We start from the raw sequence: 288,358 nt of genomic DNA on the forward strand, positions 1-288,358 counted from the left end.
GTAGCCCCATTAACTACAACCCTCTGAGCTTTGCCCTTAATTTCGGATTTACAATTGCTTAGAGTGAGGAGTTTGGTCTGCCTCATAACTCATCCTCCTTAGCAAAACATTTCAGTCTCATTAAATTGAGACACCTGTATGATAAACTGTTAAATGTTTGCACAAAACGCTCCATTCAGAAAGATAATGAAATATATAATCCAGCCCTTTACCTTTCCCCCAGAGACATAAAAAAAGCAACAGAATCAACAGACAAGCACCTACATTTTGCAATTTTTCTATGATTTTAGAATTTGCTGCTTCTCCAAAGTAGGTCAAATTGCAATTTTCTAAAAATCTCAAATTTGTGCTCCTAATTATGGAAATTCCAGATTTGTAGCTGAGTTTACTGAACTGAGAAATACAAATATATTTCAAGTTGGATTTAGGCTCAACTCTGACTATTAAAGTGCAAACTGACATTTGATATAACAACTATTTGACTACAGCATGTACCAGACTTACCAAAAATATAGCATGTGCCCTGAAGGATGATTGCTACTCCATAGTGTGGTAAATGGTCAGAATTGTACAGTATAGCTTTAAGACAGTGAAGAATTGATGAATTGGTTAAGAAAAACATGAACTGGGCCTCTTGTTTATCTTGCACCTGGCTTGGGCAAGGCCTAAGAACTAATTGATGTCAGGAGTGAAGCACAGAACACTGTATCTCTGTACTCTCTTCAATGTGAAAAGTAGACCTTGTTATAAATCTGGTTCATTAAGGATATAAGGATGTGGGCAAATACTCTGATGAAGGTCAGAGAGCCTTGACTGCCACCTCAGTATGTGCAGGAGGACCAAAGTGTTTGTTCTACCTCTTTTGTCAACTATAAATTCTAACCACAAGTAACCGAGACCCTCATTAAGCCCTATTTACATATTAACTTATATACTCCTTGGGATGCAAATGAAGGAGAACATGGGACATGTAATGCATGTACAACTAAAGTCACCAAACCCCACTGTCCTGGTTCCAGCCAGGACAGGGTTAATTTTTGCAGTAGCCAGGAGTGGGTATTATAAAAATTCTATAAATATTATTTTATAAATAACTACTTTCCACTGTTGCTGTAGTTATTTAGATTTTTCTTCATTCTCAAACAATAGTTTTCTGGTAAGTCACTTCAAGTGAAAGTTAATGCTGTTTGTCTTTATCCCCTCCTATATGTGTGTGTCCCATCTCTAGGCTTTTTGTCATAAGCTTTGCAGCAAGAGCCCTGAAAGCAAAACTCATTCTGAATGGCTTCTAATCTTTCTATTTTGCAGTTGACTAAACAGCGCTTGGTGGATGCAGATGGAATCATTAATCCAAATGCTTTTTACATCTATCTGACAGCCTGGGTTAGCAATGACCCTGTGGCCTATGCTGCCTCACAAGCCAACATCCGGCCTCCCCACCCAGAATGGGTGCATGACAAAGCAGACTATATGCCAGAAACAAGGCTGAGAAGTAAGTAACATTTCATCCTAATGTATCATAGTTTATATAGGTGGTCTCAGTCCTTCCTTCAAGACCTAGTAACTCTATAGTTGGGTGATGCTGTATAGGACTCAGAAGCATAAACAGAACAATATATTGGATTACTCTGTAGCCTCAGGAGACAAATGCAGTTGTGGAATCTAGTGTAATGTGGCACAACTGAAGGGTTTTATCGTGTTGAAAAATGAGTTTTATAACAGTTCCTAGCAAAGCTCTAAAAACTTATAATAAGCATTGCTTTTTAATGTTACCTGATAGTTCTGTATGCGAGAGAAACCTGGAGATTGCATGAAATTCCTGAATTTCATCAGATTGCATCATGTTAATCCTTATTTTTTAATAGGGAGGAAATTTCATCAAGATAGGTCATATGTATAAGATACCAACACCAATATGGTACAAGAGTTATTTTGGGGAGAAGTCTGTGTGAGTGGGTGGTCTCCTTTTGTCCCTCCCACTCTGTGCTGTTCACCGTTTTGCATCCTGAGCAGTAATGCTGGTTTGCCTTGCTGTGCTTCAGCAATTTATTGGGAGGATTGCTAGTTGGACACCAGTGAGGAATGGGAAAGGACATGTGGGGGAGGACTGGTGCTCTTGAAAATGTGATTGGGTAACAAGCTAGATGTGCTTTAATATATCCAAACCCTAGGACAGGTATTCAGGTAAAAGCTGGTGAAGATTACATACATATATTGAAATCTGTAGTTGTTAAATTATATAGAATTGTTTGGGGACTTGATAAAGGCTGTGTTCATCATAAATATAGTAATTTCTGGAATTTAGAGTTTTTTAAGTGTCAGTTGTTCCAAAGATGCAAAATTTTAATTCAACACCTTTAAGCATTCTGCTATAGAGAGCGTCTTGTTAACGATGCTGTCTTTATATCTCCTTCCCAAACATGTTAAAACACTGCTATCCTTTTCCTAGTTCCAGCAACTGAGCCCATAGAATATGCTCAGTTTCCTTTCTACCTCAATGGATTGCGTGAAACTTCTGACTTTGTGGAAGCTATCAAGAAAGTGAGAGCTATCTGTAATAACTATGCTGGCCTGGGGATTGCCAGCTACCCAAATGGCTATCCATTTCTATTTTGGGAGCAGTATATTGGACTCCGTCACTGGCTCCTCTTATCCATTACTGTGGTTTTGGCTTGCACATTTCTGGTGTGTGCCCTCTTCCTCCTGAACCCTTGGACATCTGGCATCATTGTAAGTTTATTATAAGGGTCTTTGTTGAAGTCAAATTCCTTTCAGCATAGCTCTTGCTATAATCAGGAAGGTTTTGTTCATGTCTAGGCCTCTAATGGAGTATGTATATTGCATCATTCATTATATATTTATTCAACTTGAGGGGGTAGAGTTCATGGTAAAGATACAAACCTTCAAAACCTTTGTCCACCTTAACCTTTGTCCTTTGTCCACCTTTTTGTGGCTTTAAAGGTTTTGTTATTAGGATACATGAATTTTTACCCTTGTTCAGATGCCCATTAACATGAGAAATAAGACACAGAGGAAAATTAGGAATGTTATTAAAGTTATTTCTATTTAGTTTTTCCTTCCTCCTTTTATCAGAAAATGTTATTTTTCAAGGCAGTTACTTGTGACTAACTTGCCTGTAAATTTGCCCACTGGTTTCCAAATGCAGTCTTTCTGGAAAGACTGAAATGGTTAGGTTGTACAGTACACACTGAGAAAAGAGTGTGACTGGGCTATTGAGGAAAAAAAGTTATAAAATTATAAGTTGAAGAGAATACTCCTCCATGCTTTCTGCAAGGTACTGTAAGCCTCATAGTAAACATTCAAGTTAATTTGGATTATGATGTTCCTATGTTTAAATTCCATAAACTGTTGTATGGTTTATGTGTATGGTTTTATAAATGTTGTGTGGTTTAGAAAAGTGTAAAACAGTTACTAGTTTTTGTATTATACAGTTATATGGCAAGTATGTTAAAAGGTAAACATTTAGTCTAGAATATTTTTCATAGCACTGAATCAAGCAATTTATGTTACCTTTTTGATTCATTAGCTTATAAAATAATTTATTATAGTGCATACTTTTATCCCTTGGAAAGGTGGTTTATTTTCAGAGTCTGCCATTGCTTTTATAAGTTTGTCTCTTTTTCCTGCTTGGCTTTAGAAACTTTGAAGTCAATTCCATGGATTTCCTCCCCTCCCTTATTATTTTTTACAAGGTAGATGAAAGAAAAATAAAAGCTTTCCCTTAGATTTAACTATTTGCATTGTCCATATCAATCCCTTCAAGTATCTTTAAAGCTCAAAGGCTCTCTGTAACCTGAGACTCATCAGCTAATTATGACATTCACCTTCTTCTGGCCTTTAAACCTATTCTGGAGTTATCCTCACTTACATTTGGAGTACTACAAAAAGAATTCCAATGCAGTTATTTGAAAGTTAGTTTTTCTAGAAGGATTTTCAGAGAAAGAGGTGAAAAAGAGAAAATTTATGTTCCAGTGAGTATCTATGAGAAGGAAGAAAAAAATTACATTTCAAATCACATTGATAAATTATTACCAGTAGAAAAGTGATGCTTGATCTCTTAATTGGTTCTTGGGATAATAATTTAAACTGGCTCTTTAGAGAGTCATTGCTATTGAGCACAATGAAACAAAGAAAAATGACTTGTCTTTGGGGATAAGAGAAGGACTGATCTGAGTGATATATTTTGTAGTCCTCATGTTGTTTTGTAATATCCTTCTTCTTCATTTGTCTACAGTATGAGAAGTTACTAATGGCTGTTTGAAATCATTTAGGTGGTGGTGCTGGCTCTGATGACTGTGGAGCTGTTTGGCATGATGGGTCTAATTGGAATAAAGCTGAGTGCAGTGCCTGTGGTTATCCTGGTTGCTTCTGTTGGCATTGGTGTGGAATTCACTGTTCATATTGCTTTGGTATGTAAAACTAGAAAGCATTTTCATAGTATTTTAAAATAAAATGGTAACTGTTATGATTCCAAATCCTTACTTTAACTCCTAAGTCAGTGACATGATTTTCAGAAGAGTATCAGTCATAAACCTTGCACAAAGTTTTGTGTGCCATTTGGATTGTCATGGTAGAGTACCTGAAGAAATTGTTCCTAACTGCTGAGTCAGTCTCCTAGAAGATAAGAGGGAACACATAGCAGTATTTTAATATTAACAATGCTTTCTAAAGACTGTGATTAAGATCATGGGTAAATGTGGTTTCTGGTGGTGTGAGACATACAAATATATAGTGAGCAAGTTAGAGCTGGCTTCCCACCAAGTCTGCAAAACTCAGCGAAAGCCCTTCCCCTCCCTCCCCCTTTAGGTAAAGGGGAAAAAAACTATAGAAACTGAGAGAAATAGAAACCAACCGAATTATACCAAAATATATGTGTATTTTTACATATATTACAGTTATATACAATAAGGATATTATGTACAACTCCCAAGAAGAGGAAGAGGGGAAAGGAAAATGGGAAAAAGGGACAAAAAGGGACAAAAAAGAAGAAAACAAAACAAATATGCACCTGGTAACCAGCAAAATAAAGAACTAGCAAAATCTCACCACTTCCCTTGAGAAAAGTAGGACAGCCAGACCCGGCCCAGCACTCTCCCCTCACGCGTGGCAGACAACAGCAGTTACTGCAGGCCTCAGCTCCAGATAAGCAAGAGTAATGTAGGGACCTACTGTTCCCAAACCTCGCCAGAAGAGAAGAGAGCGAGGTCTCTTATCTCCGCCTTATTTATATGTTGTGTTACGCTAAAGGATGATATGGAATACTTCCTTAGATTTCTGACCCCGTTGCTAAGGAAGGCCTAAAAAATCCAAAAGCCAACCCACTACACATAGACAAAGCAGAGCTCTTAATATTCATTATTTTAGGCCACACTCTCTCACTCATCATCTGCAGCCTCACTGTTGTTGACACAGTCCTATGTAGTTTTTTTATTCCCTCTTGTGTGTAGATTCTGTATCTTGTGGTAAAGAAACCTTCAAAGGGAGATATTCAAAATAATATAATGTCATTTAATCTCTCTGGAATACTAAAATTTGAATGATTTCAATTCTTCATGGGAAAAATCACCTTCTTTTCAAAACCCATATCTATTAATATTGGGCTCAACTGTGCAATCTGTGGGGAAAGAGTTGTCCGATGTAATAAAGAGAAGTAGAGAGGAAAAATGTTTGAATGTTTTATATAAACATTTTCAAGAGTTTCAAAGTTAGGTGTTCAAATCTAGAGTGCACCTAATCATCCAACTTAGTCAACCTGATGTACAGAAATGCAGAGAAATGACAGGTTTTTTGCAAGGGAGCAATTGTGGATGCTCATTATGCAAAACTCATCCTGCTTTATTTGGTGACCAAGACTGGATGGAGTAAAGGGCTCTTTTTCCATGTTCACATTTAACAGTGGAAGTGGTGATCTATGCAATGTTAAGGATAAGTTTAGACAAAGGCCTGATTTTTATTTTCTGCCAACTAAGCAATTTTGATACTAAGTTGGAGTTATTAGATATTTTCTTAGATATTAGGGAATTTCAGAATTTAAATATTTATATATTACAAATGAAAACCTACCCATGTTATAAAACATTTTCGATTTACCCGTTCTTAGTAGTGTTATATCTCAGAACTCTCAACATTACATATGGAAAGGTCTCTTCACGCACTCAGGATAAATCATTTTCCTATAAGACTATTCTAATCCATTTTTCAGAAGAATGTTATTTTAAGAATATCAGTGTCTTCATGGATTTGAATCTTATTGCACTAAAAAGTAAGAATGGGTGAGTCAGGTCAATATAATATAATCTCAAGAAAAAGATGTTTGGAGCCTACTATAATCTCTAGTATATTAATATCATAACAATCAAAAAAGAAATGAAAGGAGGGGGCTGGAAAATGGGGTGAGAGATGGAGAGATATTGGATGGGGCTTTAATAGAACTTTTAGACTCAACAGGAGGATGGGTAGACTATTGAGAGGATCTGGTGACAGTGAAAAGGAGCTGAGAATTAAAGGGGATCCTAGCACACTGGTGATGGCCAAATATTTGGAACAAATCAGGAGATGGACCCGAACACACCCTAGTGCTGAGTGGGACTTGAACCCACTACGGTATTTCCACCAAATCTGCTCAAGGAGTTTTAACACTTACCCTTTAATGCCTCCTACTAGAAAGATGCCAGGTGAAATCACCTGCTGCTGGCAGTTGGATGTTTGAAGACAAGAGGATACAACAGTGGTGGCTTAGGGTCCCGTCTGGGTCTCCAAACTGTTAATACTTCTCTACCCTAGGTATCCCGTAACAGTCTGATGCTTTAAATACTGAAAGGTAATTTATTTGAGTGGTACAGTGGTAGAAACAGTTTGAGCTGGGTGCCTCCACAGAGGGACCCTAAACAAAGAAATACCTGGGCAATTATACCCTTACAATCTCCATTTCTCAGCCCTCACATCATAGTTTTATCCAATAATAATATTTAGGTCTGGGGTCTTCTTGTTCTTCATTGGTTCTCTTAGTTGTCTCTAGGCAGGCCATTTCTTATCTGTGACAATGCAGCTTCTGCTGACGGGGATAGTGGCCTTCCTTGCTTCCTTTCATTGGTGAACTGGTTCTGCGGCCTCTTTTTACTAAACTAGGTAAAAGTTCAGAGTATCTAGGCTTGCAGCCTGAGGCTTCAGCAAATTTAGTTACTAATGCTAAGCAAGTTATGCTAAAAAAACCCTTTAAAGATCATCAAGTCCAAATCCCCTGCCATGAGCAGATTACATTGCTAAAAGCCCATTCCAACCTGACCTTGAAAACTTCCAATGATGGGGCATCCACAACTTCTCTGAGCAACCTTTTCCAGTGTCTTGCCACCCTCACCGTAAAGCATTTTTCCTTATATACAATCCAGATCTACCCTCTTTCAGTTTAAAATGGTTGCCCCTGGTCCTGTGTCCTAGTTAGGACAGCTGGGACCAGTTCATCACTGGATGGGTGTAACCCAAAACTGTGTATTCTATAACCTTCCATGCCATTTCCCAGAAACTGTTATCAATGAACCATTTACACCATCTGCCCATAGAGCCTGACTCCTCAGGGTATAAACTAGGTGTTAAGAGGCCTGTGAGATAGAAGGGTGTTTTTTGTCCTCACACCCATTGAGGAATCCCCCGCCCTGAGGGAGGTACTGGACATTCCTGCCTGAACTGGAGGACATATAATCTTGGAGTCTTGGGACTTTTTTAACCACTCATGGGATCCAGAGGAAGACTGCAGATCACCGCTCTCAACCAGACTGCAGACCACCACTCTCACCCAGACTGCAGACCACCACTCTCAACTGGACTGTAACCACCACTCTCAACCGGACTGCAATCACCACTCTTGACCAGACTGCAACAGCACTCTCACCAACAGGTTTTCCCCCTCTCCTTTTACTTTGGACTCAGGGGGCCCAAAGAACACCACTCTGTTCGTGCCCCAGGGTGCTGGGTTATACATTTGGGTTTTGTGGGTTAAAACCAATTGTTTGTCTGTATAATCATACTTCTTGTATTATTTTATTAAATTGTTATTCTGACTTATAATCTCTCTTTTGAGTTGAGTTCATTTCCCCTGCTGGTTTACCTTTAAACCAGCACATCCTGTCACTGTAGACCTTGGTAAAATGTCTCTCTCCACCTTTCTTTTAAACCCCCTTTATATATTGAAAGGCCACAATAAGGAGACCCTGGAGCCTTCTATTTTCCATGCTGAACAACCTCAACTGTCTCAACCTGTCTTCATTGAATAGGTGTTCCAACCCTCTGACCATGTTTGTGGTCCTCTTCTGGACCCACTCTAACAGGTCCATGACTTTCTTGTGCTGGGGACCCCAGAGCTGGATGCAGTACTCCAGGTGGGGTCTCATGAGAACAGAGTAGAGGGGCAGAATCACCTCCCTCGACCTGCTGGCCATGCTGCTTTTGATGCAGCCCAGGATATGATTGGCTTTCTGGACTGCGAGTGCACATTGCCAGTTCATATCTAATTTTTCATCTACCACCATCCGTAAGTCTTTCTCTACAGATCTGCTGTCAATCCATTCATCCATCAGTCTGTATCAATATTGGGGATTGCCCTGACCCAGGTGAAGAACCTTGCATTAAAATTTAGAGGGTTTGTACAATTTCTTTTCAAGGTTTAAATGAGAACCACTCTAGATAACAAATGATAACTAAAACACAGTCCAGAATTGTATGAATATTCACACTCTTTTTCTCTCTTAATGGGAAAAACACCTCTGTCTGCTTGGGATCAGTCTGAAGACTGTCTCTCCTCCTCTCCTGAAGGGACGTATTTAGGTGAGCTTTGCGCTTCCAACTGCGTTTGAGCAGACCCGGGAATATTCATTTTTGTATACATATATATATATAGTGCTAATAGATCTCTGTGACTATACTTTCTGTCATGACACATATTAACAGTCTGTAGTTAGTGCATTTATTACTGGCAGTCCTGAACCTGCTTTCCTGTTGCTTCAATAAACCATACTATGCATGAACCTGGATTGTGCAGGTCTTTATTGAATGCTATCAGACCTATAGTACTGGATTGGTAAATTGCATTATCAGTGCATCTGTGCTCGTGCAAGTTCTTTCAAACTTAACCAGACTTACAGTGCGAAATTGGCTATAATGAGAAATTAAGCCCAGCCACACCCAGCCCCTCCGATCTCTGAGGACCAACTGGAATGCAAGGGGATTTATTTTCTTCCAAATTTCTATACCCTTAATGCAACACATAGCAATCAGTACAATTGCATGATTCTATCTGCATAGTTGACCAGTATATAAAAAAAAGGATTCTATAAACAACAAAATCCATAACCAATAAGTTATAATATGTTCATGTTAGCATTTCTGTCATTGTTCTTTTCTGCCATGGGGTTTTCAAGGAAAAGTATACACCATAATCACATTTCAGCAGTGTTCTAAAACATAATGCTATCATCATTGCGTATAAACTCTTTAAAAATATACTTCCATCAAATGGCTAATTGACTTCTATGTACACTACAAAAATAAATTTTAACATAAATAAATTGCATGGCATAATTTTATCTTTGTAACTGAAATGAAACAAACCCACTCCTACCAAATAGACAAGTGATGAGACCCAGTTCGAATATTTTTCTTTTAACTCATGCTAAAAGCTATGATGAGTCTTTAATGTGTTATATGCTCTTTCTTATTTAACATTAGTAAGCACTCTATACAAATAAAAATGCATTAAAAAGGAAAAACATAGTGGCAATAGTGTTTCCAATAGAAATAAAGTCCCTGTATTTTGTTTGGTATAAACTGTCACGACAAATACTGTAAGAAAACATTCTTATGATACAAAAATATAAATATCATTCACAATTAAAATGGTTTTAAAAATCCCCAAAGCAAACCAAAATAAATGTTGTCAACCACAGAGTTCTCCCTTTGTCAATGTGACTATCAAAGCGTGAAGCAGCAGACAGGTCACCTGCACATAACATGCAGGACAAGGAATTGGGCAGGGACAGAAAAAAGATGGAGAAAGATGAAGAGAGAGAGAATGAGAACTTTTGTTCTAGCATTTTAAATTCTTATGCTTTGGTTTCAGACAGAACACACAGATTGTAGCATTTTTTCAGGCCCTTCACTTGCACCAATCCATCTTTAGACTAAAAAACAACAAACCCCCCCCCAAATTAGTTTCACAAAGAGATCCCAATTTAGTTGTTTTAATTAAAAGTGCCAATGCAGTGTGGGAAAAACAATCAAATCAACAGAGAAAAAGTGTCATTCATTAGTTCTGGATCCAACAGAAAGTCATTTATATTTAATGAGGAAAAATATAAGGGTTATTTTTAATTCTTCCATTTGATTTTTCTCACTTACTATTAACTTCTGCCATTAAAATAAGGCAACAGAGGATACTGCTTTGAATGCTATAAGGAGACAGCTGAGCTGTGGCTTACCAAGAAAAAAATAGATTATTTAGCTTCTGATGCCACTCATAGTTAACAGTATCAATATCAAAATAAGGCACACTGTAATAGCTTTGAGTCTTAGGCCTTCCTTCCTGATAACCAAGGAAGTATTCCACTCTATGCCCTTACGTAAACAGAGGTATAAATATGAGCAGAGGAGAGATCAAGGCTCTCTTCTCTTCCGGCGAGGTCTGGAAGCAACAGGTTCCCTGCGGCCGGCTCTACTCGTGTGAGAGTGAGGCCTGGTCAGGCCTGTTGTTTCTCTTTCCAATCCGGGAAGTGGTCTGGTGGCGTGGCCTGATTCCGTTTTCTCAAGGGAAGTATTGAGATTTCATTTTGCTAGTTCTTTATTTTGCTAGTTCCCGGGTTTTAATTGTGCATATTTGTCTTGGTTTTTTTTGGTTTTGTCCCTTTTCCCTTTTTCCCTTTCCCTTTTCGAGGGGGGTGTTAGGGGTTCCTTTGTTTATATGTACATAGTATTCTCACTGTATATAACTGTGATATATGTAAAATATATATTTTTGCTATAGCTCTGCTATTTGGTTTTGTTTTTTTTCCTCTCTGGGAAGTAAGGTTTTTTTCGCTGGGTCTTGGGGACTTGGCGGGAAGCCAGGTCCAAACTTACTCACATACGCTCATTGAATTTCTATAACCACCAGCACCTCTCAATATTCAGTACATTTTGAAGTGAAAAAAGAATGGTTATAGTGTTTGCACGCACTTGGCACCGTTTATGAAAAATGTCAAAACACTTTTGCAAACAGTAATTAAGCCTCACAACTCTTCTGGGAAGTAGATAAGTACAATTATGCCCATTTTACTGACAGAGAAACTGAGGCACAGGGCAGTTGCATGACTTGACCAAAATCACATGTACCAAGTCATTAATTGAGTGGGAAACTGAACCACACTCCCAAACTCTGACTTCCTGTCTTCTCTTTTATCTTGGCCCTTTGATGATGGTCGTCTATGGTATGTTAGTAAACACCAGTGCAGTTTTCACTAGTGCCTACTAACAGGGAAAGGCAGACTCACACCAACATCAGTGGGTTCATAAGCCCATTAAGGGTTACCATACAGTAAAAGAGAAACTACAGTACACTGGGAATGTACACACACTGACAGGCACACTTCGAGATGCACACATCAATACACACAACAAAACAAAACCTGCACACAGTTAAACCTATTTAAGTCTCCGAGATTGACATATTTACTTCATATCTGCTTATTTTTAAAAAATATTGCTCATAGCATGTTTGAAAATTAACATTAACATTTCATACTACCACAGTTTGTGATATGCAAATTTAAAATATTTCAAACAAACATGTACCTTTACAGAAAAAATTCTATTACATAAGCAATATTTGCATTGAATTATACAATTAAATCATACAATATTTAAGCAGCAGAGACTTAAGCTGAAATTTAGACCTAGATAAAGTTTACTTGTGGCAAAGAGATGAAAGTACAGTAAGTACGGAGTAAACCCAATATTGTCCCCACTCTATTAAGTGGAGGCAAATTACTCCAGATTATACTGCTTTACGAAGTTCTTTTGTATACTACATGTGTGTGTACTTCTTCAAATATTTATAGAAATATTTTACAAAATAATACAATAGGTTACAGTAACACTGAATTGTTGTCCTGATGCAGTATGTCCTTTCTCACAACTTAGAGCAGTACTTCTCTTCAAGCAGTTCTGGAAATACAACTTTCCATCTTTGGCCTCTTCTGTGCTTCAGTTATTACCCTTTACAAATACAAAGGAAAAAAACCATTAATCAAAGTTCAAGAAAGTGAAACAAATTAAGCTAACCCAACACTCATTTCATGATTCTTGTGGTTACAGTTAGCAGTCAGGCATGATGCTTCTCTTTTTCCAGTCACTGGGGACTTTGTCTGACTGCCATGGCTTTTCAAATATGTGTGGCTTGACAACTACATCGGTTAATTCCCTCAGGACCCTGGGATGCATCTCACCGGGTCCCATGGTTCAGGCTCCTCAGGCGGTCTCGAACCTGATCTTCTCCTACGATGGGTAGGACTTCCTTTCCTCAATCGCTGCCTTGAGATTCAGAGACTTGAGAGATGTGGGAAGAGAGATTGCCATTGAAAACAGAAGCAAAAAAGTCGTTGAGGACCTCAGCCTCCTCCACATAGGTTGTCACCAGATCCCCTATTTATCAGGGGGGATACAATTTATTTTGCCTTCCTTTTCTGACTAACATACCTGGAGAAGCCCTTCTTATTATTCTTCACATCCCTTGCCAAATTTAGCTCCAGCTGTGCCTTAGCATTCCTGATCCCATCCCTACACATCTGGGCAGCGTCCCTATTATCTTCCCAGGATGTGTGCCCCTGCTCCCACTGCCCTCTTGTGTTTCAGTTTGATCAGGAGGTCCTTACTCAGACATGCTACTCTCCTGCCTTCCTTGCCTGATCTCTTGCACATGGGAATTGATAGTTCTTGTGCCCTAAGAAAAATGTCTTTAAATAGCTGCCAGCTCTATTCAGCTCTTTTATCCCTGAGAGTAGTTTCCCAGGGGGTCCCATTCACCAGTCCCTTGAACAACTGAAAAAAAATCCAAACATCAATTAATGTTCAAGAAAAAGAAAGAAATCAAGCTAATCCAACACTCAGCAGTCAGACAATGTGGACTTTTTTTCCATCAGTCATGGACTTCTTGGTAAAGAAATCCTGATGCCAATCAAAAACAATTTGGATGCCTTGATTTCTGAATGCCACAAATTCAGTCAAAAACAATGGACACTTCAAAGAGAAAAAAGCTGTATCTGATACTGGACACAGTTAAGATTCTCATATTAGCCTGCTGTTCAGCTTGGAAAATCTGAGCCCAAACATTTATTTATTCTGAGGATACTATTACTTATTACATTCCTAGACTTTGAGTATAAATGCATTCAGGTTTATTTGCTCTTTGAGATGTTTGGAGAGAAGTTTTATAAATCAGAAGGTGGTTTTATCAGGAATCATCAAAAGTTTCCATCAAAATTCCACACGTATATGCATGTGTATGTGCATATGTGTGTGTAAAATATTTCTGCAACCAAAATAAACTGACTTGCTTTGGTCAAACTAGTGTCTGCCACTGAAAAGCTGTGAAAAGCAGAGCAAGAAAATAGGGGCCAAGAGATAAGTAAGGATTTAGCACTTCTGATTTTTTCCCCCAAATGAGGGGGGGGAAAGCAGTTAAAATAATTAAATTGGTTTTCAACCACAAGCCCCAAAAAGCTTTAGGGGTAAAAAGTCAATTAATTTCTCCCCTTCAAAGCATTCCCCATAAAATAAATTGATTTTTTTTCCCAAGAAAATAAACAAACAGCTTTAGTCTTCCCCAAACAGCTAAAATCATTGAATGATTGAATGTTTTGGGTAGGAAGGGACCATAAAGGTCATCTAGTTCCAACGCCCCCGCCATGGGCAGGGACACCTTCCATTAGACCAGGTTTCTCAGGACCCCATCCAACGTGGTCTTGAACACTTCTAGGGATGGAGCACCCACACCTTCTCTGGGCAGCCTGTTCCAGTGCTTTGCCACCCTAAATTTAAAGAAGTTCTTCCTCATGTTGAGGTGGAACCTCCTGTGTTTTAGTTTATGTCCATTGCTCCTCGTCCTGTGGTTGGGCACCACTGAAGAGTCTGGCACCATCCTCTTGGCGCCTGCCTTTGAAATATTTATATGCATTAATGAGATCCCCTCTCAGTCTTCTCTTCTCTAGACTAACCAGGCCCAGCTGTCACAGTCTCTCCTCATAAGAGAGATGCTCCAGATTCCTCATCATCTTTGTGGCCCTCCACTGGACCCTCTCCAGTAGCTCCTTGTCTTTCTTGTACTGAGGAACCCAGAACTGGACACAGTACTCCAGATGTGGCCTCACTAGGGCTGAGTAGAGGGGGCAGGAGCACCTTCCTCGACCTGCTGGCCACACTCTTCCCAATCCACCCCAGGATACCATTGGCCCTCCTGGTTGCAAGGGCACACTGACAGCTTGTGGTCAACTTGCCATCCACCAAGACTCCCAGGGCCTTCTCAGCAGAACTACTCTCTAGGAGGTCAGCCCCCAACCTGTCCTGGTACTTGGGGTTATTTCTTCCCAGGTGCAGGACCCTACACTTGCCCTTGTTGAACCTCATTAGGTTTCTCTCCACACAACTCTCCAGCCTATCAAGGTTCTGCTGAACGGCAGCACAGCCTTCAGGTGTATCAGCCGCTCCCCCCAGTTTCATATCATCAGCGAACTTGCTGAGGGTGCATTCGATCCCTCCATCCAGGTTGTTGATAAACAAGTTGAATAAGGCTGGACCCAGTATTGATCCCTGGGGAACACCACTGACTACAGGCCTCCAACTGGATTCTACTCTGATGATCACAACCCTCTGAGCTCTGCCATTCAACCAGTTCTTGATCCATCTCACTGTCCATTCATCTAATCCACATTTCCTGAGCTTACCTACGAGGATGTTATGGGAGACAGCATCAAAAGCCTTGCTGAAGTAGAGGTAGACAACATCCACTGCTCTCCCCTCGTTGACCCATCCTGCCATGCCATCACCCAGATTAGGAAGTTATTCTCAATGCACTCCAAGATGCTCCTAGACTGCTTGCATCTTGCCGTGACACTTTTACAGTGGATGTCAGGGTGGTTGAAGTCCCCTAGCAGGATCAGAGCCTGCAATCATGATGTTTCCTATAGTTGAAGCCAGAATGCTTCATCAAAATCCTCCCCTTGATAAGGTGGCCTGTAGTAAACACCAACCACAAGGTTTCCTTTGTTGGCTTGATCTCTAATTTTCACCCATAAGCTCTCAACCTGTGTACTGCTGGTTTTCAAAGACAGTTTTGTGCAATTAATCCATTTTTTTCACATAGAGGGCAATCTCTCCTCCCCACCCCTCCTTCCTGAACATGAGCCAGCAGTGTGCCCAGGTGACCAAGAGGGCCAACGGCGTCCTTGCTTGTATCAGAAATAGTGTGGCCAGTAGGGCTAGGGAAGTGATTCTCCCCCTGTACTCAGCACTGGTGAGGTCGCACCTCGAGTTTTGGGCCCCTCACTACAAGAAAGACATTGATGCACTGGAGCAAGTCCAGACAAGGGCAATAAAGCTGGTGAAGAGTCTAGAGCACAAGTCTTTGAGGAGAGGCTGAGGGAGCTGGGGTTGTTTAGCCTGGAGAAAAGGAGGCTCAGGGGAGACCTTATCACCCTCTGCAACTACATGAAAGGAGGTTGTAGTGAGGTGGGGGTTGACCTTTACTCCCAGGTAACAAGTGACAGGACAAGAGGAAATGGCCTCAAGTTGCTCATGGGGAGGATTTAGATTGGATATTAGGAAAAAATTTCTTCATGGAAAGAGTTGTAAAGCATTGGAACAGATTGCCCAGGGAAGTGGTAGAGTCACCATCCCTGGAAGTGTTCAAAAAACATGTGGCTATGGCACTAGAGGACATGGTTTAGTGGTGCATGTGGTGGTGGTCCCAGGTCGATGGTTGGACTTGATGATCTTAAAGGTCTTTTCCAGCCTTAACGATTCTATGATTCCTTGCCTGGCTCTCGTGAGCAGTTCGTAGCCATCGACTGCAGCGCTCCAATCATGTGATTCATCCCACCAAGTTTCAGTGATAGCGATCAGATCATAGCTTTCCAGCTGCACAGTGGCTTCCAGCTCCTCCTGTTTGTTACCCCTGATGTGTGCATTGCTGTAGGGACATTTCAGTTGGACCGTCGGCTGTCTCATCTTTTTGGAGGGTTGAGGAGCATTCCTCACTACTCTGGTAGGTGTGCTCATGCACCTTGTTGCTTGTGAGTACAACAAATGTTACAGCTTTGGACACTGCCCTACCCCCACCCCCCAAGTTCCTTAGTTTAAAGCACGATTCACTAAGTCAACCAATCTGCCAGCAAAGATTCCCCTGCCTCTTCTAGATAGGTGGATCCCATCTCTCCTCTATTGAGGCTGTATTCATTGAAGAACATCCCGTGATCATAGAAGCCAAAACGCTGGGGACAACACCGGCCACCAAGCCAGGTGTTGATCTGCATAATGTGTCGACTTCTGCCCACACCCTTATCCTCGACTGACAAGACAGAGGAGAAGATCGCTTGGGCCCCTGTCCCCTTCACTTGTGCCCCCAGAGCTCTCAAGTCCTGCTTGATCTTGCCCAAGCTATGCTTTACCATGTCTTTGGTGCCCATGTGGAAAAGAAGCAGAGGATAGTAGTCTGTGCTTTTAACCAGTTGTGGCAGCCTCTCTGTGACATCCTGGATCTTGGCTCCTGGCAAACAGCAAACTTCCCTTGACTGTATATCAGGACAGCTGATGCGTGTGCCTCAGTGCCTCTCAGCAGAGATTCACCTGCTACTAGCATACGCTGCTTTCTTTTGCCATTTGTAGTGTGTGCAATTGGTGCAGTTTCTCCCTGTGAGACTTGTTCATTGGCTTCACCAACTGCCAAGACTTCGTATCTGTTGCTGGTTGGTACATACAAGGAAACAGGGGGGAGAAGTGATATCCTGATGGCACAAGTCACCAGAGACCATGGTGCCTCCTTCTCCAAGGTGCTGTTTGTTCGCTGTTGACGCTCTGCCTGGTAGTCCTTGGAGGTCAGTGCCAAGGGGCCCTAGTATTTCTTCTTGCAAAGTCTCGAATAATTATCTGTTTCTTGTTCCCCCTTCCTAATAGAGTGTAACCTGCTGACTCCCTCCTTCAACTCCTCCACCTGCTGCCTGAGTGACTCCACCAGAGCACACCTTCCACAGGTGGAGCTTGCACCCTCCTCTACCCAGAGGCGTGGGGTACAGACTTTATAGCCCTCCACCTGGACAGCAGCTTCCATGATAGGAAGCTCTGTCTGGGTGGCTGCCTCCACTCATCCCAGGCTAACCTGGCTAGGTAGATGGTCCCCGGCTGCTGCAGAGCGCAGCCCTCACCAGGTCTCTGCCACCATGGTTCCAATGATCCCAAAGCACTGCCTAATAAGCCCTTCTAATTTCCTGGAGACCTCAAGCTGCGGGGTACGTTTGCACAGCCAACAGCTAGTTGGGATGATCATTGGGGCCACAGCTGAAGACTGTGGGTGAGCAGAGCAACTGGTAGAGTGCACTGCCCTTTTCAGGTGCCCTTCCATGCAAACTTCCACACTGCTCCTCTCAGATGACACTCCCTGTTCGCACGCCCTGTTTGCATCGCTCCTGGTCGCTGGAGCTCCCTAGGGGCTGGTTATATGTGACTTCCCAAGGTTTGAACTGGTTGCGGGGACAGCTGGCCCCACCTGGCATCTACATGTTGTAGATGAGGTACACAGTTGGGCATATATAGTGCTGCTAGCTAGTATGCTATATAGTTGGTCATAGTATAGTGCTGCTAGGTCTGAAGTAGAAAAAGTTGCAAAAACATTCATCTTGAGCAAAATGGGAATGTAAAAAAGCAGCACACGACTTAGCAGTGTTACTTTATCCTGGTCCTGTTGAATACACTGGCAGCTTTCCATCAGTTGAGTGCTTATTGTGTGTAATATCTGATAGTGTGGATCCTCAGACCGGTGAGGAGAAATGCACTGTATCAGTGGACACTTCTGTGTGAAGTGACGGAAAGACCTGATCCACTAGTAAATGCTACCATGGATGTGACTGTGTGCGTGAGCAAAAGTTGCAAGTCCCTGGTCTGTTCCAAATGTAGTCAGGAAAACCTGAATCGGTATTGGCTAGTTTTACAGCAAAGTTCTCATGACAGTCATGGAAGCTATGTCCTTGTGAGAGTGACAAGAATAACCCTATAATTTTTACACCTGAGGTGCTTTTACTATAAAATGAATTCTTTGCCTGTGGAAACAAGCAAACCAAGAAACAAATGAAAAGCCTGCCGGTGTAGGCATGCATTGTTTCCAAAATTATTACTGTGGCTCTGACTGTAATCAATGCTTACTCTGGTCATGTGACTTCAGCAGCAGCTATATGGTATGACTGCACGATCAGACCTTGTCTTGAAGTCTAGCCAGCTATAGAGATACTTTAATGGACTGTAAATTGAAGTAATTAACTGGTGAAAAACTGCATACTAAGAGAGAGGCTGTTTGAAAGACTGTACATGTCTCTCTAATGAAATGGATTTCATTGTTTTATAGGCATTTTTAACTGCCGTAGGAGACAAGAACCGTAGGGCTGTCCTTGCGTTGGAACATATGTTTGCACCAGTGTTGGACGGAGCTGTGTCCACTCTGTTTGGAGTGTTAATGCTTGCAGGATCGGAGTTTGATTTTATTGTCAGGTAAAGCATTTGCATGCTTTGACTTTCTTTTTTTAAATAAAAATAAGTACACTTTTATATTTAGACATTTCAGTGTATCTGTCATTTTATTACCGTGTATGGTGTGTCAAGCATGTGTCATCATGGTCCTGTTTTCCCAAGGAGTTCTATTAACTCCTTGTCACATGCTGGACATAGTAGTATTTTCATTGCTGGTATTAAGATCTGTTCCAGGAAAATCTGACTCCCAGCATGAAAGGAAACAAAAATGGCCCTCTTTAGCAAAGTTTTCTAATTCTGGAATTAAGCCAGTTTGAAGCAGCTAGTATTGTCCAATATTAGCTAGATTTTACCTTTAACCTTCCAGATATAGGTCAGGTCTGCCAGATTTTTCATATGCACAATGATTTGCCTGGAAAGGACACATGGAGTCAACCTTCTCTGGGCCTTCTCCTGCTATCTTTATATGAGGATTACAACAATTTATAAATGGGTGAGGGAAATAGCCCTGTTTGGGAGCTAGGGAACTATAAGTATGAACACAGAACTTCAATATTAAAATTCTGTAAAGCAAAGTCCAAAGGCTCTTCTGTTTAGAACTACAGGCGCAGTTTCTCGTGAATTTAATTAAGAATGTGAATTTGTCAAGTATGAGAGGAGAGCAATTTTTTTCTTTTGAGGGGAATTTGAGAAGTACAATGAAACCGAACCTAATCCATTCCAAATAACCAGTGGAGCTCTGCAAAATCACTAATCTTAGAAGTGACACTGGTTCTTTGTGGCAAACTGCAGCACAAAAAAACCCCAAAACTAAATCATAGACCTAAAACAGAACTGAGGTAGAATTGGGCCAAATAAAAATGATCTGAAAGATGACTTAACTGCTTAAGTAAACATAAACTGGATAGGGGATCAGACTTAGCTGACATCCATCTGACGACAGCAACAACAAAATCATAGAATCATAGAATATGCTGAGTTGGAAGGAACCCATCAGGATCATCAAGTCCAACTCCTGGCCCTGCACAGGACACCCCAAATATTTAACCAAGGCACCTGCAGAGGTTATCTCTGCACCACTCTATACTCCTTCCTTTGTATTGCTTGTTGTTTGACCCCCGATTGCTTCATGCTGTTTCCTCTAGTCCTGTCACTGGTCACGAGAGTGAAGAGATCAGTGCCTGCCCCTCCGCTTCCCCTTGTGAGGATGTTGAAGACCGCAATGAGGTCTCCCCTCAGTCTCCTCCAGTCTGAACAAACCAAGTGACCTCAGCTGCTCCTCATAAGGCTTCCCCTCCAGACCCTTCACCATTCTCGTGGCCCTCCTTTGGACGCTCTCTAATAGCTTAACATCTTTTTTATATTGTGGTGCCCAAAACTGCACACAGTAAATGTCAGAGGCAGGGAATGAGAGAATCACTGCAAAATCTCATCAGGATTTTGTGTTTATGTATTTAAGAGATTTCATAGAATCACAGAATCATGTAGGTTGGAAAAGACCTCCAAGATCATCGAGTCCAACCTTTGACCGATCACCACCTTGTCAACTAGACTGTGGCACTAAGTGCTATGTCCAGTCATTTCTTGAACACTTCCAGGGATGGTGACTCCACCACCTCCCTGGGCAGCCCGTTCCAATGCTTAACAATCCTTTCTGTGAAGAAATTCTTCCTGATGTCCAACCTGAACCTCCCGTGGCACAGCTTGAGGCTATGTCCTCTTGTCCTGGCACTATTTGCCTGGGAGAAGAGGCTGACCCTCACCTGGCTACAACCTTCTTTCAGGTAGTTGTAGAGAGCGATAAGGTCTCCCCTGAGCCTCCTTTTCTTCAGGCTAAACAACCTCAGCTCCCTCAGCTACTCAGATTTGCAGAAAGGAGGCTTACATTAAACGTACATGGAGATTATTACTATACAGATGTTGCACTCCCTGAAATAGAACTTGTATTTTTTCACATCAGCATATTTTATTTTATTTTATTTTATTCTTGCCTGGGAAATAAGGTAGAATTATTCTTTTAGTAGGGCTGTGTGGTGGTTGGGCAATACAATTTCACAAGGGAAAAGGGAAGGGGGAAGGGAAAAGGGAACAAAAACTAAAATAAAATATATATATATCCCAATTGGTGACCCAATATCTAACAACTAAAAGAGTTAGCAAAGAAAATAGCTCACTACTCTCCTGGGACAACCGAGAGTTGCTCCGGAACGATCGCCGGCAACCTCTGTCTCCCAAGGTCGGCAAGGCCTAACCAGGCCTCGCTCCCCAACACGGCAGACTCAACAGCAGGGAACCTGCACCTCCAAGCCGCCGGAAGGAAAGAGAGCGAAGGCCTCTCCTCCTTTCTTCTTATAATCTGGCTTACGTAAAAATCGTAGGGAATACTGGGTAAATCTGGACCCTTCCTTGGTTACAAACTGGTCACCAAGGAAGGCCTAGCCCAAACCACCACATTCTGCTATGGGGAAATGACCTCCATCTCAGCCACACCCAATACACTGATGCAAAACAACAGTATTCAGAGATGTTGAATTGTTCAACAAAAGGTTAGCCTGTAATGCAATTCTGCTATCGTGGAGTACTATTACTCAGTAGGATGCTCAAGTTTGTATAGAATGGGCAGCATTTTCTTTGCAGAATGATGGTTCTTGTGCTGTAAAAAGGCTGCAATTTGAGCTATTTCATAAATCTGGAACTCACAGAATTCTAGGTCAAAAGCTGAGATTAATGAACAGCTAGGGAAAGCCTTACCTTACACTGGAAATTTGATTACAGATTCCACTGTAAGATGCAGAAATATTTCACACTGTATTAGCTGCTGTAAGAAGTGAGCTTCCTTCCCTTCTAGGCTAAATTTTTTAACTTCTGCAGCCTTCACTTCATTTGCTTTCTTCTGCTTGGTTTTCTCTAATGGAGGTCCTTTTTTCATTGTATTTGTGCTTTTGATCCATTCAGACATTCACTGCACATTCCATATTTTTGTATTCGCGTAACTTATTCATAAATAACATCATATGCTGCCAGATTCTGGGAAATGAACAAATTTAATTGTCTTTCTTTCTTTTATCAACTAATACTTTGAGTTATGTGATGCACATTCTCTAATCCAAAAGGTAAAAAGAACAAAAGCAAAATAACCTATGTGTTAAGTGATATAATTATTTAGTACAATATTAATAATAGTTGAGACTTAATTTAATATATGTATTTTTTAATATATTTAGCTTTAGTATGTAATCCCTTATTTCTCATGCTATTTGTGCCTCTTCTCTTCCCCCTCCCACTCCTTTAAACCCTACTTTAGGTATTTTTTTGCTGTTTTGACAATCTTAACCATTTTGGGAGTTCTCAATGGATTGGTGCTGCTTCCTGTTCTTCTTTCACTCTTTGGACCGTACCCTGAGGTCAGTAAAACTAATAGTGAACAGAAGAAATAATGTTATCTCTCCCTCTGCAACCAACCCCCTTCTCTAGAAACTCCTTATTTTTACAATCTCTTGGATTTTTTAAATTTTTACTTTAAGTTTCTTGCTCTAGTTTTAATTTAAATATTTATTAAATGTTATGTTTGCTATTTGTTTGGTATTCTTCTACTTCCTTATACTTTTCAAGCATTTTTTAATAAGTATTATGATACCGTGAAGCGCCAGAAACAAACTTCTTAACAGTAATTTGTAGGTATTAAAAAGCATTCTTCTTTATTCAGCACGCGGGACTTTTGGAGGATAGCTCCTCTAATCAAACGTGCCAAATGACAGATGGACAAGGCTTTTTATTACACATACTGTTTACGTATTCATTAGATATTCTTGCTTAATACATATTCATTTGTTTGCTTTACATAGTCACGCATCTACTGCAAGTCCTTCTTTGGTCCTTCCAGGTCTTCTTCGTCATCTTGACCTCAGTTCTTGAGCAGGCACAGTGTCACTGTGTTTCATCACCAAAAACTAACGTTTGTTCTTTATTTCATCTGGGTACACAGAGCTTAGTTTATATCCTGTTTGTTTGAGTTACATCCCTTATTCAATTCTCAAGGACTTTTCTAAGATTATACTGTTCCTTATTTGGGCATTCCAGGATACTGTGAGTAAAGTTTCTATTTCTCCTATCAATTATTTTAGAGGCTGCAATCAACAAACTAAATACAAATGTAGATATTAGATAAGCTTTTAAAAGCAGAATGTCATATGCCAACATAAAACTAGGCTTTTCCCCAAGACATTATAATGAACAGGTAATTTTTTATACTCACCTTCTCCTTTCCCACCTACTGCCTCTGTTGCTTTCTTCAAAATATTTAACTCACCAGACCACCAAGGAGGCCTGGGTGGACCAACATTACACCAGTGGTGGTACACAGACCACACCCTGATAACCATGGTGTAGTGGGTTGACCCTGGCCGGATGCCAGGTACCCACTAAAGCCACTCTCTCACTCTCCCTCTGCAACTGGACAGAGGAGAGAAAAAAAAACAGCTAAGGATTCGTGAGTAGAGATAAGAGCTGGGAGAGGTCACCTACTGATTACCTTCACGGATAAAACAGACTCAAAGTGGGGATAGTACTTAAATTTATTACTAACAGAATAAAAGCCAAAGAGTGAGAAATAAAACAGTCTTAAGAACACCTTCCCCCCACGTTCTCCCTCCTCCCTCCCAGCGGTGCAGGGGGATGGGGAATGGGGGTTGCGGTCAGTTGTTGTTTCTGCTGCTGCTCAGAGAGAGGAGTCCTTCCCCTGCTCCCGTGGGGTCCCTCCCACAGGATACAGTCCTTGATGGACCTCTCCGACGTGAGTCCATACCTCGGGCAGCAGTTCTTCCCAAACTGCTGTCCTGTGGGTCACTCCTCCATGGGGTGCAGTCCTTCATGGGTAGTACCAGCATGGGTCCCTCACAGGGGCCACAAGTCCTACCTGGGAAAAACCTGCTCCAGCGTGGGCTTCCCTCTCCACAGGCTGCAGGTCTCCAGCAGGACCCTGCTATATCTTGGGCCTCCCATGGGGTCACAGCCTCCTTCATGCATCCACCTGCTCCAGCATGGGCTCCTCCACGGGCTGCAGGTGGGTCTCTGCACCCCAGTGGTCCTCCATGGGCTGCAGGGGCCACAGCTCCAGTGCCTGGAGCACTCCTCCCCCTCCTTCTGCACTGACCTTGGTGTCTACTTTGTTGTTCCCATGTTCTCACTCCGCTCTACCCTGGCTGGAATTCTTTCTGCGCAACAACCTCGTGTTCTTAAATATGTTATCACAGAGGCCTTACTATTACTCCTGATTGGTTTGACCTCGGTCAGCGGCAGGAAGCCCATCCTGGAGCCAGCTGGCATTGGCTCCACTGGACAGGGGAAGCTTCTAGCGGCTTCTAACAGAAGCCACCCCTGTAGCCCCCCCCCACCCCACTACCAAAACCCAGCCACAGAAACCCACTACACGTGGCCAGAAGTTTGCCTAAAGGTGTCCCTCACCACTCCATCACTCTCTGTGGTACCCTCTTGACTCAAGCAAAGATCTTGGTGGGTGGAAGGCTCCACCTGAATGTTGAAGACTTTACAGTGTAAAGTCCAAGTCCAGCAAAAAAGGATTCACAGATATGAAATTTTTATTTGATTATTCATCACTTCGGTTAACCATCCAAGGAGTCTTTCTGCTGTGCCTTTTGCAACCGATCTTGTGTATCTCGCATTGGCCTCTTTAGCCACTAGCACGCTTGTAGCAAATGTGGATAGAGCCCTTCCCAAATCTTCATTCGTGAAGCCTAGCCATGAATGAATGAATACTTCTGTTAACAGAATTATTGTGTTATGTATATATCCTGGGTTACACAAAGACTGGTATCCACCTTTTCTCTTTTCCCCAAATATGCCTACTAATTTAGACTGTGGAGGGACTTAAGATAAGGAGGGTACTCTATTATCCTAGGAGAAGAATGTATTCATAAGTGTGAAAAGACTGGAATGCTGATGACTGAGACAATCCAGGTGTTGAGGGCACGCACACTTGCCACCTCAGGCTATGAGCTGGGTGTTGTTTCTTTGTCCTCACACAAATGACTTGTCTGTGATAACTCCCCTCTGGGAGGCATCAGGACAATTCACACACATGACCTGAAGATATTCATCTCTGCTGATGGCCATAATGGATCCACATGTGCTGACTTACACCGGCAACTGTAACATCTTAGAAAGTGTCAAAGACTCTTGAGCCACTGAGGAACATTGCAACAATGAACAGGCAGACTGAGCTACACAAGTCAAGGTGTCACAGGTAGATCTGGACTGGCAGCACAAGGGAGAGTTGTTCCTAGCGCAATGAGCCCATGGGGTGGATCTAACCATGGACACTATCTCCCAGGTTATCCATGATTGTGAGACATGTGCTGCCATTAAACAGGCAAAGAGAGTGAAGCCTCTGTGGTATGGTGGACGTTGGAGTAAGTATAGGTACGGAGAGGCCTGGCAGATTGATTACATCACACTGCCACAGACCCGCCAAGGTAAGCGCTATGTGCTCATCATGGTGGAAGCCACCACTGGATGGCTGGAGACGCATCCGGTACCCCACGCCACTGCCCGAAATACCATCCTGGGCCTTGAAAAGCAAGTCCTGTGGCGACATGGCACCCCAGAGCGAATTGAGTCAGATAATGGGACCCATTTCAAGAACAGCTTAGTTACCACCTGGGCAAAAGAGCATGGCACTGAGTGGGTGTATCACATCCCATACCATGCAGCAGCCGCTGGGAAGGTTGAATGGTGTAATGGACTGTTGAAAACCACTCTGAAGGTGTTGGGTGGGAAGACTTTCAAGCACTGGGATCAGCACCTAGCAAAGGCTACATGGCTAGTCAATGCTAGAGGCTCCGTCAATCGAGCTGGCCCTGCCCAATCAGAGTCCCTTCACACTGTAGATGGAGACCATGTCCCAGTAATTCACTTGAGAGGTACGTTAGGTAAAACAGTTTGGATTAACTCTGCCTCAAGCAAAGGCAAACCCATTTGTGGGATTGTTTTTGCCCAAGGGCCCAGTTGCACCTGGTGGGTGATGCAGGAAGATAGAGAAACCTGTTGTATACCTCAAGGGGATCTTATCTTCGGGTGAACTGTCCATAACTCTGTGCCTCTATCTGTATTTGTATCTACATATTTGTGAATGTGTATATAAGTAGAATAATGCATGTACATATGTAGTTCAAAGGTTTAATTCGATATCCCATCAACAGTGGGCAAGATCCTGGGAGGGGACACAAGTAGCCAGCTAACCCAAACTAACCAAAGGGATATGGTGTCACAGAATCACAGAATATTCTGAGTTGGAAGGGACCCACAATGATCATCGAGTCCAACTCTTAAGTGAATGGCCTTTTCAGGGATCAAATTCATGATCTTGGTGTTATTAGCACTATGTTCTAAGCAACTGAGTTATGTCAGCTCAGGTATAAAAGCTAAGGGAAGGAGGAGGAAGGGGGCCAATGGTTTTTTCAGTGTTTGCCTTCCTGAGCAACCGCTATGCATGCTGAAGCCCTGCTTCCTGGGAAGTGGCTGGACATCGCTTGCTCATGGAAAGTAGAGAATAAATCTTTTTTCCTCTTTGCTTGTGCACACACAAACTTTTGCTTTAGCAAACTGCCTTATCTCAACCTACGAGTCATTTTCTGTCTTATTTTCTCTTCCCTGTCGGGCTGGGAAAGAGAGTGATAGAGTGGCTTAGTGGGGACGTGGCCTCTAGCCAAGGTCAACCAACCACAACATACACCCATCACCCCTGGAACCCCAGGGATTTGGTTATGTGGGGAAATCAAATGTCCAGGGTAAGGGAAGGTACGGGTTGATGTGCATCATTATTTTCCAATATTTGTTCAAGATATCATCCATCCTGGGCTGATGTTGACCTGTTGTTGAGGAAGTTGTTCCATGCAGATGAGCAGGATAAGATAGTAATAAAGAATGTGGAATTAACCCTACAGGTGAGGGGAAGTCAGACTGCCTGGCCTTGGGTTGATCCTCATTGGGATTGTAATAATCAGAGATAATTGCCAAACAGTGGTTGCAGATCTGAGTGTGATTAGAGCTTGCGAGGAGATAAGAGTAAATTGAACTAAAGTACAGGAATATAGACAGAGGCCAGAGGAACACCCCAGCGACTACTGGGGAAGATTGCAACAGGCTTTGTTGACCTACAGGGGAATGACTCTCCCGAATTTTAATAATGAACTGTCGGCAAGTGTGTTTGCGGCCCAAGCCACCTCTGACATCTGCAGCTATTTTAAGGACCACACGTTGGGGTGGCAAGGAAAAAATTTGAAAGATATATTGCCCGGACGTTCTAGACTTGTACTATATGTAAATGATTTATTTCTTGACACCAAGGCATACAAAGACTGTTTGAAAGATACTATTTGTCTATGTACTGCTTTAGCAGAAAAAATGGCCACCGTGCATCTCTTTCTAAGTTTCAGCTGTGTGGTCAGGAAGTAAAATATTTAGGATTTATATTAAGAAAAGGAGATAGATTAGTAGACCCAGGATGGGTCCAGTCTATTGTAGAAATACCTAGACCAGTAACAAACAATTGTGAGGATTTTTTTGATGCAGTAGGATATTGCAGACTGTGCTTACTGGGGCTAGGGGAGTTAAGTAAACAATTGACAGAAGCTACCAAGGCAGAGCAAGTGGAGCCTATATGTCGGGGTCCAAAGGAAGAAAAGACTTTCTGAGCTATAAAAGGAGCTTCAGTTTTTGCTCTGGCACTGGGATTACTGGATTACTCCAAGCCCTTTGTGCATGAGAACAAAGGAGTAGCCAGCAGTCCTTACTCAAAAGCTAGGTCCACACTGCTGCCCTGTGGCTTATTACTCAACTCAGCTGTATCCTGTAGCAGCAGGGAATAATTCCTGTGTCAACGTGACAGCAGCAACAGCAACTATCATGAAAAGGAGTAGACCATTGGTTCTGGGTCACCCAACAACTGTGTGTCCCCTGCATGAAGTAGAACTGATTCTTAAAAAACATGCTACACAAACATTGTTCCCACAAAGAGCACGTCATTATGAATTAACAATTTTAAAAGCAGACAATATTACTTTGAAAAGATGCATTGTTTTGAATTCACCAATTTTACTGCCTCTTCCCTCCAATGGTGAGTTGCATCATGATTGTGCTGATGTAGTGTTTCACCCCAGCCAACTACAGGAAGATCTGTGAGATCAACCTCTAGACAACTTGGAGCTAACCCTGTTCACCAATGGATCTTGATACTGCGTGAATGGAAAATGACACATGCACTATGCAGTGGTGAGAAACTTAGAGGTATTTCAAACAGAACCGCTACAATCCTTGGTGAGTGCCCAAGGAGCTGAATATACTGATGGGGACATAATCAATGAGTGACTATACTGATCTAAATACACTTTTGGAGAATGTCATGCAATGTCTGTGCTATGGAAAGAATGAGAGTTCATTACCTTGGCAGAAAAGAATATTTTTTGTGGAACTGAAATCGAATGCTATTGGAAGCTATTAAGCTTCCAAGGGAAATCACTGTTAGTGCACTGTCCAGCTCATACCAAAGGCTCCAATGAAATTGAAAGAAATAATAAAATTACTCAAACTTATAGTCAGATAGATTTAAAATGGCTTGAAGTTTAGGAATAGTACTATAGGATATTGGGATATTGGAAATACCCCTTGTCAGCCTCTAGAGTTTTTATCAACAGGAACAGTGTTTGGCAGACAATTATACCCGGGACCTTTGTCCCTGCTAGGACCAGTCTCTTAGATGGAGATGGATGGGTTATCAAATTTGCATGGGAATACAAAGCACAAGCCCAATGGCTTCAACCAGTACCAGCAGGAACGCAAGTACGTGATATCCAATCTGGGGATACAGTAATGATAAAAGTCTACTCTCGCAAAACAAAGTTGGACTATAAATGGGAGAGTCCATATACTGTGCTACTAACTTCTTTTGTTGTAAAAGTTACGGGGAAAGACAATTGGATTCATCACTCACATGTTAAATGAATTTCTAAAGAATATCAGTTAAATTAATAACTGACACCGATGCAGAACACCATCAATCCTGCAGTACAGTTGGCTTTGGTTATTTTGTAACAATTGTGGTCCATGTCATCCTAGAAGGTGTGCTAATAATTGTTTTAAAGGTAACTGGAAATATTGTTGACAGGGTTCAAATAAGGGAAGTATAACTAGGGAAGGTACCTCCGGACACATAAACTGGTGCTGTGCATGCAGACTACACCAGCCACTAAAAGTTAGAAGAGCTTTAAAACAATACAAGGTATAGATAATTTGAGAATAACATCCAGATGAAATACATTCATTGTGCTCAGCCTGTTTAGCTCTAATTGTATAGTCTTTATATTGATTATATGTTGGACCTTGTAATATTGATACTCTTGACACTCCTTGGATCCTTTTTTGCTGATATTTTGTATATTCAGAATGGGTAGTGACCCTAATAGGCCAACCTCAGAACAGTTTACTTCCTGAGTTTCTTCCATTGCTTGACACTTTTTATTAATAGTACAGCAGCTAACTCTAATCTGGCTATTGCCTCCATACAAGCAATAGCAAACCAACTAAAATGGTGTTTCAAAACTGAATGGCTTTAGATTTATTGTTAGCCAGTCAAGGGGGTGTTTGTGCAGCTATTGATCTTGCTGTTCCTATCTCAAGAACACAGGCAAAGTGTTAACAAATTCTAACTGTTAGATTGTTAGTCTCCCATCTACACCCAGGCCCCTCAAAAGATTGGTGGGAAACACTGTTCAACCATTGGGGAATTAATTCTTGGTTATCAAGCTTATTACCCACTCTTATTAAAATTTTGCTTCCTGTAGTTGTTATGCTCTTATTGTTCTGTTGTCTTTTTCAACATGTTCAGGCTTGTTTAATAAACATAATACTTAGAAGAATGCAAGGGTATAGGCATACCCTTCTTGATGACCCTTTATAAGGCAGGTATGCCTATAAAAACAAAAGAGGGGACTATTGTGCAATTTGGTATGCTACTTATAAAGAACTTGTTTAGCATAACTTGCTTAGCATTAGTAACTAAATTTACTGAAACCTCAGGCTGCAAGCCTAGATACCCGAACTTTTACCTAGTTTAGTAAAAGGAGGCCGCAGAGCCAGTTCACAATGAAAGATAAGGAAGCAAGGAAGGCCACTACTCCCATCAGCAGAAGGTGCATTGTCACAGATAAGAGAAGAAATGGCCTGCCTAGAGACAACTAAGAGAACCAATGAAGAACAAGAAGACCCCAGACCTAAATATTATTATTGGACAAAACTATGATGTGAGGGCTGAGAAATGGAGATTGTAAGGTATTTCTTTGTTCAGGGTCCCTCTCTGGAGGCACCCAGCTCAAGCTGTTTCTACTACTGTACCACTCAAACAAATTACCTTTCAGTATTTAAAGCCTGAGACTGCTACAGGATGCCTAAGGTAGAGAAGTATCATTAATAACATCATTGTCCAAGACAGGCAAATCTACTCGCTACAGGAGACAGATCTATCTTACTCTGAGTTGTTGTCAGGTATCCTTTCTTCACATTCAACAGCTTGCAGTTCTATAGCTTGTATTTTAGAATTTCTTCTTTCATACCACATATCAAAAGGCACATGGGGGTCCTCAAATGGCCTGTGGCCAGCTTCATAGTATCCCTTGTAGGATGGAAAGCTCCCTCCCCAGGAGTTGTGGTTGTGTGTGACAGAGTGGACAGCAACAGTCACTGAAGCGGTCACAGTAGTGATAGGCTGGCAGTAGGTTGGTTCTGAGCCACTCATGGCAACAAACACTGGGCTTCTCATGTTATAAGAACAAGTCTTGTGGCTCGAGCAACCCCTATTGCTAGGTCCTGAAAGCTGTTCAGCAGAAATTTCAAAAGCGTCCCTGCAAGGAGGTGATTGCATCCCTTCCCTTGTTTCCCATTTTGGTTGTCTGTCCTGATGTTGTGAATGTTGAATGTCAGCCACTGGATTTAATTGAATTCTGGGACTTGACTGATACCTTGTCTCTGGCTGAACCACCTGAAAGGGAGACACATGATTATGCCTCTGACAAAGCAAGGTAAATATATACTACACTTCCAACATACTGCTCCATCTTTTCAAAGGGATGGATAGCAAGCACTCGATCTTAACTTATTCAATAAGCAGAATTGCAGGCATTTGTAAAAGGTTCCACCCAGGGTACATACATAGGATGTTAGTGGGGTACTTTGCACAGACTAGGAATCTGTTTCTTGATTTCTTTAAAAAGCATGAAGCACAGCACCTACATCAGTCAATAAACTGTCCAATTTCAAGTGAGACTGTGCTTGTGCCTATTTTTAGGCCTCTGATGAACAAAAAGAGATCCACACTGCAACTCAACATGCAACATCATGGGTAGCAGGAGATGGAGTTTTTTCACTTTCTTTTGAAATCACAGTTATGCCACCTCATTAGCAAGATGGGACAGACCAAAGATTTGATATAACCCCGAAACTTGGTTTTTTTTCTGGACTTTATCAGTCTTTCTCCCCAAGTGAGCTGTCCAGAGAAGAGGTATATGAGATGGTGACACCCAGGGAGCTGTGTGGAAAAGGTTTGGATCTTTTAAACCTCTTCCCACTTTCTTTCCTGGAGGTCATCCACAGCAGTCATTGAATAGACTAAGATTTCTCTCTTGTGGCTGGTGCTAATATGATACAACAGCAATTACATATGCTGAAGACCTTAGCTTTGGTACCATAATTTTACCCCCGACTTGATTCTAAAGGAAAACCTTCACATTCTGTCTACAAGTGCTCCAAATTTTGGCACAGTCACAAAGCATAATCATCCAGAAACATGAAAGAAATATTATAGCCTTCCCACAGAAATAGATTTAAATTAAAAAAACACAACCAAACAAAAATATTCTTGCCCTCCCTCCAGTCAACATGTGAGCTACTTACAGTGGATCTTGCAAAGACAGGATTCTCAGTGGCTTCCACTATTACTTGATGGACTGGTGCCCCAGAGCCTTGAATAGCCTCATACTGATGCTCTTCACTGATGCTGGCATTTTGAGAGCTGGATTCAGAATCAGAGGAATCTGACCCATTATTTATGTGCCCGAGTGGCAGTGCAAACCTCACGATGCTGGGGAGTGGCTCAAGATGGAGTAGGTAATTTATTTCGTCTACTGGCTGGAGAAACCTGATAATGACAGGGATAATTATAATTACAAGTATTCGGTATCATTCAATTAGCATTACCCTTATTATTATTATTAGTGCTTAAAAGAAAAATTCTTTAGCCAAATACACCTTTTCATGCCATGAGAACATAAGCACTACTTTTCTTGTCAACACCTCTATTACACTAAAAAAATGCATGAAAGGAAAAGAGACATGATCTTCATCTCAGATGTATGCAAATAGGATTATACGTATTTATCTATGAATCATTGTCTCAGCAAGTTCATATATGTACATGAACATGCACACTGACACTTATAGAAAGAATTTCTAGACTTGCCTCCCCCCTCAGCATATATTAATCATAGAATCATTGAATGGTTTGGGTTGGAAGGGACCTAAAAGATCTAGTTCCAAACCCTCTGCCATGGGAAGGAAACCTTCCACTAGGTCAGGTTACTCAGAGCCCCATCCAACCTGGCCTTGAACACTTCCAGAGATGGGGTGTCCACAACCTCTCTGAGCAACCACCCTCACAGTAAAGAATTTCTTCCTAATATCTAATCTAAACCTACCCTCCTTCAGCTTAAGGCCATTCCCCTTTGTCCTATGTCTACATGCCCTTGTAAAAAGTCCCTCTCCAGCCTTCTTGTAAGCCCCCTTGAGGTACTGGAAGGCTGCTATAAGGTCTCCCCAAAGCCTTTTCTTCTCCAGGCTGAACATCCCCAACTCTCTCAGCCTGTCTTCATAGGAAGGTGCTCCAACCCTCTGATCATCTTTGTGGTGCTAAGCCACATGATTTCATAAATAACATCAAATGTGTATATATGGTATGGTTCCATGTCTAGTTGCAAAGAGAAATGGATACACGTACTTGCAATATATGCACATATATACATATATATTGTTTGAATAAGGGATCAGGCCACGTATACAGCTAGGAGTATAAGAGATTATGCACTTCTGTCAAAACTGTATTATTAAAAAAATATTTTATTTTATTTGGCCACAGTGACCACAAAGCAATAGAGTTCAAAATCTCTGCTGACAGGAGGAAAAGGGTCAGCAAAACTTCAACCCTGGACATGAGGAGAGCCGACTTCAGGCTGCTCAGGGAATTAGTAAGTAAAGTCCCCTGGGAAACGCTTTTGCAGGTGCTGAGTTCCATCAGGGCTGGTCACTTTTTAAGCCCCACCTCCTAAGGGCACAGGAACAGGCAATTCCTAAATGTTGAAAGTCCAGCAGATGAGGCAGAAGGCTGAACAGGGATCTTCTTTTGGAGGTAAGGCAAATAAAAGGAAGATGTATGCCCAGTGGAAGCAAGGTCAGGTGACATGGGAGGAATTCAGACATGCTACTTGCCAATGTAGGGAAAAAATTTGTGCAGTCAAAGTTCAATTGGAGTCGAAGTTGGGCAGTACTGTGGGGGACAATAAAAAGAGGTTTTTAAATATATTAATGGCAAAAGTCAGTGCAGAAATGACATTGGCTCATTACAGGATGAGGATGGTCACCTCACAAACAGGGACAGAGATAAGGCAGAGATGTTTAATGCTTTCTTTGTCTCTGTCAGCCCTGATGATGGGCTAAGGGGGTCCCAGTGTCCTGAGTTGGAGGCCCATGTCTGTGAGAATGATAAACTCCCAGTTCACCCTGATGTTGTGAGGGATCTGCTGCTCCAGCTGGATCCCTATAAGTCTTTGGGGCCTGATGTGATTCCTCTGAGAAGACTTAAAGAGCTGGTTGATGTCATTGTGAGGCATCTCTCGATGATTTTTGAATGGTCTTGGGAATATGGAGGGGTCCCAGCTCACTGGAAGCTGGTGAACGTTGTCCTGATTTTCAAGAAGGGCAAAAAGGAGGACCCCAGAAACTACAGACCTGTCAGTATCACTTTACTGCCTGGTAAAGTAATGGAGAAGATTATTCTGGGAGTTATTGAAAAACACCTGGAGGACAACACAGTCATTGATCAAAGACAGCGTGGCTTCATGAGGGGAAAACCTGCTTGTCAAATCTGATTTCCTTTTATGACAAGGTAACCCACCTAGTTGATCAAGGGAAGCCAGTTGATGTAATCTTTTTGGATTTCAGTAAAGCTTTCCATACTGCCTCTCATGGGATCCTTCTGGACAAAATGTCCAGCCCACAGCTGGATAAGCACATCATGTGGTGGGTGAGCAACTGGCTCACAGGTCGAGCACAGAGGGTTATAGTGAATGGAGTAACATCAGACTGGCGACCTGTCACTACTGGAGTTCCACAGGGCTCCATCTTAGGCCTTGTGCTCTTCAACATCTTCATAAATGACTTGGACGCAGGACTGGAAGGGATACTAAGCAAGTTGGCAGATGATACAAAATTGGGAGGAGTTCAACAAATTGGAGGACTAGGTAATCACCAGCCATATGAAGTTCAACATGGAGAAGTGCTGGATTCTGCACCTGGGATGAGGAAACCCTGGATGCACATACAGATAGGGGAATGAGATGCTGGAAACGGGGGTCCTGGTCGATATCAAGTTGAATATGAGTCAGCAATGCCCTGGCAGTCAGGAGGGCCAACCATGTCCTGGTGGGGGCATCAGGCAAAGCATCACCAGCCGGTCAAGGGAGGTGATTGTCCCCCTCTACTCTACACTGGTGTGGCCTTACCTTGAATATTGTGTGCAGTTTTGGTCACCACAATATAAGAAAGATAGTAAGTTATTAGTGTCCAAAGGAGGGCAAGGAAGATGGTGAAGGGCATTGAGGGGAAGCCATATGAGGAGCAGCTGAGGTCACTTGGTCAGTTCAGCATGGAGAAAAGAAGACTGAGGGGACACCTCATCTCAGTCTACAACTTCCTTGTGAGGGGAAGAAGAGGAGGGGCAGGCACTGATCTCTTTTCTGTGGTGACTAGTGACAGGACCAGAGGGAATGGCCTGAAATTGTGTCAGGAGAGGTTTATTTTAGATATTAGGAAAAGGTTTTTCACCCAGAGGGTGGTTGGGTACTGGAACAGGCTCCCCAGAGAAGTGGTCACAGCACCAAACCTGACAGAGTTCAAAAAGCATTTGAGCAATGCTCTCAGGCACATGGTGTGACTCTTGGGGATGGTCCTGTGCAGGGCCAAGAGTCGAACTTAATGATCCTTGTGGGTCCCTTCCAACTCAGAATATTCTGTGATTTTATGAATATAACAACAACAACAAGGCACAGCAGAAAGACTCCTTGGATGGTTAACCGAAGTGATGAATAATCAAATAAAAATTTCATATCTGTGAATCCTTTTTTGCTGGACTTGGACTTTACACTGTAAAGTCTTCAACATTCAGGTGGAGCCTTCCACCCACCAAGATCTTTGCTTGAGTCAAGAGGGTACCACAGAGAGTGATGGAGTGGTGAGGGACACCTTTAGGCAAACTTCTGGCCACGTGTAGTGGGTTTCTGTGGCTGGGTTTTGGTAGTGGGGTGGGGGGGGGCTACAGGGGTGGCTTCTGTTAGAAGCCGCTAGAAGCTTCCCCTGTCCAGTGGAGCCAATGCCAGCTGGCTCCAGGATGGGCTTCCTGCCGCTGACCGAGGTCAAACCAATCAGGAGTAATAGTAAGGCCTCTGTGATAACATATTTAAGAACACGAGGTTGTTGCGCAGAAAGAATTCCAGCCAGGGTAGAGCGGAGTGAGAACATGGGAACAACAAAGTAGACACCAAGGTCAGTGCAGAAGGAGGGGGAGGAGTGCTCCAGGCACTGGAGCTGTGGCCCCTGCAGCCCATGGAGGACCACTGGGGTGCAGAGACCCACCTGCAGCCCGTGGAGGAGCCCATGCTGGAGCAGGTGGATGCATGAAGGAGGCTGTGACCCCATGGGAGGCCCAAGATATAGCAGGGTCCTGCTGGAGACCTGCAGCCTGTGGAGAGGGAAGCCCACGCTGGAGCAGGTTTTTCCCAGGTAGGACTTGTGGCCCCTGTGAGGGACCCATGCTGGTACTACCCATGAAGGACTGCACCCCATGGAGGAGTGACCCACAGGACAGCAGTTTGGGAAGAACTGCTGCCCGAGGTATGGACTCACGTCGGAGAGGTCCATCAAGGACTGTATCCTGTGGGAGGGACCCCACGGGAGCAGGGGAAGGACTCCTCTCTCTGAGCAGCAGCAGAAACAACAACTGACCGCAACCCCCATTCCCCATCCCCCTGCACCGCTGGGAGGGAGGAGGGAGAACGTGGGGGGAAGGTGTTCTTAAGACTGTTTTATTTCTCACTCTTTGGCTTTTATTCTGTTAGTAATAAATTTAAGTACTATCCCCACTTTGAGTCTGTTTTATCCGTGAAGGTAATCAGTAGGTGACCTCTCCCAGCTCTTATCTCTACTCACGAATCCTTAGCTGTTTTTTTTTCTCTCCTCTGTCCAGTTGCAGAGGGAGAGTGAGAGAGTGGCTTTAGTGGGTACCTGGCATCCGGCCAGGGTCAACCCACTACACCATGGTTATCAGGGTGTGGTCTGTGTACCACCACTGGTGTAATGTTGGTCCACCCAGGCCTCCTTGGTGGTCTGGTGAGTTAAATATTTTGAAGAAAGCAACAGAGGCAGTAGGTGGGAAAGGAGAAGGTGAGTATAAAAAATTACCTGTTCATTATAATGTCTTGGGGAAAAGCCTAGTTTTATGTTGGCATATGACATTCTGCTTTTAAAAGCTTATCTAATATCTACATTTGTATTTAGTTTGTTGATTGCAGCCTCTAAAATAATTGATAGGAGAAATAGAAACTTTACTCACAGTATCCTGGAATGCCCAAATAAGGAACAGTATAATCTTAGAAAAGTCCTTGAGAATTGAATAAGGGATGTAACTCAAACAAACAGGATATAAACTAAGCTCTGTGTACCCAGATGAAATAAAGAACAAACGTTAGTTTTTGGTGATGAAACACAGTGACACTGTGCCTGCTCAAGAACTGAGGTCAAGATGACGAAGAAGACCTGGAAGGACCAAAGAAGGACTTGCAGTAGATGCGTGACTATGTAAAGCAAACAAATGAATATGTATTAAGCAAGAATATCTAATGAATACGTAAACAGTATGTGTAATAAAAAGCCTTGTCCATCTGTCATTTGGCACGTTTGATTAGAGGAGCTATCCTCCAAAAGTCCCGCGTGCTGAATAAAGAAGAATGCTTTTTAATACCTACAAATTACTGTTAAGAAGTTTGTTTCTGGCGCTTCACGGTATCATAATACTTATTAAAAAATGCTTGAAAAGTATAAGGAAGTAGAAGAATACCAAACAAATAGCAAACATAACATTTAATAAATATTTAAATTAAAACTAGAGCAAGAAACTTAAAGTAAAAATTTAAAAAATCCAAGAGATTGTAAAAATAAGGAGTTTCTAGAGAAGGGGGTTGGTTGCAGAGGGAGAGATAACATTATTTCTTCTGTTCACTATTAGTTTTACTGACCTCAGGGTACGGTCCAAAGAGTGAAAGAAGAACAGGAAGCAGCACCAATCCATTGAGAACTCCCAAAATGGTTAAGATTGTCAAAACAGCAAAAAAATACCTAAAGTAGGGTTTAAAGGAGTGGGAGGGGGAAGAGAAGAGGCACAAATAGCATGAGAAATAAGGGATTACATACTAAAGCTAAATATATTAAAAAATACATATATTAAATTAAGTCTCAACTATTATTAATATTGTACTAAATAATTATATCACTTAACACATAGGTTATTTTGCTTTTGTTCTTTTTACCTTTTGGATTAGAGAATGTGCATCACATAACTCAAAGTATTAGTTGATAAAAGAAAGAAAGACAATTAAATTTGTTCATTTCCCAGAATCTGGCAGCATATGATGTTATTTATGAATAAGTTACGCGAATACAAAAATATGGAATGTGCAGTGAATGTCTGAATGGATCAAAAGCACAAATACAATGAAAAAAGGACCTCCATTAGAGAAAACCAAGCAGAAGAAAGCAAATGAAGTGAAGGCTGCAGAAGTTAAAAAATTTAGCCTAGAAGGGAAGGAAGCTCACTTCTTACAGCAGCTAATACAGTGTGAAATATTTCTGCATCTTACAGTGGAATCTGTAATCAAATTTCCAGTGTAAGGTAAGGCTTTCCCTAGCTGTTCATTAATCTCAGCTTTTGACCTAGAATTCTGTGAGTTCCAGATTTATGAAATAGCTCAAATTGCAGCCTTTTTACAGCACAAGAACCATCATTCTGCAAAGAAAATGCTGCCCATTCTATACAAACTTGAGCATCCTACTGAGTAATAGTACTCCACGATAGCAGAATTGCATTACAGGCTAACCTTTTGTTGAACAATTCAACATCTCTGAATACTGTTGTTTTGCATCAGTGTATTGGGTGTGGCTGAGATGGAGGTCATTTCCCCATAGCAGAATGTGGTGGTTTGGGCTAGGCCTTCCTTGGTGACCAGTTTGTAACCAAGGAAGGGTCCAGATTTACCCAGTATTCCCTACGATTTTTACGTAAGCCAGATTATAAGAAGAAAGGAGGAGAGGCCTTCGCTCTCTTTCCTTCCGGCGGCTTGGAGGTGCAGGTTCCCTGCTGTTGAGTCTGCCGTGTTGGGGAGCGAGGCCTGGTTAGGCCTTGCCGACCTTGGGAGACAGAGGTTGCCGGCGATCGTTCCGGAGCAACTCTCGGTTGTCCCAGGAGAGTAGTGAGCTATTTTCTTTGCTAACTCTTTTAGTTGTTAGATATTGGGTCACCAATTGGGATATATATATATTTTATTTTAGTTTTTGTTCCCTTTTCCCTTCCCCCTTCCCTTTTCCCTTGTGAAATTGTATTGCCCAACCACCACACAGCCCTACTAAAAGAATAATTCTACCTTATTTCCCAGGCAAGAATAAAATAAAATAAAATAAAATATGCTGATGTGAAAAAATACAAGTTCTATTTCAGGGAGTGCAACATCTGTATAGTAATAATCTCCATGTACGTTTAATGTAAGCCTCCTTTCTGCAAATCTGAGTAGCTGAGGGAGCTGAGGTTGTTTAGCCTGAAGAAAAGGAGGCTCAGGGGAGACCTTATCGCTCTCTACAACTACCTGAAAGAAGGTTGTAGCCAGGTGAGGGTCAGCCTCTTCTCCCAGGCAAATAGTGCCAGGACAAGAGGACATAGCCTCAAGCTGTGCCACGGGAGGTTCAGGTTGGACATCAGGAAGAATTTCTTCACAGAAAGGATTGTTAAGCATTGGAACGGGCTGCCCAGGGAGGTGGTGGAGTCACCATCCCTGGAAGTGTTCAAGAAATGACTGGACATAGCACTTAGTGCCACAGTCTAGTTGACAAGGTGGTGATCGGTCAAAGGTTGGACTCGATGATCTTGGAGGTCTTTTCCAACCTACATGATTCTGTGATTCTATGAAATCTCTTAAATACATAAACACAAAATCCTGATGAGATTTTGCAGTGATTCTCTCATTCCCTGCCTCTGACATTTACTGTGTGCAGTTTTGGGCACCACAATATAAAAAAGATGTTAAGCTATTAGAGAGCGTCCAAAGGAGGGCCACGAGAATGGTGAAGGGTCTGGAGGGGAAGCCTTATGAGGAGCAGCTGAGGTCACTTGGTTTGTTCAGACTGGAGGAGACTGAGGGGAGACCTCATTGCGGTCTTCAACATCCTCACAAGGGGAAGCGGAGGGGCAGGCACTGATCTCTTCACTCTCGTGACCAGTGACAGGACTAGAGGAAACAGCATGAAGCAATCGGGGGTCAAACAACAAGCAATACAAAGGAAGGAGTATAGAGTGGTGCAGAGATAACCTCTGCAGGTGCCTTGGTTAAATATTTGGGGTGTCCTGTGCAGGGCCAGGAGTTGGACTTGATGATCCTGATGGGTTCCTTCCAACTCAGCATATTCTATGATTCTATGATTTTGTTGTTGCTGTCGTCAGATGGATGTCAGCTAAGTCTGATCCCCTATCCAGTTTATGTTTACTTAAGCAGTTAAGTCATCTTTCAGATCATTTTTATTTGGCCCAATTCTACCTCAGTTCTGTTTTAGGTCTATGATTTAGTTTTGGGGTTTTTTTGTGCTGCAGTTTGCCACAAAGAACCAGTGTCACTTCTAAGATTAGTGATTTTGCAGAGCTCCACTGGTTATTTGGAATGGATTAGGTTCGGTTTCATTGTACTTCTCAAATTCCCCTCAAAAGAAAAAAATTGCTCTCCTCTCATACTTGACAAATTCACATTCTTAATTAAATTCACGAGAAACTGCGCCTGTAGTTCTAAACAGAAGAGCCTTTGGACTTTGCTTTACAGAATTTTAATATTGAAGTTCTGTGTTCATACTTATAGTTCCCTAGCTCCCAAACAGGGCTATTTCCCTCACCCATTTATAAATTGTTGTAATCCTCATATAAAGATAGCAGGAGAAGGCCCAGAGAAGGTTGACTCCATGTGTCCTTTCCAGGCAAATCATTGTGCATATGAAAAATCTGGCAGACCTGACCTATATCTGGAAGGTTAAAGGTAAAATCTAGCTAATATTGGACAATACTAGCTGCTTCAAACTGGCTTAATTCCAGAATTAGAAAACTTTGCTAAAGAGGGCCATTTTTGTTTCCTTTCATGCTGGGAGTCAGATTTTCCTGGAACAGATCTTAATACCAGCAATGAAAATACTACTATGTCCAGCATGTGACAAGGAGTTAATAGAACTCCTTGGGAAAACAGGACCATGATGACACATGCTTGACACACCATACACGGTAATAAAATGACAGATACACTGAAATGTCTAAATATAAAAGTGTACTTATTTTTATTTAAAAAAAGAAAGTCAAAGCATGCAAATGCTTTACCTGACAATAAAATCAAACTCCGATCCTGCAAGCATTAACACTCCAAACAGAGTGGACACAGCTCCGTCCAACACTGGTGCAAACATATGTTCCAACGCAAGGACAGCCCTACGGTTCTTGTCTCCTACGGCAGTTAAAAATGCCTATAAAACAATGAAATCCATTTCATTAGAGAGACATGTACAGTCTTTCAAACAGCCTCTCTCTTAGTATGCAGTTTTTCACCAGTTAATTACTTCAATTTACAGTCCATTAAAGTATCTCTATAGCTGGCTAGACTTCAAGACAAGGTCTGATCGTGCAGTCATACCATATAGCTGCTGCTGAAGTCACATGACCAGAGTAAGCATTGATTACAGTCAGAGCCACAGTAATAATTTTGGAAACAATGCATGCCTACACCGGCAGGCTTTTCATTTGTTTCTTGGTTTGCTTGTTTCCACAGGCAAAGAATTCATTTTATAGTAAAAGCACCTCAGGTGTAAAAATTATAGGGTTATTCTTGTCACTCTCACAAGGACATAGCTTCCATGACTGTCATGAGAACTTTGCTGTAAAACTAGCCAATACCGATTCAGGTTTTCCTGACTACATTTGGAACAGACCAGGGACTTGCAACTTTTGCTCACGCACACAGTCACATCCATGGTAGCATTTACTAGTGGATCAGGTCTTTCCGTCACTTCACACAGAAGTGTCCACTGATACAGTGCATTTCTCCTCACCGGTCTGAGGATCCACACTATCAGATATTACACACAATAAGCACTCAACTGATGGAAAGCTGCCAGTGTATTCAACAGGACCAGGATAAAGTAACACTGCTAAGTCGTGTGCTGCTTTTTTACATTCCCATTTTGCTCAAGATGAATGTTTTTGCAACTTTTTCTACTTCAGACCTAGCAGCACTATACTATGACCAACTATATAGCATACTAGCTAGCAGCACTATATATGCCCAACTGTGTACCTCATCTACAACATGTAGATGCCAGGTGGGGCCAGCTGTCCCCGCAACCAGTTCAAACCTTGGGAAGTCACATATAACCAGCCCCTAGGGAGCTCCAGCGACCAGGAGCGATGCAAACAGGGCGTGCGAACAGGGAGTGTCATCTGAGAGGAGCAGTGTGGAAGTTTGCATGGAAGGGCACCTGAAAAGGGCAGTGCACTCTACCAGTTGCTCTGCTCACCCACAGTCTTCAGCTGTGGCCCCAATGATCATCCCAACTAGCTGTTGGCTGTGCAAACGTACCCCGCAGCTTGAGGTCTCCAGGAAATTAGAAGGGCTTATTAGGCAGTGCTTTGGGATCATTGGAACCATGGTGGCAGAGACCTGGTGAGGGCTGCGCTCTGCAGCAGCCGGGGACCATCTACCTAGCCAGGTTAGCCTGGGATGAGTGGAGGCAGCCACCCAGACAGAGCTTCCTATCATGGAAGCTGCTGTCCAGGTGGAGGGCTATAAAGTCTGTACCCCACGCCTCTGGGTAGAGGAGGGTGCAAGCTCCACCTGTGGAAGGTGTGCTCTGGTGGAGTCACTCAGGCAGCAGGTGGAGGAGTTGAAGGAGGGAGTCAGCAGGTTACACTCTATTAGGAAGGGGGAACAAGAAACAGATAATTATTCGAGACTTTGCAAGAAGAAATACTAGGGCCCCTTGGCACTGACCTCCAAGGACTACCAGGCAGAGCGTCAACAGCGAACAAACAGCACCTTGGAGAAGGAGGCACCATGGTCTCTGGTGACTTGTGCCATCAGGATATCACTTCTCCCCCCTGTTTCCTTGTATGTACCAACCAGCAACAGATACGAAGTCTTGGCAGTTGGTGAAGCCAATGAACAAGTCTCACAGGGAGAAACTGCACCAATTGCACACACTACAAATGGCAAAAGAAAGCAGCGTATGCTAGTAGCAGGTGAATCTCTGCTGAGAGGCACTGAGGCACACGCATCAGCTGTCCTGATATACAGTCAAGGGAAGTTTGCTGTTTGCCAGGAGCCAAGATCCAGGATGTCACAGAGAGGCTGCCACAACTGGTTAAAAGCACAGACTACTATCCCCTGCTTCTTTTCCACATGGGCACCAAAGACATGGTAAAGCATAGCTTGGGCAAGATCAAGCAGGACTTGAGAGCTCTGGGGGCACAAGTGAAGGGGACAGGGGCCCAAGCGATCTTCTCCTCTGTCTTGTCAGTCGAGGATAAGGGTGTGGGCAGAAGTCGACACATTATGCAGATCAACACCTGGCTTGGTGGCCGGTGTTGTCCCCAGCGTTTTGGCTTCTATGATCACGGGATGTTCTTCAATGAATACAGCCTCAATAGAGGAGAGATGGGATCCACCTATCTAGAAGAGGCAGGGGAATCTTTGCTGGCAGATTGGTTGACTTAGTGAATCGTGCTTTAAACTAAGGAACTTGGGGGGTGGGGGTAGGGCAGTGTCCAAAGCTGTAACATTTGTTGTACTCACAAGCAACAAGGTGCATGAGCACACCTACCAGAGTAGTGAGGAATGCTCCTCAACCCTCCAAAAAGATGAGACAGCCGACGGTCCAACTGAAATGTCCCTACAGCAATGCACACATCAGGGGTAACAAACAGGAGGAGCTGGAAGCCACTGTGCAGCTGGAAAGCTATGATCTGATCGCTATCACTGAAACTTGGTGGGATGAATCACATGATTGGAGCGCTGCAGTCGATGGCTACGAACTGCTCACGAGAGCCAGGCAAGGAATCATAGAATCGTTAAGGCTGGAAAAGACCTTTAAGATCATCAAGTCCAACCATCGACCTGGGACCACCACCACATGCACCACTAAACCATGTCCTCTAGTGCCATAGCCACATGTTTTTTGAACACTTCCAGGGATGGTGACTCTACCACTTCCCTGGGCAATCTGTTCCAATGCTTTACAACTCTTTCCATGAAGAAATTTTTTCCTAATATCCAATCTAAATCCTCCCCATGAGCAACTTGAGGCCATTTCCTCTTGTCCTGTCACTTGTTACCTGGGAGTAAAGGTCAACCCCCACCTCACTACAACCTCCTTTCATGTAGTTGCAGAGGGTGATAAGGTCTCCCCTGAGCCTCCTTTTCTCCAGGCTAAACAACCCCAGCTCCCTCAGCCTCTCCTCAAAGACTTGTGCTCTAGACTCTTCACCAGCTTTATTGCCCTTGTCTGGACTTGCTCCAGTGCATCAATGTCTTTCTTGTAGTGAGGGGCCCAAAACTCGAGGTGCGACCTCACCAGTGCTGAGTACAGGGGGAGAATCACTTCCCTAGCCCTACTGGCCACACTATTTCTGATACAAGCAAGGACGCCGTTGGCCCTCTTGGTCACCTGGGCACACTGCTGGCTCATGTTCAGGAAGGAGGGGTGGGGAGGAGAGATTGCCCTCTATGTGAAAAAAATGGATTAATTGCACAAAACTGTCTTTGAAAACCAGCAGTACACAGGTTGAGAGCTTATGGGTGAAAATTAGAGATCAAGCCAACAAAGGAAACCTTGTGGTTGGTGTTTACTACAGGCCACCTTATCAAGGGGAGGATTTTGATGAAGCATTCTGGCTTCAACTATAGGAAACATCATGATTGCAGGCTCTGATCCTGCTAGGGGACTTCAACCACCCTGACATCCACTGTAAAAGTGTCACGGCAAGATGCAAGCAGTCTAGGAGCATCTTGGAGTGCATTGAGAATAACTTCCTAATCTGGGTGATGGCATGGCAGGATGGGTCAACGAGGGGAGAGCAGTGGATGTTGTCTACCTCTACTTCAGCAAGGCTTTTGATGCTGTCTCCCATAACATCCTCGTAGGTAAGCTCAGGAAATGTGGATTAGATGAATGGACAGTGAGATGGATCAAGAACTGGTTGAATGGCAGAGCTCAGAGGGTTGTGATCATCAGAGTAGAATCCAGTTGGAGGCCTGTAGTCAGTGGTGTTCCCCAGGGATCAATACTGGGTCCAGCCTTATTCAACTTGTTTATCAACAACCTGGATGGAGGGATCGAATGCACCCTCAGCAAGTTCGCTGATGATATGAAACTGGGGGGAGCGGCTGATACACCTGAAGGCTGTGCTGCCGTTCAGCAGAACCTTGATAGGCTGGAGAGTTGTGTGGAGAGAAACCTAATGAGGTTCAACAAGGGCAAGTGTAGGGTCCTGCACCTGGGAAGAAATAACCCCAAGTACCAGGACAGGTTGGGGGCTGACCTCCTAGAGAGTAGTTCTGCTGAGAAGGCCCTGGGAGTCTTGGTGGATGGCAAGTTGACCACAAGCTGTCAGTGTGCCCTTGCAACCAGGAGGGCCAATGGTATCCTGGGGTGGATTGGGAAGAGTGTGGCCAGCAGGTCGAGGAAGGTGCTCCTGCCCCCTCTACTCAGCCCTAGTGAGGCCACATCTGGAGTACTGTGTCCAGTTCTGGGTTCCTCAGTACAAGAAAGACAAGGAGCTACTGGAGAGGGTCCAGTGGAGGGCCACAAAGATGATGAGGAATCTGGAGCATCTCTCTTATGAGGAGAGACTGTGACAGCTGGGCCTGGTTAGTCTAGAGAAGAGAAGACTGAGAGGGGATCTCATTAATGCATATAAATATTTCAAAGGCAGGCGCCAAGAGGATGGTGCCAGACTCTTCAGTGGTGCCCAACCACAGGACGAGGAGCAATGGACATAAACTAAAACACAGGAGGTTCCACCTCAACATGAGGAAGAACTTCTTTAAATTTAGGGTGGCAAAGCACTGGAACAGGCTGCCCAGAGAAGGTGTGGGTGCTCCATCCCTAGAAGTGTTCAAGACCACGTTGGATGGGGTCCTGAGAAACCTGGTCTAATGGAAGGTGTCCCTGCCCATGGCGGGGGCGTTGGAACTAGATGACCTTTATGGTCCCTTCCTACCCAAAACATTCAATCATTCAATGATTTTAGCTGTTTGGGGAAGACTAAAGCTGTTTGTTTATTTTCTTGGGAAAAAAAATCAATTTATTTTATGGGGAATGCTTTGAAGGGGAGAAATTAATTGACTTTTTACCCCTAAAGCTTTTTGGGGCTTGTGGTTGAAAACCAATTTAATTATTTTAACTGCTTTCCCCCCCCTCATTTGGGGGAAAAAATCAGAAGTGCTAAATCCTTACTTATCTCTTGGCCCCTATTTTCTTGCTCTGCTTTTCACAGCTTTTCAGTGGCAGACACTAGTTTGACCAAAGCAAGTCAGTTTATTTTGGTTGCAGAAATATTTTACACACACATATGCACATACACATGCATATACGTGTGGAATTTTGATGGAAACTTTTGATGATTCCTGATAAAACCACCTTCTGATTTATAAAACTTCTCTCCAAACATCTCAAAGAGCAAATAAACCTGAATGCATTTATACTCAAAGTCTAGGAATGTAATAAGTAATAGTATCCTCAGAATAAATAAATGTTTGGGCTCAGATTTTCCAAGCTGAACAGCAGGCTAATATGAGAATCTTAACTGTGTCCAGTATCAGATACAGCTTTTTTCTCTTTGAAGTGTCCATTGTTTTTGACTGAATTTGTGGCATTCAGAAATCAAGGCATCCAAATTGTTTTTGATTGGCATCAGGATTTCTTTACCAAGAAGTCCATGACTGATGGAAAAAAAGTCCACATTGTCTGACTGCTGAGTGTTGGATTAGCTTGATTTCTTTCTTTTTCTTGAACATTAATTGATGTTTGGATTTTTTTTCAGTTGTTCAAGGGACTGGTGAATGGGACCCCCTGGGAAACTACTCTCAGGGATAAAAGAGCTGAATAGAGCTGGCAGCTATTTAAAGACATTTTTCTTAGGGCACAAGAACTATCAATTCCCATGTGCAAGAGATCAGGCAAGGAAGGCAGGAGAGTAGCATGTCTGAGTAAGGACCTCCTGATCAAACTGAAACACAAGAGGGCAGTGGGAGCAGGGGCACACATCCTGGGAAGATAATAGGGACGCTGCCCAGATGTGTAGGGATGGGATCAGGAATGCTAAGGCACAGCTGGAGCTAAATTTGGCAAGGGATGTGAAGAATAATAAGAAGGGCTTCTCCAGGTATGTTAGTCAGAAAAGGAAGGCAAAATAAATTGTATCCCCCCTGATAAATAGGGGATCTGGTGACAACCTATGTGGAGGAGGCTGAGGTCCTCAACGACTTTTTTGCTTCTGTTTTCAATGGCAATCTCTCTTCCCACATCTCTCAAGTCTCTGAATCTCAAGGCAGCGATTGAGGAAAGGAAGTCCTACCCATCGTAGGAGAAGATCAGGTTCGAGACCGCCTGAGGAGCCTGAACCATGGGACCCGGTGAGATGCATCCCAGGGTCCTGAGGGAATTAACCGATGTAGTTGTCAAGCCACACATATTTGAAAAGCCATGGCAGTCAGACAAAGTCCCCAGTGACTGGAAAAAGAGAAGCATCATGCCTGACTGCTAACTGTAACCACAAGAATCATGAAATGAGTGTTGGGTTAGCTTAATTTGTTTCACTTTCTTGAACTTTGATTAATGGTTTTTTTCCTTTGTATTTGTAAAGGGTAATAACTGAAGCACAGAAGAGGCCAAAGATGGAAAGTTGTATTTCCAGAACTGCTTGAAGAGAAGTACTGCTCTAAGTTGTGAGAAAGGACATACTGCATCAGGACAACAATTCAGTGTTACTGTAACCTATTGTATTATTTTGTAAAATATTTCTATAAATATTTGAAGAAGTACACACACATGTAGTATACAAAAGAACTTCGTAAAGCAGTATAATCTGGAGTAATTTGCCTCCACTTAATAGAGTGGGGACAATATTGGGTTTACTCCGTACTTACTGTACTTTCATCTCTTTGCCACAAGTAAACTTTATCTAGGTCTAAATTTCAGCTTAAGTCTCTGCTGCTTAAATATTGTATGATTTAATTGTATAATTCAATGCAAATATTGCTTATGTAATAGAATTTTTTCTGTAAAGGTACATGTTTGTTTGAAATATTTTAAATTTGCATATCACAAACTGTGGTAGTATGAAATGTTAATGTTAATTTTCAAACATGCTATGAGCAATATTTTTTAAAAATAAGCAGATATGAAGTAAATATGTCAATCTCGGAGACTTAAATAGGTTTAGCTGTGTGCAGGTTTTGTTTTGTTGTGTGTATTGATGTGTGCATCTCGAAGTGTGCCTGTCAGTGTGTGTACATTCCCAGTGTACTGTAGTTTCTCTTTTACTGTATGGTAACCCTTAATGGGCTTATGAACCCACTGATGTTGGTGTGAGTCTGCCTTTCCCTGTTAGTAGGCACTAGTGAAAACTGCACTGGTGTTTACTAACATACCATAGACGACCATCATCAAAGGGCCAAGATAAAAGAGAAGACAGGAAGTCAGAGTTTGGGAGTGTGGTTCAGTTTCCCACTCAATTAATGACTTGGTACATGTGATTTTGGTCAAGTCATGCAACTGCCCTGTGCCTCAGTTTCTCTGTCAGTAAAATGGGCATAATTGTACTTATCTACTTCCCAGAAGAGTTGTGAGGCTTAATTACTGTTTGCAAAAGTGTTTTGACATTTTTCATAAACGGTGCCAAGTGCGTGCAAACACTATAACCATTCTTTTTTCACTTCAAAATGTACTGAATATTGAGAGGTGCTGGTGGTTATAGAAATTCAATGAGCGTATGTGAGTAAGTTTGGACCTGGCTTCCCGCCAAGTCCCCAAGACCCAGCGAAAAAAACCTTACTTCCCAGAGAGGAAAAAAAACAAAACCAAATAGCAGAGCTATAGCAAAAATATATATTTTACATATATCACAGTTATATACAGTGAGAATACTATGTACATATAAACAAAGGAACCCCTAACACCCCCCTCGAAAAGGGAAAGGGAAAAAGGGAAAAGGGACAAAACCAAAAAAAACCAAGACAAATATGCACAATTAAAACCCGGGAACTAGCAAAATAAAGAACTAGCAAAATGAAATCTCAATACTTCCCTTGAGAAAACGGAATCAGGCCACGCCACCAGACCACTTCCCGGATTGGAAAGAGAAACAACAGGCCTGACCAGGCCTCACTCTCACACGAGTAGAGCCGGCCGCAGGGAACCTGTTGCTTCCAGACCTCGCCGGAAGAGAAGAGAGCCTTGATCTCTCCTCTGCTCATATTTATACCTCTGTTTACGTAAGGGCATAGAGTGGAATACTTCCTTGGTTATCAGGAAGGAAGGCCTAAGACTCAAAGCTATTACAGTGTGCCTTATTTTGATATTGATACTGTTAACTATGAGTGGCATCAGAAGCTAAATAATCTATTTTTTTCTTGGTAAGCCACAGCTCAGCTGTCTCCTTATAGCATTCAAAGCAGTATCCTCTGTTGCCTTATTTTAATGGCAGAAGTTAATAGTAAGTGAGAAAAATCAAATGGAAGAATTAAAAATAACCCTTATATTTTTCCTCATTAAATATAAATGACTTTCTGTTGGATCCAGAACTAATGAATGACACTTTTTCTCTGTTGATTTGATTGTTTTTCCCACACTGCATTGGCACTTTTAATTAAAACAACTAAATTGGGATCTCTTTGTGAAACTAATTTGGGGGGGGGTTTGTTGTTTTTTAGTCTAAAGATGGATTGGTGCAAGTGAAGGGCCTGAAAAAATGCTACAATCTGTGTGTTCTGTCTGAAACCAAAGCATAAGAATTTAAAATGCTAGAACAAAAGTTCTCATTCTCTCTCTCTTCATCTTTCTCCATCTTTTTTCTGTCCCTGCCCAATTCCTTGTCCTGCATGTTATGTGCAGGTGACCTGTCTGCTGCTTCACGCTTTGATAGTCACATTGACAAAGGGAGAACTCTGTGGTTGACAACATTTATTTTGGTTTGCTTTGGGGATTTTTAAAACCATTTTAATTGTGAATGATATTTATATTTTTGTATCATAAGAATGTTTTCTTACAGTATTTGTCGTGACAGTTTATACCAAACAAAATACAGGGACTTTATTTCTATTGGAAACACTATTGCCACTATGTTTTTCCTTTTTAATGCATTTTTATTTGTATAGAGTGCTTACTAATGTTAAATAAGAAAGAGCATATAACACATTAAAGACTCATCATAGCTTTTAGCATGAGTTAAAAGAAAAATATTCGAACTGGGTCTCATCACTTGTCTATTTGGTAGGAGTGGGTTTGTTTCATTTCAGTTACAAAGATAAAATTATGCCATGCAATTTATTTATGTTAAAATTTATTTTTGTAGTGTACATAGAAGTCAATTAGCCATTTGATGGAAGTATATTTTTAAAGAGTTTATACGCAATGATGATAGCATTATGTTTTAGAACACTGCTGAAATGTGATTATGGTGTATACTTTTCCTTGAAAACCCCATGGCAGAAAAGAACAATGACAGAAATGCTAACATGAACATATTATAACTTATTGGTTATGGATTTTGTTGTTTATAGAATCCTTTTTTTTATATACTGGTCAACTATGCAGATAGAATCATGCAATTGTACTGATTGCTATGTGTTGCATTAAGGGTATAGAAATTTGGAAGAAAATAAATCCCCTTGCATTCCAGTTGGTCCTCAGAGATCGGAGGGGCTGGGTGTGGCTGGGCTTAATTTCTCATTATAGCCAATTTCGCACTGTAAGTCTGGTTAAGTTTGAAAGAACTTGCACGAGCACAGATGCACTGATAATGCAATTTACCAATCCAGTACTATAGGTCTGATAGCATTCAATAAAGACCTGCACAATCCAGGTTCATGCATAGTATGGTTTATTGAAGCAACAGGAAAGCAGGTTCAGGACTGCCAGTAATAAATGCACTAACTACAGACTGTTAATATGTGTCATGACAGAAAGTATAGTCACAGAGATCTATTAGCACTATATATATATATGTATACAAAAATGAATATTCCCGGGTCTGCTCAAACGCAGTTGGAAGCGCAAAGCTCACCTAAATACGTCCCTTCAGGAGAGGAGGAGAGACAGTCTTCAGACTGATCCCAAGCAGACAGAGGTGTTTTTCCCATTAAGAGAGAAAAAGAGTGTGAATATTCATACAATTCTGGACTGTGTTTTAGTTATCATTTGTTATCTAGAGTGGTTCTCATTTAAACCTTGAAAAGAAATTGTACAAACCCTCTAAATTTTAATGCAAGGTTCTTCACCTGGGTCAGGGCAATCCCCAATATTGATACAGACTGATGGATGAATGGATTGACAGCAGATCTGTAGAGAAAGACTTACGGATGGTGGTAGATGAAAAATTAGATATGAACTGGCAATGTGCACTCGCAGTCCAGAAAGCCAATCATATCCTGGGCTGCATCAAAAGCAGCATGGCCAGCAGGTCGAGGGAGGTGATTCTGCCCCTCTACTCTGTTCTCATGAGACCCCACCTGGAGTACTGCATCCAGCTCTGGGGTCCCCAGCACAAGAAAGTCATGGACCTGTTAGAGTGGGTCCAGAAGAGGACCACAAACATGGTCAGAGGGTTGGAACACCTATTCAATGAAGACAGGTTGAGACAGTTGAGGTTGTTCAGCATGGAAAATAGAAGGCTCCAGGGTCTCCTTATTGTGGCCTTTCAATATATAAAGGGGGTTTAAAAGAAAGGTGGAGAGAGACATTTTACCAAGGTCTACAGTGACAGGATGTGCTGGTTTAAAGGTAAACCAGCAGGGGAAATGAACTCAACTCAAAAGAGAGATTATAAGTCAGAATAACAATTTAATAAAATAATACAAGAAGTATGATTATACAGACAAACAATTGGTTTTAACCCACAAAACCCAAATGTATAACCCAGCACCCTGGGGCACGAACAGAGTGGTGTTCTTTGGGCCCCCTGAGTCCAAAGTAAAAGGAGAGGGGGAAAACCTGTTGGTGAGAGTGCTGTTGCAGTCTGGTCAAGAGTGGTGATTGCAGTCCGGTTGAGAGTGGTGGTTACAGTCCAGTTGAGAGTGGTGGTCTGCAGTCTGGGTGAGAGTGGTGGTCTGCAGTCTGGTTGAGAGCGGTGATCTGCAGTCTTCCTCTGGATCCCATGAGTGGTTAAAAAAGTCCCAAGACTCCAAGATTATATGTCCTCCAGTTCAGGCAGGAATGTCCAGTACCTCCCTCAGGGCGGGGGATTCCTCAATGGGTGTGAGGACAAAAAACACCCTTCTATCTCACAGGCCTCTTAACACCTAGTTTATACCCTGAGGAGTCAGGCTCTATGGGCAGATGGTGTAAATGGTTCATTGATAACAGTTTCTGGGAAATGGCATGGAAGGTTATAGAATACACAGTTTTGGGTTACACCCATCCAGTGATGAACTGGTCCCAGCTGTCCTAACTAGGACACAGGACCAGGGGCAACCATTTTAAACTGAAAGAGGGTAGATCTGGATTGTATATAAGGAAAAATGCTTTACGGTGAGGGTGGCAAGACACTGGAAAAGGTTGCTCAGAGAAGTTGTGGATGCCCCATCATTGGAAGTTTTCAAGGTCAGGTTGGAATGGGCTTTTAGCAATGTAATCTGCTCATGGCAGGGGATTTGGACTTGATGATCTTTAAAGGGTTTTTTTAGCATAACTTGCTTAGCATTAGTAACTAAATTTGCTGAAGCCTCAGGCTGCAAGCCTAGATACTCTGAACTTTTACCTAGTTTAGTAAAAAGAGGCCGCAGAACCAGTTCACCAATGAAAGGAAGCAAGGAAGGCCACTATCCCCGTCAGCAGAAGCTGCATTGTCACAGATAAGAAATGGCCTGCCTAGAGACAACTAAGAGAACCAATGAAGAACAAGAAGACCCCAGACCTAAATATTATTATTGGATAAAACTATGATGTGAGGGCTGAGAAATGGAGATTGTAAGGGTATAATTGCCCAGGTATTTCTTTGTTTAGGGTCCCTCTGTGGAGGCACCCAGCTCAAACTGTTTCTACCACTGTACCACTCAAATAAATTACCTTTCAGTATTTAAAGCATCAGACTGTTACGGGATACCTAGGGTAGAGAAGTATTAACAGTTTGGAGACCCAGACGGGACCCTAAGCCACCACTGTTGTATCCTCTTGTCTTCAAACATCCAACTGCCAGCAGCAGGTGATTTCACCTGGCATCTTTCTAGTAGGAGGCATTAAAGGGTAAGTGTTAAAACTCCTTGAGCAGATTTGGTGGAAATACCGTAGTGGGTTCAAGTCCCACTCAGCACTAGGGTGTGTTCGGGTCCATCTCCTGATTTGTTCCAAATATTTGGCCATCACCAGTGTGCTAGGATCCCCTTTAATTCTCAGCTCCTTTTCACTGTCACCAGATCCTCTCAATAGTCTACCCATCCTCCTGTTGAGTCTAAAAGTTCTATTAAAGCCCCATCCAATATCTCTCCATCTCTCACCCCATTTTCCAGCCCCCTCCTTTCATTTCTTTTTTGATTGTTATGATATTAATATACTAGAGATTATAGTAGGCTCCAAACATCTTTTTCTTGAGATTATATTATATTGACCTGACTCACCCATTCTTACTTTTTAGTGCAATAAGATTCAAATCCATGAAGACACTGATATTCTTAAAATAACATTCTTCTGAAAAATGGATTAGAATAGTCTTATAGGAAAATGATTTATCCTGAGTGCGTGAAGAGACCTTTCCATATGTAATGTTGAGAGTTCTGAGATATAACACTACTAAGAACGGGTAAATCGAAAATGTTTTATAACATGGGTAGGTTTTCATTTGTAATATATAAATATTTAAATTCTGAAATTCCCTAATATCTAAGAAAATATCTAATAACTCCAACTTAGTATCAAAATTGCTTAGTTGGCAGAAAATAAAAATCAGGCCTTTGTCTAAACTTATCCTTAACATTGCATAGATCACCACTTCCACTGTTAAATGTGAACATGGAAAAAGAGCCCTTTACTCCATCCAGTCTTGGTCACCAAATAAAGCAGGATGAGTTTTGCATAATGAGCATCCACAATTGCTCCCTTGCAAAAAACCTGTCATTTCTCTGCATTTCTGTACATCAGGTTGACTAAGTTGGATGATTAGGTGCACTCTAGATTTGAACACCTAACTTTGAAACTCTTGAAAATGTTTATATAAAACATTCAAACATTTTTCCTCTCTACTTCTCTTTATTACATCGGACAACTCTTTCCCCACAGATTGCACAGTTGAGCCCAATATTAATAGATATGGGTTTTGAAAAGAAGGTGATTTTTCCCATGAAGAATTGAAATCATTCAAATTTTAGTATTCCAGAGAGATTAAATGACATTATATTATTTTGAATATCTCCCTTTGAAGGTTTCTTTACCACAAGATACAGAATCTACACACAAGAGGGAATAAAAAAACTACATAGGACTGTGTCAACAACAGTGAGGCTGCAGATGATGAGTGAGAGAGTGTGGCCTAAAATAATGAATATTAAGAGCTCTGCTTTGTCTATGTGTAGTGGGTTGGCTTTTGGATTTTTTAGGCCTTCCTTAGCAACGGGGTCAGAAATCTAAGGAAGTATTCCATATCATCCTTTAGCGTAACACAACATATAAATAAGGCGGAGATAAGAGACCTCGCTCTCTTCTCTTCTGGCGAGGTTTGGGAACAGTAGGTCCCTACATTACTCTTGCTTATCTGGAGCTGAGGCCTGCAGTAACTGCTGTTGTCTGCCACGCGTGAGGGGAGAGTGCTGGGCCGGGTCTGGCTGTCCTACTTTTCTCAAGGGAAGTGGTGAGATTTTGCTAGTTCTTTATTTTGCTGGTTACCAGGTGCATATTTGTTTTGTTTTCTTCTTTTTTGTCCCTTTTTGTCCCTTTTTCCCATTTTCCTTTCCCCTCTTCCTCTTCTTGGGAGTTGTACATAATATCCTTATTGTATATAACTGTAATATATGTAAAAATACACATATATTTTGGTATAATTCGGTTGGTTTCTATTTCTCTCAGTTTCTATAGTTTTTTTCCCCTTTACCTAAAGGGGGAGGGAGGGGAAGGGCTTTCGCTGAGTTTTGCAGACTTGGTGGGAAGCCAGCTCTAACTTGCTCACTATATATTTGTATGTCTCACACCACCAGAAACCACATTTACCCATGATCTTAATCACAGTCTTTAGAAAGCATTGTTAATATTAAAATACTGCTATGTGTTCCCTCTTATCTTCTAGGAGACTGACTCAGCAGTTAGGAACAATTTCTTCAGGTACTCTACCATGACAATCCAAATGGCACACAAAACTTTGTGCAAGGTTTATGACTGATACTCTTCTGAAAATCATGTCACTGACTTAGGAGTTAAAGTAAGGATTTGGAATCATAACAGTTACCATTTTATTTTAAAATACTATGAAAATGCTTTCTAGTTTTACATACCAAAGCAATATGAACAGTGAATTCCACACCAATGCCAACAGAAGCAACCAGGATAACCACAGGCACTGCACTCAGCTTTATTCCAATTAGACCCATCATGCCAAACAGCTCCACAGTCATCAGAGCCAGCACCACCACCTAAATGATTTCAAACAGCCATTAGTAACTTCTCATACTGTAGACAAATGAAGAAGAAGGATATTACAAAACAACATGAGGACTACAAAATATATCACTCAGATCAGTCCTTCTCTTATCCCCAAAGACAAGTCATTTTTCTTTGTTTCATTGTGCTCAATAGCAATGACTCTCTAAAGAGCCAGTTTAAATTATTATCCCAAGAACCAATTAAGAGATCAAGCATCACTTTTCTACTGGTAATAATTTATCAATGTGATTTGAAATGTAATTTTTTTCTTCCTTCTCATAGATACTCACTGGAACATAAATTTTCTCTTTTTCACCTCTTTCTCTGAAAATCCTTCTAGAAAAACTAACTTTCAAATAACTGCATTGGAATTCTTTTTGTAGTACTCCAAATGTAAGTGAGGATAACTCCAGAATAGGTTTAAAGGCCAGAAGAAGGTGAATGTCATAATTAGCTGATGAGTCTCAGGTTACAGAGAGCCTTTGAGCTTTAAAGATACTTGAAGGGATTGATATGGACAATGCAAATAGTTAAATCTAAGGGAAAGCTTTTATTTTTCTTTCATCTACCTTGTAAAAAATAATAAGGGAGGGGAGGAAATCCATGGAATTGACTTCAAAGTTTCTAAAGCCAAGCAGGAAAAAGAGACAAACTTATAAAAGCAATGGCAGACTCTGAAAATAAACCACCTTTCCAAGGGATAAAAGTATGCACTATAATAAATTATTTTATAAGCTAATGAATCAAAAAGGTAACATAAATTGCTTGATTCAGTGCTATGAAAAATATTCTAGACTAAATGTTTACCTTTTAACATACTTGCCATATAACTGTATAATACAAAAACTAGTAACTGTTTTACACTTTTCTAAACCACACAACATTTATAAAACCATACACATAAACCATACAACAGTTTATGGAATTTAAACATAGGAACATCATAATCCAAATTAACTTGAATGTTTACTATGAGGCTTACAGTACCTTGCAGAAAGCATGGAGGAGTATTCTCTTCAACTTATAATTTTATAACTTTTTTTCCTCAATAGCCCAGTCACACTCTTTTCTCAGTGTGTACTGTACAACCTAACCATTTCAGTCTTTCCAGAAAGACTGCATTTGGAAACCAGTGGGCAAATTTACAGGCAAGTTAGTCACAAGTAACTGCCTTGAAAAATAACATTTTCTGATAAAAGGAGGAAGGAAAAACTAAATAGAAATAACTTTAATAACATTCCTAATTTTCCTCTGTGTCTTATTTCTCATGTTAATGGGCATCTGAACAAGGGTAAAAATTCATGTATCCTAATAACAAAACCTTTAAAGCCACAAAAAGGTGGACAAAGGACAAAGGTTAAGGTGGACAAAGGTTTTGAAGGTTTGTATCTTTACCATGAACTCTACCCCCTCAAGTTGAATAAATATATAATGAATGATGCAATATACATACTCCATTAGAGGCCTAGACATGAACAAAACCTTCCTGATTATAGCAAGAGCTATGCTGAAAGGAATTTGACTTCAACAAAGACCCTTATAATAAACTTACAATGATGCCAGATGTCCAAGGGTTCAGGAGGAAGAGGGCACACACCAGAAATGTGCAAGCCAAAACCACAGTAATGGATAAGAGGAGCCAGTGACGGAGTCCAATATACTGCTCCCAAAATAGAAATGGATAGCCATTTGGGTAGCTGGCAATCCCCAGGCCAGCATAGTTATTACAGATAGCTCTCACTTTCTTGATAGCTTCCACAAAGTCAGAAGTTTCACGCAATCCATTGAGGTAGAAAGGAAACTGAGCATATTCTATGGGCTCAGTTGCTGGAACTAGGAAAAGGATAGCAGTGTTTTAACATGTTTGGGAAGGAGATATAAAGACAGCATCGTTAACAAGACGCTCTCTATAGCAGAATGCTTAAAGGTGTTGAATTAAAATTTTGCATCTTTGGAACAACTGACACTTAAAAAACTCTAAATTCCAGAAATTACTATATTTATGATGAACACAGCCTTTATCAAGTCCCCAAACAATTCTATATAATTTAACAACTACAGATTTCAATATATGTATGTAATCTTCACCAGCTTTTACCTGAATACCTGTCCTAGGGTTTGGATATATTAAAGCACATCTAGCTTGTTACCCAATCACATTTTCAAGAGCACCAGTCCTCCCCCACATGTCCTTTCCCATTCCTCACTGGTGTCCAACTAGCAATCCTCCCAATAAATTGCTGAAGCACAGCAAGGCAAACCAGCATTACTGCTCAGGATGCAAAACGGTGAACAGCACAGAGTGGGAGGGACAAAAGGAGACCACCCACTCACACAGACTTCTCCCCAAAATAACTCTTGTACCATATTGGTGTTGGTATCTTATACATATGACCTATCTTGATGAAATTTCCTCCCTATTAAAAAATAAGGATTAACATGATGCAATCTGATGAAATTCAGGAATTTCATGCAATCTCCAGGTTTCTCTCGCATACAGAACTATCAGGTAACATTAAAAAGCAATGCTTATTATAAGTTTTTAGAGCTTTGCTAGGAACTGTTATAAAACTCATTTTTCAACACGATAAAACCCTTCAGTTGTGCCACATTACACTAGATTCCACAACTGCATTTGTCTCCTGAGGCTACAGAGTAATCCAATATATTGTTCTGTTTATGCTTCTGAGTCCTATACAGCATCACCCAACTATAGAGTTACTAGGTCTTGAAGGAAGGACTGAGACCACCTATATAAACTATGATACATTAGGATGAAATGTTACTTACTTCTCAGCCTTGTTTCTGGCATATAGTCTGCTTTGTCATGCACCCATTCTGGGTGGGGAGGCCGGATGTTGGCTTGTGAGGCAGCATAGGCCACAGGGTCATTGCTAACCCAGGCTGTCAGATAGATGTAAAAAGCATTTGGATTAATGATTCCATCTGCATCCACCAAGCGCTGTTTAGTCAACTGCAAAATAGAAAGATTAGAAGCCATTCAGAATGAGTTTTGCTTTCAGGGCTCTTGCTGCAAAGCTTATGACAAAAAGCCTAGAGATGGGACACACACATATAGGAGGGGATAAAGACAAACAGCATTAACTTTCACTTGAAGTGACTTACCAGAAAACTATTGTTTGAGAATGAAGAAAAATCTAAATAACTACAGCAACAGTGGAAAGTAGTTATTTATAAAATAATATTTATAGAATTTTTATAATACCCACTAAATCAGCAGATGGTTCTAGAACAAATTGAATCAATTAAATCTGAATTCCAAAAAGCTGTCTGTAACTGAGGGTGAAAACCAACAGAATTGGAAAAATGTATTTTAAAACCAGGGGAAAAAAACTTGGCAAGAGTCCCTATACATGCCTGTGTGCAGTTAACCTCTGTTGTTAACATTGAAGAAAATACCACACAGTAAATAGAAAGATATAAAAATAAAACAACATCTGTATAAACTTTTCTAACACTTGTCTCCCATGATCTATGCATTTCAGAAAATGTCCAGTGCCAAAAAACCCAGACAAGTGCAATGTGTTATTTGGGTCACTGTTGGCAAACGTATCCATGGGGTAAAAAGCAGTGGTATGCTTCTCGGGTTCTTCAGCCAAATACTGCACAGCCAGAGCTCTGACAGAGGACTCTGTGGATTCAAAGTATTACTGTGGGGTTTCTTTGTTTGCTTTGTTTATTTAAAATTCTGACTTGGCTCCAGTTTCAGGTCCTTTTAATGAAATGAAGAACAGCAGTGACAGCAGTTAAAAAAAAAGTCAACCTCCCCCCCCACACACACCTCACAACTAGATTCCAAGGATCTGGATTCAATTAATCCACAGGATATGCAACAACTATATGTCTTCAAGCTGTCTTTGGAATTGTATAGTACAATACTCAGCCCTTGTGGGTGCACCACACTTTTCTCCCTCCCAGGCACAGGAAATTGTATCAACAGCTGTAGTCTAATCACATTTGTTCCACAGTGTATGTGGTACGCACTGCTAAACAGAATCTCATTAAAGGTTTTCCCTTTGGTTCCCTATCTTTGCATCATTCAAACCTGGCAGCATGCTGCATGCTGCCATATAGCAATGTGTTTTACACACCATAGTAACTGAACAGTGTAATCCGTAAATCTGTCACCTTTAACGTCAGCAAAAAATGAAAATAAGCAGATCTGCTGAGAAACTCACTAGAGAGACTATTTTCTGCCTGAAAGCACAGAGAGTCAATGATGATTCTAGGAGAGAAGAAACTAGGTTCCTGCACAATTTTTTCTTAAGAGGATTAAAATAAAATTTTGGCATAAGGAGTCAAACCCAGCATATTTCACCTACCTAAAAAGCAGCAAAAGCAGTCATATGCTGTGATAACCTTGTGAAAGAAGCTCAGATGTATTTTATTTAGGTAGCTCAACCAACTGCCATTCTCAGTTCTACTACAGTATATCTATATTTAGTAATGACAATACAGTAATATAGTACAGCATAGAGTTATCTCAGTTCCCTTCCATTACCTATCATTCGTAAACGTCTTTCTTTAAAATGTGTGTTTTGAATAAATTGGTAGGAACTAACCAAATAATTGCAAATTCTAGATTCAAAGCCACAGCAAAAGGCTGAGCAAAGGTCATCCCTATAAAAAAATCTGATTCAAATCAAGAACAATGCCACTTGGAGCAACAAGACTAACATTGGCTGTATGTCTGGCATAGGACCAGTCTCCACCTACCTAAGGATGCAGAGTAGCATTTTCCACACCAAACGCAGAGGAAACTGCATATGTGTGAGTGTGTATGAGACAGGAACAGCATTTAATGCATGCCAGCCAATAATCACCAAGGACAGGCATTCCTGGTATTGATTTTAAATACTTCTCAACACAAGCCAGACTCTGCAGCTAACATGTAGCTCAAGCAAAGTCAGTGAGGCTACACAATTAGGTACAACTCAGAAATTTCAGTTCATCAAGATGAAAAAAGGAGCTATGGCATTTTCCTTGCATCTCCCCCAACTCCTGACAGGATTGTGCGTTCCTGTATAAACCACCATGGACTCTGATACAGTACCTGACTGATGTCAATGGGCTTTGCTCGGTTGCCCGTTTGCACCAAGAGTTTGTAAGCCAGAACAGCATCGTCAGATCCATTTTTATAATTGTTATAAGTGATTTTCCCAACTTCCCAGTCACTGTCAAATGCATGCTGAAGTCCTAAAGAGTTCAGGAAGGTGTGAGGAAGATAGAACAAGCAAATAAGAAATCAATCTTTGAAATAAATTTCAGTAAGAAGAAACAATAATAATTATTTTTTTTTAATATAAAATATGACTATTTATAGTTGAAGTAGTGTTCTGGTTTAAGCTGGAAAATTAACTATTTTCTTCCTAGTAGCTGGTACAGTGCTGTGCTTTGGATTCAGTATAAGAATAATGTTGATAACACACTGATGTTTTGGATGTTGCTCAACAGTGTTTACTCTAAATCAAGGACTTTTCAGTGTCTCATGCTCTGCCAGTGGGAGGTGCACAAGAAGCTGGGAGGGACCATAACTGGGACAGCTGACCCAAACTGGCTAAAGGGATATTCCATACCACAGAATGTCATTCTCAGTATATAAACTGAGGGGAGTTACCCAGAAGGTGGGTTTGCTGCTCAGGGACAGGTTGGGCATCAGTCAGTGGATGGTGAACAACTTTATTGTGCATCACTTGTTTTCCTTGGGTTTTATTCCTCTCCCTTTCTCCTTTTCATTACATTCATTACTATTATTAGATTTTACCTTGTTTCAATTATCAATCTGTTCTTCTTATCTCAACCCACGAGTTTTAACTTTTTTCCAATTCTCCTCCCTGGGGAGGTGGGAGGGAGTGAGGTACTTAGTTGCCAACTGGAGTTGACAGTCCTTTTTGGTGCCTAATGTGGGGCATGAAGAGTTGAGATAATGACAGATTTGACCAGAGCATGTTAAAACAAATTTGTTATAAGCATTCATTGTATTGGCTTAATGGTCATTGGTCACAATGTTGATTTATTTTCTCAGAGTTGTGCTTGTTCTCAGTTATATTATGTACCTACTTACTTGGAGCATGCGTTTGCTGTTTTGGTATTTGTCATCTCTGGGGCCTGGGCTAAGTTTCTTGTTTTGTTGTACTTTGTAATACTGGCTTGTGATATGATAGAATTGCTGGTATGTTCACTCAGCATTGCCATCACCTCTGTACTTCAGGAGTCATCTATTGTGAACTGTTAATAATTACCCTTTTGCCTTTTCTCCTCGGAGAACTGACCTGTGGGGGAGACATTTTCTTACATCTTCCCCTTCTCCTCCAGGCTAATTACAGAATCATCTGAGAATTTTGAAAATTTTTAATATTTCTGGGTTGTGGAAACTAGCCTATTTCTGGTCCTGGTCCTATTGCTAGGAATGCTGAATGCGCTTCAGATCTTGTTTAGGGTTAAGCAACTATCTGTGGCTATGCCAATCCCCGTGACAGGCATTGCAGCTACTCGGAACCCTGCGACAAGCACTACAGCTACTCAGACCCTAGTGATGGATGATGCAGCTGAATCAGAGAACCAACTTGCATTGGTATCACTTGCCCCTCTACACAAGAAGAAATGGACAAGAAAGACATCTCGTTTAGTAAAGGAGGACAAAGCAGAGACATCACAAGAACAGGAGGAAGTGGCAGAACAAGAGGTAACCACTCAATCCCTATTCCCGATTGAGCTGCAGAATATGCAAAAAGATTTCAGATGTTGTCCAGTTGAGCACATTATCACCTGGCTGCTCCAACGTGGGGACAACGGGGCTAGCAGTTTGGAATTAAAGGGTAAGGAAACCAAACAGTTGGGATCACTTTCTATGGAAGGTGATTGGAAAAGGGGCACAAGTCCTTGGCCTCTGGAGGTGACTCCTGTCAAGTGTGAAGGAAAGGTATCTCTTCAAGGAAGATATATGTTGCCCAGGCAAATGGACTGTAGTAGAGAAAGGTATCCAGGATCTGGGGGAATTAGTCATGCTAGAGATGATTTATTTTGACCCAAACAATGCGCAGTCATCCACAGATGCAGACAAAGTCCAATGCACACAACCCATGTGACAGAAATTTGTACAGAACACACCATTGTCGTGTGCCAACCCACTGGCAGTAATGACTTGGAGAGATGAAGAGGCACCAACAATGGATGAAGTGGCTTACCAACTTCGGGAATACAAAGAAAATCGCTCTTCCTCCATTGTCTCAGCTGTGAAGAAACTGTCCCAGGAGTTCCAGAAATTCAAAGAGAATATGTTCTACTCCCCACCTGTACAGACCCGCATCTCAGCTATTAACAGTAAGTGTCCTTTTGCATAAGAGGGAGGATATACTGGGTACGCCCCTTGGGGTACCCTGTGGTTTTTACCTGCAGGACCATGGAGAGGACATGAGGAAGTGGGATGGAAAACCTACCTCAATCCTAGATGCACGAGTATGTGAATTGCAAGGAAAAACAACCACAAATGAGGGTTCTTCCAGGAAAGTTGCTGCTCAAGTCTCCATTGGACAGTTCCCCAGGCAGAGTGGAAGGACTAATCTTACTTCTGATCCTATGGAAAGGAATTCTAATCCATTTCTACAAGAAGTAAATGGAGAATCCTATGACCAGGACTAGAGGGGCCCTGCCTCAAGCCAGGTGGAGGAGAGGGACAACTGGATTTACTGCATGGGGTGAATCTGATGGCCTGGCACATCAGACCCACAGGAGTACAAGGCTCTAGTAGATACTGGTGCACAGTGTACCCTAATGCCATCAAGCTATACAGAGGCAGAACCCATTTGTATTTCTGGAGTGACAGGGGATCCCAAGAGCTGACTGTATTGGAGGCTGAAGTAAATCTGACTGAAAATGAGTGGTAAAAGCACCCCACTGTGACTGGACCAGAGGCTCTGTGCATTCCTGGCATAGACTATCTCAGGAGAGGGTATTTCAAGGACCTCAAAGGGTACCAGTGGGCTTTCCATATAGCTGCCTTGGAGATGGAAAAAATTAAACAGCTGTCTACCTTGCCTGGTCTCTTGGAGGATTCTTCTATTTGTGGGGTTGCTGAGGGTCGAAGAAGAACAGGTGCCAATTGCTACCACAACGGTGCACCGGTGGCACTCCCTGATTCTCATCCATAAGCTGATTTGTCAACTCAAGAGCCAAGGAGTGATCAGCAGGACTCGCTCACCCTTTAACAGCCCCATATGGCCAGTGTGAAAGTCTTGAAGTCAGGTAAAAACTGGCAAGTGAATTTAGTAGAGCAATGTGAGGATTAGAGAGAGTTAAACACAAGATGCAGGCTTTGAGCAAGGCATAGAAAACTTAGTATTAAGAAATAGCGGAGGCAATAAATTCACTAGAATACAGGACACTCTGACATGAGGGAACATGGGCATGAACGGGGAGAACTAGAAATGCTAGCACACACAAAAAAGGACATATGGAAGAAAACAAAGGGAGATAAGAAAAGGGACAAGCCAAGAAATCAGGTACTCTTGCCAGATACTGAAAATCCCTGCCAAATGCACAAGGAAACTACCCAAATTAGGGAAGGTTCAAAAGTTTATGAAGATGATGATGAAAGGACACTTGAGTTCATGATGAAGTAAGACAGGAACGACCACCGAAGTGCTCCCCAAATTAAAGACCACGCCTCTAACTCTGCCTCAACTCCACCTGTTATGAATATTAAAAGTAGATGTTGCAATGTAATGAATATTCATAATATGTGATGTAATTGCTTGGCAAAAAGTGTATAAAAAGCTCAATTGTAAGTTTCTCGATGGAGCAGTTTGTCCAGGGCGACCTGGCTGCTCCCTGGCCGTAAAAATAAATACCTCCTGCTTATAGACTGAAAATTCTGTCTCTGAACAGTTTCTCCGCGCCTTCTTTGGGGCACAAATTGGTTTCAATCTTGGCGACTCTGGTGGGACTAAGGGGGTCTTCCTGAGCCAAGACCCAAGGGGTCGGGACGCTCTCGGGGCCCCCAAGTGAATTTTTGTTGGCAGAGTCTCCCAGACCCCTTGGTTCTATGCGCGTCGGTGGACAAGAACCTCCTGTTCTTTTATATTTTAGGTCAAAGAGTTTTATTAGCGGGGGTAAGATTTACCGCCCGAAGGGAAGCCGGGGAAGGCCTTGGCATTAATCCCAACTGGGTTAGAGTCCCAGGTACCGAAAGAAGCAGGTTAAAGTCCTGCCAGGAGAACCCTAGAAGGGGATTCCCAACTGGGTTAGAGTCCCAGGTCCCAAAAGAAGCAGGTTAAAGTCCTGCCAGGAGAACCCTAGAAGGGGATTCTCTGATCGGGTTAGAGTCCCGGCACTGCAGTGTAAAATTGTCTTTACTTTGTGATGCTGTATTCACCTTTCATACTTTTGCGTCGTGTCTGAAAGTGTTCTTACTCTGATTTCCCTTGTTCACTTTCTGTTTTATGTAAGATATTGTCTGGTAATGCGGAGGATAACTGGGCAGGAATGGGGAGCGAGGACAAGGAACAGAAACGAGGAAAGAGAAAAGAAAAGAGAAAGAATAGAATGGACACCAAGGCCGAGGAGAAAGACCCCGGAGAAGGGACTAGTCACCCACACTATACCAGGTCTGTAGCACGAAAAGAAGCAAAAGAGAGGGTCGAGGGAAGTTATACAATAGCTCCCCTTCGACGGATAATGCCCATTGCAGGAGAGCAGGGACGGATAAAAGTACCATTTACGACAAGTGATTTGAACAGCTGGAGAGAAGAAGCAAGGAATTTTAGGAAAAATCCAGAGGGGGTAGCTGGGAGGTTCGAATTATTAGCAAAGAACCAAGACATTGACTGGGAAGATATAGAGGTAATGTTATCAGAATTAACAGAAACAGAGAAGGAACTTGTATTAAGAACAGGGAGAGATCATGCCGCCTTATTGCCCGAAGAGTTAGATGCAATATTTCCAAGCAGGAATCCAGATTGGGATCCGAACAATCCAGTTCAATATGAGCGGCTAGTACAATACAGGAAGCTAATAGCATTAGGCCTGCAAAATGCAATACCTAAAGCCATTAACTGGGCAGCCCTGTATGATGTTAGACAGGGAAAAGATGAGACCCCCTCAGAATTTCTGGACAGACTCAGAACCGCCATGAGACAATATACACCCCTAGACCCGGCATCAGAAGAAGGAAGGCAACAACTGCTAGGGTTAGTAATGGGACAGTGTACTCCCGACATTAGAAAGAAATTGCAAAAACTTAAACATCCAGCAAACAGAGATTTAGAGACATTGATGAATGAGGCCTGGGAGGTATACAACAACAGAGAAAAAGAAGAGAAAAAGAGAGAAGATAAAAGAATTGCTCGAGTCGTAGCAGTAGCAGTGGCAGCCCAAAACACAAAGTTCCCAGATGCAAATGCCAGGGGTAGAGGTCGTGGCTATCCTATGAGGGGCAGAGGGGGATTCAAGCCCCAGCCCACCAGAATAGGACCGAATCAATGTTCCAATTGCTTGCAGATAGGCCATTGGAAGCGAGACTGCCCCCAACTAAGAGAAAGATTCGCAAACACTGCCATTGCACACCAGAGCAGTGACTGAGGGGGACCGGTGAGTCGTTCCCTAGCAGACCCACTGGTTAAAATGGAGCTAGGGGAAGGTGAAAAGGAATTAGACTTTTTGATTGACACAGGAGCAACATTTTCAGTTTTAAATCAGCAACTAGTGCCAAAGAGTGATGAGTTTGTACAAGTTGTGGGAGCAACAGACCAACCAGAAAAAGCTTACTTCCTAAAACCCATTAAATACAAAATTGGAAAGCAAATGGGGATCCATCAGTTTCTGTACTTACCAAATTCTCCAAAGCCTCTACGAGGTAGGGATTTACTAGAAAATTTAGGAGCTGTAATAAAATTCAACAAAGACAAACTTGAATTCCAGGTAAATGGAGAACAACTGATCGCAGCTTTAAGTCTGACAATCAGTTGCATAGAACCAAAACCTGAGAGTCATAATATCAAGCGGATTATGAGCGAGGCATACCCATTGGTATGGGCTACTGACGTACCTGGGAAATCAAAACAGGCAACACCTATCGCTATTGAACTTATACCTGGAGCAAGACCAGTGGTGAGAAAGCAATATCCACTGAGATTGGAAGATAGAAAAGGAATCGAACCCATAATTAGAAAATTCCTAGAATTAGGGTTATTAATAGAATGTGAATCAGACTATAACACACCAATCCTGCCAGTTAAGAAATCAAATGGAACTTATAGACTGGTTCAAGATTTAAGAGCTGTGAATGCAATAACAAAAACATTACATCCAGTGGTAGTTGACCCTTACACACTCCTAACCAAGTTAAAGGACAATTTAATTTGGTTCACAGTGTTGGATCTAAAAGATGCATTCTTTTGCCTTCCCTTAGCCCCAGAAAGCCAAAAGATTTTTGCCTTTGAATGGGAATCTGTGAGCAAAGGGAGAAAGACTCAATTAACCTGGACAGTGTTACCTCAGGGCTATAAGAATAGTCCAACAATTTTTGGGAATCAATTGGCCAAAGAATTGGAACAATGGGAAAGGCCACAGGGAGATGGCACTCTTCTACAATACGTAGATGATCTACTGATAGCAACTGAGACAGAAGAAGAGTGTGTTAAATGGACTATTTCTCTGTTGAATTTCTTGGGTTTAAGTGGATATCGAGTCTCTCAACAGAAAGCGCAGCTGGTGCAAGAAAAAGTAGTATACCTGGGATATGAGATTTCCAGGGGACAATGATCCCTAGGAACAGCAAGGAAAGAAGCCATCTGCCAGATGCCCAAACCAGAAACGGTGAGAGATCTACAAGCCTTTCTGGGAATGACAGGTTGGTGCCGTTTATGGATCTATCAATATGGGGTACTCGCCAAACCACTGTATGATTTATTAAAAGAAACTAAGAGTATTCTGGTCTGGACTCCCGAAGCTGAGGGAGTTTTTAGGAGACTGAAACAAGAACTCATGAGAGCCCCGGCTTTGGGCCTCCCTGATGTAACAAAACCATTTTGGCTGTTCTCTCATGAACGGCAAGGGATGGCTTTAGGAGTCTTGGCACAACAGTTGGGACCACACAAAAGAGCCGTGGCTTATTTCTCCAAACAGCTGGATGAAGTAAGCAAAGGATGGCCCAGCTGTCTGAAAGCGGTGGCCGCAGTGATCATAAACATAGAAGAGGCCAGAAAACTCACGATGGGCCAGAAAATGACTGTGTTAGTGTCCCACACTGTGTCAGCAGTACAAGAACAGAAGGGTGGCCATTGGTTGTCACCTTCCAGATTCCTAAAGTACCAAGCAATCCTAGCTGAGTCAGACGACATAACCATTCAAGTAACTAACGTTGTGAATCCAGCCTCATTTCTAGAAGGAAGGATGTCAGCAGAACCAATTGAGCATGTGTAACAGGGAAGGGACTAAGTCAAGGGAAAAACACAGGTTCGAGAGATTCTGGTGATTAGTTACTGGACAGTCTCCGGTTGACAGATATCACAGTGAAACGGATGAGCCGGTATGTCCGCTTGCATGGGCTTAAACACTGCAATCAAAGAACTTAGAACTCGGTTTGAACCATGGGACAACTTAATACTTTCGATACATCTTTTATAGTATGAAGCGGTCGACTGCCAGCCACCATTTTTATGGGCCTATGGGGAGTCATTGCAGGTCCCGTACACCGGGAGTGTGGTCTAGCACCAGACAACCGCCTGGTTTAATCATTGCCCCCACGGGCAGTTTTCACTCCTTTTGTAAATTCAAGGCCTCATCGGGGGCAAGCCATCCTGCCATAGCGAGCCCCTGACTGCAATCAAACCCCTCCACCTCATGGAGTGGTAGTGCAGGTACCTCTTGCCTCCATGCTATAAAAGACAGTTGTCCACAACCGGAGGGTTCCGGAAGGTTGTGAAATCGTGGCACAAATGAAACAGAACACTCAATGTTACTGGTTTGATCAGGCCGAAGCCCATGGAAGGTACATAACCGACAATCCTTTCATTACCATCATGCCTACCAGGCACAGGTCTTAGTTCCATATAATTCGCATGAGGTTACCCGCCCGAAAAGGGTGTTACATCAGTCCAAAGGGGAAGGGGAACGCCACAATCAATTGCAAAGATACAAACATAAAATATAAGTACCGCGCGACAATCATTAGGAAAACTATCCCCCTTTTATCACAAGTAACAGGAAATAACATGTCCATGACGTTCAGCTTCTTGGATCCTTTGACAGAGTGACCCCCTGGATCCGGTGCAATGAGAAACCTGCTAGATAAAACACAAAAACGTGTACCATTATTCCATACATGTAGCTTGCTTACTGCAGGAATAGGCATGTTCATGATGGTTGGACTATCCGTGCGCACTCGCCCGGATACCTAAATGTGGAAGGAATGGGAAAATGGTTATAGGTCGACACCCTCTCCCACCCTCACTCTCGTCGTCTCGGGTGCGGAGTGAGAACTCCTTTAACCTCTGTTTGACCTTCAATTGCAATAGTAGCAGCCTGAGAATCATCGGCTGCCACAATCTCAGCAGCCACAGGACTCCTTTCACCTGGGGCTTGGTACCACACCCGATCACCTGCAAACCATTTCTGACGGCTACTATAAGGCTAGAATGGGTGTCCGCTGCTATGCAAATATCTCTGCCTTTGATATCCTGTCAACGGACCAGGAAAGTCAATTTGCCATACTTCTCCACCGCGTGATCTGCGTTTCAAATGCCCTTGCGGTAATGAGAGCACTTTGCACTCCCTCAAGAATTGACAAACAGTACACTCGCTAAGCACTTGCTGGGTAGCTATCTAGGGCATGAGAATGTCTTGGGCCCTTGCCCAAGCAAGCATTGCATCCTGCCCTGCGTGCCCAGACTTATCGTGTGCCCATAAGGCCAGGGCACGATCTCCTGGTTCATGTGGGCATCGACATGGAATACACGAAAGTCACGATTCTTCGGAGCATTCCAGATCTGTTCCTAAAATTCCTTACCCCACCCCTCTTCTGTTCCTATCTTCTAGGAATCGCGCTGCCATTTACTTCACCAATCTACCAAACTTTGGGCTACATCCCAAGGATCAGTGTAGATGTAACAGATTTGATTATACAGCGTCGCATCCATTGCTTGTCATATAGCAGCTAGCTTAGCCAATTGCCTGCTCCCCTGAGACCCCTTCAGCACCAGTCGAGATGGGGCGGCAGGATTGAAAGTCACTGCACGTCACATGTCTAATGCTCTCCGCATCCCACCAGTGCCCTCTTCATTGCTCTCAGCTCTGTCGCGAGGCTCAGTCGCTATGGTCGAGGCGGGTACTGCAGCCAGGCCGAAGGATGGGCTAACCTGCTCTATCTGACCTGGATATTTACAGGAACCCCATATCTCCGGGGTGCAGTCACAGAATGCACCCAGAAGGGGTAGAAATGCCAGCAGGGCCCTTCCAAGTGCCCACTCTGCCTTTCCCCACAGGCCCCATCGGGGAGCTGCAGCCCAACTCTCATCTTCGCAACATAGTGGGGAACCTTTTGGACGCTTGTGTTCATCAAGGGGAGGAAAAGCAGAAAGTGCAATGCAAACAGAAGGAGGAGAATTTGGGACAACAAGCGGAGGTGATCCTGTGTGATTTCTGCCTTCAGGGCCCCTATCCAGCCATGAAGACTTGCCTGACATGCAAGGCCCCCCCCCGTGCCAAGCCCACCTGAGCGAGCACAGCACAAAGAACATCCAGGGAATAGAAAAACTACGTCCTGGTGGGGCTCTGCGGCGCCCAAGTGTTGGCTGAGAGGAAAATGCCCCAACACGGCAAATTGCTGGAATGCTACTGCGAGAAGGACAAGGTCCCCACCTGCAAACTGCGTTCTGCCCCCAGCTCCCCCAGGGACCACAAGACCATCAGCTTAAAGGAGGCCCCTGGCCAAGCACAGAGTGTTTCTCCCAAAACTCCAAAGGGGTGAACAACCCTCTGTAAAAAGGGGCTCCTGGGAGTACAAATGCTGCTGAGAAAAACTTGGAAATGGACAAAACAACACCGCTTACAAATTACGCAAGCGATAAGTCTGGTAGGAAACAAGCAGTCTATCTTTCTGCGTACACAGTACACTGATCAACATAACTAGTCTGCTTTGGCCTCCACCCAGGAGGCTTGAAGACACCCTATCCACAATGCTACAGATGTCATTGGAAAGGCACACAAGAGGGCCTTGAGGTCAGCAATACCCCCCATGACAGCTGAACCAGCAAGGTAGCAACATAGACAACTCCTGATTTAAAATCCTGGAAAACACAGAAAAGCTCAAACAGCCCCCACTACTGTCATAGCAGATGCAAATGCAATTATTTGATGGTCTAAGGACCCCATCCCGGCACAAGCCTGCATTACTGCACCAAGGATAGTACCTTTGACAGCCTGTATTAGCATAACCTCTAGCTAGTTACGTAACTAGCAGCTTCTGTAACCGGGTATCACAAAACCTGCTTCCATACAGCAACTGGCAGCCTTTCCACGGATTGTAAGAATGGTTCCTGAGTACCTGGATGCATAGCGGTGCACCTTGCTCTATGCGCTGCTAACCCTGCAGCTTACATTAATATTTACTGGGTTATGGTCTCTACTCGCTCCGAAACTGGCGATCCCTTGCGCAGCTCACACAGTTAAGGAACAGTATCAGTGGAAAACTCTACCTAAGATTCTAATTTCATCATTGTTCATTACACAAATCACAACATTGGGTATGGACAAGACACCTGAGAGACAGACACATGATGACTGAACCATCACACCCGTTAGTAGTAGTTAGTGAACACAAATGAACCATATTTAGGATATGCTCTCTTCTATGTGATGTTCAGGCTGGTCTTATGCTGCTCAGCATCCCCTTAACTCCATTCAGAATTCTTGTTGCTCATGATAAGCTTTATCACACATGTCGGAAGCCAGTGGGGTCCTGTGGGAGACAAAACACACAGGAAAAAAAAAAAACCACACCCCCCCATACTTCCCATGCTGATAATTTAATACCTACCTATAGTATCAGTTTGTGATCCCAGTTCACACGTGCCCACCGCGTGAACTAAATAGCCACCGCGTGAACCCAAGATTAACACGATTTTTAAACTTTCAGGAACCTAAACTCATAACGACTGGGAGGTTAGCAGTTATTGTCTCACTGCCCCCACAATTTCACTACTTTTGTCGGGCTATTGTAACTCCACAGTACAAGAACAGCCCCAGTACAGGTTTCTAGGTGGCCTCAAAGAACACTCCAGGACTCCTGGGTCCACCCAGCCCGCTCCATGGAAGGAGCACCCCCTCCCACATCCCGTTTCTGGGAGGTTAACAGTTTTGCTATCCGATTCATACTGGACTCGGCAGGGGCGGGGCCGGGCGCGCCAAAGGCCAGGGCCCGGCCAGGAACTGGGCTCCGCAGAGTCCCAGCTCGGCAGGGGAGGGGCCGAACGCGGCAGAGGCCAGGGTTCGGCCAGGAACTGGGCTCCGCAGAGTCCCAGCTCGGCGGGGGGGGGGGGGCTGAGCGCGGCGCGGGGTCGCGAGCGGCTCGGAGGGGAGGAGGCGGAGCCGGGCGCGGCGCGGGGCCGCGAGCGGCTCGGAGGGGAGGGGAACGGAGCCGGACGCGGCACGGGGCCGCGGGCGGCTTGGAGGGGAGAGACGGAGCCAGACGCGGTGCAGGGTCGCGGGCGGCTGGGGGGGGGGCGGAGCCGGATGCGGCGCGGGGCCGCGGGCGGCTCGGAGGGGGGAGGCGGAGCCGAACGCGGCGCGGGGCCGCAGGCGGCTAAGGGGGGGGAGGGAAGGAGCCAAGCGCGGCAGGGACTGAACTCGGCTAATAACCTATTCCAATGGGGTCCTGTTTACTACAACAGCACTTCCCCGGCTCAGCCCACTCCAGGGGTGGCGCGTCCCCCGCGGCTTTGCTACGCCTCCCCGGGGCCCTGCTTCCCAGAACAGCATTTCCCCGGCGTAGCCCGACAGAGCCCCTCCCACTTCAGGGGTGGTGCGTTCTTTGCCGCCCGCGGCCAGACAAACTACCAAAACAAAAAAAAAACCCACCGCCCCGGGACCCCGCTAATGACCAGTGGCGCGTTTCCCGAGGCCGCTGTCAGAGCCCCACCCTCTCTTTCGGGGCAGCGTTCTCCGCAGCGCGTTTCCCGAGTCCGCTGTCAGAGCCCCACCCTCTCTTTCGGGGCAGCGTTCTCCGCAGCGCGTTTCCCGAGGCCGCTGTCAGAGCCCCACCCTCTCTTTCGGGGCAGCGTTCTCCGCAGCGCGTTCCCAGATCTGGGGTCCCTACAGGACCCCCGCCCCCTACCAACGGTGAGTTTTCACGACCAGTATCCCATCCTCGTCGCCAAATATGTAACAGGGAAAGGGACTAAGCCAAGAGGAAAACACAGGTTTGAGAGATTCTGGTACGTGAATAAACCAAACACCGTTGCTAGTTGGTAAAAATAATAGCTATTTATTAGGAAAAGGTGGCAAACAAGGAAAAAGGGAGAAAACAAAACAGGCGCCTGAGGGAGAAGGATTGGGGCGGAGGAAAAAGTGCACCAAAAGACCCTAGGAAGAAGGCTTCCCCCCCATACTCACCAAGGTATCACCTGTAAACAAGTCTTACCCATCCTAACCAATAATGAAATCTCTCTGCAGCAGCTGCGGGTTCATGGGGGGTGGCAGGCTCCCACTTCGAGCAGGCGTCCCCGCTGAAAGCAACTTGGTCCATCGTGAAGAGCCGGCCAACAACCCAGAAGCGTCTCTGCTTTTTATAAAGTTTTTTGAGAGCACCTGCCCCGGAGAGGTGTGGCCAGCACCGCCCCGTCAGGGCTCTGAATCCCACCCCTTCTGTTATGTAAGTGCACCCCTCCTGCGCGTGCGTGAGCACCTTGGAAAGTCCCCCACGCAGGCGCAGTGATTTGGGGGGGGTCTTCCCAAATGAGTCTGTGGGCTTACTTCATCACTCTCCTCATCACTTTGTCCTCCAACTGCCCCTGACGAGCAATTGACCAATCACAACAGACCAATTAAAACAGTTTACACAGAAGCTCTCCCTCCAAGGCCAAGTTCACTGCTTTATCAGAAGACTTGGCAGGAGAAAGCATAAACTAACTGCAGGTGGCTAGGGCCAAACACAGACCAAAAAGTAACATCCCAACTTCGTCCCGATACAGCATGACTGCCTGGAAACCATCGAAGCAGAAAATTCTGTCTCTGAGCAGTTTCTCCGCGCCTTCTTTGGGGCACAAATTGGCATCAAACGGAGAATGGAGACTGACAGTGGACTATCGTGACCTGAATGAAGTCGCGTTGCCTCTGAGTGCTGCCATATCAGATGTGTTGGAACTTCAATATGAGCTGGAGTCAAAGGCAGCCAAGTGGTGCCACGATGGATATCTCTAATGCATTTTTCTCAAGCCTTTTGGTGGCATAGTGCAGACCACAGTTTGCTTTCACTTGGAGGAGTGTCCAGTATACCTGTAATCAACTGTCTCAGCAGTGGAAACACAGTCCTACCATCTGCCATGGACTGATCGAAACTCAATTATTAAACTGTCTTGATCTCAACCCACGAGTTTTCTCAGTTTTACTCATCTGATTCTCTCTTCTATCCCACCAAGGGGGGAGGGTGTGAATGAGTGGTTGTGTGGTGCTTATTTTCCAGTTGGGGTTAAACCACAATAATTACTCTTTCATTTACACCCTCCTCAAAACAAAGCTGAAATATCACCCTGACATGGTGCAAAAACAGAAGGGGCTAAGTTCAACCCTGATTTAACCTCACTGGCTACCGTGGCAGAGATTTAGTCCACTAAGCAGAAGAGAAATACAGTCTGTAGAGAAGCAAGATTCAGGATGAGAACAGTTCCAGGCATGGAGAAAAGCATACAGCAATTGGCAGGACTTTCATATGGACTTTACTGTTATTATGTGGTTTCACTGTATTCATGCTACACAGTGCACAAATGCACATGCCCAGGCTTCCTCCTCCCCCTTTTGCCTGTGCCCTGTTCTGATTTGCTCCCCCATTTGTCTGTCTGATAGCCCACTCGATGTTCTGCCCCCTTCCCCTGGCGGGACGGTTAAGAATCGGGCACACGCCTGAATAAACGAGTCTGCTTGCACCCTTCCTCGTGTCCTGTCCCCTCTCCCCTTCGGACCCGCAACACAGTCTCCATAATCCCTCCTCCCTCACCAAAAGCACATTAAACCACAGAAGGGGACACAGCCCACCCATTAACTGGGGCTACTGCAGAGGACCAAGACAATAATTTCTATGATACAACCAGCAATTCTACTACAAGGGAAAAAAACCCACCACACTCAAACTTTCATCTTCAAACAAACACTCAGCTGCTTCTTGAGCACAGTATGAGTACTCAATTTGTTCTATCTGTTAAAATTGTGTACCCAATACAAGTCATAGGATCTGCTACCAGCACATGTAAAGATCGCAACCAACAGCTATTCACTCTCAACTGTTATTTTCCTCTTTGCCACCCTTTAAAGGGGAAGTGTGGCAGTTTGAGACTCCTAAAATCCAATTCCCGAGTTCAAGCCCCCCTCCCACATCTCACCCCAATGTGATATGGGTTTTCCAGACACAACACAAGACTCAATATGGGGGGAAGGGAATTATATTACAATCACTATACAAATAAATATTATAATACAGTATATACATAATCTTAACTATCTCTCCTATGATAAATCAGTATTTACAATGGATCAATCTCTTCTCCCTCCAATAAAAGTTCAGAAGGGAAGAAGGAAAATATCCTTTCCACTTTCAGAGCAGCAGCCTCTCTTCTTCCATGCAGCAGCTGTAGCTGGACTGTTGTAGCTGGATCTCCTTCCATTACACACAAGGGGGGGTCTCCTCTTGCCCCTCTCGGCCCTTCGACTCCCAGCAAAGGTTTCTCTTCTGTGGACTGCGAATGCAGGGACAGGTTCGCTTCACCACATCATATCATGAAGCGCAGGGGTCTTTGTGATGGTCCCTTTCCTCAGGGGATTCAAGCTCCCTTGAGTCAGAACATTAGGGCAGCTTTCAGTTGAAAGTCTTTGCCTCAACCATTCTATCAGAGCTCCTGTGCTCTGTCTCAGCTACCAGCTTGGCAGCAGCAGCAGGAGGGGGCCAAGGTCACCCCCTCCGCATTCCGTCTGGTCGTCCCGGTCCAGCTTCCGGGACGCCTGAGCTTCTCAGCTCCTCTTTCTCCGGTGCTGCAGCACTTCAAGACTCCTCTCAAGTAGGAGTCCATCTACTCCTCCAAGGAGGGGTCTCAAAAGGGTTTTGGGGGGTTTGGCTCAGTTCTTACCCCAAAACTCTGTCTGCAGAGCTTAGTCCTGCTCCGTTACTGGCTCTCTCTCTCTCCTTGCAGGAGTTCTCTCTGCGTTGCTGCATGCCATCTCTGTGAGAACAGATCACAAACTTCACGTTCAAAGAAGGGAAGGAAAAGGTTGGGGATGGGGTGGTGGTGGAAATCACCAACCCACCTCACAGCTTCACTGGGGAGCTGTAATGAATATCATCATTACAGATAAGATAGGCTAGCCACAGCTGTAAGGAGATAAGAGTGTTGGAGTGTTGCTTTCTACACAACTTTACTGACACCACCTCAGGGCCTGAGTGTTCATTCCCATTTATAAATTCTTCCCTTCTCCCCTAGAAAACTGCCTCCCAGGTCATCCTACAAAATCATACCCACTTGACAAGCTAACAGGTTGAGAATAAAGCGATAAAATAAGCCTGCCAAACTTGCTATATGCAGCCCTTCAGATCCTGCCCAGAAAGAGGATGATTTAACAGTAGATATTCTGTCATCGTTCAAGGGACTTCAAAGTCCCCTTTAAGAAAATGCTGTTTGTTGCTACCCTAGGAGTGGGGAAAATATTATTTAGAGAGTGTGAGGCCACCCTCTCTTATAATGACTGAATGATCATGGAGATTGGGAGGAGTATCTGTGGACTGGACGAAAGGAAATGTCACTTCTATCTTCAAGAAAGGCCAGAAGGAAGACCCGGGGAACTACAGGTCAGTCAGCCTCACCTTGATCCCTGGGAAGGTGATAGAACAGCTAATCCTGGAAACCATTCCAGGCATATGAAGGACAAGAAGGTAACCAGGAGCAGTCAGCATGGTTTCACCAAGGGAAAGTCACAGTTGATCAACCTGATAACCTTCTACAATGAAATGACTGGCTTAGTAGACAAGGGAAGATATTGTCTATCTTGAGAAAGACTTTTGACTCTGTCTCCCTTAAGATCATCATAGGAAAGCTGTTGAAGTATGGGCTGGATGAGTAGACAGTAAAGTGGGTTGGAAACTAGCCAAATGGCTGGGCCCAGATGGTGGTGATTAGTGGCATGAAGTCTAGTTGGAGGCCAGTAACTAGCAGTGTACCCCCAGAGTCATTATTGAGTCCAGTCCAGTTCAACATCTTAATTAATGATCTGGATGATGAGGCAGAGTGTACCCTCAACAGGTTTGTTGATGACATAAAACTGGGAGGAGTGGCTGATACACCAGTGTTGTGCTACCATCCAGAGGGACCTTGACAAGCTGCAGAAATGGGCTGACAGGAACCTCATGCAGTTCAACAAGAAGTGCAAAGTTCTGCCCCTGGGAAGGAACAACCCCAGGCACCAGTACATTCTGGGGGCTCCCCAGCTGGAAAACATCTTTGCAGAAAAGGTGGACACCAAGTTGAACATGAGCCAGCAGTGTCCCCTTGCTGCAAAGATGGCTAATGGTATCCTGGGCTGTATTAGACAAAGTATTGCCAGTAGGTTGAGGGAGGTGATCCTTCCCCTCTACTCATAGAATCATAGAATCATAGAATCAGTCAGATTGGAAAAGACCTCTGAGATCATCAAGTCCAACCCTTAATCCACTACCACCACGATTACTAGACCATGGCACTAAGTGCCACATCCAGTCTCATCTTAAAAACCTCCAGGGATGGAGAATCCACCACTTCCCTGGGCACCCCATTCCAATGCCTGATTATCCTCTCTGTAAAGAATTTCTTCCTAATATCCAACCTAAACCTCCCCTGGCAGAGCTTAAGACCATGCCCTCTTGTCTTACTGATAGCTGTCTGGGAGAAGAGACCAACTCCCACCTGGCTACAACCTCCTTTCAGGTAGTTGTAGGGAGTGATGAGGTCTCCCCTGAGCCTTCTCTTCTCCAGGCTAAATAACCCCAGCTCCCTCAGCCTCTCCTCATAGGACTTGTACTCAAATCCCTTCTCCAGCCTCGTTGCTCTTCTCTGGACCTGCTCCAGCACCTTGACATCCTTCCTGAACTGAGGGGCCAAGAACTGGACACAGTACTCAAGGTGTGGCCTCACCAGCGCTGAGTACAGGGGAAGAATCACTTCCCCGGATCTGCTGGCAACACTGTTCCTGATACAGGCCAGGATGCCATTGGCCTTCTTGGCCACCTGGGCACACTGCTGGTTCATGTTCAGCTTCCTGTCAATCCAAACTCCCAGGTCCTTTTCTGCCTGGTGAGGCCATACCTGGAATGCCTTGCACAGTTCTGGGCCCCCAGTACAAGAGAGATATGGAGCTACTTGGAGAGAATCCAGCACAGGACCCATCATCATCATCATGGCTAGGCTTCACGAACAAAGATTTGGGAAGGGCTCTCAGCCACGTTTGTTACAAACGCACTGGTGGTTAAAAAGGCCAATATGAGACAGGCATGTCCGGTTGCAAAAGGCACAGCAGAAAGACTCCTTAGGTGGTATATTCTGCAGGGCACGATTCTTTCTGCATTCTTTTCTCCTCAAGAATGATCCTGTGTGCTTTCTCAAAGGCATCAGCAGCGTTATAGATAGTGTGCCTTCAGAGCTCCCGGTTGGAGGCCAGAGGAGACCAGTTATGTTGATCAAAATGGCCAAGGCTGAGATGTTTCAGGGAGTCCTTGTATCTTTTCTTCGGGGTTCCTCTCTTGCGGCAGCTGGTGGCAAGTTCACCATAAAGCATGATCTTAGGGAGGTGGTGGTCCTTCATCCTTGAGACGTTGTTATAGGTTAGAAATCCGAGAGGGGGAATTTTTCTTCCCCCGTCCCCCACTGTAGGAAAGAAGGAGTTTGAATGGAAAGGGGGAAGGGAGTCAATTAGCCTTACAAAAGAACTAGCTGGCCAGACTGCATTCCTAATGGATGGCCCATCAGAGGCTGGGGGGAGAGGGGAGGAGTTTTGGGAGGGGGTGACTGGGCTCTTCTCAGAAGGGGAGATGTCAGACGACTGAGTTCTCTCTCTTGGATGGAGACGGGGGTCTGCCTACATGCATTTGGAGAGAAGGCCTGGAGGTCTGTCTTTCTGGTTTCTTGTCCTGGTCAGTCCTGACTGCTGACCTCATCTTGCCTGCGAGCTATCTTTTGTCGCCAGCCCGGACCTGTTGCGTTTTCATCGGAGAGTCTCTGTGCTCGCTGGGAGAAAAGGAGGAACTTTCGGGCACCGTCATCTGAGAACAACAGTGAGTCCTGTGGGGGTGGACTGCTTTTCCTTCTGCCCTTCTTCCATTGGGAGAAGGGCCCTCTGTTGTTTCTTTTTGGCTTCTTCCATGATCCGAGACCACCCCCAAGACCCCCCCCGTGTGGTGACTGCCAGAACCCAACAGCGCCCCCTGCCGACCACCACAGAGTACTGCAGGTCCTACACCTCCAGCAACCCAACAGCACCCCCTGCAGGCCACGACAGAGTACTGCAGGTTCTGCACCTCCAGCGACCCAACAGTGATTAGAACTGCGCTAAAAGACAGAGAAGTATTCAGAACTTTTTCTTTTGTTTGAAGGGGACTTTTGGGTACAGGACTATTGTCTAGGTTTTTTTGTGTTCTGTTACTGTTCTTGCCAACATACTTATATCTTTTAATAAAGGGTTGTTATTTCTTCTGTTTTTCCACACTTCCTAGATTAAAGCCCCTTAATTTTGAATTTACAATTGCTGAGAGAGAGAAGTTTGGCCTATCTCATAACTCATCCTCTTTAGCAAACATTCCAGTCTCTTCAAACTGAGACAGACGTGTCCTGCCCAATGCAGCTGTGTTCTCAGCAACATGGCCTCAATACTTGTGATTGCTGCTTGTTCTAGAACAGATGTATTAGTCACATAATCTGACCAGTGGATGTTTAGGATTGTATGAAGGCAACGTTGATGGAAGCGTTCTAGGAGTCGCAGGTGGTGGCGGTAGATGATCCATGATTCAGATCCATATAAGAGAGTAGACAGCACTATGGCTCTGTAAACACTGATCTTTGTACTTTTCTTCAAGTGTTTATTTCACCAAACTCTTTTATAAAGCTTTCCAAAGGCACTATATGCCTTTGCTAACCTGTTGTCTATCTCTCCGTCAATCTTACCGTCCGAGGAGATGAGGTTGCCTAGGTAATTAAACTGCTGGACTGATTTGAGTTCTGATTGGCCAATGGTGATATGGGGATGATGGAAGACTTCCTGATGTGCAGGTTGATAGAGAACTTCTGTCTTCTTTAAGCTGACTTAAAGCCCAAAGAGCTCAGCAGCGTCTGCGAAGCAGGATGTTAAATGCTGCAGAGCTGCTTCTGTGTGGGCGACAAGGGCGGCGTCATCAGCATAGACCACAAAGGTATTTAAGGGACTGGAACACCTCACATATGAGGAAAGGCTAAGAAAGCTGGGAGTGTTTAGCCTGGAGAAGAGAAGGCTTGGGGGACATCAGTTCTCTGTTGGACTTTGAGGGAAATATAGTTAACAAAGATGAGGAAAAGGCTGAGGTACTTAACACCTACTTTGCCTCAGTTTTTAGCAGTAAGACAGGTGGCCCTCAGGACAACTGGCCTCTAGAGCAGATAGACAGAGACAGAGACCTGAATAGCCCTCCTGTATTCCAGGAGGATGTAGTTAGCGACTTACTGAGCCAGCTGGATCCTAACAAGTCTATGGGACCAGACGGGATCCATCCCAGGGTGATGAGGGAGCTGGCAGAAGAGCTTGCCAAACCGCTCTCCATCATCTTCCAACAGTCCTGGCTCTCTGGGAAGGTCCCAAATAATTGGAGGCTGGCGAATGTCACCCCAATCCACAAAAAAGGCTGCAAGCAGGACCCTGGCAACTACAGGTCCGTCAGCCTGACCTCGGTGCCTGGCAGGGTTATGGAGCAGATCATCCTGAGTGCAATCACACAGCACCTTCAGGATGGACAAGGGATTAGACCCAGCCAGCATGGGTTTAGGAGGGGCAGGTCCTGTCTGACCAACCTGATCTCTTTTTACGATCAGGTGACCCACCTGGTGGATGAGGGGAAGGCTGTGGATGTGGTCTATCTAGACTTCAGCAAGGCCTTTGACACTGTCTCCCATAATATACTCCTGGAAAAGCTGGTAGCCCATGGCTTGGACAAGTGTACTCTCTCCTGGATTAGGAGCTGGCTGGAGGGTCGGGTCCAGAGAGTGCTGCTGAATGGAGCTGCATCCAGCTGGCGGCCGGTCACTAGTGGTGTTCCCCAGGGATCAGTGTTGGGCCCAGTCCTGTTTAACATCTTTATGGATGATTAAGATGAGGGGATTGAGTGTATCATCAGCAAATTTGCTGATGACACTAAATTGGGAGGGAGTGTCGACCTGCTGGAAGGCAGGAGGGCTCTGCAGAGGGATCTGGATAGACTGGAGAGATGGGCTGATTCCAATGGGATGAAGTTCAATAAAGCCAAGTGCCGGGTCCTGCACTTTGGCCACAACAACCCCATGCAGCGCTACAGGCTGGGCACAGAGTGGCTGGAGAGCAGCCAGGTAGAAAGGGACCTGGGGGTACTAATTGACAGGAAGCTCAACATGAGCCAACAGTGTGCCCAGGTGGCCAAGAAGGCCAATGGGATCTTGTCCTGTATCAAAAATAGCGTGGCCAGCAGGACCAGGGAAGTGATCCTTCCCCTGTACTCTGCGTTGGTGAGGCCACACCTTGAGTATTGTGTTCAGTTCTGGGCCTCTCAGTTCAGAAAAGAAAATTGAGGTGCTGGAGCGGGTCCAGAGAAGAGCAACAAGGCTGGTGAAGGGACTGGAGCATAAGTCCTATACGGAGAGGCTGAGGGAGCTGGGGTTGTTTAGCCTGGAGAAGAGGAGGCTCAGAGGTGACCTCATCACCGTCTATAACTACCTAAAGGGAAGTTCTAGCCAGGTGGGGGTTGGTCTCTTCTCTCAGGCACTCAGCAATAGGACAAGGGGGCACGGGCTTAAGCTGCGCCAGGGGAAATTTAAGTTGGATATCAGGAGAAAATTCTTTACAGAGAGAGTGATCAGGCATTGGAATGGGCTGCCCAGAGAGGTGGTGGATTCACCATCCCTGGAGATTTTTAAACGCAGATTGGACGTGGCACTGAGTGCCATGATCTAGTAAATGGACTGGATTTGGACCAAGGGTTGGACTCGATGATCTCGGAGGTCTTTTCCAACCCAATCGATTCTATGATTCTATGATTCTATGATCTCATCAATATATATAAATACCTGAAGTGGGAGTGCAAAAAACACAGAGCCAGGCTCTTTTCAGTGGTGCCCAGTGCCAGGACCAAAGTGAAACACAGGAGTGCCCTCTGAACATAAGGAAACCCTTTTTCAATGTGAGGGTAAATGAGCACTGGTTGTGGAGTCTCCCTCCTTGAAGATATTCAAAAGCCACTTGAATATAGTCCTGGGAAACTGATTTGAGGTTGAGCATGGGTTGGACCAGATGACTTCCAGAGGTCCCTTCCAATCTCAGCTACTCTGGGATTCTGTGCCGTGCTTATAAACAAATCCATCCTTCCTGAATACAGCTCTAGCTCTGTTTCAATCTCTTAGAAAGTGGTTAAGTGAAAGCATTTGTGCTATCATAATAGTCATGTAAAAGATCACTTTGGGAATTAAGAGGAGGCTGTTGAAGAATTCAGGATAAAAGAAGAGACCTTCAAAGGACAACTTAAGAGGAGCAGACAAGTTGCTATGCTAGACAGTATTTGGAGGCAGAACTTTCAGACTAATATCAAACTCCTGACACAGAGCTAAGCAGACACAATACCAAATATAGGCATTTGCATGCAGAATTACCAATTTGTGGTTGCAAGTTATGTTTTACATTACTACAGTGTGTGGAAACTTATCTCTTTCACTTCTTTTTTCCCCTCCAATGTATGCTACAGTTCTTTCAAGTTTGACCATTGCTCAAATTCAGCTCTCTTTTTATATCTTTATTTCTCAACTGGCTTAACCACTTTACGCTTTAGGTCATTTTATTACTGGCCTTGTACACTGATGAAACTGAAAGTCTACAGAAAGAATACCAAGAAACCTCTATCAGTTGTGCTTACTTTATAAATGATTTCAAAATTTCACCAATAAAAATTCCTTATAACACTTTGAAATTAATAGCAGAACAACAATATTTTTATTATAGATTGTTCACACCAATGATTTTTAAAGCCTTTTAATCTGTTTTAAAGGTAGATGTAATTAATGAAATGTTTCTGGGCAGAAATATGAAAGTAAATTTTTGACTTCTTTCTGCAAAGAAATTATATAAGCTAAGGCAATTAATGTAAAATCCTCCAAAAGTATGTTCGATGATATAATGGGAGTGAGGAAGGAATTCGTATTAAGTCATGTGAACAGCGGACAAGATTGCCCTTTGCAAAAACAAGCGTAATTAAGAACCATCAGGGAACTTAAGTGTGGGATTCATATTACAGGAAGGATGCTGAAAGGCATTTTGGGACTTGCAGTTCTCTAGGACTCTATCAGACGTGCAGTGGAGTGCCTAGGTGTGATTGGCTGTAGATCACATGGTACAGTTTGAACATTGTATTTAAGCTGGTGTTTTTTGTAATAAACTTAATTCAGTTACTGTACCTACATGGGAGTAATTGAGTTCGTGCAAGACAGGTGCCACAAATGGCGCCCGAACAGGGACTTGAACAAGCGTCAGAAAACAGAGACCAAAAAGGTCTTGGGACGTCTAGACAGTAGCATTCATACCGAAAGCATTCAAAGGAAAAAGAGAGAGCTCTCCACAGAAGCAGTTACCTTTGGAAAGATGGGAAAAAAAGGAAAAACGACAAAAAAGAAAAAAAGGAAGAAAACTCATCTTCAGCAACCCAAGGAAATCTTTGAGTCCATCATCAGCAAATTTGCTGATGACACCAAATTGGGAGGGAGTGTCGACCTGCTGGAAAGCAGGAGGGCTCTGCAGAGGGATCTGGATAGACTGGAGAGATGGGCTGATTCCAACGGGATGAAGTTCAATAAAGCCAAGTGCCGGGTCCTGCACTTTGGCCACAACAACCCCATGCAGCGCTACAGGTTGGGCACAGAGTGGCTGGAAAGCAGCCAGGCAGAAAGGGACCTGGGTGTACTAATTAACAGGAAGCTCAACATGAGCCAACAGTGTGCCCAGGTGGCCAAGAAGGCCAATGGGATCTTGTCCTGTATCAAAAATAGCGTGGCCAGCAGGACCAGGGAAGTGATCCTTCCCCTGTACTCTGCGTTGGTGAGGCCACACCTTGAGTATTGTGTTCAGTTCTGGGCCCCTCAGTTCAGAAAAGAAAATTGAGGTGCTGGAGCGGGTCCAGAGAAGAGCAACAAGGCTGGTGAAGGGACTGGAGCATAAGTCCTATAGGGAGAGGCTGAGGGAGCTGGGGTTGTTTAGCCTGGAGAAGAGGAGGCTCAGAGGTGACCTCATCACCGTCTATAACTACCTGAAGGGAAGTTCTAGCCAGGTGGGGGTTGGTCTCTTCTCTCAGGCACTCAGCAATAGGACAAGGGGGCACGGGCTCAAGTTCCGCCAGGGGAAATTTAAGTTGGATATCAGGAGAAAATTCTTTACAGAGAGAGTAATTAGGCATTGGAATGGGCTGCCCAGAGAGGTGGTGGATTCACCATCCCTGGAGATTTTTAAACGCAGATTGGACGTGGCACTGAGTGCCATGATCTAGTAAATGGACTGGATTTGGACCAAGGGTTGGACTCGATGATCCCGGAGGTCTTTTCCAACCCAATCGATTCTATGATTCTATGATTCTTTCGGGGTGGCAGGGAGGTGTTCCCAAAGGGAGGTTTTCCCAGAAAATGGAGGAAAAAGCTGAAGTCATTCATCAAATTTTAAAAATTCAGAAAAATGATATAACAGGGAAAAAACTGCTGGTGTTATTAATATGTATTACCATAGCTATACCGAGATTCCTGCCAGCAAGGACTCTTAATGTGACTGTTTGGTAAAAAGTTAAGAAAATGAAGAGAGAAAAAGCAACTTCGGGAGACACGGAAGCCTTTAGAAATTTAGCCACATGGACAAAAACTGTGGATGCTTTAAAGACTACACAAAGAAATTCAAACTCATCTGTGGAAACTGACCCTCCTGCCCCCCCCCCCCGCCAAATCCCTTAGACACCGGGCAAAGACACAGAGGTGGGGGGGAACTGCCGGGAATGCAGGAGGAAAAAATATGGGAAGGAGAAAATATATGGTTGGGATCGGCACTATATGCCCGTGGCTGGGAACGAGAGGGACATATTACAAGTGGTAGTTCTGTGCCTGCACTTGGGCTCCGGAGTGCGAGTGCATGGTTTGGGCAGCAAGGATGGTGCAGAGAGACAGTTATTAGATTCCCGCCGCAAGATGAGGAATGCATGCAGGATAAGTCTTACCGTGGAGCTGATGTGGAATTGCAGCCACGTGAAGACGGCGTGGTTGCATGGGCGCAGTCATTTTGCCCTGGCTGCACGACCGGGAAAAGCTCATCTCTTCTGGTCCCGCGGCCATTTTCTTATATGCCCCTACCGGGGACCGAGTGTGTCGGCACGGCGACTGTTGCCGTGGAGACCAAGATGGCGGATACAGGAGATGGCTCGTCCTCCCCCTGTGCTCACAAGAAGACACGGAGCCCGGACCAGTGGCTGCCAACAGCAGCAACGACTTCAGCAAGAGTGGGGGCAGGGTGAGAGCCTGACGTGTCCCTGGGACTGGAGCGGGGCGGTGGGGCGGTGGCTCCAACTGAAACAAGGGAGAGGGGCTGGGCCTGGCCCGACCCAGACCTGCCCGCTCAGCCACGACAGCAGAGGCAGAGCCCGGCCCCCCCGCACTGCCGGAGCGGTGCAGCAACGCCAGCGCCGCCATCCAGCGTGGGCCCCGTCGGCTTGGGCGGGGTGTAAGGACTCGCAGTCCCTAGCCTGATTTGTGGGGGGCTGGGGGTGCAGCCAGCCCCGGGCCAGCTGCCGCCAGCAGCGGCGGCGGTAGAGCAAGCGCAGGGACATGGCCAGGCAAGTGCTGTCCGCGCCGAGAGAGAATCGAGGCTGCGCTGAGTCCGAGGTCGCAATGAGACCAGGGCGTGCTGGGCCGAAGCAGTGCAGACTACAAACGCTTAACAGGGCCCCAAGCGGGGCACTGCACGGAACTGGCATCGCGCCGGGACAGAGATGGCCCCCGCCACCTGCGGCAGGGGGGTTGTACAACCAAGCAGGGGCTGCAGTGCTCAACAGCGTGGCAAAGCTGCCGAGACTGCAGTTGCTGAACTATCAAACTTTCATTGCCCCAGAAAACTGAAACTTAAAAGTTTTTTTTATTTCCCTGTTTTCTCACCAGTTCCTATAACTTTGTTTGGGTTGTTGAAAGTTCTTAAATGCATCTACATAGGTTGTTATAATAATTTTGTTCCGATAACGTGTTTAAAAAGTTCTTAAGCATCTCCATACCTTGTTAATTAATACATTCAAATATTGTTACCCCAAAAAGGTGTGCATAAGATCAACAGAAATACAAAAATAGCTGCCTAAGAGACTGAGTTAAAGCTAACTATAATTGTTCTAACCAATATAATTTGAGAAACAAGACTGCAAAACACACTAAAAGAAGTCTCATACACTCAACCATGAAACTGTCTACAATAGAGAGGATTGCACAAAGACCATCCCTAAACCTTCAACTTTGAAGTAAAAGACACTATAATACAAAATGACTTGCCGCTATTGCTTCAAAGTATTAACCAACTTTGACCAATCCTGGACATAACTACAGAAAAACTGCAGACTCACACCTGTTCCTGTCCATTTTCCATCAAAAACTGACTGAACTGTTATCAACGTTTGCTAAGATTGTTTTTAAAGGTGAAGAACAACTACAAGAGATAAATGAACAAAACCCTGAAGACTGTCTGCATTCCAGACCCCCAGGCCAGCATGGAAGAGAGAATGTCAGCACTTCCCATGTGGTTTGACTCTATCATGACCAGCAACACCTGACACCTCCTAAAATTCCTTGTTCAGCCTCTCCAAATACAGCTTACAGGCCTAGGAAGGATTGTCTAAAGACAGCGTGGACTGATGTCTTACAAAGGACACTGGATTTCAAGCTGTGTTAGCAGATTGTAATGGTAACTTGTTTATGTATCTTTGAATTCATTAGCTTTTGATTTTCTAAACAAGACTCACTCATAAAACAGGCTATTGTCAAGAGAGCACACTGCACACCAAACATGTTTCAAAACAAAAAAAGGGGGGGGAAGACATCAGGTAAGACATCATTTAGGTTTGTTAGACCTCATATTCCTCATATTAATTCCTTTTCAAAACAAGTACAATTGCCGGACATGACTACCAGAAATGACAGACTAAGAAGCATACAACCAATAATCACTTATAAATCTAAAATGTGTAGTTGAAATGTAAAAGCGTAATAAAAATTCTAAATATGCATGAGTGAAGAATGACTGAAGTGGCCACTTATGTATGAATGTGAAAGCTGTATAAATGAGAGAAGCTGTGTGGACATGTATGTATGTAGACTTAGAAATATTTTGTGCTTCATGCAAATTACACTTACATAACAAACACTACCTCAGCCACCTTGTCCTAGCAGAGAAAAACAGATAACACAACACTTATTCTCTAAAAGCCCTTTCCTTGAAATAAAGTTGAATTTCTCCTGGTTGCACAAAATCCCTCAGAAAAATAAAGTTGATGCTTCTACCAATTACATACAAACCCTTAAAAAAATAAAAGTTCCTATTAAATTAACTCTGAAAACCCTAGAAGAGAAGTCTTAAGTGAGCTTATTTGTTGAAAGACCTGGATCTACAAAAGTAAAGCAGTGGGTTAAATTACTGTGTTATAATAGAGATTGTTAAAAAGGGTTTAAAAGGTTTAAAAATATACTATTCTACAAATTTGTAATGTTCTGTAACTTGTTATAATAAAGAGAGGGGAGATGTGGAATTCATATTACAGGAAGAATGCTGAAAGGCATTCTGGGACTTGTAGTTCTCTAGGACTCTATCAGACATGTGCAGTGGAGTGCCTTGGTGTGATTGGCTGTAGATCACGTGGTACAGTTTGAACATTGTATTTAAGCTGGTGTTCTTTGTAATAAACTTAATTCAGTTATAGCACAAATGTGTGCAAGCTGGTTTCGTGCCCATACAAGTGCTACACTTAAGCTACCATATTTACATTCAGTCACTTACAAAAGTAATGTTAACATTTCCAGTTTAAATGAATGATTAATGTTAACTGTCTTCTGTTGCATTTTCAGATAATAGAAAATGTTAACATGATTTGATACTAGGAAGCAAAGTACAAGTGAACCTATGAAAAAAGGAATGCATTAAGCTGAAGGCACTCCAAATACTGGCAGTTATGTGCATGTTTTCTAAGAATTATTGACTGCGTTGGCCATCTGTAAACAGTTAAGTTTAAAATTTACAGTCTCAGTAGGTCAGCACACTTTATTTTTCTGTTTGCAAAAGCTTCCTGAAGATTCTTCCAACACAGAGACAGAGGTAGGACAGAAGTATTTCCGGTCAGGATGTGTTTGCTCACAAGAGAGAACTGTTACATTTTCTGAGATGTAACATTATATTTTAAATACAAAAGAATTATTTGCCTCAACACAAATATAATATCATGCCTTTAATAAGCCTATTTTAATATAATTATCATCATACTACCTATAACACCCCCCTCCCAGTTACAGTTCAGCACAGAAAAGGTAGCACCATAGAAAAAGTGAGGATACTTGATTGGAAGTCTAGAATGTTTAGTAATCTCCTAATCCAATAAAATGCCTAAACTCTGTAGCAGATGGATGGGCCGTGGGCAGTTTTGACCTTGATCAGCTACAGCTGTAACCTTGCAAAAGAGTAAACATCAAGGAGGGAGTGAGAAAAAGAAGAAAAACAGCTGCAGATAGAAGAATGTGTTTGAACACGAGAAAAGACGCCAACTACCTATCAGGAGGAGAGATAAGGTGGGTAAACAAAAGCAAGAAATCAATTAGAGATGAAATACAGGCGTGTGGACAGAGGAAAAGGGGATAAAAAGAATGAGTTTGTTTATAATAAAATCCTTGCCTGCCAACTTGCTGTCTGAGTGCATCTTTAGTCCGTCGCAAAGCCCCACTGAACTTTCTTCATGTCAGCAATCCCAGCTGAAGCTAACAGGATGACTCATGCTGAAAGTTAAGCCTGTGCCAAAATACATTGCTAGACCAGGACTTTTCATTTACTATTCTCAAAACACTCAGCAAACATTTATCTTCCCAAGAAACTGGGCCATGTTTGGCCATTAATTATAAAGCAGAACTCCTCATTAGCCACTTAGAAATTAATGACATGAGATGAACTCTCATGGATATAATCTTTTAAAGCTTCAAAACTGCTTTATTGGGGAGTAAACTTAGCCACAAAGAATTTAAGTGAACTGTTAGAGAAACAGTGAATCGATGTCTGAGTTCAGAGCAGAACCTGGACATACTTTAAAGCGTGTGACTGTATTGGAAGAGAAGGTCATTACTACAGTGAATAATTGTTTTCTACTGTATAATTAAAAAGAAAAGTTCATGCAATTCTCTCTTACCTTGCAGCCAGTCTCGAAAGTAGTGCAACCACATTTTGGGAAGCTGCTTATCCTCTTCCAACAAAATGTATGTCACATTACTGAAACTTTTGTGAAGTTCATAAAGTAAGTGCTGGATGTGGGGACTGGGATAGTCTGCTTTCTGTGTTACTATATAAATATCATAAAATGAGAAATACTTGAACTGTGCTGCAATAAAATCATAATCCTGGGTTTCTCGTGGTACAATATCTGTGAGATTCAGTCCATCTCTAGCCTGGGTAGTTCCATAAAGGCTGAGCCCAAGTAAACCCAGAAAAAGAAAAATAACCACAATCTGCAACAGAAAATGGAAACGCCTTTGGTTTTATGTTCTTAAAGAAATTAATAACTCATAATACCACACAGAACCAGGTTCAAAATTAATCCCCAATACTATACTTTTAAGCTTTTATATCTTTATGCACACACACACTACAAGGCCAAACCAATTAGTGTTTTAGTGAACAGGAAATTTATATGGTGATGAAGTTAAAAAGTAAATTTGAAGTTACATTTAAAAAGTATGTCATTATAGCACTACCAAGATAAAACTTTTAAAGTGTGAAATTAGGTATAAAAATATTAAGAATTCCAAAATAATTCCAAAATAATTCTATGTTTTACTGATATTTAATACTACTGTCAGGATGATTTCCCTACTGGGCAAGGCAGAAGTCTATTTTTGAAAAACAGGTTTTCTGGTTACCTTAGCTTTTGGTTTTAGCAGGAATGGAGCATAATGCTTTTCTGAAAAAGATGAGAGTGTCCATTTAGTACAGGGTGGCTCGAGGCAATGCATACTGGAGTCTGAGAATTGGGAAAGCAAATCTCTTGTTGAGTTTGTGCTCTCTGGGCTCTGGCAGCTGATATTATCTTGTGTCACTGTCACCGGCTGCATAGATATTGCTGAGCAAGGCTCTGCTGTGGTGTAGTACACCTGTGCACGAGGATCGTATTCTGTGTGTAACTGCACTGTAGACTGCATTGTAATCTGAGTTTCATGTACAAAACTTTGACTGCTGTATGGGGGTGTACTGTAGCAAGTATTATTCCTGTTTTCCACATATGCTTGAGGCTCAATCTGAATCACTCTAGTGGCACACGGACTGCAAGAGAAGAGAAAAACATAGTTTGCATTTTGATAGGTATTTGTTTTAATCAGGATAGATAGGATAATCTGCTTCTATCAAAGACCACTTCTACTACTGTAAAATGTTTATGTTAATTAAGCATAATATTTTGATGAGGATTTCCTTCTGCACTTGTAGGAAATATTTCTTGGACGTGGTTTAAAGCATAGACCTCTGAGCCTGTTTCTGCACGTTTCTTGTGCCCAAGAAAGAAGGAACCAGCATTTGTCTGAAGACACTGGCATCCACTTACATCACTCTATTAATTACACATACTAATCAGGTCAATAACCAGGTAGTTGCACACAGTCTGAATGCATGATATATGATTACATCTACATGACCATGCTGAGAATTAAACTATTTAGAAAATCAAAATGTAAATGCATGACATGCTGAATTCTTCTGTTTAGAACTATTAAAGTAACTGTTAAATAATATTTGGACCTTCTGGAAAAGATCTCAGACTTTTGGGAGGCAGATTGAAACCATTTGCCATACACTGACTGCATATTTTAAAGTTGATGTAAACACAAACAAGGATTAATTCCCAGGAAGGACAGGCAAAAAAATGTCATAAATAAGCTTCTTTCTGTAAATAAAAACAAATTGTTGATAGAAAATAGTATCAGAGATTTTTCACCAAGTGGAAAAATCCTACAAAAAGGAAGAAAATGTTGCCTACCTAAACAAACAAGCTCTTATTAACTGAATTTCTTCATATGTACATGGGCCCAAATTCTGATTCACATTTGGTCCAACTTCAGATGTAGGAATAAAGGGAAGGCCTGACAGCCCTATACTTCTAAGAATCTGGGCTGCAAAATTCAAGCACATTAGATCATCCAGTGAAACTACAGCTGAATCAGAAACAGAAAGAAGGAGTCCTGACTTGTGATCAACTCCCTGTTCTAATGACTCCCTCAAAAGCAAATTTAGGAAAGCACTTTCTCTCTCTGACATCAAAGTTAAAAAAGGTCAGACTATGTCGACTCTTACGTGGATGCAAAAAGCTAAGAGGACACAGGGGTTTCTCTACATCCTGGTTATGACATGCCATGCATGTGAGAGTACACAAATAGAAATGTAGCTTATCCTCTTCATTGCAGGCAAAAGTAAAAACTAATGTAGAAAATATGTTTTATCTCTAAGCGGTGGTTCTGATGATGACAGTAGCTTCCTCCTAGCCTACCCCGATCTCAGAGCTGTATGTGTATTAGGTAAGAGTGTGCATACTATCATTCTAAATTACTATTAGAGCCATAGCAGAAAGATTATCAGTCATTATCTTGCAATGGTACTGATCATTCTGAATTCCTCACAGTCCTATGAAAAATGGGCTAAAGAGAAGTAATTTTATAGCTTTTACATTATTTTTATGCATTTAAGTTTCAAGGCATAAAAAGCAAAAAAAATTAGCACAGAGTGATTAAGTAAGGCTTCTGAGTACCCCAAGTTATTTACAGTCTTCCATAAGAGACCAGAATTAAGTCTTCCAAGGTTTACCAATACCAGCACCAGACACACTGCAGTATCCCATTAAATTCTAAAAATACAGATATTACTAAAACATGCTTCCAGAAAGTTGTCCTTCAATGGCTAAAATGGATGTACGTATGAATGTGTGTGTATAGCAAATGTAATTCAGCAATAAAACCATGACAGTAGCATACTGACCCTGCTGCTATCCTGCTGCAATGAACTCCCACTCCTGACAAGGTATAGTAGCACTGAGTGGTGATCACAAAAAAGATACACCTCATATATTGTAATTCTATCACACATTCTCACCTTGTAAAACAGCAGAATATGTCCAGTCTCCTGTCTTCCCGACGATAAAGGTCCATACTCAGGATAGCAGGAAAAATCAGTAAAACCATAGCAAAGTTGAATACCACCACAACTGCTGCCTAGAGATCAATCACAAGAGAAGTGAAGTAATTGCTAAGCTCAATTTATGGCATTGGCTTTATAAAGGATAAAGACTCTTCAATTCTCACCCATTCATCTATTTATCATGTTTACTCATCAGATCCTTTCAAGCTTCTCCCTGAGGTGATAGGAGAAATAGAAACTATACTCACAGTATCCCGCAATGCCCAAATAAGAAACAATATAATCTTGGAGAAGTCCTCGAGAATTAGATAAGGGATGTACTCAAAAAACCAGGATGTAAACTAAGCTCTATGTACCCAAACAAGATAAAATAAAGAATAAACGTAACAGTTTTTGGTGGTGAAACACAATGACACTGTGCCTGCTCCAGAACTGAGGTAAAGATGACAAAGAAGACCTGGAAGGACCAAAGAAGGACTTCCAATAGGGGAGTGACTATGTAAAGCAAGCTAATGAATATGTATTAAGTAAACAAGAATATCTAATTAATATGTAAACAGTATGTGTAATAAAAAGCCCTGTCCATCTGTCATTTGGCCCATTCAATTAGAGGAGCTATCCTCTGAATGTCCAGCATGCTGAATAAAGAAGAATGTCCTTTATAACATCTACAAATTGGTGTTAAGAAGTTTGTTTCTGCCACTTTTCGGTATCAGAGGGAACTGGGAGATATATTTTACATTCTAGCTTCATTATGGTAAGCCTACTGTAGTTAATTAATTTCTTTAATGTTAACTTTCCTATTATTTTAATATCTCTATATCTAGAGATGTGGTGGCACCAACATTTTTAAAGTGGAGAAAACAGAGTCATCAATAAATTACATTTTTATATGAGAGTCTGCCTTATTTAGAGTCTCACAGTACAAAAGGATGGAAGCAGGAGCAAATCTGGAACTAGGACTGAAGTTCTCACATTTAAGGGATCTAAAGCAATTTAAGTACTACCATAACATTAAAGCACAGTATTAAATCAGTAGTGAAATAAAAGTTTAATTAAATTTTAATGAAACCGCTCTATTTAGTAAAATACTATGCATTTGATGTACTTAAAGTCTAGCAAAAAAGAGTAACGTTTTGTGATTATCTGTTAAAACGTCCTGCTTGTATTTAACTTGATTATTGAGCCAGTCAATTTGCTAAGTGATCATTATTTAAAGAAAAAGAACAATCCCTCCTTCAAACCATAACCCTTTACCACACAGAGATTTCCAAAGAATCTCTACGAACATATGTGCTGCTGCATCTATCATTATTGTTAATGGTATTTATTTGCAATAAAACATAGCGAAAACTCGAGCACAGATGGGTTTGGAAGATAGCAGTAGAAAAGTAGAGGTAAGGAGAAGTCATTGAGGGTTGGTTTTCTTCCTCCCAAAAAATGGAAAAAAATAGTAGAGCCATTAAGAAAAAAAAAAAAAAAGGAAACCCATATATTTTACTTATTATATAATCAATAGGCATCTCTATATTAGCCCAGTTTCAGACTGAAGAGAGCATAAATTATCAAGTGCCTCCATCTGTAAACTTCTGAAATAAACACTGCTTGTGTTCAAACAGTCAAAAAAGGACTTAACTTTGATTACACCTGATGTAAATGAGCCCTCCTTTTTCTAACACAGATCAATGGCTGCTTTTGATGGTGAAAATCAGCCCTTAAAATTGGCAACTCAAAAGTTGAGACATCCAAAGTTCATGTTTTAAAAATGCTCAACTTATGCGAACCTAAATAATGCAATTTTGTATTTTTCTGTCGTTTATTTGTGAAAATCTGTGATGAGTTGACCTTGGCAGGATGTCAACTGCCCATCAAAGCTGTTTTATCACTCCCTCAGCTGGACAGGGGAAATAAAATATAACAAAAGGTTCACGGGGTTGAGATAAGGACAGGGAGAGATCACTCACCAATTACTGTCATGGGCAAAACAGACTTGACTTGGGGAAATTAGTTTCATTTATTACTGATCAAATCAGAGTAGGATAATGAGAAATAAAATGAAATCTTTAAACACCTTCCCTCCCTCCCCTCTTCTTCCTGGACTTAACTTTATTCTGAATTCTCTACCTCCTCCAGCCTTAGTGGAACAGGGGGACTGGGAGTGGGGGGTTGCCATCAGTTCATCACATGTTGTCTCTGCCACTCCTTCCTCCTCAGGGGAAGGACTCTTCACACTCTTCCCCTGCTCCAGCATGGGGTCCCCCCCATGTGACACAGTCCTAGACTAACTTCTCACAGAATCACAGAATATGCTGAGTTAGAAGGGACCCACAAGGATCATCGAGTCCAACTCTTAGCCCTGCACAGGACCAACCCCAAGAGTCACACCATGTGCCTGAGAGTATCATCCAAATGCTTCTTGAACTCTGTCAGGCTTGGTGCTGTGAACACTTCCCTGGGGAGCCTGTTCCAGTACCCAACCACTCTCCGGGTGAAGAACCTCCTTCTAATATCCAACCTAAATCTCCCCTGACACAACTTCAGGTCATTCCCCCAGGTCCTGTCACTGGTCACCACAGAGAAGAGATCAGTGCCTGCCCCTCCACTTCCCCTCACAAGGAAGTTGTTAGACTGTGATGAGGTCTCCCTTCAGTCTGCTCCATGCTGAACAGACCAAGTGACCTCAGCTGCTCCTCATATGGCTTCCCCTCAAGGCCCTTCACCATCTTCGTTGCCCTCCTTTGGATACTCTCTAATAGTTCAATATCTTTCTTATATTGTGGTGCCCAAAACTGCACACAATATTCAAGGTGAGGCCTCCTCAGTGCAGAGTAGAGTGGGACAATCACCTCCCTTGACCAGCTGGCGATGCTGTGCTTAATGAAGCCCAGGACCCAGTTGGCCCTCCTGGCTGCCAGGGCATTGCTGACTCATATTCAACTTTCTGTCGACCAGGACTCCCAGGTCCCTTTCCATGGCACTGCTTTCCAGCATCTCGTTCCCCAGTCTGTCTGTACATCCAGAGTTGCCCCATCCCAGGTGCAGAGTCCAGCACTTCATCTTGTTGAACTTCATATGGTTGGTGATTGCCCAGTCCTCTAATTTGTCGAGGAAAGCAAAGTCCCACTACTGGAAAAGCTGGGAACCAATCCCCACACCTCCCACATCCCAAGCAGGTGCTCTGACGCTGGAACCACCCTCCCCCTGTCCAAATTTTCCTTTTCGCTGAGGATGGGATTCAAACCTGCGCCTGCTGAGCACGAGGGATTCAACCGGCCACGGCCTTAACCACCCTGTAGCAATGTGAGTCCTTCCCACAGGTTAACCTTCTTCACAAACTGTTCCAGTGTGGGTCCCCCATGGGGTCACAATTCCTGCCAGAAAACTTGCTCAAGTGTAGGCTCCTCTCTCCCCGGGTTCACAGGTCCTGCCAGGAGCCTGCTCCAGCGTGAGCTTCCCACAGAGTCACAGTCTACTTCAGGCATTCACCTGCTCCGGTGTGGAGTCCTCCACGGGCTGCAAGTGGATCTCTGCTCCACCGTTAACTGTGGGGAATTTCGGCTGGACCGAGCCCCTGAGGTGGAGCGAGAGGGTGGTTGAGAATGGAGACCCTGGTCCTGACAACATACTGATGCATCCTGAGAGACCAGAGGAGCAGCAGGAGAGAGCTGTCCCGTGGGAATGGGGAACACTGTTGCATGAGAACGAGGACTTGTTTTGAACAGAGTGACTGAGAAAAATATAAACATCAAAGGAAAACAGGGACAGGTGCACAGAAATGTTGTGAGAAAGTAGAACTGAGAAGGTCCAACTAAAATCCACCTATTAACTGTAAGAATTGTAGTTTGTGTGTTTAAATTGACCTATCTGTGTAATATACGTGTACCAAAAGAACTGTATTTAAGAAGCTGTAAATTGCAGCTCATGGCTGCTGCTGCTATTCCTATCCTTTCCAATAAACTTTCTTGCTGAATATTATATGTCGTAGTCCATCCCAACAACAACAGTTAACCTCCATGGGCTGCAGGGGCACATCTGCTTCATCATGGGTTGCACCACGGGCTGCACAGGAATCTCAGCTGCCCCTCCTTCTCTCCTGACCTAGGTGTCTGCAGAGCTGTTCCTCTCACATATATTCTCACTCATCTCTTCTCTGGTTGCAGTTGCTCCTGCACAATAACTTTTCCCCTTTTTAAATATGTTATCACAGAGGTGTTACCACCATCACTGATTGGTTCGGCCTTGGCCAGTGACAGGTCTGTCCTGGAGCCAGCTGTCATTGGCTCTATCTGACATAGGGCAAGCTTCTAACAGCTTCTCTATGAAGCCAGCCCTATAGCCAAAACCTTGCCACACAAACCCAATACAAAATCATAGTAACCTACTGATTGATGAGTGCTTTTTACTGATATTTCTCTTTTGCTGTCTCCAGCCTGCTTAAAGTAAGATTTTGGTCCTGTTGATTGGCTGAAGACATAACTACTAAAATCATAGAATCATAAAGTTTGTAAAAGACCATATATTGGTAGATTGTTTTGTATTAGAGTTTATGCTTGTGCTTGCTTTATAGTATCATTAGATTGCTTTAACTATGTTTTTGCAGCTAGGCACTATCACCGACAACCTATGAACCTTATTAACCTGTCACAATTTGTATTAATAAAGAGTGCTATTCTGTAAACTGTTAGAGTGAGTCCTTTAGAAGGTGCTGACAGTTTGCTGGCTGCGGAATAGCATGTTGGAAGGCCTTTTGAGGGGTCTCCCTTATGTTTTTGGCTCTGCCTCCCAAAAAGGGCAATCCAATTACCCCTGATCCTATGAATCTGTTTGATGAAGAGTCCCCCCCCTTACAGGATACCTGACAGACTGGTTCAGATATAATGGGTTTCATTTTCCTTGGGATGCTGACAGACAAATAAATCACTGAGGGCCGAGAAAATCTCCCCTCTCTAAGGGTCGGGCGAATCTCCTCCCCTTTCACGTGACAAATGTCCTCTTCACTTGTGCAGGTGCAAACTTTCACTTTTGCTTTAGTAAACTGCCTTATCTCAATCCACGAGTCATTTTCCCCTCTTATTCTCTCTCCCCTGTCCCGCTGGGAAGGGGAGTGATAGAGCGGCTTGGTGAGCATCTGGCATTCAGCCAAGGTCAACCCACTACACTTATATACACAGATTTCTCCAGTACCAATAAATCCTCAATACAGCTTTCTGGTTGGCCTTTTTGCACATTTTTCCATCTCTTATATACATATAAAGGGTTACTATATATCAGGAATGACAGATTACAGATGCACCTGAGAAAAGATTGAGCCACTCAAACATTCATTTCTAAACACTCAAATATACCTACACATAGATTCCATGTTAATCACTGCCTTAAAAATAACTTTTATCATGATCGTGGCTAGGCTTCGCGAATGAAGATTTGGGAAAGGCTCTATCCACTTTTTTTGCAAGCATGCTGGTGGCTAATGAGGCCAATACGAGATAGACATATCCGATTGCAAAAGGCACAGCAGAAAAGACTCCTTAGGTTGTATATTCTGCAAGACACGATTCTTTCTGCGTTGACTTTTCTCCTCGAGAGTGATCCTGCTTGCGTTCTCAAAGGAAACAGCAGCGTTATAGATGGTGTGTCTCCAGACCTCCTGATTGGAGGCCAGAGGAGACCAGTTATGATGATCAATATGGCCAAGGCTGCGATGTTGTTTCAGGGAGTCCTTGTATCTTTTCTTCAGGGCTCCTCTCTTGTGGCAGCCGGTGGCAAGTTCACCATAAAGCAAGATCTTCAGGAGGTGGTGGTCCTTCATCCTTGAGACGTGTCCTGCCCAACGCAGCTGTGTTCTCAGCAACATGGCCTCAATACTTGTGACTGCTGCTTGTTCTAGAACAGATGTATTAGTCACATAATCTGACCAGTGGATGTTTAGGATATCATTTTGAATAATATCAACATTTTCATATGTGAAGATGTTGAAACCTCATTGGAAACTTAGTCTTTTGTTTTACTTTTGGAAAGCACCATGCATTTGACATGGGCTTCCTTTTCTGAATTTCTGTTGATCCAGTTTACAGCAAGTCATAAGATATGGCAGCAGGCAAAAAAAAAAAAAGACCTTAAAAAAAGGATAAATTTAATTTATGCTCAAATTACAGTAAGAATTACAACTGTGGTCTCCACATATATTCCAAATTGTAACCTACCACAATCTGCTATGAGAAGTTAGAACAGGTTGAGTAAAATTTGATCAAAGAAATTAGCACAGCAGTATGACGGATAAAATGATCCATCTATACTGGGTTCATATAGGGACAGTGGGATTTAGGCTGAAGTAGCTTCTAAAAAGCACAGTCACTGCAAAGCCAGAAAATGGGAAAATGGGACCTCTCTTCTGATTCCTAGTGAAGTATCCTTTTTGCTGCTTAAAATATGTTAGATGTTTGAGTTTGGGCCAAAGAATCATAGAATCATATAGGTTGGAAAAGACCCTTAAGACCATCAAGTCCACCTCTAAACCACATCCCTAAGCACCATGTCTACATGTCATTTAAATACCTTCAGGAAAGGTGACTCAAACACTTCCCTGGGCAGCCTGTTCCAGTGCTTGACAACCCTTTCAGTGAAGACATTTTTCCTCATGTCCAGTCTAAACCTCCTCTGGCACAACTTGAAGCCATTTCCTCTTGCCCTATTGCTTGCTACTTGGGAAAAAAGACCAACATCCACCTCGCTAGAACCTCCTTTCAAGTAGTTGTAGAAAGTGATAAGGTCTCCCCTGAGCCTCTTTTTCTCCAGGCTAAACAACTCCAGTTCCTTCAGTCGCTCCTCATAAGACTTGCAGTCTAGACCCTTCCCCAGCTTCATTGCTCTCTGGACATGCTCAAGCCCCTCAATGTCTTTCTTGTAGTGAGGGACCCAAGACTGAACACAGTATTCAAACTGTGGCTTCACCAGTGCTGAGTACAGGGGGACAATCATTTCCCTAGTCACGGTGACCACACTATCTCTGATACAAGCCAGGATGCTATTTGCCTTTGTGGCCTCCTGGGCACATGGCTGGGTCATATTAGCCACTTGTGACCAACAACCCCAGGTCCTTTTCTGTCAGGTAGATTTCCAGCCACTCTTCCCAAAGCCTGTAGCACTGCATGGGGTTGTTGTGACCAAAGTGCAGTAACTGGCACTTAGCTTTATTGAATCTCATACAATTGGTCTTAGCCCCTCAATCCAGACTGCCCATATCCCTCTGCAGAGCCTTCCTACCCTCAGCAGATCAACACTCCAGCCCAATTTGGTGTCATCTGCAAACTTACTGAGGATGCACTTGATCCCCTCATCCAGATCATTGATAAAGATATTAAGCAGAACTGGCACCAATACTGGGCCCTGGGGAACCCCACTTGTGATCGACCACCAACTGGATTTAACTTCATTCACCACCACTCTCAAGGCCCACCCATCCAGGCACTTTTTTACTCAGCAAACAGTACACTCCTCCAAGCCATGAGCAGCCAGTTTCTCCAGGAGAATGCTGTGGGAAATGGTGTCAAAGGCTTTACTAAAGTTTAGGTAAACCACATCCACAGCCTTTCCCTTATCCACTAAGTGGGTCACCTTGTCATAGAAGGAGATAAGGTTTGTCAAGCAGGACCTGACTTTCCTAAAACTGTACTGACTGGGCCTGATCACCCTTTTGTCCTGTATGTGCCCCGTGATGGCACTCAAGATGATCTGTTCCATAACCTTTCCTGGCACCAAGGTCAGACTGACAGGCCTGTAGTTCCCTGGATCCTCCTTCTGGTCCTTCTTGTAGCTGGGTGCCACATTTACTAACCTCTAGTCAACTGGGACCTCCCCAGTTAGCGAGGACTGCTGATAAATGATTAAAAGTAGCTTGGTGAGCACTTCCACCAGCTTCCTCACCACCCTTGGATGGATCCCATCTGGTCCCATAGACTCGTGTACATCTAAGTTTTGTAGCAGGTCATTACCATTTCCCTTCAGATTATGAGGGCTTCATTCTGCTCCCTGTCTCTGTCTTCCAGCTCAGGGGGCTGTGTACCCCAAGATTTAGATGACATAAATCACTTCTTCCAAAAGAAGTGTTATACTTCAAAATATTTCACACAATCAAAATGGTCTTTGCCATAATATAAAACAATTCACTGTCATACACCCTGTAAGAAGAGAGATCCAGGTTTTGGCAAGTCAGCAGAACTAAATACTGCCAACTATTCCGGACTAAAGATCTAGTTTAAGATGTCACATATATTTGCTCAATTATGCAGCAAACCAATGTCTTTATTCTCCTTTACTTTCTCTGTTATTAACTACCAAAATGCCTATTTAGAAGAAAACAGTAAACAAATTACTAATGTTGGTCATGTTGCTGCAATCATGAACACTTTACCATTTAATAGATTGATGCAGGCATGCTTAAATTGCCCTCTTTTTGTTGCTAATGTATTTATAAAAACACTTTTTATTATCTTTCACAACAGTGGCCAGATTGAGTTCTAGATGAGCTTTCCCCTTTCAAATTTTCTCTCTACATAGAATCATATCATAGAATCATAGAATATGCTGAGTTGGAAGGGATCCATCAGGATCATCAAGTCCAACTCCTGGCCCTATGCAGGACACCCCAAGATTCACACCATGTGCCTGAGAGCGTTGTCAAAAGGCTTCTTGAACTCAGACAGGCTTGGTGCTGTGACCACTTCCCTGGAGAGCCTGTTCCAGTGCTCAATCACCCTCTAGGTGAAGACCTTTTTCCTAATATCTAACCTAAACCACCCCCGACTCAGCTTCATGACATTTCCTCAAGTCCTGTCACTGGTCATGAGAGTAAAGAGATCGATACTAGGCCCTCCGCTTCCCCCCTCATGATGATGTTGAAGATTGCAATAAGGTCTCCCCTCAGTCTCCTCTCCTCCGGGCTAGATAGACCAAGTGACCTCAGCTGCTCCTCATAAGGTTTCCCCTCCAGACCCTTCACCATTCTCGTGGTCCTCCTCTGGATGCTCTCTAATAGCTTAATGTCTTTTTAATATTGTAGTGCCCAAAACTGCACACGGTACTTAAGGTGAGGCCATCCCAGTGCAGAGCAGAGCAGGACAATGACCTCCCTTGACCATCTGCTGATGCTGTGCTTAATGCACCTCAAGACACAGTTGGCCCTCCTGGCTGCCAGGGCACACTGATGACTCATATTCAACTTGCCATCGACCAGGACCCCCAGGTCCCTTTCCACAGTGCTACTCTCCAGCCTCTCATTCCCCAGTCTATACACACAACCAGGGTTGTTCCATCCTAGGTGCAGAATCCAGAACTTCCCCTTGTTAAACTTCATATGGTTGGTGATTGCCCCGCCTTCTAATTTGTCGAGGTTTCTCTGCAGGGCCTCTCTGCCCTCAAGGGAGTCAACAGCTCCTCCCACATTAGTGTCAGCAGCAAACTTACTTAGTATACTACCTTCGAGTCCTGCGTCCAAGTTGTTTATGAAGATGTTGAAGACAACTGGGCGGAGGACGGGGCCCTGCGGAACCCCACTAGTGACGTCACCAGTCTGATGTTGCCTCATTCACTATAACTCTTTGAGCCTGACCCATGAGCCAGTTGCTCACCCATCGCATACCATGGTTATCCAACTGTGTGCTGGACATTTTGTCCAAAAGGGTCCTTTGAGAGATGGTATCAAAGGTTTTGCTGAAGTCCAAAAAGATTACATCAACTGGCTTCCCTTGATCAACCAGGTGGGTTACCCTGTCATAGATGGAAATCAGGTTCAACAAGCAGGATTTCCCCTCATGAAGCTGTGCTGGCTGTGACTGATGATTATGTTGCCCTTCAGGTATTTTTCAATAACTCCCAGAAGAATCTTTTCCATGATTTTACTAGGCACTGAAGGGAGACTGACAGGCCTGTAGTTTCCAGGGTCCTCCTTCTTCCCCTTCTTGAAAATCAGGACAACATTCACCAGCTTCCAGTCAGCTGGGACCTCTCCAGATTCCCAAGCCCGCTCAAAAATCATTGAGACAGGTTCTGTGATGACATCAGCCAGCTCCTTGAGGATTCTTGGATGAATCCCATTAGGCCCCATAGACTTATAGGGATCCAGCTGGAGCAGCAGATCCCTCACAACATCAGGGTCAACTAGAACTTGATCATTCTCACAGTCATGGGCCTCCAGCTCAGCCACTGGGACCCCCTTAGCCTGTCATCAGGGTTGAAGACAGAGGGAAAGAAAGCATTAAACATCCCTGCCTTGACTCTGTCCCTGTTCGTGAGGTGACTATCCTCATCCTGTAACAGGCCTATGTTGTTTCTGCACTGCCTTTTGCTATTAACATATTGAAAAAACCCTCTTTTTATTGTCCCTTACAGTACTGCTCAGCTTCGACTCCAATTGAGCTTTGGCTGCACAAATTTTCTCCCTCAGTAGCAATCAGCATCACTGTATTCCTCCCATGTCAGCTGACCTTGCTTCCACTGAACATACACCTTTCTTTGCCTTATTTCCAAAAGAAGATCCCTGCTCAGCCAAGCTGGCCTTCTGCCTCACCTGCTGGACTTCTGACATTTGGGAATTGCCTGTTCCTGTGCCCTTAGAAGGTAGTGCTTAAAAAGTGACCCGCACTGATGAAACCCAGCACCTGAAAAAGTATTTTCCCAGGGGACTTTACTTACTAATTCCCTGAGCAGCCTGAAGTCTGCTCTCCTCATGTCCAGAGTTGAAGTCTTGCTGGCACTTTTCCTCCTGTCAACAGAGAATTTGAGCTCGATTGCTTCATGGTTGCTGTGGCCAAGGCGGCCACCAATCTTCACTTCACTCACAAGACCCTCTCTGTTAAAAAGCAACAAATCAAGTAGGGCATCTCTCTTAGTTGGTTCTCTTAGTACTTGTATCATGAAGTTCTCATTCTGGTGTTTTAGGAATCTTCTGGACCTGTTTGTGCCAGGTGTGTGGTGTTCCCAGTTAACATCCAGCAAGTTAAAGTCCCCCAAAAGGATAAGGGAAGTTGATTTGTAGATGCCTCTTAGTTCCTCAAAGAATAATTCATTGGCATTATCATCCTGGCTAGGTGGTCGGTAGTAGACTCCCACGATGACATTCACATTATTTGTTTGTCCCTTGATTCTTACCCAGAGGCTCTCAACTGTGCCATTGCTAACTGTAAGCTCCATACATTCCAGCCCCTCCATCACATACAGCACCACCCCTCTGCCTCTTCTGCCCTGTCTATCCCTCCTAAAGAGCCTGTAATCAACCAACATGGCACTCCAGTCACAGGACTCATCCCACCAGATTTCACTTATGCCAGTGATGTCAAACCTGTGGGACTAGGCCAAAGCTTCCAGCTCTTCTTGTTTGTTCCTCATGCTGCATGCATTAGTGCAGAAATGTTTCAGGTGTGGTACTTTGTGGCCAACACCTCATGAAACAGATTGAGGGATTCCATTAATACTCATTTCCTCAAGTTTTGGCACACTGTCCCATCGCTCATCACTGACAAGCCTGGTTTTGTCCTTTTTCCCCTTCCAAGCTAGTTTGAAGCTCTGTCAACAAGCCCTGCCAGCTCCTGTGCTAGAACTCTTTTTCCCTTCTGAGAAAGGCGCATCCCATCAGGTGTCAGCAGACCAGGTGTTGAGTAGATCATCCCATGGTCAAAAAATCCCAAATTTTTCCACTTACACCAGCCTCGGAGCCATGTGTTGATCTGATGGATCTGCCTATTCCTATTAATATTATTACTTGTTACTGGAAGAATCAAAGAAATCACTACCTGTGCTCCTGATCCTTCAACCTGAAGTCTCTTTTGATGCCCTTGGACTTCTTGTTATTTTGTTGCTGCTGGCTTGAACAACCAATAACGGATAGTAATCAGAGGGCCTTACTAGACTGGAGAGTTTTCCAGTAATGTCATTTATCCAAGCCCCTGGGAGACAGCAGACTTCCCTGTGAGTTGGGTTGGGTCTGCATATTGGGCCCTCTGTTCCCCTTAGAAGGGAGTCTCCTATTAAAACTACCCTTCTTTTCCTCTTAACAGAGGAGATTGTGATGCGGGGTACAGGTGGTGTTGCTTTAGGAGGCCCCTCTGTCCCAGAAGGACCTTCACCCACCTCATCAGTATTCTGGTCTTCTAGTTCCAGAGCCTCATACCTGTTGTAGAAGTTGCCAGTCCTACTTGTTAAACTTTCAGAAGGAGGAGGAATCTTCACCTCACAGTGACCTGCTTCCAGCCTTCATCTTCAACAGATCCTTGACTATTGCAGGGTTCTGAGTCCATCTGCTTCTCCACAGCAGTGGAGGTTCAAGACTCCTGAGAGTCTTGAGACTGTAGCATCTCTGTAAATAGCCGGTCAATCTCTTGCTCTTTTGCTCGAATACTATGCAACCTATTCACTTCCTCCTGTAGCTCCCTCACCTGGCAACACAGCTCTTCAACCATGGCACACCTGCAAAATAACTGTTTGTCTGCCCCAGCCTCACAGAGAGGCATTGGGCACTCCTGGGAACCTGTGATCTGTAGAGCTATATCTACCATCATCAGGTCTGTCTGTCTGGAGGCCTCTGACACAGCTGGTTCAGTGACTCCTGCAGCTACAGAGGATTGAGCTCTATGGTGTGTCAATACCATAACTGAAGAAGCTTACACTAGTACACTAATAAGGCTGGGACTGAAAGGATCTTATTGTGCTCTTCTCCACCAGGTACTGAGTCTGTTTGCTGCCTCTATTGGCTGCTCCCTGATGGTCGGAGAGGAGCCCTTCCTGCTCACCCTGCCTGTGCAAATTGCTGTGCCATGCTCCAGATCGCTCGTGCTCCTTTAGAGATGTTTAAATTGCTCTCACTGTTCCCAGCAACACACCCTCCGTGCCTGATGGGGCTTCCAGGTCCTGACGAGGCTCGGGGCTGCTGCTTGGGTATCCCTGAGCTTGGGAACGCCCCTGTACAGCTTGATCTAATCCTGTCCACCGGACTTACCTCACTCGCCGCTGCTGCCACCTTGCCAACTGACTGTTGGTTTTGGTCTTGCCTCATTTAAATCGTCCTTGCATTTCCTGGTAACGCCCCCTCTGCGCCTGACCTAATGACATCCTTGTACCCTTCCTGAGTTACCTTCCCCTTCTTCCAAAGGCATAAACTCTCTTCTTTTCCCCTGAGTTCCAACAAAAGCTCCCTGTTCAACCAGGCTGGTCTTCCCCACTGGCTCGTCTTTTGGCACATGGGGAAGGCCTGCTCCAGTGCCTTTAAGATTTCCTTCTTTAAGTATGTCCAGCTTTCCTGGACCCCTTTCTTTTTAAGGGCTGTTTCCCAAGGGACTCTACAAAACAGTGTCCTGAACAGGCCAAAGTCTGCCCTCCAGAAATCCCGGGTAGCAGTTTTGCTTGCCCTCTTCCTTACTTCACTAAGAATCAAAAACTCTATCATTTCATGGTCGTTGTGCCCAAGACAGCCTCCAACTACCACATCTCCCACCAGCCCTTCTCTGTTTGTAAACAGCAGGTCCAGTGGGGCACCTCCCCTGGTAGGCTCACTTACCAGCTGTGTCAGGAAATACATGCTTCAGCGCAGAAAAATCACAGAAAATTCTTGAATTTTTCTCCAACATTTTGCTAAAATTACATTGGGAACAAGTCAGTACAAACTGCTGCAGTAATTATTAATGTGGCAAATGCACTTTGGTTATGGTTTGTAATAGCAGCAAATTCGACAAACCTCAATGAAAGGATTAAATTCCTACTTAGGAATGTGATGGTGTAAACTAGAGTATAGTGTACTGATCTAGACTGCCTTAAGAATTCAAATCTTGCTGGAGACTTGTTTCTGCTTGGTTTTTGCACTCAACTTAGTTGGGATGGGGCAGGATATTCTTTCACTCATGAACAGGATATGAGACTCAAGGTATGAGAAATGGAAGGAGCAGAATCAAGAGGAGAAAGCAGTTGGCTACCACCAAGAACTATGGTAAACTATAGTAAACAGTAATCCTGTATTGGTTGAGTGAACTGCAGAAGCACTGAACATGGTCTTTAACATTATCATTCATTTCCACAATGACACTATCTACAAGAGCTAACAAAACAACATAAAAACTTACTTGGAGTGAAAATGCTCGTAAAGCAGGAATAGGGATTAAGGCAGCAATAAAAAAAGCAGTAACATTGCTGATAGATGTAAGGGCTACACTTGCTCCTGTTCGCTTCAAACATTCACCCGTTCTGTCCTGAAAAACAAAGTAAAATGAATAAGGTGATGTTCTTCAAATGAAGAGATCATCCTACAGATATAACATGCTTACAGTGACAAGTATTACAAGGAATTTCTGAATGAAAGTATGCATTTGAGAGTTTGTAAGAGTAAACAACATACTAAGTACACTGTCCAGGAAAAAAGCAGATGATGTATGAAGTGCTTACATTTTTGAGGGTAGCAAACATTATCAAAGATGACACTGGCTTCAAAAGTCAAAGATAAATGGATACTGATATTATATCAAATACATCAGTTAAGTAGGATGTGTTTTGTATCAGTGCAGTCACTTGGTGTTCTTAACATTTTTCAGACAAAATAAGCATACATTAACAGTGTAGATGCACAATGTCTTGAAGAAGCATGTGAGAAAAAAACCCCAACAAACAGAAATCCCAGGAACCACACAAAAAACAGAGGATCAAACACAGCACCCTTTCCCGATGCAGTAGGTTATTTTGAAGCATATGAAGGTTATAGCACAATGAGTTTGTATTGCCTGCATGCCAAACCAACTGGAAAGAGCACATGGAAGACATTGCTTGTACAAAAACAAACTGACAAATATATATTGCTTTTAAATGATTTGTACTTTGGATATGAAACTCTGGACCGAGAATAAAAAGGTCAATAAAAGGAAAAGATTATAAAAGTGAGGAGGATCTTAGATTTCAAAATGTGAATATGTGAATGTCATGGTTAATTATAAATAAAAGGAAAGAAAACCAGGCCCTAGGACAAAGATCTCTAGAACAAAAGCTTTTTTAAAAAATCATTACTAACTAATTCTAGGTATATTTTCCTCTACAAGGCTTTTTCTTTTACTTTATTCTTTTATTTTCCCCAAACACCCCATTTTGTCATTACCTCAAATGGAATTCTCTTATTCTGCCCTGTTTCACTAAATGCGTGTACCAGAAGGAATATATCATCTACACCAACTCCAAGAGCAAGAAAAGGCAAAACCTTGGGGAAGAAACAAAACAAGCAAAGAAAACAATAGCATTTTTATATTATTCTTATGATTTACCATGCAGATAGTCGTTAGATGACTAATGAAAATAAACTTTACACTACACTCTGAAGAGAAATCCAAGGTTAAAATGAAAATCAATGTGATGCAATACAGCTATTAACTTTCATTCTGAAAGACTGATGAGGAACTTGCAGTATACCATTTACAGGTATAAAACCTCACTAAAAGTAATTCAAGCTTTTGGTAGTCAAAGAATAACAGATAATATTTCACGTTATTTTCAAAATATTTTCAGGAGTTGAACATCCCTATATATTTGGATGTAAGGGCAAAACTTGCAGCTTCTTGTGTACAACTGGATGCTTGCACTCATTGAGACACAGAAAAACAAATATTCTAGAATCTACATAATTAAACAAACTGCAGGATATCTGCCTTTGTCTTAAAATTATCTGGCAGCACGTTCTCTTAATTTCTCACAGCACAAGCTACTGGATAGGAGAAAGAAGCAAGTAAAAATCAAAAAATCAAAATACTTTCTCGGCTTATGTTTTTCCTCAAAGATTGATTCAGATATGTTTATTTACTAACAAAGTTCTTGTAATTTAGCAGCAGACTTTTGGCTCCTTAATACCTGAGTTGTGGCAGCATTAAAGGAAATTCCAATCAATGAGCACAGACCCAGTCCTGCAGCCACTGAGAGAGCAACCAAGAAGATTCCTGCCAGCCCCACAGCACCTTGAGACTTTGCACAGTCCCATCGTAGCATTGTTAAACAGGCATAGGCAAGCTGAAAGTAAAGCAAGGATTGGATTAAAATGGATCCTTCTCTATTCGCCATCTCCCCCCAACAGTACGCATAGCTTACAAGTGTTTTTAAACAGAACAGACATATCAGAGATGTTACATAGAAGAATAGGTGACAACCCTGAGGCAAATGTTTACAAACTGCAATTTTTCTCAGGGGAGACCTCATCACTCTCTACAACTACCTGAAAGGAGGTTGTAACCAGGTGGGCATCGGTCTCTTCTCCCAGGCAACCAGCAGTAGGACAAGAGGGCATGGTCTTAAGCTCTGCCAGGGGAGGTTTAGGTTAGATATTAGGAAGAAATTTTTTACAGAGAGAGTGATCAGACATTGGAATGGGCTGCCCAGGGAAGTGGTTGATTCTCCGTCCCTGGAGGTTTTTAAGATGAGACTGGATGTGGCACTTAGTGCCATGGCCTAGTAACCGTGGTGGTAGTGGATCAAGGGTTGGACTTGATGATCTTGGAGGTCCTTTCCAACCCGACTGATTCTATGATTCTATGATTCTATGATTCTATGATTCTATGATTCTATGATTCTATGATTTTATTTTAAGTATTCTGAAAATGTTCTGGACTGTTGACTGGTAACAAGAAGGCAGCCATTTGAACCCTGCTATACTACTGGAGTCAATTAAACAAATAGAATTTAATTTCTTACCATTAGTAAGTAGCCACTAGCTACTCTGATAACACTGACATCAGAAAATGACTTTAGAATGTCATCCAGGGTAGTTGTAGTAAAGGAAAGCACCTTCTGAGTTGAATTGTGTGCAACACTTTGATGAACAACCTACAGAAAAAAAAAAATTAGTGTGCCTAAGAAAAAAGCCCATTATCATCTTCTACAGCAAATATCTGAAATCAACTACTTTTGCCTTAATGTTCCTATTAAAGCGCACACCCTATAACAGAGATTTCACTGAGGCTACATGAAATAAATATTTTTGGTAATTATTTCCTGCAAGCTACCGATTATCAAACAAGAATTTACATCTTCAGGAAAGGCCACTGCATTCACAGCTCATTCAAAACATTTAACTCTTGAAATGTAAAGGAGGTTTCTACTTTCTCTAACTCTGCCATTGATTTGCTGTTGTATGAGTTTTGCCTTTAATCCAAGGTCCAGCAAACAGTAAAACCTTCATGGCTTCTCATATGTGATTAAGCAAGTGGTTTCTTAATTAAAAAAAAAAAATCAGCCTTTTCACAGAATCAACTAGGTTGGAAAAGACCTCTGAGATCATCGAGTCCAACCCTTGACCTAACACAACCTTGTCAACTAGACCATGGCTGTAAGTGCCACATTCAGTCTCATCTTAAATACCTCCAGGGATGATGACTCCACCACCTCCCTGGGCAGCTCATTCCAGTGCCCAATCACTCTCTCAGTAAAGAACTTCTTTCTTGGCGCAGCTTAAGACTGTGCCCTCTTGTCCTACTGCTAGTTGCCTGGGAGAAGAGACCAATGCCCACCTGGCTAGAACCTCCTTTCAGGTAGTTGTAGAGAGTGATAAGGTCTCCCCTGAGCCTCCTCTTCTCCAGGCTAAACAATCCCAGCTCCCTTAGCCGCTCCTCATAGGACTTGTGTTCCAGTCCCTTCTCCAGCCTCATTGCCCTTCTCTGGACCTGCTCCAGCACCTCGACATCCTTCCTAAACTGAGGGACCCAGAACTGGACGCAGGACTCGAGGTGCGGCCTAACCAGGGCCGAGTACAGGGGAAGAATCACTGCCCTGCTCCTGCTGATCACGCTATTCCTGATACAGGTCAGGATGCTATTGCCTTCTTGGCCACCTGGGCACACTGCTGGCTCATGTTCAGCCTGCTGTCAATCAGTACCTCCAGGTCCCTTTCTGCCTGCCCGCTCTCCAGCCACCCTGTCCCCAACCTGTAGTGCTCCATGGGGTTGTTGTGGCCAAAGTGGAGGATCCAGCACTTGGCCTTGTTGAACCTCATCCTGTTGGATTCGGCCCATCTATCCAGCCTGTCCAGGTCCCTCTGCAGAGCCCTCCTACCCTCCAGCAGATGAACACTCCCCCCCAACTTGGTGTCATCTGCAAATTTGCTAATGGTAAACTCAATCCCCTCATCCAGATCATCATTAAAGATATTAAACAGGGCTGGGCCCAACGCTGATCCCTGGGGGACACCATTAGGGACTAGTCACCAACTGGATGCAACACCATTCCCCACCACTCTCTGGGCCCAGCCATCCAGCCAGTTCTTAACCCAGTGGAGAGTGAACCTGTCCAAGCCATGGGCTGCCAGCTTTTCCAGGAGTATGCTATGGGAGACAGTGTCAAAGGCTTTGCTGAAGTCCAGATAGACTACATCCACCAGGCGGGTCACCTGGTCATAAAAGGAGATCAGGTTGGTCAGGCAGGACCTGCCCCTCCTAAATCCATGTTGTCTGGGTCTGATCCCCCAGCTGTCCTGTATGTGCCATGTGATTGCACTCAAGATGATCTGCTCCAGAAATTTGCCGGGCACCAAGGTAATTTTAAAATTGTTTGTTACAGCATAAGGATAACTTTAAAACCAGGATACAACACTCAATTCTAGTTTAAGCATCTTCTTGAGAAAATACTATAAAAAGCCACAACTAAAGGCAGTGGACCTTAGTAAAGCTATATAGCAAGACATCTAGGTTATTGTCAGTTTTACCTCAACATACATCCGCTGCCAGGCTTCCAGAATTGCTGCTGCCTTATCCTCACTCCAGTTGATATGTGAAACATATTCATACCCCTTGAAGTGTTCATACATTTGCTTAGGAGTCATTAACTGAAACATGGTTTGCAAAGCCTGGGCACTGTAACAGGGAGAGAAGAAAAAGAGGCATTAAAATAAGCATTTTCAGGAAATGTTTTTTCACTGCATAAAGGCTCAAATGAGGGCCTAACAGGTTTGCACAAGTTCTGGATTTTATAAGCCACGTTGATATTAAAATTGAACAGAGTATAATTATTCTACCATGTATCTGGTGAAGCTGTACTGGTCTATACAGTACTGATGCTAAGTCTATATTTCACTGAAGTTAGTGAGTATTTTGCCATTATTTTCAATAGGATCACTTTCAGGAGCAAAGAATGTAATCCTACAAATCAGTTATAAAGACCATGACCGACAGATTGCTATGAGAAGGACACAGAAACAGTTATTCCTATGAGATCTTGCAAATGCTGTTGGCAATTTGTCATTTGAAGACCTTGGTCTTTTTCATACCTTGGAGAGAAATGCCAGACTAAACTCCTGACAGCTGACAAGCAGTAAAGAATACACAAAAGGCAATAATTATCCATTGTAAATTTACACAGTATGTAACTGTATCCAACAATTTTAGAAGCTTAAAGAACTATTTCATTTTTCACCAAGAATAAAGTCTTTGGCTATTTGTTAGAAGACATCTCTGTGCACTTTTCCACTTTCAATATTTAGTGTCAATGTAAAAACCATCAAAATCCATATAAAAAATTCTAGTAAAAATTATCTGTATTAAATATGTAAGAATTATACTTCTTTTAGTTTAATATAAATTTGGATTCAGTGTATACATCTAAATAATGTTTTTATATGTGCATTTTTTAACACAGTTATATTTCAAGGGGTTTCCCCCTGAAGTCCAGTGTTCCATGACTTCTTCAAGAAGTCTAAAAGAAAGGGTTTTATTTTGTCTGTCAGAAAACGTATTCAAGATCCAGTGACATAAAGAATATACTTTTCTCTATATTGACCTTAAACAAACAGTTCAATGGAGATTTTTGATTTTTGATAAAAGACAAATAAGTGGGCACATTACCAGAACTTTGGAGGGGCTCCAAGGACTGTACGTGCTGTGAAGAAGATTAAGATGAGGAAGGGGTCCCAAAGACCCCAGACCCAATTCCCGAAGGAGCGTGTCGAGGGGCAGAACTGGGCAGAACCGGGCAGAACCGGGGGGTGGATAGTTCTGGGATTGGATGGACCTTATTATAAAATCATAGAGCCACTGTCTGGGTGCACGTGTCATGTGCATTCCCCTGGGCCTGTAGGCCTGATTAAAGGACCCACTCTTTTTATCTTATACACTAAATTGGCCTAGAGTTTTTTTCTCTGCTATCTCTTTAGGTTACAATACACATCATTCACAGATTGTGAAAGACAGTTGATTTTGCATGATATGGCCCCCTGCCAAAAAAACCCAAATTCTAACAAAGAAAAATTAAAAATTCTTATGTAAACATTTGTTTGCTTACCTGACAAGCTTACCAGAACTATTCTTGACTGTACCACCTATAATCAATTCCTCCTGCCAATGCATGTATTTTCTCGACAGTCCATAGCATCCACCACTCAAAACAAGAGCCACATCAAGAGGCTAGAAAAAAGTTTTAAAGAAGCAATTCATCAGTTGCATAACTTCAGACAAATCCTAAGTCAACACCTAGTTTACTGAAATAACAGATATGGAAGATCATCTAGGAAGTCTACAAAGAGAAATGTGTTCAACAAATGGGAGTAGACAAACTAGCCTGATACTTGTTCACCACATAGCAACTTCTCCAAAGCCAAAGTGACTGAGAAAGGGATATATCAAGTTGGTTCAACAAAACTGGCCCTACTTGAAGGAAGGCCTTGCTGCACAGTGTCAGTGTACAGCAGTAGCCATATTCCAGGAGTAACTGTGTCTGCCTGAGGCACATTGCTTGCTGAAATTATATGTCAACACATTGCCACACCTATCCAGTAGCTGAGAACTGTAATTTCACTCTAAATATGTGTGATTAATATTGCATCACAGGATGAGGGAAAGTTAGTTACCCTGGGCTAATTATCTAATAGGAACCAAATAATGAAATCACTGAAGAACAAAAAATATATATTACTTGGAAGGGAATGATACCCTTTTCTCTCACCACACATACAGAGCCTCCCTTGAAAAGATTGACACACAGGTAAGCAAACTTACTTTGGTGGAATTTTTGTTGGGAGCTGTGATTGGACAATCGGGATCAGCAGGATTCAGACAAGGTCGATCCATATAACCATGACCAACCTCTGCTTTTTTCAGCATTTCTTCCCAGCTCTCTACTTGGTAATTTATTTTTTTTAACTTTTCTAAGAATTCTAAGGGGTCAAAGTTGATCCACTGAAAAGGAGGTTTCCCTCTGTTAAAGAAATCAGGGGAGAATGACAAAAAAAGACAAAATAAGTACTGAAACATAATTTTTTAATTTGTATTTTTGCAAATGTTGAAGTTGTTTTCTGTTACAAGCTATAACCTTTTCTGGTAAGGTTGTTTCATAAAATGAAATGCATGTTTTAATTATATTTGTTTATGCATACTTTTCTTGTAGGCCCTGTGGTGATTTTAACAAAAATATCAGTACTTACATACCAATTTACTGTACGAAAGGGAATATTCACATGTTAAAAATAATTTCATTTACAAACCAAGTAAAACAAACCATCAAGCACCTAAATAACAAAAAAGCAGCCAACTGCTGCTTCAAAGAATTTGGAGAGGGGAAGAAGGGAGGAAGCTAAAAAAAGAAATCCTTTCACATAGTATCAGATTACTTTTTGCTGATCTAATAATCATCTTGCAAATGTAATCAATCAATATAGCTGGTCTTTGTTTATCTATAACAATTCTGTGCTCCTGCAAATGCCCTGGCTGCTTGACTATCAACCATCAAGCTTTCCTGCTACCATGGCTGTCATCAGTGTCACATCTCCCACCCTCCACTTTTGAATTTGTGATGTTAACAGACTACAAAGGCTTTTGGTTGCCTTATTCTGTGATTCAAACCACACTGTATTTGCTTAAACAGGCTTAATTCTTTATTTGAAATCTCCCAACCAGAAAATGCAACCCCCCCTTATTTCCCAGTCTAAAACTGTACACTAAACATTGCAAATTGCTTTCACAGAGACATGCAAACCAGGTCAGAAACCATAACTCAAATGTTAAGTCTTTTGTAAATAAATGCCTGCACATATTAACAATTAACTCTCTGAACAATCCAGGACATACAGTATCACACTTGATAAGAAACCACCCATAAAAGATATATTTTACTTCTTTAATGATCTCATAAGCAAACGATTTGAGTTTTATTCCTTAGGAAGGCTTCAATATTTACCTAAGAGAACTACATTTTCTTAGAAAAATATTAATTCCCAGCCAATATTTTTTTTAGTTTGGGGGTGGAGGAAAAAAAAAGAAAGAAAGGAAAAAGTTTATTTCCCAAAAAACATACAATTAAAAAAACTTGAATTCAGACTTTATATTTTCTTTTGCATGCTAGCAGAACGAGAAAAGTAATGACACAGGACTTAAGTTGATGCATACAAATAATCTTTTAGAAACAGAAAAATCTTTGCTCAATTAAAAAAAATCCGTGCACATTTTCTGCAAAGACACAACAATTTTTTTTTATTATTTTTATTTATTATTTTTTGGTTAAACCAGAATCTGAATAAGCACTGGGATACATCTCAAAATTATGCATCATTTTACTATTAAAACTATTAACTGGAAAGTTATAAAAACAGCATGCTTACAATAGATAGGCAGTTCCTGACTGTAGCTTTGCTCCCTCCCAGAAGCAGTCCAAAGGAGTGATGATTAAACAAGGATAAAGATATTCTATGATTTGTCAAAGTCAAAAAAGGGAAAAAAACACAATTAGACTACAATATAATCTAAACAACACCAGCTGAATCATGAAAATATAAATTGTTTATAATCAAATGCCTGTTATGCCTACCTGGTCCATGTACCCTGCTTCTGTGATGAGTTCTCCTGATTTATAACATAAGTGTTCCAATTTCCATTTTCTGTAATAAATATAAAGAACAAGTTTTTTTTCTTTAACAATTACTGAAAAGTTATTTTTAAAATGTAACTATTGGGTGTGGCTGAGATGGAGTTCATTTCCCCATAGCATCCCTCACAGAGCTGTGCTCTGCATTGGTAGCTAGAAAGGTGGTGAGAACACATCAGTGTTTTGGCTACTGCTGAGCAGTGCTGGCACAGCATCAGCGCTGTCTCTCAACATTCCTTCCTCCTCTCCAGCAAGGGCAAGATCCTGGGAGGGGACACAACCAGGCCAGATGACCCAAAGGGATATTCCATACCATGTGACATCAGCTCAGATATAAAAGCTAAGGAAAGGAGGAGAAAGGGGGGGACATTTGTTGTTTGCAATGTTTGCCTTCTGGAGCAACCGCTCCATGTGCTGAAGCCCTGCTTCCCAGGAAGTAGCCAAACACTGCTTGCTAATGGGAAGTAGAGAATAAACCTTGTTATTTTCTTCTTCACTTGTGTGTGCACAAACTTTCGCTTTGCTTTAGTAAACTGCCTTATCTCAACCTACAAGTCATTTTCCATCTTCTTTTCTCTCCCCTGTCTAGTTGGAAGGGAGAGTGATAGAGCAACTTGGTGGGCACCTGGCATCCAGCCAACTCACTACAGTAATATACATTAAAATTATTATTTATATAGACATGGTGGCCTCAAGTAGTGAATCACTGAGAAAAGACAAATTTTATTCAATGTAGGTATGCCCACTTGTGAATTAAGATAGCACTTGGCAACACGAGAGAGAAGTCAGCTTCAGGCTCAGACTAGCTCTGACTCATGCATGTAGGAGAAAAGAAATCATTAGATTATTATAATGTTAATATTACTATGTTATTAAATAGCCCAGCAATTCCACCCACTGGCATTTCTCTTCCATTTTCATTTTCCCTTTAAGCCCGAATTACTGGAAGGCTTTTAATTGTTAGAAATCCCATCAATAAAGTCCCATTTTTAAGAGCACAGTTACCCCTTCTTTACCAAGAAAAATACTGGACACTGTAGCTCTGCTCATAAGGGTACATTTTCAGCATCTCATGCAATACCTCTTACACCATTTTATTTGTTAAAATGTCAACTGGTCACTGCTATCATGACACAATTTGAAGCATCAGTAACTAGTGACATTCAAATCAAAACAGTTCTAATGGAAGTGCTATCCATTAAAAGTATATGCAGGGAAATATTTGTCCACTTTCTGTTACAGATGATCAAGAAAAGTTTTGATTTTCTTCTTACCTGTTGTACATATAAACATCTACTCTGCTGGCCTGAAGTGCAGAGTCAAGGTGCTGTCTGAGTGCTTCTATTGTTAGTATATTGGCACCATCTTCATGTGGAGTCTGAATCATGAGCTGAGGGTTAAACATGGCCTCTTCGCCAATCTTCTGCCGTGTATAATTTAATTCTCGACTCACTCGTCCACCAACTGATGGATAAACATTAACAGCTTATTCTGGATTCACATGATGAGCACTCACTGGTCAAAAAATCTTTATCATGTGCATGGAATATTCTACCTCAAACCAATTACAGCATAGCTCTAAATCTAATACCAAATTTATTTTAGTAAAAATGCAACAAAAAACATATTCCCTATCAAATATATGCCATTGTCCCTACTGCACTAAAATACTGATGTGCAAATTGGAGCCTTTTAAACGACATGGTTTTTTATATTAGAATCAATATTCCATATGTAAAAAAAACAACAAAAAATCCTTTCCTTGCCTACCAGACCAAATACTCTTATGTTACCATTTCTTTCACTTGTATAAACAGTCTGCTCCAATAGCACATTTCACGACAAATGTCTTCAATTTACACTCTTCTAAATAATTTGGCAAAGGTAGAAGGGAGATGCTTTTCTTCAGTTAAAAAAAGGGAAGAGGAAAAGAGTAAGTGATCATGAGTACTTCTTTCAGCCTTATATAAAGGAAAAAAATAATAAATTCACACAAAGAGGTGCAGTCCTGAGTGCAACGAAGTGTAGCAGAAAGGACCATCTAGAAACAATTTACCCTAGTGGTTCAGTACCTGCATAACATGGTGTGCTGCAGGGAATAATTAATACTCAACATCTTTTTCTAAACCTTCATTAGCTGAGCAGGTATGCTCCATATTAAAACATGGATTTAAAAAAAAAAAGGAAAAGTCAGAGACTGCAAAGAAGACAGGCTCTAGAGGAAGTCAACTTGCCTTGACAGACAAAATTACATAAGAATGAGAAATTATCTTCCACTTACAAAAAAGCATTCAGCTAGAGTACATATATACTTTATATAACCTCCCCTATAGTCTCTCTAGAAAAGGAATGTGGGAGGGGATTCAAAAAATGCAGCCCATTATCTGGATCAAGACCATATCCAGATGAGGAGGACAAGAACACCAATATATTGTTTCCATCCCTTACAATGTATTAACTTTATTGCTATGCTAAGGCCAAGCTACAGACCTGGTCTAATTTGTTACATTTTCTTCAGTTCTAGTCACCTTGGCACTGGTGATCTAAATTACTGTCAAAGTTTGATTCTGCAGCTATGGGAATAGAAACTATACATGTAAATCTCTCTCTTTTTAGGCCACATAATGGAAGACTGATCTGTAGCCAGTCAGCAGTGTGAGAGATGACATTCTCAAGTCTTAACAGGCTTAGGACATACTTTTTCAATCACTTGGGCCCTCATTCTACTTGCAACCCCCCTGGAGCTAATGGGACCATCAGGCAAGAAGCTAGGCCCCAGCATGGATAAAGCTGTCAGATTCAGGCTCTCAAGAATTATAATCATTCTGGCATGAGGCAACACTTAATGTTTAGTTCAAGAATTCTTTAAAGAAATAAGTATTTCTACAACACACTCCAACCATCTTCTCAGTCAGTCTGTCATGTGGCACTACCTCCTTCACATCAAGTAACAATGATCATCCCACAGTAACAAAAAATAAAAAGCAAAGTATAAATTCCATACCTAGATTCCCTTTATAATGTATTAACATCCCTCTTATTACAGTGACAGGATATACACTAAATAAGGCTGCATATGCATGGTAAAAAAAAGCTACTGTGAATTTCTATCAATAATTAAACTCTAAAACCACTTAGACTTTGCCTCAAGTGTTTGAGTATATAAACATTAATCACAACTAAATGCAAATTCAAATTAAATAGCATACTCCATATCAAATGCTCATTCTAGGTTAAAAGTTACTTTGCAAACCCATATATCAAATTTGTTGTACTGCTGCTGTGTTGAAAGAAGTGATTGTCCCACTATGCTCAGCATTGGTATGGCCTCGTCTCAAGGTACTGTGTGCAGCTTTGGGCTCCACAATATAAGAAGGATATTAGAATGTGTCCACTGGAGCGCAACAAAGATGGTGAAAGGACTAGAGGGTGTGACTTATGAGGAGCAGCTGAGGATAGTAGGTTTGTTCAGCTTTAAGAAGAGAGTGCTGTCTACAACTTCTTCATGAGGGGGAGCAGAGAGGGAGGTGCTGATCTCTTCTCTCTGGTGTCCAGTGATAGGACATGAGGGAATGGCTTAAATCTGCATCGGGGGAAGTTCAGGTTTAGGTTTAGGTTGCCCTGGATGGAGTCAGGAGTTGGACTTGATGATCCTCATGGGTCCCTTCCAGCTCAGGATATTCTATGATTTTATGATTCATTAAACTCCAATTTCACTCATGAGACTGATGTTCGTGTCCACTGCTGTCTTACTCCAGCAGCTGGTATATAATATGCTAATAAATTTTGCTTTGTCTTACAGGGACAAAGCAGTGGGGAAAAGGGAGCACATGGATTATAATCTATACATCTTGGAATAAAAGCTTGCTTTTGCAGTTCGTACTTCAGAACGCAAAATGTCTCTTTTTTTGTTTGTTTGTTTAAATGCCACCCAAGATAATAAAGATCCAATTGGATGAGGACTTTGGAGTCAACCATAAACATCTGTTCCTGCTACTATACTCTCTCCCACTCACACTTCACTTTTGAATTTAACTAGGCCTTGAACCAACAGATCAAACCATGCAAGACAAAGGACATCATTCCTATCTGCTGAAAGTGATCAATTGTTTATTTTCAAAAGAAATTATTGCTTCCTAATCAAGATACTGCCAAACTACATTAATTTCATTGAACAATGAAGATTTAGCTAATCTGACTTGCATCAATCACATAAATCTGTCATCAGAAGCAAAGCTGTTTTTTTACCTTTTACATTAAAAGAGTAATAACAAAAACATCCAAGAAAGCAGGCACATGTTCCAGAATTCAACAATAGAGCTGATGCGCATTCTTCTTAAGGCATTACACCAAATAATTATTTACTTGACAGGTTAATTACGAACATTTCTTCTCACAAAAGGAATAAAGATAACTCCACAGGCTAAATGCAGATACTTTATACAACATAACACTCAAACAAAAAGAATAAAAACCTAGATTGTGGGGGAAAAAGATTATGTGAAAAAAATACAGATGGACTGTTATAGATTAGGAATTCAGGGGAATTTTTCTTCCCCTGCTCCACTCCAAGGGAAAACGGAGTGAGCGGAGGGGAAGGGGGGGGGGGGGGAAGGGAGGTCATTAGCTTTACAAAGGATGTACCCCGGCCCCGCTGATGGGCCATTTAGAGAGGCTGGGGAGAGAGGAGTGGCTGGCTCTGTTCTGAGGGGAGAGGGGCAGACTGCGTTGTTGGCTCTCGGAGTGAGACGGGGGGTCTGCTTGCACGCAGGCACTTGGGGAGGGGGACTGGAGGTCTGGTTTTTCTTTGGGCTGCTCATCCTGGTCAGCTCGACTTCTCAACCTGCTGGCTTCGACCTGCCTGACTGTCCCGCTCCCCGGATCTGCTGTGTCTCATCGGAGAGTTTGCATGCCCGCAGGAGAGAAGGGGGAGGTTTTGAGACGCCATCACTTGAGACAGCGGTGAGTCCCGTGGGAGTGTACTGCCTTCCTTTCCTTTCTCCCCCGCTGAGGGAAGGACCCCCCATTTCCTTCTCGGCTTCCTGCCGCGGTCCGGGACCGCTCCCTCCAGACCCCTCTTCCCGCGTAGTGACTGCCAGAGCCCAACAGTGCCCCCTGCTGACCACGACAGGGTACTGCGGGTCCTACAGCTTCAGCGATCCCACAGCGCCCCCTGCAGGCAATGATTAGGACTGCGCTACAGGACAAAGAAGTATTCCTTCAGACTTTTTTTTTTTGTTTTCCTAGGACTACTGTCTAGTTTTTTGTGTTCTGTTACTGATTTTGCCAACATACATATATCTTTTAATAAAAGGTTGTTACTTCTTCTGTTTTTTCCACACTTCCTCGATTAAAGCCCCTTAATTTTGAATTTACAATTGCTGAGAGAGGGGAGTTTGGTCTATCTCATAACTCATCCTCTTTAGCAAACATTCCAGTCTCATCAGACTGAGACATGGACCAAAAACAAATATATACATCAGTGGCCTTTCAATATATCAGAAGCAATAAAGAACAAGAAAAAAGACTAAAAAAATTATTAAAAGATTCTGCCAGTTAGATATTTTCTTTTAACTGAAAGTTTCCAAAAATCACTATAGATTGCCATGCCCAAAGATCCTGCATGTAAGCAAGGCAGTGCTTATAAGTCATCACTATGGAGAAATCTCCAAAACCTATTCTGGAAAATCTGAAGTGCATATATACTCATTCACACAGCATGGGGAGCATAGAATCACAAAATGGTTTGGGTTGGAAGGGACCTAAAAGATGATTTTGTTCCAACCCCCTGCCATGGGCAGGGACACCTTCCACTAGACCAGGTTGCTCAAATCCCCACCCAGCCTGGCCTTGAACACTTCCAGGGATGGGCCTGCACCATCTCTCTGGGGAACCTGTTCCAGTGCCTCACCACTCTCACAGTAAAGAACTTCTTCCTAATATCTAATCTAAACCTAACCTCTTTAACTTCCATTTTAAAGTCATTACCCCTTGTCCTGTGTAATGGTTTGAGAGCCCCAAAATCCAATTCTCAAGTCCAAGCCCCCCTCCCACATCTCAGCCCAGTGTGAGATGGGTTTTCCAGACAACACAAGAGACTCAAAATGGAGGAAAGGATTATATTACAATGACTGTACAAGTAAATAGTATAATACATCATATACAATCTTAACTATCTCCTCTATGATAAAGCAGTATTTACAATCGATCAAATCTCTTCTCTCTCCAAATAAAAGTCTAGGAGGGAAGAAGGAAGAGATCCTTTCCACTCTCAGAGCAACAGTCTCTCCAGGGTAGCAGTCTATCTCTCTCTTCCATGCAGCAGCTGTAGCTGGATCACTTTTCATTACACACGAGGGGGGATCTCCAAACCCCTCTCGGTCCTTCGACTCCAGGCGAGGGTCTTTATCTTCCATGGGCTGTGTTCACCGGGACAAGGGTCACTTCACTACGTCATATCACGAAGTGCAGGGGTCTTCATGACGGTCCCTATCTTCAGGGGATTCAAATTCCCTTACAGAGCTTCTGTGCTCTGATCTCAGGCTGCTAGCTTAGCTTGGCAGCAGCGGGGGGGACAAAGCCCTCCTCCGCATTCCTTCGGCCATCCCGGTCCAGTTCCGGGATGCCTTGAGCTTCTCAGCTCCTCTCTGCAGTGTATGCTGCATTTTAGGACTTCCATCCAGTAGGAGTCCACCCCCTCCACTTTAGGAGGGATCTCAAAAGGAGTTTGGGGGGTTTTGGCTTTCAGTTCTTACCCAAACTCTCTCTCTCTGTAGAGCTTAGTCCTGCTCTGTCTCCATCAGACATTTCTCTGTGTCTCTCTTCCTTAGCTACGTGCCGTTTCTGCTGCTTCTCCCTTATCTCTTGGCTCTCTGCCACTTCTCAGTCAGTGCTGTTCTGCCACTGCTCCTGCTGCTGCTCATGGTGGAGGAAAACTCCCAGCTTCTCAGCTACAGATACTTAGTCCAGTCTAACACTGTTCCAAGTCCCTTTAGGCCCCCAGCCAGGGGCTGGGGGGGCCATAGCCCCCCAGCGGGGCTCCTGCCCCTTCTCCTCGTGGCCTCAGAACATGGCCACCTCTCCTCACAACAACTACAACTACCTTTCTTTTCCAGTCTGGGTGATATGTTTATATTTTGCAGAAGCGCTCATTGGCTCAAACCCAAGGGTAACCACCCCCTGGGGGGTTACCATTTTATAACTTCAGGGGGAAAACTTTTTTCCCCCATGACACCTGTCACTCCATACCCTTGTAAAAAGTCCCTCTCTAGCTTTTTTGTTGACCCCCTTTAGATACTGGAAGGCTCCAGCCCTCTGATCAGATTTGTGGCCCTCCTCTGGGCTTGTTCCAACAAGTCCATGTCCTTCTTGTGTTGGGGGCCTCAGAGATGAACATGGTAGTTCAGGTAGGGTCTCACGAGAGTGGATTAGAGGGGCAAAATCACCTCCCTCAATCTGCTGGTCACATTTCTTTTGATGCAACCCAGGATATGGTTGGCTTTCTGGGCTGCAAGTGCCCATTGACAGGTCATGTTGAGCTTCTCATCAACCAACATCCCTAAATCTTTCTCCTTAGGGTTGCTCTCAATCCATTATCCGCCCAACCTGTATTTGTGCTTGGGATTTCCCTGATCCACATGCAGGATCTTGCACTTGGCCTTGTTGAACATCATGAGGTTCACATTTGCCCACTCCTCAAGCCTGTCAAGGTCCCTCTGGATGCCATCCTTTTCCTCAAGCATATCAGCTGTACCACTCGGCTTGGTGTCATCTTCAAATTTGCTGAGGGATTAAGTGATGCACCTTCCAAAGACACAAGTATGAAACTCTATTTATAATTTTCATTGGCACAATTTCTGACTGAAACATTTCCACTGACTTACTAAAAATTTTGAATTTATTGAGTCATTCAGTTCATGTTCTACCTCAAATGTAGCTTTCTTACCTACACTTTTCTCACCTATACTTTTCTCACAATTAGTACTCAACATTTACATGTGTATCGGGTCTGGCTGAGCTGGAGTTCATTTCCCCATAGTAGCCCTCACAGTGCTGTGCTTTGCATTGGTAGCTAGAAAGGTGTTGATAACACATCAGTGTTCTAGCAACTGCTGGGCAGCGCTGACACTGCATCAGCACTGTAACATCCCTCCCCCCAGTCAAGGGCAAGATCCTGGGAGGGGACACAACCAGGCCAGCTGACCCAAACTAACCAAAGGGATATTCCAGACCATATGACGTCAGCTCAGGTATAAAAGCAAAAAAAAAAGGAGCAGAAAGGGGGGGGCATTCACTGTTTACAATGTCTGGCTGCTGAGAAACCACTACGCGTGTTGAAAGCCCTGCTTCCTGGGAAATGGCCTAATGGGAGGTAGAGAATAAACCTTGTTATTTTCCTCTTTGCTTTTGCGGGCACAAACTTTAACTTTTGCTTTAGTAAACTGCCTTATCTCAACCTAAGAGTCGTTTTCCATCTTATTCTCTCTCCCCTGTCCGGCTGGGAAGGGGAGTGATAGAGCGGCTTGGTGGGTACCTGGCATCCAGACAAGGTCAACCCACCACAGTCTCTTTGGCGCCCAAACATGGGGAGAGACAAAGGCAGTTAAATATATATTTCAGGCTATAGTAATAATAGCTATTGAGTAGGAAGCTCCTGTGCAGGACACAGTTTGTCAGCTGCACTGCTTATCTCTTTATTTTGATGAATTTGGGAAAGTACTAATATAAACAATGGCTCCATGCTTTGCCCTTACAGTGATGGTCTTGTCATGCTGGGGGAGCAATCTTCTGAGGACAATGGAGGAATACACCCTCCCCTCCCTGCCTGAGATTGATGTGAATGGCTTTATAATGAAGTCTCCCATGGTCTTTGCTCATCCTCATGTAAGCTGTTTAACACTGTTAATAATATTAACTAATACTGTTGGCACACTATGGAGTCCATGGAATCTGGTGTTACCCTGGTATAGGAGAAAACAAACTTTAGGTGAAGATATACTGAAATGTGCCCTGTGGCATTCAGATCCTGGGTGGCAGGGTGTGTGGAAGGATTTGGGCAGGTTCCTAGGGCGGTTGACACCCCCATTACCTGGGACTTTACACCTGAACAGGTATTCAACCCTGGCAAACTAATACATCACCTGATGGAAGGGTGCCTTGCTTACCCCAATCAAAACCAGCAGCTTCTCACCCTGTACTGGGGCCTGGCCTGTGCCTATTGAGCCACAGTTCAGTACTCTCAGAGGACTGTAGTGGAGGCAGGGACCCAAAATGCATTGGAGGACACTATGGTTGAGATAGGAACTCAAACCACAACAACTACAGTAATCGCTCCAGTAGTGAAAAGGAAAAAATTGGGTAATGCGAGCTACAGGTCCATATCATGGATTAGTAAGAGATGAAGGGGAGGAAGAAGAAGGAGGAAGAAGGGAGGGAAGGAGGAGGAGAAGCAGGAGAAGCAGGAGGGGAGGGGCAGATAAATAAGCTGGTCCTTCAACAAAAAAATTGAAAGGAGTGACACAAATCAAACAGGAAACCAAAGTTACCTGGTCCCTGACCTCATCAGAACTTCGAGACTTGTGAAAAGATTACAGCTGCCAGTCAGGTGAGTGGATTCCTACCTGGCTGCTTTGATGCTGGGATAATGGGGCTGATAGCAACTGAAGGACATGAAGCCAAACAGCTGGGATCCCTTGCTAGAGGTTGGGGAACTGAAAGAGGAATTGGAAAAGAAGGAGCAATTTGCAGTCTCTGGAGACAGCTCCTCTCAAGCGTGAGGGCAAGGTATCCATTTAAGGAAGATCTTATGAAGTCTCCAGGAAAGTGTACCACTGCAGACAAAGGTATCCAGTCCTTGAGAGAATTAGCAGTGCTGGAAATCATTTATAGTAATCTAAGAAGTGATAACATCCCTAAAGATCCAGAGAATGTCCCTTGCACAATGGCCACTTGGAGGAAGGTGGTTCAAAGCACCCCTGCATCATATTCCAACAGCCTGGTAACAATATATTACCCGCAAATGGATACACCAATTCTAGAGGTGACGTCCTCCTGGCTCCACAACGTAGAAGAAACTCTGGGTACTTCCACATCCCCATGGGCCAGCACCTCAGCTGTCAGGGACAGCCCAAGATTGGTCCTCTTCTGCTCCAGTCAGAGGGAAAGGAAGCCCCAAGTGCACATCATGTGGAGAACTCTGGTTCTTTCTGCATGACCGGGGGAAGACATGAGGAAGTGGGATGGTGAATCGACCTTTAAGCTGGAAGTCCATGTACTTGAACTGAGAGGGAAGAGAGCTGTTAAGAAGGGGTCACCCAAGAAGGCTGTCCATGTAGTTGCCAGAGAGACACAAAAAAGCCTCAGCCAAGCAGGAAGGTAAAGTTTGGAAATATCATGCTGTAGCTTTACAGGTACCTACAGCAGACAAAATAGTAACTGAAGGAGAAGGCAGTGCACAGGTAGGAGAATTAGTAGCAGTTTGGAGTGTATTTAACCATGAAGCTGAAACCTCTGACTCCGTATATGTTTACACTGATTCTTTTGCTGTGTTCAAAGGGTGTACTGAGTGGCTCCCCTTCTGGGACAAAAATGACTGGGAAGTGAATAGAATCCCTGTTTGGCAAAAAGAGAAATGACAAGAAATTCTTGCTATAGCAAAGAAAGGGAATTTTTTAGTCGGATGGGTAGCCTCTCATCAGGAAAACAAAACTCCAGCTAGCCGCTGGAACAACAAAGTAGATGAACTGGCCAGATTAGCCCCTCTAAGTGTAAAAACTCCTGCAGAGAACTGGGACAGATTGTTAGAATGGTTGCACTTAAAGCGACAGTGCACAGGGGCACAAGACCTATACAGAGAAGCAGGAAGCAGGGGATGGCCAGTAACTCAGATGTACTGCACCTGCATATCCTCATGTGAACAGTGCAGAACTCGACTCGAGCGTCACTCTTTAGAACAACCCCCATTACATATAAGAGACAGAAAAGGGCTGTGGGAGACATGGCAGATAGACTATATTGGACCCTTTCGAAAGTCTGAGGGAAAACAGTATGTGTTAGTGGGAGTGGAAGTCAGGTCAGGATTAGTGCAAGCAGAAGCTTTCCCTCAGGCAACCAGTACAAACACTCCAGAAGCTCTTAAAATGTGGTTCACTTTTTTTCCAAAACCTGTATCTATCCAATCAGACAACGGGTCACACTTCACAACTGCCATCGTCCAGGAGTGGGCCAAGGAAGAAGGAATCCAGTGGATATTTCACACACCCTATTATCCACAAGCAAATGGCATAGTGGAAAGAACAAATGGCCTGCTTAAATGATTTCTAAAACCTCAGAAATCCATTTGGACTGAACGACTATGGGATGCTGTAAAAGTAGTGAATGACAGATGGGGAGTAAATGGCTGTCCCAGACTCACAGCTTTTTATCCACAACCTCCCTCTCTGATACCAGCAACATCAAAACCTGAGGGTAATCAAAAACCCTCTCACCTTCCTGGACAGCCTGTATTAGTGGAACTACCTTCTGTAGGAGCTGTACCAATGGTACTCACCACTCCCTTGAACATATACACCTGGAAAGCAAAAGACGCTTATGGCAAAGAACACAAAATAAGCTCTCGGTGTATTGTTCCTACATTTTAATATTGTCCCTAAAAGGGGCCAGACAGACCTTTTCCTTTCCTTTTACAGGTAACTGTTCAATGGAGAAAAGTATTTAGAACTGTGAATGAAAAACCTGATTTGGACTATGGTTCAGTTTACTGGTAACTGTAATTACAATTTGTTAGTTTTGTTTGTATGGTTATTTACCTTGTACATGTACTCAGCAGAACAGAGTGTCAAAAGTGAAAATCAAAGGAACCTCACCTGGGAACTAGTCAAAGGGTTTGCAAAAATATGGAATCATACTGACTGATCAAGGTATATGTGTAACATTACCCGAGTCTGCTGAACAAGGATTGTGATTTTTTCTGATATCATTGAATTTATCTTTTGTTTTTAACATGTCTAGTGTGACAGCCCCATTACCCCTACCTGAACAGTGGACCAACAAGACCAATGGAGCCCAAATACTCTGGAAAAGTATTCCTATAGTGCATGGCCTTTACCAGACTTATAACCCATCTCCTAATATAACTCATGACTGGATGTCAGATCGCAAATGTAAAACTATACGTCCAAAAGTAAATATAACCATCTTATCTCAAATCTAAGCCCCTCATCCATCTATTAGATCAAGTAAAGGTGAATTTAAACCTGGAATGATAATCTTTGAGTAATGTAATGCTAGAAAACCCTGCCTTATTTACTCATGGGATCCACTCTTTGACCCATTATACACACCAGATGTATACGAAAGTAAATATGCCACAGTTTTTAGTCCTTCCTGGTGTGTACAACTTCCTAATATAAAAAATATAACTCAAATTAACTGGAAAAACTTAATGTGGGCATGGTCTGTACAAGCATTTTTTGAATCCAAATTTACAGAACCCAAATTTACCGTGCCTCAAGAAGATAGTCCTTTATTCAGTTGCTTAAAGAAGGACCTGGAGATTCTCCAGAAATGTGGTTTTCACTTAGAATTCTAACATTAATAAGGGACATGTGTACTTATTGGAGATACCCCTCCAAAGGCTGGAGAAATCAGGATGAATCCTGTAACTCAACGTACAAATATCTTCTTAATCACTGCAGAGTTCCCTATACCCACTACCCAATCCACGGTACTCCAATAAATACTAAACCAAAAATCACCACCCTTGATCATGCAGACAATACTGACTGTAAAACAGCAAAATATATAGCCCCTCTGGGAATGGCTTGGGGATGCTCTGATGGAAAGTTTTATTCACATTTGTCATTAGAGCAGCATGCTGGACTTAGGTGTGGACCTGGAATTCCCTCTCTTTGCCCCAGACATGTCTTTACTTTCACGAAAGTGTCTAAAGAATGTCACCATCGCAGTGTTATTACCTCTTCAAAAGCAACACAAAGACCAGAATGGGCAATTAAAGGAATTGATTTTCCAGATTATTATACCACTGGACAAAGCATACCTTTTTCTTGAAAATTTCTTTACCCCCTTTGTCATCTTAAAAAGACACCAATTTCTGTTAGAAGATATTACCTGGCAATTAAGTGTTTTAAGCAATTGGACCCAGCATGCATTTGGAGAATTAAACACTCAAGTCCAGCAAACTACTAAGATGATGTTGCAAAACAGATTAGCCTTAGATATGTTACTGTTATAAGAACAAGGTGTATGTGTGTGGTAGTTTGGTCTGGGCCTTCCTTGGTGACCAGTTTGTAACCAAGGAAGGGTCCAGATTTACCCAATATTCCCTACGATTTTTATGTAAGCCAGGCTATAAGAAGAAAGGAGGAAAGGCCTTCGGTCTCTTTCCTTCCGGCAGCTTGGAGGTGCAGGTTCCCTGCTGTTGAGTCTGTCGTGTTGGAGAGCAAGGCCTGGTAAGGCCTTGTCGACCTTGGGAGACGGAGGTTGCCGGCGATCATTCCAGCGTGACTCTCCGTTGTCCCAAGGAGAGTAGTAAGATAGTCTTTTGCTAATTCTTCTAGTTGCTAGATCTTGGGCTACTGATCGGGATATATATATATATATATATATATTTTATTTTGGTTTTGTTCCTTTTCTTCCCTTTCCCCTTCCCTTTCCCTTTCCCTCGTAAAATTTTATATATATTTCAATTGTATATAACTGTAATATGTGTAAATATATTTATATATATTGCTTTAACTGTCTCTCTCTCATTTCGGTTTTCTTGGTTGTTTTTTTCCCTCTTCTCCCTGAGGTTTGGGGGGGGGGGTCTTCTTGTGGTAAGGTTTGGAGACTTGGCAGGGAGCCAGCTTCAAACCATATCAATGTGGAATGTTAAATTTATCAGAAACTGAATGCTGTGTAACAATTTATAATGCTTCAATCTCCATTGAGGAGGCACGAACAACAATGAGAGAAATAAGTAACCACACTAAAAATTTGTTTTATGCAATACAACCACAAGAAGTGTTTGATGGATCATGGGTTACTAACACTCTAGAGTCTTTCGGACTCACACAAGTTATCTGTTGATACCAAAAACTGATTTTATTAATTGCTAAGAGATGCAAAGAGAAAGAGGAAAAAGCTAGGAGTACTTCTAGAAGCATAGAAAAGATACCACCAAAACTACCCAGAAGAAGAAGCATTTTGAGTGGGTCCTTGAGCAACAACAGGCCTTTGAGCAGATCCAACAGGAAATAGCTCATGCGGTAGCTCTTGGGCCTGTTTGGACAGGACCAACCGTGCAAAATATCCTCTACACTGCAACTGGGGAGCATGGTCTCACCTGGAGCCTCTGGCAAAGAACATCAGGAGAAACCCGAGGTCAACCATTAGGGTTTTGGAGCTGGGGTTACTGAGGATCAGAAACCCACTATACTCCACCTGAAAAGGAGATATTAGCAGTCTATGAGAGAGTTCGAGTTGCCTCAGAAGTCTTTGGGACAGAAGCGTGTTTCTTCTTGGGACTGCATTTGCCTGTGCTGCACTGGATGTTCAAAGGAAACATCCCCTCAACACATCACGTAACCAGTGCTACATGGAGTGTTATCAGTTACCTTGGCTGAACACCCAGTGTCCACCGAGACTCCGCCCAACCTCCCCTCAGAGGGAAAAGGAGGAGGGAAGGGGGGAAAGAAGAGGAAAAAAAAAACTTGCAAAACCGAAACTGCTGAGAAAGGCGGTTTTATATTTACACAGAGAGGAAAAAAAAAAGAACTATAAGCACTATACACACAGGGAAAACTGGCAATAAAGACTACTTCCCCACAAAAGGTGTTTTCCTCCTCCGAATAACAGCCATCTATCCTGTGCAACTGTCCTGGAAGAGAAGAGAGGGAGTTGTTTCCTTGTCATCTCTTTATATCTGAGCTGATGTAACATGCTATGGAATAGCTTATTGGTAAAATATACATCAAGTGACCTATCCTAGTTCCATTTCCCTCCCAGGGAGGGTTACAAATCCACTACAATCTCCACCCCTTATTCCATACCATTTTATGTCACACTCATATCCCATATTCGCCTATATCTCGCACTTATATAGGCCTTGTCTTCTATGGTTGCCTTATCGTTGAGCACCAGCATCAGCTTAGTTTGGGTTTTTCACGTTTGGTGACTTATTTCCTGCAACATACAACTCAGAATACTAATTAGTTTTTTCCCAAGGTTAAATGTCCTTGAGGCACACACTGGGTTTCTCCATCTTCTCTCATTATCCACCAAGTATATCCTGGTCCTTGAGCAAAGACAATCCCATGAATAGGTTTACCTTTGCTCGAGGGAGGGTAAACCCAAACTGCTTTACCTAACGTACCTCTCAAGTGAATTACTGGGACTTTGTCTCCATCCACAGTGTGAAGGGACTCTGATTGGGCAGGGCCAGCTCGATTGACGGAGCCTCTAGTGTTGACTAGCCATGTAGCCTTTGCCAGATGTTGATCCCAATTCTTGAAAGTCCCCCCACCCAATGCCTTCAGAGTAGTTTTCAGCAGTCCATTACACCGCTCAACTATCCCAGTGGCTGGTGCATGATATGGGATGTGATACACCCACTCAATGCCATGCTCCTTCACCCAGGTGGTAACTAAGTTGTTCTTGAAATGAGTCCCATTGTCTGATTCAATTCGCTCTGGGGTGCTGTGTCACCACAGTACTTGTTTTTCAAGACCTAGAATAGTATTTCGGGAAGTTGCGTGAGGCACTGGATAAGTCTCTAACCATCCAGTGGTTGCTTCCACCATGGTGAGCACATAGCGCCTACCTTGGCGGGTCTGTGGCAGTGTGATATAATCAACCTGCCAAGCCTCCCCATATCTATACTTATCCCAACATCCACCATACCATAGGGGTTTCACTCTTTTTGCTTGTTTAATGGCAACACATGTCTCACAATCATGGATAACCTGGGAAATAGTGTCTATGTTTAGATCCACCCCTCAGTCTCATGCCCATCTATAGGTGGCATCTCTGCCCTGATGGCCTGAAGCATCATGTGCCCATCGAGCTAGGAACAACTCTCCCTTGTGCTGCCAGTTCAGATCTACCTGTGACACCTTGACTTGTGAAGCTTGGTCTGCTTGTTTGTTGTTGTGATGTTCTTCATTAGCTCGATTTTTGGGTACATGGGCATCTACATAGTGGACTCTCACAGTCAGCTTCTCAACTCGAGCGGCAATGTCTTGCCACAAATCAGCAGCCCAGATGGGTTTTCCTCTACACTTCCAATTCATCTTCTTCCATCAATCCAGCCACTCCCATAGAGCATTGGTTATCATCCATGAGTTGGTGTAGAGGTAAAGCCTTGGCCATTTCTCTCGTTCGGCAATGTCCAGGGCCAATTGAACAGCTTTGAGTTCCGCAAATTGATTCGATTCACCTTTTCCTTCAATAGCTTCCGCCACTTGTCAGGTGGGACTCCAAACAGCTGCTTTCCACTTCCGGTTCTTCCCTACAATATGGCAAGAACCATCAGTGAAGAGGGCATAATGTGTTTCTCCTTCGGGTAACTGATTGTATGGTGGAGCTTCCTCAGCCCGATCCACTTGTTCTTCTTCCTCTTCATCTGCCAGACTGAAGTTTCCACCTTCAGGCCAATTTGTTACGATCTCTAGAATTCCAGGGCGATTCGAGTTTCTGATTCGGACACGTTGTGTAATCAAAGCAATCCACTTACTCCATGTAGCATCAGTGGCATGATGTGTAGAGGGCACTTTTCCCTTGAAGATCCAGCTCAGCACCGGTAATTGGGGTGCCAGGAGAAGCTGTACTTCTGCGCCAATCACCTCTGAGGCTGCTTGTATGCCTTCATAAGCCACTAGGATTTCCTTCTCCATGGGGGTATAGTTGGCTTCAGATCCTCTGTAGCTTCGGCTCCAGAAACCGAGTGCTTGGCCTTGAGTCTCACCAGGCACCTTTTGCCAGAGGCTCCAGGAGGGACCATTATCCCCAGTTGCGGAATAAAGTACATTTTTCACGTTTGGTTCTGTCCTGACTAGTCCAAGGGCCACGGCGTGTGCAATCTCCTGTTTAATCTGTTTAAAGGCTTGTTGTTGCTCAGGACCCCAATGCAAATCATTCTTCTTACGGGTCACTAAGTAAAGAGGGCTCACTACTTGACTGTACTCAGGGATATGCATCCTCCAAAAACCTATGGCCCCCAGGAAAACTTGTGTTTCCTTCTTGTTAGTCGGCGGAGCCATCACTATGATCTTATTGATGACTTCTGTTGGAATCTGACAATGTCCATCTTGCCATTTCACCCCTAGGAATTGAATCTCTTTGGCAGGTCCCTTGACCTTACTCTTTTTGATGGCAAAACCAGTTTTGAGGAGAATCTGGATGATTTCCTTTCCGTTTTCTCTCTTAATTCTCGCACCCAGGCTTCAAGTTTATAGGTAGGTTCACCATCCCATTTCTTCATGTCTTCCCCTTGGTCACGCAGAAAGAACCATAGTTCACCACGTGGTCTGCTCTTGGGGTTTCCTTTCCTTCTGAGTGGGACAGAAGGAGACCGAGACCAATCTCTTGGGCTGTCTCTGCGGTGGTTCTCACATTCAGGGCACTTGTAAGGCCTCTCCTCTGTGTAGGTGCACCGGTGGCGGAGATCGGAGCTGTCTCTGGAATCTAATATGCTGGCCCGTGGGAGTGAGGAGGCTTCCGTACTTTCTTCTATATTCCGTATCCAGGCAGACATCATGTCCACAGATGGTTCATCCATCTTTGGATAGTATATTGTCACCAGGAAGTTAACATATGATGCAGGGGCACCTTGAATTACCTTTCTCCACATGGGCAGCATGCAAGGGACATCCTCTGGATTGCTGAAGAGGGGATCGTATGTGCCATTGTAAAGGATTTCCAGCATTGCCAATTCCTGCAGGTACTGGATGCCTCCATCTGCAGTAGTCCACTTTCTTGGGGAGCTCATTAGATTTTCCTTGAACGGATACATTTCTGTCACACTTGAGAGGAGTCAAACCCAAAGACTGCGAATGCCTCTCTCCTTTCCAATTTCTTTTTTGATTTCACGATCTCTGGCAATAGATCCTAGTTGCTGTGCTTCATGACCTTCTAACTATGACTACTAGCCCTGTTATCGCAGCAGTGGAGCAGCCAGGTAAGAATTCGTTCACCAGGCTGGCAGCTGTAATCTCTCTGCAAGTCCTGAAGTTCTGATGGGCTCAGGGACTGGGTAACTTCGCTCTCCTGTCTGATTTCCTCTCTGCTTCTCTCACGTGGAACCGCTTCCACTTCCTCTAGTGAATCACTGGCTATTTGTCCTGCCTCCCCTTCTTCCCTTGGAGGCACAGGCAGGATAGATCCTTCTCCTTCTTCCTCCCTTACTAATCACAGAGGTAGGCCTGTAGGTCCTGAAGATCTCCTTACCCATGTCTTCCTTTTCACTACAGGTGACTTCAGATGTCGTAGTTTGGGTCCCTGTCCCAGTCATAGTCTTTTTAGAGTATTGAACTGAGGCTTGATAAGCACTGGCCAGGCCCCAGTACAGGGCAAGAAGTTGCTGGTTTTGATCGGGGTAGGTAAGGCATCCTTCCATCAAACAACATGTCAGTTTGTTGGGGTTGAATACTTGTTCTGAAGTCCCAGGCAATGGGGGGTGTTAAACACCCTAAGAACCTGCCTAAATTCATCCACATTCCCTGACACCCAGGAACTGGGCCCTTTAAGGCACATTCCAGTAAGTTCTCTCTTGAAGTTTGTTTTGTCCTGCAACAAGGCAACAAAGACAATACTACATTCCCTAATACCCATAATGTTCTTATAGTGTTGGTTATAAGCAGCCCCATTGCTAGACAGTTCAAGTAAGGGTTAGTAAAGATCATTGGTACCTTCATTGCAAAGCCATCTATGTCAAAATTAAGAAGGGAAAGAAAGTTGTATCCGTCCCCCTGGAGGTCTTTCAAAGGGTAGGTCCCACATCCCAGAAAGACCGTTAGTAAAAGTACGGGTATAAATACTAAAGCTGGGCGTAAGGCCATGTTTTATATTAGTATGTTCCCAAGTTAGCAAAAACAAAAAGATAAGCGAGGCAGTGTTTATATAAACAACCTTTCTTGGCAGTCTTCCCAGGTTTCGGCACCAATTTTGTTATCATTTACCTTGGCTGAATGCCCAGTGTCCACCGAGACTCTGCCCAACCCCCCCCCCCCAGAGGGAAAAGGAGGAAGGAAGGGGGGAAAGAAGAGGAAAAAAAAACTTGCAAAACCTAGACTGCCGAGAAAGGTGTTTTTAAATTTACACAGAGAGGAAAAAAAAAGAACTATAAGCACTATACACACAGGGAAAACTGACAATAAAGACTACTTCCCCACAAAAGGTGTTTTCCTCCTCCCAATAACAGCAATCTATCCCGTGCAACTGTCCCGGAAGAGAAGAGAGGGAGTTGTTTCCTTGTCATCTCTTTATATCTGAGCTGACGTAACATGGTATGGAATAGCTTATTGGTAAAATACATATCAGGTGACCTATCCTAGTTCTGTTTCCCTCCCAGGGAGGGTTACAAACCCACTACAGTTTGTGGGTAGGTTTGATTACACAACAAGCCTGAATGGGAAAACCAAATTGCCCAGGAATCCTGGAAGAGATTATGGACTGGCCAGAAGGCAGGGATTTTGGAGCATTGCCTGAAGAGGTGACTCGTGCCCAAGAAGCAACACCATATAATGAGTTACCAGAAAATGAAAGAGGCTATGATCTATGATCTATGATCGGAGGTGGAAAGCTGCTGTCTGGAGTGCCACACAATGAGTCGTTGAGGCTGCTGAAAAAGAGGGTGAGTCAAGCCAATTTGCAGAAGTCAAAGCCATCCAACTAGCCCTAAAGATTGCTGAACGAGAAAAGTGAACTATACTGTATCTCTATACTGACTCCTGGATGGTGGCTAATGCCCTATGGGGGTGGCTACAGCAATGGAAGGAGGCTAATTGGCAACGCAGGGGTAAACCCATCTAGGCTGCTGCATTGTGGCAGGACATCACTGCATGGGTAGAAAACATGACTGAAGGTGTGTCATGTAGATTCTCACATGGCCAAAAGTCGTCCACTGAAGAACATCAGAACAATGAGCAGGTGGATAAGGCTGCCAAGATTGGAATAGCTCAGGTAGACTTAGACTGGGGGCAGAAGGGTGAGCTATTTATAGCCCAATGGGCCCATAAAACATCAGGACATCTAGGAAGAGATGTGACATACAGATGGGTTCATGATCAAGGAGTGGAACTGACCATGGAGGTCATCACACAGGTTATTCACGAATGTGAAATGTGCTGCAGTCAAGCAGGGCCATGCAAGTAAAATCTCCCTTCAACAGAAGGCAGTGGCTGGGTTTCCAATATGGTGAGGTCTGGAAAACTGACTACATTGGACACTGTCATGAACACACCAAGGCAAGAGCTACATACTCACCATGGTGAAGGCAATGACTGGCTGGCTGGAAACATATCCTGTAAACCAGGCCACTGCTCAAAACACCATCTTAGGCTTCAAGAGGCACATTCTGCAGCGATATTGTACCCCAGAGAGAATTGAATCAGACAGTGGGGCTCATTTTTGAAATAACCTCATCAACTCTTCGGCAAAGAAACATGGCACTGAGTGGATATATTACATCCCTTATCACCCACAAGCCTCTGGAAAATTTGAGAGGTATAAAGGACTGCTGAAGACTATGTTAACAGCCTTAGGCAATGGGGCATGGAAGCACTGGGAGGCAAATTTAACTGAAGCCACTTGGTTGGTCAACACTAGGGGATCTGCCAATCGCTCTGGTCCTGGCCAAACAAAACCCCTACATACTGTGGGAGGAGATAAGTTTCCGTACTACACGGAGGGAAGTGGCTGGGGAAGTTGGTGTGGGTTTCTCCTCCCATGGGGAAAGGCAAACCCATCCATGGGGTTGTCTTTGCTCAGGGACCAGGGTGTACCTGGTGGGTAAGGCAGAAGGATGAGGAGACCCGGTGTGTGCCTCAAGGAGATTTAACCTTGGGGGAAAATAATCTGTGGTGTAAGTTGTATGTTGCAGGAAGTAAAGTAGCAAGACAATGAAGAACGATTTTTGTGAGGAGCAAGGAGAGTGCAACAATGATCTGAGCTGGGCTGGTGTTGGTGCCCAACGATCGATTGTGTTGCTGCTACTGTCCTGAGTACCTATACTGATAGAATGGAGCCCGAGATCTGGAGAGGTGGAAGAAGCCCATGAAAATGGGAAAATAATATCTATCTGTGAAAGGATGGGGGATAGTCAGAAGATATATAAATTATGTGGGATCTGAGTATGATGCAAATGTTATGGAATAAGGGGTGGAGATTGTATTGGGTCTGGCTGAGCTGGAGTTCATTTCCCCATAGTAGCCCTCACAGTGCTGTGCTTTGCATTGGTAGCTAGAAAGGTGTTGATAACACATCAGTGTTCTAGCAACTGCTGGGCAGCGCTGACACTGCATCAGCACTGTAACATCCCTCCCCCCAGTCAAGGGCAAGATCCTGGGAGGGGACACAACCAGGCCAGCTGACCCAAACTGACCAAAGGGATATTCCAGACCACATGATGTCAGCTCAGGTATAAAAGCTGAGGCAAGGAGCAGGAAGGCAGGCATTCATTTTCTCCAATGGCTGCCTGCTGAGGAACCGTTATGTGTGCCGAAGTCCTGCTTCTCGGAGGTGGCTGGCCATCGCTGCTCATGGGAAGTAGAGAATAAACCGTGTTATATTTTGCTTTGCTTTTGCTTATGCAAGCTTTTGTTTTGCTTCTACTTTAATAAACTGTCTTATCCCAATCCACAAGTTGTTTTCCACCTTACTCTCTCCCCTGTCTGGCTGGGAAGGGGAGTGATAGAGCGGCTGGGTGGGCACCTGGCATCCAGCCAAGGTCAACCCACTACAGTGTGTTGAAAGCCCTGCTTCCTGGGAAGTGGTCAGACATCGCTTGCTAATGGGAGGTAGAGAATAAACCTTGTTATTTTCCTCTTCACTTGTGCAGATGCAAACTTTCACTTTTGCTTTAGTAAACTGCCTTATCTCAACCTACGAGTTGTTTTCCATCTTATTCTCTCTTCCCTGTCCTGCTGGGAAGGGGAGTGATAAAATGGCTTGGTGGACACCTGGCATTCAGACAAGGTCAACTCATTGCAACATGGTATTACATTAACATGATTAAAAAATCCTCTGGAACCTGCTACTAGAAACTACTAGTCCATTTCGTACTGAGTAGTTGTAGGATTAAGTCTGACCTCCGCTACACCAACATATCTTGATCCTAAAGGAGGCAATGAGTGACAGCCAAAAGTAATTACTTATTACATTGCTGACTAGTAGTTCTCAAGAAATCAACAAGGCTCAGTGCCGGGTCCTGCACTTGAGCCACAACAACCCCATACAGCGCTACAGGATGGGAGCAGTGGCTGGAAAGGTCTAGAGAACAAGTCTTTGAGGAGCGGCTGAGGGAGCTGGGGTTGTTTAGCCTGGAGAAAAGGAGGCTCAGGGGAGACCTTATTGCACTCTACAACTACATGAAAGGAGGTCGTAGTGAGGTGGGGGTTGATCTTTCCTCCCAGGTAACAAGTGACAGGACAAGAGGAAATGGCCTCAAGTTGCTCATGGGGAGGATTTAGATTAGATATTAGGAAAAATTTCTTCATGGAAAGAGTTGTAAAGCATTGGAACAGATTGCCCAGGGAAGTGGTAGAGTCACCATCCCTGGAAGTGTTCAAAAAACATGTGGCTATGGCACTTGAGGACATGGTTTAGTGGTGCATGTGGTGGTGGTCCCAGGTCAATGGTTGGACTTGATGATCTTAAAGGTCTTTTCCAACCTTAACGATTCTATGATTCTAGAGGACCAGCTGAGAGAACTGGGGCTGTTTATTCTGGAGAAATAGATATTAGGAAAAATATATTCATGGAAAGCATTGTAAAACATTAGATCAGAATGCCCAGATAAAGTAATGGACCACTCACATAAATTTCATCCCTCCAAAGGATACTGACCCTTTTTGATAAATCATAAGTGTAGATCAGTGCCCCTTATAATGTTTCCATTACTGCTTGAGCAATGTCCAATGCAGGCAACATCTGCAATTTGCAATACCTGTTATCACTAGATTGGGATTAGAGAGGAACAAAATGACACCCACCATCACCTTCATGACTTGGTAACTGTATAAAAGCAAAGACTGAGAAATATACCCCAATGCAGTCAATTGAGACTTAACCTTTACTATTGTATTGGGTTTGCATGGCAAGAGGGTTTTTTTTGGGAGGGGGCTACAGGGGTGTAGGAGCAGCTAAACAACACAACACCAGCCACCTGGATGATAGAAGAAGAAGAAAAAACTATTAAAGCAAAAATACTGTGGTCCTGAGTGAGCCAGAGCTAAGATTAGTGTGTGTCTGAAAAGAATCACAAGGTCAAGCTGGAAAGCTGCTTAAAGCATGATTGTTCTTTGTGGCTGAAGGCAGCCACGAGAGTGTCTGTGTGGAATTTGTGCAGATAAGTAACACCTGGCCTGGCTTGATAGCTCGGACCCTTATTCTGTATATAAATGGAGTAATAAAGTTACAAGAGAGTGCTGCCTGGAGAAAGTCTGTCTCCCATGGATTCATTCGCCAAAAAGGATGCTGAGTGAGGGACCTTCGTTGCACAGGGGTGGCTTCTGTGAGAAGCTGCCAGAAGCTTCCCCCATGTCTGACAGAGCCAATGCCATCTGGCTCCAGGATGGACCTGCCGCTGGCCAATGCTGAGCCAATCAGGAATGATAGTAACGCCTCTGGGATAACATATTTAAGAAGGAAAAAAAAGTTACTGTGCAGATGTAATTGTGCTCAGAGGAATGAGAATATGTGATAGGAACAACTCTGCAGAAACCAAGATCAGTGGAGAAGGAGGGAGAGGAGGTGCTCCAGATGCCGGAGCTGAGATTCCCCTGCAGCCCGTAGTGCAGCCCATGGTGAAGCAGCTGTGCCCCTGCAGCCCATGGAGGTCAAAGTAAGTGCAGAGATCCACCTGCAGCCCATGGAGGAGACCTGCACCAGAGCAGGTGGATGCCTTAAAGAAGGCTGTGACCCCATGGGAAGCCCACTCTGGAGCAGACTCCTGGCAGGGACCTGCTGACCCATGGAGAGAGGAGCCCACACTGGACCAGGTCTGCTGGTAGGACTTCTGACCCTGTGGAGAACCCACGTTGGAGCAGCCTGTGCCTGAAGGACTGTGCCCCATGGAAAGGGACCCATAGTGGAGCAGTTTGTGGAGAACTGTAGCCCATGGGAAGGACTCCCACTGGAGTTCATGGAGGGACCCCACGCTGGAGCAGGAGAAGGACTCCTCTCCCTGAGCAGCAGCAACATGTGATGAACTGATCCCTGTCCACTTGCAGAGGGGAATGATAGAGCAAATTTGGTGGGCACCTGGCATTCAGCTAGGGTCAACGCACCACAACTATCATACCCCAAAAGCAACAATGTGCAGAGTAAAGCAAAAACAATCTGGACTTGCAAGGAGACTACACAACCTCTCCTATGCTATGCCACCTCCAGCACTCCACAGTGTGCAAGTGCCCATGGGGAAGCTACAGACACCATGCCTTCTCTCCATTCAGCACCTTTTCCCTGCTGGGATGGTAACCAGGAAGGGTCTCTGTTATTCTACCTCTCTTCCCAGCATTGTACATAGTATGTCTTTCTCAACTTTGACTGCCATTAAGGGCTTCCTTCTACTCCTCTTTCTCACTTAGTCTCTCCTTGTACTGTTTCAATATGCCCTCTCTATTATGTGTGTGTACTGGTTTCTCAAAAACAGCAGAACAAAACTAGTTTCAGTCCATTACAATGGTATGCAGATAAACCAGACAGCCACAGCTTCAGGTCCCTGTCCTAAGTGTGCACCAGGATTAAAGAAGTTTATACCTGTCACATAACAAAAGGCAATATTTAATGACAACAATGACAATTTCCATTTGTATTTATAAAGGAGCACATACTTCATAACAACAAAACATAACAGTCGAGTATTCATCACACAGGACTGAAAACTTCTAAAAAGAAATCAAGATACAAGAGCTGAAGTTCTCTAGCAGATTATGAAGATTATCCTGCCTCTTATTTGGCATATGAAAATAATGGCCTTTTGATTTCAAGCTTCCTGCTCTCAAGGTGATGCCTTAAGATTCTTAAGATTTGTAGCAAATATGGATTTTTAGTAGGGCCATATAGTTTCTAACACTTTAGAATAGCAGTTGACAGTTACCAAACCCTGTTCTCATGCTTCATATCGAATTTTCTAAACTCTTCAGGTTTTGTTTAATGTTCTTTTCAAGGGAAAAGACTCTAGCAAGCACATCTTTTTTGGGACATGCACCTGGACCAGAATAATAAGATATCATTAGAGCCAAAGCAACCTTGAAGGCCCAGGAACCTTGGAGGAGCTCCAAAGACAGTGCATGCTGTGAGAAGGAGGAAGATGAGGCAGAAAGGGGTCTTGAGACCTGAGGAGGCATGCCAGGGGGCAGATCTGGGGAGGTCCTGGAGGTGGGTAATTCTCAGATTGGATGGATTAGTGCTATAAAATTGTAGAACCCCTGGACACTCACATGCACTTTTATGTATTTGCTGCACCATAAAGCGCTTTATTAAAAGAACTGTTTTCCTACCTTATCTATACTAATATTGTCCAGAAAGTTCTTTTCATTTTAGGCATCAAAGGGAGTTCTGTCTTTTAATGTTTGAGCTTCTGTGTGCTGTTCATCATGTTCTTTGTCAGCAACAGAATATAGTTCTTCTGCACACAGACAGTATTAGTAAGCAACCTGATTTTTCCTAACAGAAAAACAGATAATAGAGAAGCATCCTTAGAAATAGCACAAGAAATAGGACTAATGGGTATGTATGCATCTTAAAACTTTTTAAATGCTGCTTGCTTGTAGAGTCAGAACTGATTTTGATTTAGGTGATCAGTCTCTGAATTTATTTAACAACTTATTGTAAACCATTATCATGCATGTTCTGTCATTCTAACAGTGCTAGGGACAGATCTCACAGGTGCATGAGGGTTATATTCTAACAAAGTTTTTGCTACCTGCACTGATTTTTCCACTCACTTTTTTCATTGTGTGAAATTGTTTACAATCTGACCGCTACTTAGTAGCTTATGTAAAATGAATTGGTGGTCTCAATGCATTTCCTAGTGGGCAGGTATCCACATTATAGTAAACCACCATCACAATTGGTATCCTTGTTGACCATTTGTCATGGTTTAGGAATCGTACTCTCCAATTTAGTGCTCCCACTGAGACTCTCCAAACCATGCTGCCACTTGCTTGCTCCCCCCTCCCCTGTGGGTGGCTGGAGAGGAGAATTGGAGGCACAAAAGGCAAAGATCACAGGTTGAGATAGGAACAATTTACTAGAACCAGGGTTACCCGACCACTCCTTTTGCCACACTCAACCAGAAGGAACCCCTTCTCCTTGGAAGACACTCCCTTCCCCCCACCCCCAGCAATGATGTGAGGGGGTATAGAATAACCTCCAGGTCCTAGCCAAGCCCCCTCCTCACTATTGCAAAAATTAACCTTGTCCTGGATGAAACCAGGACACCATTTACAAAGAGACTGAGAAATGAATGGATATGGAGAGTGAAGTATCCTGTCTTTCAAAAACATGGTCCATTCAGGTCAGAGGTGAGCTGGTTTTGGTGGAGAAGTCTATGGATTTTTCTGGGTGAAGCAGTATGGCCAGTCTTCGCGAACGAAGATTTGGGAAAGGTCATTACCTTTCGAGCCTGCGCGCTCTGGGTGAAGCAGCAAAGAAATAAAGGACTCCAGACCTTGATATTTCCTGGAAATCAAAGTCTACAGCTACTATAGACTTCTAACTCTCTAATAGTTTATGGTCTTATGACAACTTACACACACTAGCTGAGGAGCAAAGCCCAATTTTTTACTTTTCTGTAATTTAAGAAAATATTTGTGTATTTTTAAGTGCAGGTCAAAATCCCCAATCATACTGAAAGTGATTGAATCATAGAATCATCTTGACTGGAAAAGACCATCAAGCCCAACCGTTAACCTAACACTATCAAGTTCACCACTAAACCATGTCCCTAAGTGCCACACCTACACATCTTTTTAATACCTCTGGGGATGGTGACTCAATCACTTCCCTGGGCAGCCTGTTCCAATGCTTGTCAACTCTTTCATTAAAGAAATTTTTCCTAATACCCAATCTAAACCTCCTCTGGTGCAACTTGAGGCAGTTTCCTTTCATTCTACGACTTGTTACTTGTGAAAAGAAACTGACATCCACCTTGTTACAACATTCTTTTAGGTAATTGTAGAGTGAGATAAGGTCTCCCGAGTCTCCTTTTCTCCAGACTAAACAACCCCAGTTCCCTCAGCTGGTCCTCATAAGACTTGTTCTCTAGACCAGTTTCCAGAAATTCTGTAATGGGCTTCAAGGTCTAAACCTAATGATTTTAAAACATCTGAATATCATAAAATCATAGAATTGTTAAGGTTGGAAAAGGCCTATAAAGTCCAACTGTCAACCTAGGACCTCCACCATGTTCACCACTAAACCATGTCCTCAAGTGCCATATCCACACATTTTTTGAACACTTCCAGGGATGGTGACTCTACTGCTTCCCTGGGCAGTCTGTTCCAATGCTTTACAACCCTTTCCATGAATTTTTTTTCCTAATATATAAACCTCCCCTGGTGCAACTGGAGGACATTTCCTCTTGTCCTGAATTATTTTAACTTACTTTTCATTTACTTTACATATATTTTTTTAACTTACTTTAACTTGACTAAGAGCTTCTGCTATGTAATAAATTAAACAGAGTATGTTATGTTATTCCATAGATATCAGTTTTCCTTGAGATCCAACTTTTCATTTAACTTCTCAGTGCTCTTTCCTCAAATATGTAACTGTTTTCCTGTGTGATTAAAAGCAACATTTTTAAGCCTTTTCATCTGTACTCCTGTAATGGCACAAATCTAATCTGTATATATGGAGTAGTACAACATCTGAATACATATTTTTAATGGAGCAGAAAACAGTCAAGACAAATTCTTTATCTAGAACCTTTTAGGGGATACCCGTTCCTAAATTATGTTTTAGGAGACAGCAAAACTAACATATAGAAAAATGAAAGGAACGTCTTATGAAACAGGGTATAGTTTCTTCCAAGTATTCCCTACCAGCTGCTTGCTGTACCATCTGTTCTTGCCTAAGCATCTTCCTTCTAAATGGCTTTGCAATGAAGCAAAACTGCTCTCACTGTTGAACACAAACGGGTCAGGTCATGACTCCCCCCAGCACTGAACCTGCCGCCTGTCATGGCTTCCACCATCTCAATATTTCTTACTGACCACCAGCTCCCAAGATAGTGTTGCATCTGTCAAGAGGCCCATTTCTCTTGACCTTCTGTATGAATGTAATCAGAGATTCCTGTCAGATACAGTGTGACTGTATGTTTAAGTTTATTCTAAAACACAAAGAACTGGGGAAAAAAGTTAAAAATGAATAAAAAGCAAACCCCACAAAACAATCTTTACTTTCTACTTTTGGCTAGCCTAATCATTCAGATAATTTTACTTTACTACCAATCCTACCACATTGCAAAAATTGTCTTTTCTCCCTTTAAACCTGTAGTGGTTTGGTTTTAGGCCTTCCCTGGCAACCAGATCAAAACCAAGGAAATACCTATATCCCGGTATTCCATCCTATTTTTTACGTAAGCAGACATATAAATAGAATGGGAGAGGGGGTTGAGCCCTTCTTCTCTTCCGGCGGACTTGGAGAAAGCAGCCTCCCTGCGGCTCCTCCAGCTGTGGAGGTGTGGGCCTGTGGTTTGTCGAGAGGCCGCTGCCTTCTTCCCGAGTTGGAGAGGAGAGATGCAGTGATTGTGGGCTGGGACGTTTCTGCTTTTCTCAAGGAAAGTATTGAGATTTCGTTTGCTAGTTCTTTATTGACTGTGTATATCTGTTTTTTTTCTTTTTTTTTCCTTTTTGGGGGTGTTTGGGGTTCTCTTTTTATATGTATATAGTATTGTAACTGTATATAAATGTAATATATGTAAAAATATATATATATTGCATTAGTTCTGTTATTTCGGTTCTCTTGGTTTTTTTTTTTCCTTCCCCCTTGGTTTGGGGGGGAGCTTTTGTTGTGGTGTTGGGCACTTGGCAGGGAACCAGGTCCAAACTGCCACAAACCCCAAAATTATTAGAATCTCTAGAAATAGAAGGAAAATGCCCCTGCTGTAGCAAGTATACACAAAATACAAGAGATTTTTATTAAACCAATTTCTGTACAATTAGTTAAGATCTAAAACCTGCATAAAGACAGTGCCAGTACTTGCAATGTATGCTCTCTATCAGTGCATTCAGTTTTTTGCATGACATTAACCCCAGCTCCCTTCTCTCAGTTTCTGTGGAGCTGACAGCAAGCCCTCCTTTCATTGTCTTTCCACTTGAGGTCAAATGGGGCAGAACACAATGGAAGCCCCCAGCTTCACACACAGGCTCCCCCAGCCTGTGAAGAACATCACTCTGGACTGATTTATTTCTAACACTTTCTTCTCTCCACATCTGTGCAGGGAAACACACACAGAGCCTGGCAGTGGTATGAGAAGGCAGCAGAGACAATAACTGTGTGAGGTGTGAGCAGGTCAATGATCTGCTCAGCCTGGTGGTACAACTTAAAGAAGAGGTGGAAAGGTTAAGGAGTATCAGGGTGTCTGAGAAGGAGATTGATGGAGCCACTGTCTACCAACCCTGAGGCAAGTGTAGCAGCCAACTGCACTTCAGGGAGTGGAGGATCCCCTACTGTCTCCCCAACAAACAGGAGGGGACCTAAGAGATGGGGGGAATGGAGGCAGATCCCTGCTCGGGATGGCAGGTGAATTCCCTCCCAGGCTCCCTCTCCTTTCCAGGTGCCCCTATGGAACAGGTATGAGGCCCCAGAAACTGACAGCCAGCCAGGAAAACAATGTAGAAGAAGGACCATCTAGAGGCTTGCCTAGGGTGAGTCAGCCAACCCCATGTATTACAAATAGCTTCACAAAGAAAAAAAGAAGGGTAATCATCATAGGCAACTTCCTTTTGAGGGGAACTGAAGGCCCAATATGCAGAACAGACCCAACTCACAGGGAAGTCTGCTGCCTCCCTGGAGTATGGGTAAGGGGCCATAGGAAACTCTCCAGTCTAGTATGGCCCTCTGATTATTATGTGCTATGGGTTCTTCAAGCGATGAGATAACAAAGGGAAGTCTGAGGGCAATCAAAAGGGATTTCAGGGTCTTGGGACAACTGGTGTTTTTTAAGCACCACCTCCTAAGGGCACAGGAACAGGCAATTCCCAAATGTCAGAAGTCCAGCAGGTGAGGCAGAAGGCCAGCTTGGCTGAGCAGGGATCTTCTTTTGGAAATAAGGCAAAGAAAGGTGTATGTTCAGTGAAAGCAAGGTCAGCTGACATGGGAGGAATACAGTGATGCTGATTGCTACTGAGGGAGAAAATTTGTGCAGCCAAAGCTCAATTGGAGTCGAAGCTGAGCAGTACTGTAAGGGACAATAAAAAGAGGGTTTTTTTAATATGTTAATAGCAAAAGGCAGTGCAGAAACAACATAGGCCTGTTACAGGATGAGGATAGTCACCTCACGAACAGGGACAGAGTCAAGGCAGGGATGTTTAATGCTTTCTTTCCCTCTGTCTTCAACCCTGATGACAGGCTAAGGGGGTCCCAGTGGCTGAGCTGGAGGCCCATGACTGTGAGAATGATCAAGTTCAAGTTGACCCTGATGTTATGAGGGATCTGCTGTTCCAGCTGGATCCCTATAAGTCTATGGAGTCTGATGAGATTCATCCGAGAAGACTGTCAGTCTCACTTTTGTGCCTGGTAAAGTAATGGAGAAGATTATTCTGGGAGTTATTGAAAAACACCTGGAGGACAACAGTCACTGGTCACAGATAGCACGGCTTCATGAGGGGAAAGTCCTGATTGTCAAACTTAATTTCCTTTTACGAAAGGGTAACCCATCTAGTTGATCAAGGGAAGCCAGGAAGCCATTTTGTCTCACAGGACAGACTGTCCAGCACACAGCTGGATAAACATGTCATGCAATGGGTGAGCAATTGGCTCATGGGTCGAGCACAAAGGATAATAGTGAATGGGGTAACATCAGACTGGCAACCTGTCACTACTGGGGTTCCGCAGGGCTCTGTCTTAGGCCCTGTGCTCTTCAACACCTTCATAAATGACTTGGATGCAGGACTAGAAGGGATACTAAGTAAGGCTGCAGATGATACAAAACTGGGAGGAGCTGTTGACTACCTCAAAGGCAGGGAGGCCCTGCAGAAAGACCTCAACAAATTAGAGGACTGGGAAATCACCAATCACCTCAAGTTCAACAAGGGGAAGTGCTGGATTCTGCACCTGAGATAGGGCAACCCTAGATGTACAGACAGACTGGGGAATGAGCTGCTGGAAAGCAGTGTCATGGAAAGGGACCTGGGAGTTGCGTTAGATGGCAAGTTGAATATGAGTCAGCAGTGCCCTAGCAGACAGGAGGGCCAACCGTGTCTTGGGGGGGGGCATCAGGCAAAGCTTTGCCAGCCAGTCGAGGGAGGTGATTGTCCTGCTCTGCTCTACACTGGTGCAGCCTCACCTTGAATATTGTGTGCAGTTTTGGGCACCACAATATAAGAAACATATTTAAGCTATTACAGAGGATCCAAAGGAGGGCAATGAGGATGGTGAAGGGCCTTGAGGGGAAGCCGTGTGAGGAGTGGCTGAGGTCACTTGGTCTGTTCAGCCTGGAGAAGATGAGACTGAGGGGAGACCTCATCACAGTCAACCACTTGCTTGTGAGGGGAAGAGGAGGGGCAGGCACTGATCTCTTCTCTGTGGTGGCCAGTGACAGGACCTGGGGGAATGGCCCGAAGTTGTGTCAGGGGAGATTAAGGTTGGATATTAGAAAGAGGTTCTTCACCCAGAGGGTGGTTGGGTACTGGAAGACTCCCCAGGGAAGTGGTCACAGCACCAAGCCTGACAGAGTTCAAGAAGCATTTGGATGATACTCTCAGGCACATGGTGTAACTCTTGGGGTTGGTCCTGTGCAGAGCTAAGGGTTGGACTCAATGATCCTTGTGGGTCCCTTCCAACTTGGCATATTCTGTGATACTAAGCAGGTTTGCCAATGATACAAAATTAGGAGGAGCTGTCGACTCCCTTGAGGGCAGAGAGACCCTGCAGAGAGACCTCGACAAATTAGAGGGCTAGGCAATCATCAACCGTATGAAGTTTAACGAGGGCAAGTGCTGGATTCTGCACCTGGGATGGGGAAACCCTGGATGTTTGTACAGACTGGGGAACAAGATGCTGCAGCAAGGGACCTGGGGATCCTGGTCAATGACAAGTTGAATATTAGTCAGCAGTGTGCCCTGGCAGCCAGGAGGGCCAACTGTCTCCTGGGGTGCATCAGGCAAAGCATCACCAGCCAGTCGAGGGAGGTGATTATTCCACTCTGTTCTGCGCTGGTGTGGCCTCACCTTGAGTACTGTGTGCAGTTTTGGGCACCTCAATATAAGAAAGATATAAAGCTATTAGAGAGCATCCAAAGGAGGGCAACGAAGATGGTGAAGGGTCTAGAGGGGACACCATACGAGGAGTGACTGAGGTCACTTGGCTTGTTCAGCCTAGAGAAGAGGAGATTGAGGGGAGATCTTATAGCAATATACAGCTTCCTCACGAGGGGAAGCGGTGGGGTAGGCGCTGATCTCTCTGGCAATCAGTGCCAGCAAATGTCACCCCAGTCTTCAAAAAGGGCAAGAAGGAGGACTCAGGGAACTACCAGCCAGTCAGCCTCACTTTAATCTCTGGAAAGGTGATGGAGCGCCTCGCTCTGGAGGCCATCTCTACCCACATGGAAGACAAGAAGGTGATCAGGAGTAGTCAGCATGGGTTCACTAAAGATAAATCATGCTTGACCAACCTGATTGCCTTCTATGATGAAACAACTACCAGGATGGTTGAGGGGAGAGCATTGGATATTGTTTACCTTGACTTCAGCAAGGCTTTCAACACTGTCTCTTGCAACATCCTCATAGGAAAACTTAGGAAGTGTGGGTTGGATGAGTGGACAGTGAGGTGGATTGAGAACTATCTGAATGGCAGATCCCAGAGGGTTGTAATCAGTGGTACAGGGTCCAGTTGGAGGCCTGTCACTAGTGGTGTCCCCCAAGGTTCAATACTGGGCCCAGTATTGTTTAACTTATTCATCAATTACTTGGATGAAGGGGTAGATGCCTCCTCAGCAAGTTCGCTGATGACACAAAGCTGGGAGGAGTGGCCAATACCCCAGAGAGCTGTGCAGCCCTTCAGAAGGACCTTGACAGGTTGGAGAGATGGGCAGAGAAGAACCATCTGAAAATTCAACAAGGGAAAATGCAGGGTCTTGTACTTGGGGAAGAATATTCCCACGCACCAGTACAGGCTGGGGGTTGACCTGCTGGAAAGCAGGTCTGTGGAGAAGGACCTGGGGGTCCTGGTGGACAAGCTGTCCATGAGCCAGCAGTGGGCCCTTGTGGCCAAGAAGGCTAATGGTATCCTGGGGTGCACATAAGGAAGAGCATTGCCAGCAGGTATTCCTGCCCCTCTACTCAGCCCTGGTGTGGCTGCATCTGGAGCACTGTGTCCAGTTTTGGGCTCCTCAGTACAAGAGAGACATGGAGCTCCTGGAGTGGGTCCAGTAGAGGGCGACAAAGATGATTAGAGGACTGGAGCATCTCTCATGAGGAAAGGCTGAGGGAGCTGGACCTGTTCAGCCTCAAGAAGGTCTGAGAGGGGACCTCATAAATGTCTATCAGTATCTGAAGGGAGGGTGCCATGAAGATGAAGGCAGGATCTGCTCGGTGGTGCCAGGCAATAGGACAAGAGTCAACGGTCAGAAACTGATGCACAGGAAGTTCCACTTGAATATGAGGAAGAACTTTTTTCCTGTGCAGGTGACAGATTGCCCTCACTGGAGATATTCAAGAACCATCTGGACACAATCCTGTGCAATGTGCTCTAGGATAACCCTGCTTGAGCAGGGAGGTTGGACCAGATGACCCACTGTGGTCCCTTCCAACCTGAACCATTCTGTGATTCTGGGAAACACATTTTAGTTTTATTTTGCTTCATGGTCTTAATAATTGCACTAGGGTATCATATTTTCTATTATTTACCACTTAAACAGCATCAGTTTCTAAACAGCAAGGTCTTCTTTTCTGAATGAGGAGTAACTTCCCCTCAAGAAGTCAGTAGAATAAGTCCAGTGTAAAAGAAAACAAAATCAGGCCCAAGTGGACAATCAAACAAGGGAAATGCAAATTAAACACCCTCCAGGAAAACATCTCTTTTAATTAACTGCACTCTTTTTGCCATTATAAAAAAGGTAACTTAGAAAGAAAAAATTAAAGTCACAATGGTTTTTTACATTATCATAGTGTCAACAGGATGGGAGAGGTTAAACGAGTTCCTAAAGCTTATTTTTCTTCTGACTGTCTCACTAAGGAGACCATACTCAGATCTACATTGAGATTACATTCCTATAGCTATTTCAATATAATTTATCACATGCAAATAACTTCTTATAACCCCTTTCCCCTCTGCACACATCCCTTCAGGATGTTTACAGCAATTGAGGTGATGATGAATAAAAATGAGGGGGGAGGGGAAAGCAAGTAAATTGTATTTATGGTTATTAAGCCTTCCTGTTTTAAAAAAATAAGTTTATACAGCTAAGAGGAATAAGATTTTTTTTTAATTCTGAATTCCATTTCACCTATTTCTAGTAAGACCCTGCAATACACAATGGGTCAAAATTATTACAAGTCAACATCACTGGATGAACAAGGATCATATTTAGCATACTATAAATAGAAAAATGAATAGCATAGATCATGCAAAACAGAAGATAACATTTTCCTGTTCTCCCTCTTGATTAATGGGCAGATAAATAAAGTGGCTATTATAAGATACTATGCATTTTTAGTACACAGAAATCACAGAAACATTTAGGTTGAAAGGGACCTCATGAGATCATCTAGTCCAATCCCCCTGCTCAAACAGGGTCAGCTAGAGCAGGTTGTCCAGGAATGTGTCCAGTCAGGTTTTTAATATTTACAAGGATGGAGATTCTAAATCATACTCCATATCACTGAGCTTTCTATTGTTAGGCATCATCTCAGAAATCTGCTCCCTCAGTAGAGCATCAACAGTATAAACTCATAGTTTCCACTAGTAATAGCAGAAGTTGTGTTTTTTTTAAATCTTTCTAAACTCTGACAGGAGACTACACTCTACTGTAGAACTGTCACTTAGCCATTAAGGAGTTTTACTGGCTTCTTCAGGTTTCCCAGATAGAGTTACTAAAAATCACAAATAGGGAAAGACTTCCTACATAGTACAAAACTGGAGTGATTAGTGAAATAAAGAGAAGCAAAGGCATACTGAAGATAAATACGGAACATTAAGAAAATATATACTACTGTAGGATAGACACATGGGGTAGACAAAGAATAATAAACTGCTCAGTAAAATTCTGCACTTGAGCTCCTATTGAACTCCAGAAAGATCAGCTAGGACCATGTATAGCCACATCATCATCTTTGGAGAGAAAAACCACTGTGCAAAGGCTGGAAGACTGAACTTAATTCTGTACACAGAAGGAAAAGCCTAACAAGTAATAGTACTGCTAGGTCTATAACCAAAACAGTATTTTAACTAATCAGAATATTCTTAAATAGCTAGCTGTGGGGCAGAAAACTTTGCAAGCACAGTTTTACCTGACTGCTCAGGTTGAAGCGCATAATTCACTGTTATGTTAACAAGACTCATGCAAAAAAATCCATGAGTATCAAGATGAGAACATATTCCATTAAACCATTCCAAACATATTCCATTAAAGAAAGGGACCTGAGGGTACTAATTGACAGGAAGCTCAACATGAGCCAACAGTGTGCCCAGGTGGCCAAGAAGGCCAATGGGATCTTGTCCTGTATCAAAAATAGTGTGGCCAGCAGGAGCAGGGAAGTGATCCTTCCCCTGTACTCTGCGTTGGTGAGGCCACACCTTGAGTATTGTGTTCAGTTCTGGGCCCCTCAGTTCAGAAAGGATATTGAGGTGCTGGAGCGGGTCCAGAGAAGAGCAACAAGGCTGGTGAAGGGACTGGAGCATAAGTCCTATGGGGAGAGGCTGAGGGAGTTGGGGTTGTTTAGCCTGGAGAAGAGGAGGCTCAGAGGTGACCTCATCACCGTCTATAACTACCTGAAGGGAAGTTCTAGCCAGGTGGGGGTTGGTCTCTTCTCTCAGGCACTCAGCAATAGGACAAGGGGGCACGGGCTTAAGCTCCGCCAGGGGAAATTTAAGTTGGATATCAGGAGAAAATTCTTTACAGAGAGAGTGATCAGGCATTGGAATGGGCTGCCCAGAGAAGTGGTGGATTCACCATCCCTGGAGATTTTTAAACGCAGATTGGACGTGGCACTGAGTGCCATGATCTAGTAAATGGACTGGATTTGGACCAAGGGTTGGACTCGATGATCTCGGAGGTCTTTTCCAACCCAATCGATTCTATGATTCTATGATTCTAAACACCAAAAAGAAAACAGTTGCAGACTCAGTAAAATTAGCATCCCATTGGACACAACTTCAACAGGTCATAGAGAGGTCATCTTTGAAGGGGAAATCCTAATGAAATATAAACATGGCATTGTGGAAACCCCAAAAATTTACCATAGCTTTGTTCAGCCACCACTAATCTAGGCATCTGATGTAGAGCATAACCTAAACAAAGGAATCAGTCAGTTCATACACCTGGAAGCTGTCATATTTTGGAGCCTCCTAAAAGTTATCCATAACTGAAATATTCACTTGCATGTAATGAAACCAAGCAAGGGTTCTGACATGCTGGAATTCTGTTCTGAGGGGATGTTACAGACTCTCGCTCTGAGGAATGCAACATTAATATTAAGGGACAAGTGGTACCCTGTTCTGAGAGCTCTGCCTACGTATGTTCTGTACTAATGAAAAGATAACAGAAAGGACAACTTAGTAGTCATGAATTAGATAGAATGGACATCCAGGGAGATAAACAAGCTGAATCAGGGGGGTTTTTTGCAAGCTCCCAGTATCTAGTCAGGAAAAGTTGAAAAGTTCATGACAAAGAGGAATAAAAGGGATGACCCTCTTGAGGCTGAAGGGCCGGAACGACCACCAGAGGACTCCCCAAAAGGATGACTCCGCCTCAAGCTCTGCCTAAACTCTGCCTATTATGAATATGATAATTAGATCGTGAAATTAAATGAATATGCATGTATAGATGTTGTAATCACTCATGAAAACTGTATAAATTACCTGACTTTTCACCAAGAACTTCGGAGCTAGCTTGTGCAGCGACAGCTGCCTAGTTCTCCAACGTTGCTCAAAATAAATACCTTTGCTGTTTAAAGACTCAAAACTGTCTCTGAACAGTCGTATTTCTGCCAATTTTGGCATCAGTAATATCCTTTAAATTCGTTGATCAGTCAAGAACTGCTACATGCATGCACTGTGCATATTAGTACCTTTGGACTATCTCTTTCCACAGAAAAAATAAATCATTAAAATACATGGAATCAGGATGAGGAGTTTTCTTCATTGCATTCTCTGTTGAAAGTAAGTTTGAGTGTCTATGGAGTTCACTGTTGTCTGAACTCAGTGTCTACTGAAGAATAATGAGAAAGGAAGGCCCATTCTCTACAGAAGAGTCCATTTAACCATAGGAACTAGCATACCTCCAACCACTCATCAATACCTCCACATGGCACCACAACTACAGCAGCAGCCTGCCCTACTGCTTACCTACATTCCCTCTGTTCCTGCTCAACAGCAGTGGCACAAGGAACAAGAAAGTAAAGTGGCTTTCAACTGTTCTACACTGAGGGAACAGCATCAAGCTGTGTCAGGAGGTTTAGATTGGATATTAGGAAAAGGTTCTTCACTGAGAGGGTGGTCGGGCACTGGAACAGGTTCCCCAGAGAAGTGGTTACAGCACCACGCCTGCCAGAGTTCAAGAAGTGTTTGGACAACACTCAGGCACATGGTGTGATTTTTGGAGCTGTCCTATGCAGGACCAGGAGGTGGACTCAATGATCCTTGTAGGTCTCTTCCAACTCAGGATATTCTATGATTCTATAGTGACCTCTGTAGGAGATCATGGACTGTCCTGTGTTGTATGCAGCAAGTTCCAACTGCAGGTCAATGGAGGTAACCCTTCCCCTTTATTCAGCACTGGTTAGGCCACACCTAGAGTACTGTGTCCAGTTCTGGGCTCCCCAGTACAAGAGACATGGACATACTGGAGAGAGTTTAGCAAAGGGCCACGAAGATGGGATTGACTGAAGCATCTCACATATGAGGAAAGGCTGAAAGAGATGGGACTGTTCAGTCTAATGTATACAAATACCTGAAGAGAGGGTGCAAAGAACACAGAGCCAGGCTCTTTTCAGTGGTGCCCAGTGACAGGACCAGAGGCAATGGGCACAAACTGAAACGTGAGATTTCATCTGAACATAAGAAAATCCTTTTTCACTGTGAGGGTGACAGCACTGTAATGGGTTCCCCAGTTTGTGGAATCTTCCTTCTTGGAGATATTCAAAAGTCATCTGGACATCATCATGGGCAACTAGCTCTAGGTGGTCCTGCTTGAGCAGGGGGGGTTGGAACATATGACCTGCAGAGATCCCTTCCAACCTCAACAATTCTTTGATTTTTTTTTGAGAATTGCATTTTTACTGCTGGGCCAGTCACATAGGTATTGTCAGCAAGCAGTTTCTTTTATTAAACTGTCAGGAAAAGCAGGTGGCATAAGATAGGACTACCCTTCCTAGTAAGTGAACCCCAATAATATCAGGATAATAAACCTCAGGGACAAGTGCTAGATGGGACTGCAATCAAACATTATTTATCAAACACTTATAAAAAAGCAGAGACAAAAAAGTAAGAGCAAAAATTGACAAAAGAAACTGCCACAACAATCTCACAAGGAATTAAGATAAAAATGTTGAGGAAAAAAGAATGTTCACAACTGTTTACATTAGTAATTAAGGTGCACAGCACCTAATGACCAGAACAGATTCTGAATGTACATCTGCCTATGGGTGGGATCCTCAACACACACATACAGAGGTATCTACTAACGATTACTTATGCAGTTTTATGTATTAACTCTTATAAGCAAAATTCTGCTGCAAGCTACTTTGACATAAATCCAGAGTCACTACCACTGTTGATAAAATCAGTCTGGTTTTACATCAACACAGCTAAAGAGGGAATCTGATGCTAAATAAATAATATTTTCTCCCTGAAAACAAAAAGTGACAACCTGGAGTCATGCCTCTCAGACTAGAGCAACCCTGAGCAGACCCCCAGACAGGAAGACAGTGATGCTGACTGCCTCCAGGCCCTCAAGGGAAGCCACCCCTCCACATTCCCTGGCCTGCATGCTGGGGTAGGGCTATTTCTAAAGGAACCACACAAACCTCCAGCCTCTGAATACAATTTCTTCTCCTTAACCAAAGCAATCTTCCTACACTGTGGCTTACCAACACAAAGGCAACATGGGTGAACCTCTCGTCTGGTTTTGGAAAACATCTTCCACTCTGGCCTAGGGCAGTGCCCACAGCTACCCCACACCTGGCTGCCCAGCCACAACCTCTGGGCCAGCCAGGCCAGGCTTCACTTCAGCAGTCGTCTTTTTCTTTTTTTTTTCTTTTTTAACCTTGAGACAAACATTTCTCCCCTACAAGTGAAAGCTGTTCAAAAAAACAGAACCACACACACAGGCACCCATGTCTCTAGGCTGTGCTCCTCATGGCCTGCCACTGTCCTGCAGCCTTCTGAATGGTGAAGTGGTATCTGTCACCCCGAGCCATGTGCCCTGCTGTCCACCCCTTCCCAACCTATATGCACTCTCTCATGTTCACCAGCCTCACAGAGCCCCGCAAAACACCACAGCATTGGGCATAGACAGTGCTCTGTAGGCTTCCCCTCCACCAGCCCAGTGCCCAGTCAGCAGACACTCCTCAGCATGAAGAAGGCCTATTATATACATATGTATACACACACACACATACATGCACACATTCTTAAAGTCTCTGACACTCAAGCTCTTTTCATCCAACTCCTGAGGTGAAAGGGGCAATGTGGGGAGGGATGGCATCAGAAAAAAGGGGATCTTGAAATTACCTTCCACCCACAGCTCCTCCACATTGGTTTCAAGATTTGCTGCCCTTAATCCTACAGCGAAAGCCCCAAATATGAGAAGGCCAACAACCAAAAACTTTCCACAGTTTTTTTGAATGTAACAGCCCAGTTTAAATAACAGTCTCTGAAACTTTGCTCTCAGCCACAGTGGTGCTTTTCTTCCAGTAGCTTTCCCCTACAAGGCAAGGAAAGGTTAGTAGTTAAGAGGTTGGGGCAGACACTAACACAGGCAAGGCACATTTATTCCAAGAGAACATATGGGGAAAGCCCCCCTCCAACCACTAACAGATGCAGAACAATTATTTTTACATAAATGCTCATATCCTCATAGTGTCCCTTGGAGTAAGGACAATAATGCTGTCCTTCATGAAGGGCCTTCACCCCATGGCTGAGCTGAGCAGCTTGCAATCACCATTAAGTATTCCTGTAGGCCAAGATGTGTACCTGCTGGTAACCATCCTTTTGCTAAACCATCACACAGGTTTGGGATTCCATCACTGTTGAAAACCTGTATAAATGAGACAGCGTGCGTGTCCATCACTATCTTGCACTCAAGTCACCACTACCAGTTTAGGTTGCAACACATTCATGCTGGCAAGATTCATGGCTCTAGGGGAAAAATAACCTATGTCAATGAATCTCAACAGGCATGTCAATAAAAAAAAAGTCTCCTTTCCCATTCTCATTAGACCTCTAAAGGGCTGATGGTGGGGAGGGATGTCAACAGTGAAGGAAAACTGTAGGAATTTGCTGGCATTTCTCCTATTCCCAGCCCTTAGCACAACTTTGTAGTAAATGCATTATCCACGTGGTGAGCAGTGCTGTAAGATAATAAGAAATTAATTTCCATAGTCTGGAGACACTGTGTGATCTTAATTAGGAAGCAGAGCAGCCATCTGTAAATTACAACAATATTTGTGAACGGAAGAGGGCAGCCACATAGATTTATTTTGCCTTTCCCCTTTTTACAAAGCCCAGAAATTTGCTCCACAAAATGAAATGCTCTTTGCAGAAAGGCATCGTCTCTCGAGGTTGTTTATTTTGAACATTTTTTTGGTTCGCATACGTTAGCGGTTGGAACCGTTCCCCCTCCCCTCCCCGAGTAGGGCTTCCAGCGCACTCCTGCACCTCCGGCATTTCCACGCTAACAATAAAACCAGTAAGCCGGGAGGATTCACTACAACCTGCACAGAAGATTTAAGGTAGCAATTTATTTACAACTTTCACTTTTCCTCCGAACGCTGAGGGAAACGTTACAAACTTTTTCTGCTATGAGAACCCCTCTCTGAGGATTGTCGTGTTTTCAGCACTCGGTGGAGAACTTTGCAAAAGCACAGCTTTTTGCCAAGAAAGCAGCCGCTCATTTTCTCCCCTTTTCCGGTTAGAGATCGGTGTTAATGAAGTTGCAGAGTGCTACGAAGCGATAGAGAGAAGCAAAGGAAGCGGAAAGGGGAGAGGAAAAACGAGAACGGGCCACAAACTATCCGGAAGGCCGGGAGGGAGGTGAAACTGCCTCTGGAAAATTTAACTAGAGGAGTGCTCCTCCGCACAAACACACACCAGGCAAAGCATATGCAAGAAGGAAGGGGAGTACTCTCGCACTGAAGAGTCACAGAAGTCTCTCTTTTTCCCAGCATTTTATTGGTCGCTGTTTCATTTCCATCTCTTCCTTGCACCCCCCACGAGAAAACACCTCCCCCATAATAGTACTAGCGCGTATCTACGTTTCTAAACAATGCCTGAGAGACTGAATGCACCTTTGAGATCTGCTCCAAGGCGAAAGCCGCATCACAGTAGCTTGGTCGCTGCAGATACTCCCGGTCGGGTGCCGCGGAGCGCTGGTTCGTTCCGGTCCTTCGCCGCCTCCCGCTATCGCTACTCGCCGCCCGGCCGGGGTGGCCGCCGCCCACGGCACTGCTGCTCTTCTCTGGCTCCAATACGTTAACGGCTGAGGCCATGTTGCTGCCGCTGCCAGAGGGGCCCGGGGGGAGCTGGCGGCGCTGCAGACCGCGGGATGCTGCTGCTGCTGCTGCCGCCGCCGCCGTCGCTGCGCGGCTGCTTCACGCGGGGCTTTGGGCCATGGCTGCCACCGCGGCCGCTCCTGACCAGTCTCACCCTGCACCTCCCATTGCCACATCGCGTGCGGTCCCCAAGGTGCTGGCGGCTACTCCCCGCACCCAGGGAGAGTGGGCGGGCAAGCACGACTCCCCTCCCCCGCCCCAGCTGCCGCCGCGCTTGCCTCCGCTCCCGTTAAAACCGCTTCTTCCGGCCGTTGCTGCCTCCAGGAAGCTGCTGTCCGCGGCGGCACTCAGCGGCGGCGGCGCAGCAGCAACATGGCGGGTTGCGGGTGCTGTTGACCTGTCTCGCCGCGGTGCACCATACTGCCTCAGCGCCAGGGCGCTACCCGCCGGCCGCGGGGCCGGCGAGACTCCGCTATCTGGCCGGCAGCGAGGGGCAGGCTGCTGCCTGGCGCTCTTCCTCGGCGTATGTGCGGCAGGATCGAGCTGGAGCCCCACAGCTTAAAAGATGAGGTGAAGAAGAAAAAAAGGACTCTCTCCAATTGGATAAAAAGGACGAGGGGTGGAAGGGGAGGAGAGAGAAAGAGAGAGGGAGGAAAAAAAGAGCTGAAAGCCCGCCCCTGGGGCTGTCAGATGGCTTGGGTTTCTACGGGATGGATTGGCTGGAGGAGGGTAGAAATTATTCAGCAAACATGTCTATTATTAGCTGGTTAGCAATAGCTCACCAAAGTAGAAAGACCACCCAGACAGGCAACCCTTGTGTGTGAATCGCCAGTTTCAGGGGGAGCCTTAAAGAGATACAGCCTTCTTTGCATGCAATGCTTCCATTAAGGAATGCCTCCCTTCCTTTCTTCTTCATTTTCTTGTCAAGATTTTTTTTCTTTCTAGATGCTTTTAGACAAACACATGCTCAGAACTTTCTTCTTTTAAAAAAGAGAGGGGAAACGGGAGGAAAATGGCATTTCTAAAGCCCTTAAAAGAAAATCCTTTTAGGGACAACTTGGCCTCAAGCTGCAACAAATACTGGGAGTTCCAAGCTGATTTCCTAGGGTTGCAAAAATAATGACAGGGTGGTGAATACTGCAGTAGGAAGTACCAAATTTTTCTTAATTCAGAGAAATCTTCCAACAAAATATATAAAGCACACTTTTATTATGGCCAGGGAGATGCAGGGGTTTCGCCCCCTCCCCGTGCATGTCTGCTGAGAAAAGAAACACAACAGCTTTTTATACAGTGAGTTTCAAAAATTATCTATCATATACACTCTTTATGAAGTCTGCCTTATCTGAATAGACATTTGGTTGCCTAACTCCTATTATTATTATAGAGTAGTTACATAAAGTTTTATCATTTCAAACAGCTTAGGTTCCCCCTCCCTCTTCTGTCTCCCTTGCAATGCTACATGCTAAAGTCTTTCCTGCTTTCCCTGACAGTCCCTTTGTTTACATAAACTAGCTTTATCTTAATTGCCCACAATTTGGGCAGCAACCTTCTTTCAAGCAGTTACAATTTTGCAAAGTCACACTAACATAGCTGAATTTTTATTTTATTTTGTCTTTATTTCAATTCCCCCCTTTTCTTTTAACTAATGCGAATTCTTTTGCATCACCCTTTGTACAGTCCAGAGCACATGTACTTGTTGCGCTTATGGTCTTAATTCTCCACTACATCCACAGATTGATGATTGTAAGAAGGAAAGCTGCCAGTATCAAAACCAAGAGTGGGTGAACCAGGAAGTTAAACAGCTGGGCTGCAGTGGGTGATTGTACATTGGTTGTTCCCAGAAATATGTTCCACCAATGATGTTCTCCATTCTTTGCCACTTCGGTAATGATGTTTTTAATCTCTGCCGTGTCGTGTTACACTTGCCACAGCATGAGACGTGGAGTAGCATTTTCCTTTTCCATCATTTGTTCTACATCCGGATGATAGAGCATTTTCTGGAGGATATTAATGTTCATGCCTATTTGTAGTTTAGGCACTTCACGATATTAAATATATTTATCCAAGATCAATTGCATGGTGGTCACAGGAGCAGTGTAACTAAAGTCATATCCTATTATCTTAGTAAAATTGCAAACACAAAAATTAGTACCATTAGTTGATTCTTCACAATCATCAGTAGTTATACTTGTGCAAGGTGTCCTGACGCATGCACATCCTTTGCTTACATAGTATATTTGTGACTGTGCCTGTGTATTTGGGAATATTTCAAAGGTACATACACTATCTTCTGTATCTAAACATAAATCTTCCTTCTTTGCTACAGCATTTTCACATACATATCCTAGTTGTTCTCTGGGTATACAGGCTTCTGTGCTGATAGTTTGCCATTTCCCTATGTCCCTGTCATAGCTTGCCCAGACATTATGTCCCATGGGTCTAATTACTATGTCCCAGTGTATTGTTCCTAATGCTAGGACAGGAAATATGGTCCATTCTTTTGCCTCACAGATGGTAAGAACATATGCCTCTATCTGCTCCTGCTTTGAGTTATATGTGAAGTTTATTAACTGCCACCATGCCTGATGTTCTTTCTCAAATTTGGTTGTGGTGTCATTTCTGGATATGATCTCTTATTTCTTGAGGTAAAATTCCTGATGTTCCTTCTAACTCCTGCAGCTACAGATTGTATTCATTGCTGGATTTGGATACACTGTATTGCTATTGAGACATTTTCTTGTAAACTTCCAAAAACATTAGTCACAATCTGAAAATCTTCAGATGTGTGTTTAGTTAAGAAGATCATCAAGTCTGTAGTAAGAGACTGTGTTTCAGCTATAGTCATTAATGATGATCTTAGTGGTACCTCCATCTTTCCCAAATTGGAGGTTACAGTGCTGAGTTTAATATTTCCTGATCTATTGAATTTAATACACCTAGTCCTGATCCAAACCATCCTGTTAGATCTTTTCATGTTCTTTCATGATGGGATCTAGTTCTTAACCAAGCACTCCATCCTTTAAGGCTTTGGAGAATGAAGGGCTGACAATCCCCTTTTACAGAGGATATGTTTGTTTGGATTTTTACCTGGACCTTTTTTAGTGAATATGTAGGGTCCAGGAGTAACTTCTGCTCGTTAGATTGTCTAATTACATAAGGTCCTACAAGGGAAATCTTGATGGAAGGGAACGGACAAACTGCTCTTAGACCAATGTGATCAGGCAATATGTCTGGTTTATTAGGAAAAAGACAGATTATATAGTGGTAATGATGCTTAGTTTCTTGTTCACACTACATTGGTTACATAAGGAAAACATGCTCTGCTGTCCACTGCTAATTGGACCACAACAGGTGGTCATAGGAGATAAGAAAACTTTATTCACCTGCCAAAACTCCTCCTTGGCATCTGGCATGAATCCACCTTTGTTCTAACTTTAGCTCGGGTAGCCATCTTAGTGGCGCGGTAATTTTTACTATCAACACCCAGCCATGCCAGGGGAGAAATCACAGAAATGCAATAGAAACTGTTCACACAATTTCTGTCCTACGACAGGGAAAGATTATGACTTTTGTCTGTACATTCTGAGGGTGTATATGAGGAAGGAGTCAATTTAGCAGTAGTCTGTGTTGTTGAAGTAAATCCTATTGTTGTGGTGTCTATTAGGCCCCAGGAGGCAGCCACGCCGGCCGGGCAGGCTCCTGGTGGCCGCCATGCCAGGCAGGCTCCCGGCGGCCGCCCCGGGGGAGGGGAGAGGAGAGGAGGAACTTCAGAGCGCACAGAGGTTTGCCAGTCCAATTTGAGGGAGGGGGAGAGGGTCTGGCGGGCCGTGGGGTTTCAGTGGGGAAGAAGCTTGTGTGCCCCTATGAGGTTGCGAGCTATGCTGGCGGTGGTACATGCCTTTGGCAGGGTCACCCATGCCAGACAGGTCAAAACTGAAGGGTCAGATAAAATGTGTCCATGGGCAGGATGGGCTCACTAGCCTTCTGGCAGTCATCCTAGGAGAAGGACAACTCTAATTCCAAACCCGGGCAGATGGAGCTCGCTTAGCCCTGTAAGGCCATCCATCTAAGAGAAGGATACGCTAATTAAACCTATGTCCTGAGGACCTCGCTGCCACCATCCAAGCTCTCTAGGCCCTGGCAGATGAAGCTTAGGATTAAAGGGTGGGTCCAGTTCTGCATCTCACCTAAAAAATCCATTGCGCAGGCTCGAAGGTTATGCCTTTTTAGCCACCAGTGTGCTTGTAGCAAATGTGGGTAGAGTCCTTCCCAAATCTTCATTCGCGAAGCCTAGCCATGATGATGGCATGGTGTCTATTACAAATTTCTTTGATAGTACCTTGTCTCCTTTCAAAGTAGCCCAAAGACATACTGCAGAAACTGGTTTGTCCAACGTAAAGTTGTGTCAGCATTGATCGGATGCACAGACGGACTTACCAATTAGTTTTCCCTTTTTATATTCTATGGGTTCTCTTACAGGGATTTGGGTCTGGGGCATTTGTTTCTCATGGTCAGGTATATTAATTCCTCTACATCCTATTTGTATTTCCCCAATTATTCCAGCTAAGATACTAAGCCCATTCCTTTTCTCCCAATCTTGTTCTAAATATAGTTCATTTTTGTGCATGACTACAGTGGCCAGGTTTAAATTAGCAATGTCTCTTCCAGAAATACCAGAATATCCAATATAAGCCTGAGACCACGGCCAGCCTAAGGTAATGGCTTGAACCAGAGTTATTATACTTATCAGAGTTCCAATGGCTAGTGTCAAGTAAACTTGAGGGTTGTTGGTCCTACAGGTTCTGATGTCCCTGTTTCTTTAGGTGACTTCTTCACTTGTGAATAATGAATCCAGGTAGGCTGTTCTTTGATTTTGATTGCTGTGAAGGTCGTCAGAAGCACTTGGTATGGTCCTTTCCACTTCTTATCTAGTGGTTGGCCTGAAAAAGTTTTAACATACACCCACTCTCCAGGGGAAATGTTATGTAAGGGCTGGTCTATTCCCCTTGAGCAAGTACTCATTATTTGTTTAATTTCTGACAATTGCTTACTCAGTGTGATCAGATATTCCCGTATATATCCTTCCCCAACTTGTATGAGGTCTTCTCCTTGATAATAATTCCCATAGGGTCTCCTATATAACATTTCAAAAGGGCTTAGCCCTTCTTTAGTTTTAGGTTTAACCCTTATTCGCAGTAAGGCTAGAGGTAAGGCTTGGTACCAATGCAGATTTACTTCTTGACCGATTTTTGCCAATTGTTGTTTTATCAAATGATTCATTTTCTCCACCTGACCACTTGCTTGTGGTTGATATGGAGTATGTAATTACCAATCAATTTGCAGAATGCTGCTTATCTATTAGTTATAAAATGTGGTCCTCGATCCGAGGAGATGATGTCAGGTACTCTGAACCTGGGGATAATTTCATTAAGTAGTACTTTGACAACTTCTCGAGCCTTATTGCTTCAGGTCAGGAAAACTTCTAGCCAACTTGAGAAGGTATCTTTTAGGACCAGTAGGTATCGTACCTCCTTTTCTTAGGTAGTTCTGAAAAATCTATCTGCCATTGTTGCCCTGGGAGGTTACTCTTGCCAGTCCCTATTTCCATTTTATTGATTGTGTGAGGATTATTGTGTAGTATATAAACTTTGTCCTATAATTTGTTTCTTTAGGTGTTTATGCAGTGCATTTTTCCCCAAATGAGTTTTGTTATGTTCTGTTTGCACAACTTTCTATAGTACCCTTTCAGGTATTACTACTTATCCTGTTTTTAAGCGGTACATATTACCTTTGAGTTGACCTTGTTGAGTTTTTTTATTAATTTTAAATTTTTTTTTGAATATGATACATTAGAGCTTACCTCTATGATTTTGCCATCTGGGATTAAGGATGCAAATCCTACCTGGCTGTTTTCTGCTGCCTTTTTCCCACTTGATCTGCTAATCGATTGCCTTTTTCCTGGTCCGTATTACCTTTTTGATGTCCTCTGCAATGCATAATGGCAAGCTTTTTGGTAATTGAATAAATATTTCTTCAGCGTGCTTCATCTGTTTTACTTGTGATGAGAGCTGCCCTCTTTCTTTCCATATTGCTCCATGGGCATTTACTACACTAAAAGCATATTTTGAGTCTGCCCATATATTAATGTCTTTTCCTTTTCCTAATTGCAATGCTTTGGTGAGTGCAATTGTCTCTGCCTTTTGTGCAGAGGTGTCAGCAGAGAGTGCCTGTGCTTCAATGATATGATCTGTGCTTGTTATTGCATATCTTGCTTTACGGGTTCCGTTTTTCACATAGCTGCTCCCGTAGGTAAACCATGTTTCTGCCTCAGGCAGCGGTGTATTGTGTCAGGAAAAACGTAGTAAGGAATTATGATTGTCATTGGTTGGAAGATCATGTGACTCGTTTGAACACTGTACTTAAACTGCTGCCTTGTTTATTAAAGTTGATCCTGCTCTGATGCCAATTTTTATGCCCCAAAAGGCACGAACGGAGAAACTGCTCAGAGACAAAGTTTTTAGCCTTTAAGCAGGAGGTACGTTTATTTTCGGCACCAGGAAGCAGCCAGATCTCTCTGGACAACTGCTTCCTTCCAGCAACTCACAGCTGGTCCTTTTATACAAATTTTGCCAAGCAATTGCATCATACAATATAAATATTCATAATATTGCAACATACATTTTTAATATTCATAACAGGTGAAGTTTAGGCGGAGTTAGGGGTGTGGTCTTCAATTTGGGGAGAATTTGAAGGGTCGTTCCTGTTCTTCGGCCTCATGAACTCTCGTCCTTTCTTCCATCCTCTTCACAAACTTCTATGAACCTCTCTATTCTGGCCGATTTCCTAGTGCATCTGGCAGAGGTTTCTGATATCTGGCAAGGTGTACCTATGTTTCGACTCCCTTTCCTTCTTTATCAGTCTTTGTTTTCCTTCTGTATACTTAATTTAGCCTCTTAGTTCCTCCTGTTTTCCTGAGTACATATGCTTCTGTTCTCCTGTGTCAATGTGTTCTGCATACCTTAGTAAATTATTGCCTCTGCTGTTTCTAAGTGTGCTTTTGCTTAAGCCTATATTCTGAATTTAACTCTCTACTTTTCGTATTACTATATTACATTTGCTTTCTAGGCCTTGCCTGGCTTCACTCTGGCACTTAATCATGTCGGTTGTGGGGTTCGTGCCTTATTCACCACCTCAGTGTATCTTTTATGTCCTGTCAACTGGAATATGTTGCCTCAATTGTTTCTATGCAACCGTAGTCATTGAACTGCACAAAAAGGTGACTGGATTGTCGATGTAAAATCTGGAGGGTAAGAGCCAGTGACTCTGTTCTAGCACTGCTGAAACCACGTGATATTAGAACAGTCATTGTAAACTTTTAGCACTGCTGTTGTTGCTGCCTTCAAGCATCCTGGCCATCCTTTGTTTACTTCATCTAATTGTTTAGAGAAGTATGCCACTGTTTGTTGATATGGTCTTACTTGCTGGATTAGAACTCTCAATGCAATCCTTTGCTTTTCATGTGAGAAAAGCCAGAAAGGTTTAGTCACATCTGGGATTTTTAGTGCAGGTGCTTGCATCAGTTCCTTTTTTCATTGATGGAAAGCTTGCTTAGTTTCCCAGTCCATACTAATTGTTTAATCCTGTCTTATAGAATCTAGTATAGGGGTTTGACTATCAGTCCATATTTGTAGATCCAAAGCCTATACCAGCCAGCCATTCCTAAAAATGTGCGAAGCTCCTTTGGAGTCTGGGGCAACGGTATTTTACAGATGGTTTCTTTTCTCTCTGGTCCTAGTTGACGTTGTCCTCTTGAGATTTCATATACTAGATAAATAACTTCTTTCTTGACAATCTGGGCTTTATTTTTGGATACCTTGTACCCTTTCAGTCCCAGAAAGTTTAATAAGCTTACAGTCCAGCTTTCACATTCGTCTTGGGTCCTGGTGGCAATTAACAAATTATCCACGTACTGCAAGAGGACTCAGCTGTCTGATGGTGCAGTTCATTCTTTTGCAAGTTGATTTTCGAAGATTGTGGACTATTTTTAAATCTTTGAGATAATACGACCCAGGTGAGCTGGGATTGGCGACTTTTGTCCAGATTTTCCCATTCAAAGGTGAACAATTTTTGACTTTTAGGGTCTAAAGGCAGGCAGAAAAAGGCATCTTTTAAGTCTAGAACAGAAACATTTATTTTTAGTTTGGTCAAAAGTGTATATGGGTTTACTACCACTAGGTGGAGGTAGAGGATATTGTTTGTTTCTTACCAGCTGTGTTCTGGGTTTTTAGCCTTACTGGTTTTGTGCAGATTTAGCTCTTTCTGGGGTCCCATTGGCCCAAACTCCAGGGTAAAACTTGATTAAGGCTTGATGACAGCATTTATTCTGATATTTGTAGCTGAATTGAAGCAAGACTTAAGATTTTGATTTGTTTATTTTCTCTTACTTTGATTTGCATCTCCCTATTTTTAACTCAATTTTTGCATTCAATTTTTCTAATAAATCTTGTCTTGAAAATGATATAGGTGTATGAAGATATAAAGGAATTTGTGCATACTTGAAATGTTTCATAAACTATACCTTCTGATGTTGACTAGTTTCTTTTATAACATTCAAAGATACGTAACATTTAGTTCCTAACTTAACACAGAGCATGATGCACTAGTGTTCATCAAAAACTCTATTTTATGTTTGTCTTTCCCCAGTTCCATTAAAACCAGGGGGTCTCTGGAGTGCAAACCCCCCGGTACATCTGAAGAAGTTGGTAATGGTTATTTTTATCAGGCTTTAACATAGTTTGGGCGTATGCTCTGGCTGCCTTTAATACTAATTCCTTTTCAGTTTCAGTTAAAAGCATCTAGCATCAAATCAATATTTTCTCAGTCCAGACTTAAAGTTTTAATATATGTTTTAAACTTCTTCGCTACCCCCAACCGGATCATCTCTATATTTATGAGCAATATTTTTCAAATATTCTAGATCTCCCATAGAGAAATTAACTTTAGGCCTTAAAGGTCGGGGGGTCTTGTTCTCATTTTGCTGCACGTTTGCCTGCTCAGGGGAGATAAGGATGGGAAAAGGGAAGTATTTTTCTTCTTCTCCTTTCTCTGTCCCTTTCTTGCTGTCTTGAGGATAAGGACAATAAAGTGTCCTCTTTTACCTCCTTTACCAGCCCTGAAGGGGAACGGAAGCCTCATCTTCCATGGGGTCATTTCCCCTTTTTCCAAAGGGACTTACATAATCATCAATTCCACTTTCTGGTTTATTGTTTTTATATTTTTGTAGTGGTTTGGATTTTGTTTTCCCCCAGAGGCTAAGAAAAGTGGTAGACCCCAAGGGGTGGAAACCCCTGGAAGTTTTGAAATTCTGCCCAATGGGCGCTCCTGCAAAAATGTCAACATTCCAGAAGCTCACCGGAAGAGAAGAGTTGTAGTTTTGGTTGTTGAGGAGAGGTGGCCATGTTGTAGAGCCACGAGGAAGGGGCTCTGAGCCCCTTGGGCCCTCTGGGGCCTCCCAACCCCTGGCTGGGGGGCTGCGGGGACCTGGAACAGCATAAAGCTGGACTAGGTACCTGTAGTTATGCCGGGAGATGTTTTCTCCATGGGCGCAGAGCAGCAGCCGACACCGACCAGAGAAACGGTGGCAGAGAACCAGGATAGATAAGGACCTGAACTGGAGGAACAGCAGAAGCAACATGCAGCACCGCAGAGGAGACTCCTGGAAGGAGAGCTGAGGAAAAAAGAGAACCAGCAGCTGAGAGACAGAGTTCTGGGGGTAAGACTGTACCAACCCCCCAAAACTCCTTTGAGATCCCTCTGAGAAAAGAGGGAGATGGACTCCTATTAAGGAGAAGAGTTTTAGACATGCAGCACCGGAGAGAGAGAGGAGCTAAGAAGCTCAGAGTGTCCCGGAGCTGGACCAGGACGGCCAGATGGAATGCGGGGAGAGTTGACCTTGGCTCCCCCCCTCGCACTGCTGCCAAGGTGGCAGCCTGAGAGACAGGGCACAGAGGCCCTGCAAGCTTGAATTTCCTGGAGATACCAGACCGTCACGAAGACCCCCCTGTGTCTTCGTGATATGACGTGGTGAAACGACCTTGTCTGGGGTTACGAAGCCCACGGAAGACCCCTTTGCCTGCATCAAGGGGGCCGAGGGAGCTTGGATACCTCCCTCGTGAGTGCTGGCAGAAAGCCAGCTATCAACTGCTGCATGTGGAGAAGACAGACAGACTGCTACCTTAGAAGATGCTGCTGCTTAAGAGACTGGAAGGGATCTGTCCTTCTTTCCCTCCTGGACTTTTATTTGGAGGGGAGAAGAGATCTGATCCATTGTAATTACTATATGTCTTGGTAGAGATAGTTGTGATCGTGTGTATAATGTGATATGGTATTTATTTGTACAGTCATTGTAATATATTCCCTTTCCCCCACTTTGAGTCTGGTGTGTTTTGTCTGGAAAAAACCCATCTCACATTAGATTGAGATGTGGGAGGGGGAATGGAGCTAGGGAATTGTATTTTGGGGCTATCTCAAACCATGACAATTTTAAACACCTCTGTCCTATAAAACATGTTGAACAACATCATTTAAGTTCTCCTATTCCCTCTCTTTGATTCTTTTGTTCTAAAGTTAGGACTGATGCCTTAAGATCCTTTTGGTTTTTTGATGTTTCTAATTTTTATAAGCTTTATAAGTAGTTATATAGTAGAAGTAAATTTTAGAAGTAGCTGAATTATATCTCTAGTCCTTTAGCACAGTAGTTTACACATTCCTCAACCCCTATTACCCCATTCCATGCTCCCCATATCATTATCCCCTGAATTCCAGTAAAAATGTTTAGTCTCTTGTCAAAATAGGCCCATTTTGTTTAGAGAACACTTGTATCCTGGCCTGAACTGCAAGAGTACAGTCAAGAACTGGGTGAACGTGTGCCCCCTTGTTTTAGTCTGAAGAGACTGGAATGTTTGCTAAAGAGGATGAGTTATAAGATAGACTGAACTCCTCTCTCTCGGCAATTGTAAATTCAAAATTAAGGGGCTTTAATCGAGGAAGTGTGGAAAAAAACAGAAGAACAACCCTTTATCAAAAGATATATGTATGTTGGCAAAAACAGTAACAGAACACAAAAAAACTAGACAGTAGTCCTAGGAAAAAAGGATTTGAATGAATACTTCTCTGTCCTTTAGCGCAGTCCTAATCGTGGCCTGCAGGGGGCGCTGTAGGATTGCTGAAGGTGTAGAGCTTGCAGTTCTCTGTCGTGGTCGGCAGGGGGCACTGTTGGGCTCAGGCGGTCACCACGCGGGGAGAGGGGTCCGGGGGGGGGGCGTTCCTGGACTGTGGGAGAAACTGAGAAGGAAATGGGGGACCCTTCCCTCAGTAGGAGGAAAGGGGTAAGGAAAAGCAGTTCACCCCCCAACAGGACTCACTGTGGTTCTCAGTTGATGGCGCCCCAAAAAGCTCCTCCTTTTCTCCCAGTGAGCACAGAGACTCTCCGATGAAACACACAGCAGGACCGGGTTGGAGACAAAAGACAGCTCGTAGGCAAGTTGAAGCCAGCAGTCAGGGCTGACCAGGACGGGAAACCAAACAAAAAAACTTCCAGGCCTTTTCTCCAAATGCCCCAAACACAGACCCTGTCTCCATCCTCGAAAGAGGACCCAGTCATCTGACTCTCTCCCCTCTGAAGAGAGCCAGCTACCCCCTCTCTCCCCAGCCTCTCTGATGGTCCATCAGCGAGGAATGCAGTCTGGCGAGGTAGTTCCTTTGTAAGGCTAATTACCTCCCTTCCCCCTTCTCTATTCGAAACTCTGTTTCTCTTACAGGGAAGCAGGGAAAGAAAAATTCCTCTCTCAGATTTATAACCTATAACATTATCTACCCATAATTTTTCTTTCCCGTGCTTTCACACTTTATCAGATTAAGTCTTTGAACTTCATACGTACATGCATTATTCTAACTATGTACACACCTACTAATAGGTAGATAGAAATACAGATACAAATACAGAGTTGCATACAGATGCAAATATACAGTTACAGCCAGTTCACCCGAAAATAAGGTCCCCTTGGGGTATACACCGGGTTTCTCCATCTTCCTGCATCACCCACAAGGTGCAACCGGGCCCTTGGGCAAAAACAATCTCACGAATGGGTTTGCTTTCTTCTCTTACAGGGAAGCAGGGAAAGAAAAATTCCTCTCTCAGATTTATAACCTATAACACCTCTGTATCCCGAATAAGATGAAGATGATGAAGAGGTGGTCTCAAAAAGCCCCTAGCCCCAATTCCCAGGGGGCGGGATGAGGGTAGATTGAGGCAAAAGCCACAGGGTGGAAACATCTGGGATTGGACAGACTACTATAAATTATAACGTCTGTACAGAGACATGCACACACATCTTGTAATCTTTATGCCTAGGCACAAATTAAAGTCTTTTCCTTATCTCACCTCCAAAACTAATTTGCCTTGGAGTTTTTTTTCTTCCCGAATTTTCTTTAGGTATCAGGACAAATGGATCTCGTGAGACCAGATTAATGCCACACACTCTCTGCCACTCTGGGTGTTCCCTCAAAGCAAAGAATATATCGGCATAAATTGCTTCATCTCATTTTCAGCTTTCGCTTTGCCTGCCTCTTGCTGTGCCCTTTGCAAGATAACAGAGATGCAAATTCAGGCTCCTACTTGCTCTGTGGTTTCAGTCACACATTTCTAGTACACACCACACAGACCACACAGCACCAGTTTTTAATTATTTACAGGCTCAATTAGTCCCTAAAGCGGGGAGTTTTTGAACCAGTTCTGTCAGTTGTTTTAGTACTTCTTGTTCTATTAATTCATTGTCTTGCAGGAATTTTCAGTTTAACATTGGGAACAAAAGTTCCTTTCTAGGGTGTTCCACTGTCCTAAAATATCCACACTCTCTACAAATTATACCCACTAATGCAGGTTAGCAATCTCCACAATTTGGACACTAACAAAGGAAAACCACCTCTATTCCTTTCGTCTTATTTCATATACAGATCTCGTTATGCCCTATGGCACTGTATAAGAACAGTATCTAAATTCAACCACTCTGTTGCTAAAGTTCTGTTTGTGCAATTTATAAATCTTTGCCGATGCGTTCTCCAAACTTGTAAGACCGTTTCACAAACACATGTGCTTTTGTCTTCTACTTCTAAATCCCCCCGTGCCAATCCTATCCCTATCCACAGGTTAACATGCTGAAATTGCCAACAATTAACACAGATGATGAATATACGAGGTGAACAACTATTACAAATTGAGTACAGATAAGAGTTAGCACTTTCGTTTGCTGTTATCAGACAGGTTGTCAGCCCTGGACTTTGTGGCATTTACAAGCGGCCAGTAAACTTCAGGGTCTAATTCCTGCAAATAATAAGTGTTAGAGTCAGTTTCCTGCCCAATTAGTTCTGTAAACCATGAAACCACTATCTCCCATAAACACATGAAGGTAGTCTTTTTGCTGTGGTTGGAAGTAAAACAGTAACAAAACAAATATAATTCCCAATATTTGCTTACTTAACACACAACAGTAATTTTATGACATAAAAGACAATACTCCCAAACAATATAATCAACACACACAAGGGATCCCCACAGATGGTTTAAAACAAACCCAAAGATAATATATTACCAGACTTATAATGATCGCAATTCCGAGTCCAAGTCCAAAATCCAGCCACAAAGGTAAACCCAAAAATATCTGTCCCTTTCTTCCAAATCCTCTTAGCCAGAGGAATTTGGTATAGCTTTGGTGAGACTCTAACTCACAATCAAAGCCTATGCAACTTTCCAGTGGGACTCTAACCCACAATTAGAAAGATGCTGCTCTTGTTAGCTGCTAGCAAGCCAGAGCCCTAGAAAACCAGTGTACGACTTAGGGTTTCCTTCCCAAAACCCTAGAGAAAAATGAAAGAGTGCTTTAAAATTTGTATACCTTTGCACAGGATCTTCGTCCATGTCATAGTTTGAGAGCCCTAAAATCCAATTCCCTAGTTCTAGCCCCCCTCCCACATCTCAACACAGTGTGAGATGGGTTTTCCAGATACCACACAAGACTCAAAATGACAGGAAGGGAATATATTACAATGACTGTACAAAATAAATACTACAATACATTATATACAATCTTAACTATCTCTACCATGACAAAACAGTATTTACAATGGATCAAATCTCTTCTCCCTTCCAAATAAAAGTCCAGGAGGGAAGAAAGAAAAGATCCTTTCCACTCTCAGAGCAGCAGTGTCTTCAAGGCAGCAGCCTATCTCATTTCATGCAGCAGTTGTAGCTGGATCTCTGCCAGTACACACAAGGGGGATATCCAAGCCCCTCTCGGCCCTTCGTCTCCAAGCGAGGGTCTTCTCTTCTGTGGGCTGTGTTCACCCGGACAAAGGTCACTTCACCATGGTCATATCAATGAAGTACAGAAGCCTTCGTGACGGTCTGTATCTTCAGGGGATTCAAGTCCCCTTTGCAGAGCTCCGTGCTCTGACTCAAAGCGGGGGGGGTGAAAGCCCTCCTCTGCATTCCTTTGGCCATCCCGGTCCAGCTTTCCAGGACACCTGAGCTTCTCAGCTCCTCTGCAGTGCTGCTGCATCTTAGGACTTCCATTCAGTAGGAGTCCATCCTCTCCACTTAGGAGAGGTCACAAAAGGAGTTTGGGGGTTTTGGTTCAGTTCTTACCCCAAAACTCTGTCTCTGTAGAGCTTAGTTCTCTCTCTGCTGCTGACTCTCATCTCTCAGACAATTCTGTGTCGTCCTGCTCGGCTGCATGCTTGTTTGCTGCTTCTCTCTTATCTCTTCTGGCTCTCTGTCACTTTTCCTCAATCAGTGTTGTTCTGCCACTGCTGCTGCTGCTGCTCACGGTGGAGAAACATCCCCCAGCTCATAGCTGCATGTACTTAGCCCAGTCTTACACTGTTCCAAGACCCTGTAGCCCCCCAGTCCCCGGCTGGGGGGGTCAGAGCCCCCAACGGGTTCCTGCCCCTTCTGCTCGTGGCTTTCACAACATGGCCACCTCTCCAACAACAACTACAACTACACCTTCTCTTCCGGTCTGCTTGTGATATATTTATATTTTGCAGAAGCGCTCATTGGTTCAAACCTCAAGGATCACCACCCCCTGGGGATTTACCATTTTATAGCTTCAGGGGGAAAGCTTTATCTTAATTGCCCACAATTTGGGCATCAACCTTCTTTCAAGCAGTTACAATTTTGCAAAGTCGCACTAACATAGTTGAATTTTTATTTTATTTTGTCTTGTCTTTATTTCATTCTCACTCTGACTTTATTTTTTTTCTAAAGAGATGACTTAGTTCCTTGCAATAAAAACATCCTGTCCAGTTAGAAGAACACAGTGGAAGCCTATGACTTGAGGGATTTAAAGCTACACAGTAGCTAACCTGTTTCAAATTAGGGCTCATTCGTTAAAACTGAAACCAGAGGACAGCAAATTTTAATATGTTTTAGTGTAAAAGTTAATGAAATGCAGCCTGCCTGGCTGTGCTAAACCCTTCTTAAACTATATGTGATTGTTAGAAGGACCCTGCTTGAGCAGGGAGGTTGGACCAGATGACTGCACTGTCACCGAAAACATCAGGATAAATGAAACTCTCTGTCATAGGTTTTCTTGTTTTAAAGAAAAATAAAAAAAACCTGCTTGGAATTTTTTCCCTTTACCACTGTGAAAGAAAGTTGTTGAGCGAGGGAGCAGGGAGGAGATGGCCAGAGTGAGCCACACAAAGGCTGATAGCCCCACATTCCGAGCTAATGGCTTCAGAAGACTGTAGGGGGAGGTGAGGGTTTTTTTCTTCTGGAGATGGCACTTTACTTTTGCCCTGACTCAGGGAGGGTGTGTGGGAAGAGAAGAGCTCCAGGGTTCATTTTGTTTTCGGCCAAGTCATCTATCTACTTTTGGTTCCAGTTTGCCTTCGTTCCCTCATGCTCGGTTCTGCCCACTGCCTGGACTTGCCTCGGAGCTCACTGGAGAAGCTGGTACCATCTGCTGAGGAATTTTTGAGGGGAAAGGCTGCTCTTCTCCCTCCTCCTTTTTCCGTGACGATGGCACTTTACATCCACTGATGAGGAAGGGGAGTTCCAGCCAGAGCCTTTGACAGTGTGAGTCCATAGGAGGAATCACCCTCCCCCCTTCTCCCTTTTCCCTTCCGCCTTCGGTGGGGGTCCCCAATCGGCTGCTTCCTGCACATTTGGTCCTGTGGCCGTGGCTGTCACCAGAACCCAGCGGCGCCCCCTGTCGACCATCGGAGAGCAACTGCATCCTCCTCTCCTCTGGAGGTCCAACAGTGCCCCCTGGTGACTGTGAGTGAGGCACTGCAGCCCCTGCCTCCCAATGCGCCAGCGCCCCCTGCTGGTCATGGTTGTAACTGTGCTGAAAGGTGATAAGTCCTTAATTGTTTTTGGTGGGGGTTTGGGTGCAGGATTGTTCCTTGTTTTCTATTGTTATGTTACCTATTGTCCTAGTTAGAACAGCTGGGACCAGTTCATCACTGTGTGGGTGTAACCCAAACTGTGTATTCTATAGCCTCTATGTCATTTCCCAGAAACTGTTAACAATAGAACATTTGCAGCAGCTGCCCAGAGCACACCTGACCCCTCAGGCTATAAGTTGGGTGTTAAGAGGCCTGTGAGATAGGAGGATGTTCCTGTCCTTACACCCACGACTCACAATCACCCACTGCAAAAACTCCCTGCCCTGGGGGAGGTACTGGGTATTCCTGCCTGAACATGAGGGTATATAATCTTGGGGTCTTGGGACTTTTGGTACCACTTGTGGGATCCAGAGGAGGACCAGGACCTTGACCGGACTGCGATCACCACTTTCAACCAGACTGTGACCACCACTCTCGACTGGACTGCAACCATCACTCGCACCAACAGGTTTTTCCTCTCCTTTTACTTTTCGACTCAGGAGGACCATGTGGGGCTCAGCATGGGGGCCAACGAACACCAGGGTGCTGGGTTATACATCTGGGTTTTGTAGGTTAAAACCAATTGTTTGTCTATATAATTGTATTTATTGTATTATTTTTATTATATTGTAACTGACTTATAATCTCTTTTGTGTTGGGTTCTGAGGGTGATGAGGGAGCTGGCAGAAGAGCTCACCAAGCTGCTCTTCATCATCTACCAACAGTCCTGGCTCATTGGGAAGGTCCCAGATGACTGGAAGTTGGCGAATGTCACGCCAATCCACAAAAAGGGCCAGAAGGAGGACCCGGGAAACTACAGACCCATCAGCCTGACCTCAGTGCCTGGCAAGGTTATGGAGCAGATCATCTTGAGTGCAATCACATGGCACATACAGGATGGACAAGGGATCAGACCCAGTCAACACAGGTTTAGGAGGGGCAGGTCCTGCCTGACCAACCTGATCTCCTTTTATGACCAGGTGACCCACCTGGTGGATGAGGGGAAGGCTGTGGATGTAGTCTATCTGGACTTCAGCAAAGTCTTTGACACCATCTCCCACAGAATACTCCTGAAAAAGCTTGCAGCCCACGGCTTGGACAGGGGCACTCTGTGCTGGTTGGCTGGCCGGACCCAGAGAGTGGTGGTGAACGGTGCTGCATCCAGTTGGCGGCCGGTCACTAGTGGTGTTCCCCAGGGCTCTGTGTTGGGCCCAGTTCTATTCAATATCTTTATTGATGATTTAGATGAGGGGATTGAGTCCACCATCAGCAAATTTGCAGATGACACTAAGTTGGGGGGGAGTGTCGATCAGCTGGAAGGCAGGAGGGCTCTGCAGAGGGACCTGGACAGGCTGGAGAGTTGGGCTGATTCCAACAGGATGACGTTCAACAAGGCCAAGTGCCGGGTCCTGCACTTTGGCCACAACAACCCCATGCAGCGCTACAGTCTGGGGACAGAGTGGCTGGAGAGCAACCAGGCAGAAAGGGACCTGGGAGTTTGGATTGACAGGAAGCTGAACATGAGCCAGCAGTGTGCCCAGATGGTCAAGAAGGCCAATGGCATCCTGACCTGTATCAGGAACAGTGTGGTCAGCAGGACCAGGGAAGTGATTCTTCCCCTGTACTCAGCGCTGGTGAGGCCACACCTCGAGTACTGTGTCCAGTTCTGGGCCCCTCAGTTCAGGAAGGATATTGAGGTGCTGGAGCAGGTCCAGAGAAGAGTAACAAGGCTGGTGAAGGGACTTGAGCACAAGACCTATGAGGAGAGGCTGAGGGAGCTGGAGTTGTTCAGCCTGGAGGAGGCTCAGGGGACACATCACCGTCTACAACTACCTGAAAGGAGGTTGTAGCCAGGTGGGGGTTGGTCTCTTTTCCCAGGCAACTATCAGCAAGACAAGAGGGCATGGTCTTAAGCTGTGCCAGGGGAGGTTTAGGTTAGATATTAGGAAGAAATTGTTTACAGAGAGGGTAATCAGGCATTGGAATGGGCTGCCCGGGGAAGTGGTGGATTCTCCATTGCTGGAGGTTTTTAAGATGAGACTGGATGTGACAGTGCCATGGTCTAGTAACCATGGTGGTAGTGGATCAAGGGTTGGACTTGATGATCTCGGAGGTCTTTTCCAACCCGACTGATTCTATGATGCTATGATTCTATGATTTCTCCTGCCAGTTTACCTTTAAACCAGCACATTTCTTGGCGCTCAATGTGGGGCATGAGAGAGAAGTCAGAATCACAATTTCATTTTAAGCATTTGTGTATTTGGATACAGAAACTCCCTGATCACCATGTTGCTTGATGTATTCACATGGATGTTATATCTGAGCATGTTCATATTTCCACAGATGGGGAACTATTTGCCTGTTTTGATGCTCACTTTAAGACCAGGGAGAGGGATCAAAATTGCTTTATTATTATACTGTTTATGTCGTCATAACATCAGAAGCAGTGAGTTTCATTGTAAATGTGTATTCAGTCTTGTTTGCCTGTCCTGGTTTGGGTTGCTACCTCTGGGGCCTCACTGAAAATTGCACCCAGCCTTTTGGGGATCAGGAGGGAATGGTTGTTTCCAGCCTTTCACCTCCTTCTTCCCCTTCAGACCTGCTACAACAGCTTTTGAAAATATGGAGTTTTCTTTTGATGTTAAAGACAGTGTAATGTTATTGTTAGTGTTGCTTTGTCTGCTCTGTACTGTCTACACCATGCTTAGGGTCAGAACAGAGCCTTCTAGGGAGATTGTCTGGAGGCCTGCCCTGGGAGTGGATAATGTTGAGTGGTACGGGAAGTGGGAGGACATCGGCCAGTATTTGGAGAAGTTTTCTCCTCCAATGATCTGGAAATTCATCCCTGAACAACTGCAGGATCCTGTTAGCGTGATAAGACTTGTGAAGGAAAAATGCTCTGGCAGCTCCAGAGATGGCCAACTCACAGCAACCTGCTGGGCCCTGGCCACTGCCTACCGGACACTACTTGACATGGTACAGCACCGTCAGGGGGAGGAGAGAAGGACCAAATCCACAGGCACCATGTCCACCCAAACCACTGCTGAGTCAGAGGGAAAAAGAAATAAACCAACCGGCACCGTGTCCACACAAACCATCGAGGAGCCGGAAGGACAACTGAAACCAAGAGCAGTCGCCCCTGTCCAGAAAAGGAAATCAAAGACTAAATCATTTTGTATGGTGAATGATGATGAAGAGGCAGGACCTTCACATCCAGCAGAGGAGACAGCCAGAAATAATCACTCAGTCCCTATTCCTGGGTGAGCTACGTGAGCTCTGGAGATATGGCATTTGGGGTACTTTATATGATAAAGAAGGATGCATGCTCTTCTGAGGTGGAGAACAAAGAGGTTTATTTCAAATTCGGCGCTTCATCCATGTGACTTCCTTAACCAATAGGTTTGTCTCTTTCGGTGCGTACTCCCCTGGGCATTCCTGTGGGAGGTGTGTCTGGATGCACAGGGGATGTGCCAGGGCGATGGGCCTGAGGGGACATGCACAGTCACATATAACTCTATTGGCTGAAGAAGTCACATGGTACACAGGGATTTAAGAGTGGGAATTTTGAATAAAGCTCTCTTTGTTTCACCACCTACAAGGAGCATCGTCTCATTCCTTGTTATACAAGGGACCCCTGCTACAAATGGCGATCCGACAGGGACATTTTTAGCTTATATTAAGCAAGATATTTACCCTGAATCAGGTATATAAGTGGTAGTTTCCGGTTATCAAGTCTATTAGTTTGCCTTGGGAATCTTTAACCACAAAAAACCTTGATGTCAGTAAACCCCGTGGTCTTAGTGGCACCTAAGAGACGGACAGTTAGTTTAGCGAGCTCAAAAATATTAAGATAGTGCACGGAAGAAGAGAAGAAAGAAGTTGAAGAAGAAACCGAGAGATCAAAGCAGCCACTGGAGAGAGCGGAGAGGGTCAACGCAACATCAAAAGCGGTGAGTCTGACTGGGACATACCCCGCACGTCTAAGACTGCTCCCTGGGTGAGACGTGCCTTCAGCTCGGAGAACTGAGCCGCGGAGCACCTTAAGATTGCCTGTTGGTCCCCTGAGTGTCAGTCATCTGGTAAAGCGACTCTTCGCTACCGACTGTGTGGACCACATGCAAGAAGTGGCTTGCCGCTGCCGCGTCTTAGTAACCCCAGCCACCGCTGACCCCCGCGGAGCCCCGTTCCAGTTTTCTGTCCAGCAGAAACTGGCCGCGGCTCCTGTCCTGCTCGCCGCCGCTGACTGACCCTGCGGCGTACTTAAAAAGCACTGCCGGAAAAAAAGCCCGTGTTCAGACTGCGTGGGCTTTACCGAGGCGCCGCGCCGCGCCTTCCGATACAGCGCGTTCTGATCCCCGCGCCGCCCAGCGAACCGCGGGAGCCCCCGGAGCCGCCGCTGCCGCCACTGCGAACGCCGCGCTCACCAGAGACGGAGCCGGGACCACGCCGAGCCGCCGCCACGTGACTGAGAGCCGCCGCCAGCGCCGCCGCTTCGTTCGCCTCTTTGCAACCCACGCACGCCGATCGCTACAGCCCCAAGCTGCACCTCTACAGCCAGCCCCCGCACCCATCGCTACAGTTGCCCGTGCCTGCCGCCACCGCTTGCCGCTTGCCGCCTGCACCGGGACATCAGCCGCGCCGCCGGGATGCCACAGCCCAGCCGACAGAGAGCCAACACAAATCAACAAACAAACAGACCCTCTCCAGCAGCGCACCCCAGCAGCGCCGAGTCTCAAAGGTAACAAGGGAAATTTCTTCCCCACCGAACTGTCACAGGACACAGAAGCACTGGCTGCTCTACTGAATCCTTACTATGTTCAGGTTACAAGGGCTGAATTATCAGAGTTGGTGCGGCTCATTAAAGCAGCCGTACCAGAACTACCTCTGGTTGAAGCCCTCAACATTCACATATGGGACAAAATAGGTAATCTTATCAAACTCAAGGCTCAGGGAGGGGATTCCCAAGCAAACAATGCTTACCCAGCCTGGCAAGCTATAATGACTGCATTAAGCAGATCCCACCAAAGAACAACGAACACATACACCCCCACTCACGCTGCAACCAGCAGCCCCACTTTTACGCGCCGCAGTTTAAACACACAAACCGCGGCGGGGGGAGGGGGTGGAGCCGTTCACAATTCAACTCCGGGGAAGGGAACAGGGAGCCCAAGGGACACAGACCGGCGGTAAGTAGCAGGACCCCAGATGCGAGGTTCCAGTCTGTGGGACAGCAGCAGGGGGTCCCGTGACGGGGGTGGGGGGGCTAGCCCAGCTTACTTGCCAACCCATCCCGTGCATGAACGCCGAGCACGCGCCCAGGGGTGGGCACCACCATCTCGCCCGCCACGCAGTACGGACACCGACCCGTCCTTCCCCACCCCTGCGCCGTCCTCCCCAACCACCACCACCGCCTACCCACAGGCAGCCGCTTTTGCGGGAGGAATGGGGGGAGGAGGAGGGGGATTTCAGGATAGCTCTGCTGGCAAGGGATGAAGCAACATACCGAGAGGGTACAATTGATAGATGGACTTTATGCAGAGAAGAGGCATTGCGTACTGGGGACTTACAAGTTATACAAGCATGTCCAGTAATTATCGGTCCACGTCAAAGCCGCAGGTTCCAATCATTGCCACATGAACCTACCAAAGAACTAAGACAGTTAATAAGAGAAACTAGTGTATCATCCCCTAACACGCTTGCATTTTTAGAATCACTGAGTTCCACATACATCTTCATGCCTCATGACTGGAGAACCCTGTTACAAATAAGCCTCCCAAACACAGTACAATGTATGGCTGAACGATTTTAGAGAAATCTGTTCCGCTTATGCTAATGACCCACAAGCAGGGGTATCAGCACACCAACTCACAGGGGATGGGAACTACCGTTCCATAGATGCTCAAACCGGGTACAATAGAGAAGTATACGAAGTCATAGCAAAACATGCCATGCGGGCAATGAGAAAACTACCCACATCAGACAGAGACGCAAACTTGTCATTTACAAAAATAATACAGGGCCCAACAGAACCTTACACAAAATTCTTAGATCGGCTACAATCTGCTCTGGATAGGCAGATTGAAAATGAGGAAGCCAGAGAAATCCTTAGCAGAAGACTGGCTTTCGAAAATGCTAATGTTGATTGTAAAAGAGTTCTGCAAACCCTTCCTAAGAGGGAAACTTGCAGTATCTCAGAATTAGTTCGTGCCTGCCAAGAGGTAGGTTCTTAAACACATCAATCAGATTTACTAGCAGTAGCACTGAGTACTCAGTTAAGGACACGGCAGGGGGCCAGACCCAGAGAAGGTTGCTTCATTTGTGGGGCCCCCGACCATTTCCAAAGGGACTGCCCTCAAACCTCTAGCAGTGGCACCTCGAAAGAACCCCAAAGCAAGGAGGATGCCAAAAAACTGGAGGCGAGGGGCGCTGTCGCACGCCCCGGTACAGCAATCACATGCGACACAAGGGAACAGGCTGGCGATTTGCACCCTCCCAACTCAGCCAGCTCTCTGTGCCCCTACAACCCACCCAGCGCTCTGTGCCCCCCCATCCCAGCCAGCGCTGGGCTGGACTTATCCAACAGGGACACAGTCTTCATAACTTCCACTGAGGTAGTGCTAATCCCGACTGGGCGTTGGGGTCCCCTTAATCCAGGGGTACATGCACTGCTGATTGGAAGGTCCTCCACCACCAGAATGGGTTTGTTTGTGCTGCCAGGTGTAATAGACTCAGATTCTCATAGTGAGATTCTAATAATGGCATGGACCCCTTCACCCCCCTGTTTCATCCCAAAGGGACAGAAGCTTACTCAGTTAATCCCCTTCTACAGTGCCTCGCCTGCAGGGGAGGGGGGGAGGGAGCAGGGTTCAGGGGCCTTTGGCAGCACGGGACAACCACAAGTTTACTGGGCAGCAGCCATCACAGCCACACAGCCGCTCATGACGTGCCAAGTTAATGGACACCGATTTACAGGCCTTTTGGATTCGGGTGCCGATGTTTCCATCATAAAGGACTCCGAATGGCCACTTGACTGGTCCACTGTTTGCCCAGCTGCAACCATTCAAGGGGTGGGAGGTACACAAAGACCCAGACAGAGTGCTCAAGTACTCACTGTCTTGGGACCAGAGGGACAATTAGCAAAGGTAGCTCCATTCATAGCCCCAATCCCTTGCTCTCTGTGGGGACGTGATATACTTTCACAGTTTGCCACAGTCATGCAAATACCTCCTGCAAGCAGCCAGGTTTTTCAATAGGGGCCATTGGTCAGCCGTCCCAAGCACCGATTAAGCTAGTCTGGAAAAGTGACCGGCTGGTCTGGGTAGACCAGTGGCCCATGAAAAACGAAAGGCTTGAACATTTAAAAATGCTCGTAAAGGAACAATTAGAAGCAGGACACATTGTGCCAACAAATAGTCCCTGGAACACTCCTGTATTTTGCATTCCCAAAAAAACTGGCAAATGGAGGATGATTCAGGATCTCAGGGCAGTAAACGCAGTCACTGAGTCTATGGGGGCATTGCAACCAGGATTACCCTCACCTGCTATGCTCCCAGCGAACTGGTCTCTGACAATAATTGATTTAAAGGATTGCTTTTTTACCATATTCCTGCACCCTGAAGATGCCCCGAGGTTTGCATTTTCCATCCCAGCATTAAACAACTCACAGCCTATGCAAAGATATCACTGGGTTGTTCTCCCTCAGGGGATGAAAAACAGTCCAACCATATGCCAAACAGTAGTTGCAAATGCTATTCAACCCATCAGAAAGCGTTTCCCCTCTGCAATAATATACCAATACATGGATGATGTTTTAATAAGCATGGCCACAGAAAATGAACTGCAAATTGTTGTTACTGCCTTGACTGATGCTGTCCAAGAAGCAGGTTTGCAGGTTGCAGCAGAGAAAATCCAGCAATCGCAGCCCTGGAGCTATCTTGGATGGAGAATCACGCAGCAACAGATTTCCCCACAGCCACTGCAGCTCGAAGTAAAAGACACTTTAACCTTACATGAGTTGCAAAAACTCCTGGGAGTTATTAATTGGTTAAGGCCTATTCTAGGCTTAACCACAGAGGAGCTACACCCTCTCCTTGTGTTACTAAAGGGGGACTCTGATCTGAGGGCTCTGACAGCAGAGGCCAAACAGGCGTTAAACATTTGTGCCAAGGCGATAGAATCTAAGCAGAGCAGGAGAGATCCTGAACTGCAAATCTGCCTGGCCCTAATTCCCAGCAGGTACCAGCCATTTGCAGTCTTGTTTCAGTGGGACCAGACTGAAAAGGACCCACTGCTGGTTCTAGAATGGCTATTTCTGCCCCACACCCCACATAAAACTGTATGGACAATTAATGAAATGTTTGCTAAACTTGTTATTAAAGGCAGAGCTCGACTACAGGAACTAGATGGAAGGGATCCAGCGGTTATCTACATTCCAGCCACGAAGGACAATTTAGCTTGGATGCTGGCTGAGGACGCCGAGTTCCAAGCTGCCTTAGCAGGTTTTGATGGTAACATTTCAGTTAATCTCCCTAAGCACAAACTTTGGGCAGAAATCGGTAATTTGCCTTTAAGAACCACGACTAGAAGCAGAAGTGAGCCACTAAAAGGCCTCAGTTTTTACAGATGCATCTGGGCGATCACAGAAAGCTGCAGTGACTTGGGTGAATCCTGATACAGGACAATGGGAACGAGAAGTACAGACCATGAACCAATGCTCTGTGCAGGTTCTGGAACTAGCTGCTATCCGTATTGCCTTGGAAAAGTTTTCTGAACAACCTGTTAATATTGTCACTGATTCTTGTTATGCTGCAGGGTTAGTTTCACGTCTAGAATGTTCATTTCTTCGGGATGTTTCTAACCCTCAATTGTTGTTTGAAATGCGTTGTATTTGGTTCCTTGTCAATCACAGAAGGTTTGATTTTTATATAATGCACATCAGGTCTCACACTGACATGCCAGGGCCAATAGCTGAAGGGAACCGGGAAGCGGACAAAGCAGCAATGTTCAACACAGTACCTAGGACCCTTGAGCAAGCAAAATTGTCCCATTCATTTTTTCACCAGAATGCACACTCTCTAAAGAGACAATTCAAAATCACAATTAATCAGGCCCGAGATATCCTATTGACTTGTCCAGACTGTCAAAAAATCACCCCTATGCCATCTCAGGAAGGTGTTAACCCCAGAGGGTTAGTATCCAATGAAATATGGCAATCAGATATTACACACATCCCAGAATTTGGCCCCTTGAAATATGTACATATAACTGTAGACACACATTCACAGTACATCACTGCTCCAGCACGCACAGGTGAGAAAGCCAAGGATGTAATAAGGCACTGGCTAAGCTGTTTTGCTACCCTTGGCACTCCAAAACAGATTAAGACTGATAACGGACCAGCATACGTCTCTGAAAAGGTAAGGAATTTCCTATTAGAATGGGGAATTTCACATATTACAGGAATTTCACACTCACCTACGGGACAAGTAATTGTAGAAAGGGCACACCGCACACTGAAAGAGATGCTAATAAAACAAAGAGGGGGGGAGAAGCTATATAGTCCGCAAGAACGTTTGTGGAAAGCCACATATGTTATCAATTTTTTAAATTGTGACAGTGCTGAAAGAAGCAGATATGAGAAGTAGCACAAATCTCAGGCGTTTGCCTCTCCCAGGCCGCTAGTCATGGTAAAAGATTTGATCTCGGGACAATGGACAGGACCTTTAGATCTTATGACTTGGGGAAGAGGTTACGCTTGTGTGGCAACAGGAAAAGAACTGAAGTGGATCCCCTCCAGGTGTGTAAAGCCCTATTTGGATACACAATCACAGCTGCAGGAACCAGATAACGCAGGAGTTTAAAAACAGTTATGTTATGTTTCAGTTTATATTAATGACCAATGTGGTGACAAACAAACTGCAAATATTGATGTGTGTATGTGTGTGCGTGAATGATGACGGCCGTCGTGTGTGAGTTGAGTGAATGAATAAGAGAATTGTGTGACTGGAAAACATAAAAACACAGAATACCTCACTAAACCACATTACCTACACCACAAGGTCACTTTGAAAGAATTGAGTTTTGATATGCTTACCCTGTTTCTTGAATAAAGTTTGAAATCCCCAGTTATTAAAAAAACCCTCAGATTAATAAAGGTTATAGTTTACACACAGTTGGGCTAAAGGCCCCAAGTTAATAAAATAGTTATCCAAGTTGCACTACCCTATAGGAATATAAGGTTTTAAAAGGTTTATATTAGAGTTAAGAAACTAAGTGAAGCAATGCACTGGGTCGCTGCGAAGCTTGGTAGTTTACAATGTTATGGTTGTTTGCACTGTTTTTTGCACTGTTTTTTGTGACTTCTTTAAGATATTTGAGAGAGGGGATGTGTGGGAGGCGTGTCTGGATGCACAGGGGATGTGCCAGGGCAATGGGCCCGAGGGGACATGCCCAGTCACATATAACTCTATTGGTTGAAGAAGTCACATGGTACTTTTTTTTAAGTACTTTTTTTTTAAGATTTAAGAGTGGGAATTTTGAATAAAGCTCTCTTTGTTTCACCACCTACGAGGAGCATCGTCTCATTCCTTGTTATACAAGGGACCCCTGCTACACATTCCTGCCCCGGTACATCCCCTCGTACCTTAGACACACCTGCTACATCACTCCCCTCTCAATTATATAAGAAGGTCACAAAAACAGTGCAAAAACAGTGCAAACAATCAGAACAGTACATTGTAAACTACCAAAGCTTGCAATGACCCAGCACATCACTTGCTCTGTCCTCTTATACTTCTATTGTAAACCTTTTAAAACTTTCTTATTTTCCTAAAGGGTAGTGCAACTTGGAGAAATAACTTTATTGACTTAAAGGTCTTAGCCCAACCATGCATAGACTTATAACCTTTATTAATCTGAGGGTTTTGAATAACTGAGGAGTTCAACTTTATTTAAGAAACAGGCTAAGCTTAGCAAAATGAAATTCTCTTAGTGACCTTGTGGCGGAGGTAGTGTTATCTTGTGAGGTGTTTTGTGTTTTAATATTTGTCCAGTCAAACAACTCTCTTATTCATTCACACACTCATTCACTGATGGCCATCATTTCATACATCATACACACATTCATGGATTTTATACAGACTGCTTTTTGCCACATTGGTCGTCCCTGAATGTCAACCTGAACCATAAACATAACTCTTTTAAAACTTCTGCATTACTCTGGTTCTTGCTGTTGTGGTTGTGTACCTAGGTAGGGTCTACACACCTGGAAGGAATCCATTTTAACTCTTTTCCTGTAGCCACACAGGCGTAGCCTCTCTCCCAAGTCACGAGATCTAGCGGTCCCGTCCACTGTCCCAAGATCAAGTTTCTTACCATGACTGGTGGTTCGGGAGAGCCAAGAGCCTGAGGCTTGTGCTGCTTTTCATACCTGCTTCTTTCAGTGCTGTCACAATTTAAAAAATTGATAACATATGTGGCTTTCCACAGATGCTCTTGCGGGCTACACAGATTCCCCCCCTTTTTTGTTGTTCATGTAACATGTGTTTCAGTGTGTGATGTGCCCTTTCAATAATTGCCTGTCTGATGGGTTAGTGTGAAATGCCTGTGACGTGAGAATTTTCCTATTTGATAGGAAGTGAAGCTGATTTATTGTTAGTGTTGATCTGTTTTGGGGTACTGTAGTGGTTTGAACCTTGTTTTCCCCAGAGGCTAAGAAAAAGTGGTAACCCCCAAGGGGTGGTGACACTGGAGATTTGAACCAATCTGCGCTCCTGTGAAATATAAACATACCACAACCAAACGGAAGAGAAGAGTTGTAGTTGGGTGATAGAAGTGGTAGCCATGTTCTGACACCACGAGGAAAGGGGCTCTGAGCCCCTTGGGGCTCTGGCCCCCCCCCCAACCCCGGGCTGGGGGGAGCTGCCGGGACCTGGAACAGCATAAAGCTGGGCTAGGTGCCTGTAGTTATGCTGGGAGATGTTTTCTCCACCCTGGGCAGCGGCAGGAGTAGCGACAGACCAGCACTGACTGGACAAATGGTGGCACAGAGCCAGAAGAGATAAGAAGCAGCAACAGAGGCATGCAGCACCAGAGAAAGGACTCCTGGAAGGAGAGTCGAGAAAAAAGAGTCAGCAGCAGAGCTATAGAGTTTTGGGGATAAGAACTGAACCAGACCCCCCAAACTCCTTTGAGACCTTCGGGAAAGGAGGGACATGGACTCCTATTTTGGAGAGGAGTTTTGGAATGCTGCAGCACCAAAGAGAGAGGAACTAAGCTCAAAGATGTCCTGGAGCTGGACCGGGACAGTCAGATGGAATGCAGAGGGGGGTGACCTTACTTCCCCTCCCTCTGCTGCTGCCACGTTGGCAGTTGAGACAGAGCACAGGAGCTCTGGTGGAACTCTTGAGGCAAAGACATTCAACTGAAAGCTGCCCAAGATGCTCTGACTCAGGGGTGAATCCCCTGAGGAAGGGACTTTCACGAAGATGCCCCTGCATTTCGTGATATACCTGTGGTGAAGCGAGTTTTGTCCCTGCTACGCAGTCCACAGGTGAGGCCTTCGCTTGGAGTCGAAGGAGAGCCAAGGGGCTTGGAGACCCCCTTGTGTGTATTGAAAAGAGATCCAGCTACAACAATCCAGTTGCAACTGCTGCATGGAAGACAGAAGAGGAGTTGCTGCCCTAAATGTGGAAGGGATCTGTCCTTCTTCCCTCCTGGACTTTTATTTGGAGGGGAGAAGAGATCTGATCCATTGTAAATACTTATGTCATGGTAGAGATAGTTGTGATCATGTATATAATGTATTGTAGTATTTATTTGTACAGTCATTGTAATATATTCCCTTTCCCCCATTTGGAGTCTGGTGTGTTTTGTCTGGAAATAAACCATCTCACATTGAATTGAGATGTGACAGGGGGCTTAGACTAGGGAATTAGATTTTGGGGGATCTCAAACCATGACAGGTACCGAGGGTTGCTAAGCAACTAAGCCAGTGTGTTTTACACTCTTGGCCTCTTCTCCAGTGGGTGTTGTGGCAGTTATGTTTTGTGGATGTGTATCTATTTACATGTACATATTTCAATATGCCAAATTCGGAGATGTGTGTAATATCTGTTTGCCAGATCTCATTTGCCATTAACCCTCTGGGGTTAATGCCTTCCTGAGATGGCATGGGTGTGATTTTCTGACAGTCTGAGCATGCCATGATGATGTCTCGAGCCTGACTGAGTGTTATCTGGAATTGTCTCTTCAGAGAACTTGTGTTCTGATGGAAAAATGAGTGAGACAATTTTGCTTGTTCTAAGACTCTAGGTAAGGTGTTAAACATAGCTGCTTTATCAGCTTCCCGGTTCCTATCAGCTATTGACCCTGGCATGTCAGTGTGACATCTTGTGTGCATTATATAGAAATCAAACTATGATTGACAAGAACCCAAATAGTACGCATTTCAAATAACAGATGGGGGTTGGAGACATCTCGAAGAAACAAGCTCTTGAGACGAGACACCAGCCCTGCAGCATAACAAGAGTCAGTTACAATATTAATAGGTTGATCAGAAATCTTCCCCAAGGCAATGCGAATGGCAGTCAGTTCCAGAACCTGTACAGAAGTTTGGTTCATGGTCTGTGCCTCATGTTCCCATTGTCCTGTGTCAGGATTTACCCAAGTCATAGCAGCTTTTCGTATTTTTCCAGATGCATCTGTGAAAACTGTGAGGCCTTTCACTGGTTCATGTTTGCATCTGGTTGTGGCTTTTAAAGGTAAACTACCAATTTCTGCCCACAATCTGTGTTTAGGGAGATGGATTGAAACGTCACCGTCAAATCTTGCCAAGGTGTTGCCCGTAATCCAAAAAAAAAAAACACAAACCAACAGAGTGCCGGTTTATGCGGTGCTTTATTTGGGGCCCCGGGAACCTGCGGGCTAACGTCCCAAGTCAGGATTCCAAAGACTCTCATTCTCAATTCAGCTTTTATACACAAACAAGTTTACGTGCAGTTTCCACAGCAAACCAGTTACAGTTTCCACAGCAAACCAGGTGCAGTTACAAACAAGCTCATACTTCATACTGATAACAATTAATAATCATCCACTCTAATCATAAATCTTCTTAAGTTGTCTTACCCCTAGAAACTGTTTAACAGACCTCTACCACATCCTAGGTAACTGTGATGGTTTCAGTCTAGGCCTTCCTGGAAACCAGCTTGTAACCAGGAAGGAACGAGGAAGGTGACCAAGGAAGTATTCCATGCTATTCCTTTACGTAACCCAGGGTATAAATAAGGCATTGATAAGAGAGTTCGCCCTCTTTCCTCTCCGGCGAGGTTCGAGAACGGTGGGTCCCTGTTTCGGTTGGGCTTATCTGGAGCCGAGGCCTACAGTGACTGCCGTTATCTGCCACGCGTGAGGGGAGAGCCAAGGACCGTGTCTGGCCATCCTGCCTGTTCGAAGGGAAGTGGTGAGATTCTTGCTAGTTTGCCTTCGACTGGCTGTTTGACTTGTTCGGTCCTTGCCCCTTTTTGTCCTTCTCCTTTTTTTCCTCCCCCCCCCCCCCCCCTTCCCCCCCTGGTGTGTGGTATTCCCCTTTCGTGTATCTGTCTTATATATAAATATACATATATATATATATACATATTTTTTGCTATAGCTTTGGCTGCTTGGTTTTTCTTCTTTTCCCTCTCTGGGAGGCGGGTCCTTGTTGTCAAGTTTCGGGGGACTTGGCAGGAAGCCAGCTCGAAACTTGTACAACATTTTTGGTGTCAGAAGTGGGATATTTTGGTTAAGTTTGGCTTGTTTTGATAAACATTTTCCAGGAAGACAGCTAAGCTCGGTGTTGTTTTGCAAGCCAATCTATTGTTTTGGGAACAGGTCTGGGAACACTGCCAGAGTCTGGGAAAACAGCCAAGGAAACTTTGTTTATATAAAACAAAAGTTTGTTTTGGGATCAAGAAGAAATAATAACAAAAAGCAATGGCTATTTCATTAATTTGTCTTATAATTCTAGCCGTCTTTACACCTGTGTTAGGCTACTCTATAGGGAGACGTCCAGACCTTGAGGATGGATGGAACGAATTGCTTCCATCCTTTAATTTTGACATCGAAGGTTTGGTAAAGGAGATCCCCATGGTTAAAATCGGCTCTAATTACTATATAAATCTTATTGCAACAGTACTGTCATTGATAAAGGTACTGGAAGTGCTCCTTAAACTTGGAAGAATGGGGTTCCGTTGCTCTCCCTCTTGTAGGAAAGATCACACCTCAAAGGGATTCGCTGGAACTTTGGAAAGGGCTGCAGACAGGCCAGTCCCCGGGTGGCATGGAGCTTGGGGAGATTTCGGTAGATTAGTAGGACGTGTGTCACCCCCCATTAATTGGGAGTTCACACCAGAACAAATGTTTGATTCTGGTGAGATGGCCCACTGTTTGGCAGAAGGGTGTTTTTCCTACAAAGATCCGAATATGCAATTCTCCGCTTTGTGCTGGGGCCTGGCTAATGCTTATCGAGCTGCCATAGACCACCTTCAGAGGGCTAAGGTCGACACAGAGACCCAAACCACGCCACTTGAAACCAGTGATGTCCCTATTAGGTCCACAGAAGTTGGGGTCCAAACACAACTTGAAGTCAATGACATTTCTACTAAGTCCACTAGAACCGGGACTCAAGCTAAGAACCGGAAGATCATCATTGCCCCTATAAAGAAGAAGAAGACGTGGGTAAGGGAGATCGAGGAACTTACGGACCCATCTCCGCAACCAGAACGCACAGAAGAAAGAGAAGAAGAAGAAGAAGGAACAGAGGATGTAGTGAACGAAGGAGCGGCAGCAATGGGAGAAGGAGCAACAGCAAGTGATGAAGGCGCGACTGCGAGAGAGGAAGAAGTGGTTGTGACTGAGGAAGGAGCGATTGGAAGAGAAGAAGCAGCTACCAGAGAGGAAGAAACGGCTACACGGGAAGGAGCACGTCCAAAAGAACTAGGGGCACGCCCAAAGGAATACAGAACAGCACCAAGAGAAAAGAAAGCAACAGCACAAATGGCCGGTGGTATATTGTCGCTTGATGATTTATATCCTGACTACAAATTCAGTGTTACAAAGGACGCAAAGAAGGAGCCAAAGCATCCCCCTCAATTGGAGGGGGAATTATCTCTACCCCTCCAGACCCAACCTTCTCTTGGAGGTGTGGATGATTGGAAGAAGCCCTTATCTTGGCACCCGAGAGACTACTCGCTACCTCCACCGGCTGGGTATCGTGAACGACGTAGAAGTCCATCTCCACGGCGTGAACGACGTAGAAGTCCATCTCCACGGCGTGAACGACGTAGAAGTCCATCTCCACGACGTGAACGACGTAGAAGTTCATCTCCGCGGCGTGAACGACGTAGGAGTCCGTCCCCACGGTATGAACGGCGTAGAAGTCCATCTCCACGCCATGAACAACATAGAAGCTTATCCCCATGGCATGCCCAGTCTCCATCTCCACGTGAGAGATACAGGGAGGAGGCAGGAGCGGTTCCACGTAAGAGCGGAAGAGTAAAGAGGGAGGTAGAAAAGATTCTACGTGGGAGAGATGGACAAGAAATAATGCGAGAAAGCGAAATTATACAATCACTGACCACAAGAGAGCTTAGAGATTTACGGAGAGATTATATGCGCTTGCCTGGTGAACAAATCCTCGCCTGGCTGGTGCGATGCTGGGACAAGGGAGCTGATAGTCACATAATTGAAGGTGATGAAGCACGACAACTGGGATCCATTGCCCGAGACCCTAAGATAGAACAAGAAATGGGAAGGGAGAAAACGGCATCCAGTCTTTGGCTCCGAATTCTTCATGCTGTGAGGGCGAAATACCCGTTTAAGGAGTCCCTCAAGAGTTCTTTGAGAAGGTGGAGGACTGCGGAAGAAGGCATCCAATACCTGCGGGAATTGGCCATGCAGGAAATTGTCTACTCTGATCCAGAATATTATGACATCCAAGTTCCCGAGAATGTTCCTTGCACACAACCAATGTGGAAGAAGGTAATTCAAGGTGCCCCTAAACCATATAGGTATTGCTTGATAACCGCATATCATCCAAAGATGGATGAACCAAGTGTGGACACCATGTGTGCTTGGATGAGGAGCATAGAGGAAAATCTGGAAGACCCCTTCGACCCTCTATACCGACACCCCTATGATAGGGAAAGAATGGAGAGAGATTATGAATATTCCAGATATGAGGACGACCTTAGAGAAAGAGAGGACAGAAGGTATAGAGATTACCAGGAAAGGCCAATGGGAAGATCATGGCGGGACCGACAAAGACGACCTCGGCCTAGACCTCGATCCTGGTCTCGATCTCGCTCACGGTCCCTGTCATTCACAAGTCAAAGGAAAGAGAACTCTAAGCGTTGGCCACGTAACCAACTATGGGCATACCTTCGTAGTAAAGGAGAAAACATGAAGAAGTGGGATGGTGAACCCACTTTTAAGCTTGAAGCTAGAGTGAGGGAGCTGAAGCGAAAGAAGACTGACAAGAAAGTTGTCTATGTAGTAGACGGAGATTTCTTAGAAAAGAAACTGCGATCGCCGAAACACGAGAAGATGGAGGTCCGCTTCGACAACGGTAAAAAGTCTAAGAAGTCAAAGTCAAACTCTGACGACGAATGCTCTGATCAAGACCAGTAGAGGGGCCCTGCCTTCTGCCAGGAGAAGGAGAGGGACCAAGAAGATAACCGAGTTTACTGGGCTGTGTGGGTTCGATGGCCTGGCACATCGGATCCTCAGAGATACCAGGCCTTGATAGATACTGGAGCCCAGTGTACTGTAATGCCTTCGGAGTATAAGAGTACCGAGACTGTTACTATTTCTGGAGTGACCGGAGGGTCTCAAGAATTGTCAGTGGTAGAGGCAGACATGAGCTTGACGGAAGACCAATGGGAAAAGCGTCCCATTGTGACGGGGCCAGAAGCCCCTAGCATCCTTGGTATGGACTACTTAAGGAGAGGATACTTCAAGGACCCGAAAGGGTACCGGTGGGCTTTTGGTATAGCCTCGGTGATTGAAGAGGAGTCCAAGCAATTGTCTGCCCTTCCTGGCCTCTCAGAAGACCCTTCCATTGTAGGATTACTGCAAGTTAAAGATCAAGAAGTGCCAATAGCCACAACAACTGTGCACAGACGACAGTATCGGACAAACCGAGATGCTGTGATCCCTATCCACAAAATGATCCGGAAGTTGGAGAGCCAAGGGGTGGTCAGCAGAACCCATTCACCCTTCAACAGCCCCATCTGGCCTGTGCGTAAATCCGATGGAGAGTGGAGACTGACTGTGGACTATCGTGGCTTAAATGAAGTTACGCCACCGTTGAGTGCTGCCGTGCCAGATATGTTGGAGCTCCAATACGAGTTGGAGTCCAAGACAGCAAAGTGGTACGCCACCATCGACATAGCCAACGCGTTTTTCTCCATTCCCTTAGCGGCAGAGTGCAGGCCACAGTTTGCTTTCACCTGGAGGGGCATTCAATACACCTGGAATCGACTGCCCCAGGGGTGGAAACACAGTCCAACCATCTGCCATGGACTGATCCAGGCCACACTAGAGAAGGGTAAGGCTCCCGAACACATCCAGTACATCGATGACATCATTGTATGGGGGGATACAGCAGAAGAAGTTTTCAAAAAAGGACAGACGATCATCCAGATTCTCCTCGAGGCCGGTTTCGCCATCAAGAAGAGCAAAGTCAAGGGACCTGCCCGAGAGATCCAATTCCTAGGGGTGAAATGGCAAGATGGACGACGCCAGATACCAACAGACATAATCAACAAGATTGTAGCAATGGCTCCCCCCACAAACAAGAAAGAAACCCAAGCTTTTCTGGGAGCAATAGGTTTCTGGAGGATGCATATCCCAGAATACAGTCAGATTGTGAGCCCTCTTTACTTTGTGACCCGTAAAAAGAACAACTTCCAGTGGGGTCCTGAGCAACAACAAGCTTTCAGGCAGATCAAGCAAGAAATTGCACATGCCGTGGCTCTTGGACCAGTTAGAACGGGACCAGATGTAAAGAATGTACTCTACTCTGCAGCTGGAGATAAAGGTCCCTCCTGGAGCCTCTGGCAAAAGGTGCCTGGCGAGACACGAGGGCGACCACTGGGTTTCTGGAGCCGAAGCTACAGAGGTTCTGAGGCTAATTACACCCCTGTGGAAAAGGAAATCTTAGCGGCGTATGAAGGTATACGAGCAGCTACAGAGGTAATTGGTACTGAAGCACAGCTCTTCCTGGCACCCCGATTACCAGTCTTGAGCTGGATGTTCAAAGGGAAGGTACCCCCTACGCATCATGCCACTGATGCCACATGGAGCAAGTGGATAGCCTTGATTACGCAGCGTGTACGATTGGGAAGCTCAAATCGCCCTGGAATTCTGGAGGTTATCACAAATTGGCCTGAAGGTGGGAACTTCAGTCTGGCAGAAGAAGAAGAAGAGCCAGTGAGCCGAGCTGAAGAAGCTCCGCCATTTGATCAGCTGCCAGATGAAGAAAGGTGTTATGCCCTTTTCACTGATGGTTCTTGCCGTATTGTAGGAAGGAACCGGAAGTGGAAAGCAGCCGTTTGGAGTCCCACCCGACGAGTGGCAGAAGCTACTGAGGGTCAAGGCGGGTCGAGTCAATTTGCAGAGCTCAAAGCCGTCCAATTGGCCCTGGACATCGCCGAACGAGAAGGATGGTCGAGACTCTACCTCTACACAGACTCGTGGATGATAGCCAATGCTCTATGGGGATGGTTAGACCGATGGAAGAAGATGAACTGGAGGCGTGGAGGAAAACCCATCTGGGCTGCTGACTTGTGGCAGGACATCGCTGCCAGAGCGAAGAGTCTGAATGTGAGAGTCCACCATGTAGATGCCCATGTGTCCAAGAAGCAAGCTAATGAAGAACATAATAACAACAGAGAAGCGGACCGAGCTGCACAGATAGGGGTGTCACAAGTAGACCTAGACTGGCAGCAGAAGGGAGAGCTGTTTCTGGCTCGATGGGCCCATGATGCTTCCGGTCATCAAGGCCGAGATGCCACTCACAGATGGGCACGAGACCGAGGGGTGGATTTAACCATGGATATCATTTCTGAAGTTATCCATGATTGCGAGACCTGTGCCGCTATTAAGCAGGCGAAAAGACTGAAGCCCCTGTGGTATGGTGGACGTTGGGAGAAGTATAAGTATGGAGAGGCCTGGCAGATTGATTACATCACATTGCCACAGACCCACCAAGGTAAACGCTATGTGCTTACCATGGTGGAAGCAACCACCGGATGGTTAGAAACATATTCGGTACCGCATGCAACAGCCCGAAACACCATCCTAGGCCTTGAGAAGCAGGTCCTGTGGAGACATGGCACTCCAGAGCGAATTGAGTCAGACAACGGGACTCATTTCAAAAACAGTCTAGTGGCCACTTGGGCACAGGAGCATGGTATTGAATGGGTATATCACATTCCATATCATGCACCTGCTGCAGGAAAAGTAGAAAGGTGTAATGGACTGTTGAAGACGACTCTAAAGGCACTAGGTGGGGGAACTTACAAAAATTGGGACAAGAATTTAGCCAAGGCCACCTGGCTAGTCAACACCCGAGGCTCTGTCAACCGAGCTGGTCCTGCCCAAGCAGAGTCCCTCCACACTGTAGATGGAGACAAAGTTCCAGCGATCCATCTAAAAGGTATGTTAGGTAAGGCCGTTTGGATCACTCCTCCCTCAGGCCAAGACAAACCCATTCGTGGGATTGTCTTTGCTCAAGGGCCTGGATATACTTGGTGGGTTATGAGGAAGGATGGAGAGGTCCAATGTGTGCCTCAAGGAAACCTAAGCCTGGGAAAAAACTAATTCTGTGCCTTGAGTTGTATTTTACAGGAGACCAGACACCAGACGGAAAAAAAAAAAAAGAGAGACCCAAACAAAGCTGATACGAGAATCTAAGGATGGCCGATGATGACACAGCCCAAACCAATGAGCCAGCCCTAAACCGGAACTGTGATTATGACGAAAGGGCCAAGAACACAAATCGAGTTGCTGGTGGTGCTGATCTTCAATGACAGACGACAACCTTCGAGAAAAAATAAACATGGACTATATATATATATGTGTATATGTACGGGATAGAGACAAACACAATATACAGGTGTTACGTAAAGAAATAGTATGGAATAAGGGGTGGAGAATGTGATGGTTTCAGTCTAGGCCTTCCTGGAAACCAGCTTGTAACCAGGAAGGAACGAGGAAGGTGACCAAGGAAGTATTCCATGCTATTCCTTTACGTAACCCAGGGTATAAATAAGGCATTGATAAGAGAGTTCGCCCTCTTTCCTCTCCGGCGAGGTTCGAGAACGGTGGGTCCCTGTTTCGGTTGGGCTTATCTGGAGCCGAGGCCTACAGTGACTGCCGTTATCTGCCACGCGTGAGGGGAGAGCCAAGGACCGTGTCTGGCCATCCTGCCTGTTCGAAGGGAAGTGGTGAGATTCTTGCTAGTTTGCCTTCGACTGGCTGTTTGACTTGTTCGGTCCTTGCCCCTTTTTGTCCTTCTCCTTTTTTTCCTCCCCCCCCCCCCCCCCCCCCTTCCCCCCCTGGTGTGTGGTATTCCCCTTTCGTGTATCTGTCTTATATATAAATATACATATATATATATATACATATTTTTTGCTATAGCTTTGGCTGCTTGGTTTTTCTTCTTTTCCCTCTCTGGGAGGCGGGTCCTTGTTGTCAAGTTTCGGGGGACTTGGCAGGAAGCCAGCTCGAAACTTGTACAGTAACAAATCGTTATATACATGCTTGACTAGATCCTTTGATTATGGTTTCCACTTTTTCAGCACACAAACAAGGTTGCTAACTTACTTCTTTGGAGTGTTGCTTTCTAGGCCTACTCTCCTACTAAGCCTTAGCCATTTTACTACTAAAATTTAAATTGCTTTGCAACAAAGGTAGCTTGGAATCCTGCATCCTCAGCTAGCATCCAATCCAAGTTGTCCTTCGTAGCTGGAATGTAGATGATGGCAGGATTCCTTCCATCTAGTTCCTGCAGTCGTCCTCTGCCTTTAATGACAAGCTTAGCAAACATTTCGTTAGTAGTCCACACAGTTTTAGGTGGTGTGTGGGGCAGAAACAGCCACTCCAGAATTAGCAGTGGGTCTTTCTCAGTCTGATCCCCCTGAAACAAAACTGCAAATGGCTGATACCTGCTGGGAACAAGGGCCAGGCAGATTTGCAGTTCAGGATTTCTCCTTCTGCCTTGCCTGCTTTCTATCGCCTTGGCACGAATGTCTAACACCTGCTTTGCCTCTGCTGTCAGAGACCTGTTAGACGTTAGGCTGGAGTTCCCCTTTAGCAGCTCAAATAGAGGGTATAGTCCCTCTGTGGTTATGCCTAAAACAGGCCTTAACCAGCTGATGGCTCCCAGAAGTTTTTGCAACTCATGTAAAGTTAAAGTGTTTTTTACCTCGAGTTGCAGTGGCTGTGGAGAAGTTTCTGGCTGCATGATTTCTCATCCAAGGTAAGTCCAGGGTTGTGATGGTTGGATCCTCTCTGAAACAACCTGTAACCCAGCATCTTGGACAGCTTTGGTTAGAGCAGTAATAACAAATGGCAGTTCATTTCTTGTGGCCGTGGTTATTAATATGTCATCTACATGATGGTGTATGATAACTGTCTGATTTCTCGTTGGGCTGTTTTGCATCCCCTGAGGAAGGACAACCCAGCAGTAGCCTTGCATGGGCTGTGCATTGTTCAAGGCCATGATGGAAAAGGTAAACCTTGGCGTGTCCTCAGGGTATAGGAAGATGGTAAAGAAACAGTCCTTTAAATCAATTACCACTAGTGGCCAATTTGCTGGGAGCATAGCAGGTGAGGCAAGTCCAAGCTACGATGCTTCCATAAGCTCTATGACTGCGTTTGCTGCTCTTATACTTTGCGGTGTTCTCCACTTCTCACCTTTCTTGGGGGTGCAGAATATAGGGGTATTTTTGGGGCCGGTTGTTGGCATATTGTGACTTGTCTCAAGCTGCTTCCTCTTTTGCTCATGAAAGCAGGTGGTAAAGAGGAGGATAGCGAGCAGCACAGCAGCAAGCAATGCAATGCTCATGGCGTGGCCTTTGCCTCGCCCACGGCACCCTTGGTATAACTCAGCCCATTCCCTGCTGTTTAGGTACTTGTGGGATGTTGCTGCTAAGGGTCTCCAAGGACAATCCCTTTGAGAGTGGTCAGTGTCACCACATCTAACACAACTAGCTCTGTGTCTGGCCTCTTTTTGCATTCCTAACTGGGCGCTTAGGGTTGTAGCAAAAGGGGTAGACTGGTGCTCCACACAGCTAACTCTTTGGTAGGGTCAAACCAGTTCAGCAGTGCTGTAGCCTTCCCTTTCAGGAAGGGCTTGCAAAGCTCTTTTACAGCCTGTGTTCGCCTTTTCAAAATCCAGTTGCTTATACAGCATCTCTCTGGCTTTATTGTACTCAACTTGCTTGTTTAAAGCAGATTGCAACCGATCTAAGCATCGTGAATTTGGTTCAGTACAACCTTGTAACACTTGTGGGGGACAGATTGCTATCTTGGTTTGTAGTGGGAAGGTTTTTCATAGCTTTCAGGGCCTGTTTGGCTATTACTCTGTACTGATTGGGCATCTACTGTGCTGTAATCTCCCTCTCCGGTTAATTGGTTTGTTGTTATGCCTGCTTGGGTGATCAGTTGCATATTTAGCACAATTCTCCCAAAAGTCAGCTAACCATACTGTATATTGGGTGTTATTAAGAACTAATTTCATTAGATTCTTCCAGTCATGTGGGGTGAAAAAATAGATGGAACTCAATGTCTCCAAATACTTGAAAGTATTGGTTAAGGACATATCAGCATCTCTTATCGACTGCCTCAATTTCTCTGTAACCCCATATGGCAGAGGTTGGAATTGAGGGGACTGACGTTAGCTAGTATTGACTGAGCATGCCTGAATATCCTTCAAGCCTTTCACTCGAAATGCCTCATCCTGACATTGCTCCCACTTGTTAGCTGACCTTCCCCATTTGCCTCTTCGCTCCCTCCCGCTGGAACTATCCCTGGTCCCTCCTCCTCATCCCCACATGTCTCCCGCTTGCGGCCCTAGTGAACCCAGTTCCCTGTGAGGGGGTGGTGGTGGGTGGTGGAGGTGGCAAGGGGGCGGGGCTACCTCCCCCCTCGTGCCTATGGGTGGGGCGGGGCAGTGCTGGGGCCGGAAGAGATGGATCGGCTTTCGGTCTGTTTGGCGGGCAAGATGGCTGTGCCCAGTCCGAGACACATGGTCGCTGTTCATTCGCAGTGTGGTTACCTCCCACATCACTGTAACAGAGCCCTGGCTTGGGACCTCGCATTTCGGGCTCTGTTCTCTCCCAGTGACTTGTGTCTCTGTGGTACTCGGCTCCCAACCCGAAGTTTAACTCCCGAACGGCTCCTTTCCCTCCCCCCAGTACATCTCATGCGTTTCAGTTACTATGCCTGGGGGTTTTGCTGATGCTAGCAGTGTGAGCGGGGGGTGGGGTGTGTGTTAATTGTTTTGTTCCCTCATGTACCTTGTGCAGGGCTGACATTATCCCTGCATAAACTGGTACTATGTTGCAAGCTCCATGGTCGCTTGCCTCGGTCCCAGTGTTTTTCAAGTGTTTAAATGTAACACTTCTGTTAGTGGGAATGTGGGGTGTACAGAACTCTGCCTTTGTACTTTGAATGTGGTGGATTTTAGCAGTAAAGTTAATGTTTCGATGTCTCTGTGAGGTTTCCATGGAGACAAAGCTCCCCATGTTTACCTTAACTCCAGGCGGTAGGTACACATGGAGGGAGTCCTTATGTCTGGTTGCTGAGTTTACTTTCGGTTTCTGGATCATCTGCGTTCCTGCAGCTTGAGTGCGGCAGCACGGCTGGCAGCTGCAGGCACGGGCTGCTCCTCGGCGGCGGCACTGCTCCTCGGCGCAGGCGGCGGCGGGCATGGGGCTGGCCCTTGGAGCAGGTGGCGGCGGCAGGCGGTTCTAGTGCTGCTCAGGTGGCGAAGCAGCGAGAGGTTCCTTCGAGGTCTGCGCCGCTCCTGGTGGGTTCCTCCTTGGCGTGGGAGTGTTGCGCTATCGTTTCAGACAGGCACGGGTGGGCATAAGGGGTTCCGGGTCCCCCGCTCCAGCGGGTGACCTCCAGTGTGGATGTTTAGGCGGTGATGGGCTCCGTTCAGCGGGAGTCCTGGCGCATCCGGCATGGGGTCCCTGCAGTGGCTGTTTCGCACGCTCGACTCAACCACAGCGGCGGGGGGGCAGGGGCCACGTGAGTGGCTTGACCGTTTCCCCACGGTTGCAGACTGCGGCACGCGCGGGGGGAAGGGCGACTGGGCGACACGTGAGGTCTTAGGGTCCCCAGGGCGTCTGGGGAGGTGGCACAGGGCAGCTTTAGCTGCCTTTGCTCGGGTCTTCGTTGCTTTTTAGCTGCGGAGCGCCCGGCAGCAGCTCACGAGGTATACACAAAGCAGCTCCGAGCCCCTCTTGGTGGGGGCTGGGGGCTTCAGTGTTGATATCTCACTGAGCTTCGCTGTTTTTGCTGCCCACTTCTGCCTGTGTGGTCCTGACTCCTCTCTTCGCCGCCCACGGTTCCATTTCTCCTTTTTCTTTTTTTCTTTTTTCTTCTGTGCACTTTCCCTAATATTTTTGAGCTCTCTAAATTTACTTTCCGTTTCTCAGATGCCACTGAGGCAACGATTTACAGATGTCTAGGTTTTTTTCGGTGAAAATTCCTGTCTCCAAACAATTGAGACGATATTCGGAATTACCGAGTTTTCTGCCTGATTCAGGATATGCTAAACTAACCTAATATTAGGTTCAAGTCCAGGTTTGGGGCACCAAATATGGTGTTTGGTACTTTATATGATAAAGAAGGATGCACACTCTTCTGAGGTGGAGAACAAAGAGGTTTATTTCAAATTCGGCGCTTCCTTTTATCCCCTAGAACCATGTGACTTCCTTAACCAATAGGCTTGTCTATTTCAGCGCATGCTCCCCTGGGCATTCCTGCCCCGGTACATCCCCTCGTACCTTAGACACGCCCCCTACATGGAGAGAGTTCACGCAACAGGAGAATGAGTCCATTCTGACCTGGCTGCTCCGAACCTGGGATGCCGCAGCTAACGATACAATTCTAGATGGGAGTGAAGCAAGGCAACTGGGATCCCTGTCTCAAGATGTAGTCATTGATCAGGGGATTGGAAAGAGGCAGGAAACTCTCAGCCTCTGGTGGTGACTCTTGTCCAGGGTGAGGGAGAGATAACTTTGTAAGGAGGACCTCCACATACAGCAAGGACAGTGGAATACGATGGAACAAGGTATCCAGTGCTTAAGAGAATTAGCTGTACTGGAGATAATCTTTTCAGAGGACGAAAGATTCCCTAAAAGTCCAGATGGTGTACAGTGCACATCCCAGATGTGGTTAAAGTTTGCACAACTCGGGTCAGAAATGTATTCCCGCTACTTAGCAACATTGCAATGGAGGGAGGGAGAGGACAAGGTGGATGTGTTGGTCAGTAAACTCAGGATTTATGAAGACACTCTCACCACCCCATTACAAGCCCACGTCTCATCAGTGGAAACCAAACTGTCCGAACATGTCCAAAACCTGGAAGAGAAGATTGAAGAGGGCCACCAGAAGCTAAGAGAGGAAATTAAGGAAGGGATCTTCCATATCTCGCCAGGACAAACAAGAGTCTCTGCTATTAGGAGCCAGCGTCCCCCAGCTAAGGAGAGAGAGTACGCTCCACGTGGCAATCTATGGTTTTACCTCCATGAGCATGGAGAAGATATGAGGAAGTGGGATGGAAAACCCACCTCTTCCTTAGCAGCCCGGGTACATGAACTGAAAAGAGGAACAAGTACCACAAAGAACTCTTTGAGGATAAATGCTGTTCCGGTCTCTCGTGGACAAGACTCCAGACGGTACAGGAATGATGATATGTCTGATCTTCTTGAAGGGACTTCCAGGTCATACTTACAAGAAGAGCGCAGTGAGTACCATGACCAGGACTAAGGATGCCCTGACTCTAGCCAGGCAGAGGAGAGGGACAATCGGGTCTATTGGACTGTATGGATTCGGTGGTCTGGCACATCAGACCCACAAAGATATAAGGCTTTGGTTGATACTGGTGCACAATGTACTTTGATGCCATCAAGATACGTAGGGGTAGAATCCCTCTCTATTTCTGGGGTGACAGGGGGATCCCAACAGCTGACTGTACTGGAAGCTGAAGTGAGCTTGACTGGGAAGAAATGGCACAGACACCCCATCCTGACTGGTCCAGAGGCCCCGTGTACCCTTGGCATAGATTACCTGAGGAGTGGGTATTTCAAAGACCCAAAAGGACTTTGTTGGGCTTTTGGCATAGCTACTGTGGAGACAGAGGAAATTAGACAGTTGAACACCTTGCCTGGTCTCTCAGAGGACCCTTCTGCTGTGGGACTGCTGAAGGTTGAAGAACAATTGGTACCGATAGCCACGGCAACAGTACACCGTTGGCAATACTGCACCGACCAAGACTCCGTGACTCCTATACATAAGATGATCCGTGACCTGGAGACTCAGGTCAGCAAGACTCGCTCACCCTTTAATAACCCTATATGGCCAGTGCGTAAGTCCAGCGGAGAGTGGAGACTGACGGTGGATTACTGTGGACTCAATGAAGTCACACCACCCCTGAGTGCTGCTGTGCTGGACATGCTGGAGCTTCAGTACGAGCTGGATTCCAAGGCAGCCAAGTGGTATGCCACCATTGACATTGTCAATGCCTTTTTCTCCATTCCTTTGGCAGCGGAGTGCAGGCCACAATTTGCTTTCACTTGGAGAGGTGTGCAGTACACCTGGAATCGACTGCCCCAGGGGTGGAAACACAGTCCCACTATTTGCCATGGACTGATCCAGGCTGCACTGGAAAAGGACGAGACTCCAGAACATCTACAGTACATCGATGACATCATTGTATGGGGGAACACAGTGGGGGAAGTTTTGGAGAAAGGAGAGAAAATAATCCAGATTCTCCTAAGAGCTGGTTTTGCCATTAAACGAAGTAAGGTCAAGGGACCTGCTCAAGAAATTCAGTTCCTAGGAGTGAAGTGGCAAGATGGACATTGCCAGATTCCAATGGAGGTGATTAACAAAATAGCAGCCATGTCCCCACCAACCAGTAAGAAGGAAACACAGACTTTCCTAGGCGCTGTGGGCTTTTGGAGGATGCATATCCCCGAGTACAGTCAGATTGTAAGTCCTCTCTACCTTGTGACACGGAAGAAAAATGATTTCCAGTGGGGCCCTGAACAACAACAAGCCTTTGAACAAATTAAACAGGAGATTGCCCATGCGGTAGCCCTTGGGCCAGTAAGGACAGGACAGGACGTGAAGAACGTGCTCTACACCACAGCCGGGAAGAATGGCCCTTCCTTGGAGCCTCTGGCAGAAAGTGCCTGGGGAGACCCGAGGACAATCGCTGGGATTCTGGAGTTGGGGATAGAAAGGATCTGAAGCCAGTTATATACCAACTGAGAAAGAGATCCTGGTTGCTTATGAAGGAGTTCGAGCTGCCTCAGAAGTGATCGGCACTGAAGCGCAGCTCCTCCCGGCACCCCAACTACCAGTGCTTGGCTGGATGTTCAAGGGAAAAGCTCCTTCTACACATCACGCCACCGATGCCACATGGAGTAAGTGGATCGCTCTGATCACACAGAGAACCCGGATAGGGAATCCTAATCACCCTGGGATTCTGGAAATTATCACCAACTGGCCCAAAGGTGAGAGTTTTGGACTATCCTCTGGAGAAGAAGAGGAGCAGGTGGCACGGGCTGAGAAGGCTCCAGTTACCAAAAGATGAAAAGCGATATGCGCTCTTCACGGATGGCTCCTGTCGCATTGTAGGGAAAAACCGGAAATGGAAGGCAGCCGTATGGAGTCTCACATGGCGAGTTGCAGAAGCAACCCCAAGGACAAGGTGGGTCAAGTCAGGTTGCGGAGCTTAAAGCCGTTCAGCTGGTTTTGGATATCACTGAATGAGAGAAGTGGCCAAGACTCTATCTCTACACTGACTCATGGATAGTGCCCAATGCTCTGTGGGGATGGCTAGAGCAATGGAGAAAGACCAACTGGCAGGGCAAAGGGAAACCCATTTGGGCGGCAGAGATGTGGCAGGACATCGCTGGCTGGGTAGAGAAGCTGAGCGTGAAGGTCCGTCAGGTACCCAAGAGTCGGGCTAATGAAGAGCATCATAACAACGGGCAGGTGGACCGAGCTGCCAGGATTAAAGTCTCTTAGGTAGACCTGGATTGGCAGCACAAGGGAGAATTATTTCTGTCTCGATGGGCCCATGATGCCTCCGGTCATCGGGGAGAGATGCAACATACAGATGGGCTCGTGACGGAGAGATGGATCTAACCATGGACAGTGTCTCACAGGTTATCCATGACTGTGAGACATGTGCTGCCATCAATCAGGCCAAGCGGGTGAAACCTCTATGGTATGGTGGACGGTGGTTGAAATACAGGTATGGGGAAGCCTGGCAAGTTGACTACATCACGCTCCCCAAACCTGCCAAGGCAAGCGCTACATGCTGACCATGGCAGAAGCAACCACTGGATGGCTGGAGACATACCCCGTGCCTCACGCCACTGCCCGGAATACCATCCTGGGCCTTGAAAAGCAAGTCCTGTGGTGACACGACACCCCGGAGAGAATTGAGTCTGACAGTGGGACCCATTTCAAGAATGGTCTCATAGACACCTAGGCCAGAGAGTACGGCATTGAGTGAGTATATCATATCCCCTACCATGCACCAGCTGCCGGAAAAATTGAGCGGTGCAATGGACTGCTGAAAACCACCTTGAAGGCACTGGGCAGGGGGACTTTCAAACACTGGGAGCTGCATTTAGCAAAGGCCACCTGGTTGGTCAACACCCGAGGCTACATCAATTGAGCTGGCCCTGCCCAATCAGAACCCTTGCATACTGTAGATAAAGTCCCTGTGGTGCATATGAGAGGTATGGTAGGGAAGACTGTTTGGATTAGTCCCACCTCAAGCAAAGGCAAACCCATCCGAGGGATTGTTTTCGCTCAAGGACCTGGTTTCACCTGGTGGGTAATGCAAAAAGATGGGGAGACACGTTGTGTGCCACAAGGGGACCTAATTTTGAGTGAGAATGGTCTGTAATGTTTCATTGTATATATATGTATATAGTAAAAAAAAGGTATTAATTTGGGCATGACATGGATGGTATAGAATAAGGGGTGGATAATGTCCTAGTTAGAACAGCTGGGACCAGTTCATCACTGTGTGGGTGTAACCCAAACTGTGTATTCTATAGCCTCTATGTCATTTCCCAGAAACTGTTAACAATAGAACATTTGCAGCAGCTGCCCAGAGCATGCCTGACCCCTCAGGCTATAAGCTGGGTTTTAAGAGGCCTGTGAGATAGGAGGATTCTCCTGTCCTTACACCCACGACTCACAATCACCCACTATGGAACTCCCTGCCCTGGGGGAGGTACTGGGCATTCCTGCCCGAACCTGAGGGTATATAATCTTGGGGTCTTGGGACTTTTGGTACCACTTGTGGGATTCAGAGGAGGACCAGAATCTCGACCAGACTGCGACCACCACTCTCGACCAGACTGAGACCATCACTCTCGACCAGACTGTGACCATCACTGGCACCAACAGGTTTTCCCTCTCCTTTTACTTTTCGACTCAGGGGGACCACTTGGGGCTCACCATGGAGGCCAACGAACACCACTGTGTTCATGCCCTAGGGTGCTGGGTTATATATCTGGGTTTTGTAGGTTAAAACCAGTTGTTTGTCTATATAATTGTATTTATTGTATTATTTTTATTAAATTGTAACTGACTTACAATCTCTTTTGAGTTGGGTTCATTTCTCCTGCCGGTTTACCTTTAAATCAGCACACCTATACATATATATTCTTTAGTAAAGAGCTGTTATTTTCCTTGTCCACACCTTTTTGACTGGAGCCTCTTAATTTCGAAGTTATAATTGCTTAGAGGGAGGAGTTCGATTTTTCTCATATCTCACCCTCCTTGGTAAACACTTCTGTCTTGTTAAACTGAGACACTCCCTAACACTATTTTTTTAGCATTAGTAAGTAGACATTACTTTGTTCTGGCCAGGGTGTATAGCAGATAACTTCAACCACATGCACACCACTTTGAAAACTTTTCACTTATTTGTACATTTTTAGCAAACAAAAAAATTAATGTTCATTGGTTCTAAATTACATAATTGTCTTCATTAATTAGTATTCTATCTTTTACTGGTTATTGATTTCTCACTTCTCATGCTAATTAGTCCACATTTTTCAGTCTTTTTATTATCTTTTTCCCAGACAGGGAGTATCCAGCACATTTTGAATTGTCTTTGTTAGTCTCTTCTTTATCTTCTGGTGTAGTTGTTTGACCTTGGCTGGAACCCAAGTGCCCACCAAGCTGCTCTATCACTCCCCTTCCCATCTGGATGGGGAGAGAGAATAAGATGGAAAACAATTCGTGGGTTGAGATAAAGCAGTTTACTAAAGCAAAAGCAGAAGCTTGCGTATGAAAAAGCAAAGTGGAAAATAACATGATTTATTCTCTACTTCCCATCAGCAGCAATGTCTGGTCACATCCCGAGAAGTAGGGCTTCAGCGCATGTAATGATTTCTTAGAAGGCAGCCATTGGAAATAATTAATGCCCCCACTTCCTTCTCCTTTCCTTAGCTTTTATATCTGAGCTGATGTCATATCGTATGGAATACCCCTTTGGTTAGTTTGGGTCAGCTGGCCTACTTGTGTCCCCTCCCAGAATCTTTCCCTCAGTTGGTGAAGGAATGTTACAGTACTGATGCTGTGCTCAGCAGTAGCCAAAACACACCGTTCTCAACACCCTTCTAGCTACCAATGCAAAGCACAGCACTGCGAGGGCTACTATGGGGAAATGAACTCCATCTCAGCCAGACCCAATACATCTGGTTACTCCAACATGTCCTCAAAGGGCTATAAATTCTAGAGTCCAGGTGTCCAGCCTTTAACTCTCTCAGGTTTTGTTCATTTGTGATAGTTTTCACTCTAGGCCTTCCTGGAGACCAGTTTGTAACCAGGAAGGAACTAGGAAGGTGACCACCGAAGTATTCCGTGCTATTCCTTTACGTAACTTGAGGTAAAAATAAAGCCAACAGGAGGGACCTCTCTCTCTCTTCCTTTCCGGCGAGGTTCGAGAACGGTGGGTCCCTGTCTCGGTCTTGCTTATCTGGAGCTGAGGCCTACAGTGACTGCTGTTGTCTGCCACGCGTGAGGGGAGAGTGCTGGGCCTTGTCCAGCCGTCCTGCTTCTCTCAAGGGAAGTGGTGAGATTTTGCCAGTTCTTCAGTTTGCTGGTTACCGGGTTTTTAGATTGTGTAGACCTGTTTGGTTTTGTCTCTTTTCATCCTATTTTGTCCTTTCTCCCTTTTCCCTTCCCCTCTTCCCTTTAGGAAGTTATTTAGGGTTTCTGGGGTTATAGGTATATAATATTCTCGCTGTATATATCTGTTTCATATGTAAAATATATATTTTTGCTATAGCTTTGGCTGCTTGGTTTTTTCTTCCCTCTCTGGGAAGCAGATCCTGCTGTCAAGTTTCGGAGACTTGGCAGGAAGCCAGCTCGAAACTTGCACAACATTTTTGGTGGCAACAGTGGGATATTTTGGTTAAGTTTGGCCTGTTTTGAAAACATTGTCTGGGAAGACAACCAAACTCGGTGTTATTTTGCGAACCAATCTATTGTTTTGGGAACAGGTCCGGGAACACTGCCAGAGTCTGGAAAAGCAGCCAAGAAAACTTTGTTTATATAAACAAAGGGTTGTTTTAAGAACAAGAAGAAAGAATAACAACAACAATGGCCATTTAATTAATTTTTCTTGTAATTCTGGCCATCTTTACACCTGTTTTAGGCTACCCTATAGGGAGACGTCCAGACCTAGAGGATGGACAGAAGGAATTGCTTCCATTCTTTAATTTCGACATCAAAGGCCTGGTAAAGGAGATCCCCATGGTTACAATTGGCTCTAATTATTATCTAAATTGTGTTGCAACAGTACTGTTATTGATGAAGGTAATGGAAGTGCTAATTAAACTTGGAAGAATGGTGTTGTATTACTTTCCCTGTTGTAGGAAAGATCGCACCTCAAAGGGACTCGCTGGAACTTTGGAAAGGGCTGCGGACAGGCCAGTCCCTGGGTGGCATGGAGCTTGGGTAGATTTCGGTAAATTAGTAGGACGTGTGTCACCTCCCATTAATTGGGAGTTCACGCCAGAACAAATGTTTGATTCTGGTAAGATGGCCCGCTGTTTAACAGAAGGGTGCTTTTCCTACAAGAATGGAGACTGACTGTGGACTATTGTGGCTTAAATGAAGTCATGCCACCGTTGAGTGCTGCCGTGCCAGATATGTTGGAGCTCCAGTACGAGTTGGAGTCCAAGACGGCAAAGTGGTATGCTACCATTGACATTGCCAATGCGTTTTTCTCCATTCCCTTAGCAGTAGAGTGCAGGCCACAGTTTACTTTCACCTGGAGGGGGGTTCAGTACACCTGGAATCAATTGCCCCAGGGGTGGAAGCACAGTCCAACCATCTGCCACTGACTGATCCAGGCCACACTAGAGAAGGGTAAGGCTCCGGAACATATTCAGTACATCGATGACATCATCGTATTGGGGGACACAGCAGAGGAAGTTTTCAAGAAAGAACCGAAGATCATTCAGATTCTCCTCAAAGCCGGTTTCGCCATCAAGAAGAGCAAGGTCAAGGGACTTGCCCGAGAGATCCAATTCCTAGGGGTGAAATGGCAAGATGGACGACACCAGATACCAACAGACGTAATTAACTAGATTGTAGCAGTGGCTCCACCCACAAACAAGAAAGAGACCCAAGCTTTTCTGGGAGCCATAGGCTTTTGGAGGATGCACATCCCAGAGTACAGTCAGATTGTGAGCCCTCTTTACTTTGTGACCTGTAAAAAGAACAATTTCCAATGGGGTCTGGAACAACAGCAAGTTTGCAGGCAGATCAAGCAAGAAATTGCACATGCCGTGGCTCTTGGACCAGTCAGAACGGGACCAGATGTAAAGACTGCAGCTGGAGATAAAGGTCCCTCCTGGAGCCTCTGGTAAAAGGTGCCTGGCGAGACGCGAGAGCGACCACTGGGTTTCTGGAGCTGAAGCTACAGAGGTTCTGAGGCCAATTACACCCCTATGGAAAAGGAAATCTTAGCGGCGTATGAAGGTATATGAGCAGCTTCAGAGGTAATTGGTACCGAAGCACAGCTCTTCCTGGCACCCCGATTACCAGTGTTGAGCTGGATGTTCAAAGGGAAGGTGCCCTCTACGCATCATTCCACCGATGCCACGTGGAGCAAGTGAATTGCTTTGATTACGCAACATGTCCAAATCGGGAACTCGAATCGCCCTGGCATTTTGGAAATCATAACCAATTGGCCTGAAGGTGGGAACTTCAGTCAGGCAGAAGAAGAAGAAGAGCCAGTGAGTTGAGCTGAAGAAGCTCTACCATATGATAAGCTGCCAGATGAAGAGACACGCTATGCCCTTTTCACCGATGGTTCCTGCCATATAGTAGGGAGGAGCCGGAAGTGGAAAGCAGCTGTATGGAGTCCCACCCAACTACGGGAAGTTATGGAAGGTAAAGGCGAATCGAGTCAGTTTGCGGAATTCAGAGCTGTCCAATTGACTGTAAATATCGCAGAGAGAGAAGGATGGCCAAGGCTCTACATGTACACCAATTCGTGGATGATAGCCAATGCCCTATGGGGATGGCTAGACCGGTGGAAAAAGATGAATTGGAGGTGTAGAGGAAAACCCATCTGGGCTGCTGATCTGTGGCAAGACATCGTTGCCAGAGTAAAGAAACTGAATGTGAGAGTCCGCCATGTAGATGCCCACGTGCCCAAGAGTCGAGTTAATGAGGAACATGATAATAACAGACAGGCAGACTGAGCTGCACAGGTCAAGGTATCACAAGCAGACCTAGACTGGCAGCAGAAGGGGCCCATGATGCTTCAGGTCATCATAGCTTTGGCTGCTTGGTTTTTTCTTCCCTCTCTGGGAAGCAGACCCTGTTGTCAAGTTGGCAGGAAACCAGCTCAAAACTTGCTCAAAGCTTAGCAGGGTTAGTTTAGCAGAACTTAAAGTTTTGGTGATCTAATAATTGAACTAACAATAACAGTCCGTGGAAAGAAACTTAGATACATGCTGTCTAAAGTGGAAAATTACACTGTTTAAGACTAATACACTACTTATGATTAACTGAAACAACTAATTGAAAAGTTAATTAAAACCATTATTTAGAAAAAAATTGATTAGGAACATTATATCATTTCCAACAGCACTGTGGTCCCTTCCAACCTTACCCATTCTGTGATTCTGTGTTTATTTTTTTTGGCGCTGCTCCTCCCCATCTCTGTTCATTGAGAATCATCAGAATCATCCATTAATTGCTGCTGTTACAGCTAGTGTGGCTTGCCGCGGAGGAATCACAGGAAGCGGGGACAGCACAGAGGATGCTCCATTCTGTGGCCTGTAGTGCCCAACTCTGGCCCGGGCAGATCTCCCAGTGCACTTGCACGGAGGACAGAAAAATTTGCCCGCCATGGCTCCATGCCTGGCCTGGGGAGGCTCTTTGGGAGTTGCCTCCAAGCAGGGGAATTGCTGCATGGCAGCGAAGGAACGTGACTTTAAAGTGTGCCTGGTATGTCTTCATTAGAAAAAAAAAGAAGGTAAAAAGTCAAAGGGCGTACAGGATGAGATGGGATCAGACCCAATGTGTGAGCAAGAGCCTGGGACAACCTTGCTGGACAGCACCAAGGGGCACTGCCCCTCTCTTTCCTCTCTGCGGGCAGCATTGAGGAGCTGCCAGGGTAGCTTCGGCACATGCTCAGAGGAGGTCTCTCCTGGTACTGTTTCTTCCTGTGCCATGCCAGGACTGCAAAGGCTGTGGGTACCATGCACCTTTTCATTCAATCTGTCAAATGCCTGGAGCTGAGGCCATAGACAAAGCCCCTGATTGCCAGGCCACTGCCAGCACAATCCTCTCTTGGGGGGGCTGTTTTGCAGAGGTGCACTGGCAGCAGGACTCCCCCAGCAGGGTTGCAAGCCACAAAGCCCCAGCACTAAGAGCAGCCTATGTGCCTCACCACCAGTGCAGATTGTATTTTTGTGAAATTACCAAGTGGTACCCATTGACAGGAGTTTTCCAGGTTCACTGTCACCAGTGGAGAATTCTCTTTCCTCTCCCTTCCCCCACTTTTTCCCACACTTCCCTGTAGTCTTTTGATTGCAAGAGAAATCTGCATCTTTGAAGGCCAGGCCTTGTGCTCCTTACTGAGCTGTCTCCAGGAAAACTGCTGGGAGCAGCACACAGATGTACACACACGAATGAGAGAAAGAAACCTAAAGGGAGCAAGAGGCTGGTCAGTTGGAGGGTGAAATCCACACCTAAGATGCAGTAAAACACCTCTTAAGTTTCAACTTGGGAAAAGAACTGTGCTTCTCATTAGGAAGCAATGTGCCATTTGCTCCTGCTTCCATTCAACCTGATCAGGTCTGATGGGATGGTGGGGCTGAGAGATGGGGAATGGACTGGTGGACAGGCATTGTGGCTCAGCCTCCAAAACAGTAGAACACTGTCTCTTCAAGTACCATGAACCTTCAGACCTGCCCTGCCTGCCTCCTGCATGCTAGACTGACTTCTCAGGGCTTCACAAAATAAACCACTTACATTCTGGTTCCAAAACTCGATCTGAAGACCCAATTTAACAAGTGCTATCTTAATATCCCCTCTTTCCCTGTGATGCTTCTGGATTTTTTTGATTTTTAGCTTTTTGAAGATTTTAGAAGTAGTCGAGGAGTAAATGTAGATTTTTATATATCTGTATTATTTGTAACACTTTAGCACAGTAGTTTACACTTACCCAACCCTATTACCCCATTTCATATCGAACTTTCTAAATTCTTTAGTTTGTTTAGACTTCTCTCAAGGCAGGCCTTCATTCTATTTAAGAACATTTGCACCCTAGGCTTGAGCAACAAGATACCATCATAGTCATAGCAACTTTCAAATCCAGAACCTTGAAGGGGCTCCAAGGACTGTACGTGTCGTGAAGAAGAGGAAGATGAGGAAGAATGGGTCTTTTTGGCTGTCATTTTTTTCCTGCCTAATAGTTGTTATTATTATGGGTTGTGTGGAGTCCATAGAAAAAGAGATCCCAACGGGACCTCCTGCATTTTTATTACAGCATTGATAGCATCACCAAGAATGGAAAAAGGAGTATAGGTCGCCAGAGACAGCTCCTATGGAAATAGAGTTGCCAATCATACAGGGAAATAAAAGGAAACATCGTGAAAGGTTTTCCCCCACTAGTCAGACCTATGTCAAAAGCTCGAGCGGCAAGGATAGAAATCTATTAGTCGCTCTCAATATGTGAGGGGGGAGGCCTCCAGGCACTGCTCCTGCTGGACCGGTGGGACGAGAGTCCCTGTCATGGTTTGAGATAGTCCCAAAATCCAATCCCCTAGTCTAAGCCCCCTCCCACATCTCAGCCTAATGTGAGATGGGTTTTTTCAGACAAAACACACCAGACTCAAAGGGGGGGAAAGGGAATATATTACAATGACTGTACAAATAAATACCATATCACATTATACACACGATCACAACTATCTCTACCATGACATATGTATTTACAATGATCAGATCTCTTCTCCCCTCCAAATAAAAGTCCAGGAGGGAAAGAAGGACAAATCCCTTCCAGTCTTTAAGCAGCAGCATCTTCTAAGGCAGCAGGTTCTGTCTGTCTTCTCCACATGCAGCAGCTGATAGCTGGCTTTCTGCCAGTACTCACGAGGGAGGTATCCAAACTCCCTTGGTCCCCTTGACACAGGCAAAGGGGTCTTCCGTGGGCTTCGTAACCCCAGACAAGGTCGTTTCACCACGTCATATCACGAAGACACAGGGGGGTCTTTGTGACGGTCTGGTATCTCTTGCAGGGTCTCTGTGCCCTGTCTCTCAGGCTGCCACCGTGGCAGCAGTGTGAGGGGGGAGCCAAGGTCAACTCCCCCTGCATTCCATCTGGTCGTCCCGGTCCAGCTCCGGGACGTCTTTTGAGCTTCTTAGCTCCTCTCTCTCTCTAGTGCTGCATATCTAAAACTCTTCTCCTAAATAGGAGTCCATGTCCCTCTTCTCTCAGAGGAATCTCAAAGGAGTTTTGGGGGGCTGGTACAGTCTTACCCCCAGAACTCTGTCTCTCAGCTGCTGGTTGTCTCTCTCTCCCTTTCCAGGAGTCTTCTCTGCGGTGCTGCATGTTGTTTCTGCTGCTCCTCCGGTTCAAGTCCTTATCTGCCCTGGCTCTCTGCCACCGTTTCTCTGGTCAATGCCGGCTGCTGCTCTGTGCCCATGGAGAAAAACATCTCCCGGCATACTACAGACACTTAGTCCAGTCTAGCACTGTTCCAAGTCTTTGCAGTCCCCCCAGCCGGGGCTGGGAGGGGGCCAGAGGCCCCAAGGGACTCAGAGCCCCTACCTCGTGGCTCTACAACATGGCCACCTCTCCTCAACAACAACCAAACTACAACTCATCTCTTCCGGTCTGGTTGTGGTATGTTGACATTTTTGCAGGAGTGCCCATTGGGCAGAATTTCAAAACTTCCAGGGGTTTCCACCCCTTGGGGTCTACCACTTTTCTTAGCCTCTGGGGGAAAACAAAGTCCGAACCACTACAGTCGCCCTTACTGTCATTGCCGCCGCAGGAGCGGTGGGAGCCGGGGCCCACCCCACGGGACTGACGGGACTAGCGGGGGCTGGCCACCCCACACCAGATCTCTCTGCTGTAACAAGCGGAGCCGCCACTGCCCCTGACCGCTCCGCGGCTGCGGGGGAGATGCCTGCGGCGAGCTGAGACGGAGAGATGGCTGTTACAAGTGGCACTGTTACAAGTGGAGCTGCTGCGTGTAGCGGGGGTGTGGCTAGCGCTCTGGGTGGAGCTGTCGCCGCTCAGAGTGGGGAAGGTAGCTGCGGTGAGCGGTAAAACGGTTGCCGGAGCCGCCCCCACACTCTCTGCCATTACAAGCGAGGACGGTTCCAACCTTGCGGCTTTTACAGCTTCCACTTCCGCAATTCCAAAAAGGGGGGAGACACTTCCAACCCCCAACACCCTTGGTTTTCACCATTCAACGAGCTGCTGCAGGTTCATTTGCATTTGCCACCCCGGGGGGGGGAGGGGCAGCGCAAAACACCTTTGGAGAGCCTGGCTCTGGACCCCCGAAGAAAACCAGATCAACCTTTGTTGATCTTACAAAGGCTTTTGATCATCATCATGGCAAGGCTTCGCGAACGAAGATTTGAGAAGGGCTCTACCCACGTTTGTTCCAAGTGCATTGGTGGCTAAAAAGGCCAATATGAGATAGACACGTCCAGTTGTAAAAGGCACAGCAGAAAGACTCCTTAGGTGGTATATTCTGCAAGGCGCGATTCTTTCTGCGTTGTCTTTTCTCCTCAAGGGTGATCCTGCGTGCTTTCTCAAAAGCATCAGCAGCGTTATAGATGGTGTGTCTCCAGGTGTCCCAATTGGAGGCCAGAGTAGACCAGTTATGTTGATCAATATGGCCAACGCTGAGATGTTGTTTCAGAGAGTCCTTGTATCTTCTCTTTGGGACTCCTCTCTTGCGGCAGCTGGTGGCAAGTTCACCATAAAGCAAGATCTTAGGGAGGCGGTGGTCCTTCATCCTTGAGACATGTCCTGCCCAACGCAGCTGTGTTCTCAGTAACATGGCCTCAATACTTGTGACTGCTGCTTGTTCTAGAACAGATGTATTGGTCACATAATCTGACCAGTGGATGTTTAGGATTGTGCAGAGATAATGTTGATGGAAGCGTTCTAGGAGACGCAGGTGGTGGCGGTAGATGACCCATGATTCAGATCTGTATAAGAGAGTAGACAGCACTACGGCTCTGTAAACATTGATCTTAGTAATTTTCTTCAGGTGTTTATTTCGCCAAACTCTTTTATGAAGTTTTCCGAAAACACTTTATGCCTTTGCTGATCTGTTGTCTATCTCCCCGTCAATCTTAACATCCGAGGAGATGAGGCTACCCTAGATAACTAAACTGCTGAACTGATTTGAGCTCTGATTCTCCAGTGGTGAAACGGGGACGAAGGAAGACTTCCTGAGGTGCCAGTTGATAGAGAACTTCTGTCTTCTTTAAGCTGACTTCCAGCCCAAAGAGCTCAACAGTATCTGCAAAGCAGGATGTTAAACGCTGCAGAGCTGCTTCTGTGTGGGCAACAAGGGTGGCGTCATCAGCATAAAGCAGCTCCCGGACAAGATGGTTTAAGGTCTTGGTGTGGGCCTTCAGTCGCCTTAGGTTGAATAGGCTTCCATCAGTATGGTATTGGATGTAGATACCATCCTGATCCTCGAGGTCTGCCGTGGCCCTTTGGAGCATCATGCTGAAAAAGACTGTGAATAGGGTTGGTGCAAGAACGCAGCCTTGTTTCACACCACTGGTTATTAGAAAGGGCTCAGAAAGTGCATTGCCATATCTGACTTGGCCGTGCTGATCCTCATGGAGTGCGATGATCATTTTAAGGAACTTGGGGGGACAACCAAAACTTTCCAAAATCTGCCATAGACCTTTTCTACTCACAGTATCAAAAGCCTTTGTGGTTGACAAAGATTACATAGAGACCTTTGTTCTCTTCCCTACACTTTTCTTGCAGTTGTCTGAAAACAAATACCATGTCTGTGGTGCTCCTTTTGGCTTTCAGGTAGAATTCCTTCTGCTATAGAGGTATTACTCTGTTCAGAAGTATTCTTGCCAGGATTTTGCCGGCAACGGAGAGCAGAGTAATACCACGGTAATTTGAGCAGTCTGATTTAATACCTTTCTTCTTGTACAAAGTGATGATGACTGCATCATGAAGGTCTGGTGGTAGTTAGCCTAGTTCCCAACAGTGCACCACAAACTCATGAAATTTGGCATGGAGTGCAAGGCCCCCATGTTTCCAGACTTCAGGTGGAATTCCATCAACCCCAGCTGCCTTGCTGATTTTCACCTGTTGTATGGCCTTGAGGGTTTCTCCTAAAGTGGGGGCAATATCCAATGCGTATTTCACCGGTTGTTGAGTGATGGACTGAATTGCTGAGTCTTGGACTACACGGTTGGTACTGAAAAGGGTCTGAAAGTGTTCAGACCATCGATTCAGAATGGAGGTTTTATCTGTTAGAAGTGTTTGACCATCAGCGCTGAGTAGAATCATAGAATCATAGAATCATAGAATCATAGAATCATAGAATCATAGAATCATAGAATAGATTGGGTTGGAAAAGACCTCCAAGATCACCAAGTCCAAACCCTGATCCAACTCCAATTACTATATCATGGCACTAAGGGCCACGTCCAATCTCTTTTTAAAAACCTCCAGGGATGGTGAATCCACCACCTCTCTGGGTAGGCCGTTCCAATGCCTGATTACCCTCTCTGTAAAGAATTTCTTCCTAACATCTAACCTAAACCTCCCCTGGCAGAGCTTGAGTCCATGTCCCCTTGTCCTATTGTTGGTTGCCTGGGAGAAGAGACCAACCCCCACCGGGCTATAACCTCCCTTCAGGTAGCTGAAGAGAGTGATGAGGTCACCTCTAAGCCTTCTCTTCTCCAGACTAAACAACCCCAGCTCCCTCAGCCTCTCCTCATTAGACCTGTGCTCAAGTCCCTTCACCAGCTTCGTTGCTCTTCTCTGGACCCGCTCCAGCACCTCAATATCCTTCCTGAACTGAGGGGCCCAGAGCTGAACACAATATTCGAGGTGTGGCCTCACCAACGCAGAGTACAGGGGAAGGATCACTTCCCTGCTCCTGCTGGCCACACCGTTCCTGATGCAGGCCAGGATGCCATTGGCCTTCTTGACCATCTGGGCACACTGCTGGCTCATATTCAGCCTCCTGTCGATCAGCACCCCCAGGTCCCTTTCCGCCTGGCTGCTCTCTAGCCACTCTGTCCCCAGCCTGTAGCGTTGCAGGGGGTTGTTGTGGCCAAAGTGCAGGACCCGGCACTTGGTCTTGTTGAACTTCATTCCATTGAATTCAGCCCATCTCTCCAGTCTATCCAGATCCCTCTGCAGAGCCCTCCTGCCTTCCGGCAGGTCGACACTCCCTCCCAACTTGGTGTCATCTGCAAATTTGCTGATGATGGACTCAATCCCCTCATCTAAATCATCGATAAAGATGTTAAAAAGGATTGGGCCCAGCACTGACCCCTGGGGAACACCACTGGTGACCGGCCGCCAACTGGATGCAGCTCCGTTCACCACCACTCTCTGGGCCCGGCCCTCGAGCCAGTTCCTGACCCAGCACAGAGTGCCCCTGTCCAAACCGTGGGCAGCCAGCTTTTCCAGGAGTATGCTATGGGAGACAGTGTCAAAGGCTTTGCTGAAGTCCAGATAGACCACATCCACAGCCTTTCCCTCATCCACCAGGTGGGTCACCTGATTGTAAAAGGAGATCAGGTTGGTCAAACAGGATCTGCCCCTCCTAAACCCATGTTGGCTGGGTCTGATCCCTTGTCCATCCTGTAGCTGCTGTGTGATTTCACACAGGATAATCTGCTCCATAACTCTACCAGGCACTGAGGTCAGGCTGACAGGCCTTTGTAGAGGGCTTTGGACCTGGTAAGTAGGCCCGTATACTGTTTTCAGGGCCTCATAGAAACCTTTATGATCACCTGTATCTGCACATAATTGAGTTTTTTCAGCTAGATCAATCCACCACTTGTTCTGGATGTCACGGAGTTTCTATTGGAGTTTGCTGCATGCAAGACAAAAGGCTACTTTTCTGACATGGCAAGATGGCTGAGAAAAGTGTGCTTGGTACGTGGTTCTCTTCTTCCTCGACAATTCCTGGATCTCTTGATTGTTTTCATCAAACCAGTCCTTGTTCTTCTTGAAGGAGAACCCTAAGGATTCTTTGGAGGATTGCCAGATGCTGTTTTTAATATGGTGCCAAATTGTTTCAGGAGAGGCATCTGTAGAATCTATGGAATGGTTTTCGAGCCTAGTTTGAAGGTTTGCCTGGAATTTGTCTCTCACTGTGGCTGATTGGAGATTGTTAACTTGGAGTCTTCTCCTTGGGATACTGATCCTTTTAGGTTTGAATTTGAGATTGAAGTTTAGTCTGCAGCGCACAAGCCGATGGTCTGGTTGGCATTCTGCACTGGGCATCACGCAGGTATGGTGGACATCGCGGACATCTCTCCGTCTCACCAAGACATAATCGATGAGGTGCCAATGCTTAGATCTGGGGTGCATCCACATTGTCTTCAGACTATCTTTCTACCAAAAGATAGTATTAGTGATGGTGAGCTGTTGCTCCGCACAGAATTCTAGCAGAATCATTATCGTTTCAGCTTCCAACATCATGCTTGCCTAATATTCTTTTCCAGGCTTCAAAATTCTTACCTACTCTGGCGTTGAAATCACCAAGGATAATGATCTTATCCTCTGCAAGCACCTTTTGGGTAAGGCGGCACAGGTCAGTGTAAAATTTATCTTTTTCGGCAGGGTCAGCTTGGAGAGTTGGGGCATATATACTAAAGAGGACAAGGTGTTGATTGTTGTGTAGTGGAAGGTGTAGGGAGATAATGCGGTCAGAGTGACCTGTCAGTAGATTTTCGAGTTTTGGAACAATAGAGTTTTTGATCATGAAGCCAACTCCTGAGATACGTTTTTTGGTTCTGGGCTTACCTGACAAAAAGAGGGTATAACAGGTACTATGTTCTCTGAGGCTGCCTTCCTCGTGGAGACAAACTTCACTCAGAGCAGCAATGTCGATGTTAAGACGAGTCAGTTCATAGGCGATTAGGGCAGAACGATGCTCAGGACATCCACTATCTGCGGAATCGAGCATGGTTCTGATATTCCAACATGCTAGAGTTAATTTAGGTACACCTTTGGAGGCAGGTGCATGCCTTTGTCTTTTGATCTTTGTGCGACCACATTGGAAGAAGATGCCCGTTGGCCTCGGTTAACCAACCGGGTGAAGGTGGAGATGAGCTTTGTTTAGGTCACCTTTTCTAGGCCCCTCTCCGAGTGGAGCAAGCAGTGCTGTCCTTTAAAAGGCTGCTTGGTCATTCAGGGTGCTGCCCCAAGAGACTGTCATCTCCGGTCAGTCTCAAATGACCAATATCCTGAACCGCCTGCATGCAGGGTTCGGTCTGTGGCTTCCAGTGCACCTTTCACCTGCCATTTTGACCTTCGCCCGTCGCTACAGGGCTTTACAAATGTGGGTATAACCTTCGAGCCTGCACAGTGGATTTTTTAGGTGAGATGCAGTATGCGTCGAACTGAACCCACCCTTTAATCCTAAGGTTCATCTGCCAGGGCCGAGCGAGCTTGGACGGTGGCAGTGAGGTCCTCAGGACATAGGTTTAATTAGAGTGACCTTCTCTTAGATGGATGGCCTTACAGGGCTAAGAGAGCTCCATCTTCCCAGGTTTGGGATTAGAGTTGTCCTTCTCCTAGGATGACTGCCAGAATGCTAACGAGCTCATCCGCCCAAGGATGTATTGTATCTGACCCTACGGTTTTGACCTGTCTGGCATGGGCGACCCTACCGAAGGCATGTACCATTGCCAGCATAGTTCGCAACCACATAGGATTACACAGGCTAGATTCCTACTATTAAAAACGATTAGGGCAAGTCTTATATTTCCTACTTATCTGCCACCTGTCTATATTCAATCCCAGGGAAACACTCAGGATCAACCCTTTGTCCTGACCACCCTTTCAGGATGTAACGAATATATCCAGAACATGCCGAACCTGGGCAGTAGCCGGAGGTGAGCCAAAAACAAAGAAACAAACAAAACCGTTCTGACCCCTGTACCCACCTAGGGCTTGAGTACCCCAGCCTGGCCGAGACCCCCAACCCCCAGAGGAAACCATTATCCACCCTGACCTTATCCTCCCCCCACCGTGTTACCTCGTATCTTCCCACGCACCACTTACCTGCTCACCCTCCAGTCTGAGGACCCCCACAGCCCACCCGGTACCCTTCCCCTCCATCCCCCCCCCCAAACCAGACCGGCAAACCTCTGTGTGCTCCGAGGCTTCCACTCTCCTTTCTCACGAGGGCACAAAGCCATGCCGGCGAAGCTCCCTCTCTCCTTTCCCCGCTGGAGGGGGGCCCGGGGGCAGCCCCAGGCCACGCGGGCCTGATGAGGGGGGCCCTTCGTGGCCGCGCAGGCCTCCGGCGGGGGGGTCGAGCCCCTCCGCGGCCGCGTGGGCCTCCGGTGGGGAGGCCGAGCCCTATAGAACAGAAAATAACAAAATAAATACAATAATCATAGCATTGTTTGGTTGTTGTATATGTACTACCTTTGGAAGTTCCAAGTTGATCTTATAATGGTTCTCAATTGTGTCAGAAGCTTTTATGTTAGTTTCTTGTTTACTCACTCTCGATTTTATTGTAGTTCAGCACTCTTTGTCCTGATGTATTTCACTTGCAGTTGCTAAGACATTTGTCTACTTTGCACAAAAGTTGTTTCCATGACTCTCAGTTTGAGTTTTGGTGGTACAGCCTTTAGGTCCACTTGCTGGAACAGATTATCTGCAAACAGTCAACTTCTGACACATTGTTAGTTTACATTAAGAGCAAAACAGTGGCCATCCTTTTGGTGTTATTACAGTTCCCTCCTGAGTTAGGGTAGAGATACTTACAGGTTATGAGCTTGTAATAGTTTTAAAATACAGAGGATACAGGGGTCAATAGACAGTTTCTATTCTTCTAGCTTTGCTTGTTGGGGACAAATCAGTTTTTTCCTTTCAGACTTAGACAATTTCTTCTCTAGTGTCCCTTCCCTTTACAGAACGAACACTCACCATTTGCTTTATCATGTTGGTAATTGTATCTCTAATTTTGTGGTGTACACTGTGTTTGTAGCATTCCTGGTAATTACTGGTTTTGATTTGAGTGTGATGTTGGCTGATACCATTGGGATGACAGCACTCAGTCTTTGCAGGGATCTCTTCATGGTTCTCCTGTATGAAAAAGATAGCTGCTTCGACATATTTAGTATCAAAAATTATAACTTTTATCTCCTTTTTTGCAGAATTTGATTTCAACTTTTAATTTCTCTAATGAACTTCTACCCAACAAAGGATTAGGCAATTTTAACATACAGAAGAATCGATGAATCACCTAATATTTACCCAATTTAAATCCCAGAAGTTCAAAGAATGGCTTGGTTTCACTTATTCCTGTAACTTCAATTACAGTTATGGTATTATACCTCAATTTTTTCCAAAGTATTTCACACAGCTTTCACAGCTTTTTGAGTTGAAGGTATGCTTGTGGTTCTTCCGAGTCATAGTTTGTTTCGTCATTGGATGTGTATGTGTCCATGTTAGAAAAACTTCTGTACCTATTACATATATTGCACTGGCGAGTTTTAGCTTTCAGGTTTGTTGGGTTTGGAGCTAACACTGCTGGAAATGCATACTGATGATATCCCCCCCTTTTCGGCTTCGTGGGAGGGTATGGATAGTGAAGGGTTGGGAGAGCTAGAGGGGGAGTGAGAGCACCGTCTCTGCCCCTAATGGCGGAACCAGAGGGTCCCATGTCAGGCTGGGCTGGGACCCCAGTTACAGACACTGCTTTAGCTTTTTCTGCAGCTTCTGCAGTTCTAGCCAGTTTTTTGCCTGTAGTTGCCAGGGTATTATGGGCAGCTGTGTCTGAATTGGTCACAGTTGGGAAGTGGTCTGCCTTTGCGTTTGCTGACATCCTTCAGCCTATTCAGAAAATCCATCGGTGACTCATTCGTATCCTGTCTAACTTCATACATCTTAGACCAGTTTATTGCCTTTGTATTCGCCACTACAGTAGCTGTGTTCGCAGCAGTCAACTCTGGGGTCCCCCTTGCAATCGAGGCATGCAGCCCCGTTTTTACAGCTCTCACGCCACTACCGTCACTGACAGAATCAATGGCTTCAGTGCCCATCTGCAGTGCTGGGTTACTCGGTTCTACAAACACCCCTGGGGCCGTGGCTCCTCCTGGGGCCGACACCTTCACTTCACTGCCACCATCAGAGCCAGTGACCCCTACGCCTGCCGCCGTCACTACAATGGCCGGTTCCGGTGGCGCTTTTGCCGCGATTTCTAAAGTCTCCCTTGCCTCTACAACAGATGCCGCTTCTGTAGTAACTTTTTCCGGTGTCACCATGCCGAAAGCAACTCTAGTAAAAGCCGACCTTTTAGACCTCACAGTTCTTGTCACATCACTGGTAGAACTATCAACTTCAGCTCTCACTTGCTCTGCTATGCCTGAGCTCACCTCTGCTGTTACCATGACAACCCCATCTACTCCGGCAAAGCCACTGGCAGCTGCAAGGCAACGGGCTGCTCCCTCCACGCTCAGTGGAACAGGCGGGGAGGGTCCCGCTTCTATTGCCCCTGTGGGGCCAGGAGTCGCTCCTGCTGTTAACCCCTGTTGCAATCAAACTAGACATTACTTCCGAGTTAGCTAGCCATGCAGCGTCTGTATTACTCCCACCCGGCTCCGCCGCGCTGAAAGCAGTTCCAACAAAAGCCGACCTTATAGATCTTATCTGCGCCGCTGTGCCTACTCCAGCCAAACCGACAGCCTCTGTTCTATCATCTATGCCAGCGGGACTCGCTCCCGTCGCTTTCTCAGGCTTCCTTTTCCCTACCAGGGCTCTCTTGCACTGCTTTTTCCACTCAGACCGTGTTAAAAGAAATAGAAACAATTCTGCATACAGGATTTCTTCTCATTTTTCCTCTCTATGTAACATCATAATAAGTTGCATTACAGTATCTAACTCAAATGTTCCAAGCTTTGGCCACACTACCCCCCTTTGTTTCCCGTATGAAGGCCACATATTCATAGATAACCAACACAGTTCTTGCTTCTTTAAAGGTGTTTCAGGTTTAGTTAGATTGTCCCAGTGGTGTAAAATTAGGACTAAAGGGGAGTCCTCCTAAACTTTTCTTCTGGATTGTGTACTGCCCATACTGATTAATAGACACAGAAAAACTTTTCACTGCAAGACTCGAATCCGCAGCTCTAGGGTTACAAGGTTGTTACTTTAACCACTTAACTACAGAGCCTCCTTGCAGGAACAGAGCACTCTGGAAGGGCGTCCCCCTCCGACTGAAACGAAACCCGGCCCTAGGCTGACACAAATCCGCTCTGACCTGCCCCAGTGAACCCTTTTCGCCTACTGGAAATTGACTCTTGCGACTTTTTTGGGTCCAAGTCCAAGCCTTTCCAGTCTTCCCGTGTTCCCTATTTCCCCGGAAACACAAAAACTCTTCCACAGCTGCTAACAAAAGAAGGTACCTTTTCTGCTTATTTTGCCTTTTCTTATCTCACCTCTGTGCTCCTTGCAGTGTTCTGTGAAGCTGGGGTTTCTCTAGATCACTGCGGGAATTCTCCAAAAATGCTGGCTGATGAAGAATTCCTGCAGGATGAAAGTTTCCAATCTGGAGTAGCCTCAGGTATCTGATATCCGTGTACGGGCCGCCAGCTGATGCCTGAAGGAGCTAAGGAAAAAAAACTCTGGAGCAGTTAATTGAGGATGAGATAAGAGAAGGGTTTAATTTGTGCCTAGGCATAAGGATCACCAAGACACGCATGCAGACCGTGTTCAGGTGTTACAATTTATAATAATGTCCGACCAATCCAAGTTTTGTCCATCTCGTAGCCTTTGCTCTAGTCCACCCCCTGGCCCACCCCCTGGGAATTGGGTCTGGGGGCTTTTCTTCATCATCTTCATCTTCTTCAGAGCACAAAGGGTACATGGTCACCTAGTTTCTGACTGTGTTCTGTGGTTCAGGTCAAGATATAAGTGTTCTCTAAACAGTATAGGCCTTGCCTTGACAAAAGACTAAACATCATCTACTGGAATTCAGGGGTAGAATTGATATGGGGAACATAGAATGGGGTAAGAGGGTTGAGGAATGTGTAAACTACTTGTACTAAAGGGTGAGGAATATAATATAGCGACTTCTAAAATCTACTTTTACTACTTAACTACTTATAAAACTTATAAAAATTAGGAATATCAAAAAAACTAAAAGGGTCTTAAGGCATCAACATGAATCCTCACAGGTTAAACTACAGGAAAATTAGTTCCTGATCTGACTTTTCTGTACTATTTATGGTTTTATATACAGGAAAATTAGTTCCTGATCTGACTTTTCTGTACTATTTATGGTTTTATATACATTGTACTGCATCTGATTCAACTCCTATTTTAAACTTTTCAGTCTTGACATACTTGATCTATGTAAATAGACACATTGAAGATTTGTTTCATTGAACAATCTGGGGTGATGAACAAGATGCTTTGCGCAACTGCAAAGCCAGTTCAGGAATGGGATTTTGCTGCTCCAAGTGGTAAGGAATTGTGATGGGTTGACCTTGGTTGGATGCCAGGTACCCACCCAGCTGCTCTATCATTCCCATTCCCAGCCGGACAGGAGAGAGAGTAAGGTGGAAAACAACTCGTGGGTTGGGATAAGGCAGTTTATTTAAAGCAAAAGCAAAGCAAAAGCTTGTGAGTGCAAAAGCAAAGCAAAGCGAAAGATAACACTGTTTATTTTCTACTTCCCATGAGCAGCGATGGTCGGCCACTCCCGAGAAGCAGGGCTTCAGCACAAGTAACGGTTCCTCAGCAGGCAGCCATTGGAGACAATGAATGCCTGCCTTCCTGCTCCTTGTCTTAGCTTTTATATCTGAGCTGATGTCATATGGCCTGGAATATCCCTTTGGTCAGTTTGGGTCAGCTGGCCTACTTGTGTCCCCTCTCAGAATCTTGCCCTCAACTGAAGAAGGAATGTTACAGTGCTGATGCTGTGCTCAGCAGTAGCCAAAACACTGATGTGCTATCAACACCCTTCTAGCTGCCAATGGAAAGCACAGCACTGTGAGGGCTGATATGGGGAAATGAACTCCAGCTCAGCCAGACCCAATGCAATCTCCACCCCTTATTCCATACCATTTACGTCATACTCAGATCCCATATCTGATTATCTCCCACACTTGCACAGATCTCATTGTATGGCCTTCTTCCACCCCTTCAGATCTTGGGGTCCATTCCATTGGGATGGGTACTCAGGACAGGAGAAGCAATCAATCGTTGGGCATCAACACCAGCCTGGCTTGGATCATTGTCACACTGTCGTTGCTCCTCTTAGAATTCACTCTTCATTGTCCTGCAACTTTACTTCCTGCAACACTCAACTCAAAACATAGATCATCTTTCCCCCAAGGTTAAATCTCCTTGAGGCACACACCACGTCTCCCCATCTTCCCTCATTACTCACCAGGTACACCCTGGTCCCTGAGCAAAGACATTCCCACGGATGGGTTTGCCTGATCTCATGGGAGGAAAAACCACACTGACTTCCCCAGCCACTTCCCCATGTGTAGTACCGGGACTTTATCCCCTCCCACAGTGTGTAGGGGTTTTGTTTAAGCAGGACCAGAGTGGTTGGCAGATCCTCTAGTGTTGACCAGCCAAGTGGCTTCAGCTAAATTTGCCTCCCAATGCTTCCATGTCCCATTACCTAACGCTCTTAAAATAGTCTTCAACAGTCCATTATACCTCTCAATCTTCCCAGAGGCTTATGGGGGATAAGGGATGTGATAGATCCACTCGATGCCATGTTTCTTTGCCCAAGAGCTTATACGATTATTCTGAAAGTAAGTCCCATTATCTGATTCAATTCTCTCTGGGGTCCCCTATTGCCACAGAATGTGCCTCTTGAGGTGTTTCGAGCAGTGGCCTGGTTTACAGGATATGTTTCCAGCCAGCCAGTTGTTGCCTCCACCATGGTGAGTCTGTAGCTCTTGCCCTGGCGTGTTTGTGGCAGTGGTCCAATGTAGTCAATTTGCCAGGCCTCACCATATTGGAAACCCAGCCACCTCCCTCTATTCCAGGGAGATTTTACTCGCATGGCTCGCTTAATTACCGCACACATTTCATATTCATGAATAACCTGTGATGGCCTCCATGATCAGGTCGACCCCTCGATCACGAGTCCATCTGTATGTCACATCTCTTCCTAGATGTCCTGATGTTTCATGGGCCCATCGGGCTATAAATAGCTCACCCTTCCACTCCCAGTCCAAGTCTACCTGGGCTATTCCAATCTTGGCAGCCTTATCCACCTGCCCATTGTTCTGATGTTCTTCAGTGGCACGACTTTTGGGCATGTAAGCATCGACGTGATGCACCTTCAGAGTCATGTTTTCCACCCGTGCAGCAATGTCCTGCCACAATGCAGCAGTCCAGATGGGCTGTAGCCACCCCCATAGGGCGTTAGCCACCATCCAGGAGTCAGTATAGAGATATAGCACAGGCCACTTTTCTCATTCAGTAATCTTTAGGGCTAGTTGGATGGCTTTCACTTCTGCAAACTGGCTTGACTCACCGTCTCCTTCAGCAGCTTCGACGACCCATCATGTGGGACTCCACACAGAAGCTTTCCACCTCCGATGGTTTCCTACCACATGACATGATCCATCAGTAAATAGAGCGTAGCCTCTTGTTTTCTGGTAACTCATTATATGGTGGTGCTTCTTGGGCACGAGTCATCCCTTCAGGAAATGCTCCAAAATCCCTGCCTTCTGGCCAGTTCATAATCTCTTCCAGGATTCCCGAGAAATTGGGTTTTCCCATTCGGGCTTGTTGCGTGATCAAAGCTACCCACTTATTCCATGTAGCACTGGTTGCATGATGTGTTGAGGGAACACCCTTTAAACATCCAGTGCAGCACGGGCAAACGCGGTGCCAAGAGGAGACACGTTTCTGTCCCAACAACTTCTGAGGCGGCTCGAACCCCTTCATAAGCTGCTAATATCTCCTTTTCAGTTGGCATGTAGTGAGTGGGCTTCTGATCCTCGATAACCCCAGCTCCAAAACCCTAATGGTAGACCTTGAGTTTCTCCCGGTGTTCTCTGCCAGAGGCTCCAGGTGAGAGCATGCTCCCCAGCTGCCATGTAGAGGATATTTTGCACAGCTGGTCCTGTTCGAACAGGCCCCAGAGCTACTGCATGGGCTATCTCCTGTTTGATCTGCTCAAAGGCCTGTTGTTGCTCAAGGCCTGTAACAGACAGATAACTTGTATGAGTTTTAATTTTGCTCAAGGGGATATTCGAATCTAAAAGTTCTTTCTGCAATATTTAGGCAGATCGTAACATTTCTTTATTGGCATCACGGACAGGATTTCCTTAAGCAAAACTGTTCATTCCAAAACCTGATAATTGCTAATTTTTATGATCAATCATTCTGTGATAAGACAATCAGAGTAAGGTACCTTACCTACCTTCCTTACCTTACCTACCTTCTTTTCCTTTCTTTTTTGACTTTATGACTGTGTGACTTAAGGACTTTGACTTTACAAGTTATTTTTCAGGTTTTTTTCATTTTGTTTTGCTTTGTTTTTGAAGTTAATGTGCACATTGTAACTTAGTGCTTTCTGGGGAGAAAGGGGTGAAATTTTGGAAAATAACTTTTATGAGGGACCCCCCAGATAAGCTCACCCCGGTTTTGGTTGTAACGTAACTTTTTTAAGAGGTAACTCTCCGGAGGAAGGAGCAAGACTTTGGGGAATTTGCTGTAACTTTTAAGAGGGGCTCACTGGAGAAGATCGCTCCGAATTTGTAAAGTAACTTTTTAAGAGGGGCCTTTCCAGGGAGAGGAGTGAAGAACTTTGGAAATTTGCTGTAACTTTTAAGAGGAACCCCCTGGGGACATATTCACTCCGAATTTGTGGTAACATGAGACATAATGTGCAAGCGCTTACTAATCTATTAGATGAATTTGGTGCCAGGCCATCTCCTCCAGGAATGGAATGGGCACAAGATAATTGGTGTAATATTCAAGCAATTGTTGATCAAATCTCTACCCTGCAGGCAGAGGCGAGAAAAGGTAAAGGAAAACCTATCGTTTGTTCAATATTAGGTGCAACCGTAATAACTGCAATTAACGACAAAGAACAGCAGCAAAAAGCTCACATGAAAGTGGTTAACTCACTGCAAGACTCAGTTAAGTCTTTGCAAAGGCAGTTGGAGGAACAAGCGGCTACTGCCACTGTCCTCCAGGAAGAGATAAGGAATGAAAGGGCTACAGCCCGTGTGCTCCGAGAGGAACTGTATGCAAGAATAATGAGAGAAGGAAAAAGGGAGTCAGAGCTGGAGTCATCTAAAGAAATATACCCTCTCTCTGACTTAAAACCTTTGCGTGATCAAGTGGAAAAACTGTCCGTGTCTCTCCGTCCCCTAATTAAAACAGAATACACATACGAGGGCTCGGATGACGATACACCTCAAATAACTACTAAAAAAGTCCCTTATACAGCAACTGAATTAGCTAAATTAAAAAAGGAATATAGCAGAATCCCTAAAGAATCTGAGACTGAGTATGTTTGAAGAGTCTCTCTTACTGGGGGTGATCAAATTTTGTTATCAGAAAAAGAGGCTGAAGGGTTTTGGGGAGCTGGAGTTTTCCTGACTACAGGAGATAATCGAGCACCCTGGTCCCTTACCCAAAGAGCAGCCTATTGGGCTGGAGGACTCAACCCCTTAGAAAGGGGAGATCCTCTGGCTATAGTGGGAAATGTTAATCAGATTGTAGAAAGTGTTCAAAAGGCTGCTTGTTTACAAATGATGTATGATAGGGAATTAACACCAAGACATGAATCCCCTATGATGCTGCCTGTAGATCCTGAAAGAATGATTCCCCTTATCAGGGGACTCCCTGAGGCTATGAAGCCCATTGGCATTCAGCTAAAAGGACAAATAGAAAGCCTCACCAAAGGGGAAAGAACTGCAGTCACTTTAGAAGCAGCTTTAACCCCCAGTCATTACCGTAGACAAAGTAAGATTTGGACCTGGGGAGGAGTGACACAAGAATTAATTATGGAAGAAAATATGGTCCAGTACCCTCAATTACTACTGATACTAAATCAATTTGGCGCACAGAATGCAAAAGTACTCCAGCAAGACTCAGAAAGGTAACATTCTTCTCTGGACAAGGAGGACCCACTAACACTGGGGGATACAGGGAAAAAAGGAATGCCCTGTGGATTGTGGGTTTGCAAAAAGGAATCCCAAAATCCCTAATGGATGGCCAACCCACAGATAAATTAAAGATATTAATTCAAGAATGGCCAGTAAAAGAGGAATCCCTGAAAACTGTCCCTGCTACAGCCCCTTCCCTGGAGGGGTCACAGAAAGAGGAGGGATCACAGCAAGGGGAGGTGACGGGAAACTCCTCTCTTCGTCCTCAGTAGGTAAGCTGGGGGACAAAGGTTGGTTTTACATTAGACGGCTTACCAAAAATTCCAAAGGAGATTTGTTAATAACCTTTCCTATTGGTCCCTGCAGAACTCCTGTAACTTTTTTGATAGACACTGGCGCTCAGGTATCTGCCCTGAAAATTGAAGATGCATCTGCATGTGGAATCACTCCCTCACATAAAGGCATATTTGTTGTGGATGCTTTCGGGAACATACAACCCCAGATAACAGCGAAGGTAAGATGCTGGTTACCAGGGGAGGAGAAAGCAGTTGAAACCCTGATGATTTTGGGTAAACTTCCTACCAATTTACTGGGACTAGACCTCCTGAAGGGAAGGTCTTGGACTGATGAGGAAGGAAACATATGGGCTTTTGGAAAAGAAATCCCACATCTGTGTTTACTAAGTCCTGCCCCTGCTCTTCCTTCCTCCCTAGTAACCAATGTCAAACCTTACCCCTTACCCTTGAGAGCAAGGGAAGGAATCACTCCAGTTATTGGAGATTTAAAAGAAAAAGGAATAGTGATTGCAACACATTCTCCTTATAATTCCCCTCTGTGGCCTGTCCGTAAGCCAAATGGTAATTGGAGGCTAACGGTAGACTACCGCTGTCTCAATGCAAATACGGGACCCCTTACTGCAGCAGTCCCAAATATAGCTGAGTTAATAGCAACCATCCAAGAACAAGCCCATCAAATCACAGCCACTATTGATATCAAAGATATATTTTTTATGGCTCCCCTGCAGGAACAGGATCAAGAATGCTTTGCTTTCACTTGGGAGAGCCAGCAATACACTTTTACCCATCTCCCACAAGGATTTAAACACTCACCCACTCTAGCACATCATGCACTGGCACAGGAACTGTTACTCATTCCTCCTGCACCAGGAGTAAAAGTGTACCAATATATTGATGACATTTTAGTAGCAGGAAATGAGATTGCACCTGTGCAAACAACCCAAACAGACATTATCAGGCATCTTGAGTCCCTGGACTTACATATCCGTCCTGAAAAGGTACAACCTCCTTCACAAGAAGTAAAATTCCTAGGAATTTGGTGGAAGGGAGGAATGGTTTGTATTCCCCCAGACACACTTACCTGCCTAGACCAACTTAAAACACCAGAGAATAAAAAAGATTTGCAACATGCTTTAGGCCTGCTGATTTTTTGGAGAAAACACATCCCTGACTTTTCAATAATTGCACGGCCCTTACATGATTTATTGCGGAAAAAAGCAAAGTGGGATTGGACCCCCCTTCACAATGAAGCCCTACAACTCCTGATTTTTGAGGCCAACACATACCACTCATTAGGCCCCATACACCCTACTGATCCAGTACAAATTGAGTGGGGATTTGCAAACTCCGGACTGTCCATACACCTAAGGCAGAAAGGACCTGATGGTCCCACCAGACCTATAGGGTTTTATTCACACAGTTTCAAAGATACTGAAAAACGATATTCTATCTGGGAAAAAGGCTTATTTATGGTGAGTACTGCTTTTTGTGAAACAGAAAAAATTGTCCGTCAGCAACCTCTAATTTTAAGGGGACCCTTTAAGGTCATCAAGTCTGTTTTGACAGGAACCTCACCCCCTGACGGAGTGGCCCAGTGAGCTGCTGTTCGGAAATGGTATGCTCAAATTGAACATTATTGCACCATTTTTCAGGTAACAGAGGGAGCTCACAAAAATCTTCCTTTACAAGATGAAGTAACTTCAAATAGCACAGCTGATTCTCCACCTTCTGTGATTGAAGCAGTACCCCCATATTCAGAACAATTGCAGAATGTGTGGTTTACTGATGCCTCAGCTAAACTAGAAGGTAAAGTTTGGAAATATCATGCTGTAGCTTTACAGGTACATACAGGAGACAAAATAATAACTGAAGGAGAAGGCAGTGCACAGGTAGGAGAATTAGTAGCAGTTTGGAGTGTATTTAATCATGAAGCCAAAACCTCAGACTCTGTATATGTCTACACTGATTCTTTTGTTGTGTTCAAAGGGTGTACTGAGTGGCTCCCCTTCTGGGACAAAAATGACTGGGAAGTGAATAGAGTCCCTGTTTGGCAAAAAGAGAAATGGCAAGAAATTTTTGCTGTAGCAAAGAAAGGGAATTTTTTAGTCGTATGGGTAGCCTCTCATCAAGAAAATGAAAATCTCGCTAGCTGCTGGAACAACAAAGTAGATGAACTAGCCAGATTAGCCCCTCTAAGCGTAAAATCTCCCGCAAAGAACTGGGACAGACTGTTAGAGTGGTTGCATTTAAAGAGACAGCACACAGGAGCACAAGACCTATACAGAGAAGCAGGAAGCAGGGGATGGCCAGTAACTCGAGAGATGTGCCGCACCTGCATATCCTCATGTGAACAGTGCAGAACCCGACTCGAGCATCACCCTTTAGAACAACCCCCGTTACATATCAGAGACAGAAAAGGACTGTGGGACACATGGCAGATAGACTATATTGGACCCTTTCGAAAGTCTGAGGGAAAACAGTATGTGTTAGTGGGAGTGGAAGTCAGGTCAGGATTAGTGCAAGCAGAAGCTTTCCCTCAGGCAACCAGTACAAACACTCTAGAAACTCTTAAAATGTGGTTCAGTTTTTTCCCAAAACCTGTATCTATCCAATCAGACAACGGGTCACACTTCACAGTTGCCATCGTCCAGGAGTGGGCCAAGGAAGAAGGAATCCAGTGGATATTTCACACACCATATTATCCACAAGCAAATGGCATAGTGGAAAGAACAAATGGCCTGCTTAAACAATTTCTAAAACCTCAGAAATCCAACTGGACTGAGCAACTATGGGATGCTGTATAAATGGTGAATGACAGATGGGGAGTAAATGGCTGTCCCAGACTCACAGCTTTTTATCCACAGCCTCCCTCTCTGATACCAGCAACATCAAAATCTGAGAGTAATCAGAAACCCTCTCACCTTCCTGGACAACCTGTATTAGTGGAACTACCTTCTGTAGGAGCTGTACCAATGGTACTCACCACTCCCTTGAACATATACACCTGGAAATCAAAAGATGCTTATGGCAAAGAACATAAAATAAGCTCTCAGTGGATAATTCCTACATTTTAATACTGGGCCCTAAAAGGGGCCAGACAGACCTTTTTCTTTTCTTTTACAGGTAACTGCCCAACGGAGAAAAGTATTCAGAACTGTGAATGAATAATCTCAGATTTGGACTATGGTTCAGTTTACTGGTAATTGTAGTAATAATTTGTTAGTTATGCTTGTATGGTTACTTACTTTGTACATGTGCTCAGCAGAACAGACTGTTAAAAATGAAAATCAAAGGAACCTTGCCTGGGAACTAGTCAAAGGGTTTGCAAAAATATGGAATCATACCAATCAGGGTATACGTGTAACTTTACCAGAGTCTGCTGAACAAGGATTGCGATTTTTTTTATGATACCTTTGAATTTATCTTTTGTTTTTAACATGGCTAGTGTGACAGTCCCATTGCCCCTACCTGAAAAGTGGACCAAAAAGACCAACGGAGCCCAAATACTCTGGAAAGATATTCCTATAGTACATGGCCTTTACCAAACTTACACCCCACCTCCTAACATGACTCCAGACTGGATGTCACGCACCAAATATTGTAAAACAATACATCCAAAGGTAAATATAGCCATCTTATTTCAAATTGAATCCCCTCACCCATCTATTACATCAAGTAAAGGTGAATTTAAACCTGGAATAATAACCTTTGCGGAATATAATGCTAGACAACCCTGCCTTATTTACACATGGGATCCACTCTTTGACCCATTATACTCACTAGATGTATACAAAATATGCCACAGGTTTTAGTCCTTCCTGGTGTGTACAACTTCCTAATGTAACAAATATAACTCCAATTAACCAGAAAAACTTAATGTGGGCATGGTCTGTACAAGCATTTTTTGAATCCAAATTTACAGAACCCAAATTTACCGTGCCTCAGGTAGAAGAAAGTCCTTTATTCAATTGCTCAAAGGTTATAACATGCAAAGAAGGACCTGGAGATTCTCCAGAAACGTGGTTTTCACTCAGAACTTTGATAAGAGATATGTGTACTTGTTGCCCGTAACCAAAAAAAAACACAAACCAACAGAGTGCCGGTTTATGCGGTGCTTTATTCAGGGCCCGGGAACCTGCGGACTAACGTCCCAAGTCAGGATTCCGAAGACCCTCATTCTCAGTTCAGCTTTTATACACAAACAAGTTTACGTGCAGTTTCCACAGCAAAACAGTTACAGTTTCCACAGCAAACCAGGTACAGTTACAAACAAGCTCATACTTCATACTGATAACAATTAATAATCATCTACTCTAATCATAAATCTACTTAAGTTGTCTTACTCCTAGAAACTGTTTAACAGACCCTTACCACATCCAAGGTAACAAATCATTATATACATGCTTGACTAAATCCTTTGATTATTGTTTCCACTTCTTCAGCACAACACTCCATGCTCACAAACAAGGTTGTTAACTTACTACTTTGGAGTGTTGCTTTCTAGGCCTACTCTTTTACTAAGCCTTAGCCATTCTACTATTAAATTTAAATTGCTCTGCAACATGTCCCCCCTTTTGAGCATTCTTCAGGCTTTGCCTGCAAGGATGCTCAAATATATCAATCTTCAGGTTGCAGTTTCTTGATAGGCAGGAGGTAGTCCATCTTGCGGTGAGATTACTTCTTTTCTTGTTATAGCTTTCATGATGCGTCTCGTATGTTGACTTTCTTTTACATCATTCCTAAAAGACACTTGTAAACAATTATAGCTATCACAATAATCACTACAATCAATATTCCATACTGGATAACAGAAGATATCCATCCTGACACATGAAGACTTAGGGAGCTGAATAATTCTCTTATCCAATTGTGTTCTGTTTCCTTTTGTAGTTCATGAACATTCTTGTCAATTTGTTCTAATTGACTAATATCTTTCTCTACTTCCTGAGTGACATTTGGGATGTGCACACAACAATGCTCGTCCTTTGCATGCAGGTATCCGCAAACTCCGTGTTCCTTTAGTAATATCAGGTCTAATGCCATGCGGTTTTGTATGGTCATTCTAGAGGTGGCTTGTAATTGCAAATTTAAATCTTTAAATCCTTTCTTAGTGACTGCTGCTAACCTTTCAGTTTGTCTCATTAATTTAAACAACATTTCTCTGTTCCGGTATGTTGAGATTGGTGCAAACAGAGACTCTAATGCCCATCCAAATTTAACTCCTGCTGAAGGTTCATGCCAATCTCTCAACTCTAAGTCATCAATATCTTTACTAATTTCTCTTTTTCCTCGTGGTTGTATTTCTACTGATGTTAACTTGTCCTGCTTCCAGAATGGACAGAGAGTAGGTATCCCTAGTGTGACAGGTACAACTGGACCATCTATTGGCATGTGAGTGGTCCACTGGCCATGCCCCATTACCCACACCAAATTTCCTGGACTCCTAACTGTGGTGGTACGACAATCAATGTTTTCCACAGATCCCTTAATAGTATGATTATATCTCCGACATTCACATCCTAACTGCAAGAGTGTTTTGACTGGCATTAAACCTATTTCATCGTCTGGGGTATCACATGTGTATATTCGAGTGCAATTCCAATTATCTTTTGTACGTGTTTTTGTCTTCCAATTATGATTTTTTTCTATTTCCTGTAGAATAAGTGTGATTTTTTTTTTTTTTTCCTTCCAGTGAATATACCACTGTACTTTTCCAATGTAACTATAAGTCTCTAGTAGGCTGGGTCCCCAAATTGTTTACCACTCTTCCATGGTTGTAGAGCTAGTAATATTTTGGCATACTTCTTCTTGTTTTTCTCGTTTTATTTGAGCTGGAACTTTAGAACATGGGTATAGTACTGAATTTGTAACTAAACAAGATCCTTTTAATTTGTCAATGTTTTCACTTGTTACTCATGTTCCAACTACTACTCATCGGAAAAATCCAGGCATCTGTTCACATTGTTTCTTAGTCATTTTGTTCTTGAATAAACATGCATCTATCACTTCATTCCATGTTTTGGTTACAAATCTGCAATTCCATGTAGTATTCTTAAACATTTTAGGAATTTCTGGCACTGGGATTATTCCCCATGGGATTGGGTCTCCTGCAGCATGAGGCATAGGGAGACATGCAGTGATTTTTGTGACATTCTGTACTCTCCCAAAATCACGAATTAGGCCTACGACTAGGTTTTCTTGTTCTACTTCTCTATCTGGAATCTGCAGGTTACTTACTTGCCGGGTTATTCTTTCAGCCCTTATGTAGACGGCAGTAATTCCAGTATCCCACCAGTCATCTCTACTTATCCAGCAAGTATATTGGCCCTCATCTTCTCTTCTTCGTATTTCTTTGATTTTCAAAACTATTGTATCTGCCCTCTTTTCAATCTGATGTTTCTTCCCGACTTTCAAGTTCTGTCTCTTAAACCACCACCCATATTCAGAATACTGTCTTTCTGGAATTTTGCAACTTAGAATCAGATCTCTTCCTTCCTGGGCCGGGTAAACACTGTGTTCTGGTTTGACTCTTACTCCTTGATGTGGTATGGCTACTGCTGTCCTTATCCCATAATCTTTGTCCTCTCCACATGTGACTACGCAAAGAAATGTACCTTTTGTCTTTCTTACTCTGGGATCAGAAATATTCAGCCACCCTTTACCTCTCTTACTATTTGACCACCAGCTAACCCCTTGACTTTGTGATTCCCAAGATTGATTTGCCATATTCAATTTCCACTATTTTACTTTAACTGATTTTTGACAATCATCAAATTGGAAGGTACAATTGATTTTTAAGGGAGGACCATCCCACATGTCTGATTGTTTCCTAGTGGGTATAACTCACACTTGGGTCACTGTTTTCTGAGTCGTGTTTATGGTCTGTATTTCTATATGTCCATAATCAAAACTTTCCCAAATCCAAACTACACACATATATGTTCCTCCCATGGCTTTAGACACTTTGGGTACCTGCAGAACGGTGTAACCTTTTTGTTGTGTAGCATCTCAAACTGTTGTCACTCCTTCTGTCATGATTTGATCTTGATCTCTCCATCTCCACTTGATGTTAACATCTCTTAATTCAGCTCCCTGGTCATCAGAAAACAGACAGGTTAAATTCACATCAGTGTGCTCTGGTACAAATAAATAAGGATCCGGGGTCTCAATTCTCACGGTGGTCTCTGCTAAACTCATCAACCCCAGGAATACTACGATCCTCAATTGTTGGCTCGAAATACCATCCTTGTAGGTGAGAGAGGTTCTACCGACCACGAGACTGGAACCTTCTTGATTCGGGTGTAATGGATCCAATTGTCGATTCCTTCGACTTTCACCGCCGTGTAAGTGGTCATTATCACCTGGCAAGGACCGTCCCATGTTTCCTTTAATGGTTCCACCAACTAGTTTTTCACATAGACTTGGTCTCCTGGAGAAATGTCATGAACTGGATTCTCCAGGGGCAGAGGCCGATTCCACTGCAATGTTCCTCTGAGGGCTGTGAGAGTCTTATTTAAAGATAACACATAATTAAATACTGCTTGATCACTTACTATGAGGATCCCCTTGATAGGTAGCTGCATGATAGGGTTTGCCATACAATATCTCATATGAACTTACTCTTATTCTCTCCCTTGGTTTAGAGCAGGGCACATATAGTATGAGTAAGCGTTTCTACATGGCTCTACAACAACTAAATCACACAAATATATGTAAAAGGTGGGGTTTCTCATCCCTGTAAAAGTAGCAAGCACTTTTTGGTTTTCCTCTCTAATTAAACTCTATTTGAATGGTTCATGCGGGTTTCCTGCATGTATTGGTGCTGCCAATAGTACAATAGGGATAGCAATCATGTAAACAGTGCCTAGAGAAAAACCTGTTTTGTTTTTTTTTATTAATTCTGATTCTTTTATTAATTTGGATATTACCAGTCCTTTTATCTTCACCAGTCCTGGGGGAGTTCAGCCATCGCGGTTTTCATGTCCCACAACTTAGGCTCTTCCATTTTTTTGGCGTTTCCTCCTCTGCCTCGCCTGTCGGCTCGATTGCTTCGAGTCACAGGGTGTTTCATCTTCTCGGCAGCAGGAGTCCCAAGTAGGAATATGCCTCTTTTTAGTGAGACGTGTTGTATATGCGGGCCACGAGGCAGCCTTTACCATAGGCCCGTTACACGACACGGCACTAACATCCCGTCGGCACTGGACTTTTACTATTTCCACTACGAAAGGATCTCCTACATAATATAAATAACAGAAATTTTGAGGGTTTACTCCATAAGTGTCACAATTCCAATATTCGGGGGAATCCCACGGAACTCCCTTTCTTTTTAACTGTTTTAATGCCCAATCAGTGAATTCTCATTCTGATCGATAGCACTGATCACAGACTCCCCTAGGAGGATATCCGTCTCTACAGTGCATCCACTATTTCTCTTGGCACCTTTTACATTTAAAACAAACAAATGGATAACATTTACAACCTGGTGTATTACACCACACTCTTATATCTCGTGTATCAATTTCTTCTGGGTCTGCGTGTTCTCGATATGTTATGTTAAAACCTAGCTCAACGTATTTTAACAGATTTTTGTGCCCCAATTCGTAATATTTTAACACATTTTCATGCCCTAAATATTCCATAATATACAAACAAAGATAGAATGAATGCCACAATGAATGCTAGTAGACACTTAATTCTTAAAAGTAAAGTAGTAAAAAAAAAATTGTTTAATGTCTTTATTATAACTTTTCTTCTTAAGACTACCTTGGTGTCTTCCAAGAGTGTCGACTACTTGCCAGCGTGAGGGATTCACTAGTCTTTTCAATGCAACTGACATGTGTCCATCCACGTTTTGCAGCTCGAATTGGTGTTTCTACATTTTCACAGCCCTGTTAAAAATATGCACTCACAGTGTATTTATTTAATGAGCAACATACTAACATTTTGGTATGAGACTCATCTTTGTCAGTATACTATATAGCAATATTAAATATAGCAGCATTAAATATAGCAGCAGTAAAATCCCCATTCACTCTTTCGATTTTTCCCAAGCTTTTGGAATGCCGGGGGGGGGGTGTGGCATTCTCATTTTATACTCAGAATTTTCTGTCTATAATTCCTCTTCACATACTTTTTCCCCAATAGAAACAACTTCTTTATTCTCGTCTAGTTATCTCTTCTTGCTTCTGACTCTCTTCTTCTCTCCTTTTATACACTTTCTGAGCTTCTCTCAACAACTCATCCAGTCCTCTATCTTGCCAATTTGTTAATTTCTGAATTTTCTTTCTAATGTCTTCCCATGATTCTGCCACAAATTGTGTCTTAAGGAATTCTTGTCCTACTGGGTCGTCAAGGTTGACATCTAAATACAGCTGGAGAGCTTTCCTTAATCTTTCCAGCCATTCAGTAGGACTCTCATCTTTCTTTTGCATCTTATTAAATACCTTGTACCTCTGGTTCTTTTCTTTATATGACTCTGAATCTTTAACAGAGTTCATTTGGCTCTTTCTTTCTCTTAAAGAAAACAAGTAAATATCTTCACTGGCTTCTAACCATATAGCAGCATAAAAACTCTCCTCTGGGCAAAAGGGGTTTTTTTTTTATCGCTAACATACCAATTTAAAAGTTCACAGACCCAATTCTTAAAAGTACCATATATGGGCCAGTAGGTATTATTTCCTATTCTTCTACCTCCCACACTTCAATACAATATTTAATCATTTTCTCTTTTAATCTTCTATAAGTGCTGGAATAACAACTCCAGTTCTCTAAGAGGTTCCCCAAGGGACTCTCGGGGGAATCCTCAGCGTCCTAGTCCCGCTCCGGATTTTCTCTATATGTCCCAGCTGACTGTTTCCAAATTAATAAATCATTAGGTGAAAAAGGAACTTTTACCATGACTTTTCCCCCGTCTGCTCCAACTGCTTCCCGCAAAGGGGCCATCAGTCTAGGGGGTGAGAGCGAAACGTCTGTCTCCCTTCCCCCTCCCCGTCTCTTTTCTCTACTCCTTCCCCTTTCTTTTCGCCCCTTCCGAGTCCGTTCTGCTAGCAGAGTTCTATCAAAATCACATCCTCGCTCTCTTGTTTCTTCCTCATCTGAGGACGATTCTAACGGGGGCATGGTGGGTGATTGTGCCCTCACACGTGAAGGGAGGCTATCTCCTGGGGGCGCACTTGGAGTTATGCTGGGGGAGACCAACAAAAACACATCCTCCTCTGGTTCTGAAAACCGTATTTTCCGCTCTTGACATCCTATGCATTTATCATTCAGTTCTTTCAAAATCAACATACCACATTCCTTTTGCCATTCAGTCTTACGTTTTAAATAATAAAACAAATCTAGATACGGTATTTCATTCCACATCTCGTTTTCTTGTAAATATTGCATCAAGGGGGTTATAATTTCCGGAGTCAATGAACCATTTCTAGGCCACTGCATTCCTTCTGTCTCATATTGAGGCCATACATTATTACAATAATCAATCAATTGTTTCTTGCTTAACTCTTGTCCAAAATTTCCTTCCTTCCAATGTTTTAACAAGCAACCAAGCGGAGAATCGCTAGGAATATAATTTTCTGCACAAGATAGTGCCCTAAAGGTTTTAAACGGCATCATACTGACTCACACACACACACACACCACAGTCTGGATTCAAAATCAAATTCACAATAACACGACGATATAAACCAATTACTTATTCCAAAACCAAAACCAACTCGCCAATTCTCCCTCTGAGTGGCGAGTGCTGGTACAGCGCGGCTTTCGCTACGTCTTACGACCAGCGCCTAGGCTTCCCAACCAAGGTACCTTTGCCCAACCCAGCGGGTAAACTCACGGTCCCGTCTTATAGGCAGGCTTCCAACCAACAAACCTAAAAGAATAAAGCACCTCCGGGCTTACCTGGATGGTTGTCCGGCGGGCGCGGGGTCGGGCACGGGTCGATGTCTCCCCAGAAATCACCTGGTTGCCGGCATGGAGTGGATCAGCTCGTGAGCCGCCCCAGCTACCCCCGGAGTCCCATCTCGGTCGCCAGAAAACTGTTGCCCCTAACCAAAAAAAAACACAAACCAACAGAGTGCCGGTTTATGCGGTGCTTTATTCAGGGCCCGGGAACCTGCGGACTAACGTCCCAAGTCAGGATTCCGAAGACCCTCATTCTCAGTTCAGCTTTTATACACAAACAAGTTTACGTGCAGTTTCCACAGCAAAACAGTTACAGTTTCCACAGCAAACCAGGTACAGTTACAAACAAGCTCATACTTCATACTGATAACAATTAATAATCATCTACTCTAATCATAAATCTACTTAAGTTGTCTTACTCCTAGAAACTGTTTAACAGACCCTTACCACATCCAAGGTAACAAATCATTATATACATGCTTGACTAAATCCTTTGATTATTGTTTCCACTTCTTCAGCACAACACTCCATGCTCACAAACAAGGTTGTTAACTTACTACTTTGGAGTGTTGCTTTCTAGGCCTACTCTTTTACTAAGCCTTAGCCATTCTACTATTAAATTTAAATTGCTCTGCAACATACTTGTTGGAGATACCCTTCTAAAGGCTGGAGAAATCAGGATGAACCCTGTAACACAACCTACAAATATCTTCTTAATCCCTGTGGAGTTTCCTACACCCACTACCCAATCCACGGTACTCCAATAAATACTAAATCAAAAATCACCATCCTTGATCATGCAGACAATACTGACTGTAAAACTGCAAAATATATAGCCCCTCTGGGAATAGCTTGGGGATGTTCTGATGGAAAGTTTTATTCACATTTGTCATTAGAGCAGCATGCTGGACTTAGGTGTGGACCTGGAATTCCCTCTCTTTGCCCCAGACGTGTCTTTACTTTTACTAAAGGGTCTAAAGAACGTCATCATTGCAGTGTTATTCCCTCTTCAAAATCAACACAAAGGCCAGAATGGGCAATTAAAGGAGTTGATTTTCCAGATTATTACACCACTGGGTAAAAAGTATCCCTTTTTCTTGAGAATTTCTTTACCCCCTATGTCACCTTAAAAAGACACCAATTTGTATTAGAAGATATTACCTGGCAATTAAGTGTTTTAAGCAATTGGACACAACATGCATTTGGAGAATCAAACACTCAAACCCAGCAAACTACTAAGATGACATTGCAAAACAGATTAGCATTAGATATGTTACTGTTAAAAGAACAAGGTGTTTGTGGAATGTTAAATTTATCAGAAACCGAATGCTGTGTAACGATTTATAATGCTTTGACCTCCATTGAGGAGGCACGAACAACAATGAGAGAGATAACTACACTAGAAATTTGTTTTATGCAATGCAACCGCAAGAAATGTTTGATGGAACATAGGTTACCAACATCCTAGAGTCTTTTGGACTCACTGGATGGGGAAAATGGATAGCACAAATTGGAATAGCAATTGTCATTGGAATTTTGTTCCTAATTATTGGCATTGGCCTAGTTAAATGCATGATAGACCGCTTGCTTGTTTCTTTCTCCCCCTCTGTTCGCTATATTCGTATTACCACCACTGAAGAAAACTACCTCAATGTGCTGAGAAACAATGTCAAACCACGAGGTGGTGTGTAACAGACAGATAACTTGTATGAGTTTTAATTTTGCTCAAGGGGATATTCGAATCTAAAAGTTCTTTCTGCAATATTTAAGCAGATCGTAACAAGGTCCCACTCAAAATGGTTGTTCTTCTGGGTCACTCGATAGAGGGGCTCACAAACTGACTGTAACCTGGAATGTGCATCCTCCAGAAATCCTAGGGATTTGTAATTTGTGGGGTGAAACTGAAAGCTAAACTAAAGCCAAATGGTTACAGATGTCAATGTATGGGATATCTCATTTTCATTTGGAATGAAGAGGAGGGATCCGAGCAGCTGCAAGTCAAGACTGTCCAGGAAATGTCAGTGATTGACTGCACCCTGATTTTTGAAAAGTTGAGAGAATATAATGCCTGCCTGTCTCCCCCAGGCACGGAATGGGCAAATAGATATTGGTATAACCCTGAAGCGATGGTTGAATGCATAAATGCAGTGTTAAGTGAATAAAGGGTATGAAAGGGGAAAGGTAAAACTGTTTTATGTGCAATTTTGGGAGCAACTTTAACCGCTGCACAAAAAGAGAGATATGCCAACAAATGAACAGAGGGAGAAATGATTGGATCTTTGCAGGATTTGGTGAAAGGATTGCAGGATCAGTTAAATGAGAAGAGAGAAAGCAGACTTCAGGAAAAAGTGTTGCTTGTTGCTGAGCACAATCAGGAAAAGGAAAAGAGAATGCAGGCAGAGGGGCTGCTTGCTGCTGAGCATGATCGTGAAAGGGAGAACAGGTTGCAGTTGGAGGCATTGCTTGTTGCTGAGTACGTTTGTACTAGGAGACTTCAGGTGGAGCTTTGGGATGTGTATGAGAGAGAAAATCTTATGGGAGAAATTGCAGGATTTAGAATCTGGACCATTTGCAGAAATGTGGTCTTGTAACTGACTTTTTGTATCCAATGAAGGAGTTGGAAGACAGTAAACAGGTCTCTTACCCCAACAAAAAATGAGATATAACATTTGCATTGTTATCTAATGATGAGGAAGTAACATTACAACCCCTAATGAAAACTGAAACCACAGATGATGGTCAGGGTCAGCAAACTGCTACTAAAACAGTGTCATATATGGTGACCGAGATATCAAAGTTCCAGGAAAAGTATAGCAGACTTTCACAGGAATCAGAAACTGAATATGTGTGGACAGTGTCCCCGACCGGTGGTGATCAAATCATGTTGTCTGAAGCAGAGGCCCAAGGATTCTGGGGGTCAGGAGTATTTCTGAGGGTGGGTGACCAGAGAGAACCATGGTCTTTAACTCAGAGGGCTGCCTATTGGGCAGGAGGTTTGGATCCATTAGAGAGTGGTGATATGGTTAGAATCAAGACCCCAACTATAGATCATGTGGTGGAGAGTGTACAGAAGGCAGCATGTTTGCAATTCATGAATGGTTGGTTCCAGGACAGCCCTCACCTATGTCACTGGTTACCAATCCAAATCTGATGTCTTCTGTGATTAGAGGTTTGCCAGATGCGATAAAACACTATGTGGCACAATTACAGGACTGCTTGAGGTGAGTGTTAACCCCATAGGGAGGAAGACAATGGAACGAGGAAAGACCCTCAATGAGGGGAGAGAGAGTTCAGGATCTAATTAGCTATGGCAGAAGGATGGGTTTCACCAGAATGGTTAGTAAACATAGAACAGCAGTCAGGAGATTGGAACCACAGCAGGGAAGTGGACCACCCAAAAGGGAACAGCCAGGTCCCAGTGCCCGATGGAATGTATTGTGGGGGGAAGGTTTGGAGAAAGGAATTTCTTGGGAAATGATGGACAAATTACTCACTGCTGTTCTTGAGAAGGTAGTACAATCCTGGGGAAAAGGAAAGTCACCATTCCCTTTCCACAGGCAAGATAAACAGGGTTATATGGAAATTAGAACCCTACAGTAGTGCCCCAAGAGACCTATCATTCATGGCCCCAGAGGCTAATGTTGTTAATTAGAAGTCAGAAAAAGACTCTCTCCATCTTTAGTAAGTGAGCTGGGGGACTGCAGTTGGAAACATTTAAGGAGGATCACCAAAAATAAGACTGACACAGAAAATGAGGTATTAAAGTCATCATTGGCTTCTGAGAGGGAGACAGGAGAAAAACTGAGAATTCAAGTTGATAAACTTATGACTGAGAATGATCATCTTAGGACTCTACTTCTATTGGAGAATTTGGATAGGGAAAAGCGCAGCAGAGAGAAACAAGATCTGAGAGAGGAAATAGAAGGGAGGAAAGCAGCTGAATGATTACTGTTATTGAAAATTGAGCAGCCGCAGAAACAATTACAGGAAGAAAGGTAGAAAAAATTGGAAGAAAAGGTAGAGATGATGCTTAAGCAGGCTGCTAATCTACCTGGTATTGTACAGATTCCAATTCAGGTGGCTGATTTGCAAGAGTATTCTGTCTACAAGCCAGGTGAGATTGAAATGCAGCAAGTGTGATCCTATCAATGCAGACATAACAACGGCCCAGACATTCAGATTCCAGTTGGTTCTCATCAACAATTAATAAAATTTCTAATAGATACAGGAGCACAACATTCAATATTAACACAGTGGGGTGCTGAGAAGCTGGGTGTACAACCCAGATGGCAAAGAGTTAAAATCACTGGAGTAAACAGAGCAAGTGTTTTCTGCCAAGCTCCTAAGATTAATTTATGGCTCCTGGGTGAGAAGTGGATGTCAGCTACTGTAAGACCCCAGGCTCACCCCATGAGCTCATCAAAGGGGTTTTATGCCAGAAAGATGTGAGGTCCCAAAACCCGCCTGACCAATTTATTAAAGGGGTCTTAGGTTCTTTTATACCCTGAGGCTGAGCACAAGAAAAATGCGATTATGTTTTTCAGGAGGTCAAAATAACACACTTTTACTGGCAAACTTTGGAAAATAAGGGAACTTGGCAAAAGTTTAAAGCAAACATAAAGCCTTTCACAAAGCATTGACTTAGCAAATTCCAACCCATACAGGTTTAAGTTACCCAAATATCAAGAAAAGGAAATTAGGAGAAGAAGAGGTAAAGAAAGAGAAGAACCAGCTACCACAAATCCAAGAATGATAGGACCATGCACATGGGTGACTTCGTGGTGTTGGTTTTATTTGCTCTGGACTCCTGTGGTCACCCCAGGTGGGGTTTCTGGTCTGCTAGCCATTCTGGGGCTGGGTTAGGGGCTCCAGGTGGTGTTGTGTGTAGCAGTGCTTCTGGTGTGCCAGTGACTGACAGCTGCACTAGAGGGTCTCAAGGAGGCAGGGTATGGGGGCAAAGCACCATTCCACCTTGGCAGGACCCAATCTTCCCCCTCCCCCCCCCCCCGAGTTGTTTAGAGCCATTGATAATTTCTTTCAGTCTCTCACAGCTATTCACTTTGCAATTAAAGTTCATATTGAAAACATTTTGGGTTTCAATATTCTGAACTATCAAACCTGGCATCTGCTTGATGCCTCAGAGCTTTTTGGTTTTTTTAACTTTTGTAGATTTTAGAAGTAATTGTGTGGTAAATTTAGATTTTAATGTAGCTGTATTATATCCCTTACCCTGTAGCATAATGTTTGCACATACCCATACCCTACTACCCCATCTCATATCAATCCCTCAAAATTCCTTTAGTTTGTTTAGACTTCCCTCAAGGTAGGCCTTCATTCTGTTTAAGAGCATTTGCACCCTGGCTTGAACAACAAGATACACCATAGTCAAAGCATCCTTCAAAACCCAGAACTTTGGAGGAGCTTCAAGGACTGGACGTGCTGTGAAGAAAAGGAAGATGGGGAAGAGGGGGTCCCAGAACCCCTAACTCAATTTCCAGAGGGGTGTGCCAGGAGGAGGATCTGGGGGGTGGATAGATCTGGGATTGGTTGGGATAATACCTTAAATTGTGGAACCCCCTGGACATGGGTGCATGTCATGTGTATTCCCTGGGCCTCAGGCCTGAGAATAAAGGACCTACTCTCTTTATCTTATCTCCTACACTGAATTGGTCTGGAGTCCTTTTTTCTGCGGTCTCTTAAGGCAACAGCTGGATGGCAGCATGTGGCCCTTTGGTTCTAACATTAATCTTAACCCTAAAAGAAATCCTGAGACTGCAGCATGTTTGCTCACTGCAGCTCCTGCACTCCCTGATTCAAGGATTGCTGGTGTATCACAGTGCCAGATTTTTGCTGCAGTGTGAGGTGGAATTTCTGAAGTTCTGGCTGATTTGGTTCCATTAACACCTACCGTACCTAATATTGCAAACCTAACAGCCACAATACAAGCAGTTGTGTGCTTGCAGATTGATGGGGTGGTGACAAATTTGGAGAAAAGAGGTATTATCACTTGATCACACTCCCCTTCTAATTTTTCTGTCTGGCCAGTGAAAGAGTCAAACAGACAGTCCTGGCTTACAGTTTATTATAGGCAATTGAATGCCAATACTGTGCCTTTAACTGCTGCTGGGCTAAATTTTGCGGAACTGGTAACTCCAATTCAGAGAGCATCACACTCGTGGAAAGCAAGGATTGCAGGAGACCCCCCCAAAAAGGTGGGGGCAGCAGCAACAGCAGTGCAGCAAGCACTTCATGAAGTAGAAGCTGAGATTCCTCCTGAGGAATGTCGAGGCCAAACTGGCCCTGACAGACCAAAGAGATTTTTACTATTCAGCTTGACTGCATTGAAAGAGACAGAACAGAGAAATTCTGAGTGGGAAGAGGGACTTTTGTCATTAGTCTGAGCTGTTGAACAACTTGAGCCACTAATGGGTAATCTGTCCAGATAAACCCTGCCAAGACTTGTATTGTTTTCTCTTCCCAGGAACGATATCGGGAATGATGCCCACACACCCTGTTGCCTAAAATCAGAGAAATAATTGTCTGGACAATTTTGAGAATAGAAAGGCAAAAAGCAGTTCTTTAATTGAGGCACCATAGGTGCACAAAAAATATTGCACACCCCAATGGTATAGTGTTGAAGTTTGGACCTGGCTCCTTGCCAAGTCCATGAAACTATAGGGAAAACTTCCCCCCTCCCTTCCCCTTTGGGCAAAGGAAAAACTGTAGAAACTGAAAAAAAACGAAAACAACCGAATTATATCAAAATATATATAATTTTACATGTCATCACCATGGCTAGGCTTCGCGAACGAAGATCTGAGGAGGGCTCTACCCATGTTTGTTACAAGCACACTGGTGACTAAAAAGGACAATACGACACAGGCACGTCCGGTTGCAAAAGGCACAGCAAAAGGACTCCTTAGGTGGTATATTCTGCAAGACACGATTCTTTCTGCATTGTCTTTTCTCCTCAAGAGTGATCCTGCGTGCTTTCTCAAAGGCATCAGCAATCAGCAGCTTTACAGATAGTGTGTCTCCAGACCTCCCGATTGGAGGCCAGAGTAGACCAGTTATGTTGATCAATATGGCCAAGACGGAGATGTTGTTTCAGGGAGTCCTCGTATCTCCTCTTCGGGGCTCCTCTCATGTGGCAGCCGGTGGCAAGTTCACCATAAAGCAAGATCTTAGGGAGGCGGTAGTCCTTCATCCTTGAGACGTGCCCTGCCCAGCGCAGCTGTATTCTCAGCAACATGTCCTCAATACTTGTGACTGCTTCTTGTTCTAGAACAGATGTATTAGTCACATAATCTGACCAGTGGATGTTTAGGATTGTACGGAGGCAGCGTTGATGGAAGCGTTCTAGGAGTCGCAGGTGGTGGTTAAAATACTATGTACATATAAAAAGGGAACCTCAAACACCCCCCCCCCAAAGGGAAAGGGAAAAGGGACAAAAAGAAAACCAAAACAGATATGCACACTCGAAACTCAGGAACAATCAATAAAGAACTAGCAAAACGAAATCTCAGCACTTCCCTTGAGAAAACAGGATCACGCCACGTCACCAGACCGCTTCCCGGATTGGAAAGAAAAACAACAGCAGGCCTGACCAGGCCTCAGTCCCACACGAGCAAAGCCAGCCTCAGGGAACCTGTTGTCTTCAAGTCCAACCAGAAGAGAAGAAGGGCAGAACCTTCTCTCTTCTTATTATTTATACCCTGGCTTACGTAAAAATCGTATAGAATACTGGGAACATAGGGTACTTCCCTGGTTGCAAGCTGGTCTCCAGGAAGGCCTAGACTGAAACTATCACACATAGGCCTCAACAAATTTATAATATCATCTAATTACAATATCTGGACATTACCTCATCGGTTACACCCATCCCCAAAATAGTCCCTCCCATCGTCCCACCCTCACCACGCCTCCCAAATTTGAGTTGGTGGTCTCACAATGACCACCCCTTCATTTTCGTCTTCCTTGCTGTCTGTGTCCTCCTTGGAACGGCTTCAAGGCCTCTGAGTAGTTTTGACTGGTTATATCATGTGATGTGATCCTGTTGTGTGTTATTCTGAGTACATTTCTACAGATAAGGTGTTTTTCCCCTTGCTAAAATCTTTGTCAATTGGAATTCTTGACAAAAATGTTGAACAGCATTTGTAGAAATCTAGCACAAAGGTGCTTAAGCAAGTTAAAAGTACTAACAAGCTATACTAAAATCTAATATAATATAGATTTTAAGGCATCAACCCCCACTGAAGAGCAAGCTAACCATTGAAGGACTGCTTATCCTTCTTGCAGGAGCAATCACTACCACCATGAACCAAATTTGGTTCACATGTCAACAAGCTTGACCCACAGGGTGAAGACCCTCACTTCTTTATGCTAATCAGTATGGCAACTATAGTGCATTTTGCACCACACATGCTTCTCAGCTGTGGGTGCAATTTACTGTGGAAGGAGATGAAAGCAATTTGACCACTGAAATTCAAAGGTAACCTGGGATAATGTGTCCTAGTTAGAACAGCTGGGACTAGTTCATCATGGTATGGGTGTAACCCAAAACTGTGTTCTATAGCCTTCCATGCCATTTCCCAGAAACTGTTATCAATGAACCATTTACACTATCTGCACATAGAGCCTGACTCCTCAGGCTATAAACTAGGTGTTAAGAGGCCTTCGAGAGAGGAGGTTGCTCTTGTCCTCACACCCATTAAGGAACCCCCCACCCTGAGGGAGGTACTGAGCATTCCTGCCTGAACTGGAGGATATATAATCTTGGAATCTTGGGACTTTTTTAACCACTCGTGGGATCCAGAGGAGGACTGCAGATCACCGCTCTCAACCAAACTGCAGACCACTGCTCTCAACCAGACTGCAGACCACCACTCTCGACTGGACTGCAACCACCACTTTTGAACCAGACTGCAACCATCACTCTCGACCGGACTGCAATCACCACTCTTGACTATCGGTGGAGGGGGTCAGACAGAAATGCACACAAATCAATATGATTGGCAAAAATGTCTGCTTTATTAGAGGACAGACAGCTTATATGCTGCCTGTGACACACAGACGTGATTCTTCCCCAGGTTACATTGGATACATAAGGAAAACATACTGTGGTGTACAGTACTAATTGGATAACAGCAGGTGTCCATAAAACTTGTTTTCCTGCCAGAACAACTCCTCCTTCACCTTGGCACAAGGCCTGCAGTCATATTAGTGGCACAGTATTTTTTACTGTCTGCACCCAGCCATGCCAAGGTAAAGGTCTCAGAAATGCAATAGAAATTGTTCACACAATTTCTGTCCTCCGACAAATCCCCCGTTGAAGTTTGAACAATTTAAATTGCATTTCTGTAACATTCCTTATTGTATCCATAACATTTCAATAAACGCAGACATACAATAACACTACTATCATTAATAAACTTAACAACCCATTGACCCCAAGATGTGTGCTCTTAAAGTGTGCTTAAAAGTGCTTCTTTAAATGTGGGGTTGATTCTTAAAACTTCCACTCCATCCAGAACATCCTTGGAAATGGAACTCCATTAAACTCTGGGCTATATGTCTTCTGTTATTCTTTTTCACAACTTGGCCCTTAAATAACACAGTGACATAATCATATATTAACACTGAATCTTCTGTTTCTCTTGCACTCTTTGCATACCATTCTATTGCAGCTTCAGGATTTTTTGCCATTTTATGTAAAGGTATCTGTGTATTTGTTTATTCAAAAGTGTTTGTGTATGTGTAATTGAATTTTCACGCATATACATGCATACATTTTCATTCATTCACTTTCACACGGTGGCCACTATCATTCAAACACACTTCACACACACATACTTTTGAATCTCATTTGACTGTGTCTCATGAATTACGAAATCAGACTAATTCTTTAGTACCTTTTGGTGTGAAAGCTTCTCCACCAAATAGGTAAACTTTCCTCCACCAATACCCAGTGAATAATCTAAGATCTTTACCTTCTATAATTATATGCTTAAACATACTAAAAAATTGTGCTCCAACAAAACTAAAAATACTGTGCCTTAACAACACTAAAATGTGTTCATAATGCTGAAAAATTGTGCTCTTGTAATACTCACTTTAAAGTTCGTACAATACACTCTCTTAAATCCTTAATTTCATGTGCTTAAAAAAAATATACTAAAAAGGTGTATATGACTAAGAAAAACTATGCTTATAATACTAAAAAGAATTGTGCTCCAAAAACTGTGTTCTAACAATATTGAGGAAACTGTTAGCCACAACAGCTCCTGATGTTACCATTGTTACCTGCAGAAAACAGCATCAACCTTGTTCTTTCTTTCCAAGGTTTCATTCCTCATGCAGGCAGCTACGAACACCTGTGTACAAAAAAAAAAACTTAACATATGAAACAACTTTTGCAAGGGAACTGAGGGGGCTGCCACCTGTTCTCTCCCCATTTCTGTCTTGCAAAAGTGTTGTACAAATTCTTAAATCACTGACCCCTACACCAAATACACCGCATTGTCTGGCAACTTGGTAGTATTTTTCAAAATGGACAAGTAATCCACCCTTTTAAAGTTTTTCTAGTTTGGATATGATACAGAATTTTACCCCAAAAATTATTATTGCACAATCACATATAATCTTGGGAAGACTTGCAAGCCAAAAGGTTTCCGCCATATGCCGACTCCAAATAAATCTTGCTACCCGCTGTAACACTACTGGGATGAAACACATACAAATACGAGCACCGCAAGATAATCAGTGTCTGATGTAGAATCCCCAAAACACACCAGTCTGCCCGATCTTCACAAACATCACTGGTGTGACATGAAGAGCACAGAAAACAGACCATTGTATACAGCGACAACCATTAGGCCTCAGGATGTTACAAGTTCTATAGTCTTCCATTGCCTTCTTTCCCCCTTAGTGACACGGCTGCTCCATCCCAGGAGGCAAAACTAAGCACAATTGCAGACACTCTGCACACGCCATTGATGCCAATTTATGCCCCAAAACAAGGCGCGGAGAAACTGCTCAGAGACAGAATTTCAGTCTATAAGCAGGAGGTATTTATTTCACGGCCGGGGAGCAGCCAGGTCGCCCTGGACAAACTGCTCCAACTCGAGAAACACACAATCCAATTTTTATACACTTTTTGCTAAGCAATTACATCATATATTATGAATATTCATTACATTGCAACATCTACTTTTAATATTCATAACAGGTGGAGTTGAGGCGGAGTTAGAGGCGTGGTCCTTAATTTGGGGAGAACTTCGGTGGGAGTTCCGGTCTTCCTTCATCATGAACCTCATGTCCTTTTCATCATCATCCTCCTAAACTTTTGAACCTTCCCTAATTTGGGTAGCTTCCTTATGAATTTGGCAGAGAGTTTCGGTATTTGGCACCAATACCTAATTTCTTGGCATGTCCCTCTCTTTATCTCTTTGGCTTCCTCTCCATATGTCTCTTTTTGTGTGTACTAGCATTTTCTGTTCATGTTTATGTTCTCTTGTGTCAGAGTGACCTGTACCTCAGTGAATTTATTGTCTCCGCTTTCCTAATGCTGAATCCTATGTGCCTTGCTAAAGCTTGCTTCTACATTTTGTGGTTAACTCTTTATATTGCTTAAATTCGCTTTTCAGGTGTTACCTGGCTTCATTTCCCCCCTTTTCTTAGAACTTACGAATTCCTTCGTCAAGTTCTAATCCTAAAGGGCGCTGATATGCTTTTATCATTGCCCAGATCATTTGGGTTCTCTTGACCATGGACCTTAACTTACACCACAGGCATATGTTCATGAGGGTTAACAAGAACATGCCTATAGCTATAATCAATATGGGGTGTACTAGGTAGTGAAAGACTTGAGTTGCTGTTGGAGAGTACCCTGTGAAAATGTCCCACCAGTGATGTTGACCTACCTGTGCAACTTTCGTCAAGATATTCTTTATACCTTCTGAATTATGCTCTACTTGCCACACCATGCGTTGGGTCGTTTGATTCACCTTTTGAGCTAACTTTCTTACTTCAGGATGCATAAGCATTTCTTTGAGAAGCTTAGTATCCATGCCTATCTGTAGTTTGGGTACTTCATGATACAAAGTGTACTCAGCTTCGATTAACTGCTGTGTGGTTATGGGTGCAGTATAGCTAAAGTCACAACCTACAATTTTGGTGAAGTTACATATACAAAAGTTAGTATCATTAGTCACTTCAAGACAATTATCTATAACTACATCAACACAAGGGGTTCTAATACAAGCGCATCCATTTCCTATATAGAATACTTGTGATCGGGTTCTATTGTGCGGAAGCATTTCAAAAGTGCATATACTGTCTTCAGCATCTAAGCATAAGTCTTCAGCTTCTACTATGGCATTTTCGCAAATATAACCTAATTGTCCTTTAGGAATACATGCTTCTGTGCTAATTGATTGCCACTTGTTCTTAGTGTTGTCATAGTTTGCCCAGACATTATGATCTACAGGTCTGACAATGACATCTTGATGTATAGTTCCTAATGTTAGAATGGGGAAGATAGCTCTCTCTTCTGCAGCGCTGATGGTGAGGACATAGGCCTCAACATGTTCTTGTTGTGGATCATAAGTAAAATTAACTAATTGCCACCAAGCCTGGTGGTCTATTTCAAATCGTGTAGTGGAGCTATCTCTTAATATTGTTTCTCTTATTTCTTGAGGTAGTATACCTGACATCCCTTCTCTCAATATTCCTGCCGCTACTGACTGTATCCATTGTTGTGTTTGAACGCACTGGATAGCAAGTGCCACTTCCTTGCTAATATCTCCAGCGTAATCAGCAATTTTGACAAAATCTTCAGCGGTGTGGTCAGCTACTAGAGCCATCAATTTAACTACTAAGGATTGTGTTTCTGCTAAAGTTAGCATAGATGAGCTTAAAGGTACTTTAAGCTTACCTAGATTGGAAGTGACGGTACTCAACTTATTTAGTAATACCTCTTGGTCTATGGTGTTCATTATACCAAACCCTGTGCCAACCCATCCACTTATATCTCTTTGTGTTCGTTTGTGAAGTGACTTAGTCGCTAACCAGGCATTCCAGCCTTTGAGGCTTTGCTTTACGAACGGCTGGCAATCTTCTTGTAAGTGTGTAATGTCTGTCTGAATGTTCATCTGTACCTTCTTTAGAGAATATGTAGGATCTAGTAGTAACTTCAACTCGTTTGACTGTCTTATTACTTGAGGTCCTATCAAAGTGAAATTATGTATTCTTCTACATTCTACTTGTGGAGTGATTTCACGAGATGGGTTCACAATTGGGTCTTTGGCTAGTGAAATTCTTTTTATAACGGTGTAACCACCTGGAGGGTTTCCCTCCCTATTACAGGTGAATGTCACTGAGTGATCTAACTCGAATAGAATTTCACATTGTGCTCTGCCTCTTTCAAAACTATCCCACTGACATGAGATTGGTCCCGGCCGTTGAATCCAAACAATGGGCTGACCTCTTTTTACTTGGCTATAAGTGATTAAACCCTGTTTAGATTCATCTGGCCAGAATTTAATTGTCAGTGTTAATTTATCTGTTTTCCCTATTAGTCTCTCAACTTCTCGACACCCTATTTGAAATTGGTCCCCCTTTTGTGCTATGAGATAGCCTGGGTCTGGCGTGTAAGGTTGCTTGTTATGTAAAATATAAATCTCCATTTCTGGAAAATCACCTTCGAAAGGTACTTCTATGTAAGCATTAGACCACGGTCCTTCAGAAGTAGAGTTTTGGGATAGAACTATACTTATCAAAAGTCCAACGGTCCAGGTCGAAGTAATTTGGAAGGACGTCGGCTTCATGATGTGGAGTTTTCTTGCTTATCTTCTGGAGCTTTCTTGACTCGAGAGTAGTGAATCCATGTAGGTCGCTCCTTGATCCTAACCGCGGTGAAGGTGGTCAGCAGCACTTGGAAAGGTCCCTCCCACTTTTCTTGTAGGGGTTTTCCTAAAAGATTCTTAACATACACCCAATCACCGGGGTTAAATGGATGCAATTTACAGTCAGGTTGCTTGGGCTGGTGTTCTATTACTGCTGCAGCATTTTTATCAAAATGTTTTCCTACAGCAATTACATAATCATATATATATTGATTGCCTATTTGGTCTACAGCATCACTATTTACAACTTGCATAGCATAAGGTCTACCGTACAGAATTTCAAACGGGCTCAACTTTTCTTTTGATCGAGGTTTGACCCTCAATCTAATCAGAGCAATAGGCAGAGCTTGATACCATTGTAAGTTAGTTTCTTGACATATTTTAGCAATTTGTTGTTTGATGAGATGATTCATCTTTTCTACTTGCCCACTTGCTTGTGGTCTGTAGGGCGTATGTAATTGCCATTTAATCTGCAATGCTTTGCTTATTGCTCTCACAACTTTTGCACAGAAATGTGTACCTCTGTCTGAGGATATACTCCTTGGTATTCCAAATCGTGGTATAATTTCGTTTAGCAAAACTTTAGTTACCTCCCTCTCCTTGTTTGTTCTGCAGGGAAATGCTTCAGGCCACCCAGAAAATGTATCAGTTAGTACCAATAGGTACCTATACCCCCCTTTTCTTGGGAGTTCAGAGAAATCAATCTGCCATACTTCACCTGGGAATTTACCTCGATTTATTGCTTCTTGGTGTATCTTGGTCCCTGTATTTGGGTTATTCTTCAGGCATCGTTCGCATTGGGTTGTAACTTGTTTTACAGTAGCAAATAATTTTGGCCCTGCTATTCTAGTTTGCAAATACTGGTAAAGCGGGTCTAAACTCCAATGTGTTTTCTCATGTTCTATTTTTACAAATTGCCACATTAATTTCTCTGGTATTATTAGCTGTCCTGTTTCTAATTGGCCCCATCCATTATCCAACAATTTACCTTTGTTCTTTTGAATCCACCTATGATCTGAGTCTTGATAATTTGGTTGGAAGTCAGTATCTAGTTCCCCTGGTATTAGAGCTGTTATAACCACTTCCTCAGTTTTTGCAGCAGCTAATTTAGCTTCTGCATCAGCTCTCCTACTTCCTGTTTCTGGAACAGTGTTACCTTTCAGGTGTCCTTTGCAATGCATTATGGCCACTTGTGTTGGGAGGCTTTCTTTGTGCCGTTTCTTTTAATGAAGTTTGCACCCTCTGTTCTATTATTTCCTCCTTTTTCATGTCCTGCCTTCCACCACCGTCAGAAATGTCCCAATGGCCTTCTTGAGTGGAATAAATCTATTCCTCTCCCTTAGGACAACTAAGTCCCAGCCTGGTTCCCCCTTTTATTAATTTTTGCTACCCATAGTTGCCGAGAACCCGTGTTGCAAGTGTTCAGTTGTCTAGAGCCATAGCAGACTTTGTTGACAAATGAATGGTAGCTTAAGCTTTGAATCATACGGCCTTTATATCGTGTAACTTGGTAGCATTTTGCACACTCGTCAGACAGGGCATGAGCCCAAAAGCAGCAGAGTATCCAAAAGGGTCCAGCATAACTTAAGCCTCCACGGCCCATGCCCAAACGGGGTTGCATCCCGTGGCTGGCTGTCAGTGGCAGGTTCAGAGGTTAACCTGGTCTTGCCCCTTTTAGATTTTCTAATTTAATTAAGGCCCAGTTTTTTTCGTTTCTAGGTAAAGGTTCGCTTTATCTCACAACAACGGATTCTGTCAACAAAATTATTCCCACTAATTAGTCAATATATAAATTGCTAGCCATTGTGACATTCTTTACATGGGATCTATAAAGTTAAAGTCATCCAGCAGGCAGTCAATTTGGGCTGTTTCTTTCCCAAGTCTGATTCTAAATCAATATCAATATATTTCCTAACGGCATCTTTCAATCTGCTCAAAACGTCTGTGGGCTTTTGCTTTTGCCTGGTTTCATACATTTTGACCCAACTTATTTCTCTTGTCGTTTCCTCTACAACAGTACAGCCCGCGACAAACTTTGGGGTCTCTCTTGCACTTTCTTACACTCTCTTGCACTCTCTTACACCCTCTTGCACTTTCTTACAGCTCTCATATCAGTAGCGTCACCAACAGAATCAACTGCCTGAGCACTCATCAGTGGTGCTGAGCTACTCGTTCTCAGAAACACCTCTACATTTGGGGCCGTCGCCCCCCCCTGGGCTGAAAGCGGCTTCAACAAAAGTTGATTTCACTTGCACCTCTGTGCGTCCTAATCCCTTCCGGTGCAGCCAGATCCGCACCAGGGGGTCCTTCAATGGCTCTTTCCTGCTCAGCCAGAGCCGGTCCAGGAGGAGTAACCACCACCTCGGCAGCTCCAACTCCCCTCACCGCTGCTGCAGCAGGGAGTCCGATTTGTGGAACTCCCGGGCTACTCTCTCTCTCTTGTCAGGTGATATCAACATATCTAAATCATCCCTTCTTGGTTTCTGGCAGGCTGCTTTCTTTACTTTGCTGGCCTCCCATTATTATCGTAGGGCTTGGTGATGTAGTGATGGATAAGGTTTGTGAGAGGTAGGGGCTTACCAGACAAACCTATAGGGTGCTCTTCCAGATTTTTCTACTATCTGTGCGTCAGTAATATACCAGCTAATCTGGGGATCGTGTTCCCAAACGGGTATCCAACCAAGAAACTCTTCTAATACTAGAGGATCGTATCCCAACCTCCCACTCTCCTTTTCTATTTTTCTTATGAATTCCTTTACGTGATATTCTATTATGTCAAGCAATTCTTGTCTCTGAATCCGTGCTTCTATGTCCAATTGGGCTAGGCTTCCACTAACGTATTCACACTGTGTAGCTTTCGGTATGTCAGTAAATTCTACTTTAAATCGCAATACTTTCCTTATCCTATTCCACCGTCTTAGAGTATTTCTGATTCTGCCCCAACACTTCATGTACGCAATCTCCAATCGCTTCGTCCGTTTCTGGCCTGGCTCCTCGCGGAGAACAGGAACCGCAGAGCGGGACTCCCACTCGCCCCGCAGCAGAGCCGCGTCTCAATCACACTCACATTCACACTTGCACACTTGATATAGGAGAACTTTCCTACCTTCTGGTTTCTATCTGAGCAATCTGCGTTACCAAGCAAGGTCGCGAGATGGCGCCGCAGACCGAGAGATATGGCTTTGCTGTCGGCTGTCCGATTTATGTTACCACAAACTCACAGGATGTTGCTGCAAACTATAAAACACACTTCTTACAGAAAAATGCAACCAAGATGTTACGAATACCTGTCCATGAGTGTGGCAGCAATAAAATCTCACCCACTTAGTTTCTGCCAAATTTTGATTTGACCAACAGCGTATACAGTAGAAGGTAAGGGTACGATTGAGCGCTATTTCTTGTGTTCCTCTTGGACCCAGAATATATTTACCACAATTGTTACACAAAGCTCTAACATACAGTGAACAATAACAGAAAGGACAGATTTTAATCCTAGGATTTATACGTGCCGGCAAGAGCTTATTCACTTTTATAGAACTGAGATTGCAATCATTTCCCATATAGAGTTAAAAGACGTCTCAAGGACTATACCGTATATGAAAAACACAACATCTAATTTTTTTCAACAGACAAACAAACTGCTGCAAACAATGAAATCGTAAATGAGACTCTCTCTCAGTACCTAAATAGCTTATTTTAGTTTCGTTTTACTCGTTGACAAAAACCAGAACAGTTTGCAAGAGAAACCGCATTCCAAGGATTCTTTGCTAGTACAAGGAGCTTTTCTGGGTCCTAAAGCTCCTAGAAACTCTCAAGCAGTCTCGGAAGAATTAAAAATGGTTAATTTTCTGAGTCGAGCACAGTTTCCAATGCATTACCAGACAATATCTTACACAAAACAAACAAACAAACAAAGAATGATCAGGGTAAATTAGAGCAAGAACATTTGCAAACAGGACACAGAAACATAAAGGGTGAACACAGCATTACAAAGAAAAGACAATTTTACACTGCAGTGTCGGGCCTCTAACCCGTTTAGGGACTCTAACCCTTTCTTGGCAGGACTCTAACCTGCTATCTGTGCAGGACTCTAACCTGCAACTTTCAATACCTGGGACTCTAACCCAGCTTTAGGGCTAATGCTGAGGCGTCCCTCAGCTCCCTTTTGGGCGATAGCGTCCTATCCCCACCAACTTAATTACTTTCCTTTATAAACTGCAGTTCAAAACATAAATACCTCTTAATTTGAAGCAAGAGGTTCTTGTCCACCGTTGCGCAGATCCAAGGGGTCTGGGAGACTCTGCCGACAAAAATTCAGTCGGGGGGCCCTGAGAGCGTCCCGGCCCCTTGGGTCCTGGCTCAGGAAGACCCCCCTCTCCTGCCTGGCTCGCCAAATTGATGCCAATTTATGCCCCAAAACAAGGCGCGGAGAAACTGCTCAGAGACAGAATTTCAGTCTATAAGCAGGAGGTATTTATTTCACGGCCGGGGAGCAGCCAGGTCGCCCTGGACAAACTGCTCCAACTCGAGAAACACACAATCCAATTTTTATACACTTTTTGCTAAGCAATTACATCATATATTATGAATATTCATTACATTGCAACATCTACTTTTAATATTCATAACAGGTGGAGTTGAGGCGGAGTTAGAGGCGTGGTCCTTAATTTGGGGAGAACTTCGGTGGGAGTTCCGGTCTTCCTTCATCATGAACCTCATGTCCTTTTCATCATCATCCTCCTAAACTTTTGAACCTTCCCTAATTTGGGTAGCTTCCTTATGAATTTGGCAGAGAGTTTCGGTATTTGGCACCAATACCTAATTTCTTGGCATGTCCCTCTCTTTATCTCTTTGGCTTCCTCTCCATATGTCTCTTTTTGTGTGTACTAGCATTTTCTGTTCATGTTTATGTTCTCTTGTGTCAGAGTGACCTGTACCTCAGTGAATTTATTGTCTCCGCTTTCCTAATGCTGAATCCTATGTGCCTTGCTAAAGCTTGCTTCTACATTTTGTGGTTAACTCTTTATATTGCTTAAATTCGCTTTTCAGGTGTTACCTGGCTTCACCATCACATATGTCCTTCACTTCTTGAAGCCAGGGCTTAGCTTTAGCTTTTACCTTTAACACTGCTGCAAGAACAACTTGGCAGCACACAGTTCAGGAGAGTTTGTTTCCAAATCTTGGCTAAATCCATAATACAAATGTAATCATATTATAACTTTTTATGCAGAGAAAAATGCAAGGTGTGATTCCAACTCTGATTCTTGCTTGCTAGCAATATAATACCACATACAAAAAGAATAAGTGGAAACACCTTGTTGGTGACAGAGATTTCCTTAACTCTGGAATAGCAGATTCAGGGATCTATTAGGGCAAGAGGCCTGCTATACAAGAAAGAAAAAAACAATGCATTTCGTTCTTTAAAATGCATGGCCTGCATTGAATGGTTAATGCATGGTCGTAGTTATTGTTCTGATTAATACAAAGATGACAAAAACAATTTAAAAAATTTCTCTAATTTCCTGTATTTTGCATCATCTTCTCAGTCTTGAGCTAGGCTCACCGGAGCCACAGATTGGCTCCTCTTATTCATGACAATTACTAATGATAGATTGAGAATGAACATTTTTGACTTGTGATATAACCAGACAAATAAGGATTATTTGAAGGCATAGGAGAGGTATTGTTAGTCATACCAATTACAATACCAGGTGCATCCCAGGGCTTTTCAATATAGACCATACATTTCTTGCACTTGGGATCAAATTAAAGATTTTGTGTCATTTTCTCTCTTTTTCCAAAATTATAATTAACACTATCTCAGCAGGAGACTAAAAATATAACCACAAAATTAAAAATATAACTACAAAGGTCTTTCTCTTCAGAACACCATAGAAATGTTGCCTACTACTCCAAGAAGGAAGGAAAAATTAATTATGTAAAAGTTAATTTGCTTACTTTGCAATATATTTAGCACATTTAAGTCTATGACAGTGAAAAAATACCGTTTGATTATTCTGTTTAATACTCAGCTTTAAGCTACATGTGCAGTTCAGAAGGATAGAGAAGGCCAGATTCCAGCTTGCAGCCGGTTCCTTAGATGTGATCTACATCATCTGCTCGTATTTTTAGTTCTTTTACCTATGAAATTTCAGAAAGAGAACAAAATTCACAACATAAACAGCACAAAGGAAAACAAATAACTAGTTGTAAGAACATGTAACTCCATAATTGTGGAACAACAGCACAGAACAGGTAAAAACCACACCTGTTATATTAAAATCCTAAATCACTCACAGTTTTTAAATAATTTCCCGAATGCAAAGCTAACTAAATCTAGCTTTGAGATCATTATATTGGGAGGCAAACTAGAAAGACTTTACTAAATTCAACCTGACTCTAGTAACTCAGTTTTATTGCAATCTCTACTGATCTCCTGACAGATTATCATGTGGTCTCCAGACATTTCTGCTTTATAAATCAAATGGGCATAAAAAGTTCTAATTCACGCATCAATGGTTTTTGAAAAGTGTAATGTAGCAATCTGCTCTTTTATCGGTGTAAATTAAACACACACATTTTGCATCTTGTTAGGTTATTTTAAAAAGAATCTGAAATTCATGTAGTGTAACTGTTGACATAACATCAGTGCCAAGAGAGATAAGTCAAACCACAGCATAGTGTGTGCCTGAGTAGTGTTTTTAGAAAAGCAATTAGGCTGTATGCTATATCAGCAGTTATAAAACATTTAAAAACATATGTGATATATAAATAATCGTGATTCGTGAAACAAATGGGTGATTATATCAAAATAAAACAAACGGATTGTAAAACTTAATTACACCCCCATAAAGAAATAAAACAGACCCTCACAAGGTCAAGAGGCCTAAAACCTCCTTACTATCCTAAGAATAAAATATAGTAGAACTTTAAATCTTTAGGTGCCTGTTCATCCAAGAATGCATGAATTATGACTGGTTGTAGAGATAACCCTTTTAGCTTTAGCTGTAAGAAAACCCATATATTAAATACTTAGCAAAAACCTGTAGAATGTATATGTATATGATATAATTAATATGCATGAAGTAGCTAAGATAAATACTAAATGTACCCTGTAGTAGGGGTGTGCAGATTTGGGAAACTGGTCCCATTTGTCACCCAGCCGGCTGCTTGCTTTGAAATAGAAAATGAAATAAAATTTAGCTATTTAGCGATGTGTGACTTTGCAAAATGTAAAACTGCTTAAAAGTTTCTGCCCAAACTGTGGGCAATTGAGATAAAATAACTTAGAGAATAGGGAAGGCTTTTTAGCACATAGAGAGGGGTGGGGAACCTGAAACTGCTTGAAATGATAAAACTTTATGTAACTACTCTATAATGGTAAGAATAGGAGGTAAAACTAAATGTCTATTTAGATAAGGCAGACTGCAAAAAGAGTGTGTGTAAAGATATTTTTGAACTTGCTACTTTCAAACTGTATGAAAGGCTATGGTATTTCTTGGCTCTGCGGAGTGCACTGGGGAGAACACCTGCCCCTTTGCATTCCCCGGCCGTAATAAAAGTGCTTTTCAGATTGGCAGAGGTTTCTTTGAATCAGCTTTTACCATATAATAAACTACTATTCGAAACTTACAGAAACTCGAGACTTTGTTTATCACACATATAATACGTTTCGTTTGACCAAACTGCTCTGTACATACTGTACGAATCCACAACAGAAGATATATATTAAAATCTGAAAAAAAAAATGTACTTGCTGCTATGTTATAAATAGAATATTAACAAATGCTTAAGCAGTACATGAAATGCAACTCAAAGGTGCAACTCTGTCACAAACACAGAAGAGAGAAAAAAAGTAACGAATTCACTCAACTTGACCAAGGAAAAGAAATAATATCAGACAGGAATGTAAACTAAACATCCAAATGTTAAAATCAGCTGAGTAAACCTTTTTAAAACACAATTCTAAAGATGTGATTTCCACTGTCACAATCACTTCTCCGTTTATAACAGGAAGATAGAGAGACGTTTTATCTAAGAATTAAGGAAATCCTCAGCCTGCTGGCTTTCCATTTATCCTATTTGCAAATTTGTAGTTTTTGTAAGGTAAGTTCTACTCTCTCCCTAGTTCTAAGAAACTGCTGGAGGTGGTTTGAGTCCCACCCAGTTGCTAAGCAACAAATGATCTCTATTGTGTGAACCTTACGTCTCCTCCTGCTAAGGCTGAACACGAAATTTGGGCAGAAGGTCTTTACAGGGGTAAGATGTAACTAAAAACAAGGCAATTCACTAAAGCTTTTATATAAAGATTCATTCTCTGGGAAACTCTTAAAATTTCTTGTATGCTAACTTTTAGTAAAACACAATCTTTTAGTTTTAAGTTATCTACAAGTGAGTAGAAGGACTAAAAAGAGAGATTCTACTTTCTCTTCTCAATTACTGACATGCCTGGATTCTGCGGGGCTACTGCCCCGCAAACCAGTCACCGCCGAGCTGCTGTTCCCCGGGCCGCTCCGTGCGCCGTGCAGCTCCCGGGGATCTCCGCAGAAGTCTGGCTGGCTCTGCAGAAGTAGCTGTCGGCGTTGCCTCTGTCGCTGAGGTGCCTCTGCCGCCTCTTGCCGTGGCTGCCAGCACCACCTCCCCCACGGCCGAGCTCGGCGCAGCGGCAGCCCCAGCCCGCGGCTCCCAGCCCTGGCACGCGGCCCCAGCGCCCGCACGCCGGACTCTGGCAGCTGTTTGAGTAATCCTAAAGGGAATTTTTATGCTTTTATGTGTACCCGAGACACTCTAACGGGAGGAAATTCTCCCGGACTCTCACCTCTGGGTTTTAACAGTTACTAACAAACGTATGGCCGCTTCTCCACACACACAACCCCCAACACACACACTAGCATGGTACCGTTAGCAATACAGTGAGCTCACAACAACACTGGACACACAACACAATTAACACAAGAGTTAACAAAAATACGGGAAGGCAGTTCTCTAGCCTGCCTCTCCTGTCAACGAGAAGTGGCACTTTTTCGGTGATGCTCGTTGTGCTAATATAACATCTTCTAATGCAAGGCTCAATAGCTGCTACGTTCTTTCATATGTACCATACCTGGAAACGGTTTGGTTTGTTTGGTGGTGGTTTTTTTTTTGTTTGGTTGTTTGTTTTTTTTTGTTGAAAACAGCGTCTGTTGCTATGGCAGCGATCCACAGTGGCTTTTTTCCGGGTTTCATGGTGGCTTCAGGCGCCAGCCATGCAGCGCCATCTAGCGACGCGGAGGCTCCTAGCAGCATTGGTCCAGGCGACACATGCGCAGTAGCAGGCACAGCAGGAGCGACACTGCCGACTGCGCAGCCGCAGTAGAGAGTGGTGCCGCGGGCACGGCTCCAGCTTCATTCTCTGCCGCTACTGATGTTCCTGCAGCCCCACACGTTCTGCTGCTACATACACGGTGCTAAACAGAGGTGATCCTGCTGCCTTTAAGGTTCCTAGCATTCGCAACTTCGCAGCCGCAAGCACGGGGATCTCCCCTACAGCGGACCGATCGGGGCGGGGACTTGCCGCAGTCCCGCCGTCCCCCCGACAAAGCTGTTCGAACCTTTATGAGTTCATAGAATCATAGAATCATAGAATCATAGAATCGATTGGGTTGGAAAAGACCTCCGGGATCATCGAGTCCAACCCTTGGTCCAAATCCAGTCCATTTACTAGATCATGGCACTCAGTGCCACGTCCAATCTGCGTTTAAAAATCTCCAGGGATGGTGAATCCACCACCTCTCTGGGCAGCCCATTCCAATGCCTGATCACTCTCTCTGTAAAGAATTTTCTCCTGATATCCAACTTAAATTTCCCCTGGCGCAGCTTAAGCCCGTGCCCCCTTGTCCTATTGCTGAGTGCCTGAGAGAAGAGACCAACCCCCACCTGGCTAGAACTTCCCTTCAGGTAGTTATAGACGGTGATGAGGTCACCTCTGAGCCTCCTCTTCTCCAGGCTAAACAACCCCAGCTCCCTCAGCCTCTCCCCATAGGACTTATGCTCCAGTCCCTTCACCAGCCTTGTTGCTCTTCTCTGGACCCGCTCCAGTACCTCAATATCCTTTCTGAACTGAGGGGCCCAGAACTGAACACAATACTCAAGGTGTGGCCTCACCAACGCAGAGTACAGGGGAAGGATCACTTCCCTGGTCCTGCTGGCCACGCTATTTTTGATACAGGACAAGATCCCATTGGCCTTCTTGGCCACCTGGGCACACTGTTGGCTCATGTTGAGCTTCCTGTCAATTAGTACCCCCAGGTCCCTTTCTGCCTGGCTGCTCTCCAGCCACTCTGTGCCCAGCCTGTAGCGCTGCATGGGGTTGTTGTGGCCAAAGTGCAGGACCCGGCACTTGGCTTTATTGAACTTCATCCCATTGGAATCAGCCCATCTCTCCAGTCTATCCAGATCCCTCTGCAGAGCCCTCCTGCCTTCCAGCAAGTCGACACTCCCTCCCAATTTAGTGTCATCAGCAAATTTGCTGATGATACACTCAATCCCCTCATCTAAATCATCAATAAAGATGTTAAACAGGACTGGGCCCAACACAGACCCCTGGGGAACACCACTAGTGACCGGCCACCAGCTGGATGCAGCTCCATTCACCAGCACTCTCTGGGCCCGACCCTCCAGCCAGCTCCTAATCCAGGAGAGGGTACACTTGTCCAAGCCATGGGCTACCAGCTTTTCCAGGAGTATATTATGGGAGACAGTGTCAAAGGCCTTGCTGAAGTCTAGATAGACCACATCCACAGCCTTCCCCTCATCCACCAGGTGGGTCACCTGATCGTAAAAAGAGATCAGGTTGGTCAGACAGGACCTGCCCCTCCTAAACCCATGCTGGCTGGGTCTAATCCCTTGTCCATCCTGAAGGTGCTGTGTGATTGCACTCAGGATGATCTGCTCCATAACCCTGCCAGGCACCAAGGTCAGGCTGACAGGCCTGTAGTTGCCAGGGTCCTGCTTGCAGCCTTTTTTGTGGATTGGGGTGACATTTGCCAACCTCCAATCATTTGGGACCTTCCCAGAGAGCCAGGACTGTTGGAAGATGATGGAGAGCGGTTTGGCAAGCTCTTCTGCCAGCTCCCTCATCACCCTGGGATGGATCCCGTCTGGTCCCATAGACTTGTTAGGATCCAGCTGGCTCAGTAAGTCGCTAACTACATCCTCCTGGAATACAGGAGGGCTATTCAGGTCTCTGTCTCTGTCTATCTGCTCTAGAGGCCAGTTGTCCTGAGGGCCACCTGTCTTACTGCTAAAAACTGAGGCAAAGTAGGTGTTAAGTACCTCAGCCTTTTCCTCATCTTTGTTAACTATATTTCCCTCAAAGTCCAACAGAGAACTGAGGTTTTCCTTGCCTCTCCTTTTGCTATTAATGTATTTATAAAAGGACTTTTTGTTATCCCTAACTGAATTAGCCAAATTAACTTCAAATTCCACTTTTCTTTCCCTAATTTTTTTCCTGCATGGCCTAGCTCTCTTCGTAAATTCTTCATAAGTAACCAGCCCTTTTTTCCACAGTCTGTAAACTTTCTTTTTATCCCTGATTTCTTTTAGAACCTCCCTATTTAACCAAGCCGGCCGTCTTCCCCTCCGGCTGGCCTTTCGGCACACTGGTATAGCCTGTTCCTGCGCGCTCAAAATTGCCTGCTTGAAGCATGTCCATCCCTCCTGGACCCCCTTGCCTTTAAGGGTTGTTAAGTTCCTGTCGCTCAGAACTTAACTCTTGTAGCGACTCAACTGCCAGACACCAGAGTACACTTTCTAGCGTCTCCTGATCCCGTAGAGATCTCGTCCCAAAACAATTCCTTTATAGCGTCCCTTGTGGACACCTGAAAGGCGGTTCAAGCAGTGGGAAGTAGATTCTTCGCTCTCACCCATTCTGTTAACCCCTTAGGGGCCTTTTTATCATAATTTGGCTCTCTTAGAGAGATCATATATCGGAGGAGCGTTTCCACAGCCTCATCCTCTTTGGATGCCGCGGGCCCCATGCCTCCTCCCTCGGTCGACTCACCAGGCCAAGGCGAGATTTCTCTGTGCCGCGCGCACGGCCTTTATTGCAGCGCCGGGGACAGCGCTGCCTTCACGACCGCTTCCCTCAGCTCCGACACTTGACCAGACTGCAACAGCACTCTCACCAACAGGTTTTCCCCTCTCCTTTTACTTTGGACTCAGGGATGCCAAAGAACACCACTCTGTTCATGCCCCAGGGTGCTGGGTTATACATTTGGGTTTTGTGGGTTAAAACCAATTGTTTGCCTGTATAATCGTACTTATTGTATTATTTTATTAAATTGTTATTCTGATTTATAATCTCTGTTTTGAGTTGAGTTCATTTCCCCTGCTGGTTTACCTTTAAACCAGCACATAATGCAACTAAATTTAAAAGGGAATTCCACTCCTGATGGTAACTAATTATTTTCATTTATGACCCCACCAAAGGTAAAGCCACAGCTTTTGTTTTAACAATACACAATGCTTTGGTATATACTCTATACCCAATCATTGTGTCAGGATTAAATCCCAATGGAGCTGTACTCTATCCCCTGGAGCATAGAGTATGGGCCCAATGGAATGGATGTGCCTGTATGCGAACCCCTTGTGATTTTGTAGTTGTAGACAACCTTGTTGTAGATTCAAGTAATCACTTGTGTCTGTAACTTTGTTGACATTATGGGATGTTGTCCTAGTTACAGGGACAGGAGATGGAGTTTAGCACTATGTGGGTGTGACCAAACTGTGTATTCTACACCCTCTACATCATCTTTGGTGGGCTCTCTCTTTAAGACCAGTGTCCAGAAACAGAAAGTTTTCCATTTTTGCTTCCATGCTCGCAGGAGAGGGGGTGCAGGACGAGGAGTCAAGTGCATGACCACTCAGCATGCATAGAAGAGAACCTGTTGCACCATCACCACCACAACCGCAGCTGCCACTGCCAGAGCCACTGCAACCAAAGCCATCACTGCAACTTGCCGCTGCCGTTTCACAGCCCAGACCAACCACACAGAGCCCAAAACCTCAGTGGAGCTAAGCACCAGTGCTGGAGGCAGCTGTGAAGCAGGGAACAAATAAGCCCCCTGCACCCACGCCGCTGCTATGCCAGGACCCATACCAGTGTTTCAGCAGCATAAACCCTTTTGGGTGAAATATTCTTCCAGGATTTTGCTTTGCCCCTGTTCTCCACTGTTTTTGTCTGCCTGGGGAGGGCATTAAACTGCAGAAACTTGTTTGCCACAGTACTTTTTTTTTTATTCTCTTGGGCCACGTGGTGTGCAGTGTGGGAATGGGAGCCATTTTGGTTTTGCCCTAGGGGTGAGGGGCCAGGTAACATTTTGCCTTTGTTGGTTTTGTGGGTAAACCATTTTCCTCTGTATTGTTGTGTAATTTGCGAGCTCCACCTCAGTAAGATTGTGACTTTAACGTTTTTAACCTCTCGCAGTCTTGTTTTCTTTGTTTTCCTCCTCCACTATTGTAAGGCAGGGGCCTCAATCAGTCTTAACTTTTCCCCACTGAGTTTTTAAAACCAGCACAGATGTGATTTTAGTTATTCAGCTTCTCTTATATCTTATCAATTGTTACGATTTAATTATACAGATTTAAGACCTATAGCCTACTCCTATTAGAATGAATATCACCTTGATAAGAAAGCTGTTATTGAAGCAAGCACAAGAAAATGGACAAAAGACTTTGATTACTGTTTGTCATAGGTTTACTTGTTCTAAAAAATCAAGCAGGGAATTTTTCTTTCCCTGCATCATTGTGAAAGAAAGATGTTGAACGGGGTAGGGTGGTTTGGCTAGGGTGATTCACACACACAAAAGAACTGGCCGACAGCCCACATTCTAGGTTAATAGCCCTCAGAAGACTGGAGGGGGGAGCTGATGAGTTTTTTTTTTCTCCTCGGAAACGGCAGGTAACTCCACTTTTGCCCTGACTCAGGGAGGGTGTGGGGGGGGGGTTCCAGAGTTTGTTTTGTTTTTGGCGAGGTCATCTGGCTGCTTCTGGCCCCGGTTTACCTCCGTTCTCCTGCACCCTGTTCTGCCCTCAGCCCAGACTTGTTCAGATTTCATCAGAGAGGCTTGACCCTTCTTTGAAGGAACCTTTGGGGGAGTCCCAGCCTGAGCCAGCTGCCAACAGCGTGAGTCTGTGGAAAGAGCCCCTTTTTCCCCTTTCCCCCTTCTCGGTAGGGGGAGAGATCTCTGTTTTGGCTTCTCCCGTGCACCAGGGCGCCCACGCGGTGACCGCCAGAGCCCAACAGCGCTCCCTGCCGACCAACACCGAGCAACTGCAGGCTCTGTTCCTCCAGTGATCCAACAGCGCCCCCTGCTGACCGTGGTTAGAATTGTGCCAAAAGGCAGAAAGTACTGAACTGGTTTTGGTTTTTTTTGGATGGGACTTTGTTTAGTTGGTTTTGTGTTCTTTTGTTGTTCTGCCAATACACATATAGCCTTTAATAAAGGGCTGTTATCTTTTCTTTCTCCATACTTCCTCAACTGGATCCTCTTAATTTCGGATTTACAATTGCTTAGAGGGAGGAGCTTGGTCTTCCTCATAACTCATCCTCCTTAGCAAAACACTTCAGTCTCATTAAACTGAAACACCGTTCATCACAATGTGGAAGAAATCCACTGGGCGATGGAACAGGTGAAGAAAGATTGCAAACATCATTGGTGGGACATTTTATTTGGATGGTTGCCAACAGCAATGGGAGTTTTTAACAAGGTGTTGCACCCTGTGATTGTTCTCTTAATATTAACCTTTCTGCTTTTATTTTGATAATTGGATTGTGTAGAGGATTATAGAGACATTGCCCCCAATGTTTAGAGTGTCATGGTTTGAGATAGCCCCAAAATCCAATTCCCTAGCTCCATTCCCCCTCCCACATCTCAACCTAATGTGAGATGGGCTTTTCCAGACAAAACACACCAGACTCAAAGTGAGGGAAAGGGAATATATTACAATGACTGTACAAATAAATACCATATCACATTATACACACGATCACAACTATCTCTACCATGACATATAGTATTTACAATGGATCAGATCTCTTCTCCCCTCCAAATAAAAGTCCAGGAGGGAAAGAAGGACAGATCCCTTCCAGTCTCTGAACAGCAGGAGTATCTTCTAAGGCAGCAGGTTTCTTCTTCTCATGCATGCAGCAGCTGTGGCTGGCTTTCTACCAGCACTCACGAGGGTGGTATCCAAGCTCCCTCGGCCCCCTTGACGCAGGCAAAGGGGTCTTCCGTGGGCTTCGTAACCCCAGACAAGGTCGTTTCACCACGGTCATATCACGAAGACACAGGGGGGTCTTCGTGACGGTCTGGTATCTCCAGGAGACTCAAGCTCCTTGCAGGGTCTCTGTGCCCTGCCTTCAGGCTGCCACCGTGGCAGCAGTGTGAGGGGAGAGCCAAGGTCAACTCTCCCCGCATTCCATCTGGCCATCCCGGTCCAGCTCCGGGACATCTTTGAACTTCTCAGCTCCTCTCTCTCTCCGGTGCTGCATGTCTAAAACTCTTCTCCTTAATAGGAGTCCATCTCTCTCTTTTCTCAGAGGGATCTCAAAGGAGTTTTGGGGGGTCTGGTATCAGTCTTACCCCCAGAACCCTGTCTCTCAGCTGCTGGCTCTCTCTCTCTCTCTTTCCAGGAGTCTTCTCTGCGGTGCTGCATGTTGTTTCTGCTGCTCCTCCGGTTCAGGTTCTTATCTGTCCTGGCTCTCTGCCACCGTTTCTCTGGTCAATGCCGGCTGCTGCTCTGCGCCCATGGAGAAAACATCTCCCGGCTTAACTATAGACACTTAGTCCAGTCTAGCACTGTTCCAGGTCTTTGCAGTCCCCCCCAGCCAGGGGCTGGGAGGCCCCAGAGGCCCCGAGGGGCTCAGAGCCCCTTCCTCGTGGCTCTACAACATGGCCACCTCTCCCACAATCAAACTACAACTCATCTCTTCCGGTGAGCTTGTGGGATGTTGATATTTTTGCAGGAGCACCCATTGGGCAGAACTTCAAAACTTCCAGGGGTTTCCACCCCTTGGGGTCTACCACTTTTCTTAGCCTCTGGGGGAAAACAAAATTCAAACCACTACAAGAGATATCTTATAGAATGGATTTGCCCCTCTCTCCCTCTCCCTCTCCCTCTCTTTCTTTTCTTTTTTCCTTTTCAATGGATCACCAAGTCCATATGGATGTTTGAGCCATGGGGTGGTGTAGAAGCCCAGAAGATAAGGGGCTAATGTGTATGTCTCAAACACCTATAGCCAGGTGGTTGTGGAGCCAGCCAAGGATTGTTGGTACTAACAGGTTCTGAGAAAGAATAAGATGTTGCTGTGGCCATGAGGAAGTAGGGCAGCACTTTCCTGAGGCAAACATCATTGTTCTAGTCCCTGGAGATAAGCATAACACAATAAGACACAAGCGCAGGAATGAGGCCGAGAAGTGGACATGGACTGTAGGGGGAGATCAAGACCACCCAAGAACCCCAAAGCCCTCTGACCCTTTTCCAGGAAGGTCTATCTAGAGGAATGGACTGAACATGATAACTAATTTGCATAGAAAGCAAGAAACCTGTCTTCAGGGCAGAGAAAACTTATCTACAAAATGGTCCCCCCACCAAGCCTGGGTGGTGCCTCCAGGACCCTGGGCATCCCATTGGCTGGACTGATGCTGGAACCAGGACTCATGATCTCTTTTTCTCTCTCTCCCCCCCTCCTTAATTCATTCATCTCTCTCTTTCTCTCTTCCCTTTGACCCTACCCCTTTATCCAAAACCCACTGCCGTGTGCTTATATAGTAGGTCAGGGACTAACATGCCAATTTCCATGCCAAGTGTGTAATTTACTAATAAAACTGTGATTTTTTTTGTGGACCCTCTGACTTTTGTTGTTCATTTCGACCACAGGTATTTATCAATCTTGGGTGCTACCTTCCCCTTAAGGATGGGACATCATACGCATTGTGATTTTTTATTCCGCTCAGGTGCAGAAGCTTTATTATAATCATATATTATATTATATTATTATAATTTATTATAATTTAAAAATTTGGAATATTTTGGGGAAAAGGTAAGGACTTTAGGCCATCTTGAATTAAGAAAAAAGTGAATGAATAGAGGGTCTGAAACAAAAAATAAAAAAAGTGTATCACTCTCTATGTGACTTTTTCTTGAAATTCTCAAATGTTTCCTTCTTTATTTTGTTAATTTTCCTCTATGATATCATTCTGTTGCTTTAGTAAGAAAATCAAAGTGATTTTCCATGAGAGAAGATGAAGGTCTTATGGGATTTCATCTTTTGACTGTCACCATTATGATGATACTCCTTTGTGGACCCTGGAAAACTGTGCATCTTCATATTGGACAATTTCCTAGTAGGAAACACACTGAATAGTGCTTTGTGCAAGGAAATGGCTACAAATAGGCCAATTTTCATCAATATAATTTCTAATAGCAAACTCAGTCAAATGCTTGCTCAGTATGTGATTTTTTTATTGTTGCTATTTATGATGTATCTCTAGATGATTTTGTTTTGCTGATGGTACTATCTCATCATAGCTAGAAATGCCTGTAATTTTTAAACTGTAGAAATGGATAATAAATTTCCCTTAAAAGGTTAATAAGCGGTTTTTCTTTCATTTCTACATCATCTGTAACTGTAATGTCTAATTCTTAATCCTCCCAGACAACAGTTTGGTGTGCCTAGCAGGGCTGCCACTAGAGGGCACAAAATGATTTTAAACACTGAAGTTAACAGACTGAAAGCAAGTAAAGACTTTGAACTAGCAAAGCAACTAAGAAAATGCAATAAATGTGACAAATGTTATTCTAGGGTTAGGCATTGGTTTGGGTTTTTCATTTTCAGATTCTAAAGGATCAAATATGATTAGCTTTTAAATGTTTTGTAAAATCATACTTGAAAACATAAAACAGGTATCAGAAATTAAGATATTTTATAGTGTGCTATGGAATTTAGGAAAAGATGCAGTGGAATTTAGGAGAAAAATATTCTTCAAGTGAGAATATAAAATTGCAGAATTTTTTTTTCTAACTAGGTTGTGTAAAATTAGAGATAATTGAGCAGAAATGCTGACATTCTTGTTTGACCTTTGCAATATATATTAGCTATCTCAGCTCCCATCTGTGTAATAGATGACTGTTAACTCAGAAATTCTTAACTCTTCATTTAGTATTGCTTGGAATGAATGTCCGTCTCTGTTCCCTAATCTGAAGAGATAATGTTTCACAACCATCTAAACATGCTGTCAAGATAAATTCATTATGTATGTAGTTCTTCCATGCTGTGGCAGTGGGGGACATATGCTAGACAGACATTCTGGATGGTGCTGAGAGTCTTTCGTGGTTATGGATGAATGGGCCTGGGTCAACTGCCAGTCCTTGACATACATTGTTACAGGATGAAAATTGTGTGAACAATTTTCTTTACATTTCTGTGTGTTTCACCTTGGCATGGCTGGGTGCAGATAGTAAAAAATGCTGCGCCACTAATATGGCTGCAGGCCTTGTGCCAAGATGCCAGGGAGGAGTTTTTGGGAGGTGAATAAAGTTTTCTCATCTCCTATGACCACCTGTTGTGGTCCAATTAGCAGGGAACAGCAGAGCATGTTTTCCTTATGTAACCAATGTTGTGTGAACAAGAAGCTGAGCGTCATGAGCACTATATAATCTGTCTTTCTCCTAATAAATCCGACATTTGCCTGATCATATTGATCCTGGAGCAATCTGTCCATACCCTTCCATCAACAATTGGTGCCTGAAAAGGGACTCCAAGTTCGTCAGTTCTTCGGGACGTGAGACGAGCAGGAAGAGCCGAAGGAAGCAGCTGTTACAGGCAGCACTGCCCCGGTGCTGTGAAGAAGGCCGTGCACGGCAAAAATTCAAATCTCGCCCTGATCCGGTGAGTCAGCTGGTGGGAGCATGGGGGTCACACTTTCCAAAGATGAAGAAGTAGTGCAAAGGCTCCTACAATATATAGTCTCTCTAAGAGAGCCAAATTATGATAAAAAAGCCCTTGAAGGGTTAATAGTTTGGGTGAGAGCTAAGAAGCTAATTCCGTCCACTCAAGCCGCCTTTGAGGTATCCGTGTGGGATGCTATTAAGGAAGAGTTATGGGACGAGATTTCTAAGGGATCAAAGGACGCTAAAAAATACCCTCCGATTTGGCATCTGATAGTTGAATCGCTGCAAGACTTAAGTACGGAACAGCGAAAACTTATAATTGCTCAGGGAACTTTATCGGGAGTTAGTGAGACTGCGGCATGCCTCCGAGCCAATAAGTCTGTTAGCGGGGAGGTCCTAGTGCCTGCAGAGACTGTAAGAAATGCAGGAGCAGCGGAGAGCGACGCTGGCACTCTGCCAGTGCCACCGCCCTTCACTGCGCCTGCTCTGCCAGCACTGCCATCTTCTATTGAGCCTGCGCAGCCAGCAGCCCCTCCTTCAGCTGCGCCTGCTGTGGGCAGTGAGTCATCAACTGCTTCTGAGCATGCGCCGGCCGGAACAGAGCTGCTGGGAGCCTCCGCGCCACTAGATGTCGCTGCACCGCTACCGCCTGGAAACACCATGTCTCCTGAATTTACGTCATCAAGAGCTGACGCCTCTGAACCAGGAAGAGACCCTCAGAAACTTACTACTATAGCAACCAGATCTATTTTGAAAAAAGCTGCTGCTACCCCGATTGAAACTACCGCGGGAGAACTTGCCAGCTTCATACCAACGCTGCAGCAGAGAAAGAAAGAAACACTCTATCAAGACAACGTGGAACAGCGATCTTCCCTGCTCCCGTCTGCCAACTCACCCTCTGAGAAAGAGAGCCCGGAAGATAAAAGCGACAAGATTACTATGCTTGCAACAAAAGATCAAGTGAACAATTTGTTACACTGTTTCGAAGAGCTTAAGTCTCATTTAACAGAAAGACAGTTCGTGCCGCAAAATCCAGGTTTTTCCCAGGTTCCAGCTTTGCCTGCAGTGCCGGCATTGCCTCCTCCAAACCCCTCTCCTGGGATACCCGGGGTGGGAACTTCTGGTTTAGGGGTTCCAGCCTTACCGGGTGGAGGGAGGAAAAAAGGGGGGATAAGAGTTAATCCAGAACAGAATTGGAAAAACATTATACAGGTTGCTGCCTCTGAAGGAGATTTTAAGCTCTTGGAATCTAGTGCTTTTCCTGTATTTGTAGATAATGCAGGAAATAAGTCCTGGGAAGCTATAAATTGGAAGCTCATAGAAGAGGCAAGGGCAGCTATTTCACAGTGTGGTTTGAAAAGCAGTTGTTCACAATCAATGATGCAACATCTTTTTTCTGCGCATTTGTTGACACCATATGATACTCGTATGATTATAAACACGTTGCTTTCTCCATCTCAGTAGCTACAGTGTTTTAGCAAATGGAATGCCAGCTGTGCCACGGCTGCTGCGCAGCCCGGACAGCAAGGGCATCCTCTTTTCGGTGTTGCCTCTGATGCACTCATGGGTCTTGGTCAGTATGAAAAAGCAGATGTACGGGCACGGTTTCCAGATGAGGTGTTATGAACTAGTCAGGATTTAGCTTACAAGGCATTGCTAAGTGTAAGAGATGCAAAGTCAGGACCCCCATGTACTTCAATCAAGCAGGGACCTGCTGAACCATACGATCAATTTGTAGATCGTTTACATGAGTCAATAAATTCAGATCCAGACATAGATAATAACATGAAAGCAAAATTCTTAGATATGCTGGCCTATAATAATGCTAATGAAAATACAAAACGAGTTTTAAGTACACTACCTAAGGGTGCTGCTACAGCCCAGTTTTTAGAAGCTGCTACAAAAATAGTCCATCAAGAGAAAACAGCCTATTTAGTTGATGCTATAACTGCAGCAATAAAACCCCTTTTGTCTGTAGAGACTGACACTTCTTCAGATTCAGACATATGTTCTGATGATGATGAAGAAGAAAATAATACTGGAGTTTAGAACAGATCAATAACATTCCCAGAATTTTTTCAGAATTATTGAATAATAAAATTAGTATAGTGGAGTTTGTTGTAGAATACAGCTGTTATAAGTCTAGACTTATTAGCATAAGAGTATTTAGTAAACACATTAGTGATTTAAGAATTTTTAACACACTTTTGCACAAAGAAAAGGGGGAAAAGAGAGATATCAGTTTTCCTCTATTGATTTGCAAAAGTGTTTCATATGTTTTAAGTTTTTTGTCCACAGGTGTTCTCTGATTATCTGCACATAAATGAAACCCTGGAAAGAAGCTGGTTCTTCAAAACAGAGCTTCAAAACAACATCAGTGTTGTTGCTGTTGCAGGTGACAGTGAATTGCCAAGAGGACACAGTGTTTGGTCTTATTGAGAGCACAATTTTTGGGCACAGTTTTTTCAGTATTACAAATGCACAATTTTTAGGTATTATGAGCACAATTTTTTGAAGAAGTACATAATTATAGAGGTTTAGAATTTAAGAAAGTGTGTTGTGTGAACTTTAGATTATTCACTATATATTAGTAAAAGAAAGTTTATCTATTTGGTTAAGAAGCTTTAACATCATAAGGTACTAAAGAATTATAACTTTTTAGCTCATAAAACATACTGATATGGAATTCAAAAGTATGATTGTGTGAGTGTTAACAGTGGCCACTGTGAGAGTTTGTATGTGTGTATGTGTGTGTGAATGCATGATGATTAATGTGTTTTGATCCAACAAATACACAAACATCTCTAAATAAACACAGAAGACACGTAACAAAAATAAGTGGAGTTCCATTTCCAGAAGTGTTTTATACTGAATGCGGATTTTCAAGAATAAATCCTATATTTAGAAAAGCACTTTTAAGAAAATTTAAGAGCAAAACTTTGAAGTTATTAAGTTGTTAAGGTTGTTAATATACTATTATTGTTATATGTAATCATGTTCGTTGATATGTTATTGGTACAATAAGGAATATTACAGAAATGCAAATCAAATTGTTCAAAAACAGAAAAGGGGATTTGTTACAGGATGAAAATTGTGTGAACAATTTTCTTTACATTTCTGTGTGTTTCACCTTGGCATGGCTGGGTGCAGATAGTAAAAAATGCTGCGCCACTAATATGGCTGCAGGCCTTGTGCCAAGATGCCAGGGAGGAGTTTTTGGGAGGTGAATAAAGTTTTCTCATCTCCTATGACCACCTGTTGTGGTCCAATTAGCAGGGAACAGCAGAGCATGTTTTCCTTATGTAACCAATGTTGTGTGAACAAGAAGCTGAGCGTCATGAGCACTATATAATCTGTCTTTCTCCTAATAAATCCGACATTTGCCTGATCATATTGATCCTGGAGCAATCTGTCCATACCCTTCCATCAACAATACATCTCAGTAATAAAGTGAGCTCAGCAATAAATCCATTGTATAGGATGAATAAAGTATGGTATAGCAAGAATGAAGGACTGAACAGTCATTTCCCATGTACAGGTATCTGCATCCTCACCCAGGATAAAAAGTTGCAGAGGACCTTCTTAGTAGGTTCTGTGCCTGTGTTAACCCTGGCCACTCCCCACAGGGGTTTATTATGGGCAAATAAATACTGCTGGGTTGTAGAAATCTGTGAGACTTGGGTCATTTTTGGCTGAAGAGGTTCACATCAACCCTGAAGTTGCTCTGGCCCTGTGCAGAGAGGTGGCTGGCAGAGGCTGGTCTCAGAGTGAAGGACTAGTCAGTGGCAGCTCCTTGCTTATACCTGCCAATTGATCAGGAGGAATAAGCCTTAAGTTTATTTGTCCATGAGTTTTTACCATCCATTGTGGAACCTTATGAGAGTGACTTCTCAGTCTCAGCCTGGAAATCAGAACAAGTTCTCACTAACTTAGGCAACAGACAAGTTTTGATGGCAGTTTGCCCATCAAAGTATCTTCCATTCTCTCAGTGCTTGTGTTTAAGATGAGTCAGTGCATTCTGCTAGCAGGAGGCAATGACATTAAATTTTTAGTAAGATTGCTGTCTTATCTTCAAGGAGAAAATTTTAGCTTGGGTTGTTGCTTGAGGACATGCAGTTCAGAAAGGCTAGCCAAGGTGTTCACGTTGTCTGTGTCAACTCAAGAGACAAGTCATGAGAACCTCAGTGGTTGAAAACAGCATTAAGTTACTCTAAGGTAAATGTTTTAGCTTCTGGGGTTTGATGATCTTTCAGCAAACAGGGGGTTATGATTGGAACGGAAAGGTTATGATTGGAAGAGAAGATCCCACAGAGGTGGGAGTGGGACAGCACTGTTCTAAGCCAACTTCCATTTCCACCTTGAGACTTGTGGTCGGTGTGCCTGCATCAAGTCCCCCCCTCCCCTGACTCACTTCCTGGAGGGCCCAAAAGGGCTGGCTGCAAATGTGCGAATGAAATGGTGTAAAAAATCTACATATATAAGAGGCGTACACCAGGTTAACTATAAAAGAAAGTGGATCATTCCCCCCTTTTTCCTACCCCTCTCTCTCACTCTTTGTTGACCTCAGCTCTGAACCATCCACATTGTGGAAGAGCAAGAATCAGAATGGGAACGGTTCCAGGAGTGGAAAAAGATATATAGCAATTGAAAGGACTTTATTATATGGACTTTACAGTTATTATGTGTTTACAAATATGTACATTGTATGATTCTCCAATGGTTGTAATATCCGGGCTTGCCCAGGCATGCCTCGTGGTGCCTGCTCCCTGCTTCCCTGCTTCTCCCTCTGATTGGCTGAAGAAGCTGCAGTGAGGAGAGAGCTACCATTCATCCTTTTCTTCCCCAATTGCTCCCCAGTTCCTCCCTCTTCGCCTGAGTCCCTATTCCTGGTTGTCTGTCTCATGCTCCACCTCATTTTCTGGTGCATTCCACGTCAGAGCTTATAAAACCCCGCACACCCTCATTAAACCAGCATTGCACCTCAAACCTCGCTTGAACCCCTTTGTGCAGTGCCACGGCCCTACACTCCTCCCCCATGGACCGTGGCGCACGTGGCAAGACCGATGCAGGATCTAAGGACTGGTGATCTTCTTTCTTCTCTTTTTCTCTTTTCCTCCTTTGTTTCTCTCCTTCCTTGCTCTGTCTGGGCAAAGCATGGCTATCATATTCTACCCGGTACTCCATACTGAAGTTTGTTGTGGGAGTGGGGAGCTTATGGAAGTGTGTTGTAAAAGTTAAGGGCTTGTTAGCCAACACTTTTGAGACTAAACAGTGGGCTGGTTGCCAGAGTTAAGTCAACTATATAATAAAAGCATAAGAGTTCCCTGACACGTGGACTAGTGTCTTCGTTTAGCCCAATGAGAATTTATAAAGAACATCGCACCCCATACCAAGTGGGTTGTGACAATAAATTGGCATAGTCAGCAGGATTCTCATGAGGTTGAAAGGGACTGAACAGTTCTTCAGCTATTTATAGCCAGGATGGGCTCGGATGTCTCCATCCCCAACTGGGGGACAGAATGGATCTGGAATGGGGAGGGGCAAGACATGACGGCTGAGGAAATGCCAAGCCTTAACTGTTCTCTCCTCATGGACAATGCTTGCCTCATCCTTGTCTTCATATATGGGGTATTGGGTGTCGTGCTGATGGCAGCAGTTAAGGATAAAAGAATTCATGCCTTACTAAAACATTTGCATAGACAGTAAAATGAGAGAGACAAATTTAAACAAGATTTGGTTGACCCCTTACAAAAATTTTTAGATATGGAGCAAAATGAGAGGATGAATTTGGAATCTCTGCTGCATATGGAAAGGGACCTTACCTGCTGATACCTAAAAATTCAGGGAGAAAAAAAAACCTCCAAGGCAAATTAGTTTTGAAGGTGAGATAAGGAAAGGGTTTTAATTCGTGCCTCTGAGGCATAAGGTTACAAGACGCGCGTGCCTGTGTGTTACAGATATTACAATTTATAGTATTCTCTGTCCAATCCCTGGTTTCATCCATGCCCTGGCTTTTGCCCTGGACCACCCTAGATCTGCCCCTTGGGAATTGGGGCTGGGGTCTTTTGAGATCACCTTTTCATCAATCTTCATCTTCTTCAGAGCACAAAGGGTACACGGTCACCCAGTTTCTGACCGTGTTCTGTGGTTTAGGCTAAGATACAAGCATTCTCCAAATAGAAGAGGCCTATCTTAGAGTGAGACTAAACATATTCTAATGGAATCCAGGGGTAGAATTGATATGGGGAGCATGGAATGGGGTTAGAGGGTTGGTGATCTATGTAGCTTCTGTGTTAAGGATAGAGGAATGAAATGCTGCTGCTTCTAAATCTACTTCTGATATATAACTACTTATAAAAATTAGAAAAATCAAAAAGAAACCAGATGGACCTTAAGGCATCACCGACAACTGCACCTTGAGCTCTGTAAGGCTGTGGAGCGAGAGAATACATTGAGTCATTGGGTACTCCAGCAGGAATGAGAAAGCTGGTGGGGGGAGCACAAGGACTTGGATATCAGTTCAGAAAAGGAACTGGTTGAGAAACTGCGGGAGGAATTAGTATGTGAAAGGAACAGGGAAAATCTGACTGCAAAACTTTTAGAAAGAGTGACTAACAAAAGGTTAAGCCATCTGTCTCTGTATCCCTGTATCCTCTGACTTGTAATCTCTCTTGAGTTGGGTTTACTTTTAAACCAGCAAATCTTTTGCCACCCAACATGTAGCACGAGATCAGATCAAAGGAGTGAGAAGTAAAATAATCTTAAAAACACCTTCCCTCCACCCCTCCTTCCTTCCATGTTCTCCCTCCTCCCCCCCCAGCGGTGCAGGGGGACGAGGAATGGGGGTTACGGTCAGTTGTTGTTTCTGCTGCTGCTCAGGGAGAGGAGTCCTTCCCTGCTCCCATGGGGTCCCTCCCACAGGAGATAGTCCTTGATGGACCTCTCCAGTGTGAGTCCATCCCACAGGCAACAGTTCTTCATGAAACTGCTGTCTTGTGGGTCACTTCTCCATGGGGTGCAGTCCTTCACAAATGAGCTGTACCCGCGTGGGTCCCCCACAGGGGCCACAAGTCCTACCTGGGAAAAACCTGCTCCAACGTGGGCTCCTCTCTCCATGAGCTGCAGATCCCTTCCAGGACCCTGTTCCATCCTGGGCCTCCCACGGGGTCACAGCCTCCCTTGGATATCCACCTGCTCCAGCATGGGCTTCTCCATGGGCTGCAGGTGAACCTCTGCACCCCGATGGTCCTCCACAGGTTGCAGGGAGACAGCCTGCTTCACCATGGTCTTCACCACAGGCTGCAGGGGCCTCAGCTCTGGTGCCTGGAACACCTCCTCCCCCTCCTTCCGCACCGACCTTGGTGTCTACATTGTTGTTCACATGTTCTCACTCCGCTCTTCCCTGGCTGGAATTCTTCATCTGCGCAACAACCTTCTGTTCTTAAATATGTTATCAGGGAGATGTTACTATCATTCCTAATTGGCTTGGCCTTGGACAGCAGCAGGAAGCCCATCCTGGAGCCAGCTGGCATTGACTCCACCAGACAGAGGAAGCTTCTAGCAGCTTCCAACAGAAGCCACCCCTCTAGCCCCCCCTACCAAAACCTAGCCACAGAAACCCACTACAAATGTATATTCAGTCTTGTTCATCTGTCCTGGTCTGGGTTGCTACCTCTGGGGCCTCATTAATAATCTCACCCAGCCTGTAGGGGGAACAGGACACAATGTTTTTTTCCAACCTTTCCCCTCCTTCTCCCCCTTCAGACCTGCTACAACAGTTTTTGAAAATATGGAGTTTCCTCTTGATGTTAAGGACAGCATAATCTTGTTGTTAGTTTTGCTATATTTTCTCTGTACTTTCTACACCATGCTCAGAGTCAGCACAGGGCCTTCTAGGGAAGTTCTCTGGCGGCCTGCCTCAGGAGTGGATAATGCTGAGCAGCACAGGAAGTGGGAGGACATGCGCCAGTATTTGGAGAACTTCTCCAATGATCTGGAAATTCACCCCTGAACAACTGCAGGACCCTGTTAGAGTAATAAGATATGTGAAGGGAAAATGCCCTGAGAGACTCAGAGATGGGCACATGCTGGGCCCTGGCCACTGCCTACCAGTCACTGCTTGGTATGGTACAGCACACTCAGGAGGAGGAGAAAGGAAACAAATCAAAGAGGCACTGTGTTCACACTAACCAGAGCTGAACCCGAAAAGAAGTAAATCAACAGGCACCATGTCCACCCAAACCACGGCTGAGGCAGAGGGAAAAGGAAACAAATTAACCAGCAGCGTGTCTACACAAACCGCTGTGGAGCCAGAAGAACAACCTGAACCAATAGCAATCGCCCCTGTCCAGAAAAGAAAATCCAATACTAAATCAGTTTGCATAGTGAATGATGAAGAAGAGGCAGGAACTTCAGACCCAGCAGAAGAAACAGAGACAGAAATCATCACTCGGTCCCTATCCCTGGGCGAGCTGCATGAGCTGCAGAGATAGTTCATGCAACAGGGAAATGAATCCATTTTGACCTGGCTGCTCCAAATCTGGGACGCTGTGGCTAACGATACAATTCTAGATGGGAGTGAAGAAAGGCAACTGGGATCCCTGTCTTGAGATGTGGTCAAGTGTGAGGGAGAGATATCTTTGTAAGGAGGACCTCCATGTACAGCAAGGACAGTGGAACACAATGGAACAAGGTATCCGATGCTTGAGACAATTAGCTGTACTGGAGATAACCTTTTCAGAGGATGAAAGATTCCCTAAAAGTCCAGATGGCATACAGTGCACATCCCAGATGTGGCTAAAATTTGCATGACTAGGGCCAGAAATGTATTCCTGCTACTTAGCAACATTGCAATGGAGGGAGGGAGAGGACAAGGTGGGTGTGTTGGTTAGTAAACTCAGGATTTATGAAGACACTCTCACCACCCCATTACAAGCCCACGTCTCATCTGTGGAAACCAAACTGGCCGAACATGTCCGAAGCCTGGAAGAGAAAATTGAAGAGGGCCACCAGAAGCTAAGAGAGGAATTTAAGGAAGGAATTTTCCATATCTCACCAGGACAAACAAGAGTCTCTGCTATCAAGAGCAGGCATCCTCCAGCTAAGGAGAGAGGGTACACTCCACATGGCAATCTATGGTTTTACCTCCATGAGCATGGAGAAGATATGAGGAAGTGGGATGGAAAACCCACCTCTTCCTTAGCAGCATGGGTACGTGAATTGAAAAGAGGAATGACTACCATAAGAAACTCTTCAAGGATAAATGCTGCTCTGGTCTCTTGCAGGCAAGACTCCAGATGGTATAGGAGTGATGATGTTATGTCCAATCCTCTTGAAGGTACCTCTAGGTCATATTTATGGTAAGAGAGCAACAAGTACCACAACCAGAACTAGGGGGGCCCTGCCTCTAGCCAGGCAGAGGGACAATCGGGTCTATTGGACTGTGTGGATCCGATGGCCTGGCACATCAGACCCACAAAGATATAAGGCTTTAGTTGACACTGGTGCACAATGTACCTTGATGCCATTGAGATATGCAGGGGCAGAATCCCTCTCTATTTCTGGGGTGACAGGGGGATCCCAACAACTGACTGTACTGGAAGCTGAAGTGAGCTTGACTGGGAAGGAATGGCACAGACACCCCATCCTGACTGGTCCAGAGGCCCCGCATACCCTTGGCATAGATTACCTCAGGAGTGGGTATTTCAAAGACCCAAAGGGACATAGATAGGCTTTTGGGATAGCCACTGTGGAGACAGAAGAGATTAAACAGTTGAATTCATTGCCTGGCCTCTCAGAGAATCCTTCTGTCGTGGGACTGCTGAAGGTTGAGGAACAGCAGGTGCCAACTGCCACCACAACAGTGCATCATCGTCAATACCGAACGAATCAAGACTCTGCGATCCCCATCCGTGAGCCAGAGAGCCAAGGGGTGGTCAGCAAGACCCACTCACCCTTCAACAGACCCATTTGGCCTGTGCGTAAATCTGATGGACTGTGGACTACTGTGGCTTAAATGAATTTACCCCACAGTGCCACTGTGCCAGACATGTTGGAGCTCCAGTATGAACGGGAGTCCAAGGCAGTGAGGTGGTACACCACTACTGACATTGCAAATGCGTTCTCCATCCCCTTAGCAGCAGAGTGTAGGCTGCAGTTTGCTTTCACCTGGAGGGGTGTGCAGTTCACCTGGAACCAATTGCCCCAGGGGTGGAGACACAGTCCCACCATCTGCCATGGACTGATCCAGGCTGCACTAGAGAAGGGTGAGGCTCCAGAACACCTGCAGTACATTGATGACATCATCATATGGGGAGACACAGCAGAGGAGGTTTTTTGAGAAAGGAGAGAAAATCATCCAGATTCTCCTGAGAGCCGGTTTTGCCATCAAGAAGAGTAAGGGCAAAGGACCTGCCCGAGAGATCCAGTTCCTGGGAGTGAAGTGGCAAGATGGACGTCATCAGATCCCGACAGAAGTCATCGACAAGGTCACATCAGTGTCTCCACTGACCAGCAAGAAGGAAATGCAAGCTTTTCTGGGTGCCATAGGTTTCTGGAGGATGCACATCCCTGAGTACAGCCAAATCATACGCCCTCTCTACTTGGTAACCTTCAAGAAGAATGATTTCCAGTGGGGCCCCGAACAGCGTCAAGCATTTGAACAGATCAAGCAGGAGATTGCTCACACTGTAGCCCTTGGGCCAGTCAGGACAGGGCCAGAGGTGAAGAACATGCTCTACTCTGCAGCTGGGAATAATGGTCCTTCCTGGAGCCTCTGGCAGAAGGTGCTTGGTGAAACTTGAGGCTGAACACTTGGATTCCAGAGCTGAGGCTACAGAGGATCTGAAGCCAACTACACCCCAACAGAGGAGATTCTAGCAACCTATGAAGGAGTACAAGCTGCCTCAGAGGTGATTAGCACAGAAGCACAGATTCTCCTGGCAGCCTGACTACCAGTGCTGGGGTGGATGTTCAGGGGAAATGTGCCCTCTACACATCATGCCACTGATGCTATGTGGAATAAGTGTATCGCTCTGATCACACAGCGTGCCCGAATCAGAAACCTGAATTGCCCTGGGATCCTAGAAATCATCACGAATTGGCCTGAAGGTGATAATTTTGGTTTAGCAGATTAACAGGAAGAAGAGCAAGCAGCACATGATGAGGAAGCTCCAACATAGAATCAACTGCCAGAAGATAAAAAGCAGTACGTTCTTTTCACTGATAGTTCCTGTCAGTAGGGACAAATCGAAAATGAAAAGCAGACATATGGAGCCCCACACGATGAGTTGCAGAAGCCACTGAAGGAGAAGGTGGTTCGAGTCAAGTTGCATAGCTCAGGGCCATCCAACTGGCCTTGGACATTGCTGAATGAGAGAAGTGGCCAAGGCTCTACCTCTACACTGACTTGTGGATGGTAGCCAATGCTCTGTGGGGATGGCTAGACCGATGGAAAAAGACCAACTGGCAGCACAGAGGGAAACCCATCTGAGTGGCTGAGATGTGGCAAGACATCACTGCCAGGGTTGAGAAGCTGTGAAGGTCTGTCATGTAGATGCTCATATACGCAAGAGTTGGGCTAATGAAGAGCATCGTAACAATGAGCAGGTGGATCGAGCTGCCAGGATTAAAGTATCTCAGGTAGATCTGGATTGGCAGCACAAGGGAGAATTATTTCTAGATCAATATGCCCATGATGCCTCCAGTCATCAGGGGAGAGGTGTGACATACAGATGGGCTCGTGACCGAGGGGTGGATCTAACCATGGACAGTATCTCACAGGTTATACATGACTGTGAGACGTGCTGCCATCAAGCAGGCCAAGCGGGTGAAGCCTCTATGGTATGGTGGACATAGTTATGGGGAAGCCTGGCAAGTTGACTACATCACACTTCCCCAAACCCTCCAAGGCAAATGCTATATGCTGACCATGGTAGAAGCAACCACTGGATGGCTGGAGACATACCCAGTGCCTCACGCCGCTGCCTGGAACACCATCCTGGGCCTTGAAAAGCAAGTCCTGTGGCAACACAGCGCTCTGGAGAGAATTGAGTCTGAAAATGGGACTCATTTCAAGAATAGCCTCATAGACACCTGGGACAGAGAGCACAGCACTGAGTGGGTGTATCATATCCCCTACCATGCACCAGCTGCTGGAAAAGTTGAAATTTGCAATGGACTGCTGAAAACCACCTTGAAGGCACTGGGCAGGGGTACTTTCAAACATTGGGAGCTGCATTTAGCAAAGGCCACCTGGTTGGTCAACACCTGAGGCTCCATCAATAGAGCTGGCCCTGCCCAATCAGAATCCTTGCATACTGTGGATGGAGATAAAGTCCCTGTGGTGCATATAAGAGGTATGTTAGGAAAGATTGTTTGGATTAGTCCCACCTCAAGCAAAGGCAAACCCATCCAAGGGATTGTTTTTGCTCAAGGACCTGGTTTCACTTGGGGGGTAATGCAGAAAGATGGGGAAACATGTTGTGTAGCACAAGGGGACCTAATTTTAAGTGAGAACTGTCTGTAATGTTTCATTGTATATATATATGTATATAGTCAAAAGAAGGTATTAATTTTGGCATGGCATAGATGGTTGTATTGGGTCTGGCTGAGATGGAGTTCATTTCCCCATAGCAGCCCTCACAGTGCTGTGCTTTCCATTGGTAGCTAGAAGGGTGTTGAGAACACACCGGTGTTTTGGCTACTGCTGAGCACAGCATCGGCACTATAACATTCCTTCCTCAGTTGAGGGCAAGATCCTGGGAGGGGACTCAAGTAGGCCAGCTGACCCAAACTGACCAAAGGGATATTCCAGACCATATGACGTCAGCTCAGATATAAAAGCTAAGGCAAGGAGCAGGAAGGCAGGCATTCATTGTCTCCAATGGCTGCCTGCTGAGGAACTGTTACTTGTGCTGAAGCCCTGCTTCTCGGGAGTGGCCGACCATCGCTGCTCATGGGAAGTAGAGAATAAACTGTGTTATTTTCCGCTTTGCTTTTGTGCGCACAAGCTTCCGCTTTGCTTTTGCTTTAATACACTGCCTTATCCCAACCCACAAGTTGTTTTCCACCTTACTCTCTCTCCTGTCCGGCTGGGAAGGGGAGTGATAGAGCGGTTGGGTGGGCATCTGGCATCTAGCCAAAGTCAATCCACCACAGTCTTTTTTGGTGCCCAATGTGGGACGAGATAAAGGCAATTTTTTATATATATATATGTTGCATGCTATAGTAATAGTAGCTATTGAATAGCAAGCTCCTGTGCAGGACATGGAGTTTGCTGGCTGCACTCCTTATCACTTTATTTTGCTAAGTTCTGGGAACATACTAATATAAACAGTGGCTCCGTGCTTTGCCTTTTCACTAATGGCCTTGTTATGCTGGGGGAGTTATCTTCTGGGGAGTTATCTGGAGATGATGGAGGAATACACCCTTCCCCCCCCCCAACATTGATATAAATGGCTTTATAATAAAGTCTCCTGCGCTCCTTGCTAATCCTTATGTGAGCTGTTTAGTAATGTTACTGTCACTAATACTGTCAGCACACTATGGAGTTCATGGAATCTGGTGTTATCGTGGTGTAGGAGAAAATAAACTTTAGATGATGACCTAAATGTCTGCATTTCAAACTCAAGTTACTGCTTTAGTAGCATTATACCGGCGAACAGGAGAAGGCAAACGGGAACATGGCACAGCAGTTAGCGAGGCAGTTCGCGCGGGCAGGGCAAGCAGGAGGGGCACAGCCACCTCCCAGCTCTCTTGAAGGAGCCTTTTTTTTTTTTTTTTGTCATAACTCAGCTTAAACCAGCAATGGTTTCCAAAAAAGCAAAAGCTGTTGCTGTTAAGACGAAGGGTGTGTCCACACAGATGGAACCCCTTAAGAGGGACACCAAGACGGACGCAGCTGTTCAGGCCTCTGGCTGTGCAGAGTGTCTGAGCCTGGTGTTGCTATCAGAGGACAGTGTGAGTGGGATCTGTGTGCGATGCGAGCAGGTGAATGACTTGCTATGCCTGGTGGCAGAGCTCAAGGAAGAGGCAGGGAGACTAAGAAGTATTAGGGACAGTGAAAGGGAAATTGACTGGTGGAGTTGCACCCTTTTGACCCCAAAAGAAGTACAGAAGGAGACGGTGAAGCCCTGCCCCTCCTGCCATCAGGCAGTTGGAGCAAACCTGGTGGATGGGGGGGAATGGAAACGGGTACCTCACCGGAGAGGTAAAAGAATCCCCTCCCAACCCCCACCATCCCCCCGGCTGCCCTTAGAGAACAGATATGAGGCCTTGGACTCAGAGAACCAGGCAGAGGACAGACAAGAGGAAGATCTGTCTGGAAGGTCTCCTGTTTGCCCCCCGTCTACCAGACGGGTTACAACTACAGCTACAAAGAAAAAAAGAAGAGTAGTTGTAGTTGGTGACTCCCTTCTGAGGGGAACCGAGGGCCCTATATGTCGACCAGACCCATCCCATAGGGAGGTCTGCTGCCTTCCTGGGGCCTGGGTGAGGGATATTAGTAGGAGACTCCCTCAGCTAATGCGGCCCTCAGATTATTATCCACTGTTGGTAGTCCAGGCTGGCAGTGATGACATTAATGGGAGAAGTACCAAGGCAATTAAAAAGGACTTCAAGGCGCTGGGTCGATTAGTTGATGGGACAGGAGCACAGGTGGTGTTCGCCTCAGTTCCTGCAGTAGCAGGGATGAATGAGGAGTAGGAAGACTCATCAATAGGTGGCTAAGGGATTGGTGCCACCGGTGGAACTTTGGGTTTTTTGACCATGGGCCAAATTCCATCATACCTAGTCTCCTCAAATCAGATGGGCTTCATCTATTTGGCAAGGGCAAAAGGACTCTAGCCCATAAGTTGGCAGGGCTGATAAGGAAGGCTTTAAACTAGGTTTGAAGGGGGAAGGGGTTGAAACCGGGCTCTCCAGAAAGGAGCCCAAGGGTGGACAGCCCAAGTTAAGAGCCAAATCAGCAGCCCAGCTGAAGTGCATGTACACCAATGCACGCAGTGTGGGTAACAAACAAGAGGAGCTGGAAGCCATCGTGCAGCAGGAAAGCTATGATGTAGTCGCTATCACAGAAACGTGGTGGGATGACTCGCATGACTGGAGTGCTACCATGGGTGACTACAGGCTCTTCAGAAGGGACAGGCAGGGTAGGAGAGGTAGAGGGGTAGCTCTATATGTTAGAGACTCTTGACTCTGTAGAAGTTGAAGTCAGTAACAATAAGATTGAGTGCCTGTGGATCAGAATCAGGGGGAAGGCCAACAAGGCTGATATCCTGGTGGGAGTCTGTTACAGACCACCCAATCAGGATGATGAGGGTGATGAATTATTCTACAAGCAGCTGGTGGAGGTCTCAAAATCCCCAGTCCTTGTTCTCGTGGGTGACTTTAACCTGCTGGATGTCTGCTGGGAACTCCACACAGCAGAGAAGAGGCAGTCTAGGAGATTCCTAGAGTGTATAGAGGATAATTTCCTGCTCCAGCTGGTAAATGAGCCTACCAGGGATGGAGCCCCGCTAGACCTCCTGTTGACAGACAAGAGAGGGGCTGGTGGGAGATGTGGTGGTCGGTGGATGTCTGGGACACAGTGATCATGAAATAATAGAGTTTTCAATAGGGATGCAAGAGAGACTAAACATTTCTACTGGAATTCAGGGGGTAGAATTGATATGGGGAGCATGGAATGGGGTAATAGGGTTGAAAATCTATGTTGCTTCTGTGCTAAGGGTAAGGGAATAAGGGCTGCTGCTTCTAAATCTATTTCTACTATATAACTACTTATAAAGCTTATAAAAATTAGAAAAATCAAAAAACTAGATGGACCTTAAGGCATCATTATTAAAGCTCAAATGGGCATTTGCTCAAAAGCTAACTATTGCAAGATACTTTGCTTTACTCCTTGATCAGGCATTTTATTTACTAGCTCTCTATAGCTGTATAGATCTTATGGCATTTGCATCACTGATCACCCTCTTAACCTGAAATGTTAATCAGAATGCACTTGACTGATGATTTTTCTTTAAATCTAAATTACCTAGAGTTAAGCGATTTTGAAGTGGATAATCTGAGTTTTTGATCTGTCCAGGTTCTGAGAGGTCATCAATATGGTAGGAGCTGAGATGTGTGGAGTGTTGGCTGTGTTGTTATAGAAATGTCTTTTGCTAAACCTTCCTGGAATGCAGAGAAACACTCCAATCATCTTGCTCTGATATTTAAGGTGAGGTACTTTGTTGATATAAAAGACACTAATTTCACATACAGCAATGGGAATTTTAGAAAAGTATACAAGTAGTAGGGTTTGTTGCAATGGCTCTTCTTTATATTGGAGTTGTTAGTACAAAATCAATATTGATACTGTGAGAAACAAGAGTCTCAGAGTCGGGTAGTTTCCAATTAGAATTTATTA

The 288,358-nt window shown here is 44.2% G+C and overlaps 1 protein-coding gene across 1 annotated transcript; it reads right to left on the reverse strand.

The window, feature by feature from the left end:
• Nucleotides 1-30,106: 30,106 nt before the first annotated feature.
• Nucleotides 30,107-157,358, reverse strand: LOC135404406 (protein patched homolog 1-like). Its single transcript, XM_064639126.1, is given in 24 exon segments — nucleotides 30,107-30,823; nucleotides 31,735-31,936; nucleotides 31,938-31,978; nucleotides 37,401-37,500; nucleotides 40,784-40,926; nucleotides 55,149-55,286; nucleotides 56,849-57,129; nucleotides 58,087-58,270; nucleotides 60,371-60,513; nucleotides 89,195-89,510; nucleotides 89,922-90,321; nucleotides 92,137-92,255; nucleotides 106,287-106,412; nucleotides 107,306-107,404; nucleotides 108,049-108,204; nucleotides 108,883-109,014; nucleotides 110,888-111,035; nucleotides 112,459-112,580; nucleotides 113,172-113,370; nucleotides 114,770-114,864; nucleotides 114,979-115,045; nucleotides 116,307-116,496; nucleotides 155,368-155,560; nucleotides 157,143-157,358. Coding segments are annotated over 24 exon segments (4,308 nt in total). The 5' UTR covers nucleotides 157,344-157,358; the 3' UTR covers nucleotides 30,107-30,310.
• Nucleotides 157,359-288,358: the final 131,000 nt, after the last annotated feature.

The sequence above is a fragment of the Pseudopipra pipra genome, chromosome W (genome assembly GCF_036250125.1).
Source record: "Pseudopipra pipra isolate bDixPip1 chromosome W, bDixPip1.hap1, whole genome shotgun sequence".
Lineage (NCBI taxonomy): Eukaryota > Metazoa > Chordata > Aves > Passeriformes > Pipridae > Pseudopipra > Pseudopipra pipra.